The 286,242-nt window shown below is 48.7% G+C and overlaps 4 protein-coding genes across 8 annotated transcripts; 3 read left to right on the forward strand and 1 right to left on the reverse strand.

The window, feature by feature from the left end:
• The first annotated feature begins 1,945 nt into the window (after positions 1 to 1,945).
• Positions 1,946 to 16,788, forward strand: CALM2 (calmodulin 2). 2 transcript variants are annotated; one of them, XM_004436675.3, is made up of 6 exons: positions 1,946 to 2,056; positions 8,292 to 8,322; positions 14,518 to 14,661; positions 14,756 to 14,862; positions 15,289 to 15,424; positions 16,142 to 16,788. In XM_004436675.3, exons 1-6 carry the CDS (start codon positions 2,054 to 2,056, stop codon positions 16,168 to 16,170), a joined length of 450 nt encoding a protein of 149 aa, XP_004436732.1. In that variant the 5' UTR covers positions 1,946 to 2,053; the 3' UTR covers positions 16,171 to 16,788. The 2 variants fall into 2 exon arrangements, with proteins under 2 accessions (XP_004436732.1, XP_087292935.1); XM_087436809.1 differs by lacking the exon at positions 1,946 to 2,056.
• A 4,109-nt stretch (positions 16,789 to 20,897) lies between these two features.
• STPG4 (sperm-tail PG-rich repeat containing 4) lies at positions 20,898 to 61,705 on the forward strand. Its single transcript, XM_087436418.1, has 7 exons — positions 20,898 to 20,978; positions 22,980 to 23,039; positions 24,451 to 24,708; positions 37,156 to 37,220; positions 37,446 to 37,500; positions 58,202 to 58,306; positions 61,158 to 61,705. Exons 1-7 carry the CDS (start codon positions 20,898 to 20,900, stop codon positions 61,272 to 61,274), a joined length of 741 nt encoding a protein of 246 aa, XP_087292544.1. The 3' UTR covers positions 61,275 to 61,705.
• Positions 61,706 to 67,506: 5,801 nt separating this feature from the next.
• On the reverse strand, positions 67,507 to 189,415 carry TTC7A (tetratricopeptide repeat domain 7A). Of its 3 annotated transcripts, none has more exons than XM_004436677.3 (20): positions 188,989 to 189,408; positions 181,004 to 181,167; positions 175,532 to 175,700; positions 159,345 to 159,475; positions 156,739 to 156,854; positions 142,812 to 142,890; positions 141,887 to 142,044; positions 141,244 to 141,307; positions 132,154 to 132,291; positions 130,457 to 130,540; positions 126,115 to 126,219; positions 117,121 to 117,238; positions 115,135 to 115,192; positions 113,916 to 113,988; positions 110,604 to 110,764; positions 94,727 to 94,843; positions 91,044 to 91,141; positions 89,257 to 89,391; positions 81,487 to 81,689; positions 67,507 to 70,754 (listed from the first exon to the last, which is right to left on the reverse strand). In XM_004436677.3, the coding sequence occupies exons 1-20, from the start codon at positions 189,170 to 189,172 to the stop codon at positions 70,533 to 70,535; spliced, it is 2,577 nt and encodes an 858-aa protein (XP_004436734.2). In that variant the 5' UTR covers positions 189,173 to 189,408; the 3' UTR covers positions 67,507 to 70,532. The 3 variants fall into 3 exon arrangements, with proteins under 3 accessions (XP_004436734.2, XP_087292938.1, XP_087292937.1); XM_087436811.1 differs by lacking the exon at positions 67,507 to 70,754 and adding an exon at positions 71,930 to 72,935 and having other exon boundaries at positions 188,989 to 189,415; XM_087436812.1 differs by lacking the exons at positions 67,507 to 70,754; positions 175,532 to 175,700; positions 181,004 to 181,167; positions 188,989 to 189,408 and adding exons at positions 71,927 to 72,935; positions 167,085 to 167,171.
• Positions 189,037 to 227,401, forward strand: MCFD2 (multiple coagulation factor deficiency 2, ER cargo receptor complex subunit). 2 transcript variants are annotated; one of them, XM_087436813.1, is made up of 4 exons: positions 189,037 to 189,142; positions 223,332 to 223,492; positions 224,287 to 224,446; positions 225,885 to 227,401. In XM_087436813.1, exons 2-4 carry the CDS (start codon positions 223,344 to 223,346, stop codon positions 226,014 to 226,016), a joined length of 441 nt encoding a protein of 146 aa, XP_087292939.1. In that variant the 5' UTR covers positions 189,037 to 189,142; positions 223,332 to 223,343; the 3' UTR covers positions 226,017 to 227,401. The 2 variants fall into 2 exon arrangements, with proteins under 2 accessions (XP_087292939.1, XP_004436735.1); XM_004436678.3 differs by lacking the exon at positions 189,037 to 189,142 and adding an exon at positions 217,183 to 217,290.
• Positions 227,402 to 286,242: the final 58,841 nt, after the last annotated feature.

Genomic DNA, 286,242 nt, shown 5'->3' on the forward strand with positions numbered 1-286,242 from the left:
CTGTATGTGAAGCGCCACCTCAGCATGGCCGGAGAAGCGGTGCATCAGTGTGCGCCCAGGATCCGAACCTGGGCTGCCAGTAGCGGAGCGCGCGCACTTAACCGCTAAGCCATGGGGCCGGCCCCCCAAAAAAATTTTGTGTGTGATAAAATACACATGATATTTACCTTCTTAACCATTTTTAAGTGTACAGTTCAGTGGTATTAAATGCATTCATAACGTTGTGTAACCATCACCACTATTCATCTCCATTAACTCTTTTTATCTTCCAAAACTGAAACTCTGTACTTATTAAACAATAACCCCCCATTCCCCCTCCCCCCAGCCCCTGACAACCACCATTCTACTTTCTGTCTCTATGAATTTGACTACTCTAAGTACCTCATAGAAATGGAATCATACAGTATTTTTTTTGTGTGACGGCTGATTTCACTTTAACATACTGTCCTCAAGGTTCACCCGGCTTGTAGCATATTGCAGAATTTCCTTCCTTTTTAAGGCTGAATAATATTCCATTACGTGTATATACCGCATTTTGCTTATCCATTCTTCCATAGATGGCCACTTGGGTTGCTTCCACGTTTTAGCTATTGTGAATAATACTGCTATGAACATGAGCATCCAAACATCTCTTCGAGACCCTGCTTTCAATTCTTTTGAGTATATACCCAGCAGTGGAATTGTTGGATCATATGGTAATTCTATGTTTAATTTTTTTGAGGAACCACCATACTGTTTTCCACAGCAGCGGTACCATTTTACATCCCCACCAACAGTGCACAAGGGTTCCAATTCCAAGGATCTAATTTTTGGTGGTTTTTAAAATATCCATTTAAATCTGAGAGGTTAGAGACCCAAAAAGACAAATCCGTTGTGAGGGGAAGATATATTATAGTGACCACTTGTTGGGTGCCTATCCTGTGATAGGTACTTTAACATTTTACAGTAACTCTAATCTTTACATAATTCTAATTCTCACAATCATCTTTTGAGATAGGTATTATTACCTCCATTTTATATACCAGACTAAAGATTAAATGACTCATCAAAGGTCATACCTCTAACAAAGTAACTCAACCAAGACTCACACCCAGGTCTGACTCCAGGCGGGAACCCTATTATTCCACAATATCAAGGGGTTATTGGGAGTGAGTAATCCCACAGAACCTCAGATATTGTGGTTTTTGAGTGACTTTTTCTCTCCGGTACCATGACCCTTGGCAACGAATGTGAAGGGGAAGTATAAACGGAAGACCCTTTCAGATTACTCTGTCAGCTCAGCTTCTGCGTTTGCCCATACCCAGATTTTCATGGGTTTTGTGAAGGAGTGATATGGGAAATGTGTGGCCTCCAAGAAGAAGAAATACGAGGCTGAGAAGCTGAGCGCGGGGTATGGGTTTACTGGAGCCTTCCAGCTTCATTCTTTATCGGCCTAAGGTGTTTTCGTCGACGTCTACAAGGGGCGGGAAAGCGTGTGTGTGAGCGTGGCAGGAGAAGCATGGGTGCAGGACGAAGGTTCTCCAGCGAAGCGCAAGGGAAGCGACTCTGCCGCCTGGCGCAGTTGCCAGGACAGCGCGGCCAAAGCAGCAACGGCAGAAGCCGCACCGAGTCCCGGCAGCCGCGATACCGAGTGACGCATTGCAGGTACGAACCAGCCAATCAGACGCCGGCTCAACGATCATCGGAGTTCGCATCGCCACCACAATGCTCCTCCGCGCCGCAAAGTAGCGCCTCTCAGGCGCGACTCCACCGGCCTTTCAACGGCTCACTGCGGGGGTGAAACCCACTTACGTCATCCGTTCGCCCATTTTCCCTTTATCTCTTGCATTGTCGACCAAATAACTGTGGCTATAGGGGTCTCGAGAAGAGTTTGAAAGGTGGGGGTTGGCCGGGACTCGTTTGTGATGTTCCGTTATTTGGAGTGCGGCGGAGGGATCTGGCGGAGGGAGGTGTTTATGAGGCGCTGGGGAAGGAGGAGGAGAATTAGTCCGAGTGGAGCGAGCGAGCAGAGTGGTTGTGTGGTCGCGCCTTGGAGACCGGTAGCGCTTGCAGCATGGTGAGTGCGTCGCTAAGCTGCCGGCGCTTGGCCTGTCGGGGGAAGAGGCTGAAGCGAACTGACTAAAGAAAGGGAACTCACCTCCCCTACACCTTCGGGGAGTGGTCTTCGCCAGAGCGCTGGCGCGAAAGAGGCTGGGGACGCCCGCGGAGGTTGTGTCGCAGGTGCTCCCCCACCCCCATTCTCCTCAGGGAGGTGTCCCCCGGTGTACTGGGGGCCGGGCGCACTGCGAAGCTCCTCAGGGCTCGGCGGGATGGGGCTGGTTCCGGGGTGGGGCGCAGCCCCGCACATGGGGCAGGCGAGAGGGTGGAAGGGCGGGGGAGCGGGAGTGCAGAAGCCCGGGCTCGGGCGTCTGGGAAGGTCAGCGCCGGGGCCGGATTCAAAAGCCCAACGGACGGTTAGCGCGGGCGCCAGGAAGCGCCTTTGTCCGCGGGCGGCCGCCATGCGCCGAGGGGCGGGTGGGCGCGCGAGGCCCTGGCGAGCGCCGGCGTCGCCGTTAGCCCGCATCCCCCGCGGGCTGGTGGGGGGGCCGGGGGCGCGCGGGCGTGCGCGCTGTGTGGGCCGAGCCGCGCGGCGCGGGGAGCGGCCGGGGGCGGGGCGGCGGGGCCGGGGCCGCCGCCCGCTCGGCTCGGCTCGCGCCCCAGCTGCTGCGCTGGCACCTGCAGGGCTGCGGAGGGCTCGGCGGCCCGCGGCGCTGCGGGGTCGGCCAGTGGGGGGTGGGTGGGGGTGGGTGGCCGACGGTTGCCACCCCCCTCTGGTGGCGGGGAGGAAGCGCGGTGCGTCCTGGTCTTTCGACTCCATCGGGGCCCTGGGGCCTTCTTCCACCACCCAGGCTGGATATTGGAAAGAAAAAAAGATTTTTTAAGTGGCTCTGTCGTTGGAAGCAATGAGCTTTATACCTGAAGTCAGGCGCATCCTCGCGACTCGCGTCTGGGTAGAGAGAGCCGTCGGGCTCTGGCCGGGGTCTGAAAGGCGTTCTCTGTTCACCCACCGAAAGCGAGCTCCGGGGTGGCTGCCGGCCTGTTGTGAAAGCCGGTCTTGTCCTCGTGTGACAATTGGAAGGGTGCCTTTGAAAAGGGCCACTGCCTGTATCCTGTTCCTGAGTACTCGCATGCACCCTCAGTGTTAAAGAACCACCGCCGCACACAGCATTGCCCCCACTCCAACCCCCTTGGAAATGACTCGTGTTTCCGTAGAGAAACTGCCAGATCATCTAACGGGTAGTTCAGCTTATTTGTACAGTAATGGCTGTCAAATGCTGTAGTGATAGAAGAGTGTTTTGAGGGGCAGAGAATTTTAAAAGTATTTTCTTGTCACTTGAGACCAGAACTCCTGTTCTTTAATGAAAAAAAAAAAAATGAGGGCGGTAATTCACAGTACTCATTTTGTGGTTCCTTCTGCCAAGTGGTTACGGCGATGGGTGTGTCCAGGAGGCAAGGTGACATCTTAAACAGGAGTTGGGAGTCCTTGCCAGCTGAAACCTCCGGCACGGCTGGGTGTGGGGAGATGAGTTCACCTTGCATGAAACTAGGTTCATTTAAGTTTGATGCACTCGTTCTATCTTGATATTTTAACTTATTTTATTCAGAATTTAAATAGACTAGTTGAATTTACTTTTAGGTGAAACAGGGTGTACGTTATAGGCGTGTAATCAACATTCTAAATTGTGGAGTAAATTTTAAAAATGTATTTACATGAAGGTTAAGGTTTTTCCTAATCAGTCTGATAATTGAATCAAGAACCCCAATAGATTTTCTTGGTGATGCATGCAGTTTCTATCTACGCTTTCATAGTCCTTTGCCAGTGATAAGCTGTTGTAGTTACTGGTTACATCATTGATGCTTTGGGGGTTTTCGGTTAGTTTGTTAAATTGACAATCATCGTTAACTAATAAATTAATTTGGAAATTGTCCTCAGGTAACTTCATAATTATAAGACCTGGAAATTTAAAATTAGGACTTTGTAAAGTTAAAGAATAAAGATTATTTGATGTGGAAGGGGAGTAAGATTGCTCGCATAGCTCTTGGGTTTACGTGTAGTCGATATATGCTCATTGAAAGGGGGATTGCTTTAAGAAGACTTGAGGCCAGAGTGATTAGATAAGTAAAAGATGTGAAGAGGTAGAAAATTTTGTCACTTGAGTCTAAATAAAACATTATTTCATCAAACTTCAAGGAGATGTGTTTCTGTTAGACTGAGGAAATTCACTATGGCTCTATTAAAATATAGAAAGTTATAGATTCGGTTACAATGATCAAATTAGGCCTTTAGTAAAGGTCATAATTTTTATGAAGTAATTTGTTCTAGTGGTCTCTTTTTTCCTCCCAAGATGCTACATAGTAAATGCTGGTTTATCAGAACTAAGGTATCTTTTAACTACTGAAATAATTCAGAGACTGCTTTTGATGTAGGTAAAACAAATACTCTGACTTCTGAAATTGTAGAAAAAATTTTACTTATGAAGCCTTTGTTGTATCTAAGTAGCATTTGGAATAAACAGAAATGAATGAAGGATAGAAGTTTGTGTTCCATTTCAAGCGTATGGACTCATACATTTATTCAGCTAAGAACTTGGAATTATTTTTATGCCGCCTTTCACTAGATAAGCTCCAAGACTATCCATACCTACTTTTCAATGCCCTTTAGGAAATGTTTAATAGGTACATAATGCATTCACTTGAGGTCACACATGTAGTCTAGATTAGTGTTTCTCAGTGTTTACAAATCACCGGTGGTTCTCCAAAATGCAGATTCTAGTTCACTAGGTTTGGGGTGGAACCTGCGAGTATACTAATGCTTGAAGCTTTCTCTGGAGTGACAAGAGCAGTAGAAAGAATTGTATCAGTTGTTGTAGAAGTAAAGGAGTAAGAACTAGTCATCTCTCTAGTGAATTATTCTTCACTTTACTGAGGTAAACACACATGTTAATGAGCTTGAGTTTTCCCAAAAGTATAATTCTTCTAGTTCTTCTACTAAGAAAATGGCACTCTCCATAGACAGAAATAAGAACCAAATTTCTTTGTATGTAGTTGGAAGAGGCTTACAAATTAGAGTGCTAGGGAGTCTTGTGTTCTCTCTTTTAGTAGGTTTTAATCTGAATGTTGCTACTAACGGTTATTTTAAATTTAAAATCTTGAACTCTGGATTAATAGTAAATACAAAAAACTTCTGAGTTTCTTGAAACATTCCAAGCAAAATCAAGGCTATGTGAGTAACTTAGTCTCTTGTGTGCTTAGTTCATTCCTTGAAGCTTATTTGTGATCTTTTCTATGATTGCCTGGAGGTAGGGAGCTGAACACGATGGTGTGGGCCCATTAAATCTTGACTTTCCAAGCAAAATTAGACAATTTTAAAGTTTTCCTTTATAGCTGACATTCTTGTTTCTTCCTAAGACCTTCTCAGCTTTCTTATGAGTGAGCCTTTCCAAAATCTCCCCCCTCACCATGTTGAGAGAACAAACCCCACTGTCTCCCTTCCTGCACATAGCAGTCATTGTTTTAGCTTTCACACATGCTGCAGTGTCTTCCACACATTTAGGTTAACATTTTTTGGTCCTAAACTGATTTCACCTGCCACATCTGACCTCGGGCTGCACCTTGTGATTTCAGTTTGTGGAAATGTATTTTCTCAGCTTGAACAAAGTTAACGTGGAACATGGTAGATTTGCTATAAAGGGCTTGATAATGCCATGCATGTCTACCTTCTGTGTGGAAGTTGAACTAGTCAGGTTGATATTTAATGTTGTAGGTTCTATGATTAGTTACTTTATATAAAATAATTATCACTGAACTCTTTGGGCTAGCCATTTACATGGCTTCTCACTTACTCTGCACAATAATCCTGCAGGGATAGGTATTAATATTTTTGTGTTACAGATAAGGTTGACTGAGAGGTTGAGTAACATGTCTGAGGCTATACAGCTTTTAAGTGGCAGAGCCAGGATACTAGCCCAGCGATGACTCAAAACACCATGCTTTTTTCTCCACTATGCCTTGTTGCCTTCCTTCAGAAATGATAGAAGTCTGGCAAAATGGAATCAGACTAGAAGTAAATCCTCATAGCCTCTAACAAAGTAAACATCAACTCTTTTTGGACTTAGTGGGTTTTAAATCTTACTCCTAGGGAAAACAGTCTATGACTGATTTTATACTAGATACTTGGTGGAGGATTGGGATTTGTAAGGATAAAAGTAGATAATTTTTTATTTTATAAACTTGTGCATTTGAACTTAATTATTGGCTCTTCAGTTTTAAGTTACCAGGCCTTTGACTTTTTTTTTTTTAATAGAAACGAGTTGAGTTTCCATTGAGGTCAAATCAAAATTGTTGAGCAGGGCAAGAAACTTCTGCTTTCTGGGTTCCTTCTCATATTTTCTCATGCTGTTCCCTACAGAAAATGTGATGCTATTCTACATTAAGGTGTTATCCTTTCCAGGGATGTGTTCATTTAAAAAAAATGAAACCAGGCAGCATTTATTCTTCTTTTTTTTTTTTTTTTGTGAGGAGATCAGCCCTGTGCTAACATCCGCCAATCCTCCTCTTTTTTTGCTGAGGAAGACAGCCCTGGGCTAACATCTGTGCCCATCTTCCTCCACTTTATATGGGACGCCGCCACAGCATGGCTTGCCAAGCAGTGCGTCGGTGCGCGCCCGGGATCCGAACCAGCGAACCCCGGGCCGCCGCAGCGGAGCGCGCGCCCTTAACCGCTTGCGCCACCGGGCCGGCCCCTATTCTTCTTTTAATACCAATAAATGAATGGATTAATCATGGTACACTTGACTTCATGTAGGTAGGAATATTCGATAGGAGGCTGTTTGTTGTCAGTGCCTCTCAGTACCACATAAGCAGTTGCTTCATGGGTATATGTACTAATAAGCAGAGAAGTGTCCATAGATGAAGTCCACGTGAAGAACAAGGAGCCTTGATATTTTGCCAATATCTATCTATGTTATAGTGCTCTGAATTTAGGTCTTACAGGCATTGGCCGTATCTAACACCTTAGTGTTTAATCCTGACTCTACTAGTTACTGATTTTGTACTCCCACACCCTGAAATTTAACCTCGAGCTTCTTTTTCCCTATCTATAATATAGGGGATAATATTATTATAGGTTATTGTGAAGATTGAGTAAGAACAGCATATGTAATGAGTTTTAGCAAATGCCTGAATGTTTTTTTTAAAGCAAAAACAGGTAACTCTTCTCCGTGTGCTAAAAAAATCACAAACCATAGGTTCACTTTGGGATTTCAAAAGTCAAGAGAAAATGGGTGGCTGGGAGTTACCATTTGGTAAATAATGTAGTTCAAATGTTCAGAATCCTGGATTCTCTGCAGTTGGCTGACAGGTAAGGAGGAGTAAATACTGGAAGCTTTTGTGTTGCCCTGCCAAACAGGACAGTGTGGATTTTTATCTTTTTAATAGATGAGAGTTTTGTTTAGTAATTTTTGTTTTTTTGAGGTTTGGAAAATCACTTTCATGTCCAAATGATGTCTTTAACCATTTTATAGGGGTATTTGAATGTAGTTCTTGGACATTATTTTTGGTTCAGTGGAGATGTCTGGCAATAATGGTTTGTATCTACCAGAGGAGGTGAGCTTAAGTTTAAGGTATCCTAACTTTGAAAAAGGAAACAATGTTTCTGTTGGATTGTATCCTTGCTTTAGAAGAACAGCTACTCCAATTAAACTTTCTAGTATGCTAGATTTGCTTTTTTTTTTTTCCAATTTTTGAAAAATATAGACTTGTAAAATATTCTGAAATATTTTTATATCTTAAACTTGGAGTCAAGATAGCTTAGCTTTGGAGCCAGCCCCGCAGCTTAGTGGTTAAGAGCATGCGCTCTGCTGGTGGCGGCCCGGGTTCGGCTCACGGGCGCGCACCGTCGCACCACTTGTCCGGCCATGCTGAGGCGGCATCCCACATACAGCAACTAGAAGGATGTGTAACTGTGACGTACAACTATCTACTGGGGCTTTGGGGACAAAAAGGAGGAGGATTGGCAAGAGATGTTAGCTCAGGGCTGATCTTCCTCACAAAAAAACAAGATAGCTTAGCTTTGAAGACAAACCAGGTGTGTGTGTTTTCTACCCACCTGTGTTTGTTGATGATACTAAGGAATGTTGAACTAAATAAAGTTGATGGTACACGGTAAACCTTGAAAGTTTTTAAACTTGTTTCTATAACTGCTAATCTGCATACTCTCAAGTCACTTACCTTTCTCTTTGATCTCTTTGTAGGCTGACCAACTGACTGAAGAGCAGATTGCAGGTGAGAAATACTTTGCTAGATTGTACCCATTGGATTTTATTATAAATTTGAATAGCCAACCTCAAAATAAGATACTTGTATAAAGAATTGACTTTTTGATCTACGTAGTAGATGATAACAAATGGGTGTAATATAATATAGTAATTGAACCTGCTTTGGCAAGTGAGAAGGTAAACTTGCCTGTGAAAGATGTGTGGAGCTGACTAATTAAAGACATGGTTTTAGGCTTTGTGGGTATACTTTGGAGCCTCGTGGTGGTGGCCTTGGTTTTTTTTCCTTGAGGATTATCTTACTCTAAAACATGAATTCTGGGCAGTTTTTAACACTGCATCTCCAAATCAGCCTCCACAAGAAAAGAGGGCCAAGTAGTAATTAATAGGTAACTTGAAATGTAGAATCAGAAAATGAATGTTGAATTTACCCCGGTTTAAAATACCTAATATTTTAACCTGAGAATTGCATATATAGTCGATCAGGGAATAACCATTTCTCTAGTGAAAAACTTAGATTAAAAAGTTAGCATTCTGTTTTACAGATGGAGCAATTTGAATTTTGTCTTAAAAAGCAGTGACAGCCTTTGAAATGAGCTTCTTAAATCTTATCTCCTTTGGTTTGCTATGGAAATACGTGAAATTGTTAACATAAAACCTCATGTCATGTGTCTTTATGCCATACCATTAAACATTAGTAATTTTCATTTTATTCTAATACTTTGAGATGGCTGGTTAACATCAAAATGTTGGGAAAGCTTGCTCAAGGTTTTTTGGGTTTTTTTTTTTTTTTAAATGAATTGCCGTGTTGAAATACTTCTCAAACTCTATTCCTTTACTTTCGTTAGACACTTTTATTAACACAAACATCAGCCAGTTTTAACTGCCACAGTTTTTCTGCAAGGCAAGGTGTTTGAAGTGCTCAAAAGCACTAAAGCATTTTTTTTTACGCTAGAGAAAACTGAGAAAGCCTAGTTGGAACTCAACTATATAGCCCATTTAACGTAAGCTGCCTCCTCCCCCAAACACACAAATTTGGAGGAGCCAGAAATCACTAGTTGCCTCAGATATTCATCACAAATATTATTTGATAGGACTATGTAAATAGAAATCTGTTAGCATTAAGGACCAAATTTAAGCAGGTTTTATTTTTACTTCTTATTGTGTGAATTTGACTTAAACCTGGGATTTGCTTTCTGGGGTTGGTAAATTGCATGTATCAAGTGTATTGAAGTAATCAAGCAGAGCTTTGGAAATAATTTCTTTGTTCATTTATACTATTTTACATGTATCAGTGAAATGTAAATTATGCTGAAATAGTTTTTTATGTAATGTCTCCTTCAGGAACTGACTTGGGCTATCTAAATATTTCCAGTCTTACCTTCTCTAATACCCCTGCCTTCCTCTCTCCCTTTCATTTCTGGGTATTCTCACTTGGGCAGTTGTTTCTACACAGCACACAGCATGTTCACTTTAGGGTGGAAAATGTATTACTTAAAAGTGCCTATCACATAGTTGATGCTCATTACTGCCCTCCCAAACACATGTACAACTCTTTTTAAAAAATTGTCTATTAAATACAAGAGGATCAATCTTCAATGACTGATAATATTTTTATATAGAATACTTGTAGTTCCTTGGAACATTTGTCTTTAAGATAAATTCTGTTTTTTCATTGACTTCCATCATACAATTAAATTTCCAGTGGGGGTGGGAGAAAAGTCTATTCTAGGTTCTCTCCCTACCTTCCCTTTTATTAGGCTTCTGAAGCTGTTTCTTGGACCCTAGGTTTTAGTGAACCTTTAGGGTAGAAGAGCCAAAGCTTTTATGCTACTAAAATAAAAATACTGTGAGATCAGGGACCTTTTTGTTTCCTTTTGTATCCTCAGTGCCTCTCACATAGTAAGGACTGAATGAATATTTCTTTTTATTTTTTTGTGAGGAAAATTAGCCCTGAGCTAACATCTGTTGCCAATCCTTCTCATTTTGCTGAGAAAGATTGGCCCTGGGCTAACATCCGTGCCCATCTTCCTCTACTTTATATGGGATGCCACCACAGCATGGCTTGACAAGCGGTGTGTTGGTCCGCGCCTGGGATCCAAACCTGCGTGACTGAGCTGGCCCCTGAATAAATATTTCTTGAATGGATAAATTTCATTTTCAAAGAAGTGTGCCACACAAAAGGTGTTCTAGAACACACCTACCCTATCCTAAGAATTATTCTGCCTCCTCCCAAAGTCCCTTCCTTCTAAATTGGTATGTTTCAGTGTCCACCTTTGAGGTGAAGGCAGACGTGTTTCCTTATGTGGTAAAGTTGTAGTTCTTGACCAGTAACTTCTTAGAGTCTAAGACCAACTTGTTTTTACAAAAAAATAACAACAAGCTTCATGTATGTAATGCAACATTGAATAAGATACTAAGGTACTTTTTAGGCTAAGATACTTTTTCAGCTATTTTTATCTTCATGTGATAATCATTACTACTTCAGATTTGTTTAGAAATTCTACTAACTTTTTAAATAAAAAATTAGTAGAATTTTGTCTTTTGGTCTAGAAAAAAGCAGTGCTTATTGTTCAGGTGAAGTTACTAGAATTGTTTACATTACCTGGTCTTTAAGAGCAATCTAGAACGGTGTCACATCACTAACAAGTTAATTTTATTGATGACTGTGCCATGATGTTGTTAGTTGTTGGTGTTTGACATTTAGAGGACTAATAGGAAAAACATACAAGAATTTTTCTTTCCTTTTTTTTAAATTTATTCTTAAACCTTCATTCAACTTTCAAGGTCCAGTGTAGGGATAAAACTTATTTGATAAAAAATATTAACCTTACTCAGTTTATAGCAACAATTACATAGTGCTAACAAAAGTCTAATACATGACCTTTAAGGGATTATTAAGTTTAGAATTTTCTAAATAAATGGAAGTTGGTAAACAGGCATTTGATTTTTCTTTTGTTATAATTGTTTCATGATAACCTAATTTAATAAAATTATAAATTTATGTAATAAATAATTAGAAAAAGGTCCTGGAGTTGCTTAATGAGCAAATAAAACTTGTGTAATAGTGTGACTTTTCTGAAAGTTTCAGTTCAGGCATAACCAGAATGGATTTTGGGAGGTCCTGTCAATTATGTTGAAGATAGCTGTTCTGGGACATTCAGGACCTGCTGTTTTCTTAGTGTCTATTTAGGTTTTGACTCCTGGGTTTATGTGTCAAGTCATTCCTGGGAATTACTATGAAAAATGACATGTTTCTATACATGAAGATTATACTAGTTCTGAAGTATAACTGATGAGCTATAAAGGCAGGTGAATTTAAATTGTACTTTTGAGTTTATTCTTATTTTTGCGGGTATTTCTGGCTCCTTAGGGTAAAAATACAAATAGAAATTTGGTTAAACCTTGACCTTTAAAATATTTTCGTTTGTTCCTTTCTTGTATTCATGAAGTAAATAGTGTTACAGCATAGATAGATACCGTTTTATTTTCTACTTTTCACTTATTCTAGCAAATATTTTAAGTTACTAGATTTTAAAACTTCTTGATACGTGGAACACACATATATAAACTTAAACCATGCATCTTCCAGAATGTGGTTTTAAGTTAAATCATATGGTAAAATGATTATAGCTAGTTACACATTGGGAGTTTTTGCACATAATGGTGGTGTTAAACGTTGCCTATAGCTAAGTATTATAGCAGAGAATGTAATATAAATAAAGAGAATTCTCTAAGTAATTTTCTTGTAGCCTAGGTTGTTAGGTGATAGATGGTATGTGTTTAAACCCTAATGGTTTATATTTATACATCCTGTTAAAACAAATAACACACCTGAATATAATGGAAATGTCTTCATCAAATTGTGCTATTTATAGGACTTACTGATGTATTTTTGTCATTGGGTTGATCTAGGTTAGTAGTATAATACTATTTTCCTAAAAGCAATCAGTAGTTTGATACTAAGCTTCTGATAATCAGGTGAGTTCCTATGGAAACAAATAATATTTAAACAGAATGGAACTGTTACTACTGAATGTAGCAAACTACAACTAGTCAGTGATACCTGGTCTAAAGCTAAGCAAATAAAGACTTTAAGCAGAAGAAGGTAACGTGGTGATCCAAAAGGGTAGTAGAATACAGGTAGTTGTGTGGGTAGTTTAAAATAAAGAACCCATTTAGGAAGCTAGGAAGCTATTGTAATAGTCCAGGCAAAAGATGATGGGGGCCATGAACCAAAATATTGGTTGTCGAGATGAAAAAAGAATCTGGCAGTATTTAAATAGAATTCAACAGGACTTATTGACAGATTTCAGGGGAAAAGAATTAAAAGTGGCTTTTGCTTGCGTTCCTAGGGTTTCTGGGGAGTACAGAATTCATTTTCATAAGTCAGCTGGGGAGATGTCCTGTAGGAAGTCAGAAATAAAGGTTTTATGTTAATGAGAGAGATGAGTAGACTAAAGATATGAAGTCTTCATTATAAGTGGGCATAGATGAAATGGCCGAGAGAAAAAAATAAGAAAATGGGTCACGTGCATGTAAGAGACAGATAGGAGCAAGAGCCTTTGGCACTATAAGGAGTTAAATTAAAGTACTGTTGTGAAAGCTAAGAGAAGTTTTCCAGTTTTTTGGTGTAGTTTTAAATGCTGCAGGAAAATGAGATCATCTTTTTATTGACGTTTAAGTACTTGCCAGACATAGTTCTAAGTGCTTTTACACATATTAAATTATCAAATGTAGGAAGTAGGTACAGTTATCCCCATTTAACAAAAATGAGGAAGCTGAGGCAGAAAAGGTTTAGTAACTTGACTTGCTCAAGGTTCCATTACTAGTAACTAGTAGAACGGGGATTTTTTTAATGCAGGCAGTCGAGTTCCAAAGTCTGCTTTTAGTTTCTGTGCTATATGGCTTCACATACTGAAACATACTTGCTGGATTGGGCAACTAGATCGTTGTTGGTGAACTTAGCATTTTCAGCTGATGAGTTGGAAGTAATTTTAATAGTGGATTAATGGAGAAGAAGTGGATGTGAGTAGTGGTGCCTTCCAAAATTTGGGGAGAGATAAGGGCAGGCATTTAAAAGACAATGTACCTAAGGTTTGAATTTAGTTTTAGGCTAAGAGACATGAATATATTTATATGTTAATGGAAAAATCAGTGGAAGAGTAGTTGAGTTCAAAGAAGAGATTATGATGGAATTGAAACTGGGAGGGATATGAATGGAGCAGAGATAGGCAGGCAGGGAATAAATAGCCTTGGACTGTAAGAGGAGGCAAAAGTACCTTACTTGGAAAGTACTGGCTTTGTTATTAGCTCATTTATATGACCTTGCACTACCAAATTTAATCTCTGCTTTAGTTCCTCTGTCAGTAAAATAAATGGGGAAGCCAGTGTAATCTAGTGGTGAATTAAAAGCAACATAATTTTGCAAGAAGATCTTAAATATTTTAGGCAATAATATATTTCACTCTGTTACAATCTTGAGATTTTATATTCTAAAGAAAGATCTAAATTCTTTGTTCTCAGTGATACAGCACTTAGCTAAAATTAGCCCTTCATATCTTGATCATCCCATTGTTAACATCATTATAGATTATTTGGTGATAGTCACTTCTGTCTTCCAGAAAAGGCAACTAGCCTATTGCATGTTGTTCTGAAGTTTAAAGTGTTTTTGTTTTTAATTCAGTAGGTGATTAAATACTTAATTTTAGCTTTTAAGGATTTACTATAAACATAACACATATAGTATAGTTGCTCTATAGAAATACGTATTTGGTACCAATAGTCTTATTTTTCTATTTTGAGTGTAGGTTAGGTCTGTAATTTGGAATTGTGTTCCACAGAGCAGCTTCAACAGAAAATAGAGAAGCCAGTCAAGTCATCTGGAGCTTTGATTCTTTTTCTCTTTCAATCTAGAATAATTTGACTTTTATCTGGTCTAGGTATTAGAGTTACCTTTAAAATTTTAGATGAAAAAACTCCCTGGTAGATCAATAATGGGCATATACTGGTATGATTAGCTAATAAACATGTTTGAAATATCACAAGGTTTCCCACCTAATCTGTCAGGAATCAAAATCCCATTTCAGGTGCTGTCATCTCCATGTATGTCTTTGTTTTAATAGTTGATTAATACATTTCATTTAAGAGGATACTTTTTTATTGTTAACCTGTACATCTGGATTGTGGTCTCTCATTCAAACAGAATTCAAAGAAGCTTTTTCACTATTTGACAAGGATGGTGATGGAACTATAACAACAAAGGAGTTGGGAACTGTAATGAGGTCTCTTGGGCAGAATCCCACAGAAGCAGAGTTACAGGACATGATTAATGAAGTAGATGCTGATGGTAAGTCTTTTAGTTTGGGAGTTTGGGGAGGGGGGGTTTGAGGAAGTGGCATTTAAATTCTGTTGTAATGTTTCAACTAAACGAACCATTTCAGGTAACGGCACAATCGACTTCCCAGAATTTCTGACAATGATGGCAAGAAAAATGAAAGACACAGACAGTGAAGAAGAAATTAGAGAAGCATTCCGTGTGTTTGATAAGGTAGGTATTCAGGGACTGGATTTGTTTAATTTTAATTTGAGGATGAAATGAATATATCAGGACCTCTTACTCTTTGAAGACTTGTTTTTCTGATGCTTTACCAACATACTTTAGTATCAAGTAAAAGCTTTTTAAGAATTCATTATAAACTGAAATTTCCTAATAACATGTATTGCATTAATCTTGTGCTAAGGGAGGCATCATTTGACTTTGAAACTAAGAAATCGTGATTTCAATATAAGATATCCGGCTTGGCTCTCAGTGATGTTTAATTTATAGGTCAACTATTTGTAGATTCTCTTTAGTTTGTATGGATTTCTAAAGTTTTTTTCTCTCTCTAATGTGAAGTTTAGTAAACTTAGTAAACTTCCATTCCAACTCTAAGTTTATAATTTTACTTAGACATTTTACTAAATTTTTTTCTAGGATGGCAATGGCTATATTAGTGCAGCAGAGCTTCGCCATGTGATGACAAACCTTGGAGAGAAGTTAACAGATGAAGAGGTTGATGAAATGATCAGGGAAGCAGATATTGATGGTGATGGTCAAGTAAACTATGAAGGTAAGTCTTTCACTCTCACCATCTCATTCTGTGCTTTGACTTTAAGTTAGAGTTACTTGTTAAGGTATCCGATAAGTCAAAATTAGTGACTTTTCCCCCTAAGATGAAGAGGCTAAAGGGTTATTTATATTTACTAACCTTCTGCTATTCAGAGTGTTGTCTACAGACTAGGCAACATCACTGTCACCTGAGAACTTTTTAGAACTATTTACTGTTAGGTCCTACCTCTAAACCTAGAATCTGCATTTTAATAAGATTCCTGGGTGATTTCATATGCACATTAAAGTTTGAGAAGTACTGTACTCCAGACTACGCTAAAACAATTTTTGTATAACGATTGTGGAACAATTTGAAAAGCTTCAAACTTAAGATCTTCAAAATGAAATTAAGGCTACTTTCTTTCCTTCATTGGATTCTTTTTCCCTCTAATTTGCTATGCTTTGATTAAAAAGTATCATGTGATACTAAATTAAGAGCAAGAATGCTGCTTTATATTTATAATAGCTTATCTAAAGCATTAATTTTGTTTATTCATTATTAATCCTAAATAATTTTGGTTTATGAAATCCCAGCTTTGGCAGTAAACAGGCTTCCTCTGTACTTGATGATAATTTTGAGGAAAGAAAGGGAAAGGGAGACTGTTCAGTGGTTGAGTAAATGTGATTAGTTTTGCCAGTCTTTTGCCACTGACTCAACTTTTGTGTACTTCTTTTTCAGAGTTTGTACAAATGATGACAGCAAAGTGAAGACATTGTACAGAATCATGTTAAATTTCTTGTACAAAATTGTTTATTTGCCTTTTCTTTGTTTGTAACTTATCTGTAAAAGGTTTCCCCTTACTGTCAAAAAAATATGCATGTATAGTAATTAGGACTTCATTCCTCCATGTTTTCTTCCCTTATCTTACTGTCATTGTCTTGAAACCTTATTTTAGAAAATTGATCAAGTAATATGTTGCATGTGGCTTACTCTGGATATATCTAAGCCCTTCTGCACATCTAAACTTAGATGGAGTTGGTCAAATGAGGGAACATCTGGGTTATGCCTTTTTTTTAAGTAGTTTTATTTAGGAACTGTCAGCATGTTGTTGTTGAAGTGTGGAGTTGTAACTCTGCGTGGACTATGGACAGTCAACAATATGTACTTAAAAGTTGCACTATTGCAAAACGGGTGTATTATCCAGGTACTCGTACACTATTTTTTTGTACTGCTGGTCCTGTACCAGAAACATTTTCTTTTATTGTTACTTGCTTTTTAAACTTTGTTTAGCCACTTAAAGAAAATCTGCTTATGGCACAATTTGCCTCAAATCCATTCCAAGTTGTATATTTGTTTTCCAATAAAAAAATTACAATTTTACCCAACTGTTGCTCTGAATCTGAGTCATTTAATTAACTTCAGGTTGAATAATTTTGAGAGTCAGATGTGGAGGTGGTTTCTACTTGGTATAATTTAGATAAGTATTTTTTTTGACTATTCAAGATTGTGTTTAGTTTTTAAATTATGATACTTCCTTCAAAACGTTTAAGCAAAAGATTAAAAAACCTTTTCTAAGTGTACCTGGCATGGGAACTGGCCTGAGGTAGGTGTTCAGTGTTTCCTACCCTTTTTATATGTTTTTCAACTTTGGCTTTAGTTTGTCCAAATTGACTTCAGCCATGCAATGATTATTTAAATGTATGTGTTAAAACCACAACCGTCCAAATCTAGAGGTGAGGGTCATGTTTTTGCCTCTATTTCCTGTTTTCCTCATAAGTGCTTTTTAATTCTTATCGCGTAAGGCAAAGGAGGCTTTTCAGTTGTGCCTGCTTATCTGCAACATGTTGTACAAAAAAGGTATCTTTTAGGAGTGATTGGCAGTAACTAAATCATGCTTTAGTTTTTACTTGTTTCTAAACCGTTGCTTTCTCAGTAATTTAAGCCAATCAAAAGGTGGTTATCAGGGTTTTTGTTTTTTTAAATACTTAATGAAAGATCCCATAGCAAACCAGAGCCAAGATTAAAACATTCAGTGGAATTATTACCTGATTATTATAGCCACAAGGTTTTTCATTTTCCAGGAGGCAATTTGATTGGCAGGTTACTGCTCATCTTTGTTTTAATACTATTATTGAAAACAGAAAACTGGATGGTTAGTGAAGGAAAAGAGAAATATGTTTTAGATAGGACAAAGGAAGTTACACACATCGATAATCCTAACAGGTTATTACATTATTACGTATTAGGTAGGCAATCAGTTAAATAGGAAGACCTTCATTAGATGTAAGTTTAGTCAAAAGGAAGTCCAAACAAGGGTATTTGGTGGGAGAAGATTCATGTGTCTGGCTGTTGAGGCACAGGAATCTCCAGACTATTAAAACATGGGCTTTGGAGTTATTGCTGCTATTCAGATCACTGCTGTGTATAACCTTGAAGAGGTAAATGTTATCCAAGTCTCATTTATCTTAGCTGTAAAATGGGTATCATTTACCCAACTGGTTTCTAACTTGGCTTTATAATAATGAAAGTAAAGCACTTAGCATAGTCCTTGGCATTTGCAGTAAGTGTTCAATTGATATTACTGTGCTGTTAAACCAGTTATGACCCTGTAAAATGAGGGAATTGGGCAAAATTGATCTCGGTGTTTTTCCAGTTCCAACAGTTTGAAATTTAAGTTGCTGATAACAAGGTGAAAGGGGAAACACATTTTGGGGGTACTTTTGTGTGTCATATTAATTGACTTTATATTCTTGTAATCTTCACAAAAGTCACAAAGTAGGCATTATTTTGATTTTATAGGAAATTGAAGTATAGAGCAGTTTTATATAATTTAACTAGTCATATTGAGCACATACTGAGCTGGGTTCAAATCTCAGTTCTACTTCCTACAACATAATCTTCAAACCCAGGACTATAATTTTAAAACATTCAAATCTTAACCATATTACCTGTTTTATACTAGCAAGATCATGGAAATTGATAATTCTTTCCTCAGTACTATCTGTAGCATGTTTGCTCTCAGATAATTCTAACTAAAACCATCACCGTTGCAGTTAAAAATGATCCTAGGATGTGAAGTATTTTACCTAGAATTTTTATTAAAGATCTGATAACATAGCAGAGGCACTGTTGACCTCTACTTAGTATATATAGGCTTGTATTCTCGGAGAGAAATATCTTACCCCTTTTTAAAGCTGCAGTTATGATAAACTGAAAATAAATCTTAAACTTTTCTCTGATACTGCACAAGGCAATGTTTTCTTAAGAGGACATGTTGTTTTTCCTACATGCTTAAATCTGTTTTATTGGTCAAGTCCTTGAAATCATTGACCCATGCTGTTTCTATTTCTGAGATACTCAAACTATTTTCTTACCTAGATGTTCCCTTCTATTTCACACCTTGTATGGGTTTCTGGACTTCTCTGTACCTTTCATCATATTCTTTTAGTCTCTAGGGTACCAGTCCCTAGTCCGCTGAGCCAGTTTTACAGGCTCAGCCAAAATAAGATGAAATGAGGCACAGTGATGGACTTGATTAATATCTTACATTTGTGAAAACTCTAGTTTTTATTTGCCTCTTGACCTTATAATTTCAGTCCTTAATTTCAAACCCAGTGCCTGGTGGTGGTGGTGGTTTTCTATTTTTTTAAGGCTATGTTAAATGAACTTAGAATCCTAGTATTTTAAGAGAAATGGAGTCCTCTAGTCGCCTGCTACTCAAAAAGTTGCCCACAGAATCACCTGAGAGCTTGTTAGAAATGCAAATCTTTGTTCGTGCCCTAGAGTCTGAATCAAAGCCTGTATTTTAACAAGATCTTTAGATGTTTTGTACACATTAATTTTTGAAAAGCATTGCTGTAGTCCATTCTCTGGTTTTATTTGTAAAGAGGAAAACTGGTCATTTATTCAACAAATGTTTTAATCCCTCCTGTCTTCAAAGGGCTCAGAATGAAGACAAAAACCTATGTTTTGGATATGTTTAAAATTAGGGGAAAAACGATTTGTCTAAGTCCTCCAACAAAGATAAGCACAGGGTCCTTTGGGGTACAAGGGTTAGGCCTAGGAGGACTTCTCAGAGGAGTTTACCCTTGAGGTTTGCCAGGCCATCAAAGAAGGAAATAGCATTTCAAGCAGAAGGGCTAGCATATGGGGAGACAACAGAAGCGTGAAGATGGTATGTTTGGCCTTTATATGCAGGTATACATCAGAGCATGAGTTCTAATGAGGGAGAGGAAATGAGATTGTATTGTAAATTTTCCTTTTGTCCTAAAGACAGTGATAGTCCGTATTTACTGAATGCATTGTGCCTGACATGGTTCCAACATTTCACTAAGTTAATTTTCATAATCACCATGTGGGTAGGTGCCAATTTATTATCACCTTTATAGACAAAGAAGCACAATAAATCAGCAAATGCAGCCAGCGTTTAAATCCTGGTCCAAGGGAGGAGAGGGATTCAAGAATGAGGGAGTGGAGTGGAGTAATCAATGCAGCAATGACAAATGGAGGTCAAGTCTGATAAAAGCTGAAAAATCCCTCTTGGTTTTGGCAATTGGATCACTGGCTAGTTTAGCAAGAGCAATTTTAATTGAAAGGTGTGTGCACATGTCAGATTAAGATGGTTTTAGGAAAGTATGGGAGACAATGAAAGAATTGAGTTCAGATGACTTGAAAGTTTGTGAAAGGAAGCAGAAACCTCATGGTGTGGTGGACAGAGCAGTGCTGGAGTCAGACCTAGATTTGAACTCTGGCTGTGCCACTTCTGTGTGATGCTAAGTCAACTGTACTAAACTGTCCAAGGAAGCTTCTGTTTCCTCATCCATAAAATGGGGTTAATACCTACTATTAATGTATTTGAAGTATCTGGAACATAGCAGGTACTCTATAAAATGAAATTATTAAGGTTGAGGGGAGGGTTTGTTTTTAAAGATGAGTGTTTATTGGTTGAGAAGCTATAGCCAAGAGAGAGTGAAAGTGAAAAAGGCCTATACAGATAGGAAAGGGTGGTCCGTGGTTTCGTGCTCACTCCACTTCCCAAGTCAGCGGCAAGAGAAGTGACACTCCCAGAATTTCCACCTGGAGGAGCTTAGAAGCTAAACTAAGGCTGATTTTTGCCTTTTTAAAGCTAAGTACGCCTACCAAGTATACTGTCTCCCTGCCTGGGGATGATTGGGAAAGGGCTGATGGAGAGTCCGGTACGCTCAAGCGCTTAACGAGCCGCCCTTACAAGCATCCCTTGGTGCAAGTACTTACTTGAGGGCTCTCTGGCGACTCCAGAGGCCTCTAGATTTTCTTCCCACACACCTGCACGACCGTGTCGAACTTTTTCCTCTGCGCGAGGCTTCGCGCGGGGCTTCAAAGCGTGCGCCCACCTCCGTTCCGCGACCGGCGGAGACAGACCTGGCCGGTCCCCGCGCACGCTCGGAACCAGCGGGCCCGCGGCGCCTCCTGGCAACCGGACGCCGGCCTCGGCCTCGGGAGCGGGGAGGCCGCAATGGACCCGCCAGTCATCGCCGTCACCTCCACCTCAGTAAGGAAAGACGTGGGGCCTGGCGGTTCGGTGGTCTTGGCCTCGGCTCCCCTGTCCTCCCTTGGCCCCCCACTACTGTCCCCGTCGCCCGGCTCCTCCGCCAAAAATCCCACCTCTCTCTAATCCCCGGCCCTGGCACCTCTCCAGTTCTCTCTTCCTACCTTTCTCTTCCTTCCCTCACATCTACACCTGTAGTCCTTTCTTCCTGATCTTTGAGCTCTACTTCGTTTTGTTTTCTCTTCCCTTGCTACTCCCTTATCCTTCCCATTCGCCTTTTGTTTTCTGTATTTTTTTTCCTTCTTCCCTACTACTAATTGCGCTGGACAACTGCTTTAATAGGGTGATTAGATTTCTTTCGTTTTCCCGTCTGCCGAGAGAATGAGTTTTTCTTTCATTAGTCTATCGGACCCGATTTTGCCCTGCCTCCTATTTTAATATTTATAAAATATTTTAAACTACCTTTGTTTAGTTTTTAAATAAATTCGGGCGAGTGATGTTTAGCCTATCTTGTAAAGAGATTCACCACTAAGGAGAATTTGAAGTGGTAGATGGGTGGAGTTGAGATCACCTGCCTTGGGCAAAACAAAACAGCAGCTGCAGGTTACCTTCCTTTAGGTGCATCATGCTGACTTCCCCCTTCTCCTCGCCACCTTATTTCCCATCCTAGGTAGAGGTGGGAGACCTGGCTTGACCTGCCTGAGACAGTTCGATTTCTGTGACTATAAATTTGCAACGAGGAAGATTCAACATAAATCTAATAAAGGGAATGTATAGGAAGAAATTCAGATTTTAGCAGCATGTATGAAACACACTTTTGTTTTAAAGAAATGCACATATTTCATAGTAAAACTAAAGCCCAGGGGTACTCATAAGTAAAGTGGATATAAGTTGCTAGACAGGAAGAATGAATTATATCAGTTTTACTGACTAGATTGTTTGTTTTTAATGCATTCTTGCTTGAGATAACCCATATTTCTTAATAATAACAAAAGCATTGTAAATGAAACTAGAACTCCATATTTTAAGATTTTACCTAGTGGAAAGAACACAAAAGGAGAAAACGAAACAACTGTGTTCTGTTGAGAGAGGCTAAAACAAATGTGGAATAATAAAAATAGGTATAGAGTACTTACTATTGAAGATGAGAGCGTCCTTGGAAACTGAGGGATACCAAAATAATCTGCTTCTTAGCTTGGCAGATGAAATGCTCAAAATAGAAGCTACCATTTATTGAGCACTGGTTTTGGGGTGCAAGTCTTCATAAGCACAATGCCTGATTCTCGTGCCAGCCCTGGCGGTACCTGGTTTTTATACTCCTAAGAGGAAGCTGAGGCTGGTGAGGGTTAAGTGACTTGCCTAGTGCTCCTAGCTGGTAAGTGGCAGAGCTGGAGATCCAGCCCAAGTCTGTCTGATTCCTCTAAGATTTTGCCTCTTCAGTGTCACAGCAAGCTGGGCAAGCTGAGAGAACTGGCTGTATCATATTTGTATGATAGATATTTGATAGTGTATATAAGGGCAAGCTGAGAGAACTGGCTGTATCATATTTGTATGATAGATATTTGATAGTGTATATAAACCTAGGAAATGGCAGTTTTCAACATTTGCCATATTGCCGGGAATTTGTATCCCAATACATTAATTTGATGAGTGTACACTTTTACCTTAAGCTCTCAGCACCATCACCTGAGCCGTAAATCTTAATAACAATGATAATAATACAATTTTGAATTTACACAACTCTTTTCTTCCTAAGAACACCAAATTTGGTCATTGCTAATTATCCTATGACATCTCTGTGAGTTGGGGATATTTATTACTCTAATTTTCCCAAAGAGAATTTAGATATTTAAAAAGCACTTAAGATAATAAAATAGCAATTTAAGGAAATATTACAGGCAAAATTTATCATTATGTAGCTTTTATCTTAATTCAGGCTGACCAATTTGGTGCAGGTATTAATTGCTTCAAGTAAATGTTTTATAAATTATATTTAACTTCCAGGGATCACCTCTCAAATGAATAAGAATATTTTATGTTTGTTAATAGAAACTAACTCGGAAGACGTCATCTTTTGAAAGAGAAGGATGGTGGAGAATAACATTAACAGTATGTGAATTTTTATTCTTTCCTACTTAAATTGTTCTTATTCCCATTAATATTTTAAGCAGTTGGACCTTTTAAGTCACTAACACTTTTTGTAAGAAAAACTTGTTTTTCTTTTTACAAAAAAGTCGTTTTTCTTTCTACAAAGAAAAAGTTTTTGTAAGAAAATAGTCGTTCAAATCTACATGGGAGTTATTTCATACTTATAGTTTTAGTATCAGCATATGAGTGATATGTTAGTTACTAGAATGATCACTAGAATGATATTCTAGTTACTTTACAAAATATCTGGATAAGATCAACCTGGTTTATGATCCTGGTGAGATTACACAAGGAAGAAAAAGCACACATTCTGGAAAGGTGTTTGGGTTTCAGTTTTTATCTTACTTAGATGGCACAGAACCTATGGTAACTTTTGTTAACATGGTTAATGTATGGAAGCAAGATGGTAATATATGAAAGAAAAATGACCAGAAGTTTCCCCTCTCAAGAGACAGTTTCTGTGGGCCGGCCCTGTGGCTTGGTGGTTAAGTGCACGCGCTGCAATGCTGGTGGCCTGGGTTTGGATCCCGGGTGCACATCGAGGCACCACTTCTCCGTCCATCCTGAGGCCGAGTCCCACATACAGCAACTAGAAGGATGTGCAGCTATGACATACAACTATCTACTGGGGCTTTGGGGGGAAAAAATAAAATAAATAAAATCTTTAAAAAAAAAAAAAAAAAAAAAAAGAGACAGTTTCTGTATTGCAGAAATATTTTTCTGTCAACACCCTTCAATAACAGAGGGGCCCCATGGGCCAAAGCCTTCTTGGAATTAAACTAATTTTAGTGGTGGAACTGAGCTGAGTGCTCAATGGAAAGATGGCCACAAAAGCAGCAGTGACTAAACTTGCGGGTCTGGCCATTCAGCCACATTGGGGCTGTGATTTGAAAGTACCAAACCTCTTATTGGTCTAGTTAGATTGTATGCTCTGCCAGTTCATCCTCAGTCTCATGTTATTATCCGTTAGCTGCCCACTTGAGGGCTAGAAAGGAACATGTAGTATCTACTAAGCAGAAGAGGATAATTTCTATTTAGTCAAGAAACTTAATCCTGAGTGGTCTAGAGGCCTGAGATTATAATCAAATTGAATCTCAGGTTTAAGTACCTCTGAAGCTACTTTTTAAAAAGTTGAAACTTCAGCTATTGTCATAACCCATTTGCTATAATTTAACAATTGTCTCAGAAAGGGAATAATCACAATTCTCTTGAAATATTGTTCTGTCAAGAGTGTTTACTATGTTTGATAGAATTTTATTAAACTTTAAAACAAAGAGTAATGCTACTTAGGAGTGCCCTTTCCAAGAATGATACTTTAGGAGATGTTACAGGTTTACACACTGATCTGAAAAATGATGTCAATTTTCCACAGAATACTCCTATCCCTGGCACTTACCACTTGAAAACTTTTATTGAAGAATCCCTGTTAAATCCAGTGATAACAACCTACAATTTTAAAAACGAAGGAAGGCGAAAACCACCTCTTGTGCAAAGAAACAATCCGGTACTAAATGACCTTCCCCAGTACATGCCTCCTGACTTCCTGGACTTGTTAAAGAAGCAAGTGGCCACTTACTCCTTTAAAGACACACCGCGGCCAAGCCCCAGCACGCTGGTTTACAAAGATAAGGTAAAGTGTTCCTAGCAGCTGGGTTTTTGTGGAAAAGCTACCAAGAGCCCCTGAGGAAAATGTTTTATATACTTAGAATGTATCTTCTCCAGGAGAAATTGAAAACCTTTAGGATGCCTTATTTTCTACAGAAACCAAACAAGGGCTGCCTAATTTGCAAATATGTCCAGCAAAATTTTTCCCTGTGAGGCCTCCTTAACCCAAGGAGAGTACATGGGGGAAAATTCTTCCCTCTCCGGGGACTCTTGGCAGGATTCCCCCGACTTGGGGAGCCTCTGGGATCTTATCTGTGATCGGGCCATACTTCTGGTTTCTTCAAGCAGTTTATACACTGTATTCTCTTCTTTTAAAGAGAAAACTCTGCCTTTTGGTGAGGAATACCCTTATTAGAGCATGAATACAACTATATATCACAGAGAAGCTTTTTCAAAATTTTCTTGTGGAAATGAGCACTATGGTACCGGGAGCCTCAGGCTCTACTCTCAGCTCCACCAGTTCATTCATCACATTGATGATATGGAGCACTGCTCTGCTGCCAGCCCTGTGCTAGGTTCTGTGGAGGGACTGTGTTCCGGACTCGGAAATATTTAAGTAGTAATACAAGAGCAAATCTATCAAGTGCTGTGATAAATAGTGCAGCAGGAAATGCCAGGGGAGAGTTCAGTGTAGGCTGGACTGAAAGGCTGGAAGGATCCCTGGATTAAGTAGGACTCAAGCTGGCCCTTGAATAATACATGACATTATGTGGCTTTTAATAGTTTCCTGTGAGCTTCCACGTAGATTCTTTCAGTTGTTCTTCCCAAGCATTCTGAAATAGGCAGAACAGACGGTATCCCCATTTTACATTCAAGAAAACTGAGGTGGATAGAGACTAAGTAACTTGTTCAGAGCACATAGCTAATAAGCTAATAAGTAGGTGAGGCAGTGCTTTTTTTTTTTTTTAATTGATGTTTTAATAGTTTCTAAAATTGTGAAATTTTGGGTTATACATTTTTGTTTGTCCATCACCATATATATGTCTCCCCTCACCCCTTGTGCCCACCCGCCACCCCCATTGCCCCTGGTAAGCACAATACAGTTTTCTCTGTCCATGTGTTGGTTTATATTCCACATATGAGTGAGATCATACAGTGTTTGTCTTTCTCTTTCTGGCTTATTTCACTTAACATAATACCCTCCAGGCCCATCCATGTTGTTGCAAATGGGACGATTTTGTCTTTTTTTATGGCTCAGTAGTATTCCATTATATATATATATATACCATGTCTTCTTGATCCAATCATCAGTCGAGGGACACTTAGGTTGCTTCCACTTCGTGGCTATAGTGAATAATGCTGCAATGAACATAGGGGTGCATAAGCCTCTTTGGATTGTTGATTTCAGATTCATTGGATAGATTCCCAGTAGTGGGATAGCTGGATCATAGGGTATTTCTATTTTTAATTCTTTGAGGAATCTCCATACCGTTTTCCATAGAAGCTGCACCAGTTTGCATTCCCACCAGCTGTGTATGAGGGTTGTGAGGCAGTGCTTTTAACTGAGGGCTCTGAGCCCAAATTCGGTGCTCTTTCCAGTCTGCCGTGTGCCTCCAGCCTTAAATGAGGAGCAGGGTTTGGATGGGTGGAATCTAAGGGAGGCATTTCAAGGGAGGGGCATAGCATTGTCGAAGGCCTGATCAAGACAGATTTGTGACTTGGATTTTCTTACCTGGGACTTTGGGCCTTAATATCTCCCATTTATAATGAAGCTAGTAATAGTATCAATCTTCACAACCTTATCAGAATATTGTTGTGACAACTTGAAGAGAAATGCATTATGGCTGGAGGTTGAATGAAATACAAGGGGTTGTGGTTATTAGGATGGACAAGAAATTTTCAGCAGGATGGGCACATGTCGTATCCAACATGTAAGCCCTTCCTACTGCTTTGCAAATTATAGCTTTGAAACAGGGCAGAATGATAAATGTTCATGGGGTAAATCTTGTCCTTGTCACTTCGGTGGATGAATGACAGACACTAAAGTACACTTAGACTTTTACAGTTGGGTATCAGGTAACCATGCTATATGTGTCATCATCCTGGCCACCTCCACTGCAAAATCATTCTTCCTCATTCTCCACCACCATTTACTTCCCTTCTGCTTCCTTTCTTCTCACTCTTAGGGGTTTCTGAGGGTAGGCCAAGGCCCACTGTTGAAAGGAGAAAACAGAGAAGGTCATTAGGCAAAATTTAAAGCTTTAAAAGACCAAAAGAATTTGACTTACCTGGAAGAATGGATGAAACCTTCTGAAAACATATGTTTTCTGTTTCTTTCTTTTCTTTCTCCTCTCTCTCCCCACCTCCCACAAAGGATTGAGCACCAGAAACTGGAAAAATTAAGTGCTTTCCTAATTTTCTTTTTCAAAGGTATATGATAGTATGTTCACAAGAGGAGAGATATTCAGATGTAACATTGTTGATTCACCAGTAACATTCATAATTCTGGTTTCTGAAAAGCAGAACTCAGTAAAATCATAACTGGAATTTGAGGTAGATATTGTATACATTATTGTTATTTATTAAGATAGAGCAACATTCTCAAGCTTCATAATTTTTAATAGAATATTTACTTTATACCTCATTAGTGCTGCTTTTTATTTGTAAGAAAGTTTTTACTATTTTTAACACCTCTATTCTGAAGCAAGTAACTCAACTGGAGAATCTGTATGAAAGAATCTCATCAGATATATATATATATATATATATATATATATATATATATGTAGATTTGAATGTGTGTGTGTGTGTGTGTGTACATATGCTCATCTATATCTGGATCTTTCCAAAGATTATTTGGGATGGGCCCTACAATTTTTACAATAATTTTTGTTTTACCAGAGAAACAGTACATTTTTTTGTTTTTGTTTTGGTGAGGAAGATTGGCCCTTAACTAACATCTGTTGCCAGTCTTCCTCTTTTTGCTGAGGAAGATTGGCTCTGAGCTAACATTTGTGCCCATCTTCCTCCATTTTGTATGTGGGATGCTGCTACAGCTTGGCTTAATGAGCCATGTGTCGGTCCACACCTGGGATTTGAACCTGTGAACCCTGGGCCACCAAAGCAGAGTGCGCAAACTTTACCACTACGCCATCGGGCGGGCCCCGAGAAACAATACGTTTTTATCATAGAATGTACGTACAAAAGTGGGACCATCTCTCTCCATATATATAGTTTTATAACCTGGTTTTTCCCCAGTGTTGCAGTCATCCACTAACCCCTGGCTTACTCCCCCTTATTTCTGGATGATTTTAGCTCCCTTCGCTCCGTCACTCTTTTCACTACTCCCGTCATGATTTCAGTACACGTGTAGATGATCTTCCAGCAATCTGGCTTTTCAGTTTTTTGAACTCTCCTCTACCTCAGCCACTTACTCCTTAGATTTTTTCAAGACCAATCATTTCAGCTGTCCATAATCTCAATTGCATGCTTCCCACTCTGATCACTCTCTCCTAATCTTCTGTCTCACTCACTCTAGTATCCCAATCCCAATAATTTTTCCATTCACCCCAGTCTATAATTTGTTGATCCCACCTTTCACTGCCTCTCAACTCTGATGTTTTCCTTCCTTGCAAAGCTTAAATTCCATAGTTAATCATTAGAGTTACTCCCTGCACACGCCCTCAATTCCCTTGCCCCTGATGGCTCACGTTACTTGTTTGGCAAAGCCACAAGCCTGGTTAAATCTAACTCGCTGGGAACTTTGTATCTGCACCCATGTAGCTGAATGAGTGGTCTCATTTTAAATTCTTCACCTCACATGGGCTCTGAACGGACTTCCCTGGCCTGTTTACTCTTCCACTCTCCTGGGTGGCTTTATCTCATATCTCCCCTCTTTCCAAACCCCTGACACTTCCTCCTCAGTCCTCATTCTTGTTTTCTTCTCTCAGCCTGTTTGCTTCTCCCAGACCTCTTCACGTGGCAGGGCCCCAGACACTCAGACCTCTTCCCCATCTGCACTCACTTGCTTGGCAATCTCATTCAGTCTCAAGGCTTGGAACACCATCTATTTGTTTGTGATTTCCAAATTTATATCTCCTGCCCAGACTTCTCTCTGGATCTCCAACTGCCTTTTGACTTCTCCACTGTGTGTCTAATTCAGGGTTTCTCAACCTTGGCACTATTGACATTTTGGACAGGATCCTTCTTTGTAGTGGGGGCCTGTTCTGTGCTTTGTAGGATGTTTAGCAGCATTCCTGGATAATTAGATGCCATTAGCTAATTAGGTGCCATTAGCAATCCCCCCTTCCAGTTGTAACTGTCTCCAGACATTGCCAAATGTCCCCTGGGGGGCGAAAGAAAAAACAAAAAAACAAACCAAAAAAAACACCTGCTCTTTATTGAGGACCACTGGCTTTGTGGTGGTGGGTGTGGTCTCAGAGTGGTTGTTCTCAGGGTCAACAGGTTTATTGTGAACTGGCTTCATTTGTGACCTCATCTCTTACTACTTCCTCTCACTGTCTTCCTGCCCCTCTGGCCTCCTGGCTGCTTCTTGAATTTGCCACTCCCACTCCCACCTCAGAGTCTTTGCCCTGGATCTTTCTTCCAGAATGTTCTTGTTCCAGATTAGCATGGCTCACTCTCCTTCTTCAAGTTTTTGTTCAAGTGTCACCTTCTCAATGAGCCCCATTTACGTTGACCGTCTGACGCTCCTGACCTTCCCTACCTGCTCCTATTTTTCTTTCCTGAGCACCGATAGCTATCAATATCCTATAGAATTTACTTGCACTTCGCATTTGTTATTTGTTGTCTGTCTCCTCCCATGAGAGGGAAGCTTCATGAGGACAAGAATACTTATCTGTTTTGTTCATTGTTACATCTTTGCCTCTAGAACAGTGTCTGATGGTTAATATTTGTTGAATATGTGAATGAATTAATGATTGCTCCAATATCTGAAATCTGACTGAGCCTTACCCAATTTGTTTCCTTGTATGTGTGATTATCTTTCACGCATAGATAATGTATGTGTTGCTCATTGCTCCTGAAATTTATTTTCCTGAATTCCCTAAGACCTAAGATGAAAGTGTTTTCTTTCAAAGAAGGTTTGCTTTTGGTTCTGCTAATATTTAGGGGACCAACCAGCCTGGTGCCACTTGAAATGCACTGCTTAAGTATTCTTGGATCACTCCAGTGGTGGACATTTGGACTGGAATCCATGAAAGGTACCAGCCCATGGTGACCCTCTCTCAGGTATAGGTTTCTTCCCCCTCTCCCGATTCTGCTTAGTACCAGGGCAACTCTTTCTGCAATCCCCTTAGCATTGGGATGGGGTGGGAGGGTTTACTTTCAGGAAGTGCCATTTTAGGGTCTCCAATTCCAGGGGATAGGACTCCCTTTAGATCACCATCATTGATGGGCCCAGGCTTTGACCTCTGGATCCTTCTAGGGCTCTGAAGTTCCCTCAAATCCAGCTCTTCTGTTGCTGAGTTTATTCTGGACCAGCGAACAGCCTCTGGGCAAAACTGGGCTACATACCTCTCTGGCTTTTTGCTATTTCTTGGTTTAGGGGAGTCTTATAATTTCTCATTATCATGTCAGCAATTTAATATATTTTTTAAAACCCTTGTTTGCTTTTCATATTTTATCCCTCATTTCTAGTAGTTGTCTTCTGCAGTGGGAAGGTTCAGCATCCAAATAGCCTAGCCTGCCATTAGCAGAAACCACAACTTTTTTTCCTTAGAAATGTATTGTGAATCTTTTCCACACCATCATGTATTCTCTACATCATTTTAAATAGCTGCATAGTATTCTACTGTATGGACACATCCTAATTTATTCAACCATTTCCTGCTGTTAGTCATAGAATGGAGTTGTTGGGGAAAGGGTATGTAGATGTCTGAGTCTTTTGAGATGCATTGCCAAAATGCCCTATAGAAAAATGATGCTGTAATGCAACTCCATCTTGCAGAATATAAGTCCAGTACCATCTTAATATTTATTTATTTTGTGTGTGTGTGTGTGTGTGTGTGTGTGAGGAATATCAGCCCTGAGCTAACATCCATACCAATCCTCCTCTTTTTGCTGAGGAAGACTGGCCCTGAGCTAACATCCGTGCCCATCTTCCTCCACTTTATATGGGACGCCGCCACAGCATGGCCTGACAAGCAGTATGTCAGTGCACGCCCGGGATCCGGCCTGGGCCACCAGCAGCGGAGCACGCCCACTTAACTGCTACGCCACGGGGCCAGCCCCAGTCCAGTACACTGTTATGTTTAAATACACTGTTTATGTTTCCAACTGGAAATATGGATCAAGTGACTTAAATGGGAAAGTTTAAAGTAGAAGCTTGAAATCAACATGCCAGGGGAACTTCAGAACAACCTGAAGTCAGCTAAGTCTGTGCCAGAGTCTCCCTACAATGAACGGGACGGGGTGAAGGTGGTGACTCTGCCCCAGTCTGTAGCCAGTGAGGCTGTAGTGACCAAGGTCAGCCAATCCCAAAGAGAGAAGAGAGCTGCCGTTGTGAAGGTGCCAGGGAGTTTCAAGAGAACGCTGACCACTAACTGTGTGCCTTCAACACTCTTGCATCAAAGGGTGAAAATGGGTCATGTTCTCTGATAATCCAATTGAAATAGATATTCTGGTTTTATTTTTTAAATATTTGTTGTATTTTTATTTATTTATTTATTTTTTTGAGGAAGATGGGCCCTGAGCTAACATCCGTTGCCAATCTTCCTCTTTTTCTTTTTTCTCCCCAAAGCCCCAGTGCATAGTTGTATATCCTATTTGTAGGTCCTTCTAGTTTCTCTATGTGGGACGATGCCTCAGCATGGCTTGATGAGCGGTGAGTAGGTCTGCGCCCAGGATCCGAACCTGTGAACCCCGGGCCGCCAAAGCGGAAGGCAAGAACTTAACTGCTACGCCACTGGGCCGGCCGGATATTCTGGTTTTAAAATGAGCAAAGGATATGAATTAGCAATTCACAAAGAGATATGCCCGTTACTAAAAACCATAAAGTGATGCTTGACTTCAGCTAATAATTAAATAATGACAAAGGAACAAAAGCAGCTAGATACAAAGTTTCACCTGTCAGATGACCAACAATTTAAGTTTGATAATACCCATTACTAGCAAAGGGGATACAGAAACAGATATTCTCATACACTGTTCCTATGAATACAAATTGTTGCAAGTATTTTGGGGGGTAATTTGGCAACTCCTAGCAATATTTTAAATGCACGTAGTGGGTAGCTCTACTGTCAGGAATTTACTCTACAAATGGTCTTACAAAAGTACAGTGAGATATTTATATATAATACTGCAGCATTGTTTGTAATGTTATTTAACTAGAGGACTAGTTATATAATAGTACATCCATACGACGACATGCTGTGCAACCATTAAATATAATGAGGTAAATCTCTATGTGTTGATTGGGAACAATCTTCACGTTCTAGATTGGGAGCATTTCAATGAAAATCACAATTAAACAACATTTGAAATTGCCTCAAACTTCTATCCGGGTTAGTTTTAGCATTGCCTTGGAAGCTCGTATAAAAGGAAACAAATCTGGTGATTTTGCCTCCCCCACCCCCCAGCATCTGTTTTAGGTCAAGAGGAGGTAGCCAGGCTGCAAAGGCACCCCTATTAACTTAAAGAATGAATCAGAGGATCCATTTTAATGTGTTCAAAAGACACCCTTGAACAGCTGATTGGGAGACTGAGGTTGAGAAAATCTGGCCGATTCATTGATCCTTGTTAGCTGTGTTTATAGCTGTGGTGATGGATATCTCTGAGGACATGTTAATTTGCAAAGTGCTCCATGGTAAAAGAATGGCTGGAGGAATTTTCAGCAGGATAGTTTTCCACTGAGAAGGTATCAACAGAGAGAAACCTTGTGCCCAAAAAGGGGCTGGCAAGTAATTCTGCAGGGAACTCAAGACTTAAATGTTGGGATAATAAAGAGCAAAACGTAGACAAGATGGAACAATTCATTGTGCATTTAAATGAAAAAAGTGGCCCTCAAAGTTGGCTCATTTAGCAGATATTTTTTGAGGCTGAACTCTCAAAGAGTGACTTCAAGTAGGACAAATATAGAAGCTGTGGGTCACCAATCTTCCTTCCTAGACTTAATGCTGTCTAAGAGTTTTTCCACGAGTACTTCATTACAAAAATCGTATGTGATGGCTGAGTATAGATGAATTAACAGCTGCTTTAAGGTTTTTTTTCACTTTTCAGTTGTCTGTCTTCTTCTTCTGTGTATGTGTGTATATGTGCATGAGAGAGAGAGCAAGGAGCATAAGGCATATATGCATAATTTAAAGTAAATATAAAGCAAACACCCATGTAACCATCATCAAAATCAAGAAACAGAATGTTGTAGCTCCCCAAAAAGCCCCCTGCTTACAATACATTTCTGTGCTTCCATGGTATGATAAAAGATACCTGTGTTTCCTTGGTGTTTATTATGTCAAGTGAGCAATTAACAAGGCACAGGTGCATCAGGGCAATGTGTGTATTTCATCATAAAGTTTGTATTTACTGTTATTATCACTGTATCCACAAAAAGCTGTCTCTGCAATCAAAATTGTCAAGACAGCTGCAGCGTGAAGTAGAATAGCTGAACTCCCATGTGGCAGATAATGCCAGGATACGGATGCCTCATTTTCAGCAAACGCAGTATTGTATTTTTAAATCTGATTTTAAAATAATAGGGAATGGGGGGCGATTGTGCACTTTGGGAAGGAGTCTCACTAGGATTTTGTAATATAACTCCTCCCTGCCAGCTCCTTCAACATACGAAGTTCTGGAGGTCCGGTCAGTCTTCCCCTGGCTTCTCATTCTCCTTCCTTCTCTCCCTCCCTTCCTTCAGATATCCCACCCTCTATGCTGACCAGTTCCTGATACTGCCTTACTTCACCTACCTCTGGGCTAGTGTCCCCAGACCCAGGGACGATGGAGCCACCCAGGTAGTTTGCAACAAGTTTGACAATGGGCAGAGAGACAGTCTCTTTTGTAACGTTCCTTCTTCTTAGAATACCCTCCCTTGCTCCCCTCAAGGAGGTCCCACCTTCCTTACAACCACACTCAAATTTCACTGTCTTGACTGTCTTTAGATCACCCAGTGGGATTTATTTAATTATTTCCCCCCAGCTTTACTGAAGTATAATTGACAAATAAAATTGTATATATTTAAGGTGTGCAACATGATGATTTGATATATGTATACATTGTGAAATGATTACCACAATCAAGTTAATTAACACATCCATCACCTCACATAGTTACCATTTTTTGGTGTACATGGTGAGAACACGTAGGATCTACTCTCAGCAATTTTCAAGTATACAATACAGTGTTATTAACTATAGTCACCATGCTGTACTTTAGATCCCCAGAATTTTTTCATCTTCTAACTGAGACTTTGTACCCTTTGACCAACATCTCCCCATTTCCCCAAACCCCCAGCCCCTGGCAACCACCATTCTATTCTGTGTTTCTATGAGGACGACCTTTTTAGATTCCACATATAAGTGACACAAAACAGTATTTGTCTTTCCCTGTCTGGCTTATTTCACTTAGAATAATGCCCTCCAGGTTCATCCATGTTGCAAATGGCAGGATTTCCTTCTTTTTTATGTCTGAATAAGATTCTACTACATTATATATATGTTATATATATATCCACATATATATCTATTATATATATAGAATATCTATTATATATATCTATTATATATATACAATATCTATTATATATATATATTAGACGCTTAGGTTGTTTCCATGTCTTGGCTATTGCGAATAATGCTGCAATGAACATGAAAGTGCAGGTGTCGGGCCGGCCCCGTGGCTTAGCGGTTAAGTGCGCGTGCTCCGCTACTGGCGGCCCGGGTTCGGATCCCGGGCGCGCACCGACGCACCGCTTCTCCAGCCATGCTGAGGCTGCGTCCCACATACAGCAATTAGAAGGATGTGCAACTATGACATACAACTATCTACTGGGGCTTTGGGGGAAAATAAATAAATAAATAAAATTAAGAAAGTGCAGGTGTCTCTTCCAGGTACTGCTTTTGTTTCCTTTGGATATATACCCAGAAGTGGAATTGCTGGATCATGTGGTAGTTCTAGTTTTAATTTTTGAGGAGGCTTCATACTGTTTTCCATAGTGGCTGCAGCAATTTACATTCCCACCAACCGTGTCCAAGTGTTCCCTTTTCTCCACATCCTCTCCAACGCTTATCTCTTGTCTTTTTGATAATAGCCATTCTAACAGGTGTGAGGTGCTATCTCACTGTGGTTTGGATTTGCATTTCCCTGATGATTGGTGATGGTGAGCACCTTTTCATGTCCCTGTTGGCCATTTGTGTGTCTTCTTTGGAAAAATGTCTATTCAGGTCTTTTGCCCATTTTTAAATTGGATTATTTGTTTTCTTGCTATTGAGTTGTATGAGTTCCTTATATATTTTGGATATAAACACCTTATCAGATATATGGTTTGCAAATACTTTCTCCATTTCCTTAGGTTGCCTTTTCGTTTTGTTGATGGTTTCCGTTGCTGTACAGAAGATTTTTAGTTTGATGTAGTCCCACTTGTTTATCTTTGCTTTTATTGCCTGTGCTTTTGGTGTCATATCCAAAAAAATGATTGCCAAGACCAAGGTTAAGGAGTTTTTTCCCTATGTTTTCTTCTAGGAGTTTTATCATTTCAGGTCTTACATTTAAGTATTCAATCCATTTTGAGTTAATTTTTGTGAGTGGTGTAAGATAGGGATCTAGTTTCATTCTTTTGCATGTGGATATCCGGTTTCCCCAATACCATTTATTAAAGAGACTGTACTTTCCCTGTTGTGTAGTCTTGGTGCCCTTGTCAAAGATTAGTTGACTGTATATGCGTGGGTTTATTTCTAGGTTCTCTATTCTGTTCCATTGGTCTATGTGTCTGTTTTTATGCTAGTACCATACTGTTTTGATTACTATAACTTGGTAATATAGTTTGAAATCAGGAAGTGTGATGCCTCCAGCTTTGTTCTTTTTTCTCAAGATTGCCTTGACTATTGGGGGTCTTTTGTGGTTCCATATCAATTTTAGAATTGTTGTTTCTGGGGCTGGCCCAGTGGTGTAGTGGTTAAGTTCGCATGTTTTGCTTCGGATCCTGGGCGTGGACCTACTCACTGCTCCTCAAACCTTGCTAGGGTGGCGTCCCACATGGAAGAACTAGAAGGACCTACAACTGGGGTGCACAACTAGGTACTGGGGCTTTGGGAAGAAAAAAAGAAAAAGGAAGATTGGCAACAGATGTTAGCTCAGGGCCAATCTTCCTCAAAAGAAAAAAAAGTTCAGACCTATTTAAAAAAAAAAGAGAGAATTGTGTTTTCTATATGTGTGAAAAATGCTATTGGAATTTTGATAGGGATTGCACTGAATCTGTAGAGTGCTTTGGGTAGTATGGATATTTTGGTAATATTAATTCTTCCAATACACGAACATGGGATATCTTTCCATTTATTTGTGTCTTCTTCAGTTTCTTTCATCAGTGTCTTATAATTTTCAGTGTACAAATCTTTCACTTCTTTAGTTAAATTTATTCCTAGGTATTTTATTGTTTTCGATGCTATTATAAATGAGATTGTTTTCTTAATTTCTTTTTCAGATAGTTCACTGTTAAGTGTATAGAAACTCAACTGATTTTTGTATGTTGTTTTTGTGTCCTGCAACTTTACTCAATTTGTTTATTCTAACAGTTTTTTTGTGGAATCTTTACGATTTTTTATATACAAGATCATGTCATCTGCAACCGGGACAATTTTACTTCTTCCTTTTCAATTTGGATGTCTCTAATTTTTTTTTCCTGCCGAATTACTCTGACTAGGACTTCCAGTACTATGTTGAATAGGAATGGAGAAAGTGGGTACTCTTACCCTGTTCCTGATCTTAGAGGAAAGGCTTTTAGCTTTTCACTATTGAGTATGTGATGTTAGCTTTGGGTCACCCAATTGGATTTAATCTCTCCCTACCCCCCAAATCTCCAATCTGTCCTTTAGCATTGATATAGTGTTTTATAATAGACTTGTTTATGTACCTGCCTTTTCACTCCTGCTGGTCAGGGACCATATCTCTCTTACCATTGTATTCTCCACCACCTAGCACACTTCCTTACCCACAGAGCAGACTCACTAAATGGTGGTTGAATTGATTTGTTAAATCTAGTACATTTAAAATATGATCAATTGTATAGCATTTTTCTATGCATCCTCTCAGGCATACTGTCATAAAATTCACCATGAAAAGTGAGTATCTGTTGAAGGTTTTGAAGCTCCACCTTTGAAAATGTACCTTTTCCACTATTAAAATAGAGAATAAATGATATAATGCTGTATGGTCGTAGAATAAAGGATTATAAATGACAGACGATAAAGTGGATTTAAGCCTGTATTAATCTATTATTGGTGTCCTTGTCCGTTCTGTGTAGTCGGTTAAGCTTTCACCAGGGCAGTACGAGCTACTTCCTGCACCAGTTCCCAAGTACGCTTCCAGGTAATTATCTACTTATTAAGTTCCTTTTAATAATTTCACTCATGCCTTTCCATTTACATACTTAACAACCAATACTAACGGCTTTTAAACCTCAATTATGCCCGTCATATCCAGAAGAGCATTTTAAAATATTTAATGAGAGATAGGGAATAGGTTAACAAAGCTCCTCACATTAACAAATAGATTTACCAAATCATTTGTTTTTTTTGTTGTTTTTTAATATAGGAGCTTTGTATTTCGTTCTTCAGTTCAACGATTTCCAACAGGCTGCTTCACTCCTGTAAGTATATTGTAGACGATTAACTTAGGATGAATTCGGTGTTTAAAATATGCATTGACTCCTTTTGATATATCAAGATTAACATTTTGCTCATTGTAGTAGATAAGCAATGAATTATTAGTGTAATTGATTTGAGATATACTAAATCATTAAATCTGAAGATATACTAGGGATTTCAATGTAAGTAACCCATTTGTGTCAAGTTATAGAAGAAAAGTAAAGGCTCCTTTACTTTCTTTAGGTCTTGACTCATATCGCCTTCTCAGTGAGGTAATTTCTAGTCATCTGTTCAGAATTTCCTGTCCCCCATCCTTGGTTTACTTTTCTCCATAGCACTCATCACTGTCTGCTACATTACGTTTAAATTTTTATCTATCCTGTTTTTATCTGTCTCCCCCACTAGAATGTAAGCTTTCTGAAGGCAGGGATTTTTGTCTGGTTTTGTCCTGTATACCTAGCACCTGGAAAAATGGCTGACATATAGTATTTGTTGAATTACTAATTAATTAAATCATTAGAGAGATTCAGTAGATCATTGCATTAACAGCAAAAAGAGAAAGTATCTCTAGTTTCTTTCCTTTCACAAATGGGGAAATGCTTTCCTGTTTCTAAAAATATCTAGATACATGTATATGTGTTATGATAAAAATGAACTCTTTTAGACAAGTAACTGATCATTAGGATGCCAAAAAAATAATTATATACACATTTTGAAAGGATGAGAAAATATGAAATTATTTTGGAGTAGTTTGATGGACTATAGTTATTTATTTATAGCCAGAAACTCGGGGAAAAAGACAACAAACATCTGAAAGAGGAATTGAGATAATAGAACAGAGCTCAGAAACACACTCAGAACATGTAAGGTTTTTGTATTTGATAAAGATAGGATGACGGATCAGTAGGGAAAGGAAGAGAGATTTTGTGCTAGACAATTGATTAAATAATTTGGAAAACTTAAGGTGGATTCTTCATACCACATGTTAAAATAAATTTCATACTGATTAAAGAATTAAATACTTTTGAAACCATAAAACCAGGAGAAAATATATTCGCATACATCTAATTTTAGGATAAGGCAGATTTTCTGAGATAATAGCAATGGAGGAATTGCAAAGGAAAAGAAGTATTCAATTTGATTACATAACATTTTAAATTTTTTCTGCATCAGAAAACAAGCTGTAAACAAATTTAATAGGCAAATGCAAATTAGGAAAAGTATTTTTAACACATATGGCAGATAAAGTGTTAATGGCCTTATCTAAAATTCTCTTAATCTATAGGAAAAATATCAACAGAAAAGTAAAACAGATAAAGGCTATGAATGGACAATTCATAGTACACGAGATTCAGATATCCAATAAAGGTGAAAAAATTTTGATCTCACTAGCACTTAAGAGTGAGAAACTAAAAGTCTGATAGAAAACTTTCTGTATGTGGGTGGTGTGGTGGGCCAAATAATGTCCCCCAAAGATGTGTCCATATCTTAATCCCCAGAACCTATGATTGTTACCTTATATGGCAGAAACTCTGCAGATGTAATTACGTTAAGGACCTTGAGACGGAGAAATTATCCTGGGTTATCCAGTGGGCCCTAAATGCAGTCACAAGTGTCCTTATAAGAGGGAGGCGGGGGAGATTTGAGAAGGGAGGAGAAGGCAGTGTGGCCACAGAGACAGAGACTGGAGCGATGTGGCTACAAGCCAAGGAAGGCAGCCACCACCAGAAGCTGGAAGAGGCGGGGAACATACTCTCCCCTGGAGCCTCCAGAGGGAGCATGGCCCTGCCGACATCTTGATTTTGGCCCAACGACACTGATTTTTGACTTCTGGCCTCCAAAACTATGAGAGAATAAAATTCTGTTGTTTTAAGCCATCAAATTTTAATTAAGTAATTTGTTACAGCAGCCACAGGAAACTAATACAGCTGGGGATTATTTCCAGGTGGATTTCACAGCAGACTGGTGGGATGAGGACTTGGCTTTTCTTTTCAGTAGCCCATGAATGTTTATATCTGTAGGCCTGCTCTCTTGGACATGTCAGTTGCTTCAAAATGACTTCTTAGCCTCCTGCCTGGGATATAAGCCAGTTGCCAGTGTTATGTTATCTCTGTTGGCTGTTGTCGCTTCTCTTGGCTCTTTGTGTGTGTGTGTGTGTATGTGTGAGGGGGAGGAGATAGTTATGTCTTTTTTACTTGATGGGGAGGAATGGAGATAAATGCATGCATATAGTTGGCTTTGGCAGCAAGCAGTCAAGATACCACTTTTGTTTTTTTTTTTTTTTTTTTTAGATTTTATTTATTTATTTTTCCCCCCAAAGCCCCAGTAGATAGTTGTATGTCATAGCTGCACATTCTTCTAGTTGCTGTATGTGGGACGCGGCCTCAGCGTGGCCGGAGAAGCGGTGTGTCGGTGCGCGCCCGGGATCCGAACCCGGGCTGCCAGCAGCAGAGCGCACGCACTTAACCACTAAGCCACGGGGCCGGCCCACACTTTTGTTTTTTTTTATCCCACTGGGTGATATTGTGTTTCCTTTGAAGTATGTGCTGTAAATGAATGCCATGAGTTACAAATGATTTGTTTACTATTAGTAAAGAGAGATTCAATTAAAAATAGTTTGCTTTTAGTTCAGGTTAGGCATCTTGCAGGATAAGCAGGCTGGTATGTGAAATACCACAAGGCAGTTGATTCTGACAACTTTTGCCTTTGTTCTCATTGCTTTTATGGAGGAGAAGGTTTTTGGAGATTCTTATTCTGCCATTTTCATTGATGTCACCTCATCCATTCCATTTTATAAATAAAACTGTTTCACTGATTTGGAACATCCTGTCCTTCAACAAAGTGAAAAGAATACTTTCATGGAAAATGTTCCAAGACAAAGAAATAGCCCAGGGCTGTGATTCATATCTGTCCTAAACATGCATTCCCAGAGCAGACTTGTGGGTTTGATTTAGATCCACAAACTTATAAACTGCAGAGAGCAAACTCCTTTGATACCAGCAGTGGGAGATGGTGCCATGCAGTGTGAGTTTGGTAAAGAAAGGATGCTTGCTAGGAGAACATTATCTCAAACCTTCTTGAGATAAATGCATTCATCATTAGGCCATTATAATATGCCATTCAGCCTTTATCTGAAAAACTCATTTGATTGATTTTATCATTCAATCTAATTGTTCTAGAAATTAACATCATAGTCATGGAACTGTTAAGGACTCTTACAACTGGAAGAAGCTTTATAAATCAACTACTTTATTAGGGTCGGCTTTGATGACGATGATGATGATGACCATCACTCATTGAGTATTTTCTAGTGCCAGGCACAGTGCTCAGTGACTGATGTATCCTCTCATTTAATCCTCACGGCAACTTGGTGGGGTAGTACTTATCATTTCTGTTTGATAGATCAGGAAATGGAGGTTAATTGCCTGAGGTCACACAGTTATTGAGGTACAGCCAGAACTTAGACCCAGTGTATGGTGACCTCAAAACCTGGGCTCTAAGCTGTGCTGCCTAGTGAGTGAGCGTGATCAGGTGACTTCTTAATGTCTTTGGACGTTTAGAGATGATCTGGGGTCAAATCCAAGTGGCATTGTGCTGTCTCTGGAGTCGCAATTCCCCACTGATGACTGAGGCTTGTTCATGGGGCCATGTTGGCCTGCTTAACCCCCTTTGCAGTAGGAGGTTCATATGCAGGAGGCTCCTCTCTCCTGGGAGGTCTGCCAGCCTGCCTGTTAGGCCCTGATCATCTAAGTTCCTTACAATGGATGGCTGCAGCTTAGGTTCCCACTGGGAGCCTTGCTACACTGGCTTTTCTTAATTGGCCGATTTTATCCCTGGGATACCTTTAGAATGTTAGAACTTCCAGTGTTTTTTCAGCAAAACCTCTTTGTAAAAAGTTGGGCTCAACTGAGCCTGGCTGACTTCAATAGAAATTCTTTCATCTATTCTATAAATCTTCTTTCAATGGCTATGTGTGTGAGGCCCTCTGCCGGGTAGGCATTGATGAGCATTCAAAGACAAATGAAACATTCTCTCAGGGCTCTCCCTGCCCTCTTGAAGGGCAGGGACACTGTAAAGTCAATAACCCAATCAACATGTACACATTGAAGCACACACAAACTTACACATATTAAATGAGAATCTGTGATTCACAATGCATATGTCCGACTAGTATGGGACCAAATGGCTTAGCATGCACAACTTGAAACATGGCACCCAAAATTAGACACTGATGGCTCAAGTTTCATATTATCTTTCGATGGAAGCACATGTACCTTCTTCCAACAGCCACCTCCAAAACTTTCTGATACATTCACTTGTAAGCTTCCCAGCAAGTGCTGACTCCAGGTGGAGGAAAGAGCTAAGGGCAGGAGTAAAGAAAAGCCTTGGATGAGAAAAGAGACACCCATCCCTGACCCTTCAGAGCCCATATGCTAAGCAAAAGTCAAAGAAACCCAAGTGCTAGTTGTCCTCTCAGCTTGGGATCCAAGGGCTTTTCCACGAGGCATTCATTATTTGAGGGGCCCAGAAGGGAACTTTGTATTTATACCCACTCACTGCTGCAATGCCTGAGAGTCCAGAGGAGAGATTTTGAGATAAGAGCCTAAGAGCGGAGACATGAGACATGTGTCACTCTTGATTTAACTGTTCAAAAATCTTTGGGGGGGGTTTCTCCTTGTCACATATCCTCTTTTAAATACAAAAGCTCCTAGAAGGAGAAATATATTGATCCAATTCATACTAAGGTATTAGTGACTTATTATATTCTCTTTCCTCCCCCAGAATCCTCCCAGGAATATAGATGAGACAACAAGAATTAGGTACCTGAGATCAAGGAAAAGAACTGAAAAGAGGGAGAAATGTGAGAAGGGGTCCCTAAATATCTTAATTTATATATAACTATAAATATTTAGATATTTATATCATCATTAACTGTTCATTCTATGCACAAACCAATGTGTTACACTTTTAGACATTACCCTCTAGGTAGTTCCAGAAAAGCATTTGCAAAGTAAGGAAAAATAAAATTTACGAAGAGTTGCTATTTTGGGAATTTTCACAGACATTTTCCTTATAAAATAGATAAGTCTGTTAATTCTTACGAGAGGATCCAATTTTGACATAAAGGTGAAGTAGCATAGTTTCAGAGAAAATCTATAAGAATGAATGTTAAATAGATGGAGTTCCTGTATATGTGGGATAAACTGATAATTTGCAGTTTGAATATCCTCGCTTTATGTAATTATGATTATAATAGCTATTTGAATTTAAAGTTTATATTTTCTATTCTAAAAGTAATACATGATTTCCTGCTCAATATGGCAACTAGCCACATACATCAATCTCCTCTCACTCTCAAATCCCAATAAAATGGTAGTATAAGAATAAATAAATCCACATGGATAAAGAGAAAAAGAGGGAAACATTGGCAAATGAGATTTCAACAATTTTTGGACGATAGAAAGTAGAGAAAGCCATAGGCTAAAAAGCAGGCGGGGGGATGCAGAAGAGATGGGAGCCTGTTTGTCCCTTAGAATTGCAAGAAGGCTCAAGACTTGGAGGGAAGGTAAGGTGAGGCATAGGGTTCAATACCAGGGAATTAACTGAAACTGTGCATACAGAGAAATTTAGGTCTGGATGCCACCTTTCCTCTGCTAATGTGGAATGCTGGCCTTCGGACATTTGCCTGTCAGGCAAAAGATTAGTGGAATTTATTCTGGGAAAAACTCAGTGAGCCCAGAGGAAAGAGAACCACATCCTGACAACTTAGGGAACCCCAGGAAAAAGACTGGCTCACTATTCAGTTGCGTGATCTCAACATATCCCAGCCACATACCTGAGCTTCTACCAGGGAAGTGAGAAATGCCTCTAACATGAATGAGAGATGGAGATAAACAGACAGAAGGAGGGAAACCTGCTTGAAAATAGAATGCAGGGAATAGAAGGGGAAGATTTTTTTTAATCCAATATGTATCCACAGAGAGAGGAAAAAGGGAAAATTATTTTCAACTTAGAATTCCATGTTCAACCAAACAATCAATTGTGAAGACAAAGACATTTTCAAACATGCAAAAACTCATAAAAATTACCTCCTAAATACCCTTTTTAAAGATGCCACTGGTGATAAAATACAGCAAAACAAGGGAGTAAATCTAGAAAAAGGAAGGCACAGGATCTAGAAGAAAGTGGATCTAATCTGGGAGAGTAGTTAAAAGATGTCCCAGGTGAGTCACTGTGCAATGGGCTGAGAGAGAAACCAAACCACGCTGAGAAAGAAACTAAAGAACTCCAGAAGGAATGTTTCTAAGGAAAAAGGGACTCTGAACAGCTGACATGACGGGGAAAAATTAAGAAAATATATATAGCAAAATGTGCAAGTGAAAAAACAAGGCACTAATTAACTCCAGGTAAAACAAAAGACTGCACAAGACAAGAAATTGTATTATGTAACTTGGCTCTGCAAAGAATAATATTTATGTAGTAAACATTGGTTAATGATTTAAAATGGTACTTTGAGTGGATGTGGAGAGAGGAATAGTGGATAGAGCAAGAGAGCTGTATCTCCATTTATTGCAGGAAGCCATCAAAAGATAATTTCTAAAATATAAATTAAGATATAACAATATAAACATACTATTTAATGATAAAAAGGTAACTGCCAGAATAACAGCTGAGAGTTAAAAATAGTTGTCTTAGGCTCTTTAGAGCCTGCACAAAGACGTGTGTGCCTAAGACATGTGTGTAAGAGTTGTTTCTAAGAGTGCTAGTTGCATGAATGAATCAGTATAGTCTTATTTCAGTGAAACGCTGTGTTCACCATCCTGTACTGCATGTTATACGCCCTTAAAAACAAAAAACAGTTGTCTTAAGGAATGAAATTGGAGAGGGGTGAGACCCAAGTCTTCTGTTTTTCATTATAAAGCTTTTGATTCCAATTGATTTTTAAAACTATGTTTCTCTATAAATTTAATAAAATGTCTTAAAATTTAAGTCAAAATATATTTAAAATTTTTAAAGTAAGAGTAAAAATAAAAAAATAAAATTATAGAAAAGTTGGAAAATATAGAAAATTATATTTTAAAAATTTCTCGTCACTCACATGCAACCAATAATGGTGAGTTAATTTTCCCCCTTTTTTTCTCTGCACTTTTAAAACCATGGTTTTGATCATGGTGTACTACAATTTTATTCCTTTTTTCACTTAGCATATGTTTCACTTTCATGTTATCAGAAATCCTTTTAAACATTATTTTTACTAGGTAAATAATCAAGTTATTACATCATAATTTATTTAACCATTCCCCTGTTGATGGTTAATCTTGTTTTCAATTTTTCCATATACAGGAGTTTTCATTATCCAAGTATAACTTGATCCACAAAAAAAGACCTATTAAAGTGAACCCACTTTAAATGAACTCAAAATTTCAGAGTAGTTGGTAAAGTTTGATATGGACTTTACTTTAAAAAAATTAAACTAAAAATTATGAAAATATCTTATAATTGTACCTATGTACTAATTCTTAGATTAAAGAAGGAAATTGTGTGGATTTTAGTTCTTTTTTTTTGAAAATCTTTTTTTTTTTTTTTTGAGGAGGATTAGCCCTGAACTAATATCTGTTGCCAATCCTCCTCTTTTTTTGCTGAGGAAGATTGGCCCTGGGCCAACATCTGTGCCCATCTTCCTCTACTTTATATGGGAGGCCGCCACAGCATGGCTCGACAAGCGGTGTATCGGTGCACGCTGGGGATTTGAACCTGTGAACCCCGGGCCACCAAAGCGGAGCACGCGAATTTAACTGCTACGCTCCCGGGCAGGCCCCCCAGTTTATTTTTTCCTACAATATTTTATGATAGTATAGTGACATCCTTCACTTCATGTTTGACATTCTACTGAAATCATAGATGACAAATTTTAGAAAAAATATTTGAAGCTTCATCAGTTTTCCCAAGGGCTTCTCCTTCCTTTTTTAAATCATTCTTTACTGAAGTGCCGATAGTGTCACAATCCTTGTTCATCTTTTCTTCTTTCTTGTTAACTAATCTAACTTTGCTAGATCCTCGTTGGTCAACCAAAGACTTTTCCTGTGATTTCATCAACTTCATGAAATCTTGCATTTTTTGGTTAAATTTACATTTTCACTTTGAAATGGATTTGCATTTTATTTGCAATGTATCATTGAATATCATTTAATAATGAAGGATAGAAACTGACTCACAAAAACACTGACGTGTCTGCAATGGTGAATGCCAGTGTTAAGCAGGGAGAGACATTTGAATAGGATATAGTTTTATAAGCGGTCAGCTCATTGGGGAATTCTTTTGTTACAACTTTTGTTCACATTCACAACTTCGTTATGCAAGGACAATGATACTGAATACTCAGATCAAAAGACTAATGCTATAAGACTCAATGCATAAAGTCTTTTCTAAATTTGGGAAGCATTTTTTATGGATTATCACAAATGGGATTTACTAGAATAGAGATTATATACAGGTTCTTGATCTATACTGTCAAACCTTTTTAAAAAGTATTACATTGGGGCTGGCCCCGTGGCGGAGTGGTTGGGTGTGTGCGCTCCACTGCTGGTGGCCTGGGTTTGGATCCTGGGCGCCCGCTGATGCGCCGCTTGTCAAGCCATGCTGGGGCGGTGTCCCATATAAAGTGAAGGAAGATGGGCACGGATGTTGGCCCAGGGCCAGTCTTCCTCAGCAAAAAAAAAAAAAAAAAAAAAGAGGAGATTGGCATGGATGTTAGCTCAGGGCTGATCTTCTTCACACACACAAAAAAGTATTACATTAATTTACATCTCCACCAACCCTCAAGGCAGTGCCCATTTCACAAAATCTGTATGAATTTTGTTTATGTTAAAAACTATTTGTTAATTTGATAGTAAAAGAATGGTATCTCGTTATTTTAATTTAATCTGTAGGATCTAAGGCTACACATTCTAATTATTTGTTAACCAGTTACTTGTGGTCCTTCCTGAATACTTTGTGGTCACAGTCTTTACCCAGTTATCTCTTGGGTAGAGTTTTTTTTTTTTTTGGTGAGGAAGATCAGCCCTGAGCTAACATCCATGCTAATCCTCCGCTTTTTGCTGAGAAAGACTGACTCTGAGCTAACATCTATTGCCAATCCTCCTCCTTTTTTTCCCCAAAGCTGGGGCCGGCCCTTGGGTAGAGTTTTAACATTCTTTTGTTGATTTGTAGAAACCCTATAGTGAAGAGATGTTAGCACTTCTATTTGCTGAAGTTTTTCAGGGATTTTGCCTTTTACTTTTGTGTTTTTATATGTAAAGTTTAAAATGTAAAACATAGGGCCAGGCCTGTGGCTTAGTGGTTGAGTGCGCGCGGTCCGCTGCTGGCGGCCCGGGTTCAGATCCCGGGCACGCACCGACACACCGCTTCTCCGGCCATGCTGAGGCTGCGTCCCACATACAGCAACTAGAAGGATGTGCAGCTATGGCATACAACTATCTACTGGGGCTTTGGGGAAAAAATAAATAAATAAAATTTAAAATGTAAAATATATATGTGGTCAAAATTAGAGAGTTTGTCATCACCTTCTGGAATGTAAGTTCCATGAAAGAAGGGGCTGTCTCATTCATCAGTGCCCAGCACCTAGTACAGTACTCAAAAAATGTGTTGAATGAATGAATGAAATCTGTGTATCTTTTCCTTTTGTATTTCTCCTACCACTTAAAAAATTCCCTCCAGAGACAGGATGTTCACTTTAATTTTCTTCCATTTATTTAGCAGTTGGATTTTTAAAAAAACTTAAAACTCTGTAGTTCTTCTGAAACGCGTTTTGTGTATGGTCACACGGTAAGGTCGTGGTGTCATTTGAGCCCTATTGACTTAGGACAAGTTGCCTCATTGCTGGTAAACATGAAACCTACAGTCACCAGAAATCTGACCCGTAGATCTGGTGCAATACAGTATGACCTATAAACATTCACCCAGTCACTTTAAACTCTGTTGAGAATGAGACAGGTTATAAAAGATGGATACACACAGGTGTGCATGTCCTCCTTTCTTTGCATCATCTGTGAAAACTAGCTCTTTGAAATTTGTTAATCATCTATGCATAAAATCTCCAGGAGCAGCTTATTAAAAAATGAGTAGATGACTATGTGAAGGCATAGCAGATTACTACCTGATTTTTTATTGTAAAAAGTACGTTAACTTTGGGCCAGCCCGTGGCTTAGCGGTTAAGTGCACGCGCTCCGCTACTGGCGGCCCGGGTTAGGATCCCGGGCGCACACCGACACACCGCTTCTCCGGCCATGCTGAGGCCTCGTCACACATACAGCAACTAGAAGGATGTGCAACTATGACATACAACTATCTACTGGGGCTTTGGGGAAAAAAAAGGAGGAGGATTGGCAATAGATGTTAGCTCAGAGCCGGTCTTCCTCAGCAAAAAGAGGAGGATTAGCACGGACGTTAGCTCAGGGCTGATCTTCCTCACAAAAAAAAAAAAAAAGTACATTAACTTTGAATTTGAAAATCCTCCAGGATATTCTGTGCCTGAAGCCTCTCAGTGTGGAGGACCCCTTCTCACTTGTTAAAAAAATGTATTCTTCTTGTTTGTTGTTGAATCCCCAACAGGGATTCAGTTGGTGAATTACATTTTGTCCCCAAAGTGTAGGTGGCTCTCAGGAGAAGCAGTTGGTAAGAGATTTGTCTGGTTAGAAAATGGTTTTTAATCTTCAAACACCAATGTAAGGTTGTATACTTATTGGCTATTTCAGTTATTGTTGAAATAATAATTGATTATGGATCAGCAGAATTGTTTTGTCCATAAGCAAGATTGTGAGGAGAGTATTTACGTGAGGATTCTGAGATAAATGCCTGAAGACATGTTCTACTATAAAAGTAGAATCCACAGAAAAAAATTTTTGCACCCACAGAAAAAAATTATATTGGAAATTTCTACCAGCCACCAATCCCTTTTAGCACCTTGATAATAATGACCACACCCCACAAATCCCAAGACCCAGAGGTCCAGTTCTCTCATCACAGGATTTTTTTAAAGAGGAGAAAACAATCTGTAACAAGTCCTAGTTATTCTTATTCAAGCGAATTGAACAAAGTGAAACTCGTCATTTGTGGTTTCTCTTCCCCTCCCCTTTCTCTTTAATTGATTTAATTGCTTTTATAAATGACCCAAATAAATCTCTTGACCTCCCAAAAAGTTGCAAGAGTTTTGTTCCCTCCTGAATATGTTTCAAAATGCAGGCATTAAGGATATCAGAGATTCTGCACAACTTCTTTGAACATATAAGGGCCACTGATGACTTTATTTAATACTCCCATTAGGGTAAAGAGGAGTAAGAAAGATTTTATCTTGCTAAATCTTTTTTTCCCCAGTATCTACTTGGCATGTGGACCATAGAGACTCAGTGCTTTTCTGTCTCTTGCTGATGGGAGCATACACTAATACGGCCGTGACAAGCGGTTTGGCAGTGTATGTTGAGCTATAAAAGCTGTTTATATCTTTTAGCCCACTAATTCCATTTTGAGAAAACCCTCCTAAAGTAATAATCTTATATACAGCAATATTCATCTATATAAAGATATCATCAAGGGGTTATTTATAATAGCAAGAAAACAACAGCAACAATTTAATATCCAGTAGAAGGGAAATAATTAGGGCTCGCCCCGTGGCTTAGCAGTTAAGTGCACGCACTCCGCTACTGGCGGCCCGGGTTCGGATCCCGGGCACGCACAGACGCACCACTTCTCCAGCCATGCTGAGGCCGCGTCCCACATACAGCAACTAGAAGGATGTGCAACTATGACATACAACTATCTACTGGGGCTTTGGGGAAAAAACAAAGGAGGAAGATTGGCAATAGAAGTTAGCTCAGAGTCGGTCTTCCTCAGCAAAAAGAGGAGGATTAGCACGGATGTTAGCTCAGGGCTGATCTTCCTCACAAAAAAAAAAAAAAGAAGGGAAATAGTTAAAAAAAAATTACACATCCACTCAAAGGAATATTTTACAGCCATTAAAAGTACTGTTAAAATTATAAAATACCACCAAAAATGTTTATGAGCTAATGTGTAGTGAAAAAATGCAGGATACAAATTGGTATGTATATTATGATTAAAATAATGTAAGAAAAATCATGTATATAAAAAACAGGAAATGAACCAAAATGCTTTTTGTGGCAGTGCTGAGGTGCTGTGATTAAGAATGATTGTTTACTTCCTTTCTCTCTTTTCCATTGCTTTTATAATTTTTCAAAATATTATTTTTAAAAGTCAGAAAACAAGTAGTGTTTGAGGAAAAGAGCCACCAAAATGGTCAACATAAAAATATTTTGTTACTTAAATAAAAATAGTGCCACTTATTCTGACTTAATTAGGACTCAGTCATTCATAGGATTTGGGGCTTCCAGTGATTTGCTGAGCAGATGCTTTGCAGTTATTATTTCTCACAGTTGTATATAAAGTGAAAAATGAGACATGCACATCTTTCCTGACAGTAGGAATAACATCTTAACAATGTCAAACAAAAATGGGTTTCTTTTATTTGATGTCAGAAATATCTCAAGATGTTTCTGTATTTCGTAAAGGCTGACAAGGCTATAAAGAATAAGGAAAGGTTTAGATAAACAGGAACGAGTCCGTACAGATACAAATGAGTGTTATATGATTTGTGCATTTTGTCGCATTTAGTAGTAGGAGTTTGAAAGTCCCCTTTCAAGCAGATCTGTAGCATAGTCTCTCCATTAAATGTAGTGTTAGGGAAGAATGCTGAATCATTCCAGCTGTTTTTGCATTTAAGGAATTAGTTCGATTAAAAACTAAGCTGATAGTTAAAATTCCATGAGGAGCAGAAAAATAATTAGTAAATATGGTCAGATTTAATAAAGCCAAACATAAATTGATTTCCACTTGAGTGGAATCTGAAAGTTCAGATGATGAGAGCAGGTCCCAGTGTCAGTCTCCTCAAAGATGAGTCACTTGCAGGTAACATTTTTGGAAAAATATAACCTTTCAAATATAGCTACAGATGTACCAGAATATTTAAGAAAAAGATATCCCAGCAATTTTTCTTTTTAAAAAATCTGTGCAACTTTTTCAATGGTATGGACACCAGCAGAGTCATATATGCCTGTGTGGCTGTGAGTGTGAAGAATTTCCCACCCTCATTTCTTATAACAGTATCTTGACTGGGAACAGGAAAAAGAAAATGTATTATTTAGGATTTTTTCACTTGCAAGTGACAGAAACCCATTCTGAATTAGTGTAAGGAAAAAATAAAAGCATGAAGATGGGATGGAATTTATCAGTGCACATTGCCTCTGGCGCGTTGGCTACTGATTTCCTTTTATGCATCCTTTGGACATGCTCTCTCCATGAGCTAGGCAAGTCGGCCATCAGCAGCTCCAGTTGCATACCTGCCTGCTTTGCTACCAGAGTGTGAAAAGGCAGGCTCTTCTGATTGGCTAGGTGAGGGTCATGTGCCTGCTCGGGACCAATCTGTGACCAGGAGTAGGGGAGTCGCCAGCTCGGCCAGAAGGTCCCAGGCAGAAGTACGACTTCAGATTTCTAACCATAAGGGGGCCCCTCTGCCCCCGGGGTGTCGTCTAGAAGACAGAGGATGGGCCAGGGAACGCTTGCAGCAATTCTGAATTCCCTGGCACATGCGTTCCTGTAAAAGCTGTGCTTTTAGGGTGGACACGTTTCTGATCCCTCAGTGTTGCCCCGCCCACACGGCCCCCTACCTGGAAGCCCAGATTGCCACAGTTCTCTCTTGGCGGGAAGAAGCAGTACCCAGCTAGACTCCAGAGATACCGTCAATCCTTATTTTCACAAACGTGAAAAACTTCTGGCCCCTGACAGGTTTGCTTCTACCCCACCCACCAGCATGCGTGTGTCCCTTCTTTCCCCTTTGAACCTGTAGACTCAAAGTTACAGAATTCTAGAATTTCCTGAGTTGGATGCACCCTGCCGCATGCCTCCTCCTGAATTCCCCGAGAGGCAGCTCCAGCTTCACTCTGTGCCCACCTCCACACAGGATTCCACCCTCCTTGCCAGGGCATCTGTTGTCTTTTTGGGGGCAATGTATCCCAGCTATCACACCCATCCCACCAAATTTTGGGGAGATCGTTTGTACCACCCCATCTAGTAATTTCAGTTTATGTTGCATATTACTTATGTTTTACACATGTATATATAGACATTTGGGGCTATACATTTTATTTCTCACTCTTTGTCTCTTCAAGTATGATTCATGGGAAGTTGTTTGTGTCTAGGATCAATAGAGATGGATGGTGTGCTCTTTCTAGGTTCCCTTTAGCTTTATGATTTTAAAGAAAAATACCTTAGAACTAAGTGATACTTCCCAGGACCGGGAGGGAGAGGCGAGGTTGCTGGCTCTGGCTCCCGCCGCTGAGGTGTTAAGTCATTTGTTTTTAACCCCTCTCAGCCTCACTTTCTCATCTGTTAAGTGGAGGGAATAGTGTTTCCCGCACGAGGCTGGTTTGAGCATCAAAGGAGAAGGGGTGTATGGAGGAACGCCGTCAGCTAGAGATGGCGGCAAGGATGGGACAGCTCTCTGGCAGTGCCAGGGGGTGGTGGGGAGCCCACATTGGGCAGCAGTGGAGACTGTCTGCTGAGCCTGCTTCAGAGCAGGCTGGAGAGGCAGCCTGGAGGGCCAGCACACCTGCCTGCAAATGAGAGGGCTTCAGAACGCTGAGGACTTGCAGAGATTGGAAATAAAGGGTGACATTGAACATTTTACATCTGCAATTAAATTGTAAAATCATTCTTAGTGTTAACACACGTGTAAAAAAACCAACAATGTGGTGACTATTGTGAGGAAGTTGAATTTCAGGTCGCTAACTGTATTTTTTGACAGGAGCCTATGTACTTTTTATTTTGTTGCTGGGATGCAGTGAATTTGTCCCTACAGGATTACAGTGAATAACGTCCTCCTCTCTAGGCTTGCCCTGAAGGCCCTGCCCGTTCTGGCCTTCCCTACCTTTCCTGTGACTGCTTCCTGCACAGACCCTTCCTCCAGCCCTTTGCCCTGCAAACTCCTCTCCTCATTCTTTAGGTCTCCGCTCAAATGTACTTCCTTAAGGGGTTTCTCAGGCCCCTCAGACCAGATCAGTTTACCTTCTTATGTGCTCTCCTGTAGCACCCTGTATGTCCCTTTGTATGATACTCCACACATTTGTCATTATATTTTTTGTAAGGTGTACATTCCCTACTAGAATGTAAGCCCCATGAGAGTAGGGAACATGTCTGTCTTGTCAATTAAGACCTGAGTTCTGCTGCCAGTCACAGAGACCCCAAATGACAATATGGTCATCCCCAGTATACGTGTGAGATTGGTTCCAGGACACCCCGTGGATACCAAAATCCGCAGGTGCTCAAGTCCCTTACTATATAAAATGGTATGGTGCAATGTATACAGTTGGCCCTCTGCGAAACCCGTGGTTACAGAGGGCCAACTGTACTATTGTAAACGGGATAGGAACATATTTCTCTCTTGTATAAAGTGCCTGCAGTAGGTGGTTTAGGGCTGGTGTGGCAATACCACAGCCTCAGATTTCTGCATGCTGCTCTGCTAAGCATGGCTTCCATTCCCATGGTCCCAGAGAGCCAAGAACCTGGGGCCAGCTTGCAGGCAGGAGGGCGGGGAAGATGGACAAGCTGCCCTCTCCTTAAGGATGCTCCTTTGAATTTGCATACACCTCTTCCACCTCCATCCTATTGGCCAAAGATTGGCCATGTGGCCACACCTAGCTGCAGGGGAGGCTGGGAAATTTAGTTTTTATTCTGGGTAGACATGTGCCCAGTTAAAAATTGTTCTAATACTAAGGAATAGCAGAACAGATATTGGGAGACAATCGTATACCACTGTATTCCAAACTCCCAGCATACTGTCTGGCACATTGTATATTGGTTGAATGAAGAAATGAGCTGAACACTCATGCATTCATTTGCTAGGGCTGCCATAAAAAAGTACTACAAATTGAGTGGCTTAAACAACAGAAATTTATTATGTTACAGTTCTGGAGGCTAGAAGTGCAAGATCAAGGTGTCGGCAGTGTTGGTCCCTTCTGAGTGCTGTGAGGGAAAATCTGTTCCATGCCTCTCTCATAACTCCTGGTGGTTTGCTGGCAATCATTGGTACTCCTTGTTTTGTAGATCTCTGCCTTCATCTTCACATGGTGTTTTCCCTGTATGCGTGTCTCTGTGTCCAAAATTCCCCCCCACATTTTTTTTTTGGCTGAGGAAGACTGGCCTTGGGCTAACATCTGTGCCCCTCTTCCTCCACTTTATATGGGACGCCGCCACAGCATAGCTTGCCAAGCAGTGCGTCGGTGAGCGCCCGGGATCTGAACCAGCAAACCCCAGGCTGTCGCAGCGGGGTGCACGCACTGAACTGCTTGCACCACCAGGCTGGCAGCAAAATTCCCCCTTTTATAAAGGACAGCATTCATATTGGATTGGGGCACATCCTAATGACCTCGTCTTAACTAATTATGTCTGGAATGACACTATTTCCAAAAAAGGTCACATTCTAAGGTATAGGGAATTCGACATTCACAGGACTTATTAATTTTGGGAGGACATCATTCAGTGTTCAGCATAATTTAACACAAAAATTCATAGGATTTATGAATTTTGGGGGAACACAATTCAGCACATAAAAACTTGGGATAATTTCATCTACTCTCACACAGTCTTTCAGAGGCACCTGGCACCTTTTAATTCCTGAGCAGTGTTTTATGGGTTAGCCAGTCCCATCCTCTCAGCCCTGGGGGAGGAGTGTGTTCAGTGGGGTGGGGGTGGGGGCGGTAACCAAAGGCCTGTCATGGTACTGAACATTATTTCACCTTAGGGGTTGGAACCAAATATGCAAGTCAAGCTTCTTCGTGTTATGACAGGGACCCAAGAGCACTCCAGAAAAGTGGGTGAGACCCATGCATTCTGAGTCCTTTGCTGTAAGTGGAAAGCTCCCCCCTTCAGTAACATCCTGTGGCCCACTGAGATCACACTTCAGTAGTCCAGGCCAGAGACGCCAGGGCCTCGTCTAGAATCTTGAAGGCATACAGCTAGCTCAGCCCTCACTCAGCATCATCCCAGCTCCTCACACCTTCATTTGTTCTTTTGTGGTGTTTTTGATGGCTCTGCCTGTGTCCCTCGCTGGACTATAAATTCCTCTGAGGTGGAGGATAGTATTTCATTCATCTGTATGATCGCTACAGCTCCTGTTGGTTAAAGTTGCCCTCAAGTAGAAACTCAATTAAATAGGAATTTTTCAAAGGGAAAAGAAAGATGTCATCTTGTCAGGAGAGTTGAGATGTAATCATGCCCCAAAGCAGAGGAATGGCTACTATAAAAGGTTTCCTGTAGTTTATTTTGGCAGCAGGTTCTGGGACTCTGGAAAGGTGACATTTCTGTTCTCTCTTGGCACCGAATGCAAATGGTCTTTGAAGGGTTTGACTTTGGGAAACCCCGAGTTGCCAAAGCATGGCCCTGACAATAGCGAGGTTTAAGAAATGGTCCATCCGATTTGTGCAAGAGGGACCTAGTACTGCCTGATGAACCTGGGTGCCACCCTCCACCCACGCATCGCACATAATGTCACCCAAGGCTCTGGATCATGCTCAGTGATCACCAGAACACGAGGGAGCAGAATCCCCAATTTCAAGGAAGAGTAGGACACAGTTCGAAAGTCCTTCTTTACCCTCCCATTGAACTGGGTCCCTTTCTCGACAGACATTCAGAGCCATCTTGGACCGTGTCCCCTTCCCTCCATTCCGTCTCTGCCTACTTGCGCCCTCCTTGGATGGGCCAGAAGCGGGGACTCTGCTGGAGCTGCTTCCCACCCATTGCAGGACCCTGCCCTGATCATTACTTCTCACTTAGAACAGCATTCCTGTGGCTTCTGGAATATGAACTTGGGCCTGTATCCACTTCCCTAATGCTCCTGCTTAAAAGATTCCATCTGACACATGTGGGGCAAATAGCATTCAGTAATTTCTTTCTGCCATAAGTCTTAGTCCCTTTGATTCTGGTGACCAAGGCCGTCCAGCGAGGCTGCTGGGTGGCACAGGCACATGTCAGTGCTTCGCCAGGCCTGGCACCTGGTCTCGCAAGGAGCTCGTGACTTGGACGCTTAGAAATGAAAGCCACATTAGGCTTGAGGGGAAAGGGTGCAGGTGGCAGCATTTCTTAGCCATCCTGCAGAGAGCTGGCTGTCACAGGCGTGGAGTCAATGGTAGCACACTCAGCAGCGTCTCTTGCCCCAGCTACCATGCTGGCTTGAGAGCACTGCATTTATGATGGCCAACCCAAGGGGACGTTGCACAAACTGTTCCTGTCTGGATCCCCCTGGCTTGCTATGCCTCTGTTATTATGGTGGCTCAGATTTCTCCAGTGCACGTGCAGAGGTCACTCCGTACAGAGAGCCTCACCCTGATAGCGATCTCAGTCCCATGTGTGCGGTAGTTTGAAAACGTTACTGTTTTCTTCTCTCTGCCATGAGTTGTAAAATTATGAGACGCATCCATCCCTTGATTATCAGACTTGTGCTTGGTGTTAATAACAGACTCCATTCATGGTGGGGTAATTGAGAATGGCAGTCCTAATTACACTGCTGTGCCATACGCAGGAGCAAACAGGGGAAAGCCTGGCTATTAAATCCGGCGTAGGGTCTGCACTTGGGTGCTTGTTCTCCCAAATCCATTGGGCTAATTTGTGGCCCAGCCTTACCTATTTTTTATTTTTTATAATTTTATTTATTTGTTTTTACTCCAAAGCCCCAGTAGATAGTTGTATGTCATAGCTGTACATCCTTCTAGTTGCTGTATGTGGGATGCGGCCTCAGCATGGCCGGAGAAGCAGTGCATCGGTGTGCGCCTGGGATCCGAACCCGGGCCGCCAGTAGCGGAGCGTGCGCACTTAACCGCTAAGCCACGGGGCTGGCCCTCAGCCTTACCTATTCTAAGGCTCTTACAGGATATATTTCTCTATTCTAACCTTACTGTTTGTTTCATCTTTTTCCCCTTACCTCTTTTCTTCCTTTACCTTTACCCAATTTCCATATTCATTTAGCTATACACTGGGTATAATTTTTTTCATATTTCAAGTGCACTCAAGTCCATTGTCGAAAAATTAGAAAATGCCAATAAGTAAAAAAAAAAAACTTTTTTAAGCATCCCAGTTTTTTTATGCGCTTTTTTTAAAGCACATTTTTCACTTCACAATATTTGGGAATAGCTTTTATGTCCATAAAAATTCATCAACACTGAACAGCTGGATAGAAGAATCATAATTTATTTAACCCGGAACACATCATTAATCATTTAGTTTTATTTCCAATTTTCAACTTTTAGAAACAATGTTATAGTGAATGTCTTTGTGGTTAAATATTTGCACACATTCTCAATTGTTTTCTTAGGATGCATTCCTGAAATTGCTGGGTCAAAATAATAAATATACATTGTCTTTAACTTTGTATTGTAGAAACTTTAAAAATATGTGCCACATAGACAGAATGCTGTATTGAACCCCCACATACCCATTCAATAATGATCAGCTCCTGGCCAATCTATACCCCTACCCACTTCTCCTAGTCCCTGTATTATTTAGAAACAGATCCAAGACATCATGCCAGAAAGACTAATTTCTGTCATATAGCACAGGTATTTGAAAATGAGAGAGGAAAAAAGTGAATTAATAGAAAAAACCCCAAAGATTATCATCTTGTCTACATTATCTACTGTGATGTTTGAGCAGTTTCCATTTTCATATCTGTCATATGGGCTCAGGACTCATTTGTCTTCTAGATTCCTGCAACTGTCCTGTAACCAGTCTCCTTTCTTCTTTCTCTCGCTTTGGATCACTATATATGTTTTTAAGCTGTTTCATAGCTTGCCAAATTGTGCTCTGGAAAGGCTCATCAAATTTATACTTCCACCAGAATCATAGAGGAGTGTCCATGCTGGTGGTTAAAGTTTTGGTTTTCTCTTTCTTTTGTTCTTTTGTTCATTCGTTCTTTCTACCTTTGTTAATTTTCTATACCCTCTGAAAAGAATCTCATTGGTGTTTAAATTAGAACTTATTTGGTTATTAAGGAGGTTAAAGCCCCCACGCCACATTTCCTCATGGAACAATTTTATTTCCTCTTTGTGAGTTGCCTTTTTCTAATTTTTCTATTGGGGTGTTTGTCTTTTTAAAGTTGTGTTCATCTCATTGCATTTTACTTATGTCAGTGAATTGCTGTGAATACTTGTTTGGACTAAGATAACATATATTACATTTATGTGAAAGAATAACTGTGTTTGGTTTTTTTTTGTCTTTTTAGAATAAGTGTGTTTTATAAAGCTAACAGCTCAGAGCAGCAAGTGACTGTGAACAGTCAGAGGGACAAGTATGGAGTGGGGCATGCCAGTGTGGGGAGGGGGCCCAGGTAGGGACAAGGGGAAACTTTTGCAGGTCCCTTCGTCTTCAGTCTTCACAGTCTCCCAGGAGGCAGGTAAAGCAGGTATTACTCCCGTTTCACAATGATTTGTGCCAGGGCACACCGAAATAAGATCGTCCAAGCCCAAATCCAGGGATTTTTCTACCATATCACACTGATTCATATGTTTATGTGTGGAAGGCAAATGAAGTGTTAAAACATTTCAAATATGAGTAATTATGAAACGCTTTTTTTTTTTTTTTCTATAGCGCGAAGGCCCAGGACCAGGTCATTATAACTTGAAAATACCTCCAGCAAATTCTATTACTTCTTGTTTTCAATCCAGAGTACCTCGATTCTTGCCCACCTGTTCAGTAAGTATTCTACAGGACAGATGATGGTTGTAGGTTTTGTGGTTCTATGTATGGTTTTGTAGGTTTTGTGGCTGCAAATACGTATAATTGCTTGTCAAGGCAGCGACGAGTGTAGAGCTCGAACACCTGCAAGCCCTTGGCCAGCATCAGCCTCAGAGTGACTCCAGGCTCCGAGACTGTGGCTGAATTATGAGTCCAGTTGAGAACAGCCAGCACAGTAATCAGCCATCAGTGTTATGACCTGGATGCTCTATGGGGAAACACCTTTAATGAACTGAGGCAAGCAGTGGGTGGTTGCTGCCCCCACCATCCAGAACTGCTCTCCTTGTGTGTGGGGCTTCTGGGAGCAAAGAGTCAGAGCAGAAGCATTATTATTGAACCAAAGGGGACCATTAAGGCATTAGCAATCATCCTGCTGCCAAGGACTCGGGACAGGCAGGGAGGAGGCTCAAGTGCACGGAGAGTACAAAGAAGGTGGATTCTGGGAGCGTGCGAGAGCCTTAAAAGGCCTAGCGAAGACCGACAAAGATCACAAAAGCACAATGTGGAGCTTATGAACATGGCTGTTTTTGTTTTTTTTTTTTAATGCTAAAAGACAGGTTTCGTTCCCCTGGCGTTATTGTTCCCAGCCTGCACGCCAGTCTGAAATCTCCAAAACTTGCTGGTCTGTAGCCTTGTTTGAGATGGTTGGGGAGACAGAAATACAAATTCTACTTGTAAGAAAATGGGCCTACCCCAGGAGATGAAGGGAGGGTGGGAGAAGCTGGGGCCATGGGTAGGACAGGCCCAGTACTGGGCTGTCTGGGCCTGCAGGTCACCTCCCCTACCCCACCTGGGATGCCAGGCCCCCGCCTTCATGATCTCGCTCCAGACCTGCCGGCTGCAGTGTGGGGGTAGTGTGGTCTTTATCTGGAGGAACACTGGGGACGCCCTGGCAGTAAAATTAAAAACAGACCTACAGCCAAAGGATAGTGGATCCCTTCAGCAGATCCTCACACCCTAGCGGCATCACCAAGATCCAGACGCAGATTTTTGAGAGTTCACAGGACTGAGCATCCTCAGGAAATTGAAGTCATGTTAACCAAACTCCCAGGAAACTGGTAGAGAAGCCAGAGGTCCACCTGTGGGCTAGTGTCTGGGGCCACTGCTCTGTGGAGCGTCTCCCCTTATGGGAAACTCTGCATGGAAGCCAAGGACAACCAGAAGTTTGCTTGGTGACAGTGAAATCAGGGCTAGGGGATGGAGCTAGATGTTCTCAAGGTCTGAGAACCACAGCTGGCAGCCTCCTGAGGGGTGGCCTCGTGGGGCCCAGGCCCACGAACCTGCTGCTCTGTGGGCTGGCCTTCCAGAACTCCACATGCACCCAGCTTCCTCATGAATAGCACGAAAAAAGGCTCCTGCTTCCTCTGACGTCTGGCCACGCCCCGATTAGATTTCCAGGCTGCTCCTCTGCTTTTGGCAAAGGAAACATCCTGTCATTTAAAGCAGCTTCTGCAGGCAGCTGATCTCATCCACTCTGGGCTGACTGCTGGGTCCCACTCTCAGGGTAATCCTATTTCTACTTTCACTGTCTCCTGAAGAGATAACAAACTGCAAGGAAGGATGAAAATGACAAGTAGGTGATAATCGGGAATAATAACAGTGGTGGTAGCTAACGTGGATTGCTGGCTGCCAGCCTGGCGTGGTGCTGTCTGTCCGGGAGGGCCTCCAGTGAGCCTCAGAACCTCATTTGAGAGGGGAGGCATGGGAAGCACATGGCCCAGAGTCACACTGAGCCCTTGGTCATGGGACTAGGACTCAAACCCAGGCCTGTGTGACATTTAAACCCTTCCCTTAACCACACACAGAGACACTGGTGTCTCTCCAACAGACTCCAGATAAAATTCCTGTGGGTTTCAAGAATATGTACGTGCAGCCCAGCGTGGGAAACACTGACCTAAGACATCAAAGTCTTAGTCTATAGAAATGTTGCTCTTTTGCATTTTATCAGTGCAGAAGAGAAGCTTTGTTTAAATAATTGGTGAAAGAATTTTTTAAAAAAATTTCATCAAAATGAAAACATGACTCTTAAAAATTAGAACTTGTAGATCCCTTGAGCATACTTCTGATCTTGGGGTCCACGGACCCTTGTGAAGAAACACTTTACTATATTGTACTGGGTCAGTGTTAGAAACACACTGGTTTGGGGCTGGCCCCGTGGCGTAGCGGTCAAGTGCGTGCGCTCTGCTGCTGGCGGCCCAGGTTCGGATCCCGGGCACGCAGTGATACACTGCTTGTCAGGCCATGCTGTGGTGGCTTCCCACGTAAAGTGGAGAAAGATGGGCACAGATGTTAGCTCAGGGCCAGTCTTCCTCAGCAAAAAAGAGGAGGATTGGCATGGATGTTAGCACAGGGCTGATCTTCCTCACAAAAAAAAAAAAAAGAAAGAAACACACACAGGTTTGGGCTTTTGAGGTCAACCACCCAGATTCAGAGTCCATTCTCCCCAACCCCGTACCCCTAGACTGAGGTCGTTAGAGGGGAGGACGATGGCATTCCCAGGGACAGTGCCTTGAGAGGAGGTGGGATGTGAGCCCGCCTCCCACAGGTCTAGGCTGTTCCTGGCTTGTCTACCCCTCTACCCTTCTCTCAGCCCCTCTGCAGCCGTGGGGAGAGCCTCTGACAGGAGCCGCCTCAGCCCCAAGGACACACTCCAAATTCAGGGGTGCAGCAGGCTTCACCCTAGGCCTGTGTGGCGCTTGTCTCCCTCTGCGGGATTTGCCAGCCACGTCTGAGCCAACAGCCAGGCTCTGGAGGCTCCAGGGGTCGGTGTCACTATCTCATCAGTCTCTGTTTTCTGTTCTGTTTACAGAAAACCCCGGGCCCAGGAGCATACGCATCTTCAGCACAATTCCCCAAGCAGCCCCGGACCATAGCCAGAATGGGCCGGGAACATTGCTTTTTCTTCAACAACACCATTGGCTTTTAAAATTAAGCCATCTTGGTCCTAAACTACTTTGAATTTTAGCAAGTTCTTATGTTTAGAAAACTCTGTTTGGTTTATTTAGGAGGGTTTGACCACAGAACATAATCGATTGCCCAGGGTGACCATCCAGCCCACTTATCTGGAATAGTCCCAGCATAATTTCCAATTCACTCTCAAAAGTGTCCTGGTTTGGATAATAAATTATATGCTCACTCTGTTTATTGTTCCAAGAGACTGTGCCCCTGGCTGCTCTTGCAGCAGCTTGGACGGGCCCTGATATGTCCAGGCTGTGCTCTGTGCGACCCCGGGCGCTCCCGCTGGGGCTCAACTGCATTAGGGTTGTGAGACCTCCTGAGCTCGTGGAGAATTCCTTGGGGGGTCGGCATTCTACCAAGGCCAAGCTGAGCTTGACAGGATCCCAACAGGTAGTTCTTTCTCTCTCTCAACTTCCTGAAAAGAACAATATTGATTCAACCTGATCAGTATTTGTGGTTTTTAGTCAACAAAAATATTTTGAGTATCTGCTCTGTACCAGGTGCTGTGCTGGGGTTGGGGAGTGGGGGCTTAAAAGAAAGACAAATCATGTGACTGAGTTTGGGGAGGGTTGTAGGGGAGACAAGGCCAGAAAGGTAGTTTGGGGGAGTCCCTGGCTTGAGGAAGGCTTTGAAGGTTGTGCCAAGGAGCTCCTTCTGTTCACCTTGTGTTTGAAGCTCAGGGGCTGCCCTCATGAGGATGACAGTTCCACCGGGAAGACAGGCCCTGGTCTGAGGAAGCTGTGAAATCACTGCGTCCAGTACACAGAGGAGCAAGTCTGACAACGAAGGCCACAGGTGGTCAGAGCAGGGACAAGGCAGGGTGGCCTGAGCTGTGAAGGACGGCCAATGCAGGAGGGCAGCTTGGCTGGCACCTGAGGGACCAGGAGGCCGAAATAGGCTGAGAGGAGGAGGAGGAAGGTGGGGGGCAAGGAACCCTGTTTGGGTGAAAGGCAGGAATAAGCATTTGCTGAAGGGGAAAGAGGGAGCCTGGCCCAACTAGAGTGGAAGGTGCAAGTGAGGGTGGGAGGCGGGTGGGGCAAGGCTCGGTCAGAAGGCCGGGACCACATGCAGACATAGACAAACCCTGTGTGTGACAGCCAGTGTCTCACAAAGGTTGGGGAGATTCCAGAGTCACTAAAAAATAATTGGAGGGCTGGCCCAGTTGCATAGTGGTTAAGTTCGCATGCCCTACTTCGGTGGCCCAGGGTTCGCACCCTCGGGGCGGACCTACACACCGCTCATCAAGCCATGCTGTGGTGGCATCCCACATACAAAATAGAGGAAGATTGGCACAGATGTTAGCTCAGGGCCAATCTTCCTCAGCAAAAAAAAGTTAAATACATAAATAAATAAATAATTGGAAGGAATCTCTTTTTTAACTAAAAAAACCTAACTAATATAAATGCTTATATTTTGTTATATTTTAAAAGGAGAGAAAAACCCCACCTCTCTAGTCTTATAAGCCCTTATAAAATGAGTGTTGGGGGCAAGGAAGGGAAGGCTGTCATCTCACTGAATTTATTCAAGTTTCCCGTTTGTGGAAGGAACGCCCTGCACTGCATTCCTTCTGAGCAGAAAACAGCCACTGGGACGATCAGATGGATGTCTCAGGGGCGATGGCAGCTCTCGCCCCACCTTGACTGGAAGGAAGATGGCTGCAAGGCAGATATTCCAAATTTTATTCTCCAAGTGGGTCAGAGTCCCCTACTGGGTGATAAAGTAATGGCTAGGGGTTCTGACAGAGGGTGCTTTCTCTGAGAAGCAGTGTCTCAGGTTGCACCTGGTGCTCAGGGAAGTGGTGAGAGAGAGAGAGAGAGAGAGAGAGAGAGGGAGAGAGGGAGAGAGGCAAGAGGTGGTCATGTCTGTCTGAGTCAGGGCTCGTGGATGGAAAGTTAGAGGAACTCCTCACACTAGCAAGGGGATGAGGAGATTGTGTTGTAAGTGGGTAGGGGGATCTCCCCTACAAGAGTGTGAACCATGGGCTGCCCAGAACCACCTCTCTCTCCCTTCGTGTCCCCTCCCTTCTCTCTCAGGCCTGCTTCCCCCCTTGAGAGGCTGGCTTTCACTGCCTCTTTATGTGTGGAGGATCTCATGTAGCCACCTCAGTGTCTCCTCACATCATTTCCTGAGCCAACACCCTAAAAGATTGTAACCAGCCCCTTTTGGTTCCAGTGGCACATTCCCAGGAGAGAGAATCCACTTGTCCAGTTTGGGTCAGGGGTCCACCCCTGGGTCCTTCAGCTGTGGCCAAGAGGGCCTGGACCCTGGTACAGACACAGCTGCAGGGGCCCAGCTGTGTGGGGTATGTGTAATTGGGGTGGAGGACAACTCCCTGGTCTTCTAGAAGAGAATGAAAACCCTTTCAGAATAAGAAGGGGAGGGTCTCTTGACTGGCCTGCAGGAAGGGAGTTTAGGAGGCCTGCAGAGACTTCACCTGGAGGTAGAACCTCTGGAGAACATTCTGCAGGGCCATCTGGACACCCTTATGTTTCATGTCCATTCACTAAGCTTTGCCTTTGGCTCCACGACTGGGCCGGGTTTGGGGGGTGGGGTAGTGAGCTGTGGGCTTTTGGGCACAAGACAGGTGAGAGGAGCTTGCAATGGCTCTTCTTTCTGGGCCCAAGCTGAGCGATTATCACAGTCAGAGTTGCAGAGACTGCCCAGACTGTTGGGACCTGTGCACAGGATGCTGGGGAAGCCATTTGTGCTCTGACTTTCACGCAGGGGAGGGACCCATCTCAGGTGTCAGAGCTGCCCTGATCTCCGTTTCAGCATGTACACGCCCTGAGTTGGCAGGTGTACCACGAAGAATGCAACAGACTGAGGTTCTGGAATGCAGACTGCCTGGGTGTCAATCACTGCCTTGGCTGGCTGGGGACCTTGGGCAAGTCACCTCACCTTCCTGCACCTTGACTTCCCTTGCCTGTGAAATGGGCTTTTACAATGCCCACTGGTGCCCCTTTGCTTCTGGTCAGAGCCCCTCTCCCCTCAAAGGTGGATGCCCTGGTGCACACCCCTCCCCCAAAGGCTGGTCTCCAGGTGCACACTCAGAGCAGACCCAGGAAGAAGAGTGAGGCCTCTCTGGGGATGTGTAGGGCCACCAGAAAGAGACACACTTGGGGTCCCTTAAGTTGTCAGGGGGTCATTGCAAGGAATGAAGAAAGGAAGCAAATGGGAGTCTTGACCTCAAAATCAGGCTGCAGGAGCTGGAAAGGTTGTTCAGGATAGACTGAAGCTCTCGTGCTTCCATCATCGTTTTGCCCCCTTGGAAGTGGGCATCCATTTCTTTGATGTGACAGCTCTGTCTTTATGGAGATTCGCCTGCTCTTTATTTTCGCTTCTATCTTTCTGCCCACACCAATTAGCTGCTTTCCCTTCTCCTCTCTGACCCGTGGCTTCTGCTGCTTTTCAGCCTTTGCTCCCACCACCAACTACTTCCCTCCTCCCATACTTTTATTGCAGAGGCCAGACCCTCTGCAGCCTTCAGCAATGTCAATGTCATGAAAGGCAGAGAGGAGGAGGGACTGGTCCAGACGAAAGGAGACTAAAGAGACACGACAACTGAGTGGAATATGCGATCCTGGGCTGGAGGGAAACAATACTACAAAGAACTGGCATATGGATGGGAGAGCAGTTAAAATACCATGTCAATGTTAATTTCCCTCATTTGCTAACTGTGGTAGGGTTATGTAAGACAATGACTTTTGTTCTTAGCAAAAACACACAAGTATTAAGGAGTAATGGGGCATGATTTATGCAACCTATTCTCAAATGGTTCAGAAAAAAATAGATTATATGTGTTTTTAAAAGAGGTCCCCAATGACTGACTTCTTGCCAAATTCCAGAGACAGTTAAGGGGGGAAAAGAATAAAGGAGAGTGTGAGAGAGTGGTGACAGTCACCACCTGGCTAGGGAGCCTCTGCATGGGGGTGCCCAGGCCACCTCACAGGCTGTGGGCCAGGCCACAGAGGAGGAATCTTGGTTCTAGAACCCACTCATTGTCCAGTCAGTTGGTGGGCAGGACAGTGGGGTCACATGGCCCAGTGCACAGCTCTCGTGGTGACCTTTTCATGTTTCTGGACTATCCAGCATCTTCAGAACCGCCTTGCTATTTGGGGGACCTTCCAGCCTCTTGAGTGACCTCTGCTTAAGGAGCCTCCTTGCCGGCTGCTGAAGGGGTGAGGATTGGCAGGCGGCACTAAGCGTCATACATTCCCCTCCACTGAGGCAGGGGCCCAAGCCTGCAGCCAGTGGGGTGAAGTTGCCGGCAGAGGGGGAGGGCTTCGGGGCACCCAAGGGGCCGCTGGACCCGTCATCTTCCCCTGTGACGCTCCAGTAGAGGACTTCCAGTGATGCACGTGTCCATTGATTGCAGAGGGGTCAGTCTGCTGCCGTGATGACAGGGGCTTCCTGCCTCTCTCCCAGCATCCAGTGAGCTGGCTCTGTGGGTGAGGACCTAGGTTCTTACGCCTTGCCATACGCTAAGTAACTGTGAGCGGAGGCACCATGATCTCTTCACTTTTCATGGGGATAAAACCTACTTCCCAAGGTTGTTGACTCCCCAAGGAGCAATGTCAGAGAGAGAGTTCATGGAGAAGTAAAGTGCCTTATATATAGTATAGTGCAGCGAGAATGTCAGATTGTAATTGTCATCTTCATTCTAAGAGAGGAGCCTGGACAGGAGCCCCACCATGGGTGCAACATAAGGTGACGATGACAGGGAGGGGAAGGGATGGGTGTTCAAGGGGGTGTGGGTTCTGCTGTCTGCCTCCTCCAGAGGGACCTGCATTGTACCCAGTGCCCAGAGGACAAGGCTTGAGGGAATGATGGGCTGATGCAAGGTGTTAGAAGGGCTAGGTTATTGCCCACCCAGAACTCCTGCTGCTCAAGCAGCCAAATTTTGTGTCCTGAGGCCCATGTCCTCTGGTCACAACTGATTGCTCTTAGTGACCCATGAAAAAATGAGTGGGACCAATAGGATCCTCTCATCCAAGAATCTAAGACGCTCAGAGGGGAGTTGCTGCGGTGGTGTAGGTGGTAGGTCGGCCAGGAGTGGGGCTGGAGTGGCCAGGGTGTGCAGGGTGAACGTAGTCCTAGCGAAGCACACCCCTGAGTGAGCAAAGTCACCTGGCAGGGAGAGGAGGAAGGAGCAGGCAGAAGCAGAGAAAATAATTGCGCAGACATACTGAGTGTTTACTATGAGCCAGGCACTGTTCTAGGCTCTTTCCATGTTTTTCTCACTTAATCATCATAACGATCCACAAAGCAGGCACTATTCCAGTAGTCTTCCTACTTTACAGAAAGGAGATGGGTACAGAGAGGTTAGGTGACTTGCTCAAGGCCACAGGGCCAGCCAGTGGCAGAGCTGGGCCTTCAAGCTCAGGCTGGGTGCTGACTCCATCACAGAAGACGGACCTGTGGCTGCTTCGGCCCCAGGTCTGTGCACTGCGGCTCCTGCCCTAGGGCTCCAGGGATTTCCTCATCGTCTCTTCCTGGAGCCACCTTCAGTGCGTCTCTGTTCTTTGCAACTGAAAGAGCTTGATGAGAATTTGAAGGAATTTCTGGCAGGGGCTAGCGGGATACTTTCTGGTCAGAACCTCCCTAGCCTCCAGAATCCTTCGGTTCAGCACCATGTGGGTTGGTCCCAGAGGTCACATATGCATGAGGCTCCCTGACTGAGTTGCCATCAAGAGCTGGCAGCATGGGCTGGGGGAGGTTTGTTTAGCTGGATGCTTCCCAAGCAAGGCCAACAAATATTTGCACGGTGACAACATCTGAGTGCCCGGGTAGGGGATGTGAACGCAACAATGGGCACTTTGGTACCAGAAAGGAGTCTGGGTGGTGATGGCTGGAATTCCATTCATATTTGTGCCTGCAGATAAACACTAGTAATACTGAAAGGCTGTGTCCTGGAGAGTGGCGGGTGGGCTGGAGGGCCATGGGGGTGACAGTGCAACCCGAGTCTCGTCTCTAGACTCCAGCCCTTGTTCTGGCTCAATGTGTTGGACACAGGGCTGGCTCCCTCCCTCTCCAGCGAGGGTTTGTGTGTGAATAAGGGGTCTGCAGACTTGGAATTGGGGAGGTCAGGAAAGGCCTGGATCTCCACCACTGCCAGACCTTCCAACATCTGACCAACTTGAGGTCAGCTCGTCAGGAACAGGAAGGCCTCCCCTCCCTCCCTCCATTCTCTTCTTTGTAGGATGAGCCTTCTAGACCTTTCTCCCAGGCTGGCAAATAATGTACCACCACCTATGGCCTTTAATCCTCACCCCAGGGGGCCGTGAGCTGGTCAGTGTGTGTGACAAGTAATCAGATACTAATTGTTAAATCACCCAAGATTGTGAATGTGTTTCCTTACACAAAGTATCACAGCAAAAGAGAAGCTGGGCACTCAAAGACACTTCTGCACTAGGACAGCAAAACTGTAACCGAGAATAGGGCTGAGGGTGGGATGGGGGAGGCCAGGCCACAGTGAGGCCACGGGAGCACCAAGGTCCATCTAGGCCAGCTGTGAGTCAAGCTGTCTTCAAGTGGGTGGGTGCAGCCCTGGGGGTGCACCAGAAGATCCCTTGAGGCACACGAAGAAACTAGAACTTCTGTGTAAATTTAGGTCACCCTTCAAAATTTTAATGCACGTTTTATCGCATATGTCGTATATGGGCATGTGATCTAACATATATCAGGAGTCTAGTGGTATGGACGTCTCAGCGCAGGCGGCCCCTCTGGATGCGGCCTGGATCCTCCCCACACACCATACCCCTGGGCTTCTCCCCCAGGTGCTGGAGGTGTTCCGTGGGCAGTGCTTGCAGGACAGTCTCTCCTGTTCAGATGTTCAGACCAGACAAGTCTGGCCCTGGAAGCAGCAGGGGGCTCAGGCCCACCTGAGGAACAGGTGGCAAGCCAGAATGAGGCCCGCCTGGACCCCTCTCTGCCTCCTCCCACCCACCTCTAAGCTTCAGCGCCGACCTCACCACCCTCTCATCCACTCTCACTTGGCTCAAATCACAACCTCCTCAGCAGTCCCCTTCCTCCCCCTTCACACCTCCTCCCCACCTGTGTGGCCGAGGCCATAGCCTTCAGGACTTCTCCAGCCCCTCTCCTCCTGCAATAGCCCCTCCCCTCCCGGCTCGCCCAAGGCCTGTTCCGGGGCCATCTGCCCGCTGAATGAACACACTGCTTCAGACCTGCTGCCCCTCAAGGGGCTCTTTATTCTATCTATCTGCCAACTGTCAGTGACTTGGCCAGGCCCTCTGGGGCTTCCTCCGAGGGAATGCTTCAAGTGGAATGCATTTAGTGCCTTTCCGATTAGCAAGAACTGACTACCAACATCTTTGGGCCTCCAAGGCAAAGCAATAGCACTTGTTTTTTCTTGTTTACTTTCTTTTTTAAACAGGATTCCAGAATAAAAATAGATCTCTATCATATATATATATTTATACACAGACATACACATAGAGAGAGAGATCCTTCAACCAAGAGGTGAAGGATCCAGAGTCCTCCGCAATGTCCCTTGGCCGGGCGTGGGAAGGCCAGGGGTGCGGGCTCTCCCTGGGAAGCACCTGGGCGTGTGCAGCGCTGAGCCAGTGCAGCCAGGAGGGTGGGTCCCCAATAGCTCCCCTCCGAGGAACAGACTTGGGTTACGACAAACCAGGGAAGCCCGCGCCTGACCTTTCCACACACCTTAAAATGAGACATGTACCAGATGGAGCTTTAAAACTAAAACCCAAGTGCAGATAAAAAAGGAATTTCCTGATAGGCCCACGAGGGGCTGACTTCTTGGGGAGAATTCCAAGAGCATCATGCAGCAGGGCTAGGGGAGCCAGCAAGGAAGACACCCACCCATCAGCCCCTGGGACCCCTGCAGACAAGGGTGCCATGTACACAGAGACTTGTTCAACCACAGAGGAGGGGCCGGGCTCCATCTCCTCCTCGGGTCTCCAACCACAGTCCCCATTTGGCCCCAGGAGGAGGGGGTGGTGGAGTGGCTCAGGTCACCCAAGAAAGCCTGAGGTGAGAACGGGCTGCGAGTGGTGAGATGTACTGGAGACAGTCCTGGAGACTGCCCATCTGCACATTATAAGCCATAGAGGATCTGCATTGTACCTATTGCCCAGAAAGGTAAGGCCTGAAGGAATGATGTGTTGATGCAAGTATTAGGGCTGGGTCCAGCAGCCACGTTTGTATCCTGAGGCCCACCCTAGGGGCTTCGGCCTAGGGCATAAGGAGGCTGCTTGGGCCAGGGGCACGCTTCCAGGGAGATGGGGTGGGCGGAAACGGAAGGTTAGTTAGGGCCGGTGCTCAGTGCCCCTGGCCAGACACCAGAGGCCCCAAAGGCACTTGGCAGCAGAGGGGAAGAGCACAGTGGGGCCCAACTGGCCTCATCAGGCAAAGAGGGGCAACGCTGGGCATCATCCACTAACTCAAAGTCTGGGAAGGGACCCAGAGGTCCATGCTCCTCCCACTTGCCAGTAGATTCTTCAAGTCTTGACCGCCCTGGACAACACCTGAGAGTGATCCCAAACCCTGTCCAGACTGGGGCATGTGACCAGGGCCATGGGGCTCCCAAAGGCACAGAGGTGTGGGTGGGGTGCAGCACAGCTGTGAGGCTCCCCTGCCGGGACCCTCGGGGAGCAGGTCCAGTCACCATGACTCCAAGTCACTTAGGGTTCAAGCAGACTGTCTCCCGAGGTGCCAAGGAAGGAATCCAGGAAAACTCTCTTGACCCAGCCAGAGGGCAGCTGGTGGGGTTCATCTTTGGTGTTGGAGAGCAGGGAGCTGAGGTTCGAGACTAGAGCCTGTACAAGGCCAGGAAATCCAGGGTCAGGGATGTTAGGGGGGTGGCAGGTGCAGCACAGGGGCTTCTAGACGGGCAGAGGAGGTACCCAAGCCACATTGACCCTTACTGCACATTGAGAGGATGCACATATTCTCTGGGGAGGGGCCTCATGCTGATGTGGGCTCCCAGCTACCTCCTTCCTCATAAATGCCATGATGTCTGTCTAAATCCCAAGGAGCAAGGGATTTGCTTTTGATGCAAATCTGGCCCACCCAGCTCCAGACGAGCAGCTCCCAGAGCCAGCTGGCCCTGGAGAGAATGCAGGGGTGGGGTGCGGGAGGCGAGGAGAACTAGGGCTGCAGCCTGCATAAGTGTTCCCTAGAGATGTACTTCCCTGAGGCCCCACACCCACCCCTCCACCCCCCCAAGTTCCCTACTGCCACAGGGCAGTCAGAGCTCTCTGGGGATGATGGAGAAGGGCAGCACCGGGCTGCTGGCCTCCAGCTCGAGGGCGGTGAGGAAGCAGTCAACAGCGGCCTCGCTCTGGCCCTGGGCCTGCAGCACCTCGCCCAGGCCCTGCCACGCCTCATGACAGGTGCTCTGCCTCTCCACGGCGTCCCGCAGCACCTTCTGGGCCAGGCTCTTGTGGCCCAGCCGACTCAGCATCAGACCCTGGGGAGCAAGCACAGGGTGAGGTTAGTGAGGGCGACCTGGGACAGGGGCATCCTGGCCATCGGGGCAAGGAGTGGGAAGCAGCTTGGCCACCAGCCAGAGAGGGCCTTGAGTCTCAGGCTTGGGTACGGTCAAGTGACGGTGCCCTTTACCCATGCAAATCTACCCGTCCCTGCCCAGCCCTGCTTCCAGCCCAGCCTCCCAGATCATCCACTGTGGGAGCTCTGTCCCTCCTGGCCCCAAGGGATGCCCTTTCACGTTAGCAGACCTGGCTTTGACTCTCCCCATTACCAGCTGGGGGGTCCCGGGCAAGTCACCACTCTCTTGGCCCTCAGTTTCCTTATCTGTAAATGGGAAAGACGACAGTACCCACCTCTAGGGTTGTGTGAAGTTTACATGAGTCAGTATATGTAAAGCACTGGAACGGTGTCTGGCACGTGTGAGATCTCAACCTCAACCTGTTACTCCCAGGCCTTGAGGCTGCACACAGAGCTGCCCTTCTCCCCAGGGACGCCGTGAGACCGCGGGATGTGTGCTACCAGCTTTGGATGCAACAATCGGAGGGGAGAACCTCAAACTGGTGGAGGGGGCGGGCAGCTCTTTTGCCTGCATCAGCAGCCGGCCTTCCTGGGGACGTCTGTGGACCAGGGATGGATGCTGGGTGAAAGGAGGGGCTCTGGGAGGATGGGCTGGGTTGGCGGGGAAGCCTGGCCCTGCTGTTTGGCTCCAACAACCCTGTTGCCAGAGCGATAGAGGAAGTGACAAGAATTGTCACAAAAAGGGGTTGGGACGTGAAATTGGCACCCTGTCCCTTCTATGTCCTCTTCCACCCACGCTGGGAAGGGTGCAGGAAGGGTGAGGGGACAGGGTGGTGAGCAAGGGGAGGGGCCAGGGCCCCCTTTCAGCCTCTGGTCCCGGAAAGGCTGCTTTGCACTGTCCCACTGATTTGTGTTCCAGCCCTCAAAGGTGGCATGGGATGGCAGCACAGGTGGCTCTCCTCTCTTTCAACGACATGAGGTAAAGCACGAACAGGCGGGGGATGGGGTGGGGAGCTGCCTTCTATGTGCCTTGAGCCCCCTCTCGGGTGCCCGCCCACTGACAGCCATGTACATTTTTAGCTGGAACATTTTCCTCCTCACTGAGCTCCCCAGAGTTAGGCTCTCTGTTGCTATGGAGACCCACTGGGGAAGATGCACATGCCTGATTTCATAAGGTCCTCGGAGAGCCTGGAACACGACCAATTAGGCAAGAGTGAAAGATGGCGCTCACGAAGCCCTAGGAAAAGCCTCCCCTGCTCCAGAGGCGCTGGCTGGCGGGCCTGTGGCCAGGGGGGCAGGAAAGCACAGGAGAGTTGTAGCCACAGTGCCTCTTCTTCAACCCAAGACGGAGCTGGAGCTGTCCCCAGGGAACCACACAGATGGGGCGGAGGACAGGGGAGCCGTGGCAGGGCGGAGCCTCAGGCCAGATGGGAGCAGTGCTGACTCAGGGCTGCCCAGGCCCGGAGGGCAGTGCCCAGTCTGGCCAGCAGGGCTCCAGGCCAACCTGTTCTGCCTGCACGACCTGGGAGCTGGACCCTGATCAGCTCACGATGGAACAGGCCCACAGGGAGGAGGGAAGGAAGGCGAGACGACAGGCAGCCAGACACCAAAATTAAGCACCAAAAATGGAAGGTTTGAGCCCTGTGAGTGCTGCCCACGGGGGAGCGACAGAGGACAGAGGGGGAAGGCAAGCAGGGCCTCCCAGAAAGGGGGCGGGGCCACAGTGGCCTTTACACACTAAGTTTTCTACATTGAGCTTCCACACGAGATTTTGTTTGAAAAGAGGGCTCAAACAAACTGCTAAACTGCTAAAAAACAAGTTTGAAAACCCCTGATCTCAAGAAGTGTGTGGGTGTTTGGGAAGGGGCCAGATGTGTCTGCGGGCTGAAGAGGGTGTGTACGTGCGTGTGTGTATGTTGGTTTTACTCTCAGTCTGGAAGGTCTGCAGTAGGCTCCCCTGCATGTTCCGTGTAGACGAAAAATCCCAGGGCTCCACAGCCAGAAGACCTGCTGGGCTGGAATCCCAGCTCACCACGGACAAGTGCCGACCATGGGCAAGTGGCCCATTCTCTCTGAGCCGCAGGTTCCTCCTCTGTAAACCGGGGAACAGAACAGTCCTTCCTCGTGGGCTGTTGTGAGGATTCTGCAATGATGAATTTGAAATTGTGCAGCTGGGGCACGTGGTGGGCAGACAGCAAATGGAAGTGTCCCCAGGATGAGCTGAGGGTCCTGTGGGGGCGAGGAGGGGGTGGAACAGCTGATTTCTCTAGAGGGCAAGGCTCTCTGTGGGGGAAGACTGTGGTCTGGGGTGGGGTTGGATCACGTCCCCCCACCCCAGGGTGCTGACCTTAGAGCCTGAAAGGAGACACCGGGCCGGGGTCAGGCTGGGGCCTGGAGGCCCAGGGCCTGTAACAGGATCCGCTGCCACCTGCCCGAGACACCAGCCCGTTCATGTTTGGTAGCAACTCAGAGCTGTTTGCTGCTTGACAACTGGGCAGGGCCCGCCCCAGGAAGATGCGAGGTCTCACCTGCTGTGCCCCCAGCCCAGCGCTGTGCTGAGGGCCCACTGTCACCTTCCTGGCATCCCCACTCCCAGCTGCCCAAGGAACAGGTCTCCAGGGAGATCGTGGGAACACAGTTTCATCCACATGTCCCTGTTGACTCCTCCCTACCCTGGCCAGGGGGCACCCTGCACTGAGAGAGACCAGACCTGCTAGGTGGCTCTCAGCTTCTGACCCTCACCTGGGAGACGCCACAGCTGTGCTGCCCACCCACAGGGACTAGAAAGTGATGTACAAGCTGCTTATGGTGATCGGGCACTGCACCTGTGAGAGGGGCCAGGGTCGACTACAGCCGCTCAGGGAGGTGCAGGGCTCTGAGGGAAGTCCCCCAAATTCCCAACTTCGTCTGTTTCTTCTTCCCTTCCTTCCCAGATCTCAGGGAGGAGGCAGCATCTGGCCATATCTCATCTAGCCAGGAGCTGGCTCCCACAGGAAGCCTTCCCCGAGGACGGCACCTCCTGCCTCACTGTCACCTTGGGACTGTGCTCTGTTACTGCCAGCTCTTGTATGTGATCCCTGCCCTGCCCCTTCCTGGGCTGAGCGGGACAGGGTCCCTGGCTCCTGTCTGCTTCGCTGTTCCCCACAGGACAGCAGCTCAACACCAGAGGCACTTATGTGTGCTTAGTGACCTGCTTAGGGCCACAAAGGCAGCCCGAGGGGCCCAGGGCCCAGCTGGGATGTGGTCTCAGCTTTGTATGGGACTCTGCAGGGGACCCTCCCCATTAGGAGACCAGGTTCTCTGCGGAGGTACAGGATGGGGTCAGGGGCTGCAGTTGGGATTGGGATGAAGGGGAAGAAGGGTCCTGCCTTCCATTTTCAGAAGTGCCACTGCACTTAGCGGTTAAATGCGTGCGCTCCGCTACTGGCGGCCCGGGTTCGGATCCCGGGCGCGCACCAACAAACGGCTTCTCCGGCCATGCTGAGGCCGCGTCCCACATACAGCAACTAGAAGGATGTGAAACTATGACATACAACTATCTACTGGGGCTTTGGGGAAACAGAGGAGGCGGATTGGCAATAGATGTTGCTCAGAGCCGGTCCTCCTCAGCAAAAAGAGGACGATTAGCACGGATGTCAGCTCAGGGCTGATCTTCCTCACAAAAAACAAAAAACAAAGAAGAATTGCCACCGCACACCATCTCAGCCCATTAACTCAGTGCCTGACATCGTCCCCCAGAGGGGAGGCAGCAGGAAGGTCCCAGCTCTGTGTGCCTTTTTCTTCTTTTGCAGGGAGGCCTGCCCTGGAAGCAGCCCCTAGTGCTGGGCCAGCTGCAGGCCAGGCTGCGAGCTCCCTCCCCGCCCCTACCCTCAAGTATTTATAGAAGTTATTTTGGGAATTTTCTTTCTGAGCTCAAGGCACATTCCTGGGATTCTGTAACAGCCTTTCCAGCTGGGAAGCTGGGAATCAGCTGGAGGCTGCTGGAGCCTCTTGGTCCCTGGAGTCCCCTGCTTGGGGACCAGGGGGCTGCAGGGAGGAGCCCATGGTGGGGCCACCTCTGAGGCTGCTCCACAGCAAGGCTCCCTCCCTTCACCCACCCTGGAGCCTTGACACGCCCTGCCCTGCGAGGGAGGCCCACATTCCAGCCCCAGCCCAGGCTCTCCGGGCATTCCAGACTCTCCCAGGTGTGTCAGCCTCAACCTGTCCAACCAGACTGGGAATGAGGCGACTCCAGCTGAGAACCTAGCCACACATCGCCACATCCCTCCTGGAGCCAGGGCCACAGGAAGGCCCTACTTCCCTGTTGCAGGGAGGGGCACAGATCCTTGTAGACCCCACCCAATGCCTGGCTGATGAGCTTCCCCCAGATCTCCCCTAGACCCTCATAGGAAAGGCCCCTGCTGAGAGAGCTCCCAGACTCACTCAGAGCCCAGCCTAGGGGAGGTCTTCCGGGGTAGCAGAGGTGGCTGTGCTCCTCGTGTGGCAGAACCCACACCTGTCCTTCCTCCTCCTGGGGCCTCCAGAGGCGAGATGTTGAAGGACACCAGTGAGCCTCTGGGCTGGGGTGGGGGCTGTCTGTCTTCAGAGGACCACAGGCCAGGCTCACGGGTAAGCACTGGCTTGACGAGAGGATGAGTCACATTCTGGGGGGCTCCCTTGCCAGCCCCACCTCTAGGCAGGGGGCTGGGCCTTTCCTCCCCTAGCTTTCTGGGCTGGTTTCACATGACAGCCCGGCTGGGGGCTCTGCCCACCCTGGAGCATGGCGCAGCCCCCAGGGCTAGGTCAGGAGGCTGTAGGGAGGCCTCTGGACCTGAGGTCTAGAAGTGAACACCCCATGATGGGCAGTGAGGAGGGGTCCCATGGCAGAAGCTCCCCCACGCTGAGCAGGAGGCAGAGCCTGAGAGAGTGGTGATGGCCTGTTTTGGGGGGTTGTGCTGGCCTCCTGAACAAAGCGGAAAGGGCTGGACCCTGCTGCACGCTCCAGACACGGTGAGTCTTTCAGACCATCGATTCTGGGGCTACATTAAGCCCACAGTGCTTAAGTCTGGTTCTGATCTGATTCTATGACAGGCAGACAGAAAACTCCCGTCCACTTCCTCATCAGGGTTGCTATGGACTTCAGGAGCCGGTACACCAGCCTACGGCTCTCAGCTAAGGGCAGCCGGGCCTGCACTGTGCATGCTCCTGTCCCAGCCACAGGGCAGTTGGGGCCCATGTACTGCATGTCTGTGTCTTGGCCAGAGTGGCCTGGTGGCTCAGTGTGGACCGAGTGGCTCCGCTACAGAGAGTCTGGGGCTCAGACCAAGAGCGTCTGAACCTGGCCTGGGAGATGCACTTCAGAATGAAAAAAGTAACCCCAACGACGGGGCTGTCACCTTTCAGAATTATTTAACCTAATACTAATGAGAGCCCTCAGGACTTGCCATTGTGATTCCCATTTTATAGACAAAGAGACTGAAGTTCTGAGAGGTGGAGGAAGCCGGCCAAAGTTAAACAGCGAGTGTAGGCAAAGTGGGACTCAAGCCCAGGTCAGTCAGTCTCAAAGGCTGTGCTCCAGCCTCCAGGCTCTGATAGCGGGGGCTTAAAAACCACCCCAGCCAACCAGCCCCAGAGGCAATCCCAAAGGCAGCTCTGAGGTCCCTGGTCCCTGCCCACACCCCCTCCCTGCCTTCTCAGCACCCTGCTGGCACCATGGGCCACCCGGCAGCACAAAGACATTTGGGCCAAGGACGCTCGCCCCACAGCAGCAAGGTCAAGCAGCCTAGTCAAAGGTGGGGCTCAGGCCACTTGCCACCAAGTCTTCCACATGAATGGTGACAAAAATGCCCGAGGTTGACTTATCTTTTCACAGCTCTCAGCTCATCTGAGCCCTAAAACTACCCCTTGAGGTCACAAGGGCCTGAATTATTATCCCCATTTGATAGAAAACTGAGCTAGTGAGGGTAAGTAATCTCCTAGTGCCCCCATAAACTTGAGGGCTGGTAGGGCTGGTTGTCTATCTTAGGTGTGTCCCCTGTCCCGTCCTGCCCTCCAGGACTGAGGATGCGGCCAGCCAGGGGAGGGGAAGGGGGGAAGCTCTGTGCAGCCAGAGTTCACCTCTTTGGCCTCAGAGAGCAGAGCCTTCTGTTGGGTTCCTGGAGCACCTGCAAAAGGCCCCACCCAGCACCTCAGGGCCGGGAGGGGCGGGGATGGTGGTGGGGAGCTTCTGGGGACTTCAGATGAGCTGCAGCAGGCTCCAGCCTGGGGAGGGGGGCGAGAGGCTCTGGGGCCATCCGGGGGTAGCTGCACACCCTGGTTGTGCCCTTGATCCCCCAAACCCACTTAAAGAACGAGACAGCCGGCTCCACGCTGAAGCGAGAGGAAACTAAGGCAGGGAATATTCATCGTCACGCTCTCATCAGAGGGCAATGGTGATAGAAATGGTATCTTCCTGTCTTTCCAAGGGCACATGGAGAGAGAAGGGGGCCAGGTCACGTGGTCACAACTGCTTCAGAAATTCCATCCCGGGGAATTACGTCACAGGAGCCAAAGCTCATGCAGGACTGTCTCCCCTGCTGCTGGGGAGCCCGAGGAGGAAAGGGTTCTGGGGGATGGGCCAGCAGGAGCCTGGAGCTCTGTCGCAAGAAGAAAGCATGACCAGGGGCAGGGACCAGTGAGGAGCAGGGAAGTTGGCCAGAGAAGGGCCAGGAAGCCCTACCCCGAGAGTGTGCCCCTGGGAGAGGAGGGCGGGGTGCCACCCACAAACACAGGTGGCAGGGATGCAGGCACACCTGCCCACCCAGGGCTGAGGCTTTCAAACTGTCTTCTGCAGTGAGAAAGGCTGCACTAAAGCATCCATACTCCCAGCTCAGCCAAGCGGAGGGCAGGGAGAGTGAGTCAGTCTGTGGCCAGGACTAGTGACACTCCCACCACTAAGCTCAGGTGACCTCAAAGGAACCCCCTTCTTGGGAGGGGTCTCAGTGACTTGACACTCCATCAAGGGCTCCTTGATGTCCCCCCAGGGCTCCTTGCCTTCCCCAGGCATCCCTGCTCCCTCAAAGGGCAGAGGGGCTCCTGGGAGGTGGCAGGGCAGAGACAGGTTCAGAGAGATGGGTGCAGGCTGCCTGAGCTCCCTTCTCGGCCAAGCCCTCTCTGAAAAGCAGTGTCACCGGGGGGCCAACTCCTCTGCTGATCTTGGGAAGCCTGCTTCCTTTCTCATGTTTCCTCAGGGGCAGGAGGTAAAGTTCAGGCTTCCCCTTCTTAACTAGATTCTTCTGCCAGTAAATTAAACTCTGCACACCCAGGCTGAGTGAGCGGGGTCTCCAGCTACCTGGAGGGGAGGCTGAGACCAAGTTGGCAGAGACTGTCAGGACCTGCTCCTGAGATTTCATTGGGAATTTCCATCTGCAGAGAGCAGGCCTTTTCCTTCCCAAACCTGGCAGTCTCCTGAAGTGACCTGGCCATCTTTGAGACTGGTGGAGGTGGCAGCCTGCAGGACCAGAGCCTGACGGCACAGACTCCTCTGGCACACTGCTGTGGGCACGGTCGAGACTCTTCCCTGGCAGAGCACCGCCAAAGGGGCGTCTCTTTCCTGCCTGACCTGGGTGGAAAACCCTAAGCTGAGCCCAGGGTGGAGCCAGAACCATGGAAACGTCTCCTGTCACATCCAGGGCAGGGAGGGCAGCAGGATGGGGAGAGTAGAGAACCTGCTTCTGGGCCAAAGTTCATATTCCTGGAAATGCCTGAACTCTGGCTCCTGAAAGCAACAGCCTTCTACTCCCAGAGGCTCTCTCCAGCCTGTCCCCAAATCTCCTGTCCCATGTACACAGCCCAGAAAGAGGCCCCCACGTCAGCCTCCTGGTGTTTGACGATCCCACCCTAAGGACTGTAGGGCTGAACCTGGCACCCACACAGCTCACTGAGTGTATCTCCACCTCCTCCTTCTAGACCTCAGAGAGTGGGACTCAACCACGACCGCAGAGTGCTCAGAGGGACCCAGTGCTCTTCCAGCCCAGTGCTCTCAGGAGAGGCGTGCCTCTCCTTCCCCCTGTATCTATCAGAGGCGATGTCCTCATAGAGACACAGTGGTGTGGTAAGGCCAGGACGTCCTTCCTGGGAACCTGCCTTGGCAATGACTCTATGGGGGGATACCAGTTCCCCTCCATGTTCATTTCTCTGGATAATTCTCTAAGGATGCACCAACCTCCAGAGTTCACAAGGGCTGAGACAACTAATGTGTCTAATGTATCTCTCTCATTCTCGACCGACTATTTTCACAATGAATCCCTTACATAAATGTCAAGCTGACCTAGACTGACAGGTAGTGGGTCCCATCATGTTGTACTATGGTGAAAAAGATCCCAAGGTCACATCTGTGCTGAGTGGGAAAAAGTGCTGTGACTGATTAGCAATGTCTATCATGGGTGAGGGACTGGAGAGTGGTGGCATATATGCTGTGCTTTGCCTTCTCTGATATTGCATTGCAGACTTGCAGAAGCACTTTCACATGCATCATCTCATTTGATGAGAACACCGGTCCAGGAATGATGAAGACTACTATTCATTTACAAAAGGAGACATCAGGAGTGTGGAAGTTAAGCGTGTCTTTTCCTAAGTCACCCGAGTGAATTAGCGCCAGAGCCAGGATTAGATCCCAGATGTCCTGAGTCTGAGGCCAGGACAAGCAAGCCACTTAGATCAGGGAACGCTGAAGATCAACACGCCAAAGTGTTCGTGTGTTTTTGGGAAAAGTGCTTAGTAAATTCTCCCCAGGCTTGAAATTTGCTATTGTTTATGCCTATGTGTGAGATGCTGGCAGGAGCAGAGTGTGTGGAAAGGGGATGGGCTGCCCACGCTGGAGCCGACCGTCCCTCTGCTTGCCTGTAACTCGAACAGTGGGAAGGCCTGGCTCCGACCTGCTCCAATTTCATCAAATCAGCAAGGCACCCCAGGAAGAGAAAAGGGACCATTTCAGAAACATCTGTAGGGAGTCACTCTGGACAGCTATTCAGTTACCATGGAAACCCACCCTTGGAAACTGCCTCAATTTCAGGAAAATAGCTACAAACAATAATAAATATAAATGAAAAATGGTACACTGTTACTTCAAAATTGTACTCGTTATTGGATTTCATCGGGTTTTAGGGACTGAGACAGCAGGCTCATATCCGTGAGCGCAGTGGAAGGCAGACATCTCTGCTGGCTGCAGGCCTAATGACAGAGCCCACATCCTCCCTCCCACCTCCTTAATCGAGTTTCTGGATGTAACCTCCGGGGAGGCATTTATCAGAGGAGCTAATGTCTGAATTGCAGGAGGAAGGAGGATGTGCCTTGCAAAAAGCAAACATTCGCTGGGCAGACAGAAGGCAATGGGGAACTGTGTAAGGGGAACATGTATGATGCGGCTGTGCCAGCTTCCTTCAACCGACGCTGAACATTCACATGGGCCTGAGCTAGAAATCCTGTAAGAACTTAGGGCAGTGGGAATGATAGCTGAGCTGGGAGTCTCTGTTCTAATCTGTTTTCAAGGCCTCTTGGAGTTGGAAAGGTCCTTATACAGATGACCTGGTCCAGTTCCTCCCCCATGATGTTTCCATTTTCTTGGCAACACCACCAGCTGATTCCTGAGTTTGTGCTTAGACTATTCTAAGAGTTATACTGTTTTTCTAAGAGTTATACTGGAGCCATTCTCCTGATCCTTCTGTGTTCTCCATGTGGCAGACGTCAGTGATCCCTCATGGCCGTTGCCCTCAGAGAGCTCTCAAAGGGGGATGTCTGAGGTGGAACCCGGACCCCAGCAGGGGAAGACTGTGTCACTAACTGTGGCCTCCTAAATTATACTTCAAAACCCACTGTGCATATGCAGGCCTCTACACGCTCAGACCATTCCATTTATCCTGACACCTGCTCTCTGAAAGCAGCTAAAGAAGGCAGGGAAGAAACAGTTATCCCTAGAGTCGACTATACCACCCATCACAGATGGTCCTCAATAAATGTTTCCTGGACCAGAGAATCCCCACTGCACAGAGAAGCAAGACTGGGGTTCCAAGAAGGTGGCTGACTTGCCTGTGACCACTCAGGAAGAGAATGGCAAGGCCAGGATGAGGGCACCAGCATCCTGCTCCCAGCCTCTGAACCTTCCAACACGAAGGTCACTGAGCCCTGGGCCCCCGAGTCCTGATCTCCACGTCCTAGGATTGGAGGCTCCTCTCACCACCCTGGGGCCATTCTCAATGTGTGCTCGAGTGGGGCCTAACATGATAGCCCATCCCAGGACAGCCCCTGAATCCCACCAAGAAGGCATGGAGCTCCTCTGAAATGGGGGAGGCAGCACAGTGATCAGCGAGGGTGTGGTGACCCCCAGAAAGAAGAGCATTTTGGTATCTGCCTCGGTATCCAGGGTGAGGACTTGTTGAGTAACAATGAAAGCCCTTTGGGGCTAGACTGCCTTACAGAACCGAACAGCAGGAAGGAAGTCACGGAAGATATTAACCAACCCGGCTAGATTTTTCCATCAACGCAGGAAGGCTCTGATTGAAGGGGCGTGGCCTGCCTCTACAAGAAAGAGAGCTGTCTCTCCCATTAGAGCAGGGAGGAAGCCATCTCCCTCCAAATACCAGGGAACAGTGGCAGCAAGACACCTGCAGGCAGTGGAGGGGGGCGATGGGCGAGCAAACGCCCTGAGGTGTTTTGTGGGGGGTGCAGGGCTGACTCACCAAGCTGTGCATGATGCGCACGCCATCAGGGTTCACCGTGAGCGCCTCCTTGTACAGCTGCTTGGCTTCTTCCAAGCTGCCCTTCACCTCGGCCAGCCGGCCGCGCATGTAGAGAACCGAGTGTGAGGTGGGGAAGAGGCCCGCTGCCTCCTGGATGCAGAACCCTGCTTCCTTGAGGTGCTGCTGCTCCATGAACAGCTCAGCTGCGAAACCAGAAGGGCAGTGGGAGGTGAGTGGGGAAAAGTCAGAGGCGGCGGCCCGCTCCCCGCATCCAACCATCAGCCCCCAGAGTTCAGGAACCAGTCTTAGGTGATGGAAACCATCCCACTGAATCACAGCACAGGACAGGCTCGCTCTGGGGTGCGGTGATAACACCAGGTAACGGTTTCTCAGTGCTCACTCTGTGCCAGGCACCCTGCTAGGGGCTCCACACAGACAGTCTCAGCCAACGCTCACAAGACCCTCAGAACGAGCACTTTTAGGATCTCGCTTCAGGGAGGAAACCAGGACACAGAGAGGGTAAGGAACTGGCCTAAGGACACAGGCTAAGTGAGTTGTGGAGCCAGGGTTTGCATCAGGCTGTCTGACCTCAGAGCTTGGCAGTGGGACACGAGTGCTCAGGTGACTCTCTCAGTGCCCCCTCACTTCACTTGTTCCCATGTGTCTGGGGGTAGGGAGTGGGAGCAGACGTGGAGGCCCTCCTCAAGGCTCTCCGGCTCCGGGGAGGGAAGCTGACTGAGAGCTAACCACCCGCATGGTCAGGACGAGGCGGGAGTGTGCGCAGGGCTGGGGGACAGCCAGGTGGTCCTGCCAAGGATGGAGTGGGAGGATGAGAAGAGAGGCCCAGGGAGCACATGTGAAGGGGCAGAGTGGGGCTCACATGCAGGAGTGTGGGTAACAGCTATAAAACCGCCCGCACTATTGAGTGCTGACTGTGGGCCCCGGCCCAACTCTGCGAAGCATCTCCTCTCATTTAATCCTCCCAGAAGTCTGGGAGGGAGGCAGGTGCTCTCCTGCGCCCCACACTGACAAACTAGGCTGAGTGAGGGAGGACCTCACCCAGACCCTCAGTGGGAAGGGGCAAGGCAGGGCTCCCAGTCTCCTTCCACAGCCCAGCACTTTCGGCCACACGCATGCATGAGGGGAACAGGGGACGCACACGCCCTTCGGCCAGCAGGCAGGAAAGGATCTGCCCCACAACTGGTTTGCCTTCTTCCCCCAGATCAGTGGAAACGGGCAGTTTCTCCAATCTCAGGCGAGCCCACATACATGCACATTTCAAACACACGCTCTGCAGGTACACGCCCACAGCAGGCACTTTTAGAAACGCGGCTTGGGGTTGCAGCTTGGCCTCGCGGCCCGCTCAGCCTTCCTCTCACGGCAGCCCCGGCACGGCTGCCCCCTCCGCAGCTGCTGCCCACACACTGATGGGAGCACAGAAGGGCAAGCAGAGCCTGGCTTGTGACTCTGCCAAGAGCTTTTCCTAGCAAAGCCTCAGAGCCGACGTTATACTCTTGGAGATTAGATCTGTGGTGGGGTGGATAACAGAGGGCCCGGAGGAAGCTCCAAGAAAGAGGTGGCAAACCCAGGCCCAGGCATCCCATCTTCCTATTCCGACAAGAAGCAGGAAGGAGGCCTAATTAAGGCCTTGACTGCAGCACATAGCACTTGGGGTACTGAGCGTGCATTGCCTAAGGTTCATTGTGCAATCAAAGTAGCTTGCCACATCCTAAAATACTACAGAGGGCTTTTTGAGCGAGGCTACTCTTTTTCTCTAGTGGAGATGAGAATTTGGCAGAATCAGAGAATTAAACACAGAGAAGCCAGGCTCCCATGATAAGGCGAGGGAGAGAACTGCAGGCTCTTGTCCCTGGAGACAGCCTGAACTGGTGAGTCCCAAGACAGAAAGCACAGGAGGTGAGGCCAGGAGGGGCGGGCTATAAACCCAGGGCCTTACAGGGAGGGCTGCCCAGTGCAGGGGTCTGGCTCTGTCAGCCTCAGCGCTCCTCTGCTCTGCTGTGGGTTCCCTTCTGGAGCTGCGGCCTGAGGCTCTAAGCAGGCTGCCTCCGTAACTGAGTGTGAAATGTGCAACTATCGAGTACTGGCTGTGTGCCTGGCCCTCCCACGAGAAGGAGAAAGAGCAGAGGTGGGGGGAAGTGGGGCAGCTAAGCCACCAAACCACTGGAGTGACCCAGGGCAGTGGAGTGACAAGTGCAACTCTGAGTGTTCTGGGCACTCAGAAGGGGTCAGGTCAGCTGTGCTGGTGTGGTCAAAGAAGGGTTCCTGGGGGCGGTGGCATTTGAGCTGGGGCCTGAAGGCACAGGGGCACTTGGACTGGCAAAGAGGAGAAGGGAGGCTGGGCTGACCTGGAGGGCCAGGTTCCAACGTGGCAGAACTCCCCAGGGTCACAGAGGAGAGGGGAGAAGCAGAAGGAAGAGGGTGGTGCGAGTGTTGGTGGGTGGGGAGGCCTGTCCTGCACCAGCCCTCGTAGCTGCTTCCTCCATCGCCAGGAGCTCAGCTCAGAGGCTAGGCTCTCCACTCCCCTAGGTCCTGGCCCAGCAGACCCGCCCCAGGCCTGGCCCACCTGCCCACCTGGTCCTGGCCTGGCTCATTAAGCTGTTTACAACTTGCTGCCCTGTCTCCTGAGCCCCATCTCTGGAGGCTGTCCCTGGTCCCTGCACTGGGGACTCCTCACAGTGCCTTCACATCAACAGACTTCAATTACAGGGATCCCCACCTCCCGCCTTCCTTGGGGCCCTGGGCCTTGTTGCGCTGGCCATACACCAGAGGACATGCCCTGAAAAATAGGTAGGGCTGCTTTGCTCCGACGGATTTCATTACCAGTTAGGCAGGAAACCAGACGACACAGAACAGAGCCAGAGACGGGAGGTCTCTCGAGGGCTCCTGCCGCCTGGCAGACAGCCCCTGGCAGGTCCGGCCTCCAGGGTGGGGCCTCTGACCTGCAGACAGGCCCATAGGTCTGGGGGCTGCAATGTACCCCTTCTTCCTAGCTTCAGCATCCCTGTGCAGTTGTTTTACCAAACATGGTGCCCCAGACGGCTGCCTCGGCGGCAGCAGAAGCCACATGGCACCATGCCTGCCCGCTGCCCTGATCCTCTAGCTCCTGCTCTGGCTGCCGGGTCCGAGGTGCCCATACCCATCCTGGCCTCCCCTGGCCAGGGCAGAACGAGCACTCTCTGCTACTCGATTTTCCCTGAATGCCCACAGTCGAGGTCATCACCCCAGCAAAGGGGCCTTGCTGTCCCCTCAGTGTGGGCCCCTCTCTGATCCCCTGGGCTCCTTTACTCTCTCTCTCTCCCTTGTGATCTTCCCACTTCTCTCATCTTCCTCTCTGCCTACTTGACCTCCTCTCTTGCCAGTCTGTCTCGCTTTTCTTCCTCCTCCCTCCATCTCTCTCCACCCACCCCGCTCTGTGCTTTCTCTCACAGTGTCCAAATGGAAAACATCTGTTCCCTGGAGCTTTGCAACAGTCCCTTTTATTATTTTTTCTGAGGCATCCTGATCTGACCCTGCACCCAGAGCTGGTTCCAGTTTTCCTGCCATTCCTGCCAATGCCCAGCACCCCCACCAGGCTGGGGGATGGACTCACTCTTCATGGGCTATTTGCAGGCAGGGCCTTGCCTTCCAGCTGGTCCTGAGCTGAGGAACAGGGGTAGGGAGGGCCCAGGGCCACGCCTAAGGCCTTTTAGGGGCCTCCCCACGTGAGATGTGCTTCCTAGAGACCCTCAGTGAGACCTCAGAAAGGAGGGGTGCCAACTGGGCTAAAAGGCACAGGACCCCCAAGGCAGGAGAGAAGTTAAGGTTATGCCCTAAAAGGAATCCACCTTAGCTGGCCTTGAACCCCAGGGTGGTCACCAAAACTGCTCCCTAAAGGAAATCAGCATCCTCCTCGTGGAGCAGACTCTCCGGACATATGGACACCCAGAATAAAGCAGAAGGAAGGCTTGGGGGGAGGGTGAGAGAGGAATGAGAGAGACCAGGGGGCCAGAAGGGAGAAAGACCAGGAGAGATACAGGGAATCCATAGGTCTAAGGGGAATTTTAGGGTTGGTCTGAGGCCCTCAGAGGGGCCCAGTTTGCCTCAGGCCACAAGGTGATGGAGGCTACGGGGCCTGGACTCCCACTTGTCCTGGAGGGAGCGCTCTCCTCACTAACTCAGGACCCTGGGAGGAGGGGGTGCTGAGCAGAGAGGAGGGAGGGAGAAAAAGCCAGAGTAAGGGAAGAGAGGACATGGGAAGAAAGCAGGAGGGAGAAGGGTGGGGAGCGGGGAAAAGGGGAAGCGGGAAGGAAGATGAGGAAGGGAATGAGGAGCAACGAGGGAAAGACTGAAAGGAGCGTGTAGGACCACGGGTGAGACAGCTTCTCCCTTGACTATGATTTTATCATAAATACGACCTTTAGACATAGCTCTGGCTGCCCACGCTAGTCCCACCACACCAGCCAGGGCACCAGGTGAGACAGTGTCAGTCTGCCACTTGGGAGGCGAGACTCAGGCCAATTGCCCCCGAGCCACGAAAGCCCATAGCCCCTGGGACCCCTGGACCTCCAGGGCAGGGAAACTCTCCTGACATCCTCTCTCCAGCACACTGTTAGCTCTGAGACACGAGCTGCAGTGAAAGAGAAGGGTGGGCCATCTTCTCTTCCGGAAAGCACCTCTCAACACTCAGGACCCTGGAGCATCTATGGGGCCTGACACCCCTCCCATTCTCACACAGACCTGCTGCCAAAGAGGCAAAATCCCTGAAGCTCATCTCTCAAGCGGAAACCCTGCGTGAGGCCTCTCACACCAGACTGGAAAGGAAGGAGGCTTGGGGAGGGGAGGGGAGGAGGACAAGAGTTGGGAGAGGAAGGATACAACATTTCCCAACCTAAGAGTGGGTTAATGTTGGAACTTACTGCCCAAACAGACTGGGATGCAATTTATCTTGGACCAAACCAGGGGGATTAGGTCATTTCAAAATGATAAAGGGGGAAAATTTCCCTTTCCTGCAAATGTGCTGCAGCTGGTGGAATCATTAGGTGGGCTGGGTGGGTGGGGGTGCTGATGACAATACTCTTAGCCTGGGTCAGGTGGCGGGGCGGGGGTGAGGGAGAAGTTATTGCCTTGGTGATCTGCTCCCAGCAGCCCTTCATTCAATAATTAGGTACTCAGTACTTGCTTGCTGGTGATGATGGTTGCCAGGGTTGGGGAGAGGGCTCATGGTGTGGAGATTGCTCCAGAATCCTCCCATGACCAGAATGAAAGACCTAGGACAACTTCCCCCTTCCCTTTCTGGCTGTGGCAGCTATCCACCAGTCTATTCCCCCTTTCTTCTATAATGACAGATCCCCTGATTTTTAATAGGGCATTGGACACCCAGAATCATGACATTTCCCAGAGTCCTTTGCAGGTAGGTGTGGTCATGTGACTAAGTTCTGGCCAATGGATTGTGAGGGGCAGTGATGTGTGCAAATTCCAGGATATATTCTTATAGGGAGGGGGTGTTCCCCTCTCCCATTCTTCCTAGTTATGCCTTGGACTGTGAAGGTGGTGGACAGCCATCTTGGATCACAGGGACGAAAGTGACACCCCTGGGAGAGCAGAGCCAATAAAATGGAAGGAACCTGGGTCCCTGGACCAGGAGACCAGAGCTGTCACCCCAGTCAAGGCTGTTATCTCTGAATTGTTACATGGGAAAATCGAAGTGTGTACCTTGTAGAAGCCACTGCTATTCTGGATTGGTCACACACACCCAAACCGGTCTCCTAATGCCACACTGCCCAATCCTTAGCTGGCAGCATATTCAAACCATTCAGATTCTGTTCTCAGAGTTCTCTGTGAGCTGAATACCTAGGATAATTTCCAAAGAAAGCTGATGTGCAAATTATTGAAGGGTGTGTGTTTATATCGCTATCCTCAAGTCTAATCACAGGCTTCAGGAAGGCCTTTAACCTTCCTTGGAGTTACCAGAACAGATTAGCATCGCTAGCATAAAGTGGCATAACTGAGAAATGCAAGCACCTTGTGAAATGCGAACACGTTTTCCTTTGCTGTTGGTAGTAAACAGGGCATATCATTAAAACAAAAGGCTCTGGGAACTCCAGAGCAGGCAGCTCACAAGTCCGGAATTTGATCCCTGTGCTTCTGACATAGTCCTTGAAATTGGTGAAGCCCCTAGTGTGGGTGTAGCTTTCTACCCAAGGCACATGTCGGGGCTGGGGCCCCAGGAGGCCCTCGGGAGCCATTATGGCTCCATATCTTGGAAGAAGACAGGGGAATCTTTCCCTAAGAGGAGGCCTAGTTTATTATTCCTCTGGATTTTTCAACATTCCTCTTCTTATTTAAGATGCAACAGCTGGCTGCAGAGTACAGCCCCCCCTCACATCCTTAGCATCCTAAGGGACCCTGATACGCTAACTGGGGCAATGTGTGCATTATTAAAATGCTTCCCTGTCTAGGCTTTCTGTGAATCCTGGTCCAATTTTTTTCCCCCAGATTCAGAACCTAGGTGGAGAGAGCAGGGGCATACTGCATACTAATGTGTCCATATGTGAAATCCATGAAGCGGGAAACCTTAGATTCCCAGTTAAGCACATTCCTACTCTGACTTGCAAAATTCACATGTCCCAGGAACTGAGTATCTACTTTTGGTCTCTTCTTCATCTCCCCTTGGGGGCTACTGGCACCATCCCCTTGGGAGAGAGGGGGCAGGTAGGAGGGCCATCAGAAAAAGGTGAGGAGTTTCACTGGGCAGTTCTCCATCACAGGGCATGCTGGCCTGGAGCATTTTTAGGATTCCATTCATTCTATCGCCTTCCTCTCTCTTCTTTTCCTGCCGCCATTTTATCTCATTCAGGCACATCATCGGCCTTGATACGCTCTCTCTTTTCACTCTAATCCACCTCTCACACCACCGTCAGATTAAATTTTCAACCACTCCAGTGAGTCACTTCTTGGTTCTCCTTAGCAGAGCATCGAGGACATTCACTATTGGTGGAGCTACGCTGCCATTACCACCACCACGATTACAGTGGACAGGACAGAGCCGAGCACCACTGACCGAGCACCTTCTATACGACCCACACTGCGCTAACAGCTTTACCCACCTTACTCGTGTTAGATCAGGACGGGCAGTAGTGAGCTGGCATTAGAACCGAGCTCTGTGAGACTCTGAAGCTGCCTGCCTCCCCAACACTAACTCCCTCAAACTCCACGTGGCAATGGTGCCAATTACTATCAAGAGGGATTGTCACCTGAATGGCAACCTCAGTGTTACTAGTCCTCTGCTTTCCATGAACTCTCCCACCTGACCTCAGTTTCCTGGAGGCCGCCATACCTCACCTCTTTTCTAGTTAGTCCGTGAGCTCTCTGGGGTTTGAGTCTGAACTAGTTTTACTCAGGAGAAGGTGGGCAAAAAGAAGTGTTGGGGCTTGTTTTTGAGACTAAGAAGACTATCCATCTGTATGGCCTTTCCTCAAATCCTCTCACATTTGTACTGGCTGCCATGGAGCCTCTCCCAGGTGGGCAGGCAGGGACTATTCCCATTTGGTGGAGAAGGAAACCCACAGCCAGACAGATTAAGTGACTTTTCCCAGGCCAAGCAAAGAAGAAACAACTGGAACTGGAGCTACAGGTTCTTGATCACCAGACCTTTCCATGAGTACCATAGCCTGTGTGAGCCTTGTCAGGGCTCCCCACATCCCCACACTCCCTTCTCCAGGACAGGGCACAGCTCTGAGAGTGGGTGTCACTGGGGCCGGGGCCACTCACCAGCCTGGAGCCAGATCTGTTCCAGCGTGGTCCACAGCTGCATGGGGCCCTGCTTCAGGACTGAGCTGGGCATGGTCAGCTCTGACATGGCCTCCTCCAGCCGGGAGGCTGCGATGGATGATGCCCGCCGAGAGCCTGCGGAGCAAGAGGGTGGGGGCTGAGCAGCAGAGCTGGAGGGCCACACGTGGCAGGCCTCAGGAACAGTGACTGCACAGCCCCATGGGGAGAGAAGGGGCACATCGAGTGAGGGCAGGGTGGCACAGCCGGGCAGCTGCAAAACAGCTCGCAGACCTACTAGGAAAGGCCCACCTCATACCCTCACCCACGGCTGGGGAGAGGAGCTTTTAGAGGGGCAATCAGGCAGCAAGCCCACTTCTGGGGGTCTATCACTAAAGAAGACGATCATAAATGTCAGCAAAGGTGCTGGTTCTGCCACTGCCTGTAATACCGAGAACAGAAACGACCCAAACGTCCAACAATAGGGAATGATGAAAAATCAGTAAGGGTATAATCATACGCGTCTATGCCGTCATCAAAATAACACACAAATATGAATATCGATGTGGAAAGATGTTCACATTATACACTTAGGTGAAAAAAAGCAGGCTGAAAAAGAGCATGATCACATTTTCATAAAAAAGAAATATGGGCAGGGAAACAAGTCTGGAAGCCCATTTATTAAGGTCCGGGTGGTGAAATTATGGCTGTTTTTTCTTTTCTTCCTTTTGCTACTTTTACTTTGTTTTCCTAAGTGTATATTATTCTTTCTTATATGGAAATGTCCTCTTTGAGGTTGTGCCGTGAAGGATCCTTGGGTAGCAGCTCAGGTCAGACTCTGTGCCCTCTGGGGAACCTCTTCATGGCAGTTCTGGGTGACGGGGGTTCAGGATACATAAGCCAGTGACATTTACAATTCACATGCAGGTGAAATGCGGCACTTTCTCTCTCTCTCAGAGGCAATAAAGGCTCCAATAAACTTAGGAGACCTCGGGGAAGACCACAGATGATTTCTGTTTATAAGACAAGTACACAAGGAGCCCTAATAATTTGTTCACGGTTCTTCCCTCCTTAGTTGCAAGGGCGCTTCACCCTGCTTCACCAGGGCTTCCTGGGCGTCGGCAGCTCCACGTTCGGCCCAGCACTCCTCACACGCACCTCTCCAGTTAGGAGCCGGGCTTGGCATCGGAGACCAACTCCATCACTTGACAATGAAGGCGCAGCTTGGTTCATGTCCACAGAAGTGGAAAAAGTGAGCAATGCCACTAAATACAACTCCCTCACACTTTCATTCCCGTGACTAATTCTTCTTGTGTCTCTGAGGAAGGGATTCTGCTTTAATCAGGTCCTCGTCGAATCAGTCAGCTCTGGGCTTAGAGCTGTAAATACAAGCTCGGCTCATTCCTTTCCACTTGACTGACCCACTAAGGACACTACAACAGTGGCCACTGGCCTCAGGCTTTAGCCTAAGGGGAAACGGTGTCTGTGTTCCACAGCCCATCCTTCCACCCCAAGCTCCCCTCTCTCTTCACCCCTGTCCAGGAGCGAGGGTTCCTCCCTTGCCCACTTTCTGCCCCCAGGCTGGCAGCCATCCAGCCTCAGAGCTAAGGTGGGCCCTGAAAGACGCCCGAAGGCAGCTTCTTAGCACAAGGCCCTTGGGCAGCAGCCTGCAAGGAGCTGGGTGGGTTTGGTCAAGCTGAGCAGATGTCACTCTCCCCGTTCGTTCATGCTCAGGCTGGGAGAGTGAGCTGTGGGCCACGTGGACAGCTGCCCACGGGGCATGTTCTTACCTGAGTCTGCGTCGTGGGCGTCTGGCAGAGTCAGGTGCATGCCACTCTGCTTCTTCAGAGTGAGACCCTCACCAAGGCTGCCATCCTTTTCCAGGCCTCTGGAAGGCAAGGGAGGGCCAGGTGAGGTGGGGGGCTGGGAGACAGAACAAGGGAACCTCACGCTAGACAGGCTCTGGGGCTGACAGTGCAGGCCCGAGAACAGAGCCAAAGCCAGGACCACTAGGAGGATGGAGACAATGACAGGGGCAGCTCAGAGCTCAGGCTTATGATTCTAGAATCTGGCTCACCCCAGTGGCTAAACTGCCATGTTACTCCCCATTGCTCACATATATCCACACACCTGCTGCCGGCTGTGTGCCTGCGGGGCCATCAGTGTCCTCACTGTTCCCTAACACTGCCACATTTCATTGCCAAAGCTACATGCTTGCTCATGCTGCTGCTACTAAGAATGTTCTCGCTGTTCTTCTTGGTCCACCCAAACCCTCCATCCTTGAGAACCCAGCCTGAGTGCCCCTTATCCATCTAGAAAGCCTCCTGTGACTCCCCTGCCCCACACACCTCCTCCTACCCTCTCTCCATCAGCATGGATCCCAGCACCACAGACGCTGTGGATCAGAAGCTCTACCTTTCCGTCTACTCCCTCCTCTGAAGTGGGTGATGCTAGAAGCTCCCCAGGTCAGGGAGAGGTCTCTTCTACCTTTGGTTGCCCTCACAATGTCCATCAGAGTGCCAGGCACAGAGCAGGCACTGTGGACTGGCTTCCAAGGAAAGCTTGGTCTTCACAGGCCACGAGGAGTGCCCCCAGTCTGTGCCCCAGGGAAGGAAGGTCCAGATGCCACACTACTCCTCAGGCACCCTACCTCAGGCTACCAGGGTGGCCCCAGAGGAGCCAGAGGGGGCTCCTGGGGTAGCAGATAAAGAAGCATGGTGATTCTATCTCTCCCCCACCCTCCAGTTCCCTGCAGCTCCCACACTGCTGGGAGGTTCCTCTTTTCTCAGAGTGGGAGGTGGAGGGAGCCACCCGCTCAGAAAGGCAGCACAGCCTCTGTGCACATCCTGGGGTTCACGCAGCTCCCAGCCACCCCTGCCCACTGCCCAGGATGCCCACAGCCCTTGAACCTGCTGACTGGGGAAGCTTAGAGGAGGACGGAGGTGGAAAGGGCAGGAGAGAAGGCAGGCCCAGTGTGGGGCCAGAGGCTTCTTCCCTTCAGAGGGGTGCCAAGACAATGGTCCCACAAATAATGCCAAGGCCTGGGGGTACCCTTGCCATCCTAACTCAGGCTCACACTGGCCTGAACTTGGGCCTGTGGATGCACAGCCATCTCTGTGGGCATTAGAGGAAATCGGCCACAAAAACACAGTGGGTCAGGGTGGTTCCTTTCCTCTCCCGTGCTCTTCCCCAGGCCTGGAAGCCAACCCGGTGTGGTGCCAAAGAGCCAGAGACACTGGGTTAAAACCACGGGGCCACCCCTTCTTAGCTGTGTGACCCTAGTTTCTAGGTGTTAGTTTTCTCATCTTGAAACGAGCATGGCTATTGTGTGAAGTACGTGAGCAGGAGAATGTCGATCTCACGAGGGAGATCACTGTGGGGAGTACACGAGACGATGTGGGCAGGTGCCCAGCGCATGCTGGCTTGGAGCAGATCCACAGATAGAGCTTCTTGTCCCACCTGCCCTCCCAGCCCCTAAAGGGCCTCTCCTAGGGCTCCAGAAAGAGCCCATCTTGGGGATCTCTTGTCACTCTTGTCTCTTGGTTCCAGGCCAACAGACAGCATTGCTCCTACCCTGAAGAACCTGACAGCCGGACAGGGAGAAGAGACAGCCCAAGCTGAGCAATCAGCAAAGACCTAGATCAAGAGGGTCAGCTGAAGCATCAGAGGCTGGGTGACTGGAAGCCCCATGAAGGAGCGGCAGCTTGAGCAGGGCTTGAAGGGCAGTGTGGGCTGGCCCAGGCACAGCAGAGGAAGCAGGGTGCCAGGGAGCACAGGGTGGGTGGGGCTGCTGGGTGGGGCAGGTAGGCCAGACATTCAGGCTGTGGATTCTGGCCTTGTTCCTTGGCTGCCCCAAACTAGATTTTACAAGCCCTAGTTTCTGCTTTACGGCTCCAGGTTCAGAAAGAATGCTCCCTATTCTCAGGAAAGCCAGGATCCAGCCCTCTGGTCCCAACAATTTGCCTTCAGGTAGCCAGCCAGGCTGAGCCCTGCCCCACCCTGGGTGGGGGAGCTTCCGGGAGGTTCCCCAGGAGAGGTGCCTAGGGGATTCCCATTGTGAGGAGCTCCACCAGGCCCTCAGACCAGAAATGAGTGTATGGGTGGTGACTTGAAATGACCCCAAGGCAAACCCCACTGCCCTGGCCCCTGTCATAGCACTGGGCAGCCCCACACTTCTGCTGCCAGGAGGGAAGGCACAGGCCAGGGCCAGGAGACGAGGCTGCAGCTCATAGGGGCCCCGCCAAGACTACCTGGATGGGCAGGCAGTCAGCCATCCAGCCCAGGGACGGTCCCTGCCAGCTCTGGGGACAGCTCCTCTCCATGAGGGGAGCCAGGTTGTGCACCTGCTGGAGCGGCCACAGCCAGTGATCAGCAGAGCGAGGGGCATCTGAATGCAGGTACCTCTTACACCAGGGTCTGGCCCTCACCCTCACATCACCCAGCTGCCAGGTGGCTCCCTATTCCCTTTCTGAAAGTCCCTCATCTCAGAGCCGCCTTCTGGTAGCTTCCATCCACTGGTCCTGCTCTGCCCTGGAATCTCCCAGGCCCAAAGGTCTGCAAAGACAGGGCTGACCCTATCCTACCCAAGGGTTTTTACTCTATCAGAATACCCTTGGGCCTCCTCTGTAGATTTTACAACATTAGAGCCATGCCTCTGGGGATTGTGAAAGCCTCTGGGCTCCAGAGTCCCTGCGAGAATTCAAAAACATCCACCAGAGAGGGGCGGGGGGAGCTTGAGGCCCTGGGGAGATGACACAGCCAGCAATTCCAGAGAAGGGGTGGGGGTGGGGACCAGAGAACCAGGAAGAGACAGTGCACCCACCCCACGCAAGGCCCTTTCCCGGTTTGGGCTGCTCAGGCTGAGTCCCGGTGTCCAGTGGGATGGAGCAAAGACTTTCTGCAGCTTCAGCCTGGACAAGAGTGCCCTACTCTGCCCAGGAAGAATCTGGAGCCCAGGCTGGGGACTGCAGCAGGAGATCAGATGCGTGGAGACAGGTGAGTGGGGGCCCTTCAGGAACTCCGTTTCCTCCTCCTCTTCTAGCTTCCAAATGGAACCAGGAAAGAAGTGACAGGCTGCATGAGAGCCAGGTTCAAGCCCCAGCATTACCATTTACCAGGCAAGTGGCTCTGGCAAATTACAGGGTCCCTGAGTCTCAGTTTCCCCCCTGGGGTGAGAATACAATCTGATAGCATATAAGATACAAGCAGCAAGCCCAGCACCTGGTCCAGATGCTCAGTAATGATTTCTCTTCCTTCTTAGCCTTCTGAACTTCAGTTTCCTAAAGAGGTTCTTTATGTCCTTCACAGAGGATTGTCAAAAGGTCAAAATGAGACCAGGCCGCAGGAGCAGTAAGTGCCACACCCTCATTCAAACATCCTCACCATCCCCCAGCCCACCAGGCTTCATGGCCACCAAGCTGTCACTGCTGCCCTCCACCCTCTGGCAACCCCAGGGATGATGACGGCCACTCACCCCAGCTGGGAGAAGCTGTACAGGGTCTGCCAGAGCCGCAGCATTTGTCTGCAGGTCACGAGGGCTTCCTCTGGGCCTTTCAGTACCTGCTCCAGCTTCACCTTGGTGAACATCAGGCTGCAGGGAGGAAGAGCGGCAGTCAGCGTGCCCCCGCGAGGGCCCCCTTTCCCCTGGCGTTCCTCCCAGGCGGGGACCCTAAGGGATTCTGCCACACCACTCATCCGCTTGTCCCCTGATCAATCCTGCCTCACCCTCTGAAGTGCTGTCAAGGGTGGTTACTAGTCTTGCTTTGTTCGTTCCTCCTGCCTACATCCTCAGCTCTGCAGCATCCTCATTGAACATGTGGCTATCTTTATACTTACATGCCCCGCAGGCTGTGTAAGCCCCCGATGGGGGCTTGTTTAAGAGACAGACCCAGAAAGCAACTCTGAACCAAGGAATGAGGCTAAGCAAGGAATGGGCAAGAAGGACACTTAAGGGCAGAGTTCTGTTCCCCACCTTGCCAGCCCACAACAGGTGTGCAGCTAACATCTCCTAAAGGGAACTGCAGACTGTTTCCTGACCCTGGATACATGAGGATGGTCATGTTTTACTTTATCAAAGGATTCTTCATTGAATTTCCTAAAATAGCCAGCTCCCTTTATATATTCAACAGGATTAAAGCAACATGAAGTCCTATTCAGTCACCATCTAGGAACACAGTTACTGGGCAAAGGGAGAGAACAACTTCAGAACCTCTTTCAACCTGAAAACCGGAAATTCTCCGAGGTAAAAACAGTACAGGGATGTGGTCCTGAGAGGGGCTGGGAGGAAAGCGAAAGGGCTGGTCCCACAGGGAGGTAGGACCACAGGAGGGGCTGAGGGCTCCCTCCCTCTGCCCTGGACACAGCAGAGACCATGAGAACATGGGCTCTCCAGAACCGGAGCAGGGACACCCAGCTGTGCCAGGTGTCGGCCCTTCAGCTGTTGGGGAGGTCTGGGGCACCGCGGGAGAGTCCAGGCAGCTGGGGACACTTGGAAGGTTCAAGGCAACAGTAAATACCAACGGGTATGGAAGTACTGCAAGCTTTTCTCCATGGGTACTGCCAGCCACATTGATGCACACCAGCTGCCTGGGCAGCCTGCAGAGAACTTGGCTGAGCCACTGGGGCCCAAACAAGGTAGTGACTCCAGTTCTCACTGGGTGGTGAGCAGTGAGGCCCTTTTAGTCCCAGCATCGCTGTTGGGCAAACCCACACGACTGTCAGGCCCTGAACTTGGTCGCTGCCTGGTGGTTCTGCCGGCCCATCTGAAGTTGGCACACAGGCCCTCACGGAAGCTGAGTCCTGCATCCAGACAGGGAGCATCCCCAGGATCTGAGTCCTGCATCCAGACAGGGAGCATCCCCAGGATCTGAGCCTGCATCCAGACAGGGAGCATCCCCAGGATCTGAGTCCTGCATCCACACAGGGAGCATCCCCAGGATCTGAGTCCTGCATCCAGACAGGGAGCATCCCCAGGATCTGAGTCCTGCATCCAGACAGGGAGCATCCCCAGGATCTGAGTCCTGCATCCAGACAGGGAGCATCCCCAGGATCTGAGTCCTGCATCCAGACAGGGAGCATCCCCAGGATCTGAGTCCTGCATCCAGACAGGGAGCATCCCCAGGATCTGAGTCCTGCATCCAGACAGGGAGCATCCCCAGGATCTGAGGCTGCAGCAGGGGCAGGCCCCAGACAGGGAGGGCAGCCTCCAGCTGGGGGCTTTCCCTCTGACCTTCTCCCTCCCTCAGGGCCCTGGCGTCCCCTGCCTCCCACTGAGACCTGGGCCTCACGACGGCTCCACTCTGCTCCTGTCTTCTCACACCTTGTTTTACTTAGATTGTGACTTGTTGGTAGAGAATGAAGATCAGGGTGGAATTTGCCCCAGTTCTCTTCAGAGGAGAGGGTTTGGGTTCTGGGCAAGTATTACTTTTCTTCCTCACTTTTCCTCAAAAATCCCATGTGCCTTTTCTGCCCCTGCTCACAGCGCCACACCCCCTCCCCACCTCCCCCAGTCAGGCCTCTCCTCTCCATTTTCATCCATCCCCAAGTCTGACTTTAAATCCCACCTTCCCCAGGAAGCCTTCCCAGACCCTCAGGGTGCTCTGCACCCTTCTTAGAACTTCTACTAATCAACTGCCCAGCGGCCTACAAGGTCCTGAGGGCAGAAACTGTGGTCCCCACAGTGTGGCCTGCACGGGCCTGGGCAGGAACGTGACCTCAGCACCCTGGTGGGCAGCTGCTGGGGAAACTGGTCCTGCCATCCCAACTCTCCTTTCATCCCAAATCTCCTTTCTCAGATTCTCAAAGGGTCTAACACTTCACAAGCATTAGGAGCCTCTGCTTTAGGAATATGAAGTAGAAGACACAATTTCTGCCTTCAAGGTAACAATTAGTAACAAGCTAAAAATGACAAATTGCCCAGAGAACCAAGTGCAGTATTTTTGGACCAGACTTAGTGCAAGAAAAGAACAGATAAGGGCTCTTGCTGGGGCTGGTGTTTGATGACAAGGAGGGTGGGGTGGGACATGGTTGGGAGTTGGGCGAGAGAGGAGAAGCATGAGTGTAGAGGGGGGACCAGTGTTGCAACAGCAGGTGTTGGTGAGGCATGAAAACCCTTCCTGGGGGGACAGAGAACAGAACATCCAGGCTCAGTCTATTCCAAGGCTGCCCCTCCCCTCAGGCAGCCAGAGCAGCAGAGTCCCCAGGGGCAGGGCGATGCAGGGCTGGGCTGGTTGCGGGGCAGTTCCCTGGGCAGACTAGCCCGGCAGCATTCCCCTGGTACCCAATCTCCCCAGACGCGCCCGCTCTTCAGCAGGTTCCTCTGTGCTGGGCCCCTTCCCCCTCCTGCTCCCTGCATCCCTGAGAGCCAGGATGGGTCCATGCCAAACCCAACCACACCATGTGCCTGGAACAGAAGTGGCCGAAAGCTGAGCTGGCATACAGTCACTTCTACCAACTCAGGCTGTTATCTTTGCGGCTGCTGACATTCCATCAGCGTGAGTGACCCAGAGCGGAATTTCTCAACCCAACCACATCCTTTCTGGGCTGGGGCAAGTGCTCCAACAGCCACCCTCTGGGAGGCTCCAGATGAGCTCCTGAGATTTCCTTGGTCTCGCAGTTCAGCACTGCCAAAGAGATCATCCTCCACAAAGAACCCTGCCCCGACTGTCCGTGCCATCAATCCAAATGCCTCTGTGTGGCCACCTCTCCCCACGACCTTGAGCACCGGTGCACTGCTCACATGGGTATTAGCGGCCCCATGAACTGCAGGGCCAGCTCCTGGACTCCTCTATGCTCTGCTTCATGTTGTCGCCCCTGCTGGGACTCGCACTTCCCCCTCCGACATCCGGCCAACTACGAACCAGACGTCACCCTCTGACTTTCTGTGTGTCCCCGTGGGGGCTCTACACACACCCCCTCCAGGAGAGCCTTCACTGCATGGGGACGTGGTCATCTGCACACCTGCTGGCCCACCTCTAATTCACCGCTGCACTCTCTCCCCTCTCGCAACAAGGAGCAGCACACCACCCCCTGGGAAGGAGCAACTTTGCTGCTCCTCCAAGACAACCGAGCCCCTAGCCCTGTGGGAGCACGGGGCGCCCTCTCCGTCCTGTCTGACAGGAGGGGCGACCCAGCTCTTCAAACAGTACAAGAGGCTGGCAGAAGCCTGCTGTGCCCCCGTAGCTGGTGGGCGACACTTCTGGGCCCACACAACGGGCCACAGCCTCATCAGAACACTGTGCTTCCTGGGTGGGGCCGTGGGGAGGCTGCTGGCAGTGGGGCCAGGGGATAGATGGGGCAAGCGCAGGCTCCCTACCCCCTTCGACAGCCACCCCTGGCACACCTGTTTTATACACTGAATGAATCTAAAACATCATTTGAAGAAAGGATTCTGAGACTTTAAAAAAGCCCCCTATTTTAATCCAATGGCTCCAGTCCTCCTCCAAGAAGCCTCAGCATGACCACCCCTGCCCTTCTCTGAACGTTCAGGACAGTCTTTAGTTAGCACTTAATTACATTCTTTCCATCCATCCATCCACCCACTTATCTATCTATTTGTCTATCTATCTACGTATCTATCCACCTATCCATCCATCCATCCATCTATCTATCTACCTTTTTTTTTGCCACATAGGCTTATGAGTTTAATAATGAAGATAAATTCACATCAAGCATTTTTAAATTCAGATACTCTAGAAACAGTCTGCAGCTAGTCCTGCCTACAGACAGCAAAATCACCATTTATCTTGTCCTGTGTCCCGCCACGCGTCCCCACCTCGATGGCAAGTACCTGCAGGACAGGCCCCGCCTCCCTCCACATCAGTGTCCTCCTCGCCTCTCCAGTGCCTGGCACAGAGCTGAGCACAGTGTCCGCTTAGTACTGTGAAAATGTGTGTTGTTACAACCATCCGGCCACGTTCTGGGTCTCACAATCCATGTTAAATCAGAGCTGATTTCAGACACCACCACTTCCCACTGCCGGGTCCTGGCTGGGAGGCAGGAGAGGAATCGGTTCACTTGATGCCTCATAACCGCAGAGGGGGCTGGACTCACGCAGCCAACAAGCCAAGTGCTGGCTGAGTCCATTCTAAGCTGTCCAAAAGCAAAGTTTTACAGGGTCTAGGGGGGAGCCAGGAGTCCTGGGCATGACACGAGTGCATCTGGCTTCTTGTGACTTGGGGTCTTCAGCCCAGAGGAGGGTCAGCCAGGCAGAGCCAAAAGTACAACTGAGGAGTGTCTTTGAGATGGGAAAGCCTGGAATATCCAAATCTAGCAGCCCTCTAACATCCTGACAAAAGCCACTCTGGGAGATGAATGGCCACTTGCTGTCCTCAGACCCAACACTGGGACGTCACTCAGAGTGAAGAGACACTGGAACAGGAGTAAGAAATTGCAGCCAAAGTCCCAGCACTGTTGCCGCCCAGCAGGGCATGTCGCAGGTTCCAGATCTATGAAATAGCGGTGAAGTCTCCTGCCCTGTCTGCCCAGGACTCCCACAGGATGAACTGCGAGGAGCTAGAAGCAGCAACTGAGAAACCCACAGCTACATTCAGTTCCTCAAGCATAGGCCTGCCTGAAGCTCAGGGAAGGGGCTCCTGCTTTGGAACTGCAGGCCCCGAAAAGCAGCTTCCAGGCCAGGTGCCTCTGAAGGCTCTCAGACAGCCCCCAAGCTGCATGGCCTGTTCGCAAGGCAGGCGGTCCTCCTGGTGGCTCCTGGGACCGAAGACAGGCATGAGAAAGGAAGACGACTGGAGGGGATGGACAGAGCCCCAGCTGACTGGGTCCGGGCAAAGCAACCTCGGCTGTAACCCCGCTCTTGCAAGCACTTTCCTGTTTTTTAAGCTGTGGAAGCCCATGTGGAATAAACACTGAGGTCTTTTACGGCTGAATGCCCTTGCCACACCATCGCGTCTGAGGGCAGATGTGGAAGTGAGTGCTCTCTCTGGGGAAGGGGAAGGAGCCAGGGTCAGCGTAAACATGCCGTGTGCTCCGTCCCACCACAGTGGGGGAGGTTGCAGGGGCTGCGGAGAGGAGAGTCCCGGGTCCTGGACTCTCTGCAGCTCTGTCCAATCGATGCAGCATGTGCCCTGGTCCTAGCAGGCAGGCCCCGTGCGGCCACAAGCCCACTCTCCTAGAGCTCACGCCCTCCCTGAGAATGCCACCAGAACCTTGGTAGTCCCCGCCGGCCACCCCACACCCAGGTGCTGTGCTCCCTCAGCCACCATCCTCACCAAACACCTCATCTACCATTGCGCTCTGGTCAAGACAGGGACCTGCCACCTGTTGCGTCATCTGCCCAGCCCAGCACCCCAGGTGGCACAGACAGGCATTCAGTTGACACGAACAGAGCCAACCCTCGCTGAACTGTGAAATACCTCAGCCTTGCAGAGTCTGTCTTGTCTATCTGCGTCTGGGCCATCCCTCCTGCTGTGGAGGAAGACAGAGATCAGCAAGGTCAGCGTCTCTGGGTGTCACCACAGGTCATGGTCTTTGCCAGTCTTCCCCATCACTCAGGCCAGGGGATGATGATGGAGGTTCCCAGGGGAATGCAGGGTTGGCCTGGCATCTGCCTCCTCTTCCTCCCTCTCTTCCGGGGCCCTGCCTGGCCTGCACTCCTGGGGCAGGATCAGCTTGCTAATGATTTGTCAAAAGGATTCAGACTTTTGAGGCAAAGACAAATCCCATTTGAGACAGAGAAATCATTTCTTTCCACCGCTATGAAGAAGAAATATCCTAGGGTGAGGCTCCTCAGAACTCGGTGAGCATGAGCTTTTCCAAAAAAAATTTGTTTAAAAAGAATTATTTTGTAAATAGGGGATATTTTTGATACTGGTTCTGCTGAAGCAAGCACTGTCCTGGGGTCAGAGGTCATCTCATCCATTCCCCCTTTCCAGGAGTCTCCAATCATTCTCCATGTCCCCTCCCTGACTGCTCACCCCAGCACCCCACTCTTGGTGGCAGGGGGATGTAGGCAGAGCAGAGCTGGCTGCAGGGAAGAACATGGGCTGAGTTGGTGGCAAGCACAATAGGTCCACATTTTCATTTTCATGTTCCCGAAAGCAGCTCCCTATAAAAATTGCTCAGCACGCGCAATAAACGTTTGAACGTGGTAACCACCATGTACCTGAGGGAGCCGCCTCTGGCCCCTGGCTTACTCCCCGTCACAGCCTTTGGCATCAGACCATGCAGGTACACTTCTAGGTTCTGCTGCTTCCTAGCAAGTGCCTTCCCCTGAGCTCTACCTGCTGCCTATAAAGCGGGGACAGTAATGGCACTGCCCCAAATGGCTGTTGGGAAGACTGAGGGCAACAGAGCCTGTGAAGGCAGCCCTGGTGCCTGGCCAACCCGGAAGAAAGGTCAGCGTCATCCTCAGATGCCTCCATCACTCCTATCTTCCCTACCAGATCCTATGCTGTGGCAAGGACCATGTCTTTCTTATCTTTGTATCCCCAGTGCCTGACCTAATGTCAATATATCTTTGCTGAATAACAGAAGGGAGTTGAGTCACAAGGACTTACTGAGGCCTGGAGAGCTGTGGGTGTTCCCAGGATCCGAGAACTCCAAGGAAGCGAAGCCGCAGAGCATCCTGCAGAACTCGCCACTCTTCCTGGTCCCACTGGCCCCACCTGTGTGTTGACTGGGCCCTGGGTGGCTCTGCCCCATCCCTCCGGCTCCTGGCCATCGTGGGAGCCCTCCATGGTGGGGGAGGGGGTGGTGGCAGGTGTGGTGAATGCACAAAAGTGAGTATTATCTCTTTAAAGGACAGTAATTAGTAATTCCAGCTGATGGCTGTGCCGGCTGTTTTAATGAAGAATTCTATTTTTACAGAAAACACATAATTGAATGAAAAAGCAGGTTATTCTCTGAGTTAGGCGGCCACGCCTCTGCAAAGTCTAACTCTTTGGCCAGGAGGCCAGAGCCTGCACACCACACAGGGACCCACAGGAAGTGGGCCCCATCAACGGCCATCCCAGGTCTGACTCAGTGGTAAAAAGCAGGGTCCAAGTCTGAAGACCCAAGTTCAAATCCCAGCTTCCCTTCTTCTGGCCACATGACCCCAGGCAAGTTGCTTTAACTTCTCAGAGCCTCAGTTTCATATCTGTAAAATGGGAATGACGGTATCTGTATGCCCTGGGGGTTATGTGGAAATAACACACATGAAGCCCTAGCAGGGGGCTAGCACTTGATAAAGGGTTCAGTCCACATTGGCCCCAGCCGTCATTATTTACCGAGCCCCTACTATGCACAGCTGCTTACTTCTGCCCTCCGTGCCTCTGTTTCCTCATCTGTAAAGTGGGAATAACGGTAGTTCCTATACCTCCGAGGGCTGCTGAGGGATTAAGTGAGTTAATGCATGTAAAGTGCTGAGAGCAGTGCCTGGCACAGAGCACACACTGGGTGAATGGTTGTTTTATTATCATTGAAGCTTGTGGGGTTCCAGCAGCCCAGGGTTGTTCAGCCCATCAGCTGGCTTGGGTTCTAGTCCCCTGCTCTGCCACTTATCAGCTACCTGACTTTGAGATATTATCAAGCTTTCCCATTAGTTTCTACAGCTTTTCAAGTAGGATGTTGTAAAAACCAAAAAAATAAACCAAAACAACAACAAAAGAGGGTAAGGGGTGAGGGTGCACTCTGAGGGCTGTAATGTGCCAAGAGCCCCACGTGTCCTTCCTCCTCCCAGAAAGCAAACAAGTCAACTCCTGTGGTCCACCCACCAGAGGGTCTACTGGGGTGTGCTGGGTGCCCAGCTGTGGGTTCTTGACGGGGAGGAGGGGAGGGTGGAGGACAGGCCACAGACTCTGCTCCAAAGGTGCTTCCAAATTCACGGGGAAGCTCCAACAATACATCCAAGGCCAAGAGGAAACAAAACAGGAGAAGAGAATCCAGCATTTAACTGAGTGGCTCAGCTCCTGTGAACATGCACGAGCTTCAAGGCAAAGTGGAGCCCGAGGGGAGTCTGAGGATGGGCAGGATTTGGAAGCAAAGTGAGGTGAGGAGGGCACCCCAGAGGGCTGGACTGGCAGGGACGAAGGCTGGAGGTGGACGGGAGGGGCCGGCCTGACCAGGCACAGAGGCCTTGCCCCTAGGACAGGAGGGCGGGCAGGGAGAAGGGAGCAGCGCCCTTCTGAGCAGGAGTCAGCCCACCCCCTCACCCCAATCCAGGCTGTAATCACCTGGCTCTCACGAGTGGTCCAGCCCCTGTTGGGGAAGTCCAGGGAAGTGCAGAGCACACTGGTCTCCCAGACTCCTCCAGATTCCATGCCTCTGGGAGAGACTCCACCAGGGCAAGTAACCGACTAAACTCACTCACATGCTCGTTGAGGGTGTTAAAGTGACTCTAACAGGAGTGACCTCCCTGAAAGAGCAAGGGCCCGAGAGAGGCCCGGCTTTCTTACCTTCCTATAGACTGACCCCCAACATGGAAGGGACCCTAAGGCAGCTCTTCTTAGCCCTGAAAACCAATGATTTTTCCCTTGGGTCTGGAGGATGACACTGAGCCACGTACCCTAATCTGTTAAGACTCAGACTGACCTCTTACTGAAGTCATTCAAAGTGAGCCGACTTTGAAGCTTTAAAATCAACAGCCAGCAAACTTTTGCTTTCTGAAGTTAGCCCCTCCTTGCTTCGAACGCCCTGCCCCACCTGGAGAACAGCCTCAGGGCAGGTCTGAGAGCATCCTGCATGCACGCACAGCACGCCCTGTGGCTGGCTGCAGCAAGGCCTTCTTATCTGTGCTGCCCCACTTCTCAGCTGCAGGCCACCTCCAGTTACCTCCAGGTGACTCTCCAAACACAAATTCTCGATCTTGAAAGACTGAACACAAATCACACACAGCCTTTCCATAACCATTCGGGGTGGAAGAACTTCCAGAAAGAAGGTCCCTAGGTGGAAAAAGGCTCCCAGCCCAGTATAAGACACCAAGAAACACCTTGGTCTTGGTCTGTAATCTCTGCCCAGTGAGCAGACCCTCGGGACCTGAAGACCACCTACTGCACAGGGGCGGCCAGCCCTGCTTCCTGCGCACGAATGCCCCTCCAGGACCCTCTCCCCCAGGGGCAGAAAAGCTTTGTCTTGGGGTTGGGCCCCTCCTCCTCGAGAATGGTGCACCCTGGGCCACAGGGCCTGCCTCCGGCTATTCTTTTTTTTTTTTTTTTTTAATGATTTTACTTATTTATGTTTCCCTCAAAGCCCCAGTAGATATGTCATAGTTGCACATCCTTCTAGTTGCTGTATGTGGGACACGGCCTCAGCACGGCCGGAGAAGCGGTGCGTCGGTGCACGCCTGGGATCTGAACCCGGGCCGCCAGCAGCGGAGCGCAGGCACTTAACGGCTAAGCTACGGGGCCGGCCCATGCCGGCAAAGGGCTAAAATCACTTCCAAACAGATGAAGAATTCCTTCTGGAAAAACCTGCAAACACCTGTCTGCCTTTCATTCCTCCCTCTCTTCCCCAAACAGACAAAATAACCCAGGTGATCTACCCTCCTGATCTGAGTGTAAGCAGACCACTGAGGGGAGACCGAGGACTCCATGTGACTGCAGTGACACACACAGGGAGATCACAGGAGGCTGCATGGAACAACCAGCAACGTGAAACGCTGAATGTCAAACCAGCTTAGCAGATGAGGAACTGACCTTTGGGGAAGAGAGTGCTGGTGCCAATGATTACGCCTGGCTTAACGCTTCCCTCAACCCTGTGGCCTGCAAGTCTAACCTGTGGCTCGCGGCTCTTGTCCTCATCGGGACTGTGGCAACCAAAAAACGCTTAATGAACCCAGCAAAGTGGTAAACTATGTCTCTGCTAAGACCTTTGATCCCAGCTCCCTTGCTGGAGTGTTGGTATTTTAAGCATCCTTTTGATCTGCTACAAGTCCCTAATAAGAACTGTCCAATAAACACACTGGGTTTAAGTTAGAAATGTTAACAGAAGCCCGGGACTCTGATCCCTTCTGCTTGGCGGAATGCACCACTAGAAATACGTCACATGCAAGCCAGGTAGATCAGAGAGGTGCCCTTGAGGCCAACGTTAGCCTTAACCGGATTCAGTCAAGGTCTGGCCCAGCTACCGCCTAGTTATCAGCTCAAATATTTTCCAAAACAGCCTAGGTTTCCTGAGGGAGATGGCTGTGCTGGTTCCATTTGTTTACACACGGCAAGCTCCGGCTGGTGGAGAGGGCCATATTGTTTCTGCGCTGGGAGTGCCCCCCGGGGCTCCAACACACCTTCCCCCAGGACCTTCAAGTCCCCCAGGACCTGGGCTGAGCCTGGCAGAAACTCCCAAGAGGAGGTGGCCTTGCCACCGTGCAGGGGGAAGGGCAAACCAGTTGTCTCCTCTGCCTGCCGCCAGCCAGCCTGATAGCCTGGGCTTTCAAAACCGGTCTGGCAGGCTGCCAGGCCTGGGGTGGGGGCAGTGACTGACAGGCTGGTTATTGGAAAGCTCCCATCATTAGCCCAGGAATGTTGTTTGGTTACCATGGTGACCTTCACTACAAGCAGACTGACTAAAGCACAAGGAATCTGTTACCTAAAACCAATGCCCCACGGATCCTGCAGCTTCAGGGACCATGCTTATCAGCGGCCTGTTCCCCTTGACCCCATATTCCTGCCCCTCCCGGGCTGGGCCTCCCAGCTGCCTCCCATATGCAGGACGAGGAGAAAGGACTAGCGAAGGCATCTCCAAGCTTGCACGGGACCTCTTACATTCCTTGGCCTGGCCTGGCTGGGAACCCAGGTCCAAACAGGGAGCCTGCTGCCGCCCCCCCTGAGGCCCCCTGCAGGCTGGCCGGGCACAGCCCGGCCAGCACATGTGTCCAGGATTTAGAGGCTCTCAGGATTTCAGGAGGCTGCTAGGGGTGTCTGGTTCCCCCCGTGCCAGGCTCACACTGTCCCCGCGGGGCTGTCAGTCTCTGCCTCATCACGTTTCTGCTTTTTAAACCCAGGCTCCATTCACTCAAGGTCATCCCACAGCACGGAAATCAAGACCCTCTTTACTTTGCTTTCTAATCCCTGAATTCAGGAGGATTTTTAAAAAAGTCCACGAAAGCTGGGTTTCCATCCAGGAGTCTTGAGACCGCCTGTAGGAACTGCAGCCTCTTGTGCAGCCAAGGAGCTTAACCACCTTTTCACGGGGCTTCCCCGCGTCCACCTCCCTGCCCTCACGCACAGGGTGCCCTCCTCTACCTCCGGGACCATGGCATGCACTGACCCCCTCGGGTCCCATGTTGCAGTCTTACACTGTCTGTGGGCTCCCTTCCAGAACCCTCCCACAGTGTTGCCCTTGAACATGGTTGTAAACTGACTGCAAGACCTTCTCTTGTCTGAGTCTCATAATAGACCTTGGAGGCAGAGGGAGGCAGGACAGACATCAGTCTTTCGGCAGATGAGAAAACAGGGGCACAGAAAGGAGGAGTAAGCTCCTGGTGGTGGCACAGGTAAGTGACAGGCACGACCCCATGAGGGCACGGACTTCACTGTGGCCCTCACTCGGGGATAAGCTCACATGGAAAGGGGTCCATTCCACCCACCGGCATCCCCCCGTGCTAGGCCTCCTCCCCCCACCACGGGCCTGCCAGCCTCTGCCTTCACTAAGGCAGGCTCTGCAGAAAGAAAAAGGCTCTAAAAGGCCTCAGCCACCCAGGACAGCCGCTGGGGAGGTGCTCGGTGGCAGATAGACCACAGGCCTTTAAGTGCCCCCGAATGCAGACTTTGTTGGGGACACTGAGGTCAGGGCGAAGGGAGTTTGATTTTTTTTGTTTGGCTGAAGTGCTATTTACTGGACTGGTCATTTAATTAACTGCGGTGGCAGCAGCTGGAACCACACACAGCTTGTTCTCAGTGCAGGGAGCAGCTGGAGAAGCAGGATGCAGTTTCAATTGAAGAGCAATGACATTTTTCAGTGATCCCTGACCGGTAATGGACTCAATGACATTTCCCGCTAATCCATGGGTTTCTGTACTCTGGGGCTTCATCTGTGGTGAACAGTATTGACTTATTTGCCAAGAGCCATGGTCATACCCCACAGTCACTCCACAGAGCTGTGTGGTAGGTGGATTTTCCACCCCCACTCCCAACCATAAATATATATATGTATTTTTTTTTTCTTAAGGTGGATTTTTTTTTTCTTAAAGCAACAGAAATGTATCCTCTCAGAGTTCTGGAGGCCAGAATCCTCCAACATTTTCCAGTTAGTTTTGCAACTTTTTAGGGCCAGCTCAGGTCAAGACAGAGCTGACCTCATGATCATAAAGGTGAGGGTGGCTCAGAGATAAAGAATGCTTCTTCATCACCTGCTACCCCCGACATGCAGACTGTGCAAAGTGAGGCACCCCTGGGGATGGGATGCTCTGGTCCCCAAATGCTCCACAGCAGGCCTCTCTGCAGTGACAGAGGAACAGAAGAACCCGGCAGAGGCCTCATGAGATGGGACTAAATGCTTTCCTTCCTCGGGCTCTGACCTCAGATGTGTCTCCCTGCTGCCAGCCCCACAGCCGCAGCCCCTGTGAGCTCCTGAGGCCCTGCAGTGGCTCTGCGGTGTCTGTATGGGGGGAGCGCTGTTCCCACGTGGAGGCTGCCCATTTAGAAGGCTCCAACCTGCAGAAGTGGGAGGACAGAGCTGACAGAGAAGGGCACAGTTACCCTAGAAATTGACAAACAGCACAATCTGTACTGAGGCTTCTCACTTTTTTTGGGTTTAGGGTCCTTCTGAAGATCTGCTGAAAGCCATCTCCCTGAATACCCGCACACAGGCACAGATGTGATAGCTCAGGTCCACCCACAGGCCTCCTGGGGGGAGTCACCAACCTCACGGCAAGGCCCACCTCCCCGCTCCCCTATGAAGACGCTTTCAGTGAGTGAAGCATTTCCTGGTGAAGGCATCTCAGTGAGGTGGGAGGAAGGGTAGAGAGTGCCCCTGGGGGGAAGCCTGGGGGGAGAAGACGGCTCCTTACCCAGTGCAAGAGCCAAGGAGGATGGAGGAAGAAGACTGGAGGCACCTCCCTGTGGCGGGCAGGGGAGCTGAAGGAGAGCCAGAGGGACCCACATACTGGACAAACCCATTCCTGCGGTGCCTCACACAGCATGGGCTTCAAGCAGATTTTCACAAAGTGGCATTAGTCTCCCCACATCAGGCCAGGGGAGGTGATTCTGCCAGCAGAAAACATGCAGCCCAGAAGGTGGGAAGAGACACTGTGCAGTAAGATGCCAGATGCTGGAACAGGAGGCTCCTTCCCCAGGACCAAGGGTCCAAGGAGGGGCCAAGTGGGCAGCATGTGAATCCTGTGAATCCCCTTCCCTCGCTTCCATCAGGACAGCTCTGCTCCCATCTGTTCATGTTCTCAATTTGCATGTAAGATTTCACTTGGAAAAAGCACTTGCTGACAAAACAATGTCTGACGCCTGGCCTAGCCTCTTGTTTCTTCTGTGACACACACTCTGACTCAGGGGCTGGGCGAAGAGCCCCCTCCCCACTCTGGGATTCTGAGCCTTTCTTCGTGACAGTTTCTGTTTCCACTGAAGCCTAACTGACAACAGAGTGAACACACACACACACACACACACACACATGGCCAGCAGTGGACAGCAGGTCAGACCCTGCCCTGAAGACGGAGCTTGGAAGAAAGCAAGGTGACCGTTACTGGATGAGGAGGACCTTTGTCCTCCGTGTATATTCATTAAAAGTAAAAAATAGACTTCCACACAGTAGGTCCTGCTGTCCTGTCCTTGGGATTATCCAGACAAGGGAACTAGCCCCTTGTCCAACAGTTATCTGTGTTTTAGTATTCCCTAAGCTACCTGCCTTTTGAAGTGAAGTGATTTCAATTTGAATAATCTCTCAAATGCAGGGTTGAGGCCAAGAGTCAGGGCCGAATCCTGAACACAAAGAATGGGCTATGTCGAGCTGGCCACGGACTGTCTCTGCTTACCCCTGGCTGTGGGCAGCTGGGACCCACCTGGGCCAGGTTGGCGGGGGGGCCAGGCAGGCCAGGAGTCAGGCGTTGGGTGGAGGGTCAATCTGGACCAGGGTAAGCAGGGCTGACCTGCAGGATGAACGCCCACCCTCAGCCTCATTCACTGGGGCTCCCTCCTCAGTGGGGAGCTCACGGTGACGACACTGCTGCTCCCAAAGCACGGTTCTTGAGCCTCGGCAAGGACAAAGCCACCTCCAGCAGTCCAAGTCCACAGGCAAAGCCACGTGCAGCGTCCTCTGAAGGAGGCCAAAGGCACAGGAAAGCCCAAGCCTCGCCCAGGGGTCAGCCCTGTCCCTGATGGTCTGGGGAGGGACAGAGGGGAAGCCCGGGCTCCCCACGTGAAGGAACCTCCCTGGACCGGGACAGCTGCAGCTTCCCCTCATCTCCTAGCACAGCTGTGGCACCCACCAGGTTCCCCCAGTTGTTGTGAACCTGTTTCCATCGGCAGCGCCAGTCACCTCTCAGGGTAACCAGGGCCGTGCTTCTCTTTGCTATCTGAAGCAGGACAGCCTCGGGCTGGTTCTAAATGGTCTTGCTTCAGACCCTAAGGTGGAACAGCGCGAGAGTGCAGGTGCTCAGGGGCCCCCTCACCCTGGGCTCACAGGATCCAAAGAAACAAGGTCTGTTACACCCAGGGTCACCCACCCCTGAGGGGGCAAAAGTCAAATGTCGACCTCCCCTTAGTTCCCTCTCGCAGAGCACTGCACCCTCCTGCCTCAGTGGGCCCAGGAAGGCTCTGGTTCCCCAGTGGCCTGGTTGCGGGGCAGCAGGTCCTCTGTGTATAGGTGGGGGCAGGAGGGTCTAGTCCTGCCCACCTGCCACGGCCCGGGCCAAGTGCAGCGTGAACCCTGCTCCAAAGAGAGGGGCATCGGGGTGATGTGGTACACGGGGGTGTGGAGGAGCTGAGGATGGAGGGAGATAACCCCTCCCCCCCAACTGCCCGTGGCCTGCCTGGAGGCAGGAGGATGGCTCACTTGGCCTCCGCCAGCCCAGCCAGTGTTAGAATCCCATCCTTGGCTGGCTGTGCCAGGGTGATCATGAAGTCACAAATGTTGGTGTCTCTATGAGACAATGCAGAGCCCAGGGCAGGGTGGAAGCAGCCTGAGCATGTGTATTTGAGCACAGTCTCCTCTGTGGTCCATGCAGCCCCCATGGAGCCTGCAGTTGTCATACAGAGCTCACCACGCACCTCCTGGCGCAGAACACCAGAGCCATTCTCCAATCCTACGAGTCCTTACCCTGCCTTGTCTCTCCAGCTGGGGAGTGTGCATGCAGTAGGCACTTAATCAATGTGTTGGCAGGCTACATGGCAGGGTGGGATGTGCATAGGTACCTGTGTCTGTGGCCTGCCAGCCCCCCAGCCTAGCAGTGTCCACAGGGAACTCACTTGAAGTTCTCGGGATACTCCGTGATGGCCATGTTGATGACATCCAGAGCATGCTGGTAGTGTTTCTGGGCGGAGAAGAGGAGTGCCAACAGGTGGAGGGCGTTGGCATCATCCCTGCACATTTTCAGGGCCTCCTGCAGCTGCTCCATGGCGCTGGAGATCTGCCAAAGAAAACTGCCAGCTTAGTGACTTTCCCAAGGCCCACACCTCCCCCCCCGGGACTTCAGCGCCAGGTGCCAGCCATGGAGAGTGCACCAGACTCAAGCGAGACCCGAGGCACTGGGGCGCAGGACTGGTGCTCTGACGAGAAAACCCACCCCCAAAAAACACGGCAAGAGGGATCTGCTGTCCTAACTCAGGCTCAGACAGCCACTGCTGTCCCCAGTCTGGAATAAAGAGTAGGTTTACAGTGCAGCAGGAAGGATTTGGGTAGACACCGGGAAGCGTTTCCTAAACTGGAGGAGTGGGGGCTGTCAGGAGAGGCCACCCAGACCACTAGCTACAGGCCCAGAGGTGGCCAGGCTGTCCTGTCTGAACGTGTTCCTGTAGGGATGGGAAAAAACAACCTGATATGGGGCGACAGATAAGTACCCCTTCCTCTCAGGGGTTCACAGTGGCAAGAGCTTGGGCTCTGGGGTCAGATGGGGCATGGATCCCAGCTCTGCCACTTCCTAGCTGGCACCTTAGGGCAAGGACTTCACCTCCCTGAGCTGCAGTGCTTACACTGCAGAAGGAGGATAACCATCACCTCTCTTAGAGTCACTGAGAGGATGAGATAATGTACGAAATGTCCTGCAGAGTACCTACCACACAAGTTTGAAATGTGCATTTCCCTCTCAAGCCCCTAAAGCCCAGGCAGCTAATGAACAGGTCTATCCATACCAGAGCCCCAGCCTCCCAGGAACTCCATGAGTCTTTTTTAGGAAGTCTTGCTCCTTACCAAACCTCAGACACCAGCCTCCCACAATCCTTGAGGGGCCTATGGCCCAGGCCAGCTGGGACCTTGGGTCCCTGGTGTGCCTGGTCTCCACCCAGCCTCTGCACAGGCTGTGGGCACTAGTGCCAGGCCCCGAGTCCTCCCACTGGGACCTTCCTTTGTGGAAAGGTCAAGGAAAGTGAAGAGAAGGAGGAAGCTAAGGTCAGAGTGGCCACTGGCTCAGCTTGTCCGTGTCTCCCTGAGGCTGCTCCCGCCCTGGTGATTCTCCAGAGCAGACCCCATTATCTTGGGCCGGGTATCCAAATCCACAGCTGTCACTGCTCGGGCAGCCAGACATGCTCTGGGCAGGATGGGCCAGAGGGCCTCAGAGACCCAGGCAGGCCAGGTCTAGTTTAGAGTCCATTCCAGGGGTCCTCGACCCCCTGAGGCTACCCAGATCTGGGGTCCCCAAGGAAACTGGGCACCAGGCTCCACTGGCCTGGCCCAGCCATCTCTCTGGGAGGACAGTCGCCATTCATCAGAGGTGGCTGAATAATTAAAGATATTAAAAAATGCATCACCAAAGGTTTACCATGAACTTGATTGGCAAGAAAAGCACTGGTTCTTTTACAGAAGACTAAAAATAAATTAGTCTCAGGTATTTTTCCGTCCATGCCCCTGGGAGCACCAGACAGAGTGATGCTCCTTGGAGAGGGGCAGAGAGGTACCAATGCCTCATCCAGGACCTGGAAGTCAGGAGCCGTGGCACAGTGGGGAGAGGGGCTGGAACAGGTGGTGGCCTGGAGGTGGAGGAGGGATGGGGTGGGTGCAAGAGGAAAGGAGGGAAGCAGCGAACGACAGAGGGAACGACAGCAGGGCTGCCATGGAGAAAGTGGCAGACACAGAGGACCCGGAGAGGGAGACACAGTGAGTCAGAAACACAGTGACAATGAGTGGCAAGGCAGGTCAGGGCAGACATGAGCACCAGGTCAAGGGTGTGGGCATGGGGTGAGCGGGAAGGGGTCCCAGTGATGAGAATAAGGGTGCAGGGAAGGGAAAAGCCAGGCTGATGCAGGGCTTGAGGGGAAGGTGAGGCAGACAATGACATAAAGAGCCTGGCTGACCCTGGAGGCAGAGAAACAGCTCACTGAATTAACCAAAGATGAGACCAGAGGCCAAAGGTTGACACAGACCAGGAAGACCAACCGCTAGGCCAGCAGACAGGGCTCCAAGTGCCCTGCCCAGATGAGTCGGGGCAGCCAGATCCCTAGAGCCCTGTGGGTGTCTAACTGGTGCAGGATGGGGTCATGGGCAGGGTGGGGTCTGGAGCAGGCACCTGGGTTCAGTGCTGGCCCGGCCAGGCCCCAGTTCCTGAGCTCATGACAGCCTCAGTTGCTTAGGTATAAAATGGAGCTAATGGAACCCTCCCCATCAGACATGGGGCTTATGCAGGCCAGTGAGGAGCAGGGGGCACAGCAGCACCCACGTTAGCCAGAGCTGCCCGTCACCTGGCCAACCCCAGAGGCTGGAGGCTCTGCTGACTTCTCTCTAGCAGTCTGGAGCCCAGCCGGTTCCCCGCCAGCGCAGGTGAGGAGAGCTGAGCTGTGGGAGGCCAGGCTTGTCTGCAGTCCCTGAGCAGTCCCAAGGCCACACTCACTTGGTCAAGGTGACCAAGAGGTCCTGCTTTGGAGGCCAGGCGTGTGCACAGAGCATCAGCCTGAGGGCCAAGGCACAAGATGAAAGTAGAGACGCTGAAGGGCCTGGGGGGCAGAGCCCTGCCTCTTTTCTGAAAGGCAACCTGCTTGGTGGGCAACTGCCCAAACTCACTCCTTGGACAGAGCAGTGTCCTCTTGGCATCAACAGATCAGTTGTTCAGCTTGGGGAAGGAAGGCAGGTTGGCCTGGAGAGCTGGTGGTGGTCCCAGGGGAGTAAAGGTGGTCAGTGGATGGGAGGCCCCCATCAGCTCACAGAAGCTGAGCCTGAGGGTGGTGTTCACAGGTTCAGGGAAGAGCTTTGGGGTCCCACAGAAACAGTTCCATATGCCCATCATTCTGCTCCCCACTCACGGAAAACTCAGCAGAATGTGAAGACACAAATGCTGAACGTGGTCACTTGTTAACTTCTTAGGGGACTGAAATGTTCCAGGGGGTGTGAGGGCAGAGAATAATCCCTTCCTGTGTGCCCACAGTGGGCCGAAACTTTACCACATTATCTGACTTAATCCTTACTAGGTCCCTCTGAAGTGGAGGACGAAGGGGCTCACATGACAGATAAGGAAATAGAGGCTCAGAGAGGTCAAATGACTTGCAAGGGTCACACAGCCGGTAAAAACAGTGATGCCAGGAGAAGATCAGCAGCCCTCAGGGATCTGGGGGTTAGGAATTGTGAGGACCCACCTGGCGGACGAGGGCCAGCTGCAGAGAGACATAGAGGATGACCTGGGGGTCGCCAGGCGCCAGCTGCTGGGCTCTGTATGGGGAAAGGGAGTGACAAGTCAGGCGGCAGGCCAGCCCTGTGCTGGGAGCTGCAGGGCAAAATGTCGGGGATTCTGCCCGGCCCCACCTTGAGGGGGGCCCAGCTGGGAGATGATGGATCAGGCAGAGAGCCCCCAGGCAGCAGGCTCAGAGAGGGCTGGCTCTGCGGAGGTAGGGGGCCGTCTGGGAGGGTAGACTGGGGCGGTGGGGGGGGATGCTCCTCGCCTCTGGGCAGCTGTGGCCTGGCTGTGGCCTTGTATAGAGCCTACCTTCTCCACCATAGGACAGAAGGGAACACCTCCCCGAAGGTGGAGGGGCCAGGAATGGCCTCTCTGGGCAAGAAGCCTTGGGAAGAAAGAAGCTTGGGAATGAAGAGCTGGCCCTGGGAGCTCAGAGGGTGTTGGCCAGGATGGGAATCTCCTACCTCCCTGGGTTTCGGAATAACCTGCCCCAGAGCGGGGTTGGGTGAGCTACAGGTTCCCATGAAGCTGGCACGAGGAATCCGGGGTAGGTCCCTACCCGGCAGCTCCACATCAGCGCTCAGAGGGAGCAAGACACACAGGGCTCAGAGGGAAGAGCCCTGCACTGGGCCAGAGGAGGGAGCGGGGAGGGATGCTCAGGCAGAGAGAGGGGCTCAGCAAGGATGGGTCTGAGGGAAGGAGGCTGCTGTTGGGGGACGGGCGTCTCTGCCTCCCCTCCTTCTCTCCCTCCCAGACCCTGGGCTGCCAGGAAATCTCTGTGAAGCCTATAGGTGGAGGTCGTCCCAGCCCTCGGGCTGGGAGGAGGCAAACAGCATTTTTGAGCCCCTGCTACATGTAGGGCACTGTGCAAGGTGCTTATCCTGCTTTACCTCATGTAATTATGACAACAATACTGGTTATTATTCCCATTCTAAAGCCCTGAGCTCAGGAGCACAGAGGCTGAGCCTGGTAGGGGCGCTCCACCAATGCTGAAGGGCTCAACCCACCCCACCCAACCTCAAAAGCCTGTCCCTGCTGCTTGTGTGAGCTCTCAGAGCCTCGGTTTCCTGGACAATAAAATGAAGCTAGAAACCTGTGCTCTGTCTACACCAGAGGGTCCACTGGGAAAAAGCACGTGAATGGGCCACCTGGTGCCTCTACACGACTCGGGCCCTCCTCACCTCTCCAGGGTCTGCAGCGCTTTCCGGTGCAATTCATCTTGCTTGGACTTCAGAGTTGCTGCAGGAGACAGGATGGGGACAGAGCCATGAGGGGACACTGAAGGAGCGCCCACCTACCCTGCCCATCCCAGGGCACACAGCTCCACGGGGAAAGGCCCCAGGAGGGCACTGTCTGGCAAATGCTTGCACTTGAGCAGCTCCTGACTGATGCCACCCACCGCCTGGGTCACCAGGGGAGGGTGTGGGGGTGTCCACCTGGCCCCAGCCTCCCGGCACGTTTCTTGGCACACCAGGTCCTTCTGCTCCTTTGCCTCTTTGCCACCTGGGCCAACACGACCCTCTCAAAGGCCCAAGCCTTGAGAGAAAGGTTACCACCTCTGTCGGGTCACATTCCTCCTTGAGCTTCCTTACCCACAAGGCTTCCTTTCTGAACAAATCTTAAGTGTACAATTCAAGTAGCATTAAGTACATTCACGACGTTGTGCACCATCACTACTCTCCATCTGCAGAGGCTTCTCATCATCCCTAACAGAGTGTCTGCGCCCAGTGAACACATTCCCCTCTCCCCAGGCCCCCAGTCCCCTCTATTTTCCCCATGAGGCTTCTTGCTTTAACTCAAACCAGGCACCTTCCTGGTAAGTTGAATCCTACTTTAAATGTGGTAGGACAAGTTTCCAAGCCTTAGCCGCACACTGAACCACCTGGGAAGCTTTAATTTTTTTTTTTTTTTAATTTATTTAATTTTCCCCCAAAGCCCCAGTAGATAGTTGTATGTCATAGCTGCACATCCTTCTAGTTGCTGCATGTGGGACGCGGCCTCAGCATGGCCGGAGAAGCGGTGTGTCACTGCGCGCTCGGGATCCGAACCCAGGCCGCCAGCAGCGGAGCGCCCGCCCTTAGCCGCTAAGCCACGGGGCCGGCCCTCCTGGGAAGCTTTAATGCCTGTCGCACAGGCTCCAGCCAGACTAGGTCAGTCCTGCTGCAGGAGCAGGTGACGGATGGTCATCAGAGGTGCCAGTGTATAAAGCAGCCCTGCTTTGGATGTGCGTATGGCACGACTGAGACCCACTGTGCACAGAGGGTTAAAGGCACAGGAGGATCTCTCGCTCCAAGCAGACCAGACTCTGACCAAGGGGCTGACGACCCCCTCACTTGACCAGTGTGGAGAGACCCCCGTGTTCCCTGTCGCAGGCTCACCAATACCCAGAAGAAACGGTGACCACTGTCACCAAAGAATAGGAAGCTGGCTGCACCAGGATCTCGCACCTCTTCTTCTCATCTTTGTGCAAGTACCAGGCTGCTGTTACCTCTCACTGTGCGGGGCCTCTGAAGCCCGCTCCCAGGGCTGGCATTCGGGCAGTGTGGACGGGACCCACTGCTATTCCGGGTTTGGTCTGGGTGGGGGCCCCTCACTTCCTTTCCCTCAGGCTGCAAAGGTACAGAAGTAGGTGGCTGCCTGATCCATGGTGGGGGACACACAGCTGAGCTGGCAGGGTTGGGGAGAGAACGCCAGGCTCCGGGCAGCAGGAGTGGAATCCACCCGTCAGGCACAAGTATTTATTAAACACCTGCTGTGTACCCAGCTCTCTGCCACGTGTCGAAGGGGAATGCAAAGCCCCAGAAGATCAGAGTGGTGCCGAAGGTAAAGGTGAACGAGAATGGAGATGCTGTGGGGTCAGGGCCGCGGCACGTTACAGACTGCAGGCACCACAGGAGCTCCGGAGGCAGAGAGCAGCACGGGCTCCGCAGGAGTGAGGCCTGGCCTTGAAGAGTGGGAAGAACTAGGTCCATGAAGAGGGCGTGTCTGAGCAAACTGAAGGGTGTGTGTACGCGTGCGCGCGTGCTTGTGTGTGTATGCACGCGCACATCTACCCCAGAGTTGATGGAGGTGTGTTGGGGGGTGGGCACTGGTGGGACAAGATGCCTGGGAGGCCATCAGGAGGCCTGGGTCACCCCAAGCAGAGGCTCCTGGGCCCTGGCACTCACCGTCGGTGGCCTGCAGGCTGTAGGTGAGACCCAGTGCCAGGTAGCCCTTGGAGAGGAACTCCCCAGCTTCCTCCCCGAGGTCGATGACCATCGTGGCAAAGTGCTCTGCCTCCTCCAGCTGCAAAGAGGAGAGGCAGAGGTCACCGGGGAGGGAAGCTGCTCACAGTCATCAGCCTAGGACACTCAGAACTGCAAGTCCTCGCGGGTGGGCAGCATGACCAGAGAGGCCAGGCAGCTTGTCTGAGACCGCACAGCTGCCGAATAGGAGGATCAAAGCTGTTTCCTGGACCAGCGACTCCCTGGACCTCTCCCCCGACCAAAGGGCCTTGTGTTTAAGGACACAGGGCACTACCTCTCACAAAGCTTGCCCCAGGATCCCGGCTCCCTAACCCTTGCTCTGCTGAGAGCACGGACCCAGGACCAGGCCAGTCTGTGCCAGCCCTTCTCCTCACCTGGCCTCTGTAGGTGCCTGTGCCTGTCCCTGCCCTGCTCAGCAGAGAGGGAAGCCCGGTGGGGGGGCAGGCAGGGCTCTGGGACTGGGCCTCGGGGACACCACAACCCTGCAGAGTAGGCAGGCTGCCACTCTGGCTCCGTCTGTGAGCTCGCTCCCTGACACAGGGAGCTCAGACTTTTCAGGGGAACAAGGCCTGGGGCTGTTTTTGTCCTGGGAGCAGGAGGGACTGTTCCAGTTGGAAAGAGATCAATTGGCGTGAGGCATGTGCACATACATCACCATACACAACATGTGACACAAAGTGGGGGCACACACAAGGCAGGCCTCACAAGCCCTCTAGGGCACCCATGGCAATCAGGCCTGTTGGGGAGGCAGGGATAGCTGGGGGCCTCAGCTCTGCCCGTGCACAGCCCACAGGCCCCCAAGAAATGCCCCGTCCCTCCTACTGAACCCAGGAATGTCATCTGCCCACCTGCCTGGCATGGCAGTGTCCCGGTGTTTGTGTCACCAAGAACAAAGATCGGTCCCGCCCCACAGCAAGGGGGCCGCACCAACCATACCCGAAGCCCCACTGCCACCCAGATGTCAAGGCCCCTTGTGTGAGCATCTCCCCCAATAGAGGCCTACAGAGTCAGCCCACCGGGGAGCTAAATTCAAACCCAAGTTGCTTCTGGCACCCAAGCCAGTGTGCCCCTGCCCCGCTCCTGTCCCTGCCCAGGCCCACCCCACCTGGGTGGAGCAGGAGGAGGCAGCTCTGTGCACCTGTGGCCTGACCACGGGCCGCAGCAGGGGCGCCACTGGACTCCCCCTCCCTGGAATGTGGAGTTGAGATGCTGAGACAGAGGCCATCAGTCATGGGGAGGGGAGCTGGGCTCAGTCCCCTACCTGGGCTCAGCGGTGGTGAGTATTGTGCAGGAAAAGGCTGAAGGAGCAGAGAACCCACTGAACAGAGAGGGAAAAGACAAAACCAAAGTATAAGAGAGGCAGAAGGGTGAGCTGACAGCCCAGAGAGAGACGGTAGGAGGCGGCTGTAGCCCTCTGTAGCCCGGCCACCATCCTTGACAAACGCTGACCAAGGCAGCCCTCCAGCCCCCTCGTGGTGGAGCTCGAGCTGCCGGCCTGAGCAGCGGGCCGCCTCCAGGTTGGTGGGCTGGTCACTGAAAGGAGAGGGAGTCTGGGGGAGACTCGGGATTTGGGGGAGGTAGCAGCTCAGGAAACCCTGCAGCCACCTGCTGCCCAGCCTCGGCTGGCCGGGTGGGCCCAAGACTGCAGAGCTAAGATCCGTCTCCTGGAGCAGCTGGCCCGGCAGGACTTGGGAGGGCTACGGGGGCCTGAAGTCAGAGCCAGAGTGAGAGGAAAGCACTGGAGGACAAGCTCCCAGACAGGCTCCGATCCTGGCTCAGCAGCTGACAGCCATGGGGCCTCGAGCAAGTCACTTAGTTTCTGTGCCTCAAAGGTCTGCAACTGCAAAATGGGGAGCTAGAGCCCTACTCCAACCGCTCCTCCCTACAAACCTCCACTGAGGCTCTGCAGCGCCAGGCTCTGTGCTGGGCCTGGCCGGGGATGCCCAACGACCAGCGGGCAGGGTGCCAGGGTGAGCAGGCACAGAATCCCTGCCAGCTGACACAAATGAGTGTGAGACCCCACAGGATAAGGTGGCTCTTAAGTAAGCTCCCTGTGTGGTGCTGGCATGGGGTCACAGGAGCTCCAAGAGAAGGGCAATCAAGTGGCTGGGGTTTTCCAAGGAGGCCTCATGGCAGCGGGGGGCAGGAGGCCCCCAGGGAGGGTAAGTGAGCAAACAGCACCTTTCCTCCCTCCTAATAGCCCACTGCTGATCTGGCTCATCTCACTGTCTTTAGGCATCATCACTCAAACAGGGGCAAGCTTTTTTATAAACTATCAAGTACAAGTTATAAAAAGAATCCAGAAACCTACATGCTCTTCCCATGGCCATGTCCTACTCAGCAAATGCCAGCCTCTACCTCTTGCAACCCATGTAGAATGGGTGCAAGGAACAAGGCTCAGCAATTACTGGCAAACAGGGAAAAGTTACTCTCCAGTTCCTACACGTCATATTCTGGATTAATAGATCTCACCATCCTTTAGCTTTAAAAAGTGAAAACATACATCCTTAGCTTGTTTAACTTGTGATCCACTCTGACCCCCAGGTCAGTAGGCTTCCTTGGCCAGTACTTGCCAGCCTTGTCTATGTAGTTTAAAATGGTCTCTACGGATGGTGTCAGCATTTGTCTCAGATCAAATTCATAAGGCTTCAGCATACCATTTTCCTACATGGCCGACACTATTTTGATTTCTATTACCTATCACAAACCAGCTTTTTGCATGTGGAGTCAATGCAGTGATTAGGAAGGAAAATAAGTATTATCAATTGTATTAAGTAGACAATACACAATATGATAAAGTACAGTATTAATATACATGGGTGCTCTAGCCACATAAGCGAAAAATGCTGTCACAGCAAAAACAAAAAATCCCAAAATATATATGTATTTTAAATATAAAATATTTTAAAAACCAAAATATACATATTAAAAAATATATATATATATAATGCACAGTTCTCCTTCATCTAAGACAAGAGTGGGAATCCTAAAGCCCTTGAGAATGTGGTTTTGCCACCTCTGTTCTAAAGTACTATAACCCCACTCAAGTCCAGAATCAGCTCCACACCCATGAATAAGCTCTCCATGCAGAGCAGGGCAGCCTAGTAGCTAAGAACACAAGCTCTGAGGCCAGACTTCCTGGGCTCAAATCCTGGTTTGGCTACTTACTAACTGTGTGACCCTGGGCAAGTCACTCCACTTTGCTGTGCCTCAGTTCCCTCTTCTGTAAAATGGGTATAACAGGTGTCTGCCTCATAGGGTTGCTGGAGGACTGAATGAGATGAAGACACAATGAATGCTCAGAGCAGTGCTTGAACAAATGTAAACTATTATTATTATTAGTTGCAATTTTATACCTGCAATTAGTTTAATCTTCCAGAATTTTTTTCAGTCTCAGTCTGACAGATGTGACAAGTGCCACCTGAGTCCCTCTCTCCTATAGCTACCTGACCTTATGGATGAATTAGGAAGTGGCATCAAAGACCCTCTTGGAATCCAGAGAGGGGACACTACTGCCTGCCTTTTGTCTCTGGGCTGAGCCTTAGTCACAGAAAAGGAGTGACACTACACAAGGACAACCTGTGCAGGCCACCGTGCTGGGTTGGTCAGACTCTCTGACCCCGACCCCTGGTCCAGGACACACATACATATAACCACCAACCTATCCTTTGTCACAATACGCACCCTCGCCATGGGTAATACTTTCAGATATTTTCTATCCTACTCTCTGCTATTCTATTTCCAATGTTTTTTTTTAAGAATTCTATTTTACAACCCACGAATGGGTCTCATCCACAATCTGAAAAACTAAATGGCTGATTGAGCGACACAGTGCCTGCCCATCTCCGAGTACCCTAGCCATCTTCCCCCACCTGCTACCTTAGGTGCCCTTACCAATCTCCAGACACTTCCTCCTGTGGCCTCAAAAGTCAACAGCTGGTGGCTCTATAGCCGTGGCCGCTGCTTCTGCAAGACTAGCTCAGGTTGTAGCACTGGGCCCTCCTTGCTCATCAAAATACTTGTAGGGTGAAGGGTTTTCAAAGCTCTATTCAACCGCTCCCCTCCCAGGAGACAGTGCTTTTAAGATCTCCCTTACCTACAGCAGCCACATAACTGCCACAAAACCCAGATGGAGACCTTCTCTTTCTCCCTCCCTTGTAATTCTAGAGCCATTTTGTGCCCACCTGGCCTTTCATGGACCCGCAGCCACCTGAGGGAGTAAGTGTTTCACAGATGACGGTTCTGAGGCACAGGGAACTTGGGGACCTACCCAGGGTCATCTGGCTAGTAAGTGGCAGAACTGAGTTTCCAGCCCAGGTCTCCTGAGTCTACCTCTGGATCTTTCTGAGCTGCCTGATTCACGGCTGCCCTCTGTGGTTCTTCATTTTTCTCCTCTCTGACCCTCTGGGAAAAGGATGCATTGAAGAGTACACAGTTTTGACCCTTTGCTTTTGCTTTCCATAAGTAAGGACAGTGTTCCCGTGACTTTACAAGTTCCTGCATCCCTCCCGTTTTCCTAATTTGGTTCCCACACAGACAGGCTTCTGGCGTGCACACTTTGCTCAGCTCAGGCTGCCTTTCACTTCAAGGGCTGTCTCATTCGTCTTGCAGTGGGCCAAAGAGCTTGTCCCCCTGGAATCTTCACCTCTTCTTCCCTTCCTGGGAACCAGAGAAAGGTCATTTCTGAGTCTGCAGAGTTCTGTCTGAAGAGCACCTCCGGTTTCTCCTTAGTCCCTTCCCACAGGGCCCAGGACCTGTTATCTGCTCTACTGAAAAGGCACTTTTTTCTTCCTGGGAGAAGTGGCACTTTTCCTAATTTCCACAAGCTAATGGCAGGACAGCTGGCATTCCTTCTTCTCTGCCTCATAAATACTTAATCCATCTGCCTGGCTCTGCCCGCCCCTGAATCTGAAAAATGAAGGCAAAAACATAAAAGCACATCTTTTCTGAGAGCCTTCTATTTTGAAGGGGCTGTCATAGAGACAGCTACCATTTACCAGGTACCTGCAATGTGCTAAGCAGGGACACTCCTTAGCTCTGGTGTTCACAGCCACCTGTAATGGTGGAGACGATTGTTTCTTGGTTACAGAGGAGGCACAGAGAGGGTAAATTACTCCCTCAGAGTCACACAGCTACTAAGTGGGTAGGCAAAGATTTGAACCCTATCCTCTCTGCCTCCAAAGCCTGCACGCTCTCCACTACCCCATACGACCCCCTCACGGGGAGAGGCCAGAGACAGCATTGCCGTTTCCCAACCCCCTCTCGTCTGTGTGTGACACACAGCACACACGCACACCCCCATCTCCTATCCTAGGAGAGGTTCAACTTTTTAAATTAAATGTATTTTAAATAATTGTGTTTGGGAGGGATATTAAAAAATATTTACACCTCCCCTTCCTCCTGCCCCAAATAACTGGTTGGGGACCCTGGCAAGGTGCTGGCCAGGCCGAGGCAGGAAGCTGCCACATATTGCAGTCACGGTCAGAGCCGGTGTGCCCTCCCCACCCAGGGGAGCCTTAGGCTAAGCCAGGGGGGCCAGTGCTCTCTCACCCTGCTGCAAACCCCACATCAGCCAGGATGTGACCGGCAGGTCCCTTTGTCCAGTCCCCTCCCTACTCACCCTCACCCAGCGACAACCTTGCTCTCACATTCAGACACAGCCTGGGGAGTCCCACACTGGCTCTGGGCACGAGGACAGGATGTGGGGACAGCAGGTGCTCCACCTCTGGGCACACAGCCCCCCAGTTTGGTTTCACCCACTAGAACTCATTTCTCAAATGTCCCAGTTTCAGCCTCCCTTCCTGCAACCTTGGCCAAATCGTCCACCCCCAGATTTCTGTCCTCTGCTCCTGGGCTTGGCTGGGCAATGGCTGGGCCTGCTGGGGGCTGATGTGAGCCAGAAGAGCTATGAAAGCAGGAGACGGAGGTGGCGCCAGACGCCTTTCAGGATCTGGGCCTGTCCCAAGCACTAGCACCCCCTGCCCGCCGCAGTCAGACCCATTCTTCCCGCTTGTGGCCTTGAGAACAGAGAGTGCCTGGCCTCCTTGGAGTACAGGCTGCCCTTGGCTACCCACAGCCTGCTCTCGGCCCAGCGCCAACCCAGGGAGCCAGGGACAACCACTGAACCAGATGCAGACCTCCCACACCCATCCCTCCCAGCCAGCCGGGGCCGCTGTCATTCTCTAAGATATGAGCAAACACCTACTATGTGCAGGGTTCTTTGTGGGGGAGAGGGTGCAAGACACAGTAAGCGATGAAGCTCCCCGTCTAGTTGGGAAGACAAGTACCATATAAGGTAGAATTCGTTGCCGAGGGATTGTGCTCATGGGCAAATAGGGTCTATCCAATCAGCACCAGGCATTAACCCTGTGCTGGGGTTTCAAGAAGGAAGACAGAGTTCCTGCCTTCACGAAACACACACGCAGCAAGAAATATAACGCGATGTGCTAAGTATCCAAGACAGGTATAGATGGAGCTTTAGGGGGTGCCAAGGGTGAGGTTCTAGGTCAGGGAAGGCTGCCAGGAGCCCACTCCTTGGCCCTCCAGCAGGACCTCACTCTAGCCTGGACCTGATTTAAACTTTCCTCAAACCAGCCGCCAAACCCCAATATGCTTCCCCGCTGAGGTTAACAGCTCTCCCTCCTCCTCGATTCTGATGACGAGTCTGCGTGTTTAAGTTTCCTTTTGGGCTTTTCTATTTATGTTGTCATTGATTACTTTGCTCCTAACTCCTCTGATTTCAATTTGGACTGATTTGATCCTAATTTTATTACCATGTAATCTGAATGCACAGAATTACTGTAATTATGCTGCTGAGGGAAACAGCTCCTTCACGGCATGAAGACCTAAATTTAGGGCTTCCTGGCAAGGGCAGCCGTTGGCTGGGTGGACCCACAGCCGTCACAGAGCTGGCGGCCTTTGGGAGCACAGATGCCCTCCCCTGCCTCACCCTCGATGAGGTGGATATTTGGGGATTCATTCCAGTGATGGGCTTGAGGACCCTCTCAGGAGCCCCAGGAACACACAGGAGTGTGAGCCGGGGATCGGTGAGCCCACCCTCTCTGCATCCTCTGGCTAACACCACCACCCTCTGTTGCATGTGCTCAGCCTAGGTGTCTCCTCCCTGCCGGCACCCACATACCACCCACATCCCAAGAGTGCCCTACCTCTAGGGTGCAAGATGTCAACAGTCTCCCTAAAAACACTTGGGGAACAAGGAGTCTCCCTGCTAATCCTGGGTTGAGGAAAGCAAGCTGCGACAGAAGGGCCTGGCGCTGACCCTCCTGGATCCTTCTCAGACTTCTGAGCCTAGTCCAAGGCCTCCTCCTCCAGGAAGCCCCCCTGACCCATCCAGCCCTCTCCATACTTTATGTCATTTATGCACGTATAAGGAAGAGACTATTATTATTTCCACTTTACAAAGGAGGAAACTGAGACACAGCAAGGTTATGTACCTTACTCAAAGCCACACAGGGGGTGGGCAGTGAAACTCTTACCCACATCATCACACTGCCTCTTCTAAACACCTAGAGCCTGGTACAGATCAGTCTTATAGAACATACCATACAGCCTGGGGCTGGAAACCATGAGGGCACTTCAGATGTGGGGATCTGAGGACCAGGGAGACAGAGGGGAAGGTGCTGTTGCCCCACCCTCCTTGTGCTAACGAGTCAGTCTTCTCTGCAGCAGAGGCGACGAGGCCCACCGGGACGGTGAGGCGGGGACCCAGGAGAAGGTCCTCGGGAGACTTGGCGGGAAGGGTTAGAAGGCGGCGTCTCCTTTCCCAGGGCTGGATGTCCAAGGAGTGGGGAGTGGCTGGAGGAGCTGGAGAGGCTGCTAATTCTGAAGCGCCTGCTGTATGCAGCTGGTGCCCGGCCCCTGCTGCCTTGGAACAAGCTGGGCACACGACAGGGAGGGTAGGTGGGGGTGTCAGGACAACAGGAAGTGGGGGACCGTGTATGGGAGAAGCTCCTGAAGGAACACGGACGACACATGAAGGAACCAGGCCTGTTGAGCCTGGAGAGAGGAGACGTGGGTGGGGCTGACAGCTGACTTGTGGAGAGATGATGCACTGCTCTATGTTGCTCAAGAGGGTGGAAACAGGACCGCCCCTGACATCAGGAGGCGGATGTGGACCTAAGGAAGCCAGACTGCCAGGAAGTGAGCTCCCAGTGAGAAGACAGATCTGGGCAGAGGCCCCATGCCAAGAGCTCCCCCAGGCCTGGAGCAGCAGCCCAGCGGAACCTGGGGGAGAGAGGTAGCAAGGCAAGGCCTGGGGGTCTGAGATCCTGGCCCAGTGCTCTCTCGCTACTCCATGCTGTTGATCTCCAGGGCTTCAGGAGCCTGTGGTAAAGCAATGGCTGGGGAGAGGGCACACCTTGAGCTTGTCTCCTAACAGGGCAGCTGCCTCAGTATAGAGTGGTAAGCAGGCAGCTGGGGGCTGGAGACCAGAGGAAGGAGGGGGCTGACACACGAGGCCACCTTCCCATTCTGCCGAGAGCTGGTTCTGACCGCTTAGAATGGCACCTTGCGGGCTCTCGTGTATTCGATGTTAGAGAATCTGAAGCCTCTAAAATGATGGGTGGGCCCAGGTAACTCCACGGTCTTACCTACTACGCAACTGCTGGGCAGGTGGGAGCACCTCTGCTTCTGACTCCACATTGGCTCCCAATGTGGAGACCACATTTCAAGGCTGAACCACAAACCCAACAGCAGCCTGAGTTGGGGACATGCTGTTGGAGACAGAAGCTGGAGTGTTCTCAGACCGCACATCGCACTATATACACACCGCACGCACCCTCACACACACCGCAACACGGGCACACCCCCAGCTCATGCCCCCCTGCCACCACCATCCTCCTGCAGGGAGCCACCAGGATCTGGGCCCTGCCCACCTCTGCCCCGAAGCTCACTCACCCAGTGCAGGGGCCCGATGCAGACCTTGGCAGCCATCAGGGGCACCGTGGGGTCCGAGGGCCGCAGCTTCACACACTCCCGCAGCAGCGACACGGCATAGGCCGACTGCAGAAGAAAGAGCAGGCAACACCATCACTCGCAGCCCTAGGTCACAGCAGACTGGGCGCCTGGTGACTACAGTGCGGGGAGCTCCCCAATAGCCAGTCCTTGCTCTGCATGCCTTCCCTCCCAAGCTCCAGGAAGAGAGCCCAGCTGGAGGAGCTCAGGTGGTGCTGGCAGGCAAGTCCCTCCCGGGCCTCAGTTTCCTCATCTGGACAATGGAGGCTGTGACCCTTGCCCAGAGGTGATGTGCCAACAGCTAAGGTAACAACGGATGGAAGCTCTTCAAAAGGACTCCAAAGGTGAACCACAGAAATCTTAGAGGTAGAGAGGGATTCTCTCAAACTTCTCAGTTCAACACCTTCAGTTTACAGGTGACAAGACAAGGCCAAACCCACTTGGGGACTATGTGGAGGAGGCAGGGCTGGTGGAGGAGGTAGGCGGATGCATAAAAGCCGGCAGAGAAGGAAGAGGAGAGAAGCCAAGCTGGTAGAGGCTCCAGACAGGAATCTGGGGACCCCTCAAGGCTCCAGGGATTTAGCTATGGAGACGGAGTCAGACTGGACCTGCTGAGGATGGCCAAGTATGCAGGGAGGGGAGAGCATCCAGAGCCAGGCAGGGATATTACCAATAACAATAATAAGAAGAAGAACACCAGCTAACACTTATCTAGATCTTACTATGCTCCAGGCATTGTTGTAAGTCAGAGGCCAGCAAAACACAGCCCAGACGCCAAATCTGGCCCTCTGCTTACTTTTGTAAATAAAGTTTTATTGGAACTCAGTCACACCCATTCATGTACGTATTGCCTATGGCTGCTTTAATGATGCAAAGGCAGAGCGGAGTAGTTCCCACAGAGACTCTTTGGCCTGCAAAGTCAAAAATGTCTACTATTTGACCCTTTACAGAAAGTCTGCTATTCCAAGTGCTTTATAAATATTAAATCATTTAATTTTCATAGCTCTCTGATGAGGTAGGTGCTATGTCCCTATTTACAGAGGAAAAAACTAAAATGCAGAGAAGTAAAGTAGCCTGTTCAAAGCCACACCGCCCATAAGTGGCTGAGCTGGGGTTTGAACAGTCTGGCTTTAAGCTCGTAACCACTGCCATATCCTGCCTCTGTGGTGACTACCTCAGTCAGGGAGGAGGCCTCTGTCTCCCTGCTCCACACACACACACACACACACACACACACAATCTCTCTCTCTCTCTCTTTCTCTCTCAGGGCTGGAACCTTCTGACTGAGTCTAGCGCTTTTCCAGGAAACTCAGCAGTGACCCCCAGCATGCACACTCCCATACCTATGTGACCTCCAGGTAGGCAGGGGCATGCGTGTGTAACCACGACGATTCCCACATACTGGGCCCTACAGTGGCCCTAGCCCCCCACCAGCACTTAGCTCTCACCACCCCCAGCACTCTGGAGTTACTGCTGTGGAAATGGGGGCTCTGGAAGGCAGCACACAGCACGGCGTGAGGGACTGGCAGATGCAGACCTGGGACCCCATAGCTCTCTGTCCACTCTGGACCCCCTGCCTCTCCCTAGCTACCCCTCCCTTCTCTGCCAAGGAAGAGATTTTCTTCACTCAGATGTGACAGACTGCCCTGGGCTGTGGCTCCGACTTATCAGGCCAATGCCAGGGGTCTTAGGCGGGGCCTGCTCCGTGCCCAGTGCTGGGCTACAGGCTGTGGAGTCACTGTGCAAAGGTGGAAGAGGCCATGGCTCTTGCCTATCGGGTGCCCCCAGACAGGCTGAGGAGAGAAGACAAATGCCACCCTCCCCCACAGCTCTCAGGAAACAAGAGGGTATGAGACCAAGCACAGGAGGGTGTTAGCAGACGACCTGCTCCAGCAGGCCGGGAGACTGCACAGGGTGCCTGGCATGGGCTGGAGCAAGGGATGCTACGTGAGGGGCTTGAAGGAGCTGCCAAGCCATCTACCTCCTCCTGAGACCCTCTCCTGTGACTGCCACTTCCAGGGCCCTCACCACGGCCCCCTCCGTCCACACACTCCAGCAAGCCTCAGGCCTCTCCTTGGCCTCCTTCCCTGGGCTGCTGACCTTCGCATCCTTGAAATCCGGGCTTCTCTAACCCTGACCCTCTATGTCCCACCCCCACACAGACCACAAAACGCTGCTATTTAAGGAGCCATCTGAGGACTCCACTGTCGGAGCAGCCGGACTTTTTTTTGTCATGCTGGTTACCTAGCAACGCAGCCAATACGTCTGCCTGCCGGGAGACCAAGAGAAAAAGCGACCTAAATCATGCCATGGAACTTCCTGAGGGTTGAGGTGCCAGATATATTTTTATTTCCGCCCGGCCTCACCTTCTGGAAGACCTTTTGGGCACAATCACAGGTACAGAAGCTTGATTCCCATCTTAGGCTCTTGGCAAAGGTGAGGTACGGCCACTCTTCCGAGAGCCACCTGGGCCAACCCGGCAGACTGACATGGTGTGCAGGGTTTCTGAGGGGGGTGGAGAGTGAGCTTCCAGAACAACCTCCTGCTGCACTGAATGCAGGGGTAGGGGTAACCCCAGTGTCTCCAGCCTGTGGGGCCTCATGCGTGAGGAACTCACCGATCGCCCCAACTCCCTGGCCTGTAAGTCTATTCTTGTGCATTCTTGCTCATCTGTGAAGGAGCTGGGCTGGAACACCAGCTCCCTGGATCCTGGGACGTGTCAGGCTGTGTCTTGGACCTCTCTGAGACTGGCTACTTCTCGGTAAGGAGGTGGAAGACTCCCAGACTAACATGACACCTTCTCCTGAGACTGGGGGGCTTACAGCAGCACTCCTAGAAATTCAAGCTAACTTCAGTGTGTGGTGCACTCTTCTGAGGAGGAGTCCCTAGCTTTCCTCAGCTCCTTAAAAGGTCCATGACCCACAGAAGTCGGAGAGCCACTGCCCTGGCGCTGGGCTTCTCCTCCTGGGCCAAGCTCACTATTACAAGACTAGAGGCACTTCCTGTTTCCAGGAGACTGGAGGAGCTGTCGCATGCCACTGAGCTGTCTACCAGGCTCTATGTAAGCTCCAGCCTTACCCACTCTCCTCCCCTAGGCCTCACCCTATCTCCGTTCCAAAATCTCCCTGAGCCCTGACAAGACTCTGCTGAGCACAGAGCCGGGGTACATCATGTTGTGACTTCAAAATGCTCTGGGAGGTGGGCAATGTGATGGGGGAGGGGGAAGACATTTGGGAAGACAAATGCCTGGCAGAGGGGGCAGGAAGGCTCCTCACTTGAGTCCTGGCTGTACTCCCCTGCCCCTTCCCACCTGTCAGGCTGCAGCACCTGCTCTTGCTCCCCCTCCCTGCAGGACCTGGCCAGCACACTCGCCATTCCTGGAGGCGTCTCTGGCAAGCCTACGAGGGCCCTCCTCGGAAAGACTAGAAATGGCAGGTGGTGCAGATGGGCGGGGAGTGGGGGGAGGAATTCCCTCAGCCCCACGAAAGGGCTCTGGGTGTTTACAGCTCTTGGAACGCTCTGCAAGCTCATGCCACCTTATTTCCTGCATTCGTGGCATTCTCAGCCTCAACACCCTCAGCACCCAGCTCCGGAAAGGTTTTCCTTTCATGTCACTGCTTAAAATAGAGGCTTATGTAAGTGTGATTCTCATCGGAGGAAAAACCAGGGGGTGCTGGAACAGGGCTTGGTGGGTGGAAAGCAAATGCAGCCCAGGACCTGGGATAGGTCCCTATCCCAGCGACCTGGGATAGGGTCAGCCCCTCACTTTGGGCAGAGCGCCTCCTGCCCCTGACCCCACTCAAATGCCTCTACCGCCACACCCACCGCACAGTTCCTCCTCTAAACTCCCCTTTGGGGGCTGCTGCTCCCTCTGCCCTTCAACCCCTTCCTCCTAGGCAAGTTCTGGACTCACAGGCAGGTCTCCTCCTGACGCCACACTCGGTGGGCAGAAGCGAGCTACAGCCAAAGGGAACAGTGTTCTCCTTGCCTAGAACCCACGTCCCATGTCTTTCTCATGTAATTCACCCACAGGAATGCTACGATGCCCCATGTGTCCACATATACTCAGAAAAAAGCACACACAGGCTTGCCCCTGCACATCTGGCACACTCGTAACTCACATGTGGATGCTGGATTCACACAGGGGTCTGTGTGTAACCCTCCCGTACCCTCACTTTCCTCGAGATTAAAATCCGCTGCTGGAAAACATTTCTGAACCACCACCCCGCCTTCTCCCCACCTCCTGAGGGTGAGTGTGCAACCCCCAGCACATCTGGGGCCTTACCTTCCCACATGCCACCATGGAGAGGGCCACTTGGTACCAAAGGTGGAATTCTCCAAACGCAAACTTCATGGCTCGCTCCAAGCACTGAGGAGAGGGAAGTGGTCAGCACCTCCTCACCAGGGGTCCTCCCACCCCCAGCCCATCCCATCCCCTTCAGGGCAATCACTGCCCAAGTCACTTTCTGCGCTTGGCTGCAGGAGGCCCAGACTACTTGCTTCCCAGCAGAGAGCTCCAGGGGTCACACGTCCCTGTCACTGGCACGCTGTGTGACCTGTGCAAGTCTCTCACCCTCTCTGGCCCTCAGTTCCCACCTCCACAACATATGAATGATCTCACGGGCGATGGTGAAATGCGAATGAAATGAGATTTGTGAATGTGCTTTCAAAATGTGGACATCCAATAAAAATAAGAGCAGTGACATTTATCCTTATTGTGCACGGCACTGTTCTCACCTTTTACATGTATTAACTCATTTACTTCTCCCAATGACCCTGTGAGGTGCGTTCTCTAATCAGCCCCATTTCTCAGATGAGGAAGCTGAGGTTGAATGACTTGCCAAAGTCACAGGGCCTGTAAGTGGCAGAGCAGGCTGACTGCAGGGCCTGTGGAGAGCATGCCACCCAAACGTAAAGGCTTTTCTTCGTTCTGCTGTTCTCCACCACCACCAAGGAAATGGACTGCTCCATGGCCTGTCTAGTCCTGGGCAACCTCAAATCAGGGGCTGCCCGGGGACAGCTGACAGTCCCCAACAGAAGTGGCTCCAGGTGATGGAGGCAGGAGCCAGCACGTGCGGCCAGGATTCACTGGGTGGCCATGGTCAGGCGGGGTGGGGGACAGAGGGGAGGGATAAGGGACCAGATGGCACGCACTTTCACAGCTCAGTGGCCTGGGTTCACACGCTGGCTCAACGTGCACTCCCTGTGCCATCCTGGCCAATAAACCACCTCTCTGGGCCTCGCCTTCCTCACTGGTAAACGTGACAGATCACCACTTATCCCGCCCACATTAAAGAAGGTCTCCTCTGAGACAGCACTGTGCATGGTGCCTGGTGCAGGCAGGGGCTCGGCAGTTGTCACTGACTCTCCTTGCAGGAGCCCTCCTGAACACTCAGAAAGAGAATCTACTGCCAAGAGGCCCACTCCCACCACAAGGAGCCAAGGGTCCCAAATGTGTGTGCCCATGTGCACTGTGGGCAGGGGGCAGCAGAGAGGGGCAGCTTGGTGCCTCTGGTCCCCCCACCCAGAGAGGCACCCCCCTGGGCACAGCCCATGGAGCATTGCCCCAGCAGGGTCTGACCAATAGAAATGGGGGTGTCTGTTTAGGCTGGGCGGGAGGGGTCCAGGCTCCCGACACACAACCAGCTCAGCACCCTGCCAGGAGAGGCAGTCACAAAACGCCAGTGTTATCTCTGGGGGAAATGGAGGGGTGGGTAATTTTCCTCTCGTGCTTCTCTATACAATGCCATGTGTTCTTTCAAAAGAAAAACACACAAAAACGTTAGTAAAACCAAAAAACACCCCGTCAGTGAAGGGCAGCTCTCTCAGCACTGGAAGTGGAACAGCCCCAAAGCTGGCCTCCCAGAAAGTGAGCTCGACCCCAGGTGGAGGCAGGGAAGGGACAGTGAGGGGGACAACTGGGGGATCCATCTAATTTTCCCTGTGCACCACTTGACTCCCAGGCGGGTGGGCCGACTGTACCTCGGAGAGCATGACGTACTGTCCCCTCCTGCCCAGCGTGATGCTCAGGAGGTCGTAGATGGCGGCAGCGTTCCGCAGGCTCACTGCCCGGTCCTCCTCCTGCTCCGGCGCCCGGCTCAGCACCACATCCCGAGTAGCCTGTGGGGGGACGTGGTTTGGGAAAGAGTGAGGACAGAAAATAAGCAGGTGCCTGTCCCCACAGGACCCCTGCCTCATAGGCCCAGCGACTGTCACCCTTTCGCTGTCGACCCAGGCCAGGCTGGTGGCCACACTCCCAGAAATGGCCAGAGCCTTTCCCACTCCCACAAAGCCCTTCTCAAGAAAGAAAACCCTCCACTCTTAGCCCAGGTTGGGGTGAGGAAGCAGTTGTGAGGGCTCAAGCTCCGGGTGGTCAATGTTTTATTCTGCAAAATCTCAAAACTACAGGAAAGTTGTAAGAATAGTACCACAACAGTACACCCAATTGTTAACATTTCCCACATCTGCTTTGTCTCTCTATAACATACTATAATAATAACATAATAATAATAAGTCAGTTAAGGCAATATGACCCTTCACCCCTAAATACAAGAGAACTTTCTTTCATAACCACAACAGAAATGCCAAATTCAGGGACTGTAACACTGATGCTACTGTCACCTAACATCAGTTCATAGTCAGATTCCGCCACCTGTCCCACTGATGGCCTTTCTAGTAGTTTACTTTTCCTCGTCCCAGGATCCAATCCAGGATCACGCCTCACATCCAGGTGCCACGTCTCTTTAGTCTCCTTTCATCTAGAAGAGTCCCTCAGCCTCTCTGTCTGTCAGGACACTGGTGTTTCTGAGGAGTACGGGCCGGTTGTTTTGTGGAATACTCCTTGTATATTTGTGAATGTCCACCCACAGCACAGATCAGGGGCTTGACTCACGGGGAGTGGGGAGCTCGGGCTGCGGCTCCTTGGTGCCCTCCTCTCTTCCTCTGAGGGTCCCCAAAGCCCTTCTGATGAGGACCCCCATACCTCCTTCCCTCACCCCCGTGTCCAGCCCAGACCCTATCCTTGACCCCCTCCAACCACGGAACTCTCCTCCCCAAAAAATCTCCCCCATGCTGGAGGCCTCTGTGCTTGGCGTCCAGCACCCAGGATTTCAGGAGCTCAGAGTCACCAGGTGGCTGCTCAGGGAGGGGAGGGTGAGGGAAACCATGCTTCTAGAGAGCGATTCTGTGCAATCTGCAGGGGGGAGTTCTGTATCACCAAGCCTGAAATCTCACCATCAGGGATTCAAGACCCTCTTGTTCTGTGGCCTGTGGCACGAAGTCCTACCCCGCACCACCCACCGCCATACACTCACACGCTGGGGAAAGCACTCAGGCTTGGGAGTAGCTGAACAGGAGTCAAGACATGGGGGGCTCAGAGCTGAGCAGCAACAGGGCAGGGACCAGCCTGGGGATGCTCTGGGACCCCCATCTTCCCCCTCACACATACACACATTCTTAGGCTGTGCCTGAGCTGAAGCAAAGCTGGGTTCTGGCCAGATGCTCCTGCTGGCTGCTCCCGCATCCTCTCCTCTCCTGCCTCTTCTCCCCTTGCCAAAGGGGTCTCTTCCCACCATCCTCCTCCCTCTGTAGAAGAGTCTGAACCCTCTCCATGTGTTGGGACTCGCCCTCCTCTACTTCCCCACACAGGACCTCAGAACCAAGGACTTGGCCTTCCTGACAGAGAAAAATGAAGTGGCTGGCCCTTAAAACCCAAATCTCCCTGGTCAGATCCAGACAATCCTTCCCATCCACAGATGGTCCTCACATCCTCCCTCTGGGCAGGTCTACTAGCCCCTCCTTCAGGTCAGGAGATGAGGTTTCCAAGGGCAAGTGGCTGCAGAGGTAGAAGCCCAACAGCCTTTGGACTGTAGGCTCTGGATGCATCCTGCCATGAAGGCCTGAAGTGCGTTTCCATAGATGCTTCCAGAAGCCAAAATGTCTGTAAGACCCAAGGAAGTGACTCACCCACAGGGGCATTTCGGGCAGTAAGGCAGCAGTGGCCAGGGGTCCTGACAGCTGCATCTCCAGCCACAGCAGGTGAGGGCTGCCCACTGCCCACATGGACATGGACCAGCTCCAGGAGAGGGGGCCAGGGATGCCAGAAGATCCCCGGAAAGTCTGAGCACTGGTGCCAGCCTGGTAAACAAGAGCTGGCCAGGAACTCCAAAGGGTTAAGGGAGGGGAGTGAAGAAGGAAAGTGCCAGAGAAATCCCCCTCCTTCCTGGTGAAATCCACCCACACAGTCACCAACAGGAAGACAGAAGAAATTCTAAGGAGAGGCTTGGCAGGAGCTATTTCACTGAGCGAAGTAGGAACATAAAACTTGCTCTGTGCCTGACCATGTACCTCCCCACGCCTCCACCTCCAGTAACTCCCCAGCTCTGGCTGCCCAGGGTGGGGCCCAGAGAGGTGGCCTCCACAGGCAGCAATGGGGGGAAGGGGGCATGGGAGGTTAAGGAATGAGAGGATGGGAGACACGGTCCCTGCTCTCAAGGAGGCTATGGAAACCGACAGCAGTAGTACACAAAGCATAGCCCCGTGAATCTGACCTAGAATTCTGGTGGGAGAAGGTCCTGATGGAAAGAGGGAAGGGCAGGCAGCCTGTAGGGGTGACTTTTCTTTGGGGCATGGGGAGAAGCCAAGCTGGGCACATCCAGGATCTGGGGACCCATCCACACAGAGCAGTCTCATTCGGGGCTGGTGAGCAGCAAGCTGTCACCACAGGCCTCAGTGTGGGTTGGCCTGTCCTTGACGAGTAGCCCCTGCCAGACCCCAACTCCCAACGCCCCCACCCAGACTGCCCAGGATAACGTCTAAACTCCTTTCTGTGGCTGTGATACCAGGCTCTTAATTTTTTTTAAATTTATTTGTCTATTATTTATTTTGGTGAGGAAGATTGGCCCTGAGCTAACACCTGTTGCCAATCTTCCTCTTTTTGCTCAGAAAGTGTCCTTGAGCTAACATCAGTGCCCATCTTCCTCTCTTTTGTATGTGGGACACCTCTACAACATGGCTTGATGAATGGTCTAAGTCCGCGCCCCGGGATCCAAACCCATGAACCCTGGGCCACTGAAGCGGAATGCGCCGAACTTAACCACTACGCCACCGGGCCAGCCCGATACCAGGCTCTTGACCATGAGGCCCTGCCCTCCTAGCCAGCTTCTCCTCCTCCCCAGCTCCCAAGTCCTCCCCCCAGCACCCTGTCCTCACCTCGGCCTGTCTTTGTTCCCTCTGTCAACTTGGACGCCTTCTGGCTCCTCACAACTCAACTCAGGTATCTGTCCCTTCAGTGCTGTCCCTGACTTATCTCACCATGCGAGGCTGTGTCCCTCTCGTCCTCTCCCAACACTGGGCACACACCCTGGCCCCCACACGCCGAACTGGTTTGCCAGCTCTTGGGCAAGGACATGTCTCGCTGTCTCTAGACTCCCAGCCCAGCACAGGCTCACACACAACACTCTCCTCCGTCCACATCTGTAGAACAAGTGACACTCGAGAGAGATTTCTGGGCTGGTGTGGATACTGCCTCCTGTCGCCCTAGACCTTGACCTTTAAGAGAACAGTGTCTCTGAATGTGTGCCTGGTGGGAGGGAGGGGTGGATTTCCAGGACTGGGCGTGCATTAGGTCAAAGAACAGGAACAGAGGAGAGGATGACAGCAGCATCTCCACAGCCGAGGGACCAGGGGCCCCCAAGGGGTAGACAGCAGGGAAGGTGTCTTCTCAGGGGTCCTCAGGACTTGGCACCTGTGCCAAGCGGGAAGTGTGGTTCCCCAAAGGAAAACCAAAAGCAGAAGTTTACCGAGTGGTTGCTATGGCTCTGGGGCAGGGCTGCGGAGACACGCACCAGTGCTGGCTGGGCAACTCCTAAGTACGTAACCACGTAACCACGGCAACAGGGTGGGGTGGAGGGGGAACTGGGTAGAAAGAAGGAAGCCCTGGGGGTTGGTGACAGGGTAGGAATTCCTGTGCAGCTGAGGGGCCAGAGCAAGCCTCAGAGGACAGGGCCTCAGACACCCTGAGGCTTCAAGGCCCTCCCCAGGCGCCCCAGCTGTCCTGCTTCCTCCTCCCCCGGCTCACCTCCCTTAGGCCACACAGTGCTCCTGCTCTATCAACAGCCTGCCTTGAACTAGCCTCCACCACACCCTTCCTCTTCCACCATTTAAATGGTCTCGCCAGGAAACTCTCCAGATCACGTGCAGTGAGATGTGAATGCACCTATGACCCTTAAAACAATATATGGACACTAAATATTCTTCTCACCACCGTACTCCTTACTAGTCTTGGAATCATGGCAGGATTCTCCCCTGCTTTCTCCCTGCAAACCCCCAGGCCCACCCTCAGGCCTCCCACCTCTGGGGGCGCACTGTTCTTATTTAGTCCACACATTTAATCCCAGGCACAGCTCAGCACTTGTCCCGGCTCCCCGCCTTGGCCCCTCTGGCTGTCCTCCCAGGGTCAGCCTTCCCCAGACTAAAGGACATTCACCCCAGGCCCTCAGCAGGTCAGAAAAAGAAAAGCCAAAGAAACGTGCTCCTCCCCATCCCCCCTCATCCAACAGCGCATCACTGCCAGCAGGACCCACTTGGGGTCTTCGGGCAAGTATCCATGAAGCAAACATGGGGCTTCATGAAAAGGCCCGTGAGGGAATCTCCATTTCTCCAGGCGGGACAGCCCACCTGAAACCAAAGGCAGGGCAACTCTCGCTCAAATAGCCATCCCTTATGCATGTGCCATGCATTTTAGGAGCTGAATTATCACTGCCATCATCTCATCTGGCCTCAAAGTAACCCCAGGGAGGAACAGGATGAACCACTGACGCCCCTTCTGCAAATGAGGAAACTGAGCCCCAGAAGGTGAACTAGCTTGTACAAAGTCCCTGGGAGTTAAGGCTGAACCTCTGACGGCCAGTCCAGGACAGCTTCTGCTGTCCTGTGCTCCTGCTGCCTCGTGGGCCTCCTGTGCCAGCCCCAGTTCCGACCCTCTGCTGAATGCAGGGCCTCAGACAGCACTCACCTTCGCGTCTGCCCAGCCCTGTTCCTCTTCTCTAATCCTGGATTACACACAGGGTAAGAGAAGGAAAGGGAACCAACTTGAGGAGTGCTTTCTTGAGGCGTGGCATTTCTCACGCACTGTTGCTCTATTTGACAGAGGAGAAGACTGAGTGAGGCTTAGGGAGACCAGGTAGGCTCCCCAAGGCATACAGATAGCGGGTTGGAACCTAGACTAGAACGTGGACATTCTGACTTCACCCCTAGGCTCTTGCCTCGCCCCCAGATGCCTCCGAGGAGGTGTCCAGTAGCCTCGTCCATGCCATCAGAGGCCCTGGGATGGCTCTGCTTGTGGAAGAACCAAAGCAAAATACAGGCTGGGCTTCCCAGTCAGGCCCAGGTGCTGCTTCTCTGCAGAGAACCGGCTCCTTGCCCAGTGTGTCCAGGGCCCCGCTCAGCCCTGTTCTTGGACAGCGCCTCTCCACAGCCAAGGACCCAGCCCCACAGCCTGCTGCTGACACCCCACAACAATCACCCTGCAAAGGATCTCCTCGCAGCACCTGTGCCCGGTGCCTGCCTCTCCCTGGAGGACGCCGTCACGTTCCGCTCGTGCTGTCGTCCCCCACCAGCAGACATGATTACCACTGCTCTCGAGCTGCCAGTCCACAGAGCCAAGAAATAACATGCTCTGTGATGTGTCCCATCCACCCAGCGACCCGGGCCAGGCCCACGCTGACCCCCGCTCTCCCGCCGCATCAGGCTCCTGCGGCAGATATCACAGCTCCTCCTGCCAGCGCGAGGCGAGGCTCTCCCACCTCCACTGAACCGGGTGTTCTGAGCTGGCAGCGTTATCAGACCCTTTACCATCACAGTGCGGCAGAGCAGGGCCTCGTGTTAGGGCAACCCAGGTGCCAAACGCTGAAACAACCCGTGCTCATCTGCTGAGACCCAACCAGAATCAAGCCCAGGAAGCACTATTTTTTTTTTTTAACTGAATGGTATCCTCAAACCGATTTTTCCTAAATGTTTTCTAAGGAATCTAGTATTTATCAGGACAAAATGAACAGGTGTTAAACATCTGCAATGTACCAAGCATCTTTGTGTTCATTTTCTCACTTAATCCGCCCAAACCCCCGCAGGAGAGGCCTTATTAGCCCCATTTTACAGACGAGAAAACTAAGGATCAGGGAGGTGAGAAACTTCCTCAGGCCACACAGGATGTGAATGGCAAATTCAAGATTCAAATCACCAGATGCCTCCCATGGGGTACGGCACAAAGTTAGTTTGTCCCAGAGGCTCCCCTACCCACCCCACCCTCGCCAAACCCAGGCCTCGGTGCCTTTCAGTTCCCAAGAGCCCAACACCAGCAGCAACTTCTCCCCCAGCTGAATGAAACAGGCACCCGAGGATTCAGTTTGCTGTAGCACATATTTCATGCCGTAGATTGGTATTTTAGAAATGGCCAACATTCCTGTACCTCCTGGTTCCCCAACTGTTTGAGAAAACCAGCCTGGTTTTGATATATGGTTCTTTCAAAAACTAGAATATGCATTTGGGGCTCAGCAGATTGGGGTAATCCCTTTTGATTTGGGGACAAGGATTTCCTCCACGTCCCTGGATACCTATTCCACTAGGTGGGAGGCCATCTGGGACAGGGGCTAAGATTGAACCGTTCGTGACTGTACCTCCAGTGCTGAGCATGGCCCGGCACGTTGGAGCTGCTCAAATAAGACTGGATGGATGGATAGACAGATGGTTAGATGGGTGGGTGGGTGGGTGGATGGACAGATTTTAAAATGCACTTTTGGCCCCCAAAGCTCAAAACTGGGTCCATAACACAGATCTTCTTCAACCAGTTATAACTCATGTCCCTTGCATTTCTGTGAAAGCATTTGTAAGGTTTCTATTTACCTCTTGCAAGACAAAGACTCCCCTATTCATTCTCATCACTCAGTCAGCCGGTAACAAAAACCATATCCAAGGTACCAGCCCCACACCCAGACCCCACGCAGGCTACTCCTGAGATCCAAACCACAAAATAGGGGCTGACGTGCTCAGGAAACCTGTAAACACCTTTCCTGGAGCAGCTGCCTTGGTGACCCTGGAGGTGGAGAGCTATGATGGTTATGCCTCCTGGTCTAGCTGTGCTGGAATAGCTTTTACTACAGCATAATGAATTCTGCAGGTCTTAGGAGAACCCAAGCAGCAGCCAAGGCAGCCAGCTTCTGTTCTAGAGGTTTCTCTCTCTCGTCTGCAGGCCAGACCCAGCCAACATCAAAGGGAGATGAGGAAAATCCTGCAGATGATGGAGGCCAGGCTGACCCTCAAGGTTCAGCTGAGGGGTCAGAGCAGAAGCCCGGAGGCCAGCACAGTGGCGCCCACACCTGATCAAGAATGTGACATGCAGGGAAGGAGGGTGCAAAACAAGGGCAAGCGAGAAGTCAGGGGTGGTCTGGTCACTGAGAAACTGCTCTGAGTCACAGCAGCTAGATCTAGAACCCAGGTAGAAAGCCCTCTGTGGATGAGACACCAAAGCTAAGTCCAACGCCAACACTCTCCCCCAAATTCCTGAAGTTTCTAAATGTGTGACGGGCTGGGTGTGAGCAAGAGGAAACAAACCAGCCAGCCCTGGAAGAATGCCTCCTCCCAGCTACTGTGCACACGGCATCTGAGCACTTCCTCTGCTCTGCATGCTACGGGGAATTCCCAGGACACTGCCAGGCCAGCTGGCCTGGACCCCCCTAGTCTCCTGGGCACGCCAGACAGCCACACAGCCTCTTGTAAAAGAGAAAGAGCTGCTTGGAAGGAAACCACACATTCAGGAAAATTCACCTTGGCTTCAAATGTGGACCACCTTTTAGAAAAAGGCCATTCTCCACTCTGAGATATAGGGCAGCTTGAGGGTTGGGGTGGAGGGGGGTCCTCCGGTCCTGGGCACCCAGATCGTTTCTGGTTAATCAGGGACCCAACTCATGGGATCTTGGTTTCTTAAACTCCACTTCCATGCACTGCTCCAAGATACCTTGTTTTAAAAAACCTAATTTCCAACCTGGAGGTTCCCAGCTCACAAGCTCTGACGGGCCCCTCCATCAGAGGACACCCCCACACCACTCCATGTGGACAGCACCTCCACATCTAGATTCTGCTGCTTCTGCCCACCCCTCCTCCATCTCCCTTGGACCAGACGAGGCCATCCTGCATCTCACCTCCTCCTGGACCACCCAACCACATCTCTCTCCTTCATTGAGCCTCCAAAGCCCATGTGTGTGTGTGTGTGTGTGTGTGTGTGTGTGTCTTTGCCTGTCTCAGGGCAGGGGAAATGGGTCTTGTGAAAAATCTAAAGAGCACTCCACACATGCTTTGTCCAGCACACCTTACCACCCTCTGCTTTATTTTCCACGGCACTCAGACACTGACACCCTGGGACTTTCGGTTAGTTAATTTATTGCCCAGCTCCCTCACTAGAATGCATGGTCGACGAGGGCAGGGACTCATCTCCGTTTTCTTTGCTGCTGTGTCTCTGGCATTTAGAACACAGCTGGCACAAAGCAGATGATCCTCAATAAGCAGTTGTGTGAAGGAGTGAATTCCTTCTGCAGGCACACTTACCTCTGTGAGTTACTCTCATCTTACAGGTGAGGAAACTGAGGCTCAAAGGGATTAGGTGAGTTGCCCAGGGCCCTCAGCTAATGAATGGCAGAGCTGGAACCTGAATCCGAGCCTTCCGCCTTGAAAGTGCATGCTCCTTCCACCCCCCCATATTGGTCACAGAACCCAACACAGAGCTGCTCAAAGTATACAACTCGCTTGCTGATAATCACCTTTTGTAATCCCAGAAGAGGTGGGTGGGGACTCCTTAGCTCAGTCCCTACTCATTTAGGGGCAGGCCCCAGGCCCCCAAATGCAGCCTTGTGCACCAGACCCACACCTAACGAGTGAGCCTCACCCCTGTGTGGCGGAGCAGATCCAAGAATCCTGCTTCAGGCACATCTCTGGGAGGCCTGCTCAGCCAGGACCTGGTGGCCTGTGCCTGAGCCCCCAGCCCTACCCCACAGGGCAGAGGAGGAAGGCCCTGGAGCTTACCATTGACTCACTGATGAGCAGCAGCAGGAGGGCCTCCTCAATGTTATCCTTCGGGCAGTAGAGGCTGGAAGACACAAACGCAGGGCCCTCAAGAGGCAGCACAGCGGCCTTCTGCCCTGGAGTCAGCCCCAGCCCTGGTAAGGTGACCCTCTCCTGCATAATTCACAGGCACTGGATACCGCGGCAGCTCTTTATCATGCCCCCAAGTTATGGATCTGAAAGGCTGTGGTGGGCGGGGCCAGAAATACTGCAGATGCTCCTTGGAAAGCAATAGCTCTTCCAGCACCCAGTGCTGTGTGAAGCCGGGACAAGGAGCAAGGAAGAGCGAGAAAGAAGCTCTGCCAGGCCCGTCCTAGACCCCACCTTCAATGATTGGCACCAACAAGAGAGGAGGTGTAATAAGACTATTAGGAAGGTGGGTAGCCCCCAAATAATCTGTGTGGCCTTTGGATGTGTTAGAGGATTCTCCCCCTAACCCCACCCTGAGACCTGCCTTCTCTAGTCTAGTTGGCTCCTCTGACGCTGAAGAGCCTGCCTGGCAGTGAGCTGTGGGGGCTGGAGGAGAGCACGGGGCAGAGAGGGGCCCCCAGCGGGACTGAAACCTGGGTGTGGCGTGAGACGGGTGTGGTCTGGCAGAGCTTACTTGTCTCCTTCGTAGAGGTGAGGTTTCCGCAGGGCCTGCGTGATGAAGGAGTTCTCCTCCTTGCTCATGAACTCGGGCAGCGGGTGGGACAGGGGGCTCCAGTAGCACTCCTCACTCAGGGAGTGCAGCAGGACCCCTGCCAGGTGCTTGGCTGCCATCTGGCAGAGAGGGAGGAACTCAGACCCAGGCACCCGTCGGCTCTCCCCTGACGCAGCCTGGAACGCCTTCCACTCACCACCCAGCCAAATCTGCCTGCCTTGCAACGTGCCACCCCGCCAGGGGCACACCACCCCACTCCCAAGGAGCCCCCTTGCTTCTCGTGTCTCCAGCACTGAGGCTACCCCACCCCCTCTGTTGGCGTTTGATGGCTCCTACTTAACCCTTTATCCTCTCTCCTCTACGAGACAAGAGGGTACATTTCCTCCTTCTCCTGACCCCATGGAGCCCAGCATACTCTAAGTATTCACAGGCCCTTGCAGAGCATACAGCCACGGGCACGGGTAGCTCTCTCTACCAGATACCATTCCGATATTTGATTCTAGAGTGAGAAGCAGCTGTTGCTCTGATTTGGGTGTGAATGAAAGACTGAGAAGGCAGGCCTGAATTGGGGGAGGAAGGAAGAATCAAGGTTATTTACTAAGATCATAAAGAAATCCCTAAGAATCAGCACATCACCTTGCTAGGAAAGGGTGGCAGTAGGTTTTAACACTGATCTAACGCTAGGGGCTGTCTGCAGTGCTGTGATAGAAGGATGCTTCCCAGGCTTAGTGGGGAAGACACCGAGAAGGAATAATGATGTCTGCCACGAGTAATCACCCCTGATTCAGGGGCTCCCCGCTAGGACTTTCGTTGTCTTCCACTGAAATCGACCCCTGAATAAACCAACCACAGCCAGCACCCAGCCCCGTGTCCTCCCCTGCGTTACCACTTTGAAGTTCTGAGTTGCTTTGGTCTCCACAGTCCGTAGGACCTCCCGGAGCTCTTTCATGCCTTTCACGATGTTCCTGTTGGGAAGACAGGAGAAGCAGGGTCATTACCAGCCTAGTTCACCCAAAGACATCCTCAGCAAACCTGCAGACACTAGGAGAAGGCTGCCTGAGTTTTATTTGAAAACATTCAATAATTGGAATGAAAGGTCAGAGCTGTAACACCAGGACCCCAGAGGGCCAGGACATCATCGATCAAAGAGCAGAGGGATCTTCTCCTCCAACACCCCCCCACCGCGTAACTCAGGCCTCTAGTCACCACCAGAAGGGAACCAAGATTATTTCAAACAAGGTGTTACCTTGGCCCAAGAGCCTTGGGCTGGGGTCAGACTTTCTCATCTGAGTCAGCCTCAAATTCTCCATCTTCACCCACCACACGCAGCCAACACTAGAATACACCCTCACCTCTCGGTCCCTTCCACCAGGGCCCTAGACCGGCCTGCGTCACTGGTCCTGGATGACCACACCACGGTCTCACTCCCTCCAGTCAGCCCTCTGAGCCTTGAAGTAGTTTTCAAGCTTTTTAAAGTGTGACGCATAGTAAGAAATACATTTGACACTGCAACCCAGTATACACACACATTTTTCTTAATAAAGTTGAAGTAAGTTTCTGAACACATTACCTAACTCTACTATGTGCAATCCACTCTGATATTTTCTATTTTACATCTCCCCCTATTCCTCTTGTTTAAAATCCTGGCTGCAGCCCTCTAAATAGATCTTGTAACCCACTAATGGGTAGTGGCCTGCAGTTTGAAAAACTGCTTCCACAGCCCCTCGAGGGTTCTACCTGACATGCAAAAGTCATCTTGCTCCTCCCCAGGTTGTCCCCTTTGTCTTCAGTGCCCCCAGGGCTTACAGAATCCAGTCTAGGCCCTCAGCAGGGCATCCCAGGGCTATCATGTCTGCCCCTCACCTCTGTCCCCATCTCATCTCCCACTCTTTTAAGTCCTTTCTGAACAATCGACCACAGTTCCCTACGTCAGATCTTGGCACAGGCTTCTCCCAGTGCCTTAAACATCCTTTCCCCTATTCATCCTTGAAAAAACTCCTTCCAACATCCCTTCCTCCTTGTGGCCTTCCCAGACTCCCCCCACACCTGCCCCTCCTAACTGCGTAGCACTTGTACCCTGTTAATTCCTCTCCTGAAGCAAGCACGACATTGCGTGGTCATTTTCCGTTTATAGGCTGACCCCTCATGCACCGAGTGCCCCTCTGAGGGCAGGGCTCCTGTCTCGTTCCTGAAGCTCGGCCCCAGCACAGCTCCTGGCACCCAGCCTATGCTAAGCAAATGTCTGAGGACTGCCTTTCTTATTTGCTCCGGCAGCTTCCTGGATCACAGCACACAAGGGAAAGCAGAGGTTGCCAGGCCAGCAAATTCAGAAATGAAAGATCACAGAGAGTGAAAAGCCAAAGCTGGCCACCAAAGAAGCCACACGAGCCCCTCCTGCAACTTTCATGCACAAAACAAATTCTTGGGAGCTTTGGGGTCTGGAGCTGTAAAAGATCAAGCCCCTGCCTTCTGGGAACCTCTGATTTCATACAAGCAAGCCCCAAATATGCAAATTACCAATAATATAAACACAGACCCTTGTTTGTAGGGCTGAGAATGGAGACAAAGACTCCTAGGGTGGAGTCAGAGTGACAACGACCTTCCCTAGTCTGCCCAGAGCTTCTGAAGAACTGGGGGGGGGCAAGCAGGACAGGACACCACAGTACCCTCAGAGATGGTTCAAGTCTGGATGTGGCTACTGATGGCCAGGTGGCCCAGGGAGGCGAGCTCACCTCTGTGGGCTGTGCACATGGTCTCCTGCTCTATAAAATCAGTCCGTCAGTTTAGATCAGTGTCTCTCAGACGTCTGTCATCTGCACACCACATTTACAATTTTTGCTACGAGCTGCACACCATCAGTGTTATTATTTATGCAGTACTTTTCTTTATATCTTCTTTCTTTTTACTTCAGTAGATATCTCACCTTAATCAAAAATACCCGAAATCATGGATTCGGTGTGCTGGTTATTTTTTTGCCAATAGATATCAAACACAGAAGTACGTTTAAAAAGTTAGTCTGTGTATCACTTACAACCACCTTGTGTATCACTGGAGGTACTCATCCCACACTTTGAGAAACAACGGTTTAGATCACAAGTTCTCAAAGTGTGGTCCCTGGACCAGCAGCATCGGCATCCTGGGAACGTTACTAGAAATGCAAATTCTGAGGCCCCCCCTCCAGACCTGTTGAATCAGAAACTCTGGGATGGAGCCCAGTATTCTGGATTTATCAAGTCTCCAGAGGGTTCCAATGGACACTCAAGTTTGAGAACCACTGGTTTGGATGTTCCCCAGTGTCTTCTAGTTCTCCTATTCTAAGAAGCCAGATTCCAAAGGGACAACCTGACACGGAAACCCCAGCTTTGCAGCCAGATCCTAAATCTGTAATCTTGGGAAGCAGGGCAGCCTCTCTGAGTCCTAGTCTCCCCATCTGTAGGAAGAGGATTCCTCATTTGCCCACAGTGCTGTCAGGAAGATGAACGTACGAGAAGCTCCAAGCACATCCAGACATGTGGTAGAGGCTTACTAAATATTAGTTATTTTCCATTCTCCTTCTAACTTGGGTCTTAAAGATCATATTACCTATCTTAATTTGCCACATTATTTTACATGGACGGTTAAGAGTAGGGGGAGGAAGAGAAGTTCCCAAGGGGATCCTTCAGCTTTGTGTCCATCTTTCTCCTTCCATCATCCCCTACCCCACAGGGGACATACAAACAGGATTCCCAGGTAGACAAACCACGCGCCTGCAGACGGGCTGGGAGCCCCCACAAGCCTGAGTCTGCGGCAGAGGCCTTTCAGTCCCACTGAGGCCTCTGCCTTAGAAAAGAACCCAGAGCTGGACAGCAGGCCATAGGCCATAGGCCAGCCAGCTGAGGGCATAGCCTGACACCAGCCAGTTCCAGGAGAGAGAAAAAAGACAGACTGCACGAGCTCCCAGCAGAGAGGAAATGGCTGGCTCTGGGAACTCACCTGCAGCAGAGTTCTGCCCTGGCAGCTGGGCCAACGGCCATGGCTGAGGCGGGCTGGACGCCGGGGCTACCCCACGGCCTTACGGCCCAGAAGAGGCTGGTGGCTCCCAGAACTTGTGGGTGATTTTCCACTCTGTGGGCCACCTGCCAGCCTCCTCCCTGGCAGCCTGGCCCAGGCTTCTACCAGGAGGCCAGAGCCAAGAGGGACCGTGGTCCCTTCTTCCTGCTCCAGTGCAAGGACTTTGCCTCTCTCTGCCTTTAGTCTCTACATCATCAACACTGGAAGAGTGCTCCCACACCAGCAGCACCGGCACTGCCTGGAGGCTTGGGAGAAATGCAGACTCTCAGAGACCCTACTTGCGTCAACACACACACACACGATGAAGGAATCAGAACTGCCTTTTAACAAGATCCTATGTCCAAAAAGTTGTGCATTTTTACTATTTTCAAATCTATAAGGGATTATGGTAATCTACAAGGGATTGTGGTATCTAAATAAGCTCCCAGGAATTCTTTAGCAAAGTAAATAATCACCCTCAGGCATCTCTTGGGCAAATCCCAATTTTTATTGAATGTCTGTAAAGAGAAAAACCAACAGAGAGGTTCCACTGGCCAGGGCTGTACAGGGAGAGATTCGGGCTCCCAGCTGGCGCTGACCCATTCTGAGATGTTAGGAAGGCCTCTCTATCTCAGCTCGCCCCTCTGGGAAACAGAAACCAGATGGGGTTTCTCCCCACAGCCTGAGTGATCTTGCCCCCAGTCTAAGGCTGCCCCTGCCAGGTGGAGCTGGGGCTTTTCCAAGCCCCTGAGAGGCCAGCTGAAAGATCTCTTTGTTCTGGTCTCTCACGCTGACCTTTCTGAGCAAAGCCGCCACTTTTGACTATATTCGAACAGGGCCTCGAACAAACCCTGGCCCAGAATCAGGCTGTGTGTGGAGAAGCCAAGAAGCTGCTGATTCCAACTCAAGTAAAGCCTGGCTGGCCAGGAACAGAAAGAGGAGGTGTGCATGCCAGGATGGGTCAAGGAAAACAGCTCATCTTAGGAGGCTTCCAGGTGGGAGGTGCAGGGAGGTGGTACGCTCCTCCGGTCCCCTCATCAGCAGCAGGCAGCAGCCACGCAGATTTGTCAAAGCGCCTCGTCTCATTCAGTCTTCGCAGCTTCTGATGACGTTGGTGAGGCTGGCTTCATTAGCCCAGGTACCAGCGCAACACTGGGCATGCAGAAGGCACTCAAGAAGTCATTTTCCAATAGGAAAATGAAAGCCTGGGAGACGCTTGCCTCTCCAGGCTGTCACTTACCCAAGGGGAGAGGCGGGCTTACTGGAGGCACAAGGGGGTTCAGATTTTACCGCCTTTTAACTAAAAAGACCCTCGAGAAAGACAACACCTGTTTTTGGACCTGGCACGGTTACACTTTCCTTTCCTGGCCATTTGAACTCCAGGACTCCCAGGACTCAACTAAGTCTCTACAAAGTGCCTACTGCAAGCAGTCCTTATCCTCACCAGGAACCCAACAAACACTGCTGGAATGAACTAAGAGACTGGATGAGTGAATGAACATCTTATTCACGGCTCTGCACAGAAGGTCTGTTAAATTAGCCACACTCTTGATTTATTCATAGCTTAAAAAGCATTTTGTATACAGTAGGTGCTCAGCAAATTTTTTGGTGGGGGGGACTGTGGTTTGATTTGAACAGAGAAGGAGAAACTGCATGGGATTTATGGTTGAATGGAACCTAAACAGACACTGGTGCCTATGATCCTGACCAGAAGTCCCCGTTTCAGGGTTGGCACTGCTAATTGTGTATGAGAGGTTTCTGGTCAAAAACCCACAAGAGCACAGCCAGCTGGCAGATCCCAACAGCTGGAGGGTTGAATCAGGAGTCAAGGTCAGGTGAAGTTCAAATGGTTATCAAGCTGTTCACTCCCGCCATAGACCCACAGCATCTGTTTCAAAAACTAAAGCTCTTGTCTTCATCCCCCAGCCCCAGAAAAAGGTTGTGACCCTTCCCTTGTTGGGCACTGGGGATGTCCAGGCAAGGGGATCTTTCCTTTCTAGTGAGGTGAAGGATGGACAGTGGGTACTAACAATAAATAAAGGCTGTGCATTAAGAGAGGACGGAAGGGGCCCCAGTGGGCCTCAGAGCTCTCCCTGTGCTCCCAAAGCATGACATGGACCACCGGGAGGATCTCCTGGGCTTCTTCTTTGGGTGATTCCGGCCCCTGATCCCCTTTAGAGCAATCTGTCTCCTGTCCTCACCCAACGCTGCAGATACGGGGTGGCTGCAGAGAATCAGACAAAATTACTGCTGATTGGACACACCCACCACAGGGTCATACCAAACAGCAGGCTAGGTTTTCTAAGGGGCTTCCTCATTTAGCAGAGGCCCCCTCCCTCCATAGCCACCTGCAGCCCAGGCTGCCTTAGCTGCCTCTCCGACTCAGCACCCAGCTGGCAAGGTGGAGGGCGCACACAGACACAGACACACACATACACACACACATGCACACACACACATGCACAGCAGAAAGGGAGAGTGCTTTCATAAGGCTGAACAACCTGCCAAGCCCCGGGGAACTCCCTAAGAAAATACACACTCCCTTCTCTATTGTTTGGTTTTGGTACAATGAGCACATATTGTTTTAGTAATTAAAAAAAAAATTTTTTTTTAAAGAACGTGCACAAAACATATAGCCCACCTGGTTCAACACACATGGCCCAAGCTCACTCCCAGCCCTGAGCCAAGAATGGGCTCTGCCAGGTCTGGGCAGAAGGAAAGGCAAAAACCACCCCAAAGAGAAATGGCCCCTTGCCCACTCCAGGGGAAGGAGCCAAGCTGGCTCACGTTCTTGTTCTTGGGAGATGCCCAGAGACTCCGTCCTAGTGAGGTCAGGGCCACCGACAGGGACAGTCAGCTTCCCTGGCATTGCATCGCCCCCCGCTCCCCTTACTGCCTCACCCCTGGAGCTGCTTCACGCAAAGGAGAATCAAGCCTCCTCCACAGCCAGCACCCTGGGCCCAGCTGCCATTGCCCACCCAAGAATGTGTCAGAAAGGTGCCCCCTCCTGGCGGCTGGCGTCGGCAGCACAGCCCAGCTCGAGGCTCTGACAGAGTCCATGGCTGCCCTCTGGTGGCAGCGAGGGGAAGTGAACCCCAGGCGTCCCAGGCCCCTGCCCTTTTGGAGGGGGTGTCCCAATTCCTGATTGTCCTTTCAGGCTAGTCCTTTCAGTTCCAGGTCAATTACGAACCCTGTCATCAGCCACAGAGCAAGGGGCAGGAGTCATCGGGGGGAATTAAGTGCTGGATAAATAGGGCAAGGCCCTGGAAAAAATTAATGTCCCTCAGACACTGAATGAGTAACTGGCCAGCGGTTTCAGACACAGCCAGCGTGAGGGAGGCCCAGGCTCCGCTGAAGCTCAGAAAAAGGAGAAGCGCTGTCTGGAGGTCAAGCAAAGGTCACCCACTTTACACTGTGGAGACCACCACACCCTTTAAACTATGTCAAATTCTCAACTGGAGGGACTAGGCTGGACCCTGGGAGCAAGCACTGCTTGTGGCCATCTCACCCCAGGGGCACAGCACCTCCTTCTCAGCAGGGGCTCCTCCCACGTCCACCCCAGGCCCACATGGGCACGAGCTCTGGCTCTCAGGCTCTAGCCCAGAAGCAAGTCCCACCATCTCTCCCTGTTCCTTAGGCCCTAAGGAACCTCTTCTAACACCCGAGCAGCACCTCAGCCCCTGGCTCCACTCCATCTGGCCCCCAGGATGAAGTGTCTCCTCGGAGCCCACCCTGTCCCAGGCAGCACCCCCACCTCCCTGCCTTTTCTTCCTCCCTACACAGAGCACTGTCTGAACGTCTACATTTGGCTCCTTCGTTGTCCACTGGGATGTAAGCTCCATAAGGAGGGACCTCATCTGTTCCCAGCTCCAGCCCCGCGAGTAGGGTGGGGCGCCTGGCTCACGGTGGGCTCTCAGAGGCTGTCTGCGAAAGGAACTGCTGGGCTCCTCTCTGGGCTGTTTCACCTTAGTCCCACTCCTCCGCTGAACACGGGGAAGGGTTTCTCCCCCTTCCCAAACACCCCAAGCCCAGGCCAGTGGGGGTGAATTTAACCAGCAGGAAATGGCTCTGGAGCCCTTTATGAGACTTTTCAGAGCCACCCTGGAGAAGATGACCCGACCTCAGGTATGTGGGTCCTAATCTCCCCCGGAACTTTTGCTTTACCCACCTTAGGCTAAGACAGTGGCTCTCAACTGGGGGCAATTTGGTCCCTAGGACATTTGTCAATCTCTGGAGACATGTTTAGTCTCACACTTGGGAGCGGAAGGAGCTATTGGCATCTAGTGGCTGGAGGCCAAGGATGTCGCTAAAACCTACAATGTATAGGATAGGCCTCCACAACGAAGGGTATCTGGCCCAAAATGTCAAGAGTGCTGACGTTGAAAGACCCTGGGCTAGAGTAACTATATATTTTTAAACTTCCTATAACAACGAATGTATAAGAAAAATACTAGAACTGGTGATTCATCTAGGAAGATGTAACTTTGACCTGAAGACCATAACGTGTGATGACAAGAGCTCACTGATGTGGACCCACAGGTGGGCGGGTGGTATGCTGGGCCCGGGACTGTATAACGAGCACGGCCTCGGGCTGTGGGGTTGGACAGACCCAGTTCAGCACCAGGTTTGCTGGCCAAACCACCTGTTAGCCCTGTGACTTTGGGCAAGTTCTTCAGTAAAATGAGGATGTTATTAGTTCCTGCTTCACAGGTTTACATGTAAAGGCATTAGCATTCTGCCTGGCATGCAGTAAATATTCAACAAATACTAGCTACTATTAAGAGGAAAAGTGTAAAGATGTTATTTAAAGCCCAGCCAGACACACAGGGCTCCAGCCCTGCTTTACACATCCGTCACATCCAGGGCCACTTCTGGGCTGTATGTGGCCACAGGAAACAGAGAGAGGGGCTGAGTGGCTGCCACGTGTCCTGGGACCGCTGCTCACACTCAGGCTTTCAAATGTTTGGCCTGCTGCTTGGAAAGAAATGATGATTCAATTTCCATTCCTCTCTATTTGGGAGGCGAGGTGGGGGCTGGGGGAGGAGAGTCAGCATCCTGGCTCGAAGGACTGAAATTTGTGCTTCAGGAAGAAAAGAGGAGGAAGGGAGGGGAACAGAGTAAGAGGAACAGAAAAGTAACTGAAATCACTTGGGCTTTCCTGGAGGGGTGATGGTCGGTTAATGCCTCTGCCCACCCTTGGCCCCACCACCACGCACATACGTGCACACACACACACACACACACACACACAACCTGAATGTGCAGAACGAAGACAGAGGAGGAGACAGGCCCCCTCTGGGGAGGAGTGGTACCGGCTTCAGGAGGAGGAGCCCCCCTCTGAGAACGGGGACTCGTCCCAAATGGCAAGGAGCACCCTGACTCAGCATACCAAGGATCAGCCCCAACATCACCAGGGCCCTGTCCTTCTCCCACACACCCTGCAGGCTGTCCAGGCTGGCTTTCCACACCCCCAAAACTGGAAACGGCATGGGTTTCCAGGCCACTCAGATCTGAAGCTGGAATCCCAGGGGGCGAGGTCGGGCAAGTTACTCAACCTCTTTGGGCCTCGCCCCCTCGCTAGTGAATTGGGGTCACACGACCTCCTTCACAGAGCGTTGTGTGCTGAGCACGTGGTGCAGCCTGGCACACGGCAGGTGCTTGATAACTGCTGGTCTTCTCCCTCCTTCTCTCCTGGCTGTCCTTGACGTTCACCTTAACCCACCACACCTGCAGAAATGCAGTGTGGGGAAGGGAGTGGGCAGCCCTGAGGGGTGGAGGTGGGGGACCTCAGTGGAGAAGGGTTTACAGCAATATCTCCAGTGCTCTGAGTTCGGTACTCAAGTGTCTCTTCATTCCCTCCCTCTCCTTGGACCCTGACACCCCCTGGGATGCAGGACAAACAGAGCCCCCTGTTAGAGGGGAGGGGCATAGGAGGAACTCACGCAGGGTCACTGAGTGGCCCCCCACTCCCAGGCCCGGCCCTGACAGCCTCCAGACGGCGAGGGCGCCCTTCAAACCACCTACTACGCACGAGCACACTCAGGGGAACAAATGCTAGGCTGTGAGCACCTTGGAGGTGGCAGCAGGGTCCTATTAACGCGGTGGGCAGTGTAGCCTAGTGGTTAACAGCGTCAGCCAGGACCTGTACACACAATCCTCGCTCCACCCAGAACAAGTCACTTATGTTCTCTGTGCCTCAGTTCCCCATCTGTAAAATGGGGATGCCAACTAACTACAACACCTACTGCAGAGGGCTGCCGGGAGGACTAAATACACGTGCGAGCAAAGCACTTAACAAGTGCCTGGCACAAATTTACCACTTAATAAGTGGCACGTACCAGTACAACATTTGTTGAATGAATGAAGGGGACAGAACACTGAAATCAGAATTGTCCCCTCCCCACAAAATCTATTCCACAGGGCTCCCACACAGAAGGAGAAGAGCAGGTCCTCTCCTACAAGAGGGTTGGGAGGGGGTCCTTCTTAAATGTAGAGCGGGTGTCAGCAAACGGGCGTCAGCAAACTCTTTTGTAAAGGGCACAGAGAGTAATATTTTAGGATCTGCCATACGGTCTCAATTACAACTACTCAACTCTGTGGGTGACAATGGGCGCGTCTCTGTTCCAATAAAACTTGATTTGCACAAACAGGCTGCAGAGGTTCACCTTCCCCAGGCTCACACTGGGCTTCGCGGTTCGGACGAGCCTTTGGGTAACAAGCCCTGCCCCTCCTTCCAATCTCTGCAGGCAGGGGCCGAGGGTCCCTCATTCATCCCAGAGAGCTCACAGCTGCAGGCGGAGGGGTTCCCCAGGGGGAGGGGGCAGAGCCAGGAAAAGGGCAGTTACAAGCTAGAGAACAGCCGCCTGGTGGCAGCCGCCTGGCCTACAAAAACAGGAACCAGCCCGTTGGGCCACCGTCTCTCTGAAACTGAAGTTCAGCAACCGAAAAAGGACAAAAAAACAGCAGATGGTGGAGGTGGGGCAGAGGTGGTGTGCTCCCCAGAGTCCCTGCGACACGCCCCCGGCCCCAGCTCCATGGCCGCAGGGTGGTCTGGGGAGCCCGGGCTCTGGAGCCAGCCCCCCACCTTGAGGGGTGAGCCACCTCTGCTCTCTGGGCCTCTCGAGCCACATGTCCCAAACGGGGACACCACCGCCTCCCTGGCCTAGCACTTGAGAAATGAACACACACAAAAAAAGAAAAACAAAACAAAAGGTGTAAAGTTCAAGCTCGGGCAAGCAGCCTGTCCAGCTGTGGCTTGCACAAAACATACAAATAAATGATAATAAACCCTTTGATGAATCAGGTGCTCTGGTGGGTGTTCACGTATGAGGAGAGAGCAGGGAGACAGCCTGGTTCCTGGTTGGGACCCTTCTTTCCACCTGTTCTTACCATGAGGAAGGCAGGGACTGTGCGACACCTCCACCTCGTCTAACAGCCAGGGCCCACGCCCACCTACAGCCATCTCAGCCACCCTGGGAGGGTCCTCACCATGCGCGCTCCGAATTCTGGGCATGGGACTCTACTTCTCCTCTTCCAGGCAGTTGAGCACTGAAGCTCAGGGCTTCCAACACCCCGAAAGGGATGGAGCTCTGATGGGACAGGGCTGCCGGCTGGACAGGGACAGCCGCTGGATGGAGAAGCTGCCTGGGCCAGAACCCTATGTTTCAGCCCAACTGCTCCCCTTGGAATCCCAGAGCACTGGTTCCCGAAAAGTGGTCCCCACAGACCCACCCCCAAACAAGGGTTCCATGTCAAACCCTTTACATGCCTTTGCCTCCTCCTGGAAATGGACTACCCTCATTCATGCTCCTTCGAGTTCCTATTCTGGAGGGTCTGGGAAGTCTTCAACCCACTGTTACCCAAACTTATTTGGCCAAGGACCCTCCTGCAGATCCCCTTCCTGGAACCTCGGTCTCCTCCTACCTCCTCCTCCCCTCCCAGACTCCTCCTGCCTCTGGGAATCCCCCCTCCCACAGGGCTCAGCTCAAGGCTGAGGTCCTCGTGATACGGCCCACCTAGCCCTGAGCCAGCCTGCAGGAGTGGGCTCAGCCACCTTCCCCTTGACTCCCACAGAGAGCAATGTCATGGGGAAGAGAGAGGAGCAGGAACACGAAAGAGGCTGGCAGCCCAGCCCTGAGCGGAATGAGCAGGCTACAAAGCAGCATCCCTCTAGGATACTATTTTGTTGTTGCTGTTTAAAAAAGGAAGGAAAAAATATACCTGCATATCCATAGATAGAAAAACATGAAAGATACATAGTAATTATCTAGAGCACAGGGTCTGGGATGTTTTTCTGTAAAGGACCAGATAGTAAACATTTTGGCTTGGAGTCACGTAACTCTGCAGTTTGCTCTAAAGCAGCCATAAAAATAGATGATACCTAAATGAGTGGGCAAGCTGTGTTCCAATAAAATTTTATTTACAAAAGCAGGCGGATGGCCAGGTCAGAATTTGCCAATCCTTGATCCAAAAGTTGAATATGTGATTTTTATTTTTCTATTTTATATTTTTATGTATTTTCCAAAGTTTCCACTATAAACATTATTATTATACTATTTATGTAAACTGGGAGGGGGAAGGGATCTATAAATTATATATTTTTTAAAGGTGCAAACAGTTCTTAACACATAAAAATATATTAACCTCACTCTTCAGAAAAACGCAAATTTAAAATGACGCTGAGATACCATATTTCACCAATAAAGATCAATAAAACATCAAAACACTTGCACTGTGTTGCGAGTGTTTATGAAGCTGCCTTTCTCACACACCCTGCTGGAAGAGAAATTGGCACAGCCCCTACAAGGCCCAAGTTGGCCATCTCCATCAAAACGACCTTTTGACACCGAACTTCCCTGTCTAGGAAATCACCTTACAGACAGACTCCCACTGTGAAATAACGCACAGGCATGGTTCTGTTCTGGACTCTGGGCCATGTTGAAAAGAATCCAAGTCTAGAGGAGACCTAGTTGTCCACTGGTTGGAAATGGAGTAAACAAAGTAAATGACATTCGTAGCATGGGATACTATGGAATACTATGCAGCGGTGCAAAAGAAAAGGCATTTCTGACGTGGAACAATCTTCAAGAGATACACCTGAAATAAAAAAATGGGGCCGGCCTGGTGGCCTAGCGGTTAAGTGTGCATGCTCCGCTTTGGCAGCCCGGGGTTCACAGGTTTGGATCCCCGGGGGGCGCACTGATGTACCACTTGTCAAGCCATGCTGTGGTGGCATCCCATATAAAGTGGAGGAAGATGGGCACGGGTGTTAGCCCAGGGCCAGTCTTCCTCAGCAAAAAGAGGAGGATTGGCATCGGATGTTAGCTCAGGGCTGATCTTCCTCACAAAAAATAAATAAATAATTAAAAAATAAAATAAAAAAATGCAAGGGGCAGAATACGTATAGAAAAAAGGGGGAAAATAATATACATATACAATCGCTTGTGTATCCTGCTGATTATCTTAGAATGACATAGAAGACTAGTACAACTGACTATACAGGAACCAGGAGGCAGAGGATGGAGGCAGAAGGGAAACTTTTTACTGTCTATTCTTTTGTACCTTTTTAATTTGGTATCATGTGCAAGAATCCCCTATTAAAAAAAAATGTCAAATTAAGAGAACGAATAAAGTGAAATTTAACAAAATAAATCAGACCAAAAATGAAATTTGGGCTTCAAAGGACTCCAGCCCGTCAGAGCAAAGAAAGCTCCGTGATCCTGATGCTTAGTTTCCTCACCTGTGAGAAGGAGGTAATACCTGTTTGGCTGACCCACCACCGCCTTGGAGGCTGGAGTGAGAGACATGTGCCAAGGCTCCAAGGTGACCGGCTGCACTCAGCATATGTGAGTCCCTCCACTTGCCTGGGATGTCCTCTTGGCCCCAGCCCACAGTGTCTGCAGAGGTGATAATGATGCCAAGGCAGAGGCCGATGGGGCACAGGACATCCCAGCCGCACCTGCTAGTCTCTGGACTGGTGGAGGCCTTCCCGGCAGGCAGGACTGACCACTGCAGAACTGCCTAAGAGCCACGGTTGCCTCCAACGCATCCCCCGGATTGTGTAGCTTTTTCTTCCCTCCCCACCACCACCCAACACACCCATGAAGCGCCACTCCGGGCCTGGTGCCCACACCACCATCCCCTCCTGCACAGATGGAAGTATCAACTGCACTCCTCATACAGGGAGGGTGCCCTGCTTAACTCCAACAGACTGAGGAAGGGTTACCAGGTGAGTATTCCCAGGGCCCTCGAGTCAACTGGAGGACGAGCTTTCTACCACCCCATCAGCAGGGGCAGCTGCTCCTCCAAAATGATGCCAGTCCTTTATTTTCACTACACTTCCGCTCGCATCTCACTGCCCCTTGGAAGTTGGAATAAGCAGGAATCACCTTTTCTGTTTGATTTTTGGGGAGAATGAAGCTCCAAGAAGCGAAATGACTTTACCCGACGCCTCGGTGACAGGGACCACCCCCAGACTAGCACCCACGGCCCGCTCACTGTCCTTCCTCTCCCACATCATCCTCCAGGCTCCCACACCTCTTCCTTCTAAAGATAACCACTCCCGTTTCTCTTCTCAGCAGCTCTCCTCCAGAGCACGTGCAGGCTTTATTGCCTCGGCAGCTTCTGACAAGATGTGAACAAGCCAGCCCCATCGATCCTCTGAGAGAGCGCACACGCACACAAGCAGGTCAGAGGAGAGGGAGGCCAGACTTGCGCAACCCACATCAGCAGCACCCCGGCCCAGAGAGAAACATCCAGGTCCTGCCTGGCTGCAGGCGACCTACCCCTTCTTCAGGTTTGTCACGTAAGCGCTCTGGAGGGCGGCTTCCAGGAAGTAGGTGAGCTCATAGTCAACCGGATGAGAGCCTTTCAGATGCCGTGACGTGGTGTTATTTGTGACCTGGGAAGGGGAACACAGAGAGAGCCACTGTCTCAAATGTCCGAGGCAGAGGGGCCAGGGCAAGGGTCAGCCCAGGCAGAGGCAGTGACCCCATCAACACCCCAAGTCCCCAGCCACCTCGGGGCCCAGAGTGCAATACTCAGACCAAACTCAACCTAACTTGCTTTAATTTAAAATATGTCTAAAGCGCTCTCCCCATCCAAATGCCCGATGTCCACAATAGCCCTCCAAGGCTGGTTTTGTCCGCATTTTGTAGATGAGGAAACTGAGGCTCAGAAAGTGCCTAAGGTCCCAAAGCTGGTGTGCACCTGGACCTCAAACTCAAGTCTGGCTGGCTGCAGATTCTAGGCTATTGTTCATTCATTCAACAAACACTTGAGTGTCTACCATACGCCAGGCACTGCACTGCCCCTGTCACAGAACCATGGAACATCAGAATAGCTGGAGGGCTGGGAACCCCAGGCTCCAGGAAAAGCTGAGGAACAGTTACGTTATTAACTGAGCTGTCCTTAAGCCTCAGCTCTAAAAGGGTCGCCCACACCACCGCGATAGGCCTGCCTTTAATATGCCACCTCCCTTCTCTGATCCAAGAAAGAAAGCAACAAGCCATCCACTGTGTCTTTTAGAAATTGAAGCAGATTTAAGAGAGGTTCTTAGCTCCTCAGAGGTTGGGGCTGGGTCTTAGGAGGGAGAGACAGCATTTCTGAGAATGCACAGGGTTCCACGGCCTGCCCTCCCTTGACCTGAGATAACCAGCTATCGGGGCCCATTTGTCTGCTCACTGGTTCCAGCCCTGGACGTCACTATAGCTCATCACTTTAATCCCCTTTTAAGAGTCCAAAGCCTAGACTTCTAGCTGAATGGGAGACTATCTTTTTCATGAAAGTTTCCACCAAACCACATGTAACTCAAATGTGAAAAGCCTAAAACATTGCCATCTTGCAGTGATCCACATGACCTTGGCAGGGGTCAACTCAACCCCGTCAAGTCTCCGCGTGGACCTCTGCCAGGGGATGTGCTCAAGTCCTGTTTTTGCTGAGCCCCACAATCACTTCTCCTTTCCTTCTGAAGTCCGGCCCAGCAGAGGGACTCCAGGGCAGTGACTCTCAATAGGGCGGTGATTTTGCCTTCCAGGGACACTGACAATATCTGGAGGCATTCTGGGTTGTCACAATCTGCGGGGGGAACTGCTGTCATCTCGTGGGTAGAGGCCAGGGATGCTGCTGAACATTTTACAATACACTGGGCGGCCCCACAACAAAGAATTACCCAGCCCCAAGTGTCAATAGTGCAGAGATTGAGAAACCCTGCTCTACAGGAACTGACCTAGCCTGAGGAGGGCTCCCAAAAGGCCCATCATGGAAACAGGTGCTACGTTGACATTCCAGCATTGGTCTCCTGGGCTCTGAGTCTCTCAGCTCATGGCCACCTCCTCCCTCAGGACGCCAATCCTAATCCACTCCGCCATAGCCCCTGCTACCTAACATCTATTAAACGTCTACTAAACAGAACGCCTAAGACAACCCCCAAATTCTCCCCCACAAGTAATCAGAGCCACACTCCCAGGCCTCAAATCCTGCCAATGCCACTCATTAACTGTCTGAACTCCGGGAAGCTTTTCAACTCCTCTCCAAACCTGTTTCCTCACTTGTAAAATGTGAATCCCAACAGTGCGTGTTCCAGCCAGTCGTGTGAGGGTTAAATGAGAGAATGACTGAAAGTACTCAGAGCAGTGCAGACCCAAAAGCAGGCACTCAGTAACCGTTTGCACATTCTTTGCAGAATATGGCTGCCTGTTAACCAAGAGCACCCCAGGAAGGAAGAACTGGGGGACCATCACAACACGCTGCTAACACCTGGAACTGCTGTCCTGCAGACGGTGCATACAGGCCCCCAAGTGGAAACTAGGAGATGAGAAGGCCAGAGAATTTCCATCCTCTCTGCGGCCTCTGACAGGCTGGGAGAATGGGTCCCAAGACCTCGCCTCCCCTAAGAGATCCAGCAGGGGGCTTCTGGGCCCCAGAGAGCAGGGAAGGATGTCTAGCTGCGAGGAGCAGCCCAACGGCACCCCCTCCGAGGGGAGGCTGGTGAGCAATGGTTTAACCTCTCTCAACCTCATCTATTCAACAGGGATAAATACAATACCTACTTCACAGATCCCTTGTGAGGACTGAACAATTGAACGGATACAAACAGGGCTGTCACATTTGGTCGCACAAACTTAGCTCACCAAGGAGGTTTCTGGTCCCTCACAGGTGACGTGGACTGATCTATTCATTAAAACTGTTTTCTGGCAGTAGAGGGTCTCATTCTAACAGAATCAGTTTACCATAATGAGTTTTCCAACCAATGAGGGAGAGTGTGTTTCGAGGGGTGGAGGGTGCCTTTTGCTAATCTGCACAAGGGTGACCTAGGGCTCAGGGGGGGCCCGTAGATAGAGGTGCTCAATAGCGGGCGGCTATGAACACAGCGCTGTTACTCCCAGCTCACCTTCTCCAGCTCCTGCAGGAACACCTGAGCGATCCAGGAGGCCCTCTCGAAGCAGGCGATCACCTCCTCCTCCCTCTCAGTCAGGCGGTGGCGGGAAGCGATGGAGTTGGGTAGGCGTTCCAGGGAGAGGCCTGCAGGGGGAGGAGAGCACCTCAGACCTGCCCTGCTCAGGCCCCCCGATTCCAGGCCCTTCCCATAGGCCCAGGGTGGGCTCATCCGAGGAGACCTACACTCTGGAGCAGCCAGTGGGAGGCAGAAGTCCACGGAGGGGAAGGAGGAGGCTAAGCAACGGTGGTATTAGCGGCGGCTGGGATCAAGCAGTGGGCGGACAGCGGGCAACCATGCCCCACAGAGGGAATCACACTGTGGCACCCTCATGTCCAACGCCTGCCTATGCTTCCAGGCCAGCTCCTCCAGGAACCATTCCTGACCTTCCCAGTTGCTAGAAGAAAACATCCACTCCCCAGGCGCTCCCCATTTCTACGTTGTGTAGTGGTAATTTATATCCAGCTCTTCTCTCCCCCAGTAGCAGAAAGCTCCATGTAGGCCAAGTGTGAGCCTCTTGGACTGCCACAATCCTAGTACACAGTAGATGCTAGAGTTACGCAGCATTTTACACGCACCCCTCCCGTGGAACCAAACAGTTTGCCTAAGTTACCTGCATGCAGGTCTTATCTGCCTGAAGTGGACATCTGCTAATTTTGCCTCCCTGGCATCCACTTCCCATTCTTTCAGCCATAGCACCTCACTTTCGCTTTGAGCACCCCTCCTGCAGTTTCAGCCCACATGGTTCAGAGGGAGATGACCCCACTCCACCTCCAGGGCAGGCATATGAGCCGGGCTGAACCATCATCAGGGCCACCGTGAGTGGCTAAGGATGACCACATGGCCCGGCCTGGGCCTAGAAGAACTAATTCCGGAATTTTTACTCTTTCCACTGGGTTTGGTAAGCTGGTGAGAGGCCAGCCTGGAAATGTTAGGGAAAGCCTGCCTTAAAATGAAGCTACATAATGTGAATATAGTTAACACCACTGAACTGCACACTTGAAAATGGTTAAGACAGTAAATTTTATATTATATGTTTTTACCACAGTTAAAAAAATTTTTTTAAATAAAAGTATAGCTCTAAAGCCAAAAAAAATCCAAAAACTAAAAAGCTGTAAGAAGCCAAGAAAGGAAAGCATTGTATACTTATTAGAAGTGAATGCTGCAAAGGAAAACAACTATTTATGTCCGCTTTTTCTTAAGACAGGAAAAAGAATGAATAAACTCTTAGTCATGAAAAAAAAAAATGAAGTCTATGCAGAGTAAAGATGAGCCATGATGGAAAAGGGTAGATTCGTAAAGACACAAGCTCTTCCTGCTAAAATTTTCCAGTATATGAGCCAATAAACACCCCTGCCCCCCGTCTTTTTGGTCGAAGTCAGTTTAAATTGTGTTTCTGTCACTTGTAACTCACCCAGACCTGACCAGAGAGGGCTGCCCTTTGGATGGCCAGCGCCCACTGGGCAGAACCCAGGTCTCCCATCTTTGTGCCTCACACCATACTTTACATGACGTAGGAGCTCAAGACGAATTTACCGAGGGAACTATAAGAGGAGAATCCTCAACTCTCTCCTGCCCTGTAGCCCCTACATTCAACTGATGACCAAGCCCCTAACATTTCAAACCTTCCCTCCCCTTCCCTTCTCCTACTACCTTATTTCAGGCTTTATCTCTTGAGTGGATGACCACATTGGCCTCCTAACTGGCCTCCCTGCCTCCAGTCTCACTCTAATCCATCCTGTACATGGCTCCCAGGGTGATCTTTCCCCAATTCCACCCCTAAAAACCCTCCAGGGGTCTCCGCTGCTACAGGGTAAGCTCCAAACTCTTGACGCTCCACACCAGGCTCTCCAAGATCCATCCGTGTCACCTCTTCAGCCTTGTCTCCCACCATATGCTGTAGGTTGTATGTTTGTGTCTTCCCAAAATTCATATGTTGAAACCTAATGCCCAAGATGATGGTATTAGGAGGTGCGGCCTTTGGGAGGTGGAGCCCTCATGAATGGGATTAATGCCCTTATAAAAGGGACTCCAGGGGCCGGACTGGTGGCATAGCAGTTAAGGGCGAGTCCACTTCAGCGGCCCAGAGTTCTCGGGCCCAGATCCTGGGCAAGCACAGACACACCGCTTGTCAAGCCATGCTGTGGCAGTGTCCCATATAAAGTAGAGGAAGATGGGCATGGATGTTAGCTCAAGGCTAATCTTCCTCAAAAAAAAAAGGGACTCCAGAGAGATCCCTCACCCCTTCTGCCAGGTGAGGAGACAGGGAGAAGTTGGCAGTCTGCAACCTGGAAGGGGCCCTCACCAGAACTCAACCATGCTGGTGCCTTGATCTCAGACTTCCAGCCTCCAGAAGGGTGAGAAATAAATTTCTGTTGTTTATAAGGCACCCAATCTGTGGTACTTCGCTATACAGCCTGAGCTGACTAGGACACCGTACCTGCCCCATCCACACCCAACCTCCTGCTTCAACTGCTGATCTTGCTCAGGTTGCTCCTGTTGCCTGGAATGCACACCCCCCAAGTCCACCCAAAATTACGCTCACCTTCTACCCCACTGAGTGCCACCTCCTCTACAGCGCCCCTCCTGACATAACCAGTATAACCAACCATTCCCTCCCCTGGGCCCCAGTCTAGAATATTCCTGCCCCAACATTTCTTATATTTATTTGTTCACATGACTGCCCAGCCGGACTGTAGGCACCTTACAGCCATCAACCTTATCGTGTCACCTTTCTACCACCTGGCACACAGTGGGCACTCGACAAGCAGTGGCTGGTGGGCTGGAGGACAGCAAGCCTGAGCACGTCTGACAGAGCACAAAGGGCTCTGCAAACACAAGGGAAGGCATTACTGTTTTCCTTGGCCAGATTCCAACTCACACGGCTTCAGTGACCTTGCCCTCTGCCAGGCTGGGGTGTGAACAGGTCCAAAGGTCGGGGTGCCTCGGCTTGGGGGAGGGCCGGCACAGAACATGAAGACCTTTGCTCAACACAGAGACTCAGTAACCCAGTCACCGAGTGTGAACGTGGCTCCTGCCAAATGACTCATGATGAGGAGGGAAGAGCACCTCACCCGAGAGGACTAAAGGGAGAGGAGGCATAGAGGTAGCAGTGGAGGAGACACAGAAGGAAGGCAGGAGAAGGCAGGTCCCGCTGCTCACTGCCAGCCTAGCCCCTCCTGCCCAGATGCGTGGCCTGTGCACCCTGCAGGAAGGTGGGACAAACATACAAACTGCTCAGAGGCCTGGCCTGGGAGACCAACTGCAGATAGCAGGAAGACATAGGCAACTCCAGAAGACACAGAGCGGATCTGTTTTAACATGGCTGCCCTGTGGTCCCCGCCAAGAGATGTGCTGCTGCCTGGGTTCCCTCCTGCCCCACCTCTGGGCCCAGAACAGGGATGGACAATGCCAGCTGCCTGACAGGTTCAGGCTGCCAGTCCCAAACCTCCGGTGGGCTTAGCGGTGAATTTAGCATTTGTGGGGCCTCTGCCTTCCTGTGCTTCATTTTTCCTTCTGCTCCCATCAGGGGCCCCTCTACCACGCTTCTCTGAGAATTCTAAATCCCATCTTCCTTGAAAGCTCACAGCAAAACCACCTCCTCTCTGAAGCCTTCTTAAGTCTCCCAAGCTCAGAACCAGCAGAACATGGTAGCTGTGTCTCCTTTGCGTGTGCCTTTGTCCTACATCTGTCTGCCCATTTCTGATTGACCTTTGCACCCAGCGAGAGCAGGGCCTGGTGTCTGGTGAGAGAGTGGATGAATGCACAGATGAATGCAGACACTTATTCATGCCGCGTATACAGCCCAGCGGGGTTTCCCCCTCTGCACTTAAAAAGTGGTTCTTGCAGAATTCATAAACAAATTGTGGTATATTTATACAATGGAATACCATTCAGAAATAAGCAAAAGGACAAACTCTTGATATACATACAACATGGATGAATCTCTCAGAAATTATGTTGTGCAGAAGGAGCCAGATATCAAAAAGTACATGCTATATGATTTCAGTCATATGACATTCAAAAAAAGATAAAAGTATAATCTATATTAATAGAAACCAATCAGTTATTGCCTGGGGTGGGGATGGGGAGAAGATCAACTGGGAAAGGGCCTGAAAGAACTTTCTGGGGTGAAGGAAATGTTCTTTGTCTTTACTGGGGTGTTCATGGGTATTTACACTTGTCCAACTCATCAAGTTATACATTTAAGATTTGTGCACCTTGTTGTATGAAAATTTATCTAAAAAAAATAGATATAATGCCTTTTTAAAGGAAGCAGTTATGATTCTGGAGAACTACAAGATCAAAGCAGAGAAGCTACGGTTATTGAGGTGGTCCTCGGTAAAATCATTTCCAAGGTACGTGAGACCAAAGAGCTTCCTGGAGCTGGCAGTGGCTTTTCCTAACGAGGGTCACAGTCCAGTCACCCAGTCTGCCCCTAAAAAGGGCCTTTCTTACCTTATTTGCTCTTTGACTCACATGAAGGTCCATTTTCCTGTCCACAAACATCCGATCAGAAACCTACTGGGGACTCCAACCCCTGGGTTCCTTCACCCTCTGCCCCATGAGTGTTTTTGCACAAGTTGCCAGGCCACAACACTAGATCCAAGAGGGAGACAGGCTGCTCCTGAGCCTGGCCCTCAAAGGATCCCAGGGGTTGTAAGGCAGCCCTGTGAGTGGGAGGAAGCCAGGGGCTGCCAGGAAGCTCCGAGCACTGCACATGGTTCCCACCGGCAGAGGGGCCTTTCTGTGAAAACACCCAGCTCTAAAAGCCAAGGGAGGGCCCCTTTCAAGAGCAGAGCTTGATTTTTCATTAACTCCACACTTTCGGTTTGGAGGCAAGCAGATCCTGGCACAGCCCAGGGCTCAACACCCAGGCTGGTCCCAGCCTCTTCAGTCGGAGATGACTCATCACATCCCAGACAGCCGCCCTTCCAAGAAGCCCTGCCCTTGGAGCCCTGGGCCCTGGATGCAGAGGTGGAGAACACAAAGCTTCCTCTGCAATGGAACTTTCCAGATGGGTGGACCCCCTCCCTCCCGCCTACCCATCTGGTCCAAGACCACAGTGCACCCACAGAGGGCTAAGCCCAGAGTTGGGTACACCAGGTTGTGCGGGGAGGGGAGAGAAGTGCAAGTCACTGCTTCAGCCCTCAGGGAGGAAGCCTTGAGGACAAATAGGGAAGAACCCCATAAATCACACTCAAAGGGGGCAACTGTGGGAATGTAAAATGGTGCAGCCAATGTGGAAAACAGTCTGGCAAGTCCTCAAAATATTAAAAATAGAATTGCCATATGACCCAGCAACTTCTGGGTATATACCCAAAAGAACTGAAAGCAGTCTTGGAAGAGATATTTGTACACCCATGTTCATAGCAGCATTATTCACAACAGCCAAAAAGTAGAAGCAAGCCAGGTGTCCGTTGATGGATGAATGGATAAAGAAAATGTAGTGTATGTACACAACTGAATATTATTCAGCCCTAAAAAGTAAGGAAATCCTGCCATATATGATAACGTGGAAGAACCTTGAGGACATTATGCTAAGTGAAATAAGCCAGTCACAAAAAAAAACAGTATTTAGTGTATGATTCCACTTCTATGAGGTACCTAGAGTAGTCAAACTCATAGAGACAGAAAGTAGAATGGTGGTTGTCGGGGCTTGGTGGAGGGGCAAATAGGGAATTGTTTAGTAGGTAGGGAGTTTCAGTTTCGCAAGATAAAGAGTTCTGGAGATTGGTTGCACAACAACATGAAAGTACTTTACACAACTGAACTGTACACTTAAAAATGGTTAAGATGGTAAATTTCATGTTAGGTGCATTCATGACAATTAAAAATAAAAAAATATTTTAATGGTTAAGATGCTAAATTTTATGTTATGCATATTTTACAACTGAAAAAATTGAAAAAAAAAAAAAAGGAGGTAATTTTACTCCTTGTATCAAGTCTTCAAAAAGTGCACACACTTTGATCCAGTAACTCTACTTCTAGGAATTTATCTTAAAAAAAAAAACGAAAAAATTAGAGGCCAGCCCCATGGCATAGTGGTTAAGTTCAGAACATTCTGTTTTGCAGCCCAGGTTCACGGGTTCGGGTCCCAGGTGTGGACCTACACCACTCATCAGCCACGCTGTGGCGGCAACCCACATATAAAGTAGAGGAAGGCTGGCACAGATGTTAGCTCAGGGCTAATCTTCCTCAATCAAAAAACGTGGAAGATTGGTAACAGATGTTAGCTCAGGGCTAATCTTCCTCAGCAAAAAAATAAATAAATAAATAAATAATGATGTACACAAAAATTTAGCTTCAAAGATATCCACTGCAGCACTGTTTATAATGGTAAAAAAATGAGATGTAACCTATAGGTCCAATAACGTGGGACAAATTTGCTAAATTACAATAGATTCTTACAATGAAATGCTATGAAGCTACTTTAAGTAGTGATATAGATGTGTATTGGAAAATGATTCATAAAATATTCACTTTAAAAAACAGGTTATAAAATATGATTCTATGAACTTATTTTTGTCTAAAGAAGTCACATATAAACCTATAGGAAAAGACTGGAAGGACATACCTCAAAATATCTCAGTTTCCAAAAGCATAAAATGGGATTACTAACAATGCCTAGCTCATAGGCTGGCCACGAAAATTAAATTAGGTGGTATTATAAAGAGCAGGACATATGGTCTCAGAAAACGTTTTCAAGTGATGCTCACCTTGACCTCTTAGGTAGGGGTTTAGCCCTTCCCTAGAAGGACAAATCTAATTCAGGGACAAGAGAGTCATTCCAACACTCCTCAGCCAAAAGTGGTAGAGTTCAGACTAGATCCAGATCTTCTGGCTTCAGCACCCTCTGCTCTCTCTGCCCAGACTCCAGGAGTCTTCCTTACCCTCAGTGACTCACCAAGAGTTCCCAAATCTCAGGCTTCTGGCCAGCCCACAGTGGCCCATCTTCCACATGTGTATCTGATGGTTGAGTTATAGCTGTCTACCCTGGCAGGGGATGGGCCTTCACATTGGTGCTGGTTCTTCAAATGCACCCTCAAAGTCCTGTCTACACTCCACACCCCCACTGACTGCTTTCCGGGGTAGCCTCCAACGATGGAGGGAAGGGCTGCCAGGAGAGGATGCGGGCAGACCACACCAACTTCTTCCTCTCCAGCCCCAGGGTCTCCCTCCTGTGACGCTGTTTACCACCTTGCCCTGTTTTTTATCTCGCAGCCTAGGAAGGCACTCCATGAAGGCTTCATGAACACACAATCAACACATCCAGCCTCCTCCCAAGACACCCCAACAGGGGCCTGCTCCTTCCTCTTCATCTAGAAGCCAGGCTCTTCCTCTGTGGACCACAGTCTGGGGCCAGGGCGGCAGGACCCAAAGCGCTGGCCCATGCCCCTTGGAGAAGGAAGCCAAAATAAACAGCTAATTCCTGCCATACCAGGACTGAAAAAAACGAAAACCAAATATGCCACCATATCCTGCCCTAGGAGCAGCCTGGTGTTTATTCTCTCAAGTTTTAATAAGCCACAAAATTCTAGGTGAAATCAGAATAGCTTGGGGTTGCACTGACTGAAAGAGAATAGAAAAAAAGGAAAAAAAAACCAAAACCTTGAGGGGTGAGGAGAAGAGAATTTGCAAATCATGATTCTCACAGCTGCTTAACGTGTTTCACATTTTTACTTTTCACAGCACCTTCACAATTTAGCATCTTGCTGCAGTATTTTGGGTGAACCGGGGCCAAAGTCTCCACAGCCAGGCCAATCTTCTACCAGTCAGCCAGCGAGCAAGCCTGCCCAGAGCACGGACTGCGGCCTCCCCGGTGCTGGGCTGTGAGCGAGAGGAAAAAGGGGGTTGGCTAGGCTGAAATACAGGGCAGAACTGGTTTTCAAGGGGCCCACAGCCCACCTGTGGGGCCACGACGAGCCCCAAATTAGGCACCAGTGACTAAGGGCTGTGGGGCTCAGGCCACGACTCGGGGCTGGAGAAATGGGGGGTCATTCCCCACATCATTACCACACTGAGCTAGCGCCAGAGAAACAGAAGCCACATAGGCCTGAGGGAAGAAGGAAGCCATTTGCCCCGCCCAGAACAGCCCCTTGACCGGTGGATAGCGGCACCGGGGCTTTCGAGGGTTGAACTGGGTAAGGCTTGAGATGTCGAAAGAGCAGGCCCTGAAGCATCCTGTATGTCCATCAAAGCTGGGGATACGCCTCAGGGCTTAGACCAACAGAAGAGGACAGTCTGTCACCTAGATCCACAAAGGCTTCGTCCCGGTCTAGGTCCCAGGCCCCTCAGCTCCAGATGGACCCAGACAGCATGTTGACCAAGAGGTGAGCCCGACTTTAGGGGAGAAAGGCTGTGCCACACCTCATGTGTGGCTACCTAGGGCCAAAGTTCTAGAATACCAGCAAAGGGACACCCTGGCCCTCACTGCTGGGCTCTCAATGCCCCGCATTTCCTAGTCCCTCCCACACATACAGCCTCTCAGCTCCAGAAAGGTGTGACTACACCCCACCTCCAAACAAGCCACGTCTGGGGCTTCCCTCTGAACTTGCCATTACCTGGAAGGCACATCTTCCACTCACCCGTGGACGATTCCTCCTCAAACTCAGGCTCACCCCACAGTTCACCTGGGAAGGCCCCACAACTAGCTGGGTCTCACTCACTTCCCTCTCTGGAACAGAGCGGGTCAAACAGGTACCCCTTGGGCGTCAGGGACGAGCCCAAAACTAGAATCAGAGAGAGCCAAGTTCAAATGCCGACTGGGTCCCTACTAGTGTAACCTGAGGTGAGTCAGTTCTGCCTGAGCTCTGGGGTTCTGCCCTCTGTACCTTTCACCTACTTTGGTAACAGCACCCTGATTTTCCTTTGAGGAACTATTCCTCCAACTCAGTCCACAAGATTCAGGTGGGGAAATCCCACCCTGGCACCAAGCCAGCAACCTAGATGCTGGTCACCATAACTGGCTCCAGAGTGGGCATGAGACCAAGCCAGGTCAATGAGAACCTTCTGCGAGGCACTCTCTCCTTCTGAGGTTGTAACTGCTATGCTGCAGGACCAAGTAAACTGGGAGCTGCTGAGAAAGACCTCAACACATGGAGCCCCTGGATCCAGCTATACCTGATGCCACCTACTCCAATGACTTTCTAGTTACATGGGCCCATAAATTTCCAGTCCCTCCCCCTTTTTGTTGTTGCTTTTCCAGCTAGTTGGAATTGCATGTTTGTCATTACAGCCGTAAGTCTGGTTACATGGAAACTCATCCCCAGAAGCATAATGTCAGAGGGCGTAATTCCCGAAGTGCAGGACTGGCTGAGTTGAGATCAGGTATGGCAGTGAGGATTTGCTATCTTCCAGCTAAGAAACTGGAATTCCAGATAGAGAGCAGCAGCATCAGCTGAAATGTAGCCTGTTTTGCCTTGAGGTGAGACCTTGGACCATGGAGGCTGGAGCCTTAGGGCATCGGAGAGAACATTTCAGGATACTATCCTATGTTGGATACTTTTTAGGGCCCACAGTAAGCCTACAAAAAGGGGCAAGCTTCACTCCTGGCAGTCCCTCTGGATGACACAGCTTTGCTAAGCGGCCCTTTTTGCCTGTGGACAACAACCCAAGATGGCTGAGGGTTAATGCAGACAATCGGGGTTAGAAATCCTCTGCTCCTGCTGAAGATAGTGCCAGAGGAGGCAGGAAGACCAGACCCTATCATGAGCTAAGGCTGAGGCCTGGGAAAGGCCTGATCCGCCCAGGATCTCACAAGGACCCTGCGCTGTGGCTCACGTGCCCCTAAAGAGCCAGATGTGGCTTGGGGGCAAGAAGTGAGTGCACTCCAGTGCAGCCCATTGCTTACCCATTAAATGGAGTGCTGAGGGGCTGAGAGGAGTCCTCAGGCCTGTTGCTGAGACAGAAATCTCTAGGCCTGGATCTAGAGCCAAGGGCTTTGAGTCAACACAATTTTTGGCTCTAGTTTCTCACCCATGGAGATGATCCGATGCCAAACGCCCAGAGGCTTATGACTAGTGAGCTCTGGGGAGTTATAGAGCCAGATAGACCCCAACTTGGCCAACAAAGTCTCAGACTGCTCAGCTCATAAGGCCATCCCAGGCAAGACACTCCACTTGGAAGTGGGCTGCTGAGGAGCCGCAATCCCACAGGAGACTTCATGAATGGCCCCCTCAAGATGTCAAGGCAGAGCTCCCCACTGAACAGAACTGGGGGCAGCCACATGGCCAGGGCACCACGGCCAGGCAGGAAGTCTGCCCCAGCAGGCCACAGTAATAAGCTACAGACCAGCCACCTGTGGTGTTTCCCGTTTCCTGCTTTTTCCAAATGGCAGACTTCACTGACACTCTGGCCTGTCGATCAGGGACTGGGCAGGAAGGAGTGGCACCAGGTAGCTTATGACTCATGGGTTCTGCCATAGCGACTGCAGGCTTACTCCTCCTCCAGAGCCGCTGCCTCTCCTAGAGCCACATCACACCAGCTGCAGGCTTGGCTCACCCGCCTGCCCCTCCCTCAAAGAAGGGACCCTAACTGTTCACCTTGGCTTCCCTGGCAGAGGCTTGCTGAATCAACTGCTGGCAAATTTTACTTTCTCCCGTAGGAGCTGGGCCAGGACCTTGAGGGGTACAACTACGAAAGACCAGACCCCGGGCAGGAGGAACATACTGCTCTCTAACTGGGGAGACTGGGCCAACGTCCAAATGAGCTTGAAGAAGGAAGAGAATGCTGTAGGCTGCAGATACAACCAAGGGAACCTTCTGGTGCAGGAGGCACCTGACCTGAGTCTGAAAGCAGCGTTAGCGCTATCGATGTGCAGAGAAAAGAAAAAAGGGCAAGAGAGGTAAAGACAGTGGCTCAAGAAAAGGTGAAGGGACAGAATTTTGTCGATCACATTGGACACCAGGAGCAGACCTCATTCACTGGAACATGGGGCTTGGGGAAGGGGGAAGAGGGAGAGAAGAGAAGACTGGGGGTGCAGAGGAAATGACCGTCTGTCCTCCAGGGGCTTCGAGTTAGGAGGGGAGATAGGGCTGACAGCCAGGAGCATGCAGAATCACACAGGCAGGACCCCGCCAGGGGCGTCGTGAGAGTGGGCGGCACTGCAGACAGGCCTTCCGAGAAGGGCCTCGAAACCAAATGATTCTAGGTTGTTATTTAATACAAAGGAAATGGAAGATGTTCCCCCCAAACAAACCAAGATAGTGGTGGGGCTGTGCCATCAAAAACTTATCATCTGCCCCGGAAATGGGCTGGGAACATTTCCTTTCCCAGGGCCTTCCCCTGGTCTGACACGCCGGTCAGGGGGCAGTGGGCTGGCAGAAGTCACAGCGGGGCCATTGCAGGGCCCGGGGAATGGGGAAGGAGAGGGGCAGACTCCCCATTCTGGACCAAGGTGAGTGATGCTGACATATGAAAGCAAATTTTCTGAACAACTCGCCCACCAACACCACTGGCCCTGGCTGCTTCCGCACTAGGCAGGCCCGTGGGACGGTGGTGTAGGGCTTCACTGGGGGCCGCGTCTCCTAGTCGACCCAGGGCTAAAGGAGGCTGGGAGAGGCTGAAGTCCCCATCTCGCCAAGGCCCAGTTAGGGGCCCCTCTGGGCTACCCTCAGGGACAGAATGACGGTGCCTAAAGGCATCGTCCCTCCTGGCTGGCCCCTAGGCTCCACAGTAACTCTCAGGAACCTGTCCTTTCTCGGGGTTCCGGCACCTCCCGGACCCTTCTTGTCTGCATGAACCCATCTCAGAGGCAACTGTAATCTGCTCCCCATCACCCTCTGGTGGGCTCCTCTGTCACAGGCAGGACACAAGCTTGGGAGACAACCAGCTGGCCACTAATCTGAGCTCTGCTACTTACAGGCCGCACGACCTTGGGCAAGCCTCAGTTTCTTCATCCACAGAGTGGGTATAACAACTACCTCCCATCTTATAGAGTAGAGATGAAGGTTCATCCATCAGTCAACAAGTATTTATTAAACAAGAGTTCCGGGCAGTGTTTCTCAAATTATGATGTGCATATACGTCACGTGGGAATGTTGTTAAGATGCAGATTTGTTTCCATACATCTGAGGAGGAGTCTACATTTCTAACAAGCTCCTGGGTGGTGCACATGCGACAGTCCTGCCCGCCATCAGATGCTCAGCTGCCAGAGGGAAGGGTGCGTACCTCACGTTTCTGGATATACCACAGAAGTCAGGTACACCAGAGGGGCTCAGGAAATTGGTACTTGAGAAGGAAGGACTGAACGGGAGATCCTGACAGGCAGGCGTGGGGCCCTCAGCTCTGCCCAGCGCTGGTGGGTGACTCAGGAGCAGGCCCATTACTGAGGGGCAGACAAGTCCTCTCTGTGGCCAGGAGGAGAGCTGGAGGCAGGACCTAGGAAGAGGCGGTTCCTCCTCCAAAGCTGGAGGCTCCAACAGGGCCCAGCCCACCTGCCAGGTACCACTGCGAGGCCCTCAAATCTGGTCCTCTACTCCTGGTGGACCAGGTCAGTGTGAGCACAGTGTGACTAAAATGCTGGGGGACAGGGTGTGCTGGGGGCTGGGCACAGATCGCTCGGACAGGGAAATGACAGGTCGCTCGGACAGGGAAATGACAGGTCTTCCCATGACGCTGTCCTATTTTTCTCTTATGAAAAATCTGTGGTTTTCATATTGTTTATGGACAAATTTGACAAGGAATAACATTCTTCCGCTTAGAGAAGTGGGAGGGTCATGCACCTGCACCTCATCCAATATCCATATCTATGCATGTAATGTTTCTGCATTTCAGAAACCTAAGGCTGCTCCAACTGTCCCCTTCTCTCAAGCTCCCGGGGTGGTGTCTAAAGCCCTCCCCAAGGATCAGAAAGCATCTTCTGGTCTAACCCACATCCCTCCGACTTCAGAGGAAGGCCGAGTCCTTGTGAGTGATATTTCGGAGGGACACACTGATAAATCCCTCTGCTCTGAAGGGGAAAGCAGGTGAGTTGAGTCTGTTTTAATGACTTTTGGGGGTGGGGGTGAAGAGACCCAGAGCTTGCTCCTACTCCCCCAACAAGAACAGGCACTCCACGGTGGAGACACCCACACGTGCCCCCATGGAGCCTCCAGGCCTGGCCAGCTCAGGCTCCCCCTGCGACACATGGCCCCATCCTCTTCCCTCTAGCCAGGTGTGCTTGAGAACCAAACTCCCTGCCTCACTGGATGATACCAAATGGAACCACAGAGTAGAATCCAATGCAAAATGGTAAATAAGCTATGGTGTAACAGCCTGGCCAGGCGGAGTGCTCGGGAGGAGGCAAGGCAGGCTCCAGGGGGAGGCCACCCGGAGTCTGACACAGCCTGAAATTGAGAGGCTGCCCGGGGGTGGAGCATTCTCGTTCAAACACAAGCAAACTGATGTCCTGGGTAAGTTGCTTCACTTTCGTCAACCTCGGTTTCCTCATCTGTAACATGAGGCATTGGCCTAGATAATTTCTATGATTCCTTTCCATCTAGAATCCTGAGCAGCACTATCACAGTGTATTTACGAGCTCTGGCTGCCTGGGTTCAAATCCTCGCTCTGCCATTTCCAGTGAAACCCGCATGAGTCCCTTCACCTCTTCAACCATAACTCCTTGTCTATAACACAGTAATGAAGAGAACATCTACTCAGGGGCTTACTGTATGGATTTAATGGGGCATACCTGGCACAGAGTGAGGGCTCAGTAAGTATTATTCTGTGAACTTTGTGGCCTCCTGCTGCCACTATCCTTTCTACGGACTGAATGTTTGTGTGCCCCCAAATTCATATGTTGCAGCCCTAACCCCCAATGTGATGGTATTTGGAGATGATGCCTTTGGGAGGTGATTAGGGTTAGATGAGGTCATGAGGGTGGGGACCTATGATGGGATTAGTGGCTTTATAAGAAGAGGAAGAGAGAGGGATCTCTCCACGTGCGTACATGGAGGAAAGGCCATGTGAGGACACGGTGGGAAGCAGCAATCTGCAATCCAAGGAGAGAGCCCCCACCAGACACCGACCCTGCTGGTACCTTGATCTTGGACTTCTCAGCCTTCAGAACTGTGAGAAATAAATTTCTGTTGTCTAAGCCTAGTGTCTAGTATTTTGTTATGGCAGCCCGAGCTAAGACAACCCCCTTGCTCATAAATGGAGTCAGGACCAACGACCAGCCATCCCCATCCCCTACTCTCTGCATGGGGAGACCCACTGGATTCCCCAAAACTCAGGGAAATCAACATCATGCACACCCTGGAGGCCACATGCACAGTCTCAAGCACACGCAGGGTCAGGTGAACCTCAGCATGCCAAGCAGCAGGGCATGGTCACTGCGACAGGACAGGGAGGACAGGCGGAAGGAGGCAGGCAGTGGAAGGCCACGAGCAGGCAGTGGGAGGCCACGTGCAGTCAGTGAGGGGCGGGGAGCTAGCACAGCCCACGACCAAGCAGCCCACGCCGGGAGCGCCCGGCTCCTTACCTCCCCTGCAGGACCTCTGACCACGAGGACTGTGTTCCCCCAAGAAGCTGGAGGCGTGCTAGAAAGAGTAAAGAGCAGGAGATAGGGAGCAGTGGGTACCGAGCCAGGTCTACAGGAAAAAGTGCTGGAAAGGACCCCCAAGGAAGGGTGTTAGGTTCACGGAGTCTGTGGCAGAAATGGTTTCCAAGAGGCCCAAGAAACCCAAGTGCTAAATGAAGATCACCCTGAAGACTGGCCTGTGCCAGGGCCACAGAGAAGGGAATGGGAGAGCAAAGGGAGAAGACCCCACAGACTGGACCATCCCGGATGGGCACCTGCCCTCCCGCAGGCTGGCGCCAAGTCTGTCCAGGGTGAAAATCTCGGCAGATTTCCTGGGATGGCATGAACAGTCTCTGAACCGGGAAAGGGACCCAGGGACCCAGGGGTGGACAAACAGCCCTCATGAAGCCCCACCAGCCAGGGTTGAAGGAGGCTGTGCCCCGCACAGATTTTCCCCAGATCCAATCCCCTGGGATCCAAAGGAGACAGAGGAATGGGGTTGGGGGGCTCATATTCCAAGGCCAATGTCAGAGTGGAGGTTCTGATCCTGGCTCCACCACAAATCTCTGGGTAACTTTGGACAAGGTACGTATCCTCTCTGGGCCTCAGTTTCCTCATATATAAGATGGGGAGAATATCCCTATCTATGACAGAAAAGGTGACAAATATTCTACCAGTGCCAGATACCCAATCCGCACAGGGCCACATGCATTTCTAGACTTTTCTCTGGGGGTTGGTTTGTGCTGGAATAAGGAGATGACCAAACACCCAAGATTCTTGGCAACAGTCCGGGCAGAGGGGCTCCTGAGACCTCACTGCCACCAAGGGTCACCCCTCAGGCTCTGTGATCCCAGGGTTCACAGATCCAGGGAAGGAGCCTGAAGCACAAAGTTTGGGGTAGGTCTTTTACTAACATGTAATGCCTTCAGGGTCAGTTCAATGGCACTGTTTCCCTAGATGGGCCATCCACAGCCCCATATCATGAAATTTCCACATCACTGACCCTGTGTGCCTGGGTCCCCACCAGAGCACCCCTCGCCCTGGGAGCTGGTTCTGACCTGCTCATCACTGCCTTTCTGGGTTGCTCACAGCAGGTGCCCACAGATACCTGAGGAGTGACAGACTGCTCTATACCACAGAACACCCGATTTGTAGCCAATATCAGTCACTAGCACCAGTCTGGCAACGGGATAGCACATGTTTCAAGCCTTTCTCAACCTGGTCACACAACTGATTCCTCTTGGTCATGGTACCCCTGTGAGGGCAGGTACTACAACCCCGTCTCACAGATAAGTCAGCTGAGGCTAAGAAAGGCGAAGATGCAATTTGCCCAAAGGCACACAGTTGGGTAACTAGTTGTCGACAGAGCCAGGATGAGAACCTGAGTCTTCTGACATCCCAGCCTGGTGCCTGCCATCTGCTGGTCTGTACTGGCGTGGCTGGTTACCACCAGTGTCCCCCTGGCTGGTCAGTGCCTGGGCACTACCAGGGGCTAAGTATCTGGGATACTGGCCCTGCAGGCCCACCTTCAATAGAGTGTCCACTGCCCTACAGCTGCCGCCTGCTCTTGTCACATGGGGGCCAGAGAGTAATGAGCTAGGCATGGTGGTGAGGAGCCTCAGCCGGTGCCCACACTTACCTTTGATGACAAAGGCCTCCGCCAGCAGCCGCATCTGATACAGGGGCTTGTTCTCCATGCACATGTCATCAATCCCAGCCCGTGCATACATGCTGATGGCATCTCGGTACGAGCCCTCCATGTAATGCAGCTTGCCCAGGATCAGCATGGCCTCACACATGTACTGTGGCTGAAAGGACAAGGACCACATTAGCAGGCTCCTGCCACGACCTCCACCAGGTACCCTGGAATGAATTACCTCCCGCTGAGCCATGATGACTTGCCTAAGACCCTGCTCAGAACTCCCCTCCTCCTCCAGGAAGGCCTCCCTGACCCTCAAGCACATGCTGACCACTCCCTTCTCTCCCTATCTGCAGTCCATGGCCTACACTGCAGCTCTCACTGAAATTCTTACATAAGCCCCTAATTGTTTCACATGTGCGTATCTTATGCCCCCAACTAGACTACAGGCAGCTTGCAGACTGGGCCCTGTCTTCTCTCTCCTGAAGCCCCCAGAGGCTTTGGCTCAAGGCTGGTACTCAGGAGTCCAGGCACCTATTCTCAACACAAGTGGGGAGTCAGGGACCCAGGCAAGTTTTGTGGGGCCTGACGCTTATATAATTTGGGGGATCCTTTTCACATGCATATATATACAATTAGGTGAAAGGCCTCAAAAAGGGCCCATGCAGATGAAGGGCCGGAAGCTGAAGCCCCCAGCCACAGCAGCAGCACCTTTGTGGGGAGGACAGTCCCAGCAGCAGCGTGGGACAGAAGACAGAGAGCGAAGGCCTGCTGGGCCACCGTCCTCCTCTGATCAGAAGCGGGTGAAAGTGTAGGATCCAGGATGCGAAAGTGCCTGAAGTCAACCCTGTTGTCTTTCCCCTGCTTTCTCAAGTGCTGCTGACACCCAAATCTCCACCCCATACAGGGACTCTCAGGGCCTCCCTCAGGGCCTGAGGAGGTCTGGCCAGCCCTGCTCGAGAGCCCTGGCCTTGGACGTGGGCCCAGCCAGGCTCCAAGATCTCCCACCTTCTGAGGCCACTTGCCCTAGCTGGCTGCCTCCGCTTCTGTGCTCAGCCGGCCCCCACCCCTTTAGGCCAGGCTCTGGGTACCGCCCCCAGGGCACAGCAGCAATTCTGTCCACAAAACTCCCTGGAGACACAGCACTGGCCCCCATCCCTGGCCTCTGTCACCAGCAGGAAGGTGCCACCCCTGACTCCCTGGGGGGAGATCAGAGTCCGGGGTACCTGTGACCCCCGGGGAAACCTCCACCACTCCCGCCATCTACTGCCCTCTCAGAGGCCAACTAAGAGAAACGGAGCACAGCAAAGCCAAATTCGCCTTCCTCACGAGTCCTGTCAGTTTTCGTAAATACACATTCTTCCTCTTCCTCTGCTCATACAGGTCCCCTATCTGGAACAGTCTCCCTTCCCCTCAGCCTAGCCAGATCCTCTTCCATCCTCTGGGGCCCTGCTCAGGCCCACCTCCTCCCGGGACCTTCCTAACTACAGGGAGCTCCTTCTACTGAACTCCTACAATGCCCCTGCCAAGTGGACCCAACCGGCCCCTGCACGCCTGACCTGCTGATTAGTGATGGAACTCTCAGAGGCTCAGGTTTTCAAGGGCATTTGCTAGTCTCCTCAAACAGGCCACCCACTCCCTGACAGGGCCTCAGATGACACTCCCCCCAGGGTCCCTCCAAGCTGGGCAACAACTCTGCCATTCCCCCCACTGGTCTCAAGCCACAGACACAATTCCTCCCTGCTCGGGCCTCCTTTTCCCTGTGAAGGAGAGAGAATAACACCCACCCCTCACCTCCCATCACAGCCATGCCAAGAGCATTAATAGGGCAAAGTCCAGAAAAGAGCTTTGAGCTTTTCTTTAGAAAGGAGCTAGATAAATACAGGGCATGAGTAATCATTATTATTATCCTGTCCTACTGTAAATAGGGAAAAGGGCAGCTAAGCTCAGAAGGACATGCTTCAGGGAGTGATGACAGGGTGCAGCTCGCAGTGGTTCCTGGTGGACCAATGACAGTTTACAACAGAGCTTCCATCAAGCCAGGGAAAAATCAAGGACAACGTGGTGAACGTTTCATAAAGCTAAATTTATACTATTTAAAAAGTTGCCCATAATTCTGAAAGCGTATCTCTCTTGCTTTTTGGTGTTAAGATGTGTTTTCTTTTGTGGAGTGATGAGACAAGACGATGGTACAGTTTTGCTGTTGTTTTTCTCTGCTTTGTTTGTTTTTTGTGAGGAAGACTAGCCCTGAGCTAACGTCTGTTGCCAGCTAACCTCTTTTTGCCGAGGAAGATTGGTCCTGGGCTAACATCCATGCCCATTTTCCTCTACTTTATATGAGATGGCACCACAGCATGGCTTGATAAGCAGTACACAGGTCCGCACCCAGGATCCAAACCTGTGAACCCCGGGCTGCTGAAGCAGGGCAGGCAAACCTAATCACCACACCACCAGGCCAGCCCCTTTCTTTGCTTTTTTAATGTCCTTACTTGGCAGAATTAAAAGTTGGCTACACTGTGCAGGATCCCTGCATTTGAACTGGAAATGTTCCTGGCCTGTCAATCCCACAGTCGGGGAACCACAGAGCCCTGGCCCTGTGGAACGATGCTATGTAGGAAGTCACTCAGTCTGGGGAATAGCCCCTCTGCTGTGTGGAGCAGGCCTGTTTTTGGTATCTCACAGTCTCTGTCAATAAAGGGGAAAGAATGACCTCACGTGGATGCCCAGATAAGAGGAGAGAAGAGATGAGGAAATAATTTACAGACGCAAAACAGGACCTATAAACGCAGGCGTGTCATCATCATTGCTAACATTAATCCAGGTTTCTCTGTCATTATTTTATCTCCATTCCAGTACTTTGGGAGATAGCACCGAGAAGTGGCCAAGAGCACGAGAACTTGGGATGTGGAGGCAGACGGGCCTGTGTGCAAGCCGTACACCTGCTACGGTGGTCCCTGGCTAAGGACTAACCTCTCCTGGGTCTCAGTTGCTTCACCTGGAAAATGGGGGAAATGGTAAACACCATTGCAGAAGGTTACCGTGGAGCACCAAAGAGACGGCACAATGCCTGGCACTCAGCAGATAAGTTATGACAAATGGTTCGTTTTCACCAACCTCCACAGAACTGAGCTGGCCAGGATCTCGGAGGTGACTGAGAGTACAAGGTTTCAGACCACCCTGAGGAGCTGCCTCAGGACCCACCTTGCCTGCCTCTCCTCCGAATCCCATCAGAGGTACTCAGGATACACGGGAACCTGCCTGAGATTTCATCCGCGGCCAGGAAAGATCACCCCCCAGCCACACCCTGGCCTTTCGGGTAAGACAGAGAATCCCACAGACCACTTTTATATTTTATTTTGCCTGATCAACACCAAGTTTTTAGCTTTGGCCCAGATAACAGTGAATTTCTCAACGTTTATATGTCTGAATAATAAAGCATGGTAAAATTTGTCCTTAATAAATGTGATTTGGTAGACAAAACAATTGTCACAACAATACACGTGGATACTGTTTGGCTCATACAAAGAATGAGGCACTGGCATAGAGACAGCTCCAAGTGAAATTTCTCGGTGAAAAGAACTTGTCAAATATGTATTCTATGACTTAATAAGAAAAGAAAGCTCTATGTGTGTGTGTGTTTGTCAACGCACAGAGAAACAAGTGTGGGACACACACCAAATGGTGACCAAGGTTCAACTCTGGGGATGGGGGTGGGGGTGGGGGTAGCAAACAAGGACTTCATTATTCAGACTATTTGTTTATTTAGTGAATTTTTTACAATAAGCCTGACCCATTTTTATTCTGAAAACAATTTTTAAATAATTAATAGAGTCTACTAGAAAGAAAAAAATTAAAAGGGTCTTGGTGGGAAAAGCTTGGGATGCACCAATCAAGTCTAACCCTTTCGATTGGCAGATGAGGAACTGGAGGGCCCAAGCGGTCAGGGGACACACTCAGGGTCAAGCAGCTATTTTAATCCAACACAAAACCTCCCAGAGCTACAGTAATCCCTATCGAGGAGTCTAACGGCAGTAACCTTCAACTTCCAGTACCCGCCTCCCACTGCGTACAGAAAAAGCCCACACTTATTGGCCTGGTGTTCCAGTCCCCACGCCCTGGCCCCAGTGTACTTTGATAACCTAATTACCCACATTCCCTTTCACTCCTGCTCACTGACCTACTTTAATGAAATTCTTATAAGAGGAACCCTCAGATTACACACTGCTTCCTTAGCTTGGAATGCCCTGTCGTATCTCTAGTTGTCCCATCCCTCCCCACTTCAAGATCCGGCCCCCCCAAGGGTCCAAGTCTCAGTCGATTCTCCACCTCACTCCAGGGAGAGTCCCCCTCGGACTTGCCTCCTCACGGACACCCCTCCTGTTGCATGTATCACAGTCCACCTTGGACAATTTGCTGATAGGAATTATTTTCCCAGTACACCTACAACCTCTTTGAGGGCAGGGTGCATGCTGAACTCATCTTTATTGCCCTCAAAGTACGTAACACAATGCCTTGCACCTAGTAGGTGGCAATAAAATGTTTAAGTCAGTAAATATACTACTTTGGAACATCTCTTGAAAAAATCACATCCTCTTGGGTCTCTAATGACATACCCATACCTCTATTATAGCTCAGGATACACTGTAATCTAAAACAGTCTCGAACTTTAATGGGCACATGAATCACCAGGAGAGCTTGTTAAAATGTAGATTCTGATTCAGATTTTGCATTCCTAACCAGCTCCCAGATGGGCCCATACTGCAGGTGGGTGGACCACGCTTTGAGCAGTAAAGGCCTAGAGAAAGCTGTGACTATACTTCCCTCCATACCTTTCCTTGGTGCCTTGCATACAGTAGGTGCTCAATAAATGCAGATGAACTTAAATCGGCTTGCCCTGTTCTTGAGCTCTTCTGTTGCTAGCCAACTCTGCACGTTTAGCTGTTTCCAACTAGATCATGGGCTCCCTGAAGTTTTATTTCCCTGAGACCCCTAAACAGCCCAAAGGGCCAGGCACATACTAGGTCAACCAAGCACTGTCTAATAGAAACATAACTTAAGCCACATGTCTAATTTAAATTTTTCTGGTAAAAATTTCTAATAACATTAAAAAAGGTAAAAATAGGTGAAGTTAATTTTAATAACATTTTATTTAACCCAATTTATCCAAAATATTATCATTTGAACATGTCATCAATATAAAGAATTAATGATGTTTTACATTCTTCATTTCGTACTAAGTCTTTGAAATCCAGTGTGTGTTTTTACACTTACCGCACATCTCAGTTTGGACTAGCCACATTTCAAGTGCTCAAGAGCCACATGAGGCTAGTGGCTACTGTACTGAACAGTGCAAGGCCAACGCTTAGGAAAGACTTGCTGCTCAGGTGACCAAATGACCCAGGGAGGGCCTGACAGCAGACAGGAGGCAGGAGAGAGGAGAGCGGTCCCCAGGCTTTGGGGCTGACAACTTACCAACAGCTTCCCGTGGTTAAGGATACTACTCAGGTAGCTTCTGGCTTCATTCATCTTTGGCTCATTCTTCTCCAGCAAAGGGAGGGAGTCTTTTATCTTGGTGTGGTTCTCCTTCAAACACTGCTCCAGGAGGGCCTCGGCCAGGAGCAATTTCCCAAAGTCATCTGAAAAACAGGGCAGCTATCCCCTGAACGTGGCAGATGTGGAGACTGGTACATGCCCCTGGACCCACCCAACCACCCCACCCCAGCACATGAATGGCCCAAATCCCAGAAAATAAAGCTACAGTTTCCATAAACTTAAACAGCTTAAAAAAAAATACAGGTATTCTACCATGGTCACAGTACAAATTGCCCCTTTGGGTTTATTTCCTGTAATTTAGTGGATGGGGAGGCAGAGTTCCCAGGACTTGGGACAAATTCCCAGAATTTCAGAATTTAAAATGAGGGACAAAGTCACACCCAGGCCTCATCCTGGGTAATAAGTTCTTAAACCAAGAAGGAATTTCCCTTAAACAATTGAAGACGGAAAATATATGAAGTGGCTTAATAATGCATTTTCACACACTCCTAATTTCCATGTAACCATAATTGGTTTTCTATGTTTTTAAGGTATTTATTTTAACATAACCAGGGATAACCTAGCGACCAAAGAGTTAAGGCGGGAAGCAGATTTACCTGTGTAGCAAGGCAAACCCTTGAACATGTTTGGTACTGGTACTTCTGGAGTTCTCCCACATATGTTAGCTCATCTGCAGACCTCACCACCTGGCAGGTGAAGTTATCGTGCTTGGTTTAATTTGCTGCCTCCCCCCCAGCACTGAAAACTCCAGTCTTGTGTCCACTATATTCCTGCTACCTACACAGAGGCGACCCAGGCGGGGGTGGGATGCGGGTGCTCAGTGTACAGGGTTTGAAGTCGAGTGTGGTTTCACAACAACCTCAGCGGGCTGTGCTCTGTGTGACTGGCTCACTGCCCCTCCCCCACAACCAGGACAAGGACCAGGCCCACCACTCAATACAGGTGTCCAATAAACAGCTGCCGAGTGAATGGGATCCTCTCCACTACCCCATGGGGATGCCATGAGGCTCAGAGGGTTACATGCCAATCCAAAATGTGTCCAGGAATGTGTGCTTGGTCCCCTCTCTTCCCAGAGCTCTTTCCGCCGCCAGGATGGCCTTCTCAGACCTACCCCGGGATGCCACTCACTCCTCACTCTCAGAACCATCGTAGTTTGCTCACAACTAAAAGCCACTGGTCCCAAATTGCATGCCTCTGAAGAAGAAATCTCCCTCCCTCCCTGCATAAGGGAGATTCCTCGCGGAGAGCATCCCGAAAGCCCAGGGAACAGTCACAGGAGATTCTCCCTCTGCAGAGGCCACAGCCTGTTAGTGGATCTTTTGCTACCTCTCGTGATTTCTAAAATTAACAGTTGGAGGAAATGGCCAAAAAGTACCTGGTTCAAACTATCATCCATTGCTGGTAGAGTAAAAGCTGATAGAACCTTTATAAAGGGCAACTGGGTAACATACATCAAAATTATTCATATACATTCCTGCTGACTCAGGAATTCCACTCCTACACACGTCCCTGCACATGTGTAAAACCACCTATGTAGAAGGTCATTCTTGCGGTGTTATTTACAATAGCAGAAAATTAAAGACAATCTTTATGTCCACCAACAGGAGGCTGATTAAATAAAGCATGGCACATCCGTAAAAAGGGACACCACGCCACCATAAAAAGGAATGGGGAAGCTCTGTACGTGCTGTTGTGGAATGAACTCCAAGATAAACTGCTAAGAAAGCTGAGTGCACAGTGTATGTCATGGGCCACTGAATGTTTTTTTGCAAAAAAATGTGAAAGGATATGCAAACGTCCGATGACCTTGCTGGCTTATGGGGAAAAGGGGCAGAGATGGAGAGAGGCTTTCCACGCTTTACTTTTTGGTACCTTTGGAATGCTGCCCCATGTTAATATATCACCTAGTCAAAAATAAAGTTTAAATCAACCCAGGAATAAAAGGCACTCTTCTACTTCATTTCCAAACCTCAGCCAGGAGGAGGGTGGGCTGCTTAGGAGTGGGTGCCTGAACAGCATTCCTGAGCTGTGGGCCTCTAGGCAAGTTCTGGCCCCCTCTAACCTGTTTTGCTTCTGTAAAACTAGAGGTAGGATCAGGAACCAGCGACTTCCGAGGGAACCGCCCCTCCCCAGACCCCGCCTCCCGGGCTGGTCCCCGCCCTCCACCGTGGGGAGCACCTGCGCGCGGGGCTCGCTGCAGAGCCAGGGGGCCACCAGGCTCCGCCTCTGCCACCCAACTGCCCGGCCCAGAGCTCCCCACAGCTCGCTGGCTCCGTTCCTTTCATGCCAACAGAAACCAGCTTCCTTCCGGGCAACCCTCGATCTTGAGATACTCCCCAGGATGCGCACGCCCCTCAAAATCATGCGAGCGTCCTCTGAAAATGCGCTGCCCAGTGTGCTCCGTGGGCTGGGGCGGGTCTGCGAGTGTTTGTGACCCAATCCCGGGAGATGAGTGGAGAAACTTCAAGTACACGTGCAGAAACGTGGATAATAATGGGACTGAATAAGAAAAAATTGGGGGGTAGCAGTTTGTGTATCTTATGGAAGTATCAGAGCGTGACAGATTGGGAATTGAAAAATAAAACTGATCCTTCACCACCGATCGTTTGAGAAGCATTGCTCTAAACCATAAGAGTGCATTTCAACGCGAAAGGGGGATTAACATTTGCTGAGGGCCTACTGAGTGCCAGGTACTTTATTATATAGTATCCTTTAATCTGCACAGCCCTAAAAGGTAGATATTATTCCCACTTTATAGATGAAAATAAAGATAAGCAATATTGTTATGGTAACAACCCATAACAATAATATAACACAGCCAAAGAACAGTCTGTCACCCTTGCATCCCATGCAGAGCAGAGCTTCTGATAGCTTAGAAATAAAGAACAGTCTAAGAGCTGTAAACAGTAGGTTAAAAGCTAATAGTGCATAATTCTGAGGGCAGGGATAAGAATTGTTCTCAGTGAGTTTCAGACTGTTCTGTACACTAATACTTCAGTTCCTTCTCCAGAGCCTTCTTGCCCTCCCTCCTCACTCCCCACTCCGGCTCCCCATTTTTGTTCTGCAGAACTCCAGTAGGTGTCTGGAATTTACTTTCTTTTCTTCCTTGCCCAAGTCTCCTCCCTGCTCCACTCTTTCTCTTCCTTTCCCCTCTTCTTTCCATCTCACTGATCCCAACCAGCCAGTCTATGGAACTGAAGGATATTTTGGAATTAAAAGTGCTAGACTGTCAGTTGTTAAATAAGAATACAGGTGGATAGAGGCCTTCCTGTCCTTCCTTCTCCAAAGGTAAAACAAATTGCTTTTTATCCTCTTGTCTGAAACCGACTCCTCATCCCAGTTTGGGTAACGTGTTCCAGCATCTTCCCCTCACCCCGCGGCATCAGGAAGACATTCCTAACAGACAGTGAAACAGACTCTGGGAACCTGGGTGCTGGTTCTGGCAGCACAGCCCAGACCGCTGCCCATGGTGGAGGCCCCCACTTAGTGGCCCCCAGTTCCCCACCCACCTAGTTTGGAAGGCCTCTTGCAGCCAGCTTCCTCTTCCCTCCCACCCCTCTCCAGGCTCTGAGGGTGCCAGGTCACAGGGACCCACTTCAAGGATACCTGCCTCCTCCTTGGAACCCACATTCGCAGGGCGGGGCGCCCCTCTCCACAACCTGCCACTTCACAGTCAGGAAACCTGGGTCCAACCAGCTGGGCCCAGTGCTCTGACCAGGCCCTGCCCCACTAGGTCAAATGGGGACACTGTGGTCTCTGCAGCTGCTCACCGCACAGGTCTGCAGAGAGCTGGGACCTTCCAACCAGAGGGAGAAGAGGAGGAGGCCGAAACCAGTGACAGGCCACCTGCCTCAAACCTGCTCCCTCTAACATCAACGGAAGAAATGCTCAGAACAATCTCCAGTTTAAAACAAAATAAAAAATGATTTGGCTGAAAAAAAAAAAAAGATGGGGAGTGACTACAGCTTAGGAGATACTCAAGATGGATGGAGACGGGGCAGACACGTGATAAAGCAATGCAGTAAAAGAATATCAGAGTCTAGGTGGTGAGTGTTCACTGCAAAATTCTTTCAACTTTGCTGTATGTTTGAAATTTTCATAATAAAATGTTGGGGGAAAAAAAGAGACCCAGCCTATTAACCAAATGCAATGTGTGGCCTCATTTGGATCCTGACTCTAACCAACGAACTGTAAAATTTAGTCGTTAGATTTTTGGGGGGCTGTGATAATGGTATGGTAGTTATATTTTTCAAGAGTTCTTATTAATAAACACATACTGAAATACCGCAGTGTGGGGGAGAAATGGGTCGGGTATAGCTCACACAAGACTGTTCAGGAGTTCATAATCACTGACCGTGGTTGATGGATATGTGGGATTCATTCTTCTCTCTACTTTTTTGATGTTTTGGAAATTTTTCATAATAAAGGTATCTTTTCTGCTTTTTTTTAACCACTTGGATGGGCTCTTTGTTTTTACGTGAACAAACCCCATCTCAGCTAGCAGCCCTCCGGGGTTCCCCTGCTCCATTTTGACCAAATCTAAACCGGATGTGAGTTTGAAAGAAAATGTACAAACAGTAGCAACCACCTTCCCCCTGGGTGGGTGATGAGGAGCAGCCTCCCCAGACAGGAAACACGGGTGGGGGCTCCTTCTGCGTGAGCATCTCCTGATCCTTCACTCTCACCCACCAGAAAGAGGCCCACCACGGCTGCGTCCTCCCCTCCGACTCCCTGCCGTGAAATCAATGCTCTGGGAGCTGTTTTCAGTTTCTGTAGGAAACCCCACGACACAGCAGGGCCCCAGGGCCTGAGTCTGTAAAACAGGGCTCAACTCAGGCTCAGCTCCCACCCTGAGGACCTTCCTCCCTCTCCCAAATTATGTGACTGTTGAAGCTTCCAGTCTCGGACTGTAAGAGTCTAACAGGCCAGCTGGGACTTTGAGAATCTCCCTCCTGGGCTGCAGGGGGTCAGCGCCAACACTCTCCCAAAAAACAGGCTCTCAGTCCCTTAAGTGATCAAGGAACCCCGTGGAGAGAGAACCAAAACAGCAGACAATCCAAAAAACGCTCCATGCAAGGGCTTTGGGGGCATTTGTTTTCTTTCCTCGTGTGGGCGTGTGCACACGCATGTGCGTTTTTGGATAGTGCATCTGGATTTAACAGTGGGAGAAAAATTGCTCACAGAACCAAACCCAGAAGTTGGCAAGAGAAACCCCACTGCCCCTCAGTCTCCCTCCTTGTGCTGGTCAGCTCCCACAGTGAAGCCAAGCCAGGCTGCAGGCCCCCCACTCTGTCACTAGCAGACTTGGTGGCAGGGACTCAGGCCTGGGTACAGGCTCTGACACATAAAGATTATGTGACCTCTCTGGGCCTTGGTGTCCCTATGTCTAAAATGGGGACAATAATTCCTGCCCTCCCCACATGGTTGTTTACAAGAATTAAAAAAAAAAAAAAAACAGTGAGGGGCTGGCCTGGTGGCATAGCCGTTAAGTTCACGGGCTCCACTTCGGTGGCCTGGGGTTTGCAGGTTTGGTTCCCAGGCAGGAACCTATGCACCACTCATCAAGCCATGCTGTGGTGGTATCCCATATATAAAATAGAGGAAGATGGGCACACATGTTAGCTCAGGGCTAATTTTCCCAGCAAAAAAAGAGGAAGATGGGCAATGGATGTTAGCTCAGGGCCAATCTTTCTCACTAAAAAAAAAAAAAAGGAAAAAAAATTGAGAAAGCACTTTATAACTATACCATACCATTTATAAACTATGCCATACCAGTGGTTCCCAATAAAGCTTCACAGGATATGGTCAAGGTAAGTTTGAAAAATGTGGTATTTTTATTCTAACCTTGGTTTGTACATCACACGCAGGTGAGCATATTAAAAGGCTCTGAGAAGTCCTACAGTTTAAAAAAGTTTGTTTAAGGGGCCAGCCTGGTGGCATGGCAGTTAGGTTCGCATGCTCTGTGCTGGTGGCCCAGGGTTCACGGGTTCAGATCCTGGGCGCAGATGGACACACCGCTTGTCAAGCCATGCTGTGGCAGCGTCCCACATAAAGTAGAGGAAGGTGGGCACAGATATTAGCTCAGGGCCAATATTCCTCAGCAAAAAGAGGAGGACTGGCAAATGGATGTTAGCTCAGGGCTAATCTTCCTTAGCAAAAAAAAAAAAAAAAGTCTGTTTAACCATACTGAATCCATTAAGTCCAATTTCTTAAATTTTTTGGCTCCCTAAATCTTTTCTTCCTGGGATACAAATTAATTAACTACTCAATCTCCTGAGACCTCTAAAGAACAGCTTAGGAAACACAGCCCTGTGCGGACTTGAGGAGGCCCTGGTTCCTGTCTTGGGCCGGGCATGCTTCTCTCAGGGCTAATGTTACTCAGATTCCCACATCTCGCCCAGGCCCCAATGTCTTCTGTGGGGGCTACTTTCCGTTCCCACACTCACCAGTCCCACCCTGCCACATCAACCCACCCACGCAGGGAACAGAGGGGACTCTGCAATTCTGTCCTGTATTCTGCCCTGAAAGAGTGGCCCTCACCACTTCTCCCATATATGCACCTTTGGCTCTGGACACTGCCCCTCGCTGCCCACTCAGATCTACCGCAAAGCCTCACCCCGACTGTCTGTCCCTACTCAGCTGCCTCAGCGTCCTCCTACCCTTCCTCCTCGCTGGGCAAACACTCTGCCCTTCCCAACACCAGTCAGAGGCCAGTACATGTTCCCCTGCCTCCCGAAACCTTCTCACAACCGCCCTCTGAGCGCGTCCCTGCCTCCCCATCCATTTCGGCAACAATTCAAGCTGAGATTCTGTGCTACACGTCTCTGAGAGGTAACAGTGCAAGTGGTTAAAAGGATGAACTCAGACACCTGGGATTAAATCCTGGTGCCATCACTTCTTGGCTGGATGATCAAGGGACTTCTCTGTGCCTCGGTTTCCTTATCTGTAAGCGGGGCGGACAAGAGTACCTACCTCCCAGCGTTGCTGGGAGGAATTAATGAGTTGATTAAAGTGCTGAGGGCAGAGTCTGGCACACAGTGAGCGCTAGAAAAGTGTTAGCTATCACTATTACTATTATTCCGTCTCCCCCACAGAGCCTTCCACAGGCGGGGCGGTCTTGAAAACTCTTTATATCTGTATTTATTTACTCCCTGTCTCTTTCCACAGGGCTCTGAAGAGGCTCGAAAGAGAGAGCTCAAGGAGGGCTCTCCAGGCTGAGCTGAAGGCTCCAGGAACAGGATTCGAGGTTGGAGTCTGGGGCGGGGTGTTCCCCACTGCCACACCAGGGTGCGTTCCCGCCCCGCCCGAGAGCCTAGCCCAGCCAAACCAGCCCTACCGCTAAAGCCACCGACTGCCAGGGCTCGGTGGGTCCCGAGTCCGACTACAGATGAGGAAACTGAGGCTTACCAGGCCTCGCTCCCACTTCTCCGCCACCCACCCTGGCACTCGTCAACGCCCCAACCATGTCTGCTGTGGACAGAGCTCTGCTGTCAACTTGATTTGGAGGACAGAGAGGCAGGGCACGGAGACAGGCACAGCCTTCACCTACGGAGTTTAGAGACCGGGGTGCTGGTGGAGGGCGGCGCACGAGTTCAGCCCGTGCCCTGATCTGATACGTGCGGATACCACCACTTCACAGTAGACGCAGCTGCCCACATGATCCTAAAAGGCAGAGAGCAAGGCCGTTTCTCTCACTCTCCCAAAGCACCCAACCTGCATGTGATTTTTCTCCTGGGGCAGAAGAATCTTCCTAACTACCCTGGGTGCTCCTAAGACCAGCACTACAGGAAGGGTAATACCGACGGCCGCCGTCGCCGACCGGGGGCAGTCGGGGCGCGCTTCCTGGAGGAGGCGGCGCGTTTCGCGCGCTCCGTGCTTATGAACCAGCCCCTTCCCTCACTCACCGGTGTCCAGAGAGGTGAACACGGCGCTCGGGCTGGCTCGCCGGCTGCTTCCGCCGCCGGGCACGACCAGCGTCTGTATCTGCCGCACCAGCTCGGGCATGCGGTCCCAGTGGCCCTCGGCGCGGCAGCGCTCCAGCTCGCTCTCCATCTTCAGGTGGGAGCCGTGCGCGCCCTTCGCAGCCATCTTCGCGCGGGCGCTGTCATGGGAAGTGCGGCCGAGAAGTGGAGACCTGGCCGGGGGCGGCGTCCAGGCTGGGGCGCACTCGCGGGCGGGGTCGACGGGGGCGCGGACGGCGGCCGGGGCCCAGGTGGCAGCGGGGGCCCGGGCGGCGGCGGGCGGGCAGCAGCAGCAGCACCCAGCGCACCGCCCGGCGCCTGCGGGCTGGGGCTCCGGCTGCGCGGCCCGGACGCGTCCAGGAGCAGCCTCCGCCTCTGCTGCAGCAGCTCCTGGCGCTGCCACCGCCGCCGCTCCTGCAGCTGCTGCCACAGCCCCCGCCCCGGGCCCCGGCGCCGCCAGCTGCGGACCCGCCCCCGGCCGCTGCTCCACCCCGCGGGGCGTGGCGCGGCCCCGGCGAGCCGGGCGCGCGGGCGGCCAGCGCGGCCACAGCAGCCAGGCGCGGGGTGGGCGCTCGCGGCCGCCCCGGCGCCAGCCCCGCGCCGCCCCCGCCGCCCACTCGGCGCTCACTTTAATGCTGCGCGGAGCCCTGGCCCCCGGGGGCGCCTCGCTCCCCGTCCCCTCCCCATCCCATCGGGGCTCTCGGCCTGGGAGACCCGCGCCCAGACGACCCGGCTTTGTGTGGTGGCCTCGTCACCACTGCTGCCCCCGGCACGTCACAAATCCGGGGAGAGGCCGGCTGGTCTCCCGCAACTCCGGGAGCGAGCCTCTCCCGGAGCCATCGGCCGCCGCCCGGTCCTGCCCTGCGGGACAGGCGGGCCTGGCGCGCCACCGTCGGGGAACTCGGGAGAAAACAGGCCGGTTCCGGGGCCCTCGCCTCTCTGGACGCCTCCGCTCTGAGAGAGTTCTTATTTTCTTTTTTAACAGTGGAGTTCCTCTTTCCAGCCCGACTCCCCCACGCTAACTGGCTGGCCTTGTTACACAGGATTTGCGGAATCCTGTTGCCCTGGGTTTCTTAAACGGTTTAAGCTGTTTCTCCAACTTGGTATTTATTTACTTCTTAATTCTGGTGTCTAAAGACTGTGATCAAGCTGCGCGGAGCTCTTGGCAGAGCTTGGCCGGGCGCTGTGGGGACTGAGACGTTCAAAGCGTTACCGGGCGGCCTGGAGGAAGGAGGCGGACGACACCTCTGCCGGAGACAGGTTGTGGGGGCCCCGCCTCCGGGGCGACCGCGCTTACAGTCCAGTGTGGGGATCGAGGCTGGCACGCAAGAAATGATAGCAAGACCGAAAACCAAAAAAATCCCTGTGTTTGTGACATATTGCATGGCACAGGCCGAAGACTCCAGAGAGTCAAGGCAAGCTTTTAAGTATAGACTCCTAAGAGTTAGGTGTCCACCTTCCTCCGCAACGTGGAGGTCTTTGCCGCTGCCTGACACGTGACCTTGGCAGTGCGCTTGACCACTCAGTGTCAGAAGCCTCACTGCTTCGTGTTTCTGGACAACTGTAACCCCGGGAAGGTTTTTGTCAAGGGGAGACCAGGCTCCTAGTGCCTAGTCGTCTGCAGCCACACGGAGTGATCTGGTGACGACAGCCTTCCTGGTCCCCCTCAGCCCAGCTCCCCCGTGGATTACCTCCTCTCCAGGTTCCAAATGCATCTGGGGGGCAGGGGGGCAGGATTTCCTGACCTTGGGTGCTGCTTTGATCACCTGGGGTCTGTTCCGGAATCGCAGAGGCCAGGAGATAGATGAAGGAAAATTGAGACAGCTCTGGCAGTGGGAATTTAGGGACAATTCACTCAGTTTACACAAGTTCCTCCTCGCCTACTCGTGTCAACTCCTCTGGCTGGCTTTTGGTTACCCTTGGCTGCCCTTGCTGGTCACCAGAACCGGATTTCACTTGGAGAGAGCTGTGCATGTCCTTTGGGTGAGGGTGGCCTGAGAACTCGGTGTGATTTGGCCCTGATCGGGCATTCCCCAGAGTCAGTCCTGGGGCAGGCAAAGACAAGCGGAGTTAAGACGGAGGCATTCCTCCCCTCCTCCCTGTTTTCTCCCTGTCCTTTGGCAACCCTGCCCCCAGGTTGCAGGACTCCAGGGAATTAAGGAAGGGGAATTGCTGCTTGTTTCTTTGAGGAGTGCACCAATATTTGTGTGGGCATGGGTCTTGCAGGGAGGAAGAGAGCATCATGTTAAAACTATAAGAAGCTGCTCCTGGACACTGTGGAACATGTGCCCGACCCCCTGGCGGGTCTTTTCCAGCAGAGAGAAGACCGCAGCCGCTAGTGAGCAGCATTTTTCAGGGGAGTAGGAGACTGCAAGAAAAAGAAGGAACAACCATGATTGTATCAGTGATATTAGCCAGACAAAAGGCATATAGAAAGTGTGGTGGTTGTTTTTATTTTTTAATAATCTGAAATCTCTCAGATGAGAGTTTAGGACAAATTCTGATAAAGACTGCTGTGACTTGCCAGCTTGAAAATGCTACCCAAGTAACTTGATCAGGCGAAGCGGAGTTCACTGCTTCCAGAGTGAGGGAGAGCACTGTCTTGACAGTCTCAGTAGCGTCTCAGAGAAAGTAATGAACTTCATGGGAGGTAAATCGACTTGCTGAGAAATGCGTATCTTCAGGGAGCGACAAAGATGGTACAGCATGAGGGACCATGTGGGTTAAAGGGGACCCTGAAACCAAGCCGACAGAGGGCTCTACTAGTTTAGCTGCTGCCTTAGAGAAGATGGGGACCCTCTTGCCACTGGATCACAAGACAGTCTCTAGTAAGCTATTGGTCTTGGCTCTCATGAAGTTCAGGACTTGGTAAGATCGCTCATGTACTTATAGGTTGAAAGGTTTATGATATTTAGTTAGGCCCAGAATGAGAAGGTATTGAAGAGCTCATTTGAACTCGCAAAAAGCCTGTTCATGTTTGGGTTCCCAGAGAAAAGGTTTGGTTACCAAGGACTTGGGTAAGTCAGATAATGGCGTGGGAATTTAAGAATGTTGGGAACGCACTGCCTGCAGTGGCCAATGAGACCCAGGAATCTTCATAATGGTCTCAGTTACTGTCCAGGGACCTTTTGCACAGCTGGTTGTCTGGAGTAAGGGATTTACCTCCATGGGATCTGGTCTTGGGTCGTGCACTCTCCTCTGACAAATTGTTAACTTCTCTGGGAAAGCTGTGTGCCCTCTCTGAGCTACAAGAGTAAGCAGACAGATGATGAATCAGTCACAAGCTCACCTCATCTTTGGAACACAAAAGGTCGCCCATATATGGGATAAGAATAGAATCACAGGGCAATTTAAAGCTCTCGAGTTCCTGGCTCAGGACTTGTGAAAGGTGGCAGGGCACCTCAGTAAACTGAAGCATAGTGGTCCAGGTATGTTGTTGATTTTCCCTAGAGAAGACAAACAGATAACTGACTTTTGATTTAAAGAGACACCAAAGAAAGCACAACATAGATCTACAATTGTAAAACATGTAGTCAGTCTCCTGAGGCCTTGAAGATAAGATAGTATTTGAGTGTGGTTCTAAAGGAAAGTGGAGAGGATTTATTTATGGTCCTGGGGTCCTAAGCAAATCTATATTCCTGCCCACCGGGTTTTTAACTGGGAGGATACGAGTGTTACTCGGACTGGGACAAGGTATGACGACTCTTGTCTCTTTAAGCTTTGGATTATTAGTTTCATTCCTTCTTTAGCGCCTTGTTGTAGAGGCTGTTGTGCAAATTTGGGCAAAGGTTTAGGTGGGCCAGTCTGAACCTTGATAAGTTTAGCTCCAGTGGAATTATTTGCCTACAAAAGAGCTTCAATCTCTGCTTGATTTACACACAAAAGTACCGGAAATCAATATCCAAATTAGCCAGGACCTCATTATGAATAGGGAGATCCTCAGGGACTGGAAGGAAGAGACTATTTAATGTGGCAATTCCGTTCACACAGTAAATCCCTTGCTATTAAGTTAATGAGTGTAGTGTCACAAAGGAGAAAAGAGCGTTCCTTGGGTAAAGGTTCAAGGCTGACAGTTATGGGCTGGGGCCTAGGGAAGGTGTGTTGAGGATTATTAGATAGAGGCATGACCGGAGTACTTTGTTGACTCCAAGGTTGTATAATAGTGTTCAGGTTTAAGATTTATGTTACTGTGCCATATCCATCAAAATTTTGTAAGATTGTCCTTTAATTTTTATTTTATTTATTTATTTTTTGTGAGGAAGATCAGCCCTGAGCCAACATCCATGCCAATCCTCCTCTTTGTGCTGAGGAAGACCGGCCCTAAGCTAACATCTATTGCCAATCCTCTTCCTTTTTTCCCTTTTTCTCCCCAAAGCCCCAGTAGATAGTTGTATGTCATAGTTGCACATCCTTCTAGTTGTTGTATGTGGGACGCCGCCTCAGCGTGGCCAGACAAGTAGCGCGTCGGTGCGTACCGGGGATCCGAACCCAGGCCGCCAGTAGCGGAGCATGCGCACTTAACCACTAAGCCACAGGGCCGGCCCCGTGTCCTTTAATTTTTAGAGAAATGTTTCCTTGTGAGTTTTAGAATGGGAAACTGAACACCTTCATTGACAACTTCTTTTTTTTTCTTTTTCCTTTAGTTTCTTAGTTCTAGACCTCTTTCAAAATAGAGCTCTTTCAAGGTTTTGGAGGTCTGGCCATGGGACTATTTCCCCTTCTACTTTTTGCTTGCATGTTAAATCCCCTATTTCTGGTTTAAGGCCATTCACAAAAGATAAGAAGGAGTGCCAGAGTCACGTCTGCTTCGGATCTACTCCTGCACAGTGTCCCTGTCGCTATGTATTAAAGAACCTATCCCTGAAGTCTCCATTAGACTTCTTTTTGGCTTGAAGAACTGAATCAGAGCATGACCTCTTTTCACAAGAAAGACAGAGGATAGCCTCCAAAGGACGCTGAGCAACAATCTACAGCTTCTCTAAACCCCTACGGTTTCCTATGCAATTCAAGATCTTTTAAGTCACCATTGAGGGTTTTCTCATTCTGACTTTTTCATTGAACTTTTTGCATCTGAGGTTCCAACTAACATATGAACTAATTGTTGTCTATCTGGATTATATGTCTCACAAATGATTCTAAATTTCTCTGCAATGTCCTATCTTGTCTAGGCCTTGGAGAATCTTGGATAATGGCTTTCAGCTGAGAGTGAAACCAGAGCTTAAAATTTACCATAAGAGGGTTTCTGTGTGCTGAAGGTAGTTTACCTTAAATAAGTAAGTGAGCTTTGGGGCATCTGGCCAGCCAGGAGAGAGAGGGAGTGGGTCAGAGGGAGAGATGGGGCAGCAGGAGATAGAGGAGCATAGGAGGAGGAAGAGGAAAGTAGGGCTGAGTTGTGATTTGGGGGATCTAAAGACAGATAGTTTTAAGTTGTTCACATTTTCCTTTTGTTTTGGTCAAAGAATCTGTTAAGGAAGTAATTTTGGAATCCAATTTCTTTTGGATGCTTCCTCATGCTAATAAAAAAATGAAGACCATTGGGTGTTTGGAATTGTGTTCCCTTTTCATTCTAAGGGACTTCTCAAGTAAGTAACTTCGTTCATATCAAAAGTTCCTTGTAGTGGCCACCGTAATTCTAAATTATCCTTGGTGAAATGATCCTGTTTAGAAAGATAAGTGCACACATTTGGGCTATAGCATAAATATGTGTAAGAAGCAGAGATCGGGTCAGAAGAAGGCATGGACTGAGGTTGATACTGAGAGAACCCGTGAAAGACTGGGACGGGTCAGTCGAAAGATGCTTGTGCATCCTGTGGCCCAGGGCCCCCCAACCTCACGGCTAGACCTTATCCAACCTCAACTCTGATGATTTTATAGTTCCCAGCAGATGGAGGGTGTGGAGAGATCTCTGCTGAACCAAACTCTTACAGACAAAACAAGTCCGAGGGAAAGTTCTCACAAGGTATTGATCAGTGGCCCAAGACAAAAGACGTCCCTGGGCCAGCTTATGGACAGACTTATTGGGACCTATACTTGTCCTCTTTACTACAAACTTTCCTCTTGTAGATGCACAACCATGAATGACCAGGACAGACATAGATGAGTAGTAGCCTTGCTAGGAATAAGACAGATATCCACCAAGGAGAAAAGGCTTTCAAGTATGGTCAGATGATCAAAGGATTCCTAAAAAGGGTTCCTTATTGCTAGGAGACGAAATAGACTCAGTATTTGGGAGATCAATGAAAAGAAGAATTAAAAAAAGAAATTGGAACCCTGGCCCAACACAAGCCTACATCCCTCACTGGTGCAGTCTGAGAGACCCCTGAGGGGCTTGAAGGCCTCAGAGGAGCACACTGTTTCTCAACCAGGGGTCTTGCACTGCAGTGGCGAGGAGGTCTCGGCTAGATCTCAGTGGGCCTCAATAATTGAATGCTGGCTCCCTGAAAATATCGTCAAAACAACTTTGTGATAATGCAAAGCTGAGCTTGTTCTCATTGCAGGAAGAGAGAACACTACTCTGCAGAGCCATAGTAGCATCTAGAATGGGGAAGCAAAGTCGGGATATTTAAAAGCATTGGGGTCTATTTTAAGGCATCTCTTCCAATGAGGGGGCTTGATTAGGATTGGGCAAGAATCATGACTCAATGGCTGGGGGTGGTTGGACAGGGCAAAGGCTTCAAAGAGTCTCAGAGAGTAAAGAGTAGTTTGACGCAATCTATTAAAAAGTTGCAAAGTTCATTTAAATCATTTCTTCTTGAAATTTCTGTAAAAAACAATAGCTACAACTTGTATCATTCCGGGCAAGGGTTTCCTGCTATAGTAAAGTCATGTCAGTGTCAACAGTAAGCTGTTTGGGTGTAGATGGTTTTGGTTCTTCCTGTGTACTGACTCAAAGACGTATTATGTATGACTATTACAACATCCCCTCACCCCCATCAGATCACTCATGTATACTGGTTGTCACAGTGGCCATGAGTAGTTAGGCCATCCAGAGGTGGAGACACCTTCTACTCCAGTTCCTTCTTTCCTACTATTGTATTTACCATTTGGAGTCCCCCAGAGTCCTTTGTTCCCAACAGGAACTCTAAAATCCTAAATTTGACTATGAATTAAACCTTTGCTTCATAGTCAACAGTCCTTCCATCCACTCAGATCATCAGTGTTTGTGATGTCGAGCAGAGTGACAAACTGCCTTCCCGATCTGCTGTAGTCACGTGGCCCACAATCCTTACATTCAGAAATCAGCTTTCACTTATTACCATGATTATTGGCTCATAGCATTTCTGGCCCACAGTGGCTCATGTCTTACCTAATTATCAGTACTGTGGGCTGGCCACGGAGCCAGCCCTCATAGAACGTAGACATTAACACTCTGCCAGGGGCTGGCTGTATGGTCAGTCTTTCACTTTGACAGCCACCAGAAAAACTGGGAGTAATCATTAGGCAAGGGATAAGGCCCCACAAAGCAAGCTTCAGAACTATGAAATCTTTGTGCTTGTGCCTAGTAGGCACTCAGTAGTTATTTGTTATGTTAATTTTAGAATCCTAGAATGTTAAAAGTTTCCCCAGGCTGGAGAGATGAGAGCTCCGGCATGTTTCCTATCCCCACCACCCGCTTCATGACTGAGATACCAGCACCTCCCTCCATGCACTGACCTCCCTCCCATCATCCCGGTCCCTTCTGTTCCCGGTGATTCCTGCTTTTCCTTGGTGGCTTCTGTGTCATCTTGCAGGACTGTTGCAATGGTCCGCTCCCAAGCGTGGGAGCCCATGCTTCCTCCCAGGCTTGGCCAGTGCTGGGTCTCTGCCCAGATACTGCCATCCTAGGGGAGGGAAGTCAGCCTAACCCACCAGAGCTCAGAGCCTTTTCAGCTCACCTGATAGCTGGTCTGGTTTTAAGCCCCTCCCTCCTAAGGCCAACCTGAGTGTGTGCCCTTCAGTGACTACAGCAGTTTTAGGCCTTAAACGGTAGCTGTGCTGTATTAACTTTTCAAACTTTTTTTCTTTCTTTTCTATCTTTTTAAAACATTTTTGTTTTTTGTGAAAAATAATGCAATTAAAGTGCATAAAACATAATTATTATAAAGCAAATTCTCGTTAACCACAAATTAGAGTCAAGAAATAGGGTTTTACTGGCATCCTAGAAGCCCCCAATACATCCCTTCCCAAACACAACCCTCTCCCTCCTAAAGGTAACTGCTGGCGTTTGTGCTAATTATTCCATTGCTTTGTGATATCCTTGATCAGATTTAGGAAGTTCTGTCTATTCCTAGTTTGTTGAAATTTTTTGTAAGTGGGTTTTATGGGCTAAATTAAGGTGTTGGCAGAGCTGCGATTCTTCTGGAGGCTCTAGGGGAGAATACATTTCCTTGCCTTTTCCTGCTTCTAGAGGCCAGCTGCATTCCTTGGCTGGTGGCCCCTTCCTCCATCTTCAATGGTCATCATTCCAATCTCTGCTTCCATGATCACATCTTCTCTCTGACTCTGACTCTTCTGCCTCCCTCCTGTAAGGACTCTTGTGATTACACTGGGCCCACAGGATAATCCAAGATCACCTCCACATCTCATGGTCCTTAATTTAATCACCTCTGCAAAGTCCCTTTTGCCATGTAAGATAACATATTCACAGGTTTTGAGGATTAGGATGTGAACGTCTTTGGGGGTCAATATTCCACATTGGTCATAATGTATTTTCCTTTTTATATATTGCTTGATTTGATTTGCTAATACAATATTTTGTTTCGAATTTTTGTATCCATGTTCATGAGTGTGATTTGGCTAAATTTTCTCTTCTGGAACTATCTTCATTGGCTTTGGTATCCAAGTTATACTAGCCTTATAAATGAGTTGGAAGGTATTGTCATTTTTTTTCTGTTCTCCAGAGAGTTTGTATATGGTAAGCATTACTTTTCCCTTAGCTTTTAAATACTGATTCAATTTATTTAAAAATTATAGGACTTCCAATTTCTATTTCTTCTTTGATCAATTTTTAGTAAGTTGTATTTTTCTGGGAATATATTCACTTATCTAATTTTTCACAATTTAGGCATAAAGTTATTCATAAAATTCTCTTATTGTCTTTTTAATGTTTATAGAATTTTATAGTGATATCTGCTTTTTCATTCCTGGTATTGATTACTTGTGCATTCTCTTTTTTATTTTTCTTGACAATTTGCAAGGATTTATACATTTTTTTCAAATTGTATAGTTGATCTTTTCAAAGAACCCACTTTTGGTTTTATTGATTCTCTGTATGGCGTGTTATTTTCTATTTCATTGATTTTTGCTATTATCTTTATTATTTCATTCATTTTACTGTATTTGGGTTTCTTTTGTACTTGTATAACAGGATAGGCTAGATTATGCTGCAATCCCCCCAAAATCTCAGGGCTTTCAACAGTATAGTTTATTTCTTACTCATGTTGGCTGGGTTCTTATCTACACTGTCTTCACTCTGGGACTCAGCAGCCACTGGCAGAACAGCCACTGTCTAGAACATTGACAATCATTACAGCAGAGGGAAAAGAGACAGTATGGTGAGCCGTATGTTTGTTGGCTCTTAAAACTTCAGCCTAGATGTGACATATCACACTTCTGTACACATTCCATTGACCAGAGCAAGAAGTACAGCTAAGCCTGATGCCAGTCCCTAGAGTTGGGCAGTGAATCTTCGTGAATAACAAACTGGCATCCCATATCCTATTTCTCTAACTTTTTGAGATAGAATCTTAGCTCATTAATTTTCAGCCTTTCTTATTTTCTAATATGTACATTTAAGGCTATAAATTTCCATCTGTCAACTGTATCCCATGAGAATTGATACATAGAAATTTTGTTAACATTCAGTTCAAAATATTTTCTAATTTCATTCGTGATACCTTATTTGACCTATGCGTTATTTAGAAATGTTTCTTAATTTCCAAATAAATATGGAGTGTTTTAAATTGTTTTATATCTCTAGTGCAACTGCATTGCATCAGAGAATATACTTTGTATGATTTCAAATCTTAGGCTTTTTGTAGACCTCTCTTTCAACCCGATGATCTTGGGAAGAGGACCTCGAGCCTCAGCTGAGACCCCAGCCCTGGCCAGCACCGTGATTTCAGCCTTATGAGAGCCTGAGCAGAGAACCTAGTTGATCCCTGCCTGAACTTCTGATCTACAGAACTGTGAGATAATAAGTGGGTGTTGTTTTAAGCTGCTAAGTTTTAGTAATTTATCAAGCAGAAATAGAAAACTATTACAGTGTTTCTGCTAGTGAATAAACCACTCAGTTTTTGTCTAAAAAGGTCTTCTCATGTTAATTCTTGAAGGATATTTTAGCTGGACATAGAATGTTAGACTAGCAATTTTCTTTTAGCACTTTGAAGATATCACACCATTCTCTGGCTTCCGTTGCTGCTGTTGAGAAGTCAGCTATCTGTCTAACTGTTGCTCCTTTCAAAATAATTTCTCCCCCCTCTGCTTATCTTTAATATTTTTTCTTTTTTGCAGATTTATTTTAAGGTGCCAAGAATAAATTTCTTTTAATTAATTTTGCTTGGGATTTGCTGCTCTTCTTGATTCTGAACTTGAAGTCTTTCATCAATTCTGGAAAATTCTGTTATTATCTCTTCAAATATTGTCTCTGCTCATTCTCTCCTCTCCTCCTGGGACTCCAAGTAGCTATAAGTAAGATCTTCTCACTGTATTCTCCGTGTCTCTTACCCTTGCTTTTGTATTTTCCGTCTTGTCTTTCTTTACTTCATTCTAGACGGTTTCCTGTGCCATATTTTCTAATTCATTGATTCTTTCTTCTCACGTGTCTAAACTGCTATTGAACCCATCCCTTGAGTTTTTAACATCTCTTATTATATTTTTCTGTTCTCGAATTTCTGATTCTTTTTCCAGTCTGCTATTTTATCACAGAGGGAAGTCTTCCTTGATTCTGCCCATCCTCACCTCAAGCTTGTTTATGTGCCTTCCCTGTTACTCCCTTGGCAACCTGGGCTCTAACAGGCATTTACCATATTCTCTTACATTCTCTCCCCAACTAGACTATAAGTATCTTGAAGGTAGTGGGTATCATTACCCTGTGTCTCCAGCATTTAGCACAGTACCTGGACAATAGAGGGCACTCAGTGAGCGTTGTGGAACTCAACTGAACTTTACAGAAACCTCCCTGACCTTCTAACACTGCCCTACTCTGAGGAGATGGAAAACCTTCAGTAAAGTCTCCACTACTCACAACGGCTCTTTGTGTGAGGAGATTCTTCTGTGGAGGGAATGCTAAGAGATGCTGGTTTCTGCATCCAGGCTGAAGGGGAAGGAGTGGAAAGCAAAACAGACACAGAAATAAGAGGCTAAGGGCACCTCAGGTGAGTAAGTCTCTGAGAATGAGCAGAAATTATTGGACAAGCTCAAACTTTTCCAGGCTGTGGAATTTGCTAGGACTGATCCCATTATACCCAGACCTCCAAGGAATGAGGGGCTCCTAGCTGACATCTGGGTGGCACTGTTGCTGTGTATCTGGGACCTCAAGGCAGAGTGGTTTTTAAGAAAGGAATCTTGTACAGCCAGGATGCTGAACACACAGGGCTTATGGGTTGTATCCACCAAAGCCACTTTATTTTTGTCTTCCACTGCCTTTTAACCCCTTCCAATGGGGGTTAGGATGGTCCTTTCCCTGGCTGTGTGTAAAAGTCCTGCCAAGCTCATAAATTTTTCTGGGCACCCATAGGTAAACTCCAGGAGTCACTTTAAGTCACAGATGCAGACTTAATTGCAGTCCAATATACTAATCAATATTTAAGTCTTCATTCAAAGATAAGATTTCTCTGTCCATGGCAGGTGAGCTGGCTGCAGCCTGAGAGGGAGCTGTATTTAGCTTCTTCTCTTTCTTACTCACTTCCTCCTCGTCTTGCCAATGTTTCTGACCTTTAAGGTTGAAGTGGGGATAGGAAAGTTCCTGATAAAATGGCTTTATAGGTCCTACATCTGGGGACCCATTGGTCCCCTGGCAGATGTTTAAAGCTGACTCCTGGGGCCTTTCATAGTGTCCTGGGAGACTCCCCTGCTAGGGTCCTCTGACTCAGCTTCGTCTCCTTCAGCAGGCTCCTCCTGCTCCCCTACTCCCCACAGCCTCTGCCACAGCAGTTGCCTCCCATCCTCTAACCACTGGGACCCTCTTGTCCTCACAGGCCACTGTCTTTTTTTTTTTTTTTGTGAGGAAGATTGGCCCTGAGCTAACATCTGCCAATCCTCCTCTTTTTTTGCTGAGGAAGACTGGCCCTGGGCCAACATCCATGCCCATCTTCCTCCACTTTATATGGGACGCCGCCACAGCATGGCTTGACAAGCAATGCGTTGGTGCGTGACCGGGATCCGAACCGGCGAACTCCAGGCCGCCGCAGCAGAGCGCGTGCACTTAACTGCTTGTGCCACCAGGCCGGCCCCTAGGCCACTCTCTTGATCAGGCTCCACCCCAGGTGGATGTTGCCTTTGCCCTCTCCTCATCTGGTCCCCAAGATTCTTGTCTCATTTGACCTGCATTCAGAGGGTAGAGCAGTTCATGCCCAGACCCTCTTCTCTTTGCCAAGGCTGCTTAGCTTCCAGAGCCAGCCAGCACCAGGCCATGGTGTGTGAGTGTGTTGGGGGGGCCACACATCAAACTCCCCTAGTGATTGGTCCCCTTGAAGCCTCTTGATAGACTGGAGGGGAGGGAGCAGGTGACCCCTCAGATTTTCCCAAAGAAATCCTCCCCATAAAATTTCCCCTGATTCTCCCCTTTTCTGACTCCTATTTTCTCTCTGAGTGAGGGATTCCCTAGGTGAGAGGACTAAGAGACAGGTAACCAGATTTTGAAAATTTCCTTTGAAAATCTGCATCTTCATGGTCTGCTCACACCTCATTTTGATGCTCAATAACTATCATATCTTGACATTTCAATTAAAACTTCCAACTTAACATTCTGTTGCACTGGTTTTTTTTAATTAATGAAAACATCATTATTATTTTTTCTTTTTCTTTTTTTTTGTGGAAGATTGGCCCTGCCCTAACATCTATTGCCAATCTTTTTCTTTTTGTCTCCCCAAAGCCCCAGTACATAGTTGTGTATCATAGTTGTACAGTTGTAGCTCTTCTATGTGGGACATCGCCTCAGCATGGCTTGATGAGTGGTGAGTATGTCTGTGCCTAGGACCCGAACCGATGAACCCTGGGCTGCCGAAGTGGAACTCGTGAACTGAACCGCTTCGCCACTGGGCCGGCCCCAGTTTTTCCTGATTATAAAATTAATGCACGCTTCTTATAACACTAAGCTAATACATAAATGTAAAAGAAAGTAGTGCAATCCCAGTGCAAGCCCAGTGCAATCCCACCTCCCAGAGATAACTCAAAGATAAGCCTTTGCTGTATACCTTTCCAGACATTTTTTGACACACTTGAACTTTTTTAATAACAAAAATGGGATTGTACCATCTATGAACTCCAAGGAGCTTTCTCCCTACTACTGATGAATAAATGAAAAGCAATAGGATATATTGGAGTATATGAGGCAGCCATTTGGTTTAAAACTAATTCAGCCTGACCTTGTTTTTCCAGAAAGGACTGACGTGGCCTGTTGAGCATGCATTGTCATCTGCTTTAAACATTTACAATGTTCCAAAGACGAGAATGATGCCCTTAAAGATAGGGATGTAGCTTCCCCTCAATATCATCATTTCTTTAAGGCTAAGCATCTCTTCCCAGAAATTAAGGATTAACTACCGACCTGCTGTGCTCACCTTATGACCACTGACCTGCTGCGCTAGCAAAGCAATCTCGTGACTGTTGTAAAAGGGATATTCCTGTCATATGTGATGTAGGCTGTTTGTTCCAAAGAGCCTTCTTTGGTGTGCTTCATTCCATGGGGAAGGAAGCCCCTGGGCTATAGTCCTCAGACCTGGATCATAATAAACTCACCCCAATTTTGATTTATAGATTGATTACGGATTATTTGCATCAACACTACCATAAGGATATGTAAGCCCTCCCATCCTGTATATACCTAAAACTATCTTGGAGTGGAATAGGAGAAGAGAGAATAGCTGAGAGACTGTGCAATGACCTGGATAGACTGAGTATCTAAATGGACAGTTTACCTTATGGAATTAAACTGTGATTTAGTAGAGTGGACTAAATTTAGTTTTCTCTCACTTCTCATCAAGGTGGGTGCTTTAGAGGAAATAAGATCAGTTATAGAAAGTCAAAAGGCTAACTTTGTGTATCATACCAGGAAGTATCGTATAAATTTGTGATTCCCCACTACACATGAAATTGCTGGGTTGGAGGGTATGCACCTTTTTAAGCCTTTTGATATGCATTTCCAGTGTGTATGAGCATATACCCTCTCATACATTTTCCCTGTACCCTCGGTAACTCTGGATATTTACATTTTTGCCAGTCTGATAGGCCAAAAATAATAATTAAGCCGTTCTTTGATTTTTAATAGGTTGAGCAAATTTTGCATTAGGATAGGACACTTGCTAGTCAATAAAACAATATGCTCCCTTGCCCAAGCGTCTATTTTGATCTCCCAATAACATTTTAGTAAGTTTTGCCCTGGGCTCAGTTTTTACAGAACCCAGGCTAAAACAAGTGGGCTCCACAGTAGACTGCAAGAAGCCTGTTCCTTCCCCCAGCCCCAGGGCATAAGTGGGCCCTGGGGGGAGTAAAGGCTGAAGGAGATACTTCCCCAAGGGACTTTGAGAGACCACCATCAGGGCTGCTTTAGTTCCTCACAGTCACCTTCCTCCCTTCTAGGAGAATCTGCCCTACTTTTTTATAGCCCCAAACTGTGCCTAAGCAGCCTCATTCCATGCCAAGGGATCCTGTCCCTTTGTCTTAGACACTAGTGACCAAACTGGGGGCTCCTGCCCCTAGGGAGGCCAGATCATCCATGGACCAATTATCTGTTATGGATGGCTTGGCACAAAAAGAGGGGCTCAACAAGATTCTTCTTCCCCGGTGATGTCAACTAAGAAACTCAGAAAGAATTTGCTTGTAAGCAGTGAAGCTCAAATTGTAAAGATAATAAGATAATGAATTGAGCCCTGGGCAAGCCTGGCTGAATCAGCAGGGAGAGGGAGATATGCAGAGTAGAGGAGCTGCTCCCCTTGACATAGAGACCTCTTCCAGGGAGGTGCTGGTCTCTTCCTGTGAGTGGGGCTGCACCCTTGGAGCTGCAGCCACCCTGCCTGACTGTGGGCCAGGGGCTGCCCAGCCCTCCGCTGTCCGGTCTACCGGGAGACTGCAGCACCTTCAGCTCTGCCCCAGACCCACACTTAATCTTGTGTGTGGTACCCAGCAATTATGCAGATGTTGTCTATGTCCATCAGTGGGCAGATGTAGATAATAGATGCTTCTGATAGGCTCTGTGGATTGGGTTTCCCAAGCCACTCAGAACATCAGAGAAAAGGTTTTGATTACAAAGAATAAAGGGTATATGAGCTTTTCTTGAAACATTTTGAGCAGATATAGAATAAGTTTATCTGGATCTTGAAAGAAAAACGAGACAAAGTACACAATAGCTCTCTTCTTAAACTTGGATGGGAGAGCGTTGCTTATTAAAATCCTTTTGGCAATTCTGGTGATGAACCCTAGGATGACATCTAAAACAGACCCGCTTTATCCTCCTCTTCCCCTACTCTACCTCCACGTGCTAGAGGATGAGCCATCAATCAGTACAGAGAGGTTCATATAAACCCTCTGGATCGTTCTTTGGATATAAGGCAGCTCTTAAAACCTAATATTCTTCCAGAAGGATCAGTTTCTATCATTCAAACCTTTACCCTTTTCTGAAAAAGAATGCTCTGTCAAAAGAAGTCCCTTTTAATTTTAATGTGTTCCTTTTCTCCATGTCAGATGTGGTCCTTGAGTGTACCGTAGACCTTGAGAATGCTTATCCTAGTCACTTACAGAGAATAAAGAACCAATTGATGACTAAGCAGAGGGGTTGAGCTAATTCTTGGAGTAAACACTGTAGCTGGAAAAACTCCAGAAAGAGTAACTACCTCTGTTCATGCAGTGGCTCTGACGCTGAAAAGTTACACGTCAATTGAAGTTTTGTAAATTAATCTTATTAGAAAGGCAAAAAAGATCGTCGTAGAACATGTCCTCAATAAGAAGAGATTTTCATAATGTGGGTAGTCAGACTGTAACCTATAGTTTCTCGTGTTTGCGTAGCTAGTGGCCTGCATGGATCCCAGTGTCACGAGTCAACAACCCAGGTGCTCCAGTCCAGCTCCCACTACTTGGTGAAGCCTTCCCCGACCACCCGGGGTTTAGAATTCACTTTCATTCATCTCTGAACTCAATCTTAACATTGTCTGTGTCCTACAGTTCAGCTCTTTTCACTTTCAATATTCAATTCCTTTTTTTAAAAAAGAAGTACAATACTCAATTTAATACATTTTAAAATGCTTCTCTTGCCTCTTCCCTTCTTACGTTTCTATTTTTTTTTTTTTTTTTGAGGAAGATCAGCCCTGAGCTAACATGCACGCTAATCCTCCTCTTTTTTTTGCTGAGGAAGACCAGCTCTGAGCTGACATCTATTGCCAATCCTCCTCCTTTTTTTTTTTTCCCCCAAAGCCCCAGTAGATAGTTGTATGTCATAGTTGCACATCCTTCTAGTTGCTGTATGTGGGACGCGGCCTCAGCATGGCTGGAGAAGCGGTGCATCGGTGCGCGCCCGGGATCCGAACCCAGGCCGCCAGTAGCGGAGCGGGCGCAATTAAATGCTAAGCCACGGGGCCGGCCCCTTTTCTACGTTTCTATCATTGCAATCTTCAGTATATTTATAATAATCAGAATTCTAGATATAGGTCAATAGGTGTCAGTGTGAAAAATAAAAAGCTTATCATTCTTTTAAAATTGATTAGCTGATTCATTCACTCATCCATCCATTTATTTATTGTTATTAAAACTGTGTTAAGCCCAGCCCCAGTGGCTTAGTGGTTAAGTTCGGTACGCTCCCCTTCGGTGGCCCGGGTTCAGTTCCTGGGCACGGTTTCCAGGCATGGACACATACCACTCGTCTGTCAGTGGCTGTGCTGTGGCAGCAGCTCAGATACAAAAGAGGAAGATTGGCAACAGATGTTAGCTCAGGGTGAATCTTCCTCTGCAAAAAAACAAAAACAAAAACAAACAAAAAAAACCTGTTAGATGTTCGTTGGAGAAGGGAAAACAATTATTAATGTTGCTTAGAGAAAAATAAAACATAATGGTGGGGTTTTTTGGGAAGGTGGGAGAGAAGTCAAGAACTGGTTTGTGAATTGCCTTTTCCCACCATTCATATTACATTTATATATGTGTTCCACAAATGTGTTCATTTCTGTTTCTTTTAAAACATCTTGAAATGATGGTAAAATAAATCAAGCTTTTAGTTGATTGGAGAGCTGAGCTCACAAGAAAGTAGGGAAAATTGTCACTGGTCAAAAAATTAAGAGGGAGCTACATTGGGTGACAGTGGGAGGAAGTGTTGGATGAGATGATATGGAGGCTCCCCTGGGGGTTTACTGGTCTCAGGAACCAAGGACTTTGAGTTTGAACGGACAGGAGAAGAGACGTTGGGTTAACAAGAGTGAAGGGATGGATTTGATACTTTCACATAAATCTAGGACTCTCAAAGGGCTATACCTTTGGTGAAAATATGAACCAGAATCAAAATCTGCAGAGATGCAGAGGGAAACACAGTGAAGCTGTATCTCTTGGCCTAGCCTCTTGATTGGGAAAAAAAATTTCCCCTGGGAATTTATAATTACATTCTACCCTTATTCAGGTCTAGAGTTCAATCTTACACTACCTATAGAAACCAGGGACTCACAAGTTGAAAATTAACTTAAAAATGAATACCAAGCAGAAAGAAGCAAGTATAAAATCTCTTTGAAGGAACATACCCTCCACCCGGGCCCCAGTGGCTTCCCATAGACAAAGCCCCACTAAAGATGAGCTCATCATCCAAAATTACAAAATGCAGGAGGAAATAATCACCATGAGTGAGAGCTGAGAAATTCTGAGAAGGGAAGTGGTGCAGACCTGGCCTAACATTATAGCGTCAGCCTGGCATGAATATGCCACAGTTAAAATCTCCAAGTCGGCAAAGAATCTGTCAGTAACTGAAATTGTTTCCTTTGTTTATGCTAGCCAGCCTCTTCCAGAGCGCGCTTCATAGACTAGACTCTTTGCTACATGCCAGCTGATCAATTAGCCTCCACCACCAAAATATCAAACCAAAAAATTCAAAAACTTACTGTTCCCAGAGCATTTTTAGTTTTTTCCTCTCTTTTATACATCCCTTTTTGTTGACAACAGTGTAATGATGGTTGTCTTTAAAATAAGTGACTACATCATTTGCATGCAGATAACTCAAAAACGTCTCTGAGTTATGCTTTGACAGAGTCAAAAGAATAGACACAACAGCAGGATTGGACCACAGTAACTTAAGATAATAGAATTACCAGACTATAAAGAAGTATGCCTAAAATAATTAGACTTATCCCTAAGTATTTTATGTTTTGGGGTGCCATTGTAATGGTATTTTGAAAATTTCAGTTTCCATGTGTTCGTTGCTAATATATAGAAATACCATTGATTATTGTATACTGACCTGTAGCCTGTGGCCTTGCTAAATTTACTTAATAGTTCTAGTAGCTTTTTCTAGATTCTTTAGGGTTTTCTATGTGCATGATCATCTGTGAATAAAGACGGTTTTACCTTTTCCTTTCCAATCTGTGTGCCTTTTACATCTTTTTCTGCGGTGGCTTGAAGCTCTCCTATAATGGTGAATAGAAGTGTTGAAGGTGGACGGCCTGGCTTTGTTCCGGATGTTAGGGGAAAGTATTGAGTCTCCCACTGCAAGAACATTAACTGTGGGTTCCCCCCCCGCCAAAGCCCCGGTAGATAGTTGTATGTCATAGCTGCACATTCTTCTAGTTGCTGTATGTGGGACGCGGCCTCAGCATGGCCAGAGAAGCGGTGCGTCGGTGTGCGCCCAGGATCCGAACCCGGGTCACCAGCAGCGGAGCGCGCGCACTTTACCACTAAGCCATGGGGCCGGCCCTAACTGTGGGTTTTTATAGATGCGCTTTATCAGGGTGAGAGACTATCCTTCTATTCCTAGTTTGCAGAAAGTTTTTATCATCAATGGGTATTGAATTTTGTCAAATACCTTTTTTCTCCCATCTTTTTAGAGGATCCTGTAGCTTTTCTTAGGATCATATATTTATTTCTTTATTTAGATACTGAAGGAAAAGAACTCTGAACCTGAAGTTTTATATACGGCCAAATTTTCGTTTCAGTGAGAGAGAGTAATAAAATTGTTCTCAGGCGTACAAGGCCTCAGAAGTTTGCCACACAAAATCCACAATGAAAATATCTTTAAAGGAAGTGTTCAAGTAAGAAAAACAGATCCAGGAGAACGTTTAAGAGACATGGGATGTCAGAGTGATCAAACATTTTGATAAACTTATTGCTGTCAAAAAAAAAAAAAAAAAAGCTATGACTGAAGAAAAGAAGAGAGCGTTTCTCGAGAATAACTAATGTCAAAAATTCCAAACAAGAACAATGTGATGGGGGAAGAGAGCGGGACAATTGGGATATTAAGAAACGCTAATATATTTATTATATATTGTTATATATATTCCCCCTAATATACTGGGGAAGGTATAAATCTTTAGAAGTTTAAGAAATCAACAGTCATGGGACTTTTCAGGGGAGTGATGTATTCTTTGATAATAGTCAGGTTTGGAAAAAGCGAGGTCGTTAAATACAGATAGTCATCATTTCCACCACCACAGTTTACAGTATATCTGAATTCAGAACATCCCAACAGAAGCCAAAATTCCAAGCTTTTGGCACCATGTTTCACCCTTCTCCGAAATATAAATAAGAGAGGGAGAAATATGAAGCTCCACCCCAGTGCCTTGATTAAAGCAGATTTTACTGACATCAGTATCTTGAATTGCCCCTTTTGTGCTTATCTTGAGTTTTTTATACCCTGGGACAATGCATCTTAGTGAGATTCTGGATGGGATTTCATTGTTTAAAGGCAGGGAGGGAACATGGTTGTGAAAGGGCCATGTGGTGTATTGTTCTAAGGCAGGTCCTTGTCAGGCAGCTCAATTTTAGCAAAGAGTACACGTGAAAACGGAGGACTGGAAAGTAATCTCTAAAGCTACCCGTGCCTGGGCACCCCTGGAATGTCTCATGTACCCTCCAAGTACTCGTGCTCCATATGAACAGTGATGGGTCATTATGATGGAAATGAGGAACACAAAGAATGTAAAATAGGCTGGTTGGCTAATTCTGATGGCTTTAAGCATAAGAGAGCTTTAAAAAAGTAAATTAAAAAAATCGCCAACTCGGAATTTTAAATTCTTGGCTCAAACCACAATCAGAGCCTCTAAAAGTGTCCTAAAAGATTCCTTTTCTCTTAGAGGTGCTGAACATAAGCAGCTAAAATCCAGATGCAGGGTCTGATACTGTAGGAACCTATATTCCAACATAAGATGAATTTACAAATGAATCATGTAGAGACATGAGGAAGTTATGGCATTGACTAAGAACATAAGGGACCTTGGGAATTAGAATGGGGGAATTTAGGTGGATTTGAATAATCTGAGTACCTGGAATTCCTAAAACTCACTGAGTCTCCTTTGCCAGTAGAAGCAGCTTCTTTCATCCTTCCATCCTCTGATCCCTTGCTCGTGCCCTCTATTAGCCGAGCCAGCAGGAAGCCAGCTGACAGGGGAGGCTAGGAAATGCAACCCACCCAGAGTCAGCCCCCTTGTGATACAGAACACAATAGGGGAAGAGTGAGGAATGAATCTGAAGGCAAATACACCTAGGATAGGACACCTCCTGTGCTTTCTGTGTGTGCTACTAATGTCCCAAGTCCCACTCTAGGCCTCTCATTGTCAGGTAGATGTACTTTGCATTCTCCTCAACCCAATCACGAGGGCTAATCTGGTTTGCTTTGCTATCACACCTGACCCGCTTGGAGGGCTTGGGAATTCTTGCCTTCTTTCACTGAACCATGTTGGGGATTGCAGGTTTCCTTGAGGTTGCTCTTGGGCCCATCTTCCTAGACATCACCCTCAGTACTGCTTTTCCATTGTTCAGGTCCCATATTGGGCCCCCGGGGCTTTCCATCTCTTGGAAAACACCCAAGGAAAGTGGGGACTCTACCTTGGGCTCCTCTCAAACCTGACTCAATTATGAGCCCTTGAACCAGCTTGGGATCATTTTTAAAGGGATCCTGCCCAAAAGGGTGTCTGCTAGAGTTCTAGGGGAAACCAGGTATTGAGAGAGGTGCTGCCCATGTCAAGGGAACTGCAGTGAGGGCTCCAGCAGGGGAGCCACACGAAAACCCTCGTGAGTGAATCAGCATTAAACATCAGTCAGATGGAGGCGGGAAGGAAGAGCCGACTTACTGCACCAGTCAACTGAGAACTTCCTCATCTCCCTACACTCTCCAATCCATCCCCCAACTCAGCCCTGGTGTGGTCATAAACAGCTGATAGCAAGAAAGGCAAGAGTTGGTAATTGAGAGAGAGGAACTTGGGTGTTTTTTAGCCCATAACTTTCTGTTTTTTTTAAACCATGTCCATGTGTAACTTAGATACAAAAATTTTTTTAATTCAAATTTAAGAAGTGTACATTAACCATTGTGTACAATCAAATAATTATGCAGACTGTACCCTTACAAATGAACACTCTCCAATTTCAACTGGGCCTTCAACTCAGGCCATAAAGTCTACTATCTCCCCCAGGCAGCTTGCTTTCCTGGTTACACAATGATGATTTCAAACTTTGACCCACTCAATTTCCCAGCCCCTCCCCCAATCACAGTACTCTCAGAAAGTAGCCATGCCTCCCAAATCTCAGGCTAACCCCCTTCTGGGCTTTGGATCCACTCTTTCCTGCCTCCTCAATAACCTTATTCTTTCAATTTTGTCCACTCTGTTATCTCTTCAAGCTCATCTTTGCTGGCTCCTTCCCAAAAGCATTTGGACATACACAAGGCCCTCCATCTTGAAGAGAACCCTTCCTGGATCCTGTGTTCCCCTCTCCCTCTAGCTACTTTCCTTTCCCTTCACCAATGCTTTAAAGACTTGCCCGTACTTGCTGTACCGAGGGCTTACCTACCGGCCAGTCATCACCCACTGTCATTTGGCTGCTGCCCAGTACTCCACATAAACTGCCCTCTGAGCCCCCAGTGACTCACATGGATAAATTCAGTTCATATTTAAGTCCACATCTTGCTTGACCTCTGTATCACTTAGGAATGCTTTGGACAGCAAGTAACCATCTTAGAGTGGCTTAAACAAATAGGAGTTCTCCCCGCATAGCAGGATGTCTGGAGATAAGCAGCTGCTGGTGCTGGTTATCAGCTGTGGTCAGCAGCTCCACAGCCTTGGGGAAGCCTTTCTGAAATTCTCCCCCACGTCCTTCATGGTTGAGGATGATTGCTGAGGTGGTACATCCCCATTCAGGGCTGGAAGAAGGGGAAAGGCCTGCACCAGTCACTTGTCTCTTTTATCGGAAAAGCAAAAGATTTCCCAGGCACCCCTTATGTCTCATTGCCCAGAACTCTGTCACGTGGCCATCTAGCTGCAAAAATGATGAGAAAGTGAGTGTTTAATGTTTTTTAGCCTTTACTGTGTAGTTAGACAAGAGAGGAGGGGGGTGAAAATGGGAACTGAGCTACCACCCACTCTCTCATCCGAGTTGGCCTGGTGCAGCTCTTGGTTACCTAAAAACCATGTACAGCCCTCTTTCCTATATACACATTTGACACAGGATGCACTCATTCCATAAAGGAGATAATCCTAAAGTCTCAACCAGCTCCTACATAAAGCTTGGAGTCCAGGTACTCTGTGTACTGTGTAGGCCCCTCTTTAGGTCCAGATGTCGCTTCTCATTGTCCAATTATTTCAGCTAAAGGACAAGTTCATTTTCCGCTAAAATGAAAAAGAGGGAAGGTACCAAGTGTTGGGGAGAACAGGGAACAATAGAACACTCATATGCTCTTGCTGGGGTATAAATTGACACAGCACTTGGAAAAACGTTTGGCAATATCTAATAAAGACGAACATCTGCATTCCCTATGAACCAGCAGTTCTACTCCTAGGGAAACACCTGACAGAGAAGGGAACAGATGCGCAAGAAAAGACATATTCTACAACATTCAAGCAGCATTATTTGTAACAGCCTAAAACTGGAAGCTACTCAGATGTCCATTGAGGGTAGAATGGAATAGCATACAGAAACGAGAATGAATGACCTAAATCTACATGCCATGGATGAATCTCAAAATAATGTTGAGTAAAAGAAGCCATAGACAGAAGAGTATGTACTGTGTGTTTCCGTTTATAGAAAATACAAAAACAGGTAAAACTGCTCTGTGGTGTTAGAAGTTAGGACAGCAGTTACCTTTCGGGGAGGGGGTGGTGCATGGAAGGGAGCACAAGGGACCCCCAGGGTGTTGGTAATGTTGTTTCTTGATCTGGGTGCTGGTTATATGTGTGTGTTCAATTTCTGAAAATTCATTGAACTGTATGCTTTTCTATGTGTGCACTTTTTTGTATACTATTGTGAAATAATAGAAAATGTATATATTATTCTCTGCTCCCAGTTCCTGGCACAGAGCTCCTAAAACGCTTGTGGTTTCCTAGGTGATAAGAACACTAGGAGCATCTTTTGTTCTAATATTTGGTCTGTGTCTCTGGTTCCTGACAGTTCCTAAATCCCTTGGAATTTCCTGGGTGACGGGAGTGTCCTTTGTTCTAATGAAGTGACTCTTGGTGGGCTCCTTGATAGCTTCAAGATCTGGTCACCAGAAACCAAGCCATGATTAGAAGCTTGGAACTTTCAGCCTCATCTCTCAACCTCCAGGAAGGGGAGAGGGGCTGGAGATGGAGTTGATAATCGATTGTGCCTATGTGAGGAAGCCTCCATAAAAATCCTAATAGTACAGGGTTCAGAGAGCGTCTGGGTTGCTGAACATCCAGGTGTTGGGATGGGGGGCACCCCAACTCCACAGGGACAGAAGCTCCTGTGCTTGGGACCCTTCAAGACCTCACTTTATGTATTTCTTCATCTGGCGGTTCATCTGTATCCTTTATGATATCCTTTATTATATAATAAACTGGTAAATGTAAGTAAGTGGTTCCCTGAGTTCTGAGAGCTGTTCTAGCAAATGATCAAATCCCAGGAAGGAGTCATGGGAACCTCCAATTTGTAGCCAAGTCGGACAGAAGTTATGGGTAACCCGGGGACCTGCTACTTGTGATTGGCATCTGGAGTGGGCAGGGGTTGAGGGGGTGAGGGGCACTCCTGAAGAACTAAGCCCTTAACCTATAGGGTCTGCGCTAACTCTGGTTAACGTCATAATTGAATTGCATTGTAGGACACACAGCTGGTGTCGCAGGGAATTGCTTGGTGTGGGGAAAAAACCCACACATCTGCTGTCAGAATTACTGTGTGCAAGTAAAGGAAAACACAGGAGTGTGTTTTTCCTACACAATTATACATCAATAAAATGTAACAAACAAACAAAAACCCTACAGGGAAACACATTCAATGCACGGTGTGAAGAAACAATAAAAGCTTGCTTTCAGAAAAAAAGAGAATGGAAACTGTAGTATACTCCAGTCAGTAAATCCCATCCAGTACTGCTGGACAGATAAAGCAGGGGATCTGTTCCGTGGCAGTGTATTAAGTTCTTGGTTGGGGAATCCGGCAGCCCCTCCCTTGTTAAATAGTAACAGACCAATGTTGACCAGCCTTGAGATTTTAGGGACACATGATTCCCTCAATCATTTGTTAGGCTTCTGGTCAATTCCATGCATGAGTAATCATAATCAAATAACTTATCTGGGGAGTCTTTAAGTGGTGTTCTAATGAAAGATTTAAATTTTTTTCCCCAAATAGGTAATATATTTACTTGGTTTTAAAAAAAAATCAAAGCAATACAAAAAGGTATAATTTGAGGTCTTATTCTCACCTCTGTTCTCTTTTATTAGTTTCTTGTGTATACTTCAGGTGTTTCTTTTTGCAAAACAAGCAAAACCAAGTATTAGAAATAGTTAAGTCTTCTAGGGGCTGGCCTCTGTGTGCTCATTGCGGTTGAGGCAATTCAGAACAGCTACAGGGCCGGCCCCGTGGCTTAGCGGTTAAGTGCGCGCGCTCCGCTGCTGGCGGCCCGGGTTTCGATCCCGGGCGTGCACCGATGCACCACTTCTCCAGCCATGCTGAGGCCACGTCCCACACACAGCAACTAGAGGGATTTGCAACTACGACATACAACTATCTACTGGGGCTTTGGGGGAAAAGAAAGAAAGAAATAAAATTATTAAAAAAAAAAAAAAAAGAACAGCTGCAGGTAGAGATGCCAACGGTAGTCCATCTTTGCTACCTTGGGCCTCAATGTTATCTCTCGAAGAAGCTGCCTCTTTCCTGTCTCCACTTGTGCTGGCTTAAGCTTGGATATACAAAGAAAATCATTTATTTCAATCCAGCAAGGCTTTAAGTTGTGGGACTCGGCCAATTTAGGTTATGAGCTGCAGGTAAGGACTTCATCTCTTACCAAGGCTTTATTTTCTTTAATCTCTGCTATCAAATCAGTTTTCTTTAGTTTAGATTTGCCACTTTCTTGAAAGACTTTACTGGAAGCTACTTAAAAACAATTCCAACACTCGTTAATGTTCTGTATTATTCCTGAGATTTCTCCTACAATACAGCTTTGGTTAGCACATGGTTTGTATCCAAGGCCTAGCAAGTGATGGCAGTTCAGCAGTTTCACTACTGCTTAACAAGTTGGTCACCAACTTTCCAATTTAGAACAGAGAGTCTTCACCACTGGCTACCTTAAGCTTCAGTTAGCCAATTCCACATTTTAGTGTCCTACTACTGGTACCAAATATTTGCCTGTTAGGGAATGGGTTCAGCTACAAATTTTAGAACACTTACCTATAAATGACTTAAACAAATGTACTGTCTTACTCATGCACTAGAACAGGGCAAGAATGGAAGCAGGTAGGTCAATTAGGAAGCTCTCACGGTAGTCCAGGTAGCAGATGATGGTTTCTTGGATGTCAATTTTACCTCAACAAAGCTGGGGGGGAAATAATAGCTCCTAGAATTTTGCTTGAATGACTAAATGGATGGCAGTGACATTCACTAAAATGGAAAAAAACAGAGAGGTATATGTTTGTGGGTGAAAATTAGTATTTTGGGTGGCCAAGTTAAGTTTGAGATGCTAGTTAGACATTCATGTGCACATGTCAAGTAGGCAGATATTTAGAGGAGTTAGAACTTACAGGCAGAGGTCATTGCTAGAGACATAAATTTTGGAGTCATCTGCTTATACATGGTACCTAAAACCATAGGACCAGATGAAATCATAGAAGAGTGGGTAGGTAGAGAAGAGAAGGGGACTCACAACAAACTGGGCACTTTGATTTTTATACGTTGAGCAGAAGATGTGAAGTCAGTGAAAAGAACCCAAGAAAGAATAGCCAATGAGGTAGGAGGATCAAGAGTGCATGGCGTCCGAAAACAAGAGAAGAAAGTGTTTCAAAGCGGGAGTGGTTGACTATGATGAACAGTACGGAGAGGGCAAGTAAAAACAGAATGAGAAGGTACCACTGGATTTGCATGGAGATTGCAGTTTCAGTAGCTTTGCGGGGAAGAAACCAGAAAGCAAACATATGATGATGAGAATGGTCTATTAGAGAGGGAGCAATTGGTGGCTCAAGAGAGAGATGACAGAGGACAAGATCCATAGAAAAAGTGGATTGGTTAAATAGAATGAGAATACTTTATCCATCTGTCAGACACTTAGCTTCTTGAAGGAAGAGATCATGTCTTATTTGTATTTGTATATTTAGTAACTCCTAGCATAGTGCCTAGTACATAGGAGGTACTCAAGAAACGTTACTGAATTAATGAATAAATGAGCAAATGGAAGAATGGATGGATGGCAGATGCAAGGCTGGAGAATGAACTAGATCAAACTAACTCAAACTTCAGAGTAAGGAAAGGGGAAGGGGTCTTGAATTAACAGGGTTACTTAGGGACTTTGGGATCCTGGGATAGGGTTGACAGATTTCAAACTCAGAGGAAGGTGGGAGAAGGAATGAGTCACTGTCAATGGCAGATGCCTTGGCCAGCTTTCAAGGCACTGATTTGCTAAAGCCAACTGCAGGGAGGGTTCTAAGTTCATCTACTTAATCACTTTCTTTCCGTGCCTCTCCCTTTCTGGATCCAGGCTCACAAGAAAAATGATTATGTAGCTTTATGGACACAAATGGGAGAAGGGATTTAAAAAATGACAGTCCCACATTCATTTATTTCATCTGGTCAATAGATATTCACTGAATGACAGTCTTGTATAGGAAGAAAGGTAGAAGGGCAGGATTATGCGGGGCTTATCTATTCGTTTCCTTTATTTGCTTATGGGTCTGGCTTTTAACAAGTGCTTTGTCTTCAATTCAGATAGTAGCTGACTTCACCAACTGCACAGGTAAGGTGGTATTTGAAGTGGGCCGCCCATAAAGTCTTAAGGTGACTCGTATGCGAGTGAATAGGTATTGCAGATGACATGGCTGGTGGAATGGAGAAAGCATAAGCTGGAAGTAGGCCAATCGTGGAAACGCAGGACCTAACGCCAGGTCCTGCGTCTTCTAGCCGTATCACCAAGAGAGGAGTTAGGATTCCTATTATTTTTCTTCCCAACCTGCAGTCGGAGCAACCGAGGCACCTATAAAAGTGGAGGTGGAGGCGCAGCTGGAAGCCAGGTTTGGCGTCCTCCCCGTCCGATTTGGCCATCCTACGTCCTACGCCAGACTACGTTCCTGGGGAATTCCCGGGTTGCCTAGCAACCTGCTGCCCACCCCCCCCCACCCGCGCGGGGAGGGTCAGGCGGCCCAACCCGGGCTCCAGCCGAGTGTCACCCTCGGGAAGGCAAGCAGAAGAACTGCGTCTGCCCGGCCCCTGCTGGGCACGAGCCCGTTACACGTGGAATCACCCGAGCTGTCCACGGTGCCGGGCGGCGGGCAGGGGCGGGGACACGCGGCGCCAATGGGCGGGCAGAAGGGAGTGCGCGTGCGCACAGGGGGCGGAGCCTAGGAAAAGCTATCTGAGGACGGGGGCTGGCGAGGCTCACGCTGGAGGCCTTCGCTGGAGGTCTGTCTAGAGAAAGCTGTTTGGCAGCTGAGGGCAGCGAGGGTGAGTGAACCCGGGAGCAGCTGAGGCCGGGGCTGCGGCCTCTGAGGCCCGTGACCCGACCCTGGGGTAGGAGGTCCGTGGGGCAGCACTGAGGGGTCCGCAGCGGGGCGGGATCCCGGCGCCCTGGGGGGCGCTCGGGGCCTCGGGCTCAGGTTGGGAGGCAGGAGCGGCCTGAGTGGGAGTCTCGGCCCCAGGCAGCCTCGGGAAGCTTAGCCAGCCTGGAGCAGAGCCTGTCTCCCTCTTTCCCGGGGCAAAAGCCGCCGGGGGCTTTGAAGCCAGATGGTCCCGGCGGGGGCCCATCTCCGCCCTCTTGGAGGACCTGCCGGGGACCTGCCTGCGGTCCTGGGGCGTTACTCTCCGTCTGCCCCTGGTACCCTCTAGGGAAGACAACAAACAGGTCCTGTCGGCCCGACGAGCTTGGCCGGGCTGTGCTGGGGGAGTGGGAAGGCGGGGGAAGCTGACTTTCTCTTGTATTCCCTGTCTTATTCCCTGTCTGGGCGTGGCACCGCCATCCATCCAGTGCCCAAGCCAGAAACCTGGACGTCATTCTCACCTCCTGCTCTCCTTTGCCCACCCACGTCGAATCCATCACAAATCTCTCTCGGGTGCATCCACTTCTCCGCTCCCAGTTCCTCTGCTCCAGCGAGTTCTGGCCACCGTCATCTCTCCCCTGAACAATCTACCTCAGTAGCCTCCTGACTGGTCCTCTGCATCCTTCTTGATCTTCTGTAGTTTGTTATGTACTGGAAAGCCAGAGTGATGGTCTTAAAACACAAATCTGGTCATGTCATCAGACCCCTCCCCCATTCCCTTTCTGCCTGTCAGTGGATTCTTGTTGTTCTTCCAAGTTCTTGAACAGGGCTGACAAGGTCCTGCATGACTTATCCTCTTTTGACTTTAACTCATCCGTCTCTACTATACTATGTCTTCAACCATGTTGAATTTTTTTTAGTTTCTGAATTGGACCAAGTTTCTTCTAGGGTTAGATGTTTGTTGTGTGTTTGTTACATTACTTGTTTGTTATATGTTCCCTCTGCCTGAGGTACTATCCTTTACTTTCTCCTCCTTCATGTATTACTCCAGGTGTGGTTTGGGGCTTCTGCGGTACCCCATGGGTGTCTTTTTACTGGTCTCTCTTTTTTACCAGGCTGTAATCAGTGTGAGAGGAGCCTGTCTGTCTCACAGTCCTGTCCTCAGTATCTTGTGCAGCACCAGGCTGCTAGGAAAGAGTATGTTAGTTATACGTATAAATGACACATGGCAGCTCCTTGGGCTCCCTAAGTGAACAAGTAGATCAAGTTATTAAATGTCTGCTTTTCAGAACCAGTTCTCAACCCCCAATCTTTGTAGCTGTTTCTTTGGTGTAGGAACCTGGTTCTTTTCTTGCCTTCAGTGCAGGACCATGGCAGTGGTAAATGGGGCAGTACTGGTCAGAGTTTTTCTTTGGCACCGACTCTGGGTACAGGATGTCTGGATGTTGGTGAGTGTGGCTGCCTTGAGTTTGAATTCTTTTTTTTGTGAGGAAGATCAGCCCTGAGCTAACATCCATGCCAATCCTCCTCTTTTTGCTGAGGAAGACCGGCTCTGAGCTAACATCTATTGCCAATCCTCCTCCTTTTTTTCCCCAAAGCCCCAGTAGATAGTTGTATGTCATAGTTGCACATCCTTCTAGTTGGTGTATGTGGGATGCAGCCTCAGCACGGCCGGAGAAGCGGTGCGTCGGTGTGCACCTGGGATCTGAACCCGGGCTGCCAGTTGCGGAGCGCACGCACTTAACTGCCAAGCCATGGGGCTGGCCCTGAGTTTGAATTCTTAACTGAGGGCCCCTGGCATAAAGGAAAAGCTGCTAAGTCGCTGTGGTCTTTATGGAAGGAAGGCTGGCTCCAAACTTGCATGTGCTGATAGGGCTAACTAACGACACAATGGGAGGGAAGGGTGGGCCAGGCCAAACCACTGGTGGGAGAGTTTCAAAGGGAAGTTATTTTTCCAGTTTAGGCCAGATCCTCTGTGATAGTGAGCAACCCATCTAGGTGCCACGACCTACTGCCCTGAGTCAACGTGAAGGCATGCTGTCCTCAGGTCAGCTCAGCACTTTGTGATAAATTCAGTGGGGTAAAGGAGAGACAGAGGAGACAGGGTCCTGGCCCTCACAGAGGGAGGGAAAGAGAAAAACAGGAAAGGAGAACGGTATGTGACCATATGTTATGGCCAAGTGAGTGTGAGAGGCTGCAGACTGAGGTCAGAGGAGGGAACAATTGGTCTTGGCTGGAAGAATCTCCAGATGGCATTTGAACTGGGCCTGGAAGGAAGAGGGAGGACAGACAAATGGAACCAGTGGGACCAAAGGCTCTGGGACTGGAAGAGGCTGCTGGAGCAGTGAGGAGCCCTATTATGGTCAAGGCCCTGTGGGAGCCCTGCTACTGACCGCGGTCCTGTGCTTCCCTCCCAGGACTGAGGCTTTGCCTTGTGAAAGACATCTCAAAGCCTGGGTTGTGTTCTGAACTCTGTCAGAAATCTCTCCTCCTTGGAATTTTTCTCTAGCCTGGCCTTTACAATCTCTCAGAGAAGGCCAGTGAGCTTGCAACTCCTGGGCTTATCTGCCAGGCTGTTTGCTCATGGCCTTGAGCTAAGGGCTTAGAGTGTGGGTGATGCAACTTGTTTGGCCGAAGGGAAGTTGCTTATGTTTCTTTTTGAATGTGACGGTTGAATTTGTCAAGTGGCAGTCAGATTTCCCTGTTCTCATTGCAGCGCTTGGAGGGAGAGTTTCTCTTCTCTGTTTGTGGATTTGGCTTTCGTTGTGTTCTAATAGTTAGAAACCTGCAACAGCAGACCAAAATGGGACACATTCAAAATCAATGGTTCTTGGCCTTTATTCTGCCTTCCTTGAAGAAGCAATAATTTGGACCCATAGTTACTGTTATTGCCAATCACTTGGTTGCTTTTTGGTGTTATTTGAATAGAACCCGCACCCCCCTGACACACACACACCCCAATCTGATATACTAAATATCCAACCACATAATTATGGAATGGTGCCGTGGGTTCAGTGATCACTCAACTATCTGATAGATATCAGCAAAAAAAAAAAAAGTTTTATGCTCAGTTAGGTTGACATCAAAACTTGGCAGCATATCTCGGAAGGTGGGAATCCCCCAAGGACCATGGCATGCAGGCTGAGAACCACCAGCCGCTGTGCCAGGTACTGTGCCTGAGGCTGAGAATGTGGATTTAGTCCCTGCCCTTACGGAGCTCAGTCCAGCAGGGGCCACTTACAGGTAACCAGGCAGTGTTCAGGTCAGTTCACAGCTGTCGACAGTGGGCAGTGACAGACAGGACCTTTCTGAAGGGAAGCTCTCAGGAGCATATGGGAAGGACACTGAAGACAGACTTGGAATTGAAGAAGGCTTGCTGGGGAAGGAGCTGGCTTCTCTCTCTGGTCCCTCCTGTCCCAGAACTCTAAGATGTGTGATCAGAAGAAGCTGCTCTGCTCTGGCCTAGGCAGTCACTGCTGAGAGGAACTTGAAACCTTGTTTTCTAGTACTAGGTACAGTGGTAGTGGGCTTGTCAGGGTCTGGACACTTTTATTTGGTAAAATTGGAAATGTAATTTCTGTGCCTGAATTCTTTTCTAGAGGTGAGAATTAAATGTAAGCCCCCTTTTTATGCTATCCATATGGTATTGGAACAAAATTATGGAATAATTACATTAAATACATGTCTGTAAAGAAAAACCATGTGTGTAGTAGAAATTTTAGAAGCAATAGAAAAGTAAAAAGAAGAAAAATCAAAACCCCTCCTCATAATTCAGAAAATAATCTTTGTTAACAGTTTTTAGTCATTGTTCTATGTGTAAAATATGCATACATTGTTTTTTTTATAAAAATGAATTATTCTTTACAGACTTTTGCAGCCTCCTCTTTTTTGTTTACTATATATTGAACGTCTTTTCCTATTACTAAGTATGACTGATTGCATTATTTTTTAAAATAATTTTATTTATTTATTTTTTCCCCCAAAGCCCCAGTAGATAGTTGTATGTCATAGCTGCACATCCTTCTAGTTGCTGTATGTGGGATGCGGCCTCAGCATGGCCGGAGAAGTGGTGCGTCAGTGCACGCCCGGGATCCGAACCCCGGGCCGCCAGCAGCGGAGCGCACACACTTAACTGCTAAGCCATGGGGCCGGCCCAACCGATTGCATTATAATGTCCCTTTTCTTTCTTTTTTATTTTTTTGCGAGGAAGATCAAGCTAACATCTTGGCCACAGCATGGCTTGACAAGCGGTGCGGTGGTGCGCGCCCAGGATCCGAACTTGTGAACCCCTGGCCGCCGAAGCGGAGCATGTGAACTTAACCATTATGCCACCGGGCCAGCCCCTATAATGTCTCTTTTCAGTAGTAAGACTAGATGCTACTTTTTAGCACTCTGAAAGTTATACATCCCAGTGACTGTTGTCCCCTTAGGGAGAGGGCCATGGGAGGTGATACTGCTGATAGGCAAAATGGATTTGGGGAATTTTCCTAAGCGTTGTGGGGATGACATTCTCCCAGAGTCCCACCCTACAGAGTCTTTTAGCATGGGTGAGAGGGGCTGCAACACTGCTGCTTCCCAGCCCCAGCACAGGGAGTGGAGATAGCGGCAGCTTAAGAGCTGAGCTCTGTGTGTAGCGTGTGCTAGGGTCTGACCAATACCTAAGCCTTGTCTTTACCGCTATAGGTCTGGGGCTATGGCTACAGTTGGGCCCTTAGAAATCTGTGGCCCCTGTTATCCAGCAGAGTCTGCACTGCCTTTTGGGAGTGAATGTGTAAGTCAGGTCTTTTCTTTGTGTTTGTTTGGAGGTCTCCTGGCTGTCCTTCACCTTCCTTTTTGAAGTCAGTCTATGAACCCCTGGAAGGACCAGGACTTTCAGTTTAACAAACAGTGAAGGCCTGCCTGAGTCTTGGTGGGGAATCCTGATGGGAGCAAAGCATCCCCTGCCCTCAGGGAGCTTGCTATGTAGCTGACTGTCTTCTTGTTGTTGACCACAGTTCCAGCTCTAGCCAAACCCTGGGAGGACTTGATGGAATCCTAATGTCTACGTAACTCTCCTTTCCGATGCTCTTTCACAGTCTTTAAGTTACTTGCCTCTGTCACAGCCATCTCCCATCCTGGGAGATGGACGAGGTAGGGAGTAATATCTTTTCTGTGTCCACTGCTGTAGGCCTCAATCTGGCCACCTCATCCCTTCCCTCAACTACCACGTTCCTGTCTCTGGTTTTGTACCAATAAATACCTTCCCTGCTGTGCTGCCAGATTAGCCATTCTGAAACCAATCTCTGATCTCATCTCCCATTCACGAATCCTCAGTGGCTCCCCATTTATCTTCAGGAAACTTCCACCCACTTGGCTTAGTGTGCAAAGCCACACTGAATACGGCCTGGTCAACCTTTGCAACCTGTTGTCCACTGTTCTGCCTACTTCATACCCTGTAGGCCGCAGCCCGACTAAAGTACTTGGAGTTTCTTTCCCACTTGTCACTCTGCTTGAACCATTCCCTTAGTCTCTCAGTCCCTGCACATCCACAGCATGCTCATGCGTCCAGGCCCAGTGGAAGTGTCCCCATGTTCCTCAGCCTTCTCTAATTTTCCCTCACCCAGAGGGCATTTCTTTCTTTGAGCTCTCAGAGGGTTTTATCTTTCTTTAGTACATCTCACTTTCTGTCTTTATTAGTGCTTTCAGTAGGAAGTATTTCTCTCATCAGACTGTAAGCTTCTTGTGGGCAGGAATAATCTTCAGGTCCCTTTAAGCTCTCACTGAGTTGCTTGGCATTCTGAAGGTGCTTCAGGAAATGTCGTGGACCCACCCACTTGACTGATGGGGACCTGGAGTGCCCAAGGTCATCCCACAGTCTAGTGGCAGAGCTGGCCTTGTGCCCAGTTTGATGTGTTCTCTTCCCCAACCTTGCTTCTTCACTGGGTTTCCCAGGAGTGCACTGTGTCAAGTCTTGAAAGAACCTTAGCTCTGGTGTTCTCACCTTCATCTTCTGTGTTCCCCACCTCCCAGGTACCGGTGACCATGAGATCTCTGCGGCTGTTCAGAACCCCCTTCCTGTGCGGCCTGTTCTGGGCCCTTTGTGCCCCAGGTGCCTGGGCTGAGGAGCCCAGGGCCAGCCCTTCCCATCACGGCAGCATGGGCCTGGATAAGCACACAGTGCACGACCAAGAGTACGTATTCAGCCAGGGCTGTGGTCCATCCTGGACGTTTTTCAAGGATGATATTTATTCGTTATTGCCACTTGTAAATCAGGTATTCTTTTTTCATCCTCTATCACAGGTGAGGGATTTTGAGGCCTAGAGGGGATAAATGACTTGCCTGAATTCATTCCATCTCGCTCTTTCACCGTAGACAGACAGATACACACACACACACACACACTCACACACTCATACACTCATACTCAGTCACTCACACCCCCCCACACATACACACACACACACACACACACACACACACACACACACACACACACACACACACACACACACACACACACACACACACACACACACAGTAGTAGTAGCAGAATCCGGGATAGGGGTAAGATTTCTTGACTCTGACAGGACTTTTTTCTTTTTTTATCGGAACATTCGAACATTGAATCATTTGTTGCAACTTTTGTCCCACGCCAGTTAACTTCACACATTATTGTTATCCTTAAATTGCTTTTTAAAATTGTTTTTTTAAATTGATAGCCCCCAAATGTTATAACAACATTCAAATAATAAGCAGGAAAAAACACCCATAATCTTGCCAGCATAACAGATGAACTGGTTGACTTTTTCCCTGCTCTTTTCATGGCCTTGCCTGTATCTGTCAGCCTTGAGTGTGGTCTGCCACTGTTTCTGTTTGTTTTTCTGAGATGGGTGAATTTTAAGATCTTGAACTTTTCAGTCCTTAAGATTTTGGCATGATCCCGGTGTCACTGCCCAGTGGTCTGAGTCTAACTGTTGGTTTTCAGGCACATCATGGAGCATCTAGAAGGTGTCATCAACAAACCAGAGGCAGAGATGTCCCCACAAGAACTGCAGCTCCATTATTTCAAAATGCATGATTATGATGGCAATAATTTGCTTGACGGCCTAGAACTCTCCACAGCCATCACTCATGTCCATAAGGAGGTAGGTCAGGCAGTAGCTCAGTGGGCGGCATCTCAGAAGGGCCTCTCTTTGGTAAGTCAGTGCCCGATCTTGATGACCTGTGCTGTCCCTGTACCACAATGTTGCTGCTGCTCCTTTTTCTGCACACCGCTGTTCTGCTTCTTTTCCTGTTCAGCGGTCCTTCTCAGAACAGGAAGGCAGAAACCCCAGGCTTCAACAAGCGCTCCAGGCATTTCTGCTGCACACCAGAGTTTGAGAACCAGTGCCTAAAAGACCGACCACGTTCAAAATGCAGAGCAGGGGAGAAGTTATTTTATTTGGGAAGAATGGTGAATCCTGATTCAAGGGATCGAGGGACTTAGCAGTAATTGAGGGTTTGTGTGATATTGTACAGTGCTCCGTACAAAGCGTTTTACAGAATACTTTCACATAGGTTAAAGGTCTCATCTGATCTTTGCAACAGCCTATGAATAGGCAGGGGCAGGCATTGTTATTAGCCCCATTTTAGAGGTGAGGAAACTGAAATCGAGATCTTCTGTGTCCAGATCTAATGTCTGTCCTGCTCTGCCACACTGCAGTCTACAGGGAGGAGAAAGGCAAGGTTGGGGAGGTGGGTGTGCTCACCTTGGCTGCCAGGAGAGCAGCTTTGGGTTTGCTTGGAAGGCAGTGGGGAGCACTAACAGCTGTGCGCAGAAGCATGGCCAAAACAGTGTTTTGGGAAGATCCTTTGCTGTGGGAGGCAGTCCGATGGACGTGAGGAGAGACTGGTGTCAGGAGAGGAATTGGGATTCAGCAGTCCTGGCAGGTGAGGAGGTGGTGGCGCTAGGAGAGGAAAGGGTGGACGTGGGAGAGGTGGCACAGGAAGAGTCAACAAGGACGTGACCAGCAGTAGCTTAGCACCCAGCACAGTGAGCCCCGCTACACCTGCTTCTGGAGCAGGAAATACCTTCACCTCCAAGATCCTAGCAGGTTCTACTGGTCGGCAGTGCCTTCTTCGTCTTGTTCTGACCCTGAGGTGTTGTCCAGTACGGAATGTTTCTACCTTATCAGGACAAGTTGTGCCCAAAGCTGACCCTCGGGCAAGCCTGGCCTGTGAGCTTTTCTCTGGGATGGGTTTGTGGGTCATGGAATTTATGAAACTCAGAATTCTGGGTAAGCCAGACCTCGCTTTCTACAATGAACATGTATTACTCTTAGAAAAGAATGAAAAGTCATTTTTAAAACAAATAAGCAAGGACCTACTTTGATTGCATCTTTCTTTTAACTGGAAAATATAATTTCTAAATTGGGTTATTATGAATTGACTCTATATCTGATATATGGTTTGTGGATTCCTAGAGGTAGCCATGTACTACATTGAAGGAGTTTTTGGACACATATGAGCGTGGACATTTTGGAAATTAGCTAAGCACTTCCAGTAAAATGTGCAACTCATTATTGTCTAATTTATATTTTGTAGGAAGGGAGTGAACAGGCGCCACTAATGAGCGAAGATGAACTGATTAACTTAATAGATGGTGTTTTGAGAGATGATGACAAGAACAATGATGGATATATCGACTATGCTGAATTTGCAAAATCACTGCAGTAGACGTTACGTGGCCGTCTCCTAGTTATATACAATGTGACCCGTTATAATGTGATTGAACACTTTTGGTAATGCAAAATGACTCGTTTCCAACTACTGCTGCAGTATTTTTGTAAAAACCTGTACCGATTTGTTACACTGGGGTAGGAAAGAGAAATCCAGAGAAATAAAAGAGAAGAGAAATGGGACATATTGTAGTCCCTAAGTACTGTTAAATCTCTTATTGGACCAGGTCTTGATGTAAAGAATCTTTTTAAGAATATTGGATAATTAGAGCTGAGTACTCAGGAACTTGACTGTAGAATACTGCTAGGCTCTTGGTTTTAATTCATGCTACCTGAAAAGTAAGATGAGCTTTGCCAAGTGGACGCACTTTTCAGTAACAGTGAAGAAATGAAACGAATGCCAAATGTTTCCCCTAGTGGGTCCTGTCTCTTCAGGTTAATGTGGTCAGTATTCTGTAAAGTTCCTCTGGCCTAAGTGATTACTTGCTTTGGGCAAGTGAGTATTTATTAGGCTATTTCAAAGCCACATCATAAGAAGAATGTCAAATATTGAGTTCAGCTAGCCACGGGGTCTAAGATTCTGTATCTTCTGGCACTTTGGAAATGATACACCACTGACCTAAGTGATTAACCTTTTTTCAGTTTTTCAATATTTTATAGAACTACTGCCACATCCTTATACTTTATTTCTTTTATGTCTTCTTCAACCTAGGAGAGACCTTGAATTTAAAAGTGTTCTCTACTCTAATCAATAGCAAATGTTTTAGCTTTCTTAATATTTGTATTTAACTCTTGTTTCTAGAGTTCCGTTTTTGCAGTTTAGAAACTATTAGGAACGTAGGGACTTTATCCCTCTGCTTGATACAGCAGGGTAAAACTACTAGCTGTTCTAGCTGGTGAAAAGATCATTCACCCAGCGCAGTAACTAACCTGATACAAGTTATATTTAGAAGGAATGTTGTTTAAATTACCTCTTCTAGCCTGAGTACATGAGTTCTTTCAGATCAGGAAAGATTAGAAAAAGAAGCCTAAAAGCCTAAAAACTCGTAACAGTGTGAATCTCAATAGAAGTTGAAAGTGAGAAGCAGCAGCAGAGTGTAATTTGGGTTATTGGATGTGATGGACATGCTGTGATAGAAAGCCTGAAATGATGGTTGAATGGGAAAACCGCATAAAATTTGCTGTAAGATGTATAGAGACTTATTTTCTTTATTAAAGTATTCTTATAAGAAAACATATGTATTTGTAAAAATGGTTTCCTGTGTCAAGTATTTGTGCAATCAGAGCTGAATTGTAAACTATTCTTGTAATATCTAGTTATTTTGAAAGATTTATATAATGAATTCTGGATATATGACCAATAAAATTAATGAAACAAAATAAGGAGCAGTTGATTTTGTCCACATAGGCTGCTTCTCCTACCGCATGAAGGCTCTGTGTATTTAATACAGATGTTTACATGCGCCTACTCCATCGCAGGTTCTGTGGCCCCTCCCTGGCTGTACTCTGTTCCTTTCTGTAGGAGTAGATTTCTAGTGTTCAAAGTTACTTTCTCCTTTTAGGCATTTTTTCTTCTGAATGAAATCAGTTTTTGGTCCTTTCTTCTCTGGCCAAGGTCAGATTATGATGGCACTCTCTAGCTTAGGAAAATACAATGTTTTCTCCTTGAGTCTGGTGACTGTTTTTTCTTTGCCAGAAAATATAATTAAGTAGCATTATTGAAAGCATCTCAGGCCCAAGCAAAGGCACAGTCTCCTCTGGCATTTTGGAAATGCCACTTGTTTTGCCAGTTGAGAAGCCAAAAAGGAAGGAAGTTACCACTGCCTTGTTTTCCCCCAAGACCCTTGCTCTGGCCCTTCATCCAGAGCTTCCCCTCTAGATGGATCTAGTGAGGCAGCACACAGTTGGAGGAATCTCCTACTGTTGGCAGCTGGGAAGGAGGTCAGTGAGGCAGTTGGGGAAGGAGAGAAGCAGATCCTTAGGAGGTAGAGTCACCAGATTAAACAGATAAGACTGAGACCGGCCCCGTGGCTTAGCGGTTGTGTGTGTGCACTCCGCTACTGGCGGCCCAGGTTTGGATCCCAGGTGCGCAACAACGCACCGCTTCTCCGGCCGTGCTGAGGCGGCGTCCCACATACAGCAACTAGAAGGATGTGCAGCTATGACATACAACTATCTACTGGGGCTTTGGGGAAACAAAAAAAAGGAGGAGGATTGGCAATAGATGTCAGCTCAGAGCCGGTCTTCCTCAGCAAAAAGAGGAGGATTAGCATGGATGTTAGCTCAGGGCTGATCTTCCTCACAAAAAAAAATAAATCAAAAACTGTTTAAAAAAAAAAAACAGATAAGACTGGACACCTCAGCTGGCTGCTGTTTGTAATTATTCTATGCTGACCTTTATGGTCCTGACAGCCTGCCTTTTCTCCTGGAAAATGTCCCTGGTGGGAGAGGGGCCTGTAACATGAGGGACACAGCATGATTTGCCTTTCCCTGCGTACCCTCATTATCTCTCCTCCCCTACGTGAGGCCTTGGCCTTCTCATTGCCCGCCTCAAGGGTTTCTTAGAATGTATAAGGAACATCTCTGCACCTCGGTTTCCGTATGTCTAAAATGGAGATAAATATAAATGTAAGAGGCGGCTGTATATGAGCACAAGCCTTGGACTCAGATCAGAGTTGAAATCCTAGGCCTGCTACTCCTTAGCTATGAACTTTAGTTTCTCATCTTAAAAATAGCTGTAATAAAACTTAACCTGCAGAGTGGTTAAGAGGATTAACAAAAAGAAAACAATATAAAGCATGTAGTAAGTGCCTGGCATAGAGTAGGGCTAAACACTGTCAGTCGCCTGTTCCTCAGCCTGGCCGAGGAGCCTGCGCCCCTTCCTCACTGCGAGTGGGGGCTGCTGGTGCTGTAAAGAAATTAATGACTCGTCAGGGGCAGGCATCCAAGGGTCTTCTCTGCTTCTTATATTCCTCAGCATAAGTGCTAAATGAGTGAGTGAATGAATTCTCTCTCAGGGGAGAAACGAAGGGTCAGGTCAAGGGCAATGGTGAAAGACACAAAAGCATTGAAATCTGGAACCAGACGAAAGGAATTTCTTTCTCACCTGGCCTCCTGACAGGGGATTTCACTGGGCCTCAGTTACTCCCGCCTGAAGAAGGAAAGGAGCAGACCACCTCCCACAGCCCCTTTGTCAGCACATGGAAAACACCAAGCCATCAGCAGCAGTAGTACCTTTGCCCTGCTCCTTAGAAAGATCTAGAAAATGGAGAAGGTGAGGTGCCAGAGAGTGTGTGAGGCTGTGGGGATGGAGACTTTTTCACCTGACCAGGGCTTCCCAAGGGAGATTTTTGGAGGTGTATGGGTTTAAGAAAGCAATAGAAGTGGATTTTAAAAATAAATGGCAGCTACAAGATGACAGAATAAAGACATGTGTGTCCCCAGCTGAAACTGAAATAATGCAGAGACTAGCAGACAACTTAAAAAATTATAATCAGTGTCCTCAGAGAAGTGAGACTTGATTGTATCCATGAAGCAAAATTGAGATGCCATAGAGGAACAGTTGCAACGAGAGAATCTAGAAATAAAAAATGTGATACTGAGGCCCCCATCCTGATGTTTTTCATTAAAAGGGTTAAAAGGTAAGGTCAAGGACATCTCCCGGGAAGTAGAACAAAAAGACAAATGGATGAGTGATAGCAGAGAAGAGAGAAGAAAATAAGAGGATTTACTGGGGAGATCCAACATCCAATTAATAGGAGTTCTTAGAAAGAGAAAACAAAACATGACAGGGAGGAAGTAACCAAAAACCAACTCAAACTGGAATAAGGGGAAAAAAATGGGTGGAGGAGACAGGGGATGTGAAAATTTATTGGCCACGTTACTGCACTGGCTGCAGACATGACCCAATTCCCTCCCTGCTCACCGGCTGCCAGCATCTGCACTCCTCCCTGTCGTCAGCTCCCGGGCTGCACTCGCTCCCGGGCCCACGCTGCAGTGACATGGCAGCAGCAAGATGGCAGCAACCCCTCCGAACATCCTCCTCCTCGGCTTCAGCAGAGAAGAAAGCCTGTCTGTCGCCGCACACCTATGCCCTGACAGTGACCTGGAAGGCCGTAGGGCGTAGTGTTAAGAGCGTGAACTTTGGCGTCAGACAACCTAAGTATGAATCCTGATTTTGCCACTTAATAGCTGTGTCGCTTGGGCTTGTTACTTAATGCATCTGTGCCTCAGTTTCCTCATCTGACAACAGAGATGATGATAGTTTAACCTCGTGAGGCTGTTGTGAGGATTAATCGAGTTAACATATAGTTAACATATATAAAGCCCTAAGAGGTGAGCCTGGCACAAAGGAAACACTTTATCCATGTCAGCCAGTACTATTATTCTGAGCCCGTCTCTGAACCCATTGCCGAGGCCATGGCCAGGTCGTATGGGACCAGTGGGCTCAGGCCTTTGTCGTATGCTGCAGACCCTGGGAGGGGCTGGAGGCCTACTAGTATAAAATGACTGACAGTGAGGAGGAAGCATTTCTGTGAGGGGGATCAGGGTACCAATGCCAGAAGAGGAAGGTGGGTAGCTGCTGTATGGCATGCCCTAGGATGGTTGGCAGTGGAATATTCACTTCTTTCAATGAAATCTTGCTCTGCACCATCCAGTAGACTGGCCTCATGGCTCCACTGAGACGGTTATAATACTGTATTTGAAGTCATAGGCTTTCAGCAGAGCAGTCCTGGGGGCTGCAGGCACTCTGCCTGTTCCTGCCCATGTCCCTGCCACCAGCACGAGGGGAAGCTGTGTTCTCTATTCTTTTTTTAGCACATCATCATCCAGCTCGGACCCCTGACTGCCTGGAATCACTCACACTTACCTCCCAAGAGCAAACAACACTTTTCAGACATGGTCCAGTCTAATACCATTTTAGGAAAAAAAAACCTTGAGGTGTACAGGGGCACAGAGCAGGGACATTTGAACCTATTTACACCTCTCGACATCTCCACCCAAAGCGTCTACACTGGGGTTACTTCCTCCCACCCCAGGCATTCTCTAAGAAACATGAGTGCTTGTCTGGAAGCCCAGAGATCGACGGAACTACTTCCTGAACAAGGGGGAAGGTCTGCCCACAGAAATGAAGTAACTCACCAAAGTCCCACTTGGAGGAAACTTGGGCCAGGAGGAGAGAATGGAAATACGTCAAGGACAGACAAGAGAGAGTAGAGAAACAAGAGAGAAGCCCAGTAGGAAGGTCGGCAACACTCTGGTCTGTGTTCAGGATACAGGAGGACCAGTGAACTGAACTGAGGACGGGAGCCGGTCGGGAGAGTCCACAGGCTGTTTTGTGAGGACGAGCCTGTAGCAGGGGGAACTCAAGGGAGGGAAGTTTGGATGTCAAATGTAATTGATTTTCACAATAATGTGCTTTAAAATGTGTAAGTGTGTCAGCTTCATTTTCCCAGTCCATGCTTGACTAAGTATACAACCACAATTCACTCTTCCCTGTTGGTGCTATAGGAATAAAATCCTGGCATTTTATTATAAAAATAATACATTTTCATTAAAGATAATGTGAAAATACAGAATAGTAGAGGGATGAAAATATGGTCTCATTCAACAGAGCCACTGGATGATGGTATATTTCATTTTAGCCTTTTTTTCTGTTTTGTTTTTTTTTTTTACACAATTGTAATCATGGTATTTATACAATTTGTATGTTTTTATCAAAGGCATGTTCGTATCTTATGACATAGTCCTTGTAAAATTCATTTTTAATGGCTGCAGGTTCTTTCATTGAATGGATGTATCATAGATGTCAATCCATTTGTCTATTGAGGAACTAGATAACAATTTAGAATGTTCTAATTTGTGGTGTGGAAAATTACACTGTGATGTCTATCTTTGTGCATAAAGCCTTTTCTATCTTCACTGTTTTTTCTTGAGGAAATTGAATTACTGAGATCTGAACAATTTAAAGTCTTGGTAAGTATTGCTAAATTGCTGTCCAGAAGAGTTGTGTTAATTAATACTTCATGTCCATTGTATATAAAGAGTCTGTTTCCTTTACCTAGACCCATAGCGTATCCCAACAAGTTTCCCTAACCGTAAAGTGACAAGACACTAGTGCTTTTTCATTTTTGGTCAGAATAGCACTATCTATACCAGCACTACATATATCTACCATTTTATTCAACCATACCTTTGTTCATTTGTGGAATCATTCATTAGGTATTTATTGTGTTTTTGCCATGTAACCCCTCTGGTCTAGTTTCTGGATTCCAGTACCTTCTGGAGAAGAGAAAAAGAAAAAAAGCCTTTGTGTCACATGCCAGGCTTCCCCTGAAGGTGCTGAGGGGGACACGTTATTCTTGCACAGCATCCCCAGTAAAAGCAAGAGCTAAGTTACATTTCTACCTCAAGAGGGATCCATTATATCAAGGACCCAACCAAATAACTAGCACTTCAACCAGGGTATTAGTAGCAGAAACCATGAACATTATGTCTGAACTTTTTGGATGCTGAGAAAACAATACAGGACTTCTGCTTCTGGGAAGATAGAGTAGATGCACTTCTCCCTATTCCTCTAACTAAGCCCAACAAAATCCTGGGGTATTATATATAAAACAAACATAAGACTCTGAAGGGTGGAGAGAAGAGGCAGGCTGGCTAGGGGCATAGGGACCTAGGCAAGAGCATGGTGGTGAGTTTCCTGTCTTTTGGTTTTTGTGTTTTTGCCTCGTATATCCCAGACTTGGAGCTATGGAAGCCAGCAACCCAGAAATGCCAAAAGGAGCAGACATAAAAACAAAAAAACAAAAACAACAAAAACCTGCTCTCTGTAGCCAAAGGATGAAGAAAAGGGCAGCTTAACAAGCCAGAATACTTTTCTGCAATAACTGCTCTACTCCAGCCAAACACCACAGGGAAAACTGTGGTCCTGCCAGCAACGGCCAAGTGGGGAGCCCAGACTTCCACCCTTGCCAAGCCATAATGAGATGCCCCTCCTGCTCCCTGTGTTGGAGGTGATGCCAGAGGAAGCCAAGCAAGGAGCTGGGACTTTCATTTCCCCCACTTCCTGGGCAGTAACAAGGCACCCTTCCTGCCCACAAGGAACTGGATCTAGAGTTCCACCCCCAAGTGACCTAAACAAGGCTCCCCTCCACCTTCCTGCTGGGTGTGTTGAGGAGGCCTAGTGGAGGGTTAGGACTCTTACCACTGCCCAGTGATAACAAGGCCACCCCCACCGCAGCGTTCATTGAGACCACATGAAGAGCCCAAACTCCTACCCCACCCAACAGTAATGAGGAGCTCCTGGCTTTGGGTATCAATGGAGGCCAAGTGGGGAGTCTGGACTTCTTCCTCCACCTGTCAGTAATGAGGCAGCACCCTGCCCCTCCCCTGCTGGAGTGGTGTCATAGAAAAGCAGTTAAAACAGAGATTTAAATAAGATCCAGTCTCATTATGTAATAGGAAAAGGTCCAGGCGTCAGCAAAAATCAATCACCATACCAAGAACAAGCAATGTCTCAAAATGAAGGAAAAGAGAGGCTGACACTGAGGTAACAGAGATTGTCTGTTAGACATCTGTATTAGCTGTTAGATATGTTAGAATTATCTGGCAAAGATTTTAAAGCATCCATGATAAAAAATACTTCAATTACAAATATGCATGAAGCAAATGAAAAAACCAAGTCTCAGCAAAGAAATAGACATTATAAAGAAGAACCAAATGGAAATTCAAGAACTGAAAAATAGAATAACTGAAGTAAAAACCTCAACGGATAGGCTTAACACGGAATGGAGGGGACAGAGGAAAGAATCAGTGAACTGGAAGACACAACCATCAATGCTACCCAATCTAACAGAGAGAAAATAGACTGAAAAAAAAAAAAAATACACAGAGCCTCAGGGACCTGTGGGACTCTAATAAAGATCTAACATTTTTCCTGTCATCAGAGCCCCAGAAGAAGAGGACAAAGACCAGCAGATTCAAGAAGCTGAGCAAATCCCAAAGAGAATAAGCCCCAGGAAATCTGTACCAAGACTCATTATAGTCAAACTTCTGAGAACTAAAGACAAAGAAAAAACATCTCGAAAGCCGTGAGAAACACCTTGCCTATGAGGGAAAAACAACTGAGTGACAGCATATTTCTCATTTCCTCCAGAAACCATAGAGGTCAGAAAGAACTAGCAAACAGTTTTCAAGTGAGAAAGAGAAGAAGCCTCAATCCAGAATCCTGTATGTAGTGAAAATATCCTTTAGAAATGAAGGGAAATCAAGACATCCTTAGACAAAGGAAAACAAAGAGAATTTTTCACCAGCAGACCTACCCTAAAAGAGGGGCTAAAGGAAGTTCTTTAAACACAAGGGAAACAATAAAAGAAGGAAACTTAGAACATCAGGAAGAAAGAACACGGAAAACAAAAATATAGGGAAATGCAATAGACTTTCCTTCTCCTCTCAAATTTTCTAAATTCTGTTTAATAGTTGAAGCAAAAATTATAACACGGTCTGATGTGGATCTAAATGTATGTAGAGGAAATATTTAAGACAATTATATTGAAAATGGGGGAGGGTAAAATAATGTAAAGAAAAGTGAGTTTTCTATACTTTACTCGAACTGGGAAAATGACAGATGGAAAATGATACAGCCACCGTGGAAAACAATTTGTCAGTTTCTTAAAAAACTAAGCATGTAACTACCACATGACTCAGCAATTGAATTCTTGGGCTTTCGTGTTTGCACAAAAACTGGCACGTGAATGTTTATAGCAGCCCTATTTGTAATAGCCAAGAAGTGGAAACAACCCAGATGTCCTTCGACAAGTGACTAGTTAAGCAAGCTGTGGCACATCCACACCGTGGGACACTACTCAGCAGCCACCTGAATGAATGTCCAAAGCATTATGCTGAGTGAAAAAAAGCCAATCCCAAAAGGTTACATACCGTTTGGCTCCATTTATATAGTATTTCTGAAATGACAAAATTATAGAAATGGAGAACAGATCTATGGTTGCCAAGAATTAAGGAGGGGGTGGGAGAGGAGAGAAGTGGGCATGGCTGGAAAACAGCAACATGAGGGATCCTTGTGGTGATGAAATGTTCTGTATCTTGACTATATCAGTGTCAATATCCCGGTTAGGATACTGTATTGTAGTTTTGGAAGATGCTGCCCTTGGGGAACTGGGTCAAGGGTGTACCGGATCTCCCTATTATTTCTTACAACTGCATATGTGTGAATCTACCATTATCTCAAACTAAAATGTTTAATTAAAAAAAAAAAAACAGTGTTGAAAGACATAGTCTTTTTAGCACCACAATGGCAATTTTACACTTGGACCTCTGGACAGTGTTAGAATAGGCCTGTTGGTTGGTGTTAGACCCCAGGGCTGTGCTGGCTGTGCTCACAGTAGAGCCTGCTTTCAGAGGCTTTCAGAGAATTCACTTTGCTCTGCCAGAATCACAAGGAAACATTGCACTGGGCATTTTCTGTCCATGAATTCCTAATTGCCTTCCCACTGGGTGGCTGGGGAAGGATGTGCAGGTCACGCCTGCCAAGGCTAAAAGGCCCTGCTGCCCAGGGAGGGGAGAGGAAGTGTGAGCAGGTCCTCGTACCCTGGTGGAGGGGGTATGTGGGGCTGGCCTAAGTGGCCGGAGTCCCCCAGGACTGAAGCAGGCTGAATGTCTCTTGCCCCTGTCTGTGGGTACAGCCAAAGAGGAGTAGAGTAGGGGGAGGTGTGGCCGTGGTGGTTGAACCTCAGGGGAGAGATCCAACAGGTGTCCAAATCGAGGAGATCTTGGGGAGACATCTTGAGCTTCATGGGTATCAGAGAATCAGAGTGCAGGAAGTAGTGAGGGCTTATCCCTGAGGCAGGCTCTGGTGTCCATAGCTAGATTTCTGTAGATGCTGTGGCACGTGAGATGGGAATAGGGTGACCATATCTGAAGGGATAAAGCTGCTAAGCCAGGTGTCCCCAGACTTGTTTCAAAGGGTTTTGTAAGTGCCCATTCTCATAGCCTGTGGGTTGTGGGAGCCCAAGACCCCATCAATAACAACCTCATCAAAACCCAGCCTTGGGTGGTTGGACCAAGTCAGTGGGGGGGAAGGAAATGGTGTAGATGGAGCAGAGCAAGGAGCAGCCCAGATAGTGAAGCCACAGGGCCACAGTCGATGACTTCTCTGTCTCAAGGCGGGGTATCCAGCCTCCAGCTTGGGCACACGTGTGCCTCCCTCTTGACTATTCTCACATTTCTCCCCCTCCGAGGAGGTGGACATAACCGCATTATAAGGCCCTGATTTACTCACTATAGTTTTAGAGTGATACCTAGATAACCACTCAAGTTGAGCTAACACGTTCTCTTTCCCAGTGATTTGATATTTGGGACCGAGGGATGCAGCAGCAGGGAGCCATGGCGGTGGAGTCATGTGAGTGATGCCCTTGCTACTCTGTGTGGTCCATGGGCCAGCAGCATCACCTGGGAGGTTTTATGAATGCCCAACCTCAGGCCCCACCCTAGATCAGACGAATTGGAATCTGCTCTTTAACAGATCCCCAGTGACTCGTGTGCTCATTTAAACTGGAGAAGCACTGCTCCAGAGACAAGGTCCCTAGACACCTATTGCCAAGAGACCTGAGTTGCCCCATAACTGCTGCTCTGAGAAGGGTGGTTCCACTCTTCCTTGGACTCCAGTGGCGTCCTGTTGAATTGTCTTTTTCTAAGTCTAGTCACTTGTTTTCTATATTGTTTATAACCAAGAGAATCTTACTAATGCATGTGGGCAAGTTTAGAGTGGGTACAATATAATTCAAGGGCAGGCTGAACCAGTTTGCTACAACCACCAAATCCCATCAACAGAAGGTCAGTCCTCTGTGTGAGTAGATGCTTTGAGTCTTGTTAAATGAAAATCCTCCTGAAATGAAAATTTTTTCAGTCATTTATCTTTCAGTATGGAATATCTTCTCGGATTCTTTCCAAAAGGACCATTTACTGGGCTGGACATAGAAGAAGTCATAGAAATGTTCTCATGTTTACACTTTGACAAAGCCTGGCTCTGCTTCCCCAGATAAGGCCTGTATTGATATTGCTCTGTGGGGCCCCTTTTAATGAAGTGCAAAGAAGACATTCGTTCCCCCTCCTCCGGGAAGCCCTCTCTGACTAGTCCAGTCCATGGTCACCTGCCCCTTCTCTGAGCCTCCAGAACAGCAGTCCCCTGACTTTTGGTGTGCCATGGACCCCTTTACGGAACAATGTTTTCAAATGCATAAAATAAAAAACAAAGCATTTCAAAGAAACCAATTATACTGAAATACAGATATCAAAATATTTTAAAAGATGAGTGATTTAGTAATACGTGTGCTTTTTAAAAGATCCAGCAGCAGGTCTAATAAGCACTGTAATTTCAAAGTAGTGCTGGGTAAATGAATTGATATATCTGCAGCTGTACTGTGATAGGACAGTATTTTATAATTTCTATGAATGATGAAGTCACAGGTCTGCAAATACCATCATGGTTTGTTGCCTAATTCATAATTGAAGAAAATGCTAAATTTCAATTTGAGGTTCATGAATATAAAGATGTACTTTTTTTCCCACCCAAGTTCGTGGATCCTCTGAAATGTATCTAGGAAGGGTCGGTGGACCTGAGGTCAAGAACCCTTGCCCTAGATAGTAGATGGTCAGTAACATGCAATAAACTCATTATCACCATTGAAATAATGTGTTTTTTTAAATGCAAGAAAATAGATGTGTACTGAAGTAAGATGCCAGTCACTGTCACTTCTCTACCTGCCTGCTGTTTACCCAGCGTCCACTCCTCCTCTACTTGGCATCGTTTTGGTGGAGTCCTGTGTTCGGTGGACCTGAGTCTGTCTTCTCTTGTGCCCTGGGCCATCACCCTGGCTCGAGTGCACAGCAGGGGCTGAGCCCAGAAGGAGCACTCAGTTGGCATTTGTTGACTCTCTGCCTGTGATGACTCTTTGAATGCCAACATTTTAAGATTCTGAGATTTTTATTATCTATCCTGGCTGGTATTGAACCCTGCAGGTCTCTTGATACAAAACATGTCATTTGCATGTACACCACTGGATGGCAGCAGGGTCTCACAGAATATCCATTCCCAGCCCTTTTTTTTAAAGAGTGCTATTTCACTCCTGGAAAATCCAAGCTCACTCCCCCTCACCTCCTCCCACCCACATGGATCTCCCAGACCGAGTCATCACTGCAGTATTTTGTTCCTCCAGTTGGGAGGCAGTGCAGAACAGTGGAAGAGCGTGGGTAGGTAGGTGGACTGTCCAAGGTCATGTACAAAATGATCTGACTGATCTGCACGGGAAATTCAATTCCTCCCAGCATTTACTGAGCACCTACTGTGTATCAGGCCAGATGATACGCTTCACTTACATGGATACACTGTCCCTCTCACAGATGCATGGCCACATACTGAAAATGAAGGGAAAGCATAGCCTGTGGACTTTGGGTGATGGAGAAAGATTTCAAGCTGCCTTGGAGAACCAGGGCTGGTGTGAGCAGTAACACCCTCCCTGGGCTCTTCATTCCACTTGGAAAAGTTGTCACAACAGACTCTTGATTGCAATGGAGCTAAAATATGTATGTGGATGAAGCATTGAAGGTGACAAGCAAACATGAAATCATAGTTGTGGTACAATTGAAGAATGATGGTCTATATGAAATGTTCTCTATACAAACTGCTCTGTCATACTGCCAATGTATAATTTAAAAAATAAAAACATTAGAAAACATATAATTAATGACGCTAGTATGAAGTAGACCTTAAGCTAGCCCCAAAGCTTATTACACATGCCGTTTGTAGATGACTCAGGTTTGGTGAGAGACCTGACTGTAGACTGTGTTTGGGTCACTGAAATTGGCAGGAACACAGAGCGCTTCCATGTGGGGTCTGCTTTGTTTGCTTCAAGGTGGAACAAAAGCATTTTAATCTTCAAATCCAAGAGGCAGGCTGACATCAGAGGCCTCCGTGTATTCCAAAGTGGCAGGGCCGAATCGCACTGTCTTTTTAATTGGATGTGACTTTCCCTTCCTTCCACACGATTCTTTACACAGGCAAAAAAAGAGGCTACTCCCCTTCAAATCTCCCTGTATCAAACGACCACCAGAAATCCCTCCCCATAAAACACACACACACACACACACACACAACAACAACACACACTCACACACTAAAAACAGCAACAAAACCATTCCAAAAAAGAATAAGAACTTGAAGAGACTAAGACTGGTCAGACTGAACTACTTTGGGGAAAGGCATTATTAAGCTTTCCCCGGACGATGGAAGTGATGACCAGGAAGGGGAGAGGCGGCAGTGGTGCTGGGGACCCAGTAAACTCCACACCCGCCCAAGCAGTGTGTGCTGAGACCTGGGTGAAGGAATCTAGGCGTTATCACCTCCTGTGCCACAGTGCTTTCTTTTCCTCATACAAATGCCCTCTGAAAAGTCCGCCACTGGTTGCGCCTGAGCAGAGGAGGGAAGGGGTTTCCCCCACGCTCACTCCCATTAGGACGGCTCTCCCAGGGGGGCAACGCCACCGCAGAGGCTGTAGCAGTGTAGGGGTGGAGGCGGCGAGGCCCGGGAATTCATGGGATACATCCTGGATTTGGAAAGAAGGGGGTGGATTGAAGGAGCACAACCCGAAGGAGGACGGGGGTGTCTCGAGCTCGGTCAGTGCTTTGCAGCCTGGAGTTGACAGCCTGACGTTAATCCTTATGGTCTGATTCCAGCAAGCCCTCCAGACGATACCAAAGCTGAGAAAATCCTCTCGCCACCGTTTCTGTTGAAAAAGTCTAGTAAGCTGAAACCCCAACAGAGGTGAGAAAACTGCTTTTAAAAATGTTATCCGTCTTTTTGCAACACAAGCACCAAAGAGAAATCAAACTGGTTTGTTTATTGTCAAGCCTGGAGGAACAGACTAAGGAAGTAGCGCTGTACAACTCGGTTCGGTGAACATTTCTGAACATCTCCAGGGAGCCGCTGTTGTGTAGGGGGCAGGAGTCTCAGACCTGGGGTTAAGTTCCAGGCAGGACTCTTATGAGTTAAGTCGCCTCTCAGAGCCTCAGTCACCTCCTCTGTCAGGTGGGGATAATCTGGGGCCTGTTTCATAGGGTTGTTGTGGTGATTAAATGTAAAGTGCTTGGTGCAGAGCCTGGAGCATTAATTGACAACTGATCAATGTATTGTATATATCGATATGCTGCTAGGATGTATTTATTCAACCAAGTCTGATGGACCTCTGAGGACATAAATAAAGATGAGTGAGACCCAACCTCCCCCTCAAAGATAGAATATTTAATGAACTATTGTGACCCTGAATACATATATGAATGTATATATACCTACATATATCATATTTCATCGATTCTAAAATGTACTTTTTTATATTTTAAAATCTTTGAATTTGGCAACATGTTTTCTTTCTTAGTGGTAAATAAAATAACGGTGTGGCTTATGATCAGTGGAATCTTAGATTTGGTGAAAAACCGTATCATTGTAACCACAGAGCCATCAGCTCACCACCATGGTCCAGTCCCTACATGGACACGCAGAACCAGAATCCCAGGACAGGGGACCCAGGATGCCACCTCTCCTCCGATATGTCGGATCCCCCACTGCCTTTGGGAGACAGGAGTGGGAGGGGGCCTTTGAGGTGACTGGACTGATTACCTTCTTGGCATCTGAGGACTGGGAGGTACCCAAACTCTGGTGCACGTACAGGTTCATGTTTAGAATGCAGGTCCTTAGGCCCTGCACTGGAGGATCTGGTTGGGTAGATCTGGGGCTGGAGCCCCAGGTGATCCAGCCAGCCCTGGTCCCTCCCTGGTGCGAGGAGCTTCTTTGCTTGTGGGGAATGTCTCAGTTGTGGGTTCAGGAAATGATCTTTACCTGAAACCGGGAAACCTGAGTTTGCTTCTAGATGCTACTGGTCCAGGAGCGTGCTAACGCTGGCTCATACTGGTTAGGGTGAAATCAGCCATGGTGGGGGTATTTACACCATAGCAATCAGAAAACCCCACAAGCCAAGGCTTCTTTCTTTTTCTTCAGAGAGTCAGTTTACCAGCACACCACTGTGACTTCTCCTTAGCCGGTGACCTGGAGGCAGGATATCACTGAAAACCACTCTGAGTCTCTGTCTTCCCGTCTGAAAGGGGATAATTATACTTCTCACCTCCTAGAGTTGTGGTGGAATACATGAGTCTTCATGACAAAGCATCCAGCCCAGTGCTAGGCTCTGTCAATTTGCAGTTTATTCTTTTGCTCCAGAAGTTTCTTATAATGTTTTCTCTTTGGGAACTTGGCAGGAAGAGAATGAAATGAAATGAACATTCTTCATGATACGATTCAAGTCTCCATGTGGATAATTAGCATTTAACAGTAAGGATAATAGTAACGAACTTTATATAACGTTTTACAGTTTAACAAACCGTATTTAATGCGGCATAACTTCACAAGGCAGATAGTGCTATCCCCATTTTTCAGATGAGGAAACCAAGACTTGGAGAAGTTAAGTAACTTGCTCTGTGTCATGTGACTTGTAAGCGAGGCAGGAACCACAATGGTTGATGTGCTTTTTCTTCCCCATCTCATCACCGCAGAGCCTATGTGAAGAGCCCCGGGCGGGTGAAGAGCCCCACAGGTTCCTCCCCAAAGCTTCAAGTTTAGTTGGAAAACTTAAACACCCGCAAGCCAATCCCTTGAGAATGAGGACCAGACGAAGTCGCAGAGGGTGCCATCAGCAGACGGCTTGGTGAATTCACTTATGCAGACACATGGAGGGCAGTGCGAGATCATTTCAGAATCTTCAAACTGACAGAACTGCACAGATGTCCCCTTGACTGTGTTTCCTGACTGTGTTATCGTTCCCCTGCCATCGCTCCCACGTTTGCAGGGGAAGCAGAGCTCAGGGCTGAGGCGGCGTTTCTTTCCCTTTCCCTTGGCTGCTGTTACGCTTTCAGTTTTCTCCAAGACAAACATGAAATTCTTGAAAGCTGGGACCGTCCACCCTGGGTGTGAACGCGGATGGTGATTTAGTCTCTCATTTCTCCAGGTATGAACTTTATTGCCCGAGCTGCTTATTGACTTATGAGCTGATTAAAAGGAAGGAAAAAAACCTCTCCTAGCTAAAGACACGCACCAGAACTTTCCAAAGTTTAAAGTTGAAATTCAGCAGCCGTTTGGCTGCAGTTGAGGAAAGGGAGTTTGAGCCAAATTCAGCCTTCGAATTAAGAAGGTGTTAAAGGGTCCAGCCTTGCAGCTCCAAGGAGGACAATGTCTTCCCTTAAAAAGAGCTTTCAAGTTGATTTCCTCAACCTTGGGTTTTGCTGAAACGATGGAAACAATTATTCAAATAATTGAAAAATCCAGAGGGAGCAGGGGAGACCTGGCCACTAGTTCCTGGAGATGGTGCAGTATGATGGTCACGATCAGCCGTCCTGATCACGTCACCCACAGCCCCCGGGGCACACAAGCCTTCTGGGTGTCCGAGCCCTCATCTGTCAGTGAAAGGGTGGCTTTTCAGGGGCTCCTCATGGAGGACTGGGCTGAATCTTGCAGAGATGTGTTTGGCCAGCACAGAGTTTTGACTTTCCTTCCTTCCTTTCCCTTCCCAAAATGTGTGTGCCGTCAGGAGGCGTGTGCCACTACAATTCATAATTCCCCCTGTTTCCTGATATTTATACCCACTTCACACACCCCCAGAACAGGAGCCTGTTAAGGACTCTTCCAGCTTTAAAGATTCTATGATTAAGATATTTATGATTCATTCATATTTTGAAATACTAAAATCATTTGGATGAAAAATATTTGTTGGGGAAAATATTCACAATGTAATGCTATGTATAATAATAATAATGCCGATACTGGAAAGTCATGTACTGAAATATGAACTGTGGGAATCTTGGTGACATGTGATTTTTTATCTTTCTGTATCACATGATGTCATAATTATTAGTTTCTATCTGACATCCTGGTGAACTGTAAGCTCTCTGAGTGCAGTCTGTGTCTAATGTATTTCTTGATGTATTCGGAGCTCCAAGAACCATGTCAGGTATAAAGAAGGCACTAGAGAAATATTTGTTGAATGAATTGATGAATGCTTTTCTGGCTTGTATGAGTTGTTGTACAATGAGCATATATTACTTTTATCATTATTGAAGGGTAGGGAGAACAATAAATGTTAATGTAAAAAAATAAGCTGTATTCTGATGAAAATTCATATCCTTAAATACTTTTGTTAGAAAATGAGCAACAACATCAACAACACACAGAAGATTGAATATTGCATAAGTAACCAAAGGTTGAGCAGGGCTTATGCTGTCGTGTCAGTTTAGGAGGAGACATGGTTAAGTCCAGGAACTCGCAGCCATGAGGAGTCTCTATGAGCATGTGGAATCTTCCCAGAGTCAGCGATGAACACCAGGCACACCTGAGGATCTGAGCCATCTCAGGGGTGATCTGGCTGGCAGAGGGGAAGGTAGACGTCTAAAGTGAATGAGAGTTTGGGGCTTAGATATTCAACTGTACTAGACTTTTTATTATGGAATATGGGATTATTTATTAATACCCAAGAGTAACCGGAAAGCTATGGAATCTGCCTGCAATTTCATGGGAAGAACATGAGTTGCTGGAGGCTGTTCTGAGCCTCGGCTTGCCCCTCTTGAGGCACTTCATCAAATGAATGGATTCCACTTGTTAAGTGATAAGAACGGCGGTGTCCTCGAGGGAGCCTTGTTGACTCCTGTGTCCCTGCTTCCTGCTAGCCCATTGCCCAGTGCAGTCCTGCTGCTCATTACATCCCCGAGGTGGTCAGCAAATGTTTGTGAATGGAATGAAAGGGGATCCTCAGGCAGCTGTGTCTGCTGCTTTCGGGACATTTGGTGAAGGGCAGAGGAGCAAGCAAGCAGGACCAAGAGGATGCATGGATGTGTGACGACAGCACGGGGGGGCAATGGTTGCGTGCATTGGTGGGAGCCCCGAAACATACTCAGCCTCTGGACTTGGATCAGATGCAGCTTCCACTCCTGAAGGTACCGCATCCTGCACCCGGGCCTCCTCCCAGTCTCTATTGCCCGTGGGGTATGGGGGTCAGCAATATGGCTTCATGTAAATGAGCCTGGGCAGAAACTGTGTCCTATTCCTGATTCCCCCACCAGCTTGCACTTGCTGAAAGCTTGCTGTTTGATTCATCGATTGTCAGGCCAGGCAATCTCTCAACCTTGGCTGTACTCAGAATCACCTGGGCGGATTTTAAAGCTCCCAATGCCCAGGTTCCACCCGGACCAATTAAATCAGAACCTCTGGGAGTGGGACCCAGGTGACAGGACCTTTTAAGGCTCCTCTCCTACCCCCACCCCTACAGTTGATACCCACTAGCAGCCAAGGTTGGGAGCCAGGGATATACCTGAACTCCAGCCCTTCCTGCTGCCTGCCCTAGCCTAAACCTGGCCCTGGCCAACCCCTGAGTGCTCCCTCAGAACACTGTCCTAGGGCTTAATGAGCTGGTGTGGCCATCGAGGAGGCTGCCTCTGGTTGTGCCTCGGGATGTAACTATGGTCACCAGCAGCAAGGGCTGATTTCTCACAAGTGCGATTTACGAGGCAAAAATTTCTCTCTTCATAAAAATGTCCTATGTTCCCGTCATGAAGGATAATTGAGGCTTTTAGCTTCTGTGTCACAGTCTTCACCCATTTCCTCATGTGCCTGGTGGTATTGCCCGTGGGGAATTAAGTCATAGTCTCCATCAGTGAGTAACAGAGAGGCTATGAAATGGACATCCAGGCCAAGTGACTCAGCCAGGACCCGAGTCCCTGGAGAACGTCTCCTCCCGTCCCAGTGTCTCGGTTCACCCAGACTATACCTATCGGGGCAGCATCGAAGGAAAAGTTTGGAATGGCTTCTGCTTCCTCATCTGTAAAAGGGGGTGACTGTATTTACTTCTTGGGGTTACTGTGAGGGTTCAATGAGGTCAGGAAAGTGAAAAATCTGATGCCTAGTGGACGATGGCTCATTCAAGCCCGCTGACTGCTGCTTCCATTTCCACTGTCTCCGCCTTTCCCCACCAGGCCCCAAACGCACACACAGACACAATTTTATCTGCAGCAGGAGCTCAGTAAATGCTTGTGAGCTGAATTCCAAACAGCTGCGAGGTAGGGCCAGCGCTAACACTGTTGGGGGATTTTAGGCCCATTCCCTTTACCTGACAAGAAGCCCTTGTCCTCTCCTCAGTGCACATAGTCCAGACCAAGAGCTCTCCCCGTACCTGAGATGGGAGCCCCAGAGTGGCTGGATGGTCTTCATAACTCCCCAGGCTGCCTTCTCCCCTCATCTACAACCCTATGTGGTAGTTGGACCTAGGAATAAAATATATATCATTCTTCCTACTGACAGATGAGGAAACCAGGCTCAGAGAAGCTAAGGTATTTGTCCAGGTCATAGAGATACTTCTTCTCTTCCAACTGTTTTCCCAGGCTCTGTGCCCAGTGGATGACCCCGTGTTCCCAGGCCCTCTGCACTCGGAGATGAGGGTGCCCACTGGAGGGTTCTCCTGGGAGCAGAGTCTTGCGGGGAGAGAACTCTGGTATTGGGAGTCTCCCTCCCCAGGGTCAGGGTACAGAACTCAGAACTCCTAGGATAGGAGATGGGTGAGCAGGGTGCCCAGAAAGAGAGAAGATGAGGCATGAGGACCTGGGGTTGGTCCAGGACGAGTCCACTGCTCCAGTGCAGCAAAGACACCAACTCACCAGGAAAAAAATGGCCATTTGCTGGCAAACCAGTGGGTTTTGCCCTCTAGAAAGAGCCCAGGAGTGGAGCCAGAGACGCCTGCATTACGACTTCAGGTCTGCAACTCTTCCGATGGTGGTCTCAGGAGATGCAGCAGAAGTGCTTGGCAGAGTGTGTGAGAGGTAGTGAGGGACATAATCCTGGCTCTCCCAGTTACCAGGTGGCTGATCTTGGGCCCAGTTACCTAAACTCTTCGTGCCTCAGTGTTTCCATCTGTAAAGTGGTAAATAGTACCTATGTCAATGGGCTGTTATGAGGATTAATTGAGGTAGTACATAAAAAAGCACTTGTCAAGTTTCTGGCTCAGAGCAAGCACCACATACATGTCTGCTATCATCCTAACGTCCACAAAGGGGCTGGCACACGGCAGGTACTCCATGCCCAGTGAATCTGAATTTATCGGTCCTTTTCCAGGGAGCGGGGCACAGCAGAGCCCTCTGTCTCTGGATGCCCCTCCCACAGTTCCAGTTTCCATGGCCATGACCTAGCTCTGCCTGGTGAAGGTGGGCAGCAGTGTTCAGGCAGCCCAAACCAGGGCTCAGATTTAATTTAATCAGGCGTCAAGGACATTCTGTGCATGCTTCTTGTTTGTTTGTTTGTTTGTTTGGTGGTGTTTGGCCAATCTGATATGGATGAAATAGTGCATTATTTCTTTTTTAATTTGCATTTCCCTGAATACCAGTTCTAACCCCACCACTGTATTTACTTCACTCCCCTTCTAATCTTAACCCAGGGGCATACATAATTTTGACTAGCATGTGACGAGCTTTACAGTTCACAAAGCACCCTCAGGTATCAGAGCAAATGCAGTCCTCCCAACCGGAAGATGGAGATTGCTTATTGTCTCACTCCAGGGATATGGAAACTGAGACTAAAGACATTAAATGATGTGTCTGAGATGCAAGTGGGCTTGAATACGGGATTTTCTAATGTCCGAGCCTATACTGTTCTTTCCACCAAAATACCTTTCCACCTGATTTTTAACATAGCTCTACAAACTTACACATTTTAAATTCTTTTCTTACTTAATATTATTTCTAAAATATGGTTATCTTTTTTGCTGTCATTCTGGTTATAGTTTGTTTGAATGGCAGCATAATATAACATTTTACTATATTTACTCATCAGCCTTAGGTCATTGCTCACTTAGGCCAGTCTGGTTTTGCTGTGTTAGAAGCAACGCTACTGTAATCTTTTGGGGGCAGAGCAATTTCATCTCTCTGAATTATTTTCTTAGCTCGAATTCACAAGAATGGGATTAAGGACTCAATGAATGTGAACATCTTTATGACTGTTGATTCACCTTGGTATTATTGACCTCCAAAGGAACCAGAACTATTTTCTCATTATCCATCCATGTATGCATTCATTGCTTTGTTTAGCCATCCATCCATCCATCCATCCACCCACCCACCCACCCACCTACCCATCCATCCTTCCAAAGTATACTGCATTTCCTCTAAGCCTTAAATATGTTGCAGATGTCCCAGAGAGACTGTGTGTTCTGGTGGTTGTGTGTGGATGTGGATATAGTGGAGGAAGTCCCTGCCCCACCCTCCATTCTATCCCCTGGTTTCTACCCTTTTCTTAGACCAGCCCCTGCTGCTGCCCTGGTCCCCCCTGAGCAATACGTTCCCAGGCTCTGTTCCCCCCCTCACTGCCCTCAGCTGACTCCGTTGATGCTGGCAGTCCTGGCTCCCTCGGCTTCCCTGTGCTTATTTTGGAAGTCCTGGCCATTTAACTGTAGCCGCTGGAGTCATTTGGTTCCAGCTGTTTCCCCAGGGCCCTGCTGGTCGGGGGTCTATGCTGGAGACAGTCAGCCTGAGTCAGGGGAGGTCAGGTCCCTGGGGGAGAGAGAGGCCAGCAGTAGCTCTGGGACATCCTCAAAGGCCAGTGGCCTGTGGTGGGAGACTTGAATGTGGGTGAGCTTGGCCCCAGCCTCCCCTTGGAAGGTCAGAGGATATTTCTGAGATGCTCTGCTCCCTCCTGCCTACAGCCTGTGGCCCAACAACCCCAGGCTGTCACAGCATATGTGTGTGTGTGTGTGTGTGTGTGTGTGTGTGTTTGGGGACACTGGGAAACATTGGAAAGGATTCTTTTTTTTCTCCAAGAGAATCTTTTTTTTTTGATTTTTTACAATAGATTTTATTTTATTTATTTATTTTTTGTGAGGAAGATTGGCTCTGAGCTAACATCTGTTGCCAGTCTTCTTCTTTTTGCTGAGGAAGATTAGCCCTGAGCTAACATCTGTGCCCATCTTCCTCTATTTTGCATATGGGTCACTGCCACAGCATGGCTCGATGAGCAGTGCATAGGTCCACGCCGGGGATCTGGACCGGCAAACCCTGGGGCCACCGAAGTGGAGCACTTGAACTTAACCACTACGCCACCGGGCCGGCCCCAGCAAGAGAATCTTGACAATGAGGTTTTTTTTAAATTAAAAAACCCTCTGTTTCTTTATTAAGTAAGCAAAATATTGCTGTGGTAGAAAGTACAGATAAACAATAAAAAAAATCACCTCTGATCCCACCATCTAGCAGTGTGTATGCTAACATAGGGTGTGCACCCTCTAAAGGGGACTGGTGTGGCTAAAGGGCAGGGACTTGGCTGGGTCAAGAAAGGGTGAGGCTGGAAGGTGTGGTTTAGGGCGAGATCGTTCTGTGTCTCCAGGAGCTGTAAGGAGAGAGGGCATGGGCCTTGTCCTCAGACCTGGGGTCAGAGCTTGACTCTGGCCATTTCCTGGCTGTGTGATCTTGGACAAGTCACCCAACTTCTCTGAACCTTCACTTGCTCTTCTATCAAATGGGAACAATAATATCTACCTTGTGGGGTTAAATGAGAGTGTACATGTCTCATGCCCGGCACGTGGTAGAAGCCGCTCCGTTGGTGTCAGGCCCTCCCCAGTGAGTCTGGGTTTTCTCCTGTGAAGCCATATTTTAAGCAAGGGAGAGAAAAATTTATCCCTTATTCCTGATTGAAGACCATCTGCAGGAGCATAGGACCTAGCGCTGGTGACGGGTGAGGGAACGTGCCCTCTCATAGGCTGCTGGAGAGGGGGAGTTTCGTTGGTGCAATCTTTTTTCGGAGAACAGTTAGGTGACAGGCATCAAAAAATCTTGAAAATCCCAATGGCTCGCCTTTAGTCCAGCAATGCCACTGCAACTTATCAGAGGGAGATTATCGGTCAAGATGCATGGACAACGGTGTTCGTTCATAGTGTTGTTTTCAGTGTAAAATGACAAATAAGTAAATGTCTAACAACAGGGCACCTGCATCTACCTCGAACACATCGTTACAATGGAAACCGCCAGCAATGAAGGAAGCTTTGATCTAGGTTTATTCATGTGAAAAACTGTTTGTAATATATTGTTGAATGAAAATAACAGGTTACAAGAGACAGGATGTACAGTTTGATTTCACATTGGTAAAAATGTATACATACCCACATTTGCATAGAAAAGGTTTGGGGAGATTTCTAAGGCCCTCCTCCTCCTGGGTGTAAGACACCCTCTATTCCTTAAGCTGAATCCCCTGAAGCCGGCTCCAGGGGGCGTCAGTTACTGGCAGCATCATAACCAAGTCAGAAACAAGCCCTGCTGCCTGCGGGATTCAAGATGCTCCCCAGATCAGAAAACAGATGGCTTCCGGCCTCGGTTTCCCAGGATAGGGTCGGGGGAGGCGCCTGAAGGAGACCAGCTACTCTCAACCCCGTAAGCCGAGGGGATTCAGGCTCCCACAGAGGCAGGAGACACCAAGGTTAAACCTGGCTCTTTTCACTAACTGTGTGGGGAACAGAGAGGGTCAAGGTCAACACTGGTCTTGGGATATCAGCCCTCATGTATTTACGCAGCATCCGTTATGTGCATTGCTCTGTGCTGGGTGTACAAAGGAGCCATAGCTCCTTTGAGGAGGCTGGGAAACAAAATCCAACCTCAGTGTGATGGTAAGAAGAGAGGGGGTGACACAGAACAGGGAGGGGGTGCCCTGCTTGGGGGAGTAGGGAGTAGGGAAAGGAGGTGACCCCTGGGCTGGTCCTGTGTGATGAGGACAGGGTGTGGGGTGGGCGGGCGTGGGACCAGGGGAGCAGCACGGAGGGCGATGTGTTGCAGAAAACCTCTCCCCTCTCAGCTCCTCTGGCCATCTGCTTCCTTCTTCTCTCTCCTGGCAGCTGCTTTCTTTGCTCTCCAGCCCAGAGTGGGGAAAACAGCCACCCGTATCCCCAACTTTATGTGGCTTCTGCTCAGGGGGACTGTTGAACTGAGGCTGGAATCTTAGTCCCAATTCCCATTTCCCGGTCCTGTGCCCACCCCTGGCCTTGTAAACTGTGTCTAGGTGCGGGGGCAGGGGACAAGATCGGACAAGGTCGAGAAGTGGTGGGTGGAGGGCGGTTGGTTCCCAGGGAGATGGAGTGGGTGGGTGCAGTGCTGAGCGGACAGGGCCTACATTCCCACCGCACCACAAAGGGAAGCTTCCAGAGGCTGATGCCTGCAGAGCCCATGGCCCTGTTATCTTTAAGACACAATATGGTTAAAGGATAGTCATTTTTTTGTTTTTTTACACTTTTAAAAACTTTAGTTATTTTCTTGAGGTCATATTGGTTTATAACATTGTGTAATTCCAGGCGTACATTATTATGTATCAGTTTCTGTATAGACTGCATCGAGCTCACCCCTAGTAATCCAGTTTTTATCCGTCACCATACATGTGTACCCCTTTACCCCTTTCACTCTCCCTCCACCCCCTTCCACTCTGGTAACCACTAATCTAAGGAGGACAGTCATTTTTAGCCCAAACGTGTTAGGAAATAGGAATTTTCCAGGTACGTGCTGCCCCATGTGCACTCAAGGGGGTGTGAGCACGCACGTCCGCGCGCGCGCACACACACACACACACACACACACACACACGCACGCACTCTCGTAAACTCACATACTCGGAGTAGATGAGAAAAGTCAACTTCTCCTGCAGTCTGACTGCTTCCTCCCCGGATCATCAACACAAACAATGCGGGTGACTCATCGCCTGTGACTCACAACTCTGCAGGGCCTCAGATCCTGCCAGCAAAGGGCAAACGTCTCATTATTTGCCCTTCATTCACGTCCTCTGAGATGCAGGGTCCTCCAGCCTGACATCCACCTCCAGCCCAGGTGAGCCTGGAGGGGAGCAGCTCATTAATATAGAAGGTGGGGGAGCGTCCTGGAGAAGATCACCTGATCTGTGCAGCAGGGGCCGAGGGGGTGTTACTGTATGAAAGGATTTAAGGAAGATGCATTTCGACACAGCATTCCCCACTGGGCATTCAGAACAGGGTATGATTTCCCAAAAACCCATTTCCTTGGCATCTTTTCAGGAATCTGTTGATTGTGCAAAGTGAGGTTGGAGTGTTGGGGTGAGGAATATCCTATTGTGGGCGGGGAGCAGAAATTTCCAGTTGAAAAGTCAGAGAGGATCTTGGACAGTTTGGGCCACTTCCTACCACCACCTTGGGCACAGTGACATCACTGATTCCCTGACATCACCTTTTTCTCCCTCTGCCCCTCCCTCACCTTCCTCCTTACCTGGCCAAGGGCTCAGGGCTGGAGACTGCTGGGAGAGGCTGCTCTGGTCCTTGTCGGCAGCTTGATTCTCTTCAGCTGTGCCTGCTGTTCCAGAGGACCAAATTCCTTCTCTGCCACCAGTGTTCATCAAGAGCTCACTGTGGGCCCTTCAATGTTTGAGGGTAATGCGGGGATGCAAGAGGCCAGCCATTTAGCCAGGAGCCAAGAGTCACATGTGGCATACCTAGGGAAAGTGGGCTTTAAATTCTTATCTTAGGGTGGAGTTGTGGGGAAATACTGCCATTTCAATTTAGAAAAGATGTGGCTGCATCCCAGAGCAGGTTCCATAGTTCTGGGCAGCCAGATACCCAAGTGTGAGGTCAGTAGCCACCCATGATTCTGGGGGATGGTGTGGCTGGGTATTCTTATCCATCTGGGCCTGGGCTCCAGCCCTGAGGGCCCGTGGAGCTGTGTCACCTTCTCCCATGGTCATAGAGACAAGGAGCTTGGCAGTTGCTTGACGTAGTGGTGGTGGTGGCTGTGGTGGTGTGGTGGCAGTGGCTAAATTTGCATACTAAGCCTGTGGCCCTTTTAGGAGATTGAAGATTTGCTCTTGAACCCTTCTCTCTGAGGATTTAAGTTACTGAACAAATCAGGGTGTACCAGGCAGTCTGAGACTGAGACCCAGGGGCGTGGAAGGTCTGCGGTATCTCTGAGATAAAAGTCATCGGAAGGATGAAAGGAGATGAAAGCAGGGGGTTTGCCCAGTTGACCAAGAGGTAGGAGGGTGCTCTAGGCTGGTGTCTATGTAATTAAAGAGTTTCAGAACTGGGAGTTGAAGTCCACCCTGGCCTGAAGCCCATCACCTACAGTGACGCTGGGGGATGTCCCGTATGTACCTTGAGGACCCACTGCCCAGCCAGTGGCTTTGGTGAGCACAGCCATCAGTAGATGTAAGGATCAAAAGTTTTTATAGTTTGAATGAAAATTATAAGGACTATGAATTTATTCTGTGTCTCAAGCTGGCCGAGCAGAACATCCTTGTTGCTCACAGAATATATCAGTTAGGATGGGCTAGATTATGCTACAATAACAAACAGCTCTAAAAATCATAGTGGCTTAAAACAACAAAGGTTTATATTTTGCTCACAATTACAAGTCATCACAGACCTGCAGGGGCTCAGTCTGTTGCAGTCAGGGACCCAGGCAGACATTACTGAGAGCTTTGACAATTGTCAAGGAAAAGCACATACTGACTTTACAACTATCTTCCTGGAAGTGATACTCATCATTTCCACTCACAAGTCACATGGCCTCACCTGAATTCAGGTGAGTGGGGATGTATACCCCTTCTAAGTGTCCAGAAGGAGAGAGAACCAGAGCTTTTGTGAACAGCCCCAGTGACTTCCACATACAACCAGAAGACATGGCATGCGGCAGCTTTCTGGTATAGACTATTTGCCCCAGGAATTCTGAGAAGGGAGGCAGCACCATGGCAAGATTCAGGGGTCTTCCCAGAGGAGGTGAGATCTGAGGTTAGACTTGGAGGACAGCCCAGCTTCAGACCTGCTGATCTGGACAGAAGGAGGATGAGATCAGAGGGAATAGCCTGAGACTGTAGATTTGGAAGGAGATGATCCTGTACCAACACCTCCTTCCAACCCTGGTCTTTCTAAGCTCTAGGACTCACAATGGGGACAGAAGAAAGAATGGGCTGGGCTGGGGTCAAGCAGAGATGAAAATTCTAGTGACTGCCAACCAGATCAGGAGATCAGAAGGGCGGAGTCCCCTCTGCCCTTGTCCTCAGCTGCAATCCTGGCACCTACCACACCCATGCTCACCTCCAGGCACAGGGGAGTTTCCTGTTCAGAGGGGTGGGGGGTCTGGCCAGATGTGTGGCTGTGCTGTCTGTCCATCATTGACTTTCCTCCAGCCGATGGGTCCGAAGGCCCCACGGTCAGGCCATCCTCAGAACCAAATAAAGGAACTTATCTGAGAGAAAGAGACAGGAGGCAATGAGTCCTCCATTGCTCTGCTTCTCAGTCAACTAGAAAAAGCAGCGACTGAGGGGCTCTCGGATAATTCTCTGTAGTGAGTGGTGTGAGGGATCTGGAGACAAGGGAAGACAGGGCCTTTCTTGGGGATGTTCCATGTGGAGGAGATGTGGACCTTACTTTGGAGACAGCCATAGGCAATGGCTACAGGGCCTCTGGGCTCTGAAAGGGAAGATGGAACTTCTCCCCTTCCTGTTTCCCATCCTTCATAGCAATTAGTTAACACTGGTCACAGGAGCCCAAGGTGGGCAGAGGGGTCTGGAAGTTCACACTCCTCGCAAGTGGGGCCACTTCCAAGAGAAGCCTTAAACTTGGCCTTATCTCTCAGGTTGTTGGAAGGAATAAATGAGTCCTTTGAGGAGAAAGAGCTAAATAACAAAAACAACATTAATTACAGATAATTTAAAAACCAGGGCCTGTAGATTGCTTGGCTTGATGTCAAGGGCCCAGGAGTGGTCTCAAGACTGGACCTCTCCCTGCCCCTAGAGGTGGTCACCCAGGGCCAGCCTGGGAACAGGTAGTCTCTTGCAGGGCCAGCTTCTGGGGAGAAAACAGGACTCAGGGGCAGAGGTGAGGAATAAGGAGAGGCCGTGGGACTACAGCCAGGGACTGGGAAAGAAAACTAGGGGGCAGCGCCCCTGGGGTGAAGGTGATGGAAGGGGCCCAGTAACGTGTCCCAGGGTGGGAAGCGATGGAACAAAGTTATGGTATTGGGGTAGAAATCTTGTATATTGACCCATGAGGACTGTGGCAGGAGACTGAACTTGCAGCGAAATGTGTGTGTTTCAGATACGCGGAGACAGAAGAAGAAGAAAAATGGAGGAAAAAATGGAGAACATGGCAGCCTGGAGGAGAAGGCCGGCGTCCTCAGCCTCAGGACCGGCGGTGCCCCAGCCTCTGCCCAAGGGTGGCTCACACCCCTCGTTGGGGGCTATGGATGTGGCAGTGGGGAAGGTGGGGCTGGGCAGGGAGAGGGGCTGGCTCGCGGAGCAGAGACCGGGCTCCAGGCCTTGGGCAGTGAGGTCCACCATCTCTCTGTGGACCACACATGGGGCCAGGCTGTGTCACACCCCGCCCCCTACTTTCAGGAACTGTGTGTTTACAGCAAAGAGCTATTGACTCTTCCTCAGAGTGGGGCCCATTGGTAGGAGAAGGAGTATGACAGCCTCTGCCCAAAAACTGTCCCCTACCTTATCTGGTCCAGTCAGCATGGGATCCACCCTGGGGGGTGAGTGGGGGAGGCTGGCCTTGGATCTGACCAAGGAGCGAGGTGGTCTTCACCCCTGCACAGACCCCCTGGTTGGCCAAAGATCAGGACTTTAGTGCTCAGCCTTCACAAAGGAGCACCAAGGCATGTAATAATAATAATAATAATACGAACTACTCATTGTTGTCGAGCACTTGGCTCTGCTCTAAGTTCTTTGAGCCAGAAGTCATCTCCCCACAACCCTGCTGCTACCACTCCCATTTTACAGACGGGAAGGCAGGCACAGAGAAGGGAAGGAAGTTGCCTGAGGTCACAGGGCAGGCGGAGAAGCAGATTCCAAGCCTGGCAATGTGGCTCCTTCCAGCCTGTGTTCCAACCCCAACACAAGCTGATGGGAGGGATCGTTTCCCTTAGAGCACAGGTCCTTAACTCCAGCAGATGCTGCCAGACTCCGCCTGGGCCCTGTGGGGGCTCTGGGATCTGTGTTCCCAGCTCAGGAGGGGAGGGACCAGCCAAGCAGACGGGTCTCGGGGGTCCGAGGGTGGACAGGGCATGGGCCCAAGGTGGGGGTGGGAGGAGTTGGGAGTGGGGGGCAGGGTTACACCAATAGCAAATGCAGGCCCATTTGGTCTATAAACAAATACAACTGAGCCGCAGTGGGGCAGAAACAGTGTCTTGGAGACAGCCCTGCTTTCATTTTCTGTGTTTTGAATAAGTTGCCAAAACACCCTGAGCCAGGCCGGTGGAGGGTGGGCTCTGGGCTGCTCCTGACAGACGCTTACTTGGGCCTCCGTGGCCCATGGGGTCAGAGGCATCTGAACACACTGTAAGTTCCAAAGAAAAAAATTCTCTAGCCCCTGGAGTGGGGGACGCTGGGAGGGGACGGGAGGGAGCCCCTCAAACTCAGGCACGTGTTGCCCTTCAGAGAGGACTCAGGAAGTCTTCTGGGACTTTGTCCTGGTGTGCACACAATGGGCTTGACCTAGGAGGCCAGAGAGGTGGGCTCCAGGCCTGGCTGTGTCCCGCCCCTTGGGGGGACCTCAGGCGGGTCACTGCCCCCCTGGGTCTCATCAGTGCCCTGGGCACACGGACTCTCATTACGGCTATCATCAGGATTGCTCTTATCACTGGACACCCTTCCTGGGAGCCCTGCTGGAGCACCTCGGCTCCTCCTGGCTTCCATGGGCAGGGACACCCCCGACACCCCTGTGAAAAGCAGGGTTTCTCACCCTCGGCACTATCGACATTTGGGGCTAGATAGTTCTTTGTTGCGGGGGCTCTCCTGTACACTTCAGCACGTTTAGCAGCATCCCCGCCTTCTACCCGTTAGAGGCCAGCAGCGCCCCTGGCACTTCTCAAGACTTGGGCAGTTGCCCCCCGGGGAGAACCACTGGTCTAAAGGGAAGGCTCAGGTCGAGGGGAGCCTCAGGACTGGAAGCTGCTGGACTGGCGAGACTTTGGCTGGGTCCCTGCATCTCTCACCAGGTCCTCAACTTCCTGCCTCTTGTCATGGGAACCAGAATGCTGGGCTCTGAAACAGAGGAAGGAGGGAGGTTGTTTGGGATCCAGGAAGCTGTTTTAGGTCAGGTTGGGCGGGCTAGGGGTCCCAGACTCTGGAGAGCACTGAGAGGGAGGGCGCACGGTCAGGGAAGGTGGCAGGGAGCACAGGCTTGTTTCCTTTGAGAGCAGCTTCATTGAGTGTGCAAAAATGATCCCCGCCTATCACGTGAAACGCACGTAACTGGTGTCTGGCACCTTGGTGAGTCTTCTTCCTCTCAGCCACTCTGATGGTGTCAGCTCCTGCTGCCTCTCTTTCCTGGATGGCTGTTGATTCCTCCTCTCCATTCCTACCATCATACCCTCATCCAGGCCTCCTTGCTTCTTACTGGGGCTATTGTAATGGCTCCCAATAGCTTTCCCTACCCCCATTCTCTCCCCCATCCACCCCTGCCCCCTGATCTGTCCTCCACACTGCAGTGTTTTTTCTGAGGAACAGATCTTCATATCATATTCTCCTGCCTAAAATCCTTCAATGGCTCCCTATTGCCCTCAGGATAAAGCCCGAGCTCTGTAGGCTGCTCAGTAGGCCTTCACGCTTTGCCCTCACTCCCAGCCTCAGCCTCATCTCTCGTGTTCCTCTCCTCTTCATGTTCATTCCATTTCAAACTCTTGCACTTCTCCCATATGCCATGCTGTTTCATACCTCCATGCCTTTGCACATTCTATTCCCTCTGCCTAGAGGGTGTTTTGTGCTTTGGGTTGCCTGTTGAACTCCTACTCACCCTTCAAAACCTAGTTTAGGAACCATCTCTTCTCTGAAACTTTCCCTGATCTCTCTGACTGAGCGAATTGTTTGCTTCCCTGACCTACTCTCTTACCCTTATCTCAGTAAGGTTTTATTGTCTGTTTCTCCCACTAGACTAAGAATTCCTGGAGGGAGGTTCCTTGAGCTCACTGATCCCAGCACAGAGCAGGCACACGGCATGGCCCAATCAACGTTTCTGGAGTTGAATTTGATTCAGAGGCAGAAGGAGATTCAGCCCCTGTTAAGAGGGCAGAGGTCTCTGCTCAAGAAGACTTGCTAAAGGAGACAGGCTGCCCTTTCTTACCACAGGAGCTTGTAGGACACCCAAATATAAACTTACCCGGGAATACACAACTAGCTATTAATGTGGCACCAACTGGTTCCAAAAGTGGAATTCTAGAACCCTGAAGTTGAAAGGGGGCTCTGAGATCCAACATTCTTGTTTACAGGCGAGGAAACTGAGGCCCAAAGAGGCGACACGCCTTCCCGTAGCACATGCAGGTAGTTAGTGACTCAGGCAGGACAGGAAGGCAGGTCCTTCTTGCAATCCCTGTTTGGGGACTGTGCTGCCTTGAAAAGCAAGCCGACTCACCTGAGCAGTAGCCACGACCCTGACGAGCTGCAGGGTGGGCTCAGCCTCTGCCCATCACCTCCAGAGTCTCATCTGCACACCGGGAACGTAGCACCCGCCCCAGGGAGTCCCAGAGGGGCCTGCAGCACAGCACTTACGCACAGTAGATCTTCTCAGAGGCAAGTCCCCCCTCCCACTCTGCGTGGGGAAGGTGCCAGCACTGAGGCCACGCAGTTCAGAATCAGGAAGTTTGTCGGAGGCGAGGAGCCAGAATTTACAACAGGAACTGCTGTTTCCTGAGAACACTGTGTTCCCGGAGGTCTCCCCTCCTCTCTCTTCAGAGCCCCGTCCGCCCCCACTCGCCCCCACACAGTCACCCATTACTGCAGGTCAGCCTCTGCTTCCAAATGTGCATCCCCAGCTGCACCCTCCCTATTGGGGACCTGCCCCACCTTCCCACTGGCCAGCTGGACCTTGGCCTCGGCTATCGCATCCTCACCCCAAAGACCGAAGGTCTGACACCACGCTCTGGTCTTAACGTGCGACACATGGCAGTTTGTCAGAGTTGCCTTGGTGTCATTGGAGCTTGGATTACAGCACAGAAAGGATCTGATCTAAGCCCAGGTGTTGTTAGCTCTCCAGACACAGGCTCCCTCTCCACCTCTCTGTCACCGCTGCTCTCCCTCTCCCCATAATCTGTCCTCCAACCCCTAGTGTCTCCACTTTTCTGGGACTTGTCTCTCTTACTAAGTGAAATGCTGTCAGGGTGGGAGCCACATGAAGGCATGGGCTTTACAGCTGCAAACTCCCAAGGACCAAAGTCACAAGCTTCTTATCTCCAAAAGCTTTAGAGCACAGCCTATCCTCCGTGTTCTCTTTCTTTTTTCAGTATAGCTGCCACCACCCGCTCTAGATGTCATGGTGAGATTGCGATGGCCATAAGATGGATCTAATGATCAGAGGACCAGGAAGTACTCAAGTCTTTCCCAGCCTCCCAGCTCCTCAGAGAAAAGGTAAAGCAAAGTAATAGGAGATTTCGTTGCTGGCTGGAAGTTTGACCCCCAAACTAGGTTTGGAAGTCACGCCAGCAACACCAGACCATATTTTCCCTCAGATAGTCAGGCCCCAGAGCCTTGGACCAAAGGGCCTCTTCCCCCTAATATCCCACCCAAGCCTCAGGTGAGCAGAGGCCAGCACAGAAGCAGCGGGGCCCCGACATGTGGCCCTATGTGGCCCCGGTGACCTGTCCAGAACAGACTCAGGCTCACCTTGTCTGAATGGAGCAGGCTCGGGGTAGGGGGTGAAGAAGGTGAAAGAAAGAGCTGTTTAGGGCTTCTCGCAGCAAGTAGGGAGAGGGACACACATGGAGAAGCATCTGCTCTAAGGGAGAGCGGTCCCTGGGCCTTTCCTCTCTGGACTCAGCCCCTGGCTCTGCACTGCTCTGCCTGGGCCTGCACGGGGCCAGGCCCTAGTGCATGGGGTCTTTTAAACAGGCACAGTGACCCCATCCACTAGCACAGTGGCCCAACTGATATCCTTGAATTGGCCCAGGAGGGCAGTGGGAAGGGACAGAGGGCCACATTGCACCTCCCTGCCCTGACATCCCTGGCTTTTTTTTTTTTTCCCCAACCTGCTTCCATGAGGTGACCCTGGAGGATTCTTTCTTTGGACCAAGTTTCCTAGGGTCACTACAGAGAATCAGGCAGCAGACAACAAAAGCCACAGTCGTGGGAGGCATGAGGGTTCTTTTCTCAGAGGACGCCTCGTTACCTCTGGAATTGTGGCATTGCGCCCTAATTGGGTGATGTCCCTTTCCCACATCTCAAATTCCTCCAATTTCCCCAACTCCTCCTCCAAAAAAATTACGCAGATAAAATGGAGTTGCAAGGCAGCTGGTGTAGTGAAAAAGTGTCGGCTCTGGACTCATCCGGACCTGGGTTGCAATCTCCGTTTTCCCTCTTCCTGGCTGCGAGAGCTTGGACGGTTCCTGGCTCCTTGGGCCTGGGTTTGCTCATCTGCAGGATGGGGCGCTGTCTTCCAGGTGGTCGTGAGGATCGCTGAGCTACCACGTGGAGACGACCGGCATCGTGCCCGGCGGCATTAGATGTTCAGTGAGCGGTGACGAACAGTTACTCCAGATTAGAAAATAAACACAAACGCCGTATTCGCAATAATAAAAACTAACATTTAGAGGACACTTACTATATGCCAGGCACTAAGCTAAGGATTTAAATCTAATCCTATTTAATCCAAGAATAGCTCTATGGGGGAAGTTCTATCATTATCCCCGTTTTATAGAGGAACTTGGGACACAGAGAGGTGAGTAACTTGTTCAAGAAGTAAAGCCGGGATTCGAACCCAGAGACCTGGACCCCAGAGTGGTTGTTTTAGGAAGGGGCGGCAAAAGGGGGCAGAAGTGAAGCTGGGGTCCCAATCAAACATGGCCCAGAAGTTTGTCTGTTCTTAAGACGAGAACCCTCTGAGGCATGTGGTGAAGATCTCCTTAGGGAGGTAGTCCGCTGCCTTGACTGTAGACAGCGCTCTCTGAGCCACCCCAGGTGGGGGCTGAGGGGGGAGGGTAGCAGCTCCTGTCTTTTAGAGTCTCTGTCGAAAGAAATTCTCCAACTTCTTGCCCAGCTCTGATACATCCCAGGCAGCCCAGACCCAGCCGATTGGGGTTGGGGGAAGGTCTGGTATCTCAGAATGTGGAGGGAAGGGTCCTCGGCAGTACTCATGCTACGGATTTGAGCGAGGAGTTAGGATGGCAGCGCTGCTGACTTGCAAAAGATATCTGTTGGCCTGCGGACAGTGTGAAGGAAAACTTGTAATTGTAGCCATAAATCAAACACAGACAGGGGCGAAGCTGTCAGGCTTTGGAGTTATTTTGTACAGAAGAGGTGGAAAATGCAGCTGTGGTGCGATAGCTGGGCTGGCTGGATGTTGGCAGAGGTGGGATTCATGGGGTCCCCATGGAGTGGAGGGGGGTCCCCTACCCCAGAAAGCTGTTGCTGTGGCCCTCACTTTCAGGAGGACGAAATAGCCAGTTCCCCGGAGAAGGAGGCCCCTTCCTCATGGGGTCTGTCTCGGGGCGGGGACAACTGTGAACAAGCCCGGGTTATCTTTGGCACTCTTGTTCTCCTTGTGGATCTGAGTTTCAGCTCAGCCACGTAAAACTCTGTGCCCTTTGGCAAACCACTTAAAGGGAAATGACTACGTATTTGGTGCCTGCTATATGTCAGTTCCTGGGGCTGGCCTTCTCAACTGGAATGTAGCTTCTTCCTCACGAATAGAACCTGATTTAATTCAAGCGTCCACTTTCCCCCAGCCAGCTATGTGCTTCAGCCCAGGCGGGGGCCCATCCTTAGCTCCAGAAGGTGGGTCCTGACTGGTTCAAGTCAATCATGATAGTCCCATTTATCTTGCCTGTGATTGGCTTAGGCATGGACATGTGACCCAATTCTGGCCAATGAGATATAAGGGGAAGCTTATTGGGCGCTTCAGGGGAAAGTTTCTCATCTCATCTTCAAGCATCCAGCTACCAGCCGAGGCTGACCACAGCACCAAGGATAGCAGAGCAGAGAGGTAGAAAGAACCTGGGTCCTTGGCGATGTCATCAATCTGCTAAATTAGCCATTGCTGGAGCCAGCCTACCCTGTGATTTCTTGTTCTATCAGGTTTTTTTAAGCCACTTTGGGTTGGGTTTTCTGTTAATGGCAGTTAAGTGTCTCTACCACTTCTTGCTTCACTGAAAAATGAGTAGAAGTATGTTCCCTCCCCCATGTTGGAGTGTCCCAGAGCTGGGCTGCTTGGTCCCTGTAGTGTCATTCTCTTTTAGCTTTTCATATAACAAGTCACCTCCTCAGGTGCAAACTCATCCTTAGGGTGTCAAAATGGGTGGGTTCAAGTAACAACCACTTTGCCCCTCCAATGCTCTGGTCGTTTTGCTGGATAGGGCTCATTATGGAAGCTGTGTTCTTCTCTTAGGCAAACATAAAGTGATCTTAGGAAGTGCCTATCCAATAAATGTCCCTCACTGTTTTATGGGTGCCTTGCATCAATATGTGCTATTAATTGGAATTATGAGGTATTTTACATGCAAGCTTGCATTGGACAATATTGGTGGATTATTAAGCATCCACTGTCTAGTTTTGCCTCAGAACGTCTTGTGCTCGCTGAATGTACATGAGATGAGGGCTGAAAACTCCACAGACGCCTACTGGAGATCTCTGGCTTTCTAATGAGGGATAATGGAGGAACTCCCATCTGGGAGTATCCTGGCTCAGCTCTTTGCTTGGGGGTGGAGCTGGCTAATGTGGGACTGTCAATTCTTTCTGGTGTTAAGAGGAGGAAGATTAAAGGCCTACATATCCCCGCCCCTACACACACACCTCCAAGCCAGACAGCTGGGACCACTGAGATGCTTGTCCTGTGTCCATTTATGAGATGCTGGGGGGCCAGGCAGTGGTCAGGGGGAGTCTACTTCTGCCTGAGAGGACTCCCAGCCTGCGTCCCATATTTGATTAATGCGTCCTAACCAAGTAGGCTTCTGCTTAATATCCTGAGGTCAAGTGCTCAAGTCAGACAGCCCCCAGAGAGGAATAGGGAGATCAGAAATAGACTGTCCCTACTGTTACCCGCAGTTAGTCCCTCCTAGGGAGCTTTGTAAGTCCCAGGCTGAATCTGGGAGTAGATACTCTGAGGAGGGCAGGACTGCAGGAGTTCTGAGTCCAGCTGAGCCCCAATGAGGTCAGGACAAGCTGGTCTCTCGAGGGACAACCTCATCAGCCTGAGGACAGAGGTGGACCTTGGCCAGGAGGAGGCAGGGAGCTCCTTCAGTCTTCACGTGACTGGTCCTGTCGTCCTCACCAGGGTTTCTTACTCATGGAAACAGCTTGTTCTCTCGGAGGCAGTGAGTGCCTGCCCCGCTACCTGCGGCTGGGAGGAAACAGACCAGCGACTCAGAAAGCAGCCTCAGGAATCTCCCTAGGTCCAACTCCTGGCTGTGCCATTACTATTTGTGTGACTGTGCTAGTTGTGTGACCACTCTGTGTCCCACTTTCCTCATCCACACAATGGGGAGACTCACAGCCTCCTCTCCTGGAACAGTCAGGAGTGTGACAAGAAGTGGTCCATGGAGAGCACCCAGATCAGGCGCGTGGTAGGTGCCTAATAGATGTGGGCTATTATCATGAACTCCGGTCATCCAGTAAGTGAGGCGTCCAGCTGGGTTCTCTCCCAGAGGCATTTGTAGCCTAGTTGTAATCTCCCCATTGATCAGACATGTCTGTATGCCCCAGGTTCCCAACTCTAGTCCTGATTCTCATGCAGCCCCCAGATGGACCTTGTGAGGTAGGTGGCCCTGTATTATTGGTTCCATTTTATCGATTCCAATAAGTTAAGGAGGCTCAGGGAGCAGCTGAGCATGTGTTGGCTCAGCTCTGTGTAGGGGGGATAGGTATGTTCTCAGAACTCCCTCCATCTGGCCCAGCCTGAGGTCCCCATGAGGAGAACCGACAAGGACAATCAGCACCTCCCAATCTGGTAAACCAAGGTTGCAGGGCCAGGGGCTGAGCCAGGGAAGGGCTGGCAGAGAAGGCAGCTGGTAAGCAGTCCTGGGGCACTGGCATGAGGGCTCCAGAGTGGAGAGTGAGACGGGCTGGGTGGTCAGCTGGCAGCCTGGCCTGTCTCACCCAGTAGGGAGGATACCCATGGTGCTCACAGAGCTAAGGTGGGAGCGCTGGGCAAAGTTTCGAATGGCAGCTCCCCGGGGACTTTGGGGCAGAAGCGGGGGTTGACGAGCATTTAGGGTAGCTCCCTAAGCTTTTGCTCCTGTCTGAACTGTGCCCTGGGGGTGCCCCATGTTGGGATGGAGTCCAGGGCTGGGGGAATCACCTGTCATACACAAGAAGGGGGCTGACACGCACAAGAGACCTGGACACTTCTCTTCCTATGGTGCTTAAAATATCTCAAGGGAGCTGCCTGCCCTCGTCCACCACACTTCTGCCCCTGCAGCCTCCCTGCCCCTCAACGGCTGTTCCCCAAGCTAGGTGATGCTGTGTCTTCTGAAAAGTCTGCCTCTGGATTGTCTCTTTATGGCCTAAAAATAACCTAACCATATTGGTAAAGAAAAGTTTGAAAAAAAAATCAGCCACCATCCTGTCAAACTTTGTCGTTTTTCCTATTTTCTGACAATCTTGGTCTAAGTGGTGGCCTACCTTCAACATCATCCTGTGTCCTACTTGTAAACCTGGTGTCAGAAGCCTGGGTCGCCCATCATTACGATATATTACACTGGCTCACACCCCTCCCACGTGTGTGGATACCCTCGGCCTGCCCCTCCAGGTCCACTCTCCATCTCCTCCACCCTGCTCTGGCCCTAGGGGGCATGCCCCTGGTGTCTCTTTGTGTGTCCAAATTTCCTCTTCTTATAAGGATGCCACCATTTTGGATTAGGGCCCACCCTAATGGGCTCATCTTAACTTAATCCCCCCTGTAAAGGCCTTATCTCCAAATACAGTCACAGTATAAGATACTGGGGGTTAGGGCTTTAACATAAATTTTGGAGGGACACAATTCAGCTCACAACATCATTCCCTTTACTCTCTCCCTGTGGGGTTACTGAGGGCTGGCTGTGCTCCTCAGCAGAAGGTCACAGCTCTTGTTGTGCAGCCCATAGCTGGTTCTCTCTCGGTCCCTCTGAGGTCTACTGGAGTTAATGGTGCTCGGCTGTTACCAGCCCCTGGGGTGTCCACACACACACCCTGCCCACACCTTTGTAAATAGTCCTTCTATTCAACTCTCTCATGTTACCCATTTTGAGTGTGCCATCTGTTTCCTGCTGGGCCCCTGCCTGATACCCAGGTTTGATGGCAGACCCAACACTGCTCCCAGCAGCTCTGAGGACTTCTGCGTAGTGGAATGGGAGCCACCCTGTTCAGCTATCCTATTTATCATCGTTCCTTGGCATTGGAGTTCTCTGCTCTGGTCACATACTGAAAGCATGAGAGTAGAGAGGGAGATGACCTCATGTGACAACACAGCAGATGCCTTACACACCTTGAAGACTCTGCCCTAAGGATCCTCGATGGCCCTTCCTTCACACAGTTAGCAACTGAATGCCTGAATGTTCCACTTGGCAGCTCCTCTCTTTTCTCCAGCTGCCGGCCCAACTCTGAAACTCCTGCTGTTTCTTTTGTATTATGTGATTCAGTAGGCCCCCCCTCCACACTTTAAGCTCGTCCAGGCTGTTCCCTGGGGCTTCACGTTTCACACCCAAAGAGGCCTCCTGGTCCTGGGCCAAACAGAGATGCTCTCTGGGAGACTGCCCCCAATTGTGAACCAATAATTTCCCCTTCTGCATTATGGCCTTTTTTCACCTGATATTATATCATGACAATCTTTCCATGTGTCGTGCAGGCTCATAATATTCCAAACAGAGCACGCCTCCATTTATCTGACCATTCCCCTGTTGTTGGATATTTACAGCATTTATATTTCATTAAACCAATTTTTAGACCCAATTCCTACTGTCTTCATTTCCTAGATCTCAGAGATGCAGAAGTGGTCTATAGACATGTATATGTGTTTTTGATCACTTTTCCACGCAGAAAGCCTTGATTTTCCCTGAGTTATTTTGAGCAGATGGACGTGTGTGGTGCTTGCCCAGGCCTGATGTTGTCAGGACCATCATTGTGAGGAACTTATGAAGACCAGACAAGCTCTCTGTAGACCTTGGAGCTCCTCGGAAAGGGAAGAGTTGGTGGGCCTGTCGAACGTGGAGCCCATGTTAAACAAATTACGACAGGAAGAGCTTTGCCACCAAACATTCTAATAGCTGCTACTTGCTTTTCAAACCTTTCAATCTATTATCCTACTACCCATGTAACAAGGCCAATAAGAACAGTTGCTTTTTATGCTGAGCCTAACAAATACAGAATTTCCCAAAGTCTGGGCCATGGAACACCAGTCACATGGCATCCTCTAGAAAAAGAGTGTTCAGTGCTCAAGAAAGTTTGGAAAACACTCTACCCACCTCTAATGCAGTTAGTAAAGTCTCAGAATCAGGAGATAAAGAAACAGACTCATTTTTAGTATTTCCCAAACTGGTTAGGCCATTTTTTCACATAATACCAATGAACATCTCACAGAACTTGAGGTTCATGGAATAGACTTTAGGAAACATTGCCCAAGGAGCCCCCAAAGGCTCTTCTGAAAAAAAAGAAAAGGTAGAATTATCACAGATGGTCATTGCTTTATAATCCTCTGAAATTTGCTGATACAAACATGAGGGTGAACTAGCATGCTGGATTAACCGGTCACCCTCACCCTTTGATCAAGCTAACCAATGGTAGTCCTGGGGTACAGAGCAGCATGGGAAGAAAATATGAATTAGGTCAAAGAAGGTTTAGATAAGGTCTTGAGTGACAGGTCGAATTTTCACAACTACAGACACAAAGAAGTTAGGGATATTTGGGACATAGTGTGAATCTTTTGAGGAAAATCAACATGGGAACATTCTAGTCTTCTCCCAGACTGTTCCTAGCTACTCTTTTTGAAGACTGGATCCTGAGCTGGGGGGTGGGGGCTCCGTCTTAGATTTCCCACTCAACCAGCAATCTGGCAGTGTCGTGTTTTGGCAGCACAGGGACAGGGGAGTGCAGACATTTGGGCTCAGGCCCACCTTTCCTTTCTCTGTAGAACAAAGGCGTGTGAAGTGGGTGGTCCTAACTCTGTGGCTGCATTGCCTGAGATGGTTTTCCCAGGGGTCAAATAGGACATTGCAGGGTCTTGAGCAACCATCAACTGTGACCTCCCTCCCTCTCCCCACCCCCCAACCCAATCCCAGCCTCCCCCCAGGATCGAGATGGAGCCCAGGGGAGAGACACTGGTGGGAGTGTTCAAGCTGTAGCTGTCGAGGCAGGCCCAGGAACCACTGAGTTTTCAACAAACCTTGGCCTGGAGCTATAGCAAGGGAGGTATTGTCTGCTTGCCAAGAGGGACAACTGCCCCAGAGAGATGGAGGGAAAAGGAAGGGAATAGGCGAGATCTGAGGCAGGAAAAGAAAGAGTCAAAAAGGTCGTTGTGTGGCTGGTCTGGGCGCCCACTTTGTGCATATCCAGGGAGACTCAGCTGAGCGGAGCACAAAGCTGGCCTTACTCGGCCTTACTTCCCACTGCAGTGACGATTCAGCCCCTGGATGGATGAGCTGCCTGGCGGTGGGTGGTCGGGACAGGCTTTTGAGTCATCCAGTGGGGCTCCTCATCTATAGGACTGATCGTGTGCACATGGGGTTCCTAACTTGGGTGCCGAGAGTAGCCAGGGAGTCGCAAGGATGTGCAGCTGTCGCTGGTTCATGCTTCTGAGTGAGAGACAGAGGACAGCAGTGGCCCCAAAGAGGAGGGTTGCGAAGAAATCAGGGGAGGGGAGAAGATGCTGACAGCCAGCTGGGACCATGCGGAGGGCCAGGACCATGTGTCTTATGGAGAGGGGCATGGACAGGGCACAATACCCTCTGACCTGGTGGCGTTATTGAAAGAACCCCATAAGAATAATAATATCAACAACAATAATGAGAATAACAAAAATGAAAATAAAAACAATAACACAAAAAAATAATGGCTCATGCCTTATTCATTCAGCTAATATTCACTGAGTCCCTCCTAGGTGCCAGGCACATGCGAGGCACCCAGCACATAAGTAGACAAGGTCCTTGCCCTCATGGCATTGCATTCTTACCTGTATCACCTCATTTGATCCTCACAACAAATCTATGAAGCTAGCGCTTTTATTATCCCATTTTACAGGTGGAGAAATGGAGGCTCAGAAAGATGAAATCCCATGCCTTCAGACATAAAGACAGTACGTAACTGAACACGGACAGGGAGGGACCTAGAGTTATCAACCGTCTTTCTTTAGCTTTTGGAGGGAGGCTAAATTCTGACACAAAGATGAGGAGGGCAGAATGTGCCTGTGGAGGTGGAGGGGTGATGGTACGGGAAGTGCCACCTGTGGAGCAGCCAAATGCAGAGTACCAGGCCCAGGATCTAGGAATCTGCGGATGAGACTGATGGGATGGATTGTGTCCAGCGTACTTTCTGCCCCCTTGCCAAGGACCCATTCTCCGCACCTCTAAGAGCACGGTCAGGGGATCCCCAGTGAGCTGTGGGCTGGCAAGGGGTTTTCCTGCCGGGGACATTTCCTTTCCACGGGAGATGCCTAGAGACCCTGTATGTCTTGCAGGCCAAAGGATGTTTGGGTGTGAGCTGAAGTCTGGACGTAGGAGTGGGCAGGGCATTTGGGGCAGGAGGGGTCAGCCTGGTGGGGCAGGGTCCATGTGCATAAGGGAGAAGGAGAGGAACGTTGAGGGAAGGTCAGGCTGTACTTTTAAGTGCCAGCATGAGGCCTGTGACTTCATCTTGTGGCCAAGGGAGCCATAGATGGTTTAGGCTGGGCTGACCTGGCAGAGGAGCGCTGGTGCAGGCTTGACCCGAGGCCTGTGATGGGGTGGGAGAGATGACTGGGCATGGGGGGATCTGGGCTTACTCAGGGGCTGCCTGTAGGAGAATCTGATGGCTCTGTCCTCTGAGAGGCCCGCTGGCTCTCAAAGCCTGGCCTGCCTGCCCTAAGCTGCAACTGGTCAGCTCTTTGAGGCCACCCATCTTCCCTGCAGGGAGCTGCTTTCTCTGGGGCTTTTTGCAAGCTGACTGAAAAGGGGGAACTCTCAAGCTCCCCAAAGAACCACCTCTGGTTGCACTTGGAATTTGAGGGAATGGCTAATAACCCTCTGAGAGTCAAGGAGACATCAGAAACTGGAATTATCAACCTGGTGTAAAATGGCCCCAGACCCTCCAACCAGCAGGGTCTCCTCATGGGCTACACGTTGCAATCACCTGGGAAACCTCAAAAAAATACTGACGCCTGGGCCCCATCTGGAGAGGTTCTGATTTAGTTGGTCTGGCGTGTGACATGGGCATCAGGATTTTAAAAGTTCCCCAGAGGATTCTAGTGTGTGACCAGAGCTGGGAAACACTGCCTTGCAGTGTCCTGAAGCTTTTTGGTCAGCAGTGACACTGAAGTTGGTAAAACTTCCCCAAATCAAAGTACTTCCTGGAGACCCCAGGGGCTGACTCTTGCTAAATGAGGTGATGGTAACATGAAGTTTCTTGAAATGACCTGAGGACCTGGGAGCGGAGTCCCTGATTCTCACTGGAACCTTCTGAGCCCTGACACTGACAGGGCTCTGTCCTCAGCACCTATCCCCTCAGTCCCCTTCACAACTATTCTTTCCTGCCCTGAGGCAGGATTCCCACACCTATCTGCCTCCCAAACCAAGTTTTTTTTGACAGCCATTAAAGATAAATTTTTAAAAATCATCTAAGAAGACGTGTGTAACCCACTGGAAATTTCAAGGCACTGAGTCATTGCGCTCCTGGTCCCCCTCAGATTCTTATGTAAGGTTGAGTCACTTTTTGTGAGGTCCATGCACAGCAGGAAAAAATTGGCAGGCTCTCAAGATGTGTGTGTGTGTGTGTGTGTGTGTGTGTATGAGAGAGAGAGAGAGAGAGAGAGAGAGAGAGCGCCATGCCATTTGCAGCTTTAAGAGACTGGCAGTAACTCTGACTTAACTTCAGAGATTCCTCATCCCCTGTACTTGTTCTCCATTCTCTCTACTTCATTTTCCATCCAAATTTGACCTCTTCACAGTGACTTTTTTGTTCCAGAGTGCAGGCATGAGGATTCGTTACTCTGCTGTGCGGGCTCAGGCACCTCCGTCCCTGGGTCCCCAGGACAGGCAGGGTGGTGTGGGTGGGATGCCCCTACTTTGCTCCCCAGTGGGCATATCCTGGACAGGAGCTGTGCCCCTGTGACACGCAGGCCCCCCAGAGCCCGGGGGGTGGATAAGACATGTCTGGGGCCAGCTTCTGGGTCTGGGTCCTATTTATTTCTGGTTTTCTCAGAAAAACACAGAGGCTATGGAGCAGGGTCCATGAGAATAAAGAATTGCAGGCATTTCAAGGGAGGAAAATGAGGGAGCCCATTCCTTGAGGAATGAGGTTGCTCTTTGAGAGTTTGGCCAGAAAACTGACACATAGATATCAAAGCAGGCAGAGGCAGAGTCATCCTAAAAAGATGGCAAGACTGATGTCGGTGTAAAGGGGAAAAGATGTTCCTCGGAAGGGGCCAGGTCTGGAATGGAGGTGAAGAAAAGAGCCAGGCCCCAGCACGTGGCCACACCCAGCTCACACTGCCCGGAGAGGGTGTCTGGCTGTGTCCTCCCAGCCCCAGGGATGTCTGCTGCGGAGGTGGGTGCCTCACATTGGTGCTGTCTGAGATCATCAATCACCCACAGTCAGTAAGGACAGTCCCTGGTTCTGAGTCCAGGCTCTCCAGGACAGGCTCCTCAAGAACTGTGCCACAGAGAAGTGTCAGGATACATGTATCGACAGAGAGCAACCTGATGTTGATCATTTTCCCTGTGAATGAACAAATCCACCTTCTGGTTTGATAGAGCAGTCCTGTGAGCTTGCCTTATGTGACTCCCTCCCTCCACCACCAAGAGACACAGATGAAAGATCATCAGGAGAGACCCCAGAGGTGGTGAAGCCATGAGTAAATGCCACCCTCTGGAATGCACCGACCACCCCAGGGGCATCCCCAGCAACGTCACAGGCCTCACCCCTTTTCTTCTCACTTCTTGAGGTGCCTTGTCCAATAAGGTAGCCACTAGTCACATGTGGCTCTGGAGCACTTTCAGTGTGGCTAATCTGAATTGAGATGTGCTGTAAAGGTCAAATACATATGGAATTTTGAAGACTTAGTATGAAAAAAATGTAAAATATCTCGTTGATAATTTTCTACATTGATTACATGTTGAAATGGCAATATATTGGATATATTGGGTTAAATTAAATTAATTAAAATTAATCTCATTAAAATTAATCTCACTTGCTGTTTTTTTTAGTGTGGGTCCTGCCCCAAGCACCACCAAAGTGAAAATAAAAGGACAAAGACCACAGAGTAGACAGCGGCGACAGAATCTTGGGAGCCAACAATCAGATGGGCGAGTGGTCATGGACTTTACCAACCACATAAAGTTGAATTCGACATTGTACTGGGTTGAATGGTGTCGCCCGAAAATTCATGTCTGCTAGGAACCTCAGAATGTGACCTTATTTGAAAATAGTCTTTGCAGATGTAATTGGTTAAGTTAAAATGAGATTTTACTGGATTAAGTTGGGCCCTAAATCCAATGACTGGTGTCCTTCTAAGAAGGCCATAGGAAGATACAGAGACACAGATAGAAGAAAGTTGTGTGGTAAGGAGCAGAGACCGGAGTGAGGCAGCCGCCAACCAACGAACACCAAGTATTGCCAGCAACTAGAAGCTGGAAGAGGCAGGGAGGGATTCTCCCCTAGAGCTTTCAGAGGGAGCAAGGCCCTGCTGACACCTTGGTTTTGGAGTTCTAACCTCCAGAACTGTGAGAGAATAAATTTCTGTTATTTTAAGCCACCAATTTTTGGTAATTTGTTATGGCAGTCCCAGGAAACTAATACTTTTCGCATGAAAACAGGAATGTAAAATATCTCTTCAATAATTTTTTTATGTTAATTAAAGGTTGAAATGATAATATTCATTTGGGTTAATATAAATACATTGGGTTAAATAAAACATGTCATTGAGATGAATTTCACATGTGTCTTTTTAAAAAATGTGGCTATTAGAACGTATTAAATTACATATACAACTCTCCTTGATGGCTTGCATTTTGTTTTTGTTGGACAACACTGTTCTAGAGTGAACAAAACCACGTGCATGAGACCCTGGAGTTCTTCATCTGAAGAAGAGAAAGTGGCGAAGCTGTTGAACCAGAAGCCACAAAGGTGGGAAAGGTTTCTTCACAAAGCCCAGCAGACAAGGAAGTGTCAACATTTCAGCATGAGGTTAGGCCTGAAGGAGAATGGAAGGCCCTGGATGGGATGGCAAGAGAGGTCAGGAAATTTCTTTCTTTACGTGTAGAATAGGAACCCTGTGCTCCTCCCAGCGGCAGGCAGCGGGTGGGCTTCTCCTCTGGGGACCATCACCCCTCCCCTCTGGGAAGGCCAGAGAAGGCAGAAGGCAGGATGTTTGAGGTGGGCTCTCTCCTGGGAGCCGGAGTCCACACTTCTCACATTTTCAAACACAGCGACCCATGTCCAGGCCAAGGTTCTGGAATCCTGCTGGAATTCCCGTGCTGGCTGTAGGCAGTACGGGAGTGGGGTCTTGGGGTTACCCAAACGGCTCATTGGCTCCAGAGGGTGGTAATGGGGGGAACAGAAGGTGGGGAGAGAGAAGCCACCTGGCCTAGCCAGACCTGACTCATGTTTTCCTTGGCCTGAGCTGGAATTCCTCTCAAGGTTTCTGCCTCCAGATAGCAGCACGGCTGAGTTGGGCAGCGGCCGGATGCTGTATTTCACTCTGTCCAGGCTGAGAGGGAACCAAAGATCATCCATGGAATGTGTGAGTTATGAAGATCTCCTTGGAAGCATGAGAACCTAGTGGGGGCTGTGTGATTGTCTTTGGAAGTGGGAGTTCAACGGGGTAGGGATTTGATGAGGCTCTGACCCAGAGCCCCCAAATAGCCCCCACTTTTCAGGGGTTCCTGGGTCACAGGGAAGCAGCTGGCCTCGTCTGGTTATTCTTCAGGGTTCCCCAGGGGGCCCGGAGGTGACCTTGAAACTATTCTCTGGAGCCCCTGTCAGAAGAGCCTCTCCGCCACCTCTGCACACTGTAGCAGCCGTGATTATTATTATTGCTGTTGTTATTGCTGGATGACTTTCCTAAAAACACCCAGACAGGTTAAGCTCTGCTCACCCAAATTGCCCCATCCGGGCCACCTGCACCTAACCAAGCCCTTCTGTGTTTGCTTCAAGAGACACCTGGGTGTCCTTTCTGCCTCTGAAATTCCACCCCTGGGGAATTTGTCCCAGCTCAAATACCAGCTCACTCCAGGAGTAGTAATACAGCAAGTCATACGTTCCACAGATATTTGCTGAGTCCCACAGGCCACGTGCCAGACCTCGCCCAGGCGCTGGGGCCCAGAGTGAACAGTGCTTCATTAAAACCGGGTGACTGGATTAGCTCTCCCATACCCCTTTCTGTGTGGTCTGCAGGAGTTCTTGGGAAGGGGGTCCATGCTTGCGCTCAGGCTGCTCAGGGGAGCGTGAGTTTGGACCAGTGAACAACCGGCAGGGCCGAGGACACACGCCCCAGCCGTGTGGGACCCCAACTCAGGGCAGTGTCAAAGCAAGGGTGAGAGCCGGCATCCTGCCTATCATGTCCTCTCTAGCGGGGTCTGGGTGCCTCTGCCTCTCTCCGCAGGGAGCCAGCTTTCCTCCCTGGCCCGCCTCCAGCTCCCAGGCCTCTCCTCCTGTCTGCTTCTTATCTCTATCTCCAGTGTTTAGAAAATGTCATCTTGAGCAGCCAGGGCTGTGAGCTGTTGTGGGAGCCAGGAGAGGTTTGCTGTGAGGTGATGGGGGTCCCCTAGGGCCTGGATTCAGAGCTCAAAGCTTGTCAGAGCTGGAGAGGCCACCAGAGACCAGCAACTCCTGCCAGATGCCCACTCCCTGGGCCCCACCAGCCCACCTCTACCTCACCTTGCTGACGTTGAGATTTGTAGTTTTGATAGATGGAGGAGAGAATGAGATGCTTTCTCTATCCCCCAACTTCCCCCCACCAGCACTCTTTTAAACAGGAAATGGAAGGACACCCACTCTGTTTTGCTTGGTCAGCACAAGACCAGAAGACTGACTCTATCCACTTAGGAAGACCAACCTTCCAGCAGTCTATTAGGGAAGAGGGACACAGGAAGGCCTGCAGGGCAGCCCCGGCTTGGGGGCTTGCTCTTTCACAGCCCAGATTTTAAGGACTGGGCGCCCGGGGGTGACAAAGCCCCCCCAGCCTCCTCTCCCTCAGAGTCTGGAGGGAACCAAATCACTAGCTCTTCTTGTCTCTTGGCTGTTTTCCAGTTCCCAAGAGTATTAAAAGGAAGAAATGGACTTTAACTCTAGCAGTGGGGATGTAAATAGCCTGGGGGTGGGGGTGTCTTGAGACTGGGGGCCCCAGGGCTGCTGATGGAGCTTCCCCCAGCAGGTTAATCCTAGACCAGCACCTCCCCATGGGCTTTGGTGTGTTCCTAGTGGAGTGGGAGGTAGATGTTTTCTCCACATCTTTCCAGTTTTACGGTTTTTATAATTAGATCTGGAAAAATATCTTTCCCTTTCTTCATTTCTTTGAAAGGGCAAGATTGGCTTAAACACAAAGTGATCATTTGGGCCTTTGGAAAGCAGAAAAGAGAAAGAGATGACCTTTTGAGAATAATGCTTCGTTTCCACATTCTGCGTCCCCATCCCAGCCCCATGGCTCCTGCCCCTGCCTCAGTTAGGAAAATGCCCCTGCTGTGGCTTTGACTCCAGAGGAGATGGAAAACCAATAACACACTGATGTTTCAAAGGCACTTTCCCCAAGGGCCCAACTGCTTGCAAAGCTTCTGAGAAACCTTGGCCAACCTCCTGGCCCAGCTGTTGGCCTCGAAACCAGGCTGCTTGGCCTGTCCAGGAAGCCCGTAAATCCCCCAGTCGGCAAGAAGCTGCACTCTGGAGCTGGCTTGCCCCTTTGCTCAGATGCCTGGCTGCAGGCCCTGGGCGGTCCTCGGCCAGTCTAGAAGCTGGTGTAAATAAGCACATTTATCTGAGGCAGACCTCGTTTTCTGAGGAATTGTATACCCTCAGGATTCCTCAGGGGCATCAGCAATCAAAAAGTCCATTGTTCCCTTCGGGGACACAGCTCTTCTCCACCTGACAGTTGATATTTAATTGATGGCTGCTGTCCTCCATAGGGTTTTTAGCACATCACATGGTGTTAGTTGAGTTCCAACAAAATGTTAACTCCTTTGCCCCCCAGGCAGAGAGTGGTGGTTCTCCTAATATCTATTTAACCTGTCATAAGCCCCCTAAAGGATAGATGCACATAAATTGTAGGTCAAAAATTCAAATGTCTTGCCCTCCTTGAGGCCAGAACCAAGCACAACTTGCAGATGGGAGTTCCTGGGAGTTGAAGCAACCGGGAGGGGTGTGTTACTCAGGATTGCTTCTAGTCTGGGAGAAAAGAAGGAACCTTCGTCTCGAGGGTGGAAGAACCAGGGAAACATTAGCCTAGAAGCCTTGAGGATGTGAGGTGTCAATATTAGAGGGGCACAAGTTGGCAACCAGGGTGGAACCTGGGACCCTACCAGGGCTCTGCGGCATATGTGGGGCAGACGGAGCTGGACAGCTCATGAGGTAAATCTCCAGGCGCTGGGCACAGCGGTGGGGAGGAGAAAGCAGGAGAGTCCTCAACACAGCCCAGGCTGCCCCGTGCAGCTCAAGAGCATCAGGAAAGAGGCTGCTGGCCAGAATGGCTGCCCAGAGGCCTGTGTTCTAGCCCATCCTGGCTCCTGAGTGGCTACCTGGCCTCGGGCCAGTCCCTTCATCTCTGTGCCTCAGTTTCTTTATCTGTGGCAGGGGATGGTGATGCTGAAGGAAAGGATAGAAACACAAAGGCTGTGAAAAATGCTTAGTACAAGGAAAGAGCTAGCCGAGGAGGGGCCCACCGGCCAAGTCTCCTCAGCTGAGTTCCATCTTGGGCCCAGAAGCCAGCAGGGTTTATAACCACAAACGATCCTGAGGTGGTTCTTGAACCACAAAGCCTGACAGGTGGGCAGTCCTGGCCCTCTAGCAGGCACACAGCCTATTCTCTGCTGGCCTGGGGCATTCTCCCTCCTGGGCCGGTCTCGGGAGCTCTTGGTGGACTGATGTTGCCCCGAGAGATCCTGGCTGGCCCTCTCCCCTCACCCTATTCCTTCCCGCTTGTGTGTTTGGGATTAACATCCATCCCTTGAACCTTTTCATTTTTCTACTGTGATGGAAACTTGGCCAGCGACCAGGCCTGGATGTACTCGCAGTGTGGCTGGGCTCAGGCCAAGTCCACAGTAATTGTAATCACATATGAGGCGCTTGCTGGCTCCATGGGTGCTGGGGCTGGGGGAGAGGCATGGCTGCCAGAGGGAAAGGTGCTGGGCTGGGCATTGGGGCTCTGGGTGAGTGTGCAGACGGTATGGCCTCGGCTCCCTGCCCTCACCTCTCTGACCCTCAGTTTCCTTGTTGATAAAATGAAGGGATTGGCTTATAGGACCTCTGAGGGCCTGCCTATGCTCTGGGAATCCGGGATATCATGAGATATGGACCAGCTCTCCTGTGCCCCCTTTGGTCTTCCCAAACCTGGCCTGGCCTTACATGTACACAGAGAGGGCCCATGGCCAGGTGTGGCAGGAGGGCTCCAGGAAGACCGGCCCTTGCCCTGTCTCATCAACTTAGATGCTTTCTCATAGGACACAGAGGAAGGAGGGCCTCTTTGAGCTGGTGGGAGTTGAGTCTGTCGTTATCCCATGAAGGTAAACCCAGGGGTAGCTGGGGACATAGGATACCAGGGTGGGACTGAAGGTGCCTAGAAAAGGGTCTGGAAGGAGAGGCAGAAGAGTATCCAAGAGAACCTTTGCCCTGATTCCCCTCCCCTGTTAGCCCAGGGGTGGGGGCTGCCCCTCTGCTTGATTTAATCTACCCTCCAGTGTAACATTATTCTGAGCACTGATGGGGCAGCCCAGAGTTACTTACCTAATGGATTGTTGTGGCTTTTTCAATTCATATTGGAGTCTCAGAAAGTCTGAGAATAAGGAGCAGTTGAAGAGCTGTGAACGGTGGTTACCTGGCTAATTGGTATTGCCAAGAGCAGGGGTAACATTCTAAAACACACAGTCGAGCAGAGGTGTTGAGGAGAAGGGTTTCTCCAACTTTGCATAGCCCTTGGGGTTTCTCTCCCCTTTCTACTTGCACATGTGTCTCTCCTCACTTCTTCCTCTGTCAGTCTCTCTCATTTCCTCCTCCCACTGCTTTTCTCTTTCCCTCTTGTTCTTCCTTCCTCCTTTCCAGTAAGAGAAGCAGAATGATACAGTGGAGAGGGAATGGCTTGGGAATCAGCAGCTTTGACCTCGTTGAGCCTCAGGCTTCTAATCTATGAAACTGGGATAGTGACATCGTAACCTTGGCATTGTTGGCAAGATTAAATAGGATAATATAGAAAAGACCTCAGGCAGTATATAGGAAAGTGTTTATAAAAGGCAGAAAGTGCTATTATTTACCCAAAATCAACTGAAATTTGTCTTAAAAGACTACTTGTACTTTAACATTTGTTCCTGTTCGTAATAAAAATCAGATAATTTAAACTGTTTTTATTCCTTGGTCTTATAAAATAGAATGACGACACTCAGACAGATTGCTCTTTACTTCCTTGTGACTTCTGGTTTTTCCCCCATGTGTCAGCAGTCCTAGAGGGAAGGACGACTTGCACCCTTGAGCTGGTGCTGTTTACCACAACCCTCTTGGATCTCTCTCGTGATGGGTGGGGTGTGGCAGAGGGGCTCTCCTGCCTGGAACATGTCTCAGAGGAGAGCTTCCACGTTAACCTCATGGTTCCAGGGCCACACACCCAAGATGGCGCCCACCAAACAAACAAACAAAACACAAATCTAGCAAAGAATGCTTCAGGGGCCGATTCATCACTTTGTACAAAAACATTCACTTTCTAGGAGGAAACTTTTACATTCCAGAAGGATTTTTTCCCCCACATCATTTTACGTAGCTTCTTTATCTGTGCCAGTCAAGGTTTGGTCAGAAAAGCAGAAGCTACTCTAGATATCCCAAATATGCAGGATTTTGATACACAGGATTTAGAGACTTACATAACGGATGGGAGGGCTGGACGAGGGCGGGTCAGGGAAGCCACAATCAGACCCACAAAATCGGGAAGTACCAGGATTGCAGAGAAGACGACGAGATCCTCCCAGCCACTAGCGGCACCAAAGTGGGCAACTTACAGGAGCTCATCGGAGGCTGCAGTAAACCTCACGCTTGCCCGTGCCAATGCAGAGGAGAGCTTCTCCTGCCTTCGGCCTTCTGAATCTTGTGCAAGTGCTTGTGTTACCAGAATCTAACTTAGAATCATGCTGCAAGGAGTGAGCGGAACCGCAGACCCCAGCGTTCTCCGCTGGAGGCAGAGGAACGTGTGGAGTTAGGTGGGGATGCTGCGGTCCTGGCCAGGCTGGAGGACCAGCACCCCTCCCAGTGCATCCTTTCCTGTCTGCCCAGCTGAGCGGTCAATCCCATTTCCTTGGTCACACTTGGCAGGAATAAGGGGTTCGCCTGTGTCCAGGGAAGCAGGGAAAGGGCACAGGAATAGAGAAGAAATAGAAGAGGCATTTTACAACCTATAGAGACATGAATAAAAGCAGTTTAAAAAATAGTTGTCTTTGACGAGGGCACGCTGCGAAGTCCTGGATGCATGGGAAGAGGAGGGGGTTGGATGTTGGAGCAAACAGCTGTGGGGGGCCATGGGTTAGTCACTTCTTTCTCTGCCCTCACTTCTTCATCCATAAAGTGAAGGGACTAAATTCTAAGGTCCCCTTCAGTTCTAACCACCCATGACTCTCAGATCTATGTGAACAGAAATATGGTGTGCATGGCATCAAAGATGTGACCCTTCATGTCTCCTCTCCTTCTTCCCTGGATTCTTCCCTCAACGTGTAAAAAGATGCTCAGGACTCTGCATCCTTCAGAGACAAACAACCAAACAAAGCAACACTTTCCATGATCTTATAATCCTCTCTTAAACTACTGCTCCATCTTGCTCTTTCCTTTTACTCTTGAGACCTCTTGAAAGTGTTCTGTGTATTAATGCTGAGGAGTAGGAGACAGAGATGCAAGCCCTTTTGGCTTGCAGGTCTCAGGCCTTGGAAGGAAAGAGCAGAAGGCTTCCCTCACTGGTGAGGAAATAAGGTCCGTGCTTATGTGGCCTACATGGCTGCACAGCCTTCTCAGGGAAACTGCCTTCCCAACGGGTCCTGCTGCCCAGGAGGCTGTATTTTGAGCCATCTGCCTGTATTAGTTTCCTAGGGCTGCTGCAACAAATTACTACAAACTTGGTGGCCTAAAATAACAGACATGTATTTTCTCACAGTTCTGGAGGCTAGAGGTCTGAAATTCACATGTCGTCAGGGCCACACTCCCTCCAGAGGCTCCAGGGGAGAGTCTGGCCTTGAGTCTTGCAGCTTCTGGTGGTTCTAGGTGTTCCTTGGCTCGTGGCTGCATAATTCCAATCCCCCCTCCGTCTTCACACAGCCTTCTCCTGTGTCTGTTTTCTCCTCTGCGTATCTCTGATAAGGACACTTGTTATTAGATTGAGGGCCCGCGTGAGTAAGCCAGGATAATTTCATCTCAATCACATCTGCAAAGACCCTTTTCCCAAATAAGGTCATATTCACAGGTTCTGAGGATTAGGACATGGACATATATTTTGGGGGGCCACCATTCAACCCACTAGAGTGCCCCTTCCACTGCCCCAGGTGATTGGATGAGATGTGGGCACCTGAGCACCAGACAGCCAATCTGCAGGCTGGCCTGCCAACGAGTGTGGTTTGGACTGAAGATGGCTGATCAGGGTGGTGCTTCCTGGAACTGGGAAACATGGGAGCCCAGGCCAGTTAGCAGCAGGGCCAGAAGGTGGAAGGGTGCCGTGGGTTGATGCCCAGGGCAAGCAGAAATTGTGAGGAGGCAGGTGCTGTAAGTAAACAGAATCAGAATCAGCCAACAGAAAAGCAATCAGCAGAGAGGAGAAAGGAGCAGACACACAGAGGGGAAAGAGGTGCCCTGAGGGAGACCTTGCAGCTCGCAGAGAGACAGAGAAGGAGCTCCTACTTCTGGGGATTGCTTTGTCTCCGGGCCACCCTTCAGATGCAGGGCAAGGCCATATGTACCCTGAAAAAGAGAACCTATTCCCTGAGGCAGTGGGGGAGTTTTTTTCTTGGGGCCACAAAACCTGAACAGACCATGGACAGACATTCTTTGCTCTGTAGGTGGAGACTGAGGTCACCACAGAAGGCTCCTTGTGAAGATGTTATGAATAATTCCTTCCATGCCCCTTAGCAATGTCACTTTACTGGACTTCCCGCCAAAAGGTGAAGTTCCCTCTCCTCCCCTTGAATCCAAGCTTGGCAATGTGACTTATTTTGGCCAATGGGCCGTTAGCAAATGTGACACAAGCAGAGGCTGGAAACACACCAGTGCATGAGGTTTGCCCTCTCTTTGGCTGTGGTTGGAATGCAGAAACTGTGATGTGAATGAGCCTGAGCTGCCTGCTGAAGAGGCCATGTGGAGAACTGAGGCATCCCAGACTTAAGCTTGCTGACTTCCGGACACGTGAGTGAGGACATCTTAGACCGTCCAGCCCTACTCAGACCACCAGACAACTACAGCTGCGTGAGTGACCCCAGGCAAGACCAGCAGCAGAACCACCAGCTGAGCCCAGCCAAATTGCTGACCCACAAAATCCGGAGCCAAGAAAACAGTGGTTGTTTTAAGCCACTAAATTTTGGGGTGATTTGCCACAAAGCAGCAGCTACCCGATACAGTCTCCATGCAGCCATCCTCCAGCACCCCCAAGTAAAGAGTCAGGCCCTGAGACAGGCACCTGGTGGCTCTCAGAAGTGTATGGCAGAAGCTGTGGTCTCCCATGAGCCATCCTCCTCTTTTTCTTTTTAGCAGTGGAACTTTTTAGTAATGACACAAGTCCAGCAACTAGAGACTCATTTTGCAGCCTTCCCTGCAGCTAAGTGTGATGACATTTTTACTGACAGAATGGAATGAAAGGGATGTGTGCCACTTCTGTGTTACTTCTCTAAAAAGAACTTGCTTGCCCTACACACCCTCTAATTTCCCCCTTCTGCAGGCTGGAATGCAGAGCTGGGGCCAGCAAGGGTGGCTGCTAGCCTCTAGGGCAGGGCTACTCAAAGTATGGGCCATGGACTGGCTGCTTGATACAGTCCTTGACAAGGCAAGTACGGAAACTGAGATCGTGTTTACAAACTTTTATAACAAATTGACAAACTAATATTGGGTTTGTTGAATATAACGGTAAAAAATTGAGGCTTTAAAAATGTGTTTAGGTTTTTAAAAGTTTTTTATTGTATTTTGCAAAAGTATTGGTTTACAGTGGCTTGGACAAAAAAATCTAGCCCTTCCCCACAAATAGTCTGAGAAGCACTGCTCTAGGGGATGGCAAATTAACAAGCCACCCTAGAACTTAGAAGTGAGTCGAACCTTGTCAGGACCCTCTCCCTCAGCCTGTCATTTTCATTTCTCTCTGAATGTCACCTTTTGTGACCAGATGGGGCACCTGGAAGCACGGAGCTCCACAGTCTATCTTTTCAGCCTCACAACCAAAAAGGAGAGAGGCCATTTCTCCTTAGCTCTAGTTAGAAAACTTCTGTGGAAGGACTCTGACCAGCCTGGCTTGGGTCACCCAGCTCACACCCAATCCCTGTGACAGGGAGGCAAGACCATGTAAGATGGCGGCTCCCATTATATCACACAGCTGAGTGTGGGGAGCAATTCTACCAAAGTGGGGAGGGGCGGGGAACGGCTGTTCCCAGGAGAAGGCAAGTGCCAGGCAGACAAGGAATGTGTTCACCACAGGGAGCTCCCAGCTCTCCCTCTACTCTTTCTCTTGTCCCCTACCCTCCTAAACACATTCCCACCAGTAACAGCCCTCCAGCCCCTACACAAGGAACAAAGCGGGGCGGGGGGGCGGGGGGACGGAGAGCAGAGGAAGCAGCATGTACAGAGGTCCAGAGGAGGAAGAGATCATGCTACATTGGTGAATTGAAAGCAGCTCAGAATGGTGGGGGGGTGGGGGGCAGGAAGATGTGAGGCTGGAAACCACATCCTGAAGGGGGTTGGTCAGTGGGGAGTCCCCAGCTGGCTGTAATTTAAATAGATGACTGGCTGCTGAAAGGAGGATTGAAAGGGGACACGGCTGAGGCAGGGAGGCCAGTTAGGAGGCTGTTGGAGCCATCCAAGCAACAGATGATGGTGGCCTGAGGAGTAAGGTGGTGCAGAGGAATAAGACAAGTACACTCAAGAAACATTTAGGAGGAAAAATGGACCAGATTTGTGGATGAGTTTGTTGTGCGGGGTATGCGAGAGGGAGGAGTCTTGGGCTGCCTCATGGGGATGCTGTGCCATTCACTAGGACGGGGAACCCAGGCAGAGAAGTGGTGTGGGGAAAGCGAAGCTGGCTGGCTTCTGTCTTAGACATGAGCTGGAGGTGCCAATGGGACATTCAGACTATCTTTGCTTTTTGCATAGACCATTTCTGGAGTCTCTTAACTGGTTGCTTTCCATTTTTTTTCCTTTTAAATCAATCTGGCCAGATTAATGTCCCAGATGTCACTCCCATGATCACAACTTCAGTGGTTTCCTACTTTCTCTAGACTGCCATCTAGGCTCTTTATCCTGGCATTGAGGCCCTCTAGGATCTGGTCCCCATCTCCACCTCCTCCCACATAGGCCACAGCGCCTCTTCCTGGGCCTGTGTTCTGGTCACATTGAACCACTACCTTCCCCCATGTATGGTCTGCTTCCCCTATGCCTTGGGTCATACACTTCTCCCAGCCCGAGTGCCCGCTCTCATGGATACACGTGAAAAATTCCACTCATCCTTCAAAGTCAAGCTCATATGCTACTTCCTCCGTGAGGTGGTCCTCGATTCCCCGTATAGGAAGATAATCCCCCACCTTCTGAATTTCCACAGTGTCTTATCTAACCCTCTACCATCTCTCTCTCTCATGTTCCATCTTCATTACATGTGTAAGGCAAGAAATGATTGACAGGCCTGGTACCGAAGGATGTGGGGACGTGGGGTATTTGTGTTTGTTTACTTAGCATCTGTTCTGCTTCTGCTAATGGCACTTCAATTTTCTTTGGGAGCCACTCCTTCCGCTGCTCTCAGCCCTTGTGCTTTGGACAGGGCTGACCCCCACCCCCGCCCTTGGCATATGCCCAGAGCTGGTGAATTAGGAATTAGCGAATTTCACTCCCTGACTGCAGTGGTTAGTTCAAGGCTAAGCTCATGACTCATCAATCCATTGGGAGCCCAGGTGGGAATTTTGAGGGAAAAGGGCAGAGGGAGCCTTAGAATGGGAAGTTAGGACTGGGGAGGAGAAGCTCACTACCCATGGGGTGTTGAACTGGAGATCAGATTCTGGGGCTATCAGTAGCCGTTTTGCCTCCACCAAGAGAGCACTCACTTGAGAATGGAGCCAACCAGAGGAAAACTGGGCCGAGAGGGAAATTCTCGATGATGCTATGTACACACGTAGATCAAGCCACCCTTGTACTTTTTAGTTACTTTAGCCAACTAATTCCCTTTTATGCTTATGCCAGTGTAAATTAGGTTTCTATTACTGGCAGACAAAAATGATTTAACTAATACAAGATGCTCAAACAACCTACTGAATGAATGAATGAATGAACGGGTAGATGATTAAAGGTCTCTCCCCTCCTACTGTAGGAGTGCTTCTTGGGAAATCAGATTTCACAGTGTTACTTGAGTGGATTTATACAAGGGATGACCCAGTTAACACATGGAGTCTATTCACAATCTATAGGTGCCTCCCTATATGAGGCAGAGAGCGCCTCAGAAGAAGCCAGGGATGTCTCTGTCCTCAAGGAGAGAGATATACATGCATTCTGTAGAGTATTTGTTTGTTTCTACTCCCTCCTCCCACCTGCTCCAGGCGGACAACAACTCTGTCTTGTTCACAGGTAAGCTCTCTGCAAATGTTTGCTCTGATGAATGAGTGAGACATATCTGTTGAATGAATGAGAAGACAAATCAATATGGAAAGTCACGGGAACTGGAGCCCAAAGAGGAGGAGGGACTTTCCCAAGCCAGGCTGGTAGGGCTGTGACTCACACCTGTCTGTTGACTCTTGGCCTGCTGCTCCTTCTAATGTGTGATGGGAAGGCTGCACAAAGTGCCCAAAGACCATTCTGGAAAGAACTGTGGAGACACCAAGACAATGATGACATGAGGACTCTGGGAAAATGGCAGTGATATCAGTGACAGTAGCTAACACAAAACAGTTGTTTTGTTTTTACACCTTTATTGAGATATAATTCACGTACCATACAATTCATCCATTTAAAGTGTACAATTCAATAGTTTTTAGTATGTTCACAAAGTTCTGCAGCCATCACCACACTCAAGTTGAGAATATTTTTGTCACCCCTAAAAGAAACTCTATACCCAGTCATTCCCCATTCCCCATTTTCCTCTAAACACCCCAGCCCTAGGCAACTACTAGGCTACTTTCTATCTTTATCAATATGCCTAATCAATATTTGGTCCTTTGTGACTGGCTACTTGCACTTAGCATAATATTTTCAAGGTTCACCCATGTTGAAGCATGTATCAGTACTTCATTCCTTTTTATTGAGGAATAATAGTCCATTATACCGATATACCACATTTTATTTACGCATTCGTCAGTTAATGGACATTTGGGTTGTTTCCACTTTTGGGCTTATGAACACTGCAGCTATGAACATTCATGTACAAGTTTTTGTGTGGACACATGTTTTCATTTCTCTTGAGTATATACTGAAGGAGAATTTCTGCGTCATATGGGAACTTCATGTTTCATGGTTTGAGGAACTGCCAAGCTGTTTTCTAAAGTGACTGCACCATTTTACATTCCCTCCAGCTCTATATGAGGGTTCCATATCCTTGCTAACACTTATTTATCCATCTTTTTGATTATAACCATCCTAGTGAGTATGAAGCGGTATTTCATGTGGTTTTGTGGTTTTGATTTGCATTTCCCTATGCTCAGTGATATTGAGCATCTTTTCATGTGCTCATTGTCCATTTGCATATCTTCTTTGGAGAAATGTCTGTTTTGATCCTTTGCCCATTTTTATATTGGGTTATTTATCTTTTTATTATTGAATTGTAGGAATTCTTTATATATTCTAGATACAAGTCCCTTAGATATATGATTTGCAAATATTTTATCCCATTCTGTGGGTTGTCTTTTCACTTTCTTGATGGTATCATTTGCAGCACAATTTTTAAAATTTTGGCATATTTTTTAAAAAACAGTTTTATTGAAGTCTAAGTTATGTACCATAAATGTCACCCATTTTGAATGCACAATTCAATGATTTTCAGTAAATTTACAGAGTTGTGCATCACCATAACCATCATCATAATCTAGTTTTAGAACATTTCCATCACCCCCCCAAAAACTCTTGTGGCCATTTGCAGTCAATTCCTGTTACACTGCCAGCTGCAGCCAGCCACTATAGATTTGCCTGTTTTGGATATGTCATGTAAATGGAATCATACGGTCTTTTTGCAACTGGCTTTTTTCAGTTAGCATAGTATTTTTGAGGTTTATCCATGTTAAAACATGTATCAGCAGTTCATTCCTTTTTAATTGCTGACTAGTATTCCATTGTTTATCCACTCCCTAGATGATGGATGTTTGGGTTATTTCTGGTTTGGAGCTATTATGAATAATGCTGCTGGGATTCAATATAATGTCTCAGTCAGCTCGGAATGCTGTAACAAAATACCATAGACCGGATGGCTTAAACAACAGACAGTTATTTCTCACTGTTTTGGAGGCTGGGAAGTCCAAGATCCAGGTGCCGGCAGATTCTGTTCCTGGTGAGAACCCTCCTCCTGGCTTGTAGATAGTTGCCTTCTCCCTGCCTCCTCACCTGGCGGAGAGAGCAATGTGGTCTCTCTTTGTCTTCTTGGAAGGACACTAATCCCATCATGGGGGCCCCACCCTCATCTAAAACTAATTACCTTCCAAAGACACCACCTCCAAGGACCATCACATTGGGGGTTAAGGATTCAACATATGAATTTGGGGGGACACATTCAGTTCATAATAGTAATTATTGATATGATTGAATTTACATCTAGCATTTTGCTATTTGTTTTTGATATGTCACATATCTGTTTGGTTCCTCTGTTTCTCCTTTACTGCCTCTTTTTGTGTTAAATAGATATTCTTCCAGCATACCATTCTAATTTCTTTGTTCACTTTTAAACTATATTTGTTGTTGTCTTACTGGTTGCTCCAGGGATTACAATATGCATCTTAACTTATCACAAGGTAGGAGGATCTCTGACATTTTATTTGACAATTTGTTAGCTTGAATTAATAATTTAATATAGAATAATTTTATTTAAATATTTATTATATTTAATTTATCTTAATTTAAATTATTAATTATTAAATTAATTTCACAAATATTTAGGCATTAGGAAGGTGGTCTCCATTTGTGCCCCTGCCCCAGGCCCTGCACCTGTTGGGGGCAGACCTGCCTTTCTCATATTTGTATGCATGTGTTTTTTCACGTAGCTATATTCATACTATGAATTATGTATTATGAATACCACAATTATATATCCTGCTTTTTACACTTAACACTTTGTTGTGGGCATTCTTATTTGCCGTAGGTCTTTGTGAACTTTTTAAATAAAAATTGCATTGTATTTCATTGAGTGGATAGCGCAAACTTTAATTAACTATCCCTCTGCTTTAGGAAATTTAGGTCATTTTCCATTTTCAGCTTTTTGTTTGTTTGTTTGTTTCTTAATGCTGCGATGCACATCTCTGTGCACCCAGCTCTTTGCCACAGTTTAGAATCTTTGGCATAAATCCTCAGTAGTAAGATTACTCTGTCAAAGAAAACAAATATCTTTATAGTTCTCAGTATCTATCACCATGTTATTTTCCTTAAGAATCATAAGGCGTCATTGTTA

This window comes from Ceratotherium simum, chromosome 11, assembly GCF_057802395.1.
Source record: "Ceratotherium simum simum isolate JZ-2026a chromosome 11, ASM5780239v1, whole genome shotgun sequence".
Classification (NCBI taxonomy): Eukaryota; Metazoa; Chordata; class Mammalia; order Perissodactyla; family Rhinocerotidae; genus Ceratotherium; species Ceratotherium simum.

Excerpts from the sequence above, each read along its gene's own strand:
- STPG4 (XM_087436418.1), top strand. The coding sequence starts at position 20,898 with ATGGACCCGCCAGTCATCGCCGTCACCTCCACCTCAGTAAGGAAAGAC. Across the intron at positions 37,501-58,201 it reads CAACAGGCTGCTTCACTCCT|CGCGAAGGCCCAGGACCAGG; the intron begins GTAAGTATATTG and ends TTTTTTCTATAG. Across the intron at positions 58,307-61,157 it reads GATTCTTGCCCACCTGTTCA|AAAACCCCGGGCCCAGGAGC; the intron begins GTAAGTATTCTA and ends TTCTGTTTACAG.
- TTC7A (XM_087436811.1), bottom strand. The coding sequence starts at position 189,172 with ATGGCTGCGAAGGGCGCGCACGGCTCCCACCTGAAGATGGAGAGCGAG. Across the intron at positions 142,045-142,811 it reads CAACTCAGAACTTCAAAGTG|ATGGCAGCCAAGCACCTGGC; the intron begins GTAACGCAGGGG and ends CCTCTCTGCCAG. Across the intron at positions 113,989-115,134 it reads GCGCTGCAGACCCTGGAGAG|AGCCCAGCAGCTGGCGCCTG; the intron begins GTGAGGAGGGCC and ends TTCCCCATACAG.
- CALM2 (XM_004436675.3), top strand. Across the intron at positions 8,323-14,517 it reads GACTGAAGAGCAGATTGCAG|AATTCAAAGAAGCTTTTTCA; the intron begins GTGAGAAATACT and ends TCATTCAAACAG. Across the intron at positions 15,425-16,141 it reads TGGTCAAGTAAACTATGAAG|AGTTTGTACAAATGATGACA; the intron begins GTAAGTCTTTCA and ends CTTCTTTTTCAG.
- MCFD2 (XM_087436813.1), top strand. The coding sequence starts at position 223,344 with ATGAGATCTCTGCGGCTGTTCAGAACCCCCTTCCTGTGCGGCCTGTTC. Across the intron at positions 223,493-224,286 it reads CACACAGTGCACGACCAAGA|GCACATCATGGAGCATCTAG; the intron begins GTACGTATTCAG and ends GTTGGTTTTCAG. Across the intron at positions 224,447-225,884 it reads TCACTCATGTCCATAAGGAG|GAAGGGAGTGAACAGGCGCC; the intron begins GTAGGTCAGGCA and ends TATATTTTGTAG.